This window comes from Vicugna pacos, chromosome 15 (genome assembly GCF_048564905.1).
Source record: "Vicugna pacos chromosome 15, VicPac4, whole genome shotgun sequence".
NCBI classification, from domain to species: Eukaryota; Metazoa; Chordata; class Mammalia; order Artiodactyla; family Camelidae; genus Vicugna; species Vicugna pacos.
The window spans coordinates 29693362-29981719 of NC_133001.1; the positions used below are offsets into that span (position 1 = coordinate 29693362).

General features: G+C 40.3%; 5 protein-coding genes and 3 pseudogenes across 8 annotated transcripts; 5 read left to right on the forward strand and 3 right to left on the reverse strand.

Moving 5' to 3' along the window:
* Positions 1-7554: 7554 nt before the first annotated feature.
* Positions 7555-24521, reverse strand: ABCG8 (ATP binding cassette subfamily G member 8). The gene is made up of 13 exons (XM_072938329.1): positions 24458-24521; positions 20206-20307; positions 19069-19219; positions 15503-15741; positions 14904-15036; positions 14544-14813; positions 12129-12291; positions 11955-12038; positions 10881-11080; positions 10442-10518; positions 9434-9701; positions 8316-8443; positions 7555-8230 (listed from the first exon to the last, which is right to left on the reverse strand). Exons 1-13 carry the CDS (start codon positions 24518-24520, stop codon positions 8093-8095), a joined length of 2016 nt encoding a protein of 671 aa, XP_072794430.1. The 5' UTR covers position 24521; the 3' UTR covers positions 7555-8092.
* On the forward strand, positions 24519-53161 carry ABCG5 (ATP binding cassette subfamily G member 5). The gene is made up of 14 exons (XM_072938288.1): positions 24519-24621; positions 24757-25282; positions 25711-25832; positions 32934-33070; positions 33164-33262; positions 36948-37080; positions 38393-38532; positions 39287-39416; positions 39816-40029; positions 40112-40317; positions 41120-41258; positions 46514-46699; positions 51311-51423; positions 52188-53161. The coding sequence occupies exons 1-14, from the start codon at positions 24519-24521 to the stop codon at positions 52379-52381; spliced, it is 2442 nt and encodes an 813-aa protein (XP_072794389.1). The 3' UTR covers positions 52382-53161.
* Positions 53162-54860: 1699 nt separating this feature from the next.
* DYNC2LI1 (dynein cytoplasmic 2 light intermediate chain 1) lies at positions 54861-83481 on the reverse strand. 2 transcript variants are annotated; one of them, XM_072937788.1, is made up of 14 exons: positions 83334-83481; positions 81311-81428; positions 74847-74881; positions 73729-73798; positions 71553-71641; positions 67307-67493; positions 66281-66349; positions 65594-65671; positions 62408-62484; positions 61736-61806; positions 60095-60192; positions 59580-59672; positions 56485-56560; positions 54861-55157 (listed from the first exon to the last, which is right to left on the reverse strand). In XM_072937788.1, exons 1-13 carry the CDS (start codon positions 83339-83341, stop codon positions 56492-56494), a joined length of 1062 nt encoding a protein of 353 aa, XP_072793889.1. In that variant the 5' UTR covers positions 83342-83481; the 3' UTR covers positions 54861-55157; positions 56485-56491. The 2 variants fall into 2 exon arrangements, with proteins under 2 accessions (XP_072793889.1, XP_072793890.1); XM_072937789.1 differs by lacking the exon at positions 56485-56560.
* Positions 83482-90960: 7479 nt separating this feature from the next.
* On the reverse strand, positions 90961-174956 carry PLEKHH2 (pleckstrin homology, MyTH4 and FERM domain containing H2). Of its 3 annotated transcripts, none has more exons than XM_072937791.1 (30): positions 174857-174956; positions 166285-166414; positions 157421-157483; positions 149819-149968; positions 148634-148717; positions 147957-148038; positions 146192-146377; positions 143539-144410; positions 140673-140748; positions 139234-139328; positions 138484-138628; positions 136110-136246; positions 135896-136006; positions 135641-135727; positions 134162-134320; positions 126720-126800; positions 122637-122816; positions 119200-119308; positions 118132-118244; positions 114815-114994; positions 113407-113504; positions 111849-112026; positions 110787-110942; positions 108669-108766; positions 102435-102576; positions 97230-97375; positions 96053-96182; positions 95207-95293; positions 92707-92844; positions 90961-91450 (listed from the first exon to the last, which is right to left on the reverse strand). In XM_072937791.1, the coding sequence occupies exons 2-30, from the start codon at positions 166405-166407 to the stop codon at positions 91268-91270; spliced, it is 4389 nt and encodes a 1462-aa protein (XP_072793892.1). In that variant the 5' UTR covers positions 166408-166414; positions 174857-174956; the 3' UTR covers positions 90961-91267. The 3 variants fall into 3 exon arrangements, 2 of the variants coding, with proteins under 2 accessions (XP_072793892.1, XP_072793891.1); XM_072937790.1 differs by having other exon boundaries at positions 143539-144500; XR_012059064.1 differs by lacking the exons at positions 90961-91450; positions 92707-92844; positions 95207-95293; positions 102435-102576 and having other exon boundaries at positions 143539-144500.
* On the forward strand, positions 158567-159736 carry C1GALT1C1L (C1GALT1 specific chaperone 1 like). Its single transcript, XM_006211452.3, is given in 1 exon segment — positions 158567-159736. A coding segment is annotated over 1 exon segment (945 nt). The 3' UTR covers positions 159512-159736.
* Positions 174957-228152: 53196 nt separating the features above from the next.
* Positions 228153-229866, forward strand: LOC140685884 (epsin-1 pseudogene; annotated as a pseudogene).
* Positions 229867-235231: 5365 nt separating this feature from the next.
* LOC140685807 (cleavage and polyadenylation specificity factor subunit 5 pseudogene) lies at positions 235232-255156 on the forward strand (annotated as a pseudogene).
* On the forward strand, positions 254785-256873 carry LOC140685808 (1-phosphatidylinositol 4,5-bisphosphate phosphodiesterase beta-3 pseudogene; annotated as a pseudogene).
* The last annotated feature ends 31485 nt before the right edge of the window (positions 256874-288358 follow it).

Below are 288358 nucleotides of genomic sequence, written 5' to 3' on the forward strand. Positions count from 1 at the left end.
CAGGGCGCTCCCTTCCGGGTCTTCCCTCTACCACGATGGCCCCCATGAGCCTCTGTTCACAGACGTCTCCAAAACTACATCTGAGTCGTGACTTTGGTTATGAAGTAGAGCAATGCGCTTTCTCTCGTCCTGGTTCCAGGTCTTCATCAGCACAGGCTGTACCCTACACTGGACTCATATTCAATGAACATGTGATGAAGTATACATGAAGGAGTGAAATCTTGGTTTGTGTTCAGTTTTATCGAAGTTATCCCCAAATTGGCCTTCATGCCTGTTAATATCTATATTGTAACTAGTTACTGTAAAGGAACCCAAGATGGGTAGTCAAGATGGTTTGCCATCTTAATATGTAATGTTGATCTATTTGGGGATTATGTAATTAATTTTTAAAATGTTGAAAGTGCTTTATTTGAGAGTTATCCCCACCTTGATGTATTCATTGTCCATTTGGAAATCGATGATTAGCTGTTGTTTTGGTTTCAGTGAAGTTACTTGGTTCCCACCGTCTACATGAAGAGAGACACGGCCTTGGCAGAAGGGACTGGGGCGGGTAAGCCAGCCTCATGCTGTTTATGTTGCTAACCTGTGTCTTGTGGGACGAGCCATCCTAGAGCCTACAGATGGCATGACAGCAGGGTTGATGGACGGAAGCCAAGAAAAAATGTCATCATGGCATCAGCCATGCTTTCCTTCTCTCTGTGGTAGTCAGGAGCTTGGTCAGTGCCGAGTCCCAGCCTAGAGGACTTGGTGAAGCTTTCCTTTGTGCACTCCTCGGTGCAGGACTTCTACATGTTGTAGTTTTGATATTACCTGATTTGCCGTGAGCCTCACTCCATTAGTCATTCCACTGAAGCAGGCCTTATAGTTGTAGTTATGCTAACCATAAGTTAGTTGAGCTAAATTTTATTGCTAGTCACTAAAATAGGTCTCTAAAATGAGGTGGAACCTTTGGGGCATAATCTGGACTTCCCAGTCATCTGTGGGGAAACTGGGAGTACAAACTCATTTGCATGAAGCAGTTCCAGGGCAGTTTTGTATATAGACTCTGGTAAAAGGTGGGTCTAGTGCAGAAGAAACAGATGCAGATCCTTCGTCTAGCATTCTGAACAGCAGTCTGGACCATTAAATGTATTACATGCAGTAAAGAACTATCAGGTTGTATATCTGTGGCACTGTATTGGTTTCCCCTTTGGAATGTAAATATTTAAAATGTAATCATTGCATATTCTAGGTGGGCTTATGAATGCTTTCTGAGTATCTAATAGCAAAATTAAAATAAATAGAAACAGTAAACAATTATAGCAGCACTGAGTGATACCTTTTAGACTCAAATTATAAGCAAACAGCTAATTCTAAAAGGTAAACATCTGTTAACTTCGGGAAAGTATAGTGTTTTATATGATTGTACTTTAATATAATTTTAATGTGAAATGCTTTGAATAAATTGTACTCCAAAAACCCACTGGCTTCTTCGTTTTTATCTTAACAAATTGCATAACTTCTTTAAAGCCATTTCAAGGACTTTAGTCTGGAAATTTTCAATGGAAAATTGTGTGGTGGCCACTATTGTGGCCAGAATTTCTTTGTTAAATGGTGTTCAGAATCAACAAAGTCACTGTATTCTGTTTAAGGAGCTATTTAATAAATTGTACCAGGAAGAATAACAAAGTTAGAGTTGGGTTATGGTAAACGACACTGAAAACAAAGGGGATTTTACCTTGCTTTAAGTGTCAGACGGAGCATTTTACAGGCATGCAGATGACTGGGAGCCCTGTCCCCACCCTCCTGTTCTTGGCTTGTGAGTGCTCCCAAGGCCGGCACCAGTGTCACTGCTCCAGCCAGTGTATTAATTGTTCTCTCTCTGCAGCTCCCACAGCCACTTGAAAGCAGAACCAGTATCACACAGGCTGTGAACTTCGGGGGAGCAGCTCTCTGTGTAAGTATCCCCAGGCCTTGCATATACCCGAGTTGTCAGGTGGGTTCTGTGGGTTCTACCACATGTCAGGCACCCCTCTTGCCTGATATTCACAGTGAGAAAACTTGCTCACAGAAGTTAATTTGTCCAGAATCACAGCGATACATCACATGTCGAGGATTCTTGACAGTCTTACCGTGAGAATACAAAAAAAACTGATGCAGTCCAGTTAACTCAGTTAAAAATGCAGTTAAAGCCAAATTGGAAGCTCTATAAGAATTTTTTTTTAGTGTTGGAGGGTGCAGCTCAGTGGTAGAATCCGTGCTTAGCATGCACAAGGTCCTGGGTTCAATCACCAAGTACTTCCATTAAAATAAATAAATGTGTAAATAAAACAATTACCCTACCCCCAGAAAAAGAATATTTAAAAAAAATACTTTTATGTTTTCCCAGGCTCTGGACAGCTTGCACTGTAAGGTTATTTTCTTCCATTTAATCAAATACCCAGGACCTGGCATGATCACCAAGTTTTCAAGTTCCTGTAAGTTATTAAGCAAGCTTTATATTGCACATTGTTTTTCCTAGTACAGTTTATTTCTCAGGTCTGCAGTGTGTGTGCTCTGTACACTTTTTCCTGTGTCTTTGAACATAATTTTCATTCAGTGTTTGTCCTTCTGACAACCAATATTTGTGGAGTTTTCTGTAAGTGAAAGTAGCATTTCTTGAAGTGTGGTCGAACTAAATAGCTGCAGGGGGTACAAAATCATGGTAATTTATTGCTTTGCTGTTGTACAATCATGCACATGAGTGTTTCCATTAGACATGTATCGTGCTTTCAGGCCTGAGGGCTTTACAAAGCCCACATTATGCTGCCTTAGTACAAATAAAATAGCTGCATCAGCAAATTCAAAATAGGCACTTACCTCTTTTTTTTTTTTTCAACCTGAAAAAAAGAAACATCAGGTCCAGGTAGAACAAAAACATTTAACCGACTTCAGACTTACTGCCCCTGCACATTTGTTCGGATGATGGTTGGCCCCTGGGATCCATGTTTAGAGAATTCTCTTGAAAGTAACCTCACCAGCCCTGCCCCTGGGTGTGCACTTGCTGAGACTCTACCCATTAGTTATTTGTTTTTGTAGCTGCTTCCCCAAGAACTTGAGCTCTCCCAGTGGTCCGCAGACCCACCTGTTAGAACAGCCTAGCACCAGCAGGTGGCCAGTGTCACTGAATGGCTCAGTGGGCACATCACCTGTCCCCCTTTCCAAGTCATGTTTTTTCTGAGACGTACGTTTCATGTGCACTGAAGGTTTCCTCACACACACATCTTCATAGCAGATCAGAGATGCCACTTGGTAGGTAGCTCAGAGCTAGGTTATTGGGGGTTGAAGCCCAAGAAGTCCTTCAAAACCTGTGTGCCACGTGAAAGCATTTCCACATTTGCCGTCAGGAAGAGGAGGCGGGCTCTCAAATGTGATGGAATCAGATAACCTCAGGCTGAGCGCAAGCACAGTGAGTAGAATGGACAAAAACCAAGCTTCATTTTTACCATGGGGCCGGAGAGCTTTTTAGCAGTTTGGGAAAACAAGGAACACCTCCAATTTTACAAAGACCATCACACAAACGACAAAAGTGAGCACTATTATATGAAAGCTGGGAACTGTTATCCAGCCTTCGAGTTGCTGTGTGTTTAAAAATCTCAACTCACTGCTTAAAACATTGTTTTAATTATTAGCTGCTAACACCACATGAGCGGCTGTTTCTGGGCCGCCACCAGAAAGCGCTCTATGCTCCACCTGCCCGCCTCCTCCCTTGCCCCAGCTGCCTTGGGCGGACCGTCTGATGGGGATACAGGATGTTGCTCTATGCCCCAGTGACTTAAGAAGAACCAATCATTTTACCAAAAACAAGTGACAGATGACTTGAGATTTGAACTACCTAGTTTAGACTATTTGCCAATAAGGATGCTTTCTTTCAGGCATGAGCATTGGGTATATTTTTCAAATAAGCACAGATCAGCCAGCAAGATGCTTCCTCACTCCTGCATCCCGGGCCTTTGATCTCTTCCTCAGAGCCTGCTTGGTGCTCCAGACCCATGACTGGGCCCAGAGGAGAGTGGCTCAAGGCAGCTGTGCTCAACTCCGCCAAGTGACTTATTTCCGTCTCAGTAGAACCCCCTAGCTCCAGGTCTGTAGTTAACACTTGGATTTGGGGTAGATTTAAATATCACTGCTGCTAGCTGTTTAATCTGGGATCAAAACAAGAAGAAAGTGGAAGAAAAGAAAAAAGCAAATGCAAGATCTACCTCTGTGAGCCTGACCAGGGAGATCAGCTTGACCAAGGGCAGGAGTGAGTCTTAAATAATCTTTATAGGAATGAAAGCAATTAAAAAAAATCACATCAGGAAATAACTTGAGTCAATATAGGTAATTATTTTCTGCTTAATTAAAATTTCCCTGTCAATAGCATAACTTGAAATTGGAGGGCTTAAAATGCAAATTTCAAAACCTTTACCTTTTGATCAAGGGTCTGCAAACTACAGCCTCGGGCCAAATCCAGCGTGTTGCCTGTTCTCATAAATAATGTTTCACTGGAACACAGCCATACTACCCGTACTTTGCAGTTGTCTGTGGCACTTTCACACTGTGACAGTCGACTTGAGTAGTTGCAACAGAGACTATGCCTGCAAAAATTAAAATATTTACTATCTGACCCCTAATGGGAAAGATTTGCAATCCCTGCTTTTTTTTTTTTGATGTATAGTTGATTTACAATATTGTGTTAGTTTCAGGTGTACAGTAAAGTGATTCAGTTGTCTTTATTTTCAAATTATTTTCCATTATCAGTTATTATAAGATATTGAATATAGTTCCCTGTGCTATACAGTAAATCCTTGCTGCTTATCTATTTTATGTTTAGTAATTTGTACCTGTTAATCCCATACTCCTAATTTATCCTTCCCTCCCACACTTCCCCTTTGGCAACCAGAAATTTGTTTTCTGTGTCTGTGAATCTGCTTCTGTTTTATATACAGATTCATTTGTATTATTTTTTAGATTCCACATCTAAGTGATACATAATATTTGTCTTTCTCTTGCTGATTTACTTCACTTAGTATGATATTCTCTAGGTCTATTCATGTTGCTGCAAATGGCAGTATTTCTTTTTTATGGCTGAGTAGTATTCCATTGTATATATACTACCACATCTTAAACCAGTCATCTGTTGATGGGCACTTCAGTTTTTTCCATGTCTTGACTGTTGTAAATTGTACTGCTGTGAACACTGGGGTGCATGTGTCATTTTGAATTAGAATTTTTGTCTTTTCTGGATATACGCCCAGGAGTGGGATTGCTGGATCATATGGTAGCTCTATTTTCAGCTTTTTAAGGAATCTTCATACTGTTCTCCATAGTGGCTGCACCAATTTACATTCCTACCAACAGTGTGGGAGGGTTCCCTTTTCTCCACACCCTCTCCAGCATTTGTTATTTGTAGACTTTTTGATGATGGCCATTCTGATTGGTGTGAGGTGCTACCGCATTGTGGTTTTGATTTGCATTTCTCTAATAAATAGTGATGTTGAGCTTCTTTTCACGTAACCGTTAGCCTTCTGTATGTCTTCTCTGGAGAAACTACTATTTAGATCTTCTGCTTATTTTTTGATTGGGTTGTTTGTTTTTCTGATATTGAATTATATGAGTTATTTGTGTATTTTGGATATTAATCCCCTGTCAGTTGCATCATTTGCAAATATTTTCTCTCATTCTGTAGGTTTTCATTATGTTGATGGTTTCCTTTGCTATGCAAAGTCTTTTCAGTTTGATTAGATTCCATGTGTTTATTTCTGCTTTTAGTTCTTTTGCTTTGGGAGACTGACCTAAGAAAATACTGCTGTGATTTATGTCAGAGAATGTTTTGCCTATGTTCTCTTCGCACTCCTTGCTTTTGATAATTACACAGAAATAGATCTCTATCCCTGTAATGCAGGGAGGGCTTACTGAACTGTATGCATGCCTCTGGAACAATGGTTCTTCACCCTGGCCTCACGTGCTCTAGGGAGCATTTTTTTAAAAAAGACCAGTGGAATCAATCTCTGGAGGTGGGTCCACATTGGCATCTCCAGGGTGAAGAACCACTGCTCTAGGAAAAAAAAGAAAAAGAAAAAGCAGTGGTGCTGCTGGAGTTTCCACATCTCTCCTGCCTTGGCACTTTGCCCTTTGTTCCTTGGCCCCTCAGCCCACTGAGTTATTAGAGTCCTTTGCAGACTGAGTGGTTGTAACTCTCATGAAGTCATATGATGTACCTCAGTGGCTGTCAGCCCTCACTGCACGTTGGAATCACTGGGGAGTTAAAGAAAAAATCCTGGTCTTTGCCCTTCTCTCTTCTCCACTTAGGCCTTGAAGCCACTAGGAGACCACAGAGCAGGTAGGGGTGTGAGTGGGAGTGAGGGAGCTGTGGTGGGCCAGAGTAGGGTGAAAGGGCCTCTCTGCAGACTTGGGGACAGCTTGGACTTGGGAGTTAGAGTTAGCAGGGTATCCACACAGGAGAAGGCACTCAGTGTAGATGGGAGATTGGTTAATGTACAGGGATTAACCAAATGAGTGAAAATATTAAGGTTAATGGAAACCAGGTTTCTTACAATTGGAGGAGAGTTATAATTACAAAAAGGAGGAAAACCAGAGTCAGTTCGTGGTGGTAGATTGGAACTGGATGAATCAATGTGGAGAAAATATATATACACTTATATATATTTTTATATATATATAACTTGGACAGGTGTGTTTATGTGTGTGCAGATATACATACACACATAAAGATATACATGTGTTTATAGTTCCTAGCTTTGTCCACTAAGAGGACCAGGAGGCAATGATGCCCCAGTAGCAATGGGCATGCTTATCACTCAGATCTTGGCTTCTAAATACCATTTTCCACTGAAAGGAACCAAAATTCTTTAGAGAAATGTCTGCTTCCACGACTAGGGGTGGGAAAGTACAAGATGAGCCTGAAGCACCTTGTTGTGAAAGTGTTCAGAGAATGATAGGGACATGGCAAAAGAGCGGGGAAGCTACCTTGAATGGGCTCTCATGGCCAAATCAGGGACCATTTGAGCATCAAAATTAATGAAAGTAAAAGATTATAACCCACTGAATAAAATAGGAAACCACAAGTTTATATTGATATAAATTTAAAAACTAATAAATGGAAAGTTTGATAAGGAACAGGCCATTTATACAGTTTCAAAATAACCTGCCTACAAATGCTTATTAATAACAAGAGGAGGAAAAATCATTGACTGTGGAGAAGCCTGGCAGGCACCCCTTTGATCAAGTGATTCAAGTTAACACCAATTCGGGACAAAGTGAAGTCATGTGCCACTGACAGGAGACAATGAGAAGAGTTCATCCCTTCTGTGATGCTCCTGCCAAAGGTGTGTGACCTGAATTTAATTGTGAAAATATATCAGACAAACCATCACACAGTAGCCCTGTGAGTTTTCTTAGCAAACTGAATTAGTCTGTGCCTCAGTTTCTTCATCTATAAAATAGGATACTGCCCACCACAAAGGACTGTTCTAACAAAATTGAATGATGTCATCCACATAAATAAGTGTTTTGCACTGTACCTGGTGCAGAGCAGTTGCTCAATAACTTTTTAATTGTACAGTTTGGCTTTGCGGGCCCATGACCCCACATGAAAAGAAGGGATGTCATCCTGCTGGTACGTTTTAGGTCATTTTCTGTGTTGAGAGTGGTTCAGCACAGTTTGGGAGCCCTAGAAGATGAGGCCAAATATTCTACTAGCTGTTATGTTATTGTACCTGCAAAGTCTAATGACTCAATTCATACCTAATTTTTTCCCATCTTGTATTAGCTGGCTATACAAATATACATCAAAAAGAAATAAATTAGCGACATTATAGGTAACCCCAAGTATGGTTTTCACGTTCCCAGTAATCGCGAGCTCCGGCCAATGATCAGAAATCCCCTTTGACTGTCTTTATTCTACTGCCATCCTGTGGCCGGCCTGTGCCACTGCAGCACTGTGGGCCAGATACAGCTGAGCTCTGTTCTCACTGTCCTTGTGCCAGGGAAGAGGCTCCTTGGGAGGAAGGGAGGGCAGTTGAAGGGCCTTCTCAAGACCCACACAGGCAGGTAGGGGTCTGGGTGTGAATCACCAGTCTTGACTTGATTTCTGTTTGATGAACCTTAGGGACACATAGTACAGGACCACAAAGCCACCACAGATGCCGATGATGATGAAGTAGATGGCGTAGAGTGGGTACGAGTCCAGGCCCATGGTGCTGAGGATCTGGGGACACAGGCGTCAGTGAGTTCAGTAAGAAGATGTTTGGATGGATGCTATCTACTTAGTATGCAAGGCCTTGGCTACTTACCATGTCTCCTGGGATAGAGATGGTGAAGTTGCCAGATGCCATGTGGTAAGCGTGCCCACCAAACTGGATCTGCATCAGCCCTTCAAAGCACCATCGGAGGAAGGACACCTTGGAAATCCACGCGGGCACTGGACACAGTGAGAGTCACATTACTCGCCCAGTCTAACCACCTGCTCCCCTGGAAACGCACCTGGAGAAAGGGCCATGGTGGCTCTGACCCAGGGGCAGCAAGTGCCCTGAGGGTCAGGGTCAGGGGAGGACAAAAAGGTGAAAGGGCAGAGGGGGAGCTGGGGACATAGACTGGGGCAGAAGGGCCAAGTGACTGCAGGGTCACCACATGATAACATCGGGGTCATCCCTGCTAAATCCAGAGAGTAATTTAATCAGACATCCCAGCACATGATCAGTCTCACAGAGCTGACGAACTGTGGAGACTCAGCAGCCCCAAACCAGAGATGACCATGTCTGTACCTTGACCCTGCGGAGGTTATCAGGGAGGTTAAGGGAGGAGGAGGAAGCAGTGGACCCTGCCCGGCTGGTCAGGAAAGGCCTGGAAGGTGGAGAATGGCTTTCCCATAGAGAAGGGACATGCAGGCTCACTCATGAGAGCGTGGAGTGTGCTGGGGGCTTCAGAAGAGCTGGGTGGAGGCAGCAGTGAATGAACCGCCTAGAAGCACTCAAACAAAGCAGCGGCTGGATTTACACCTTAGGAAGCTGATGCTTCATGGGTGAGGGTTGACGGGGACATGGAGCAAGCAGTGTCCCAGAGACCGAGGCAGTGACCCCGTATCAGCTGACAGGGGCGGGGGGAGGATGAGGCAAGAGGATGTTCAGAAAGACATGGGAGGCAACATCGGTTTGACTCATTGGTGATGTGGAGGGTGAGGGAGAGTCAAGGGTGGCCCCTGGGTGTCGGCCAGGGCATATGAGGTGCTCTTTGCCCTCCTCCCCAGAGACATTCCCTTGGCACATAGGACAGCCAGACAGGCCACTTGCTCTCAGAAGGGCCAGTCTTGAGTTGGCCCCTGAGTGACGAGCTCTCCTCTCCAGGGGAAAGTGGGCAGATCCAGCCACAGGTGACCTCAAAAAGCTTGAGCAGGCAAGGGGGCAAGCCTCACCTGTCCACAGGTTGTCCAAGCTGACCATGAAGCCCCCAGTGAGGTAGAAGGAGTTGTAGAGAGCGTTGCCGAAGAAGGAGGACATGTGGAAGGTGGGTAGCAGGGCGGCGGTGGCCAGGGCCATGGTCCTGCAGCAGAAGACCACCAGCCACACCAGCAGGAAGTGCAGCAGGAAGGGCTCCGGGCCCGGGCGCAGGTTGGCCAGCCAGTAGATGGGCATCCCGTAGATGAAGATATAGACACAGTGCTCGGGCAGCTCCCCCAAGATCTGCAAAGAACAGCCCTTGTGAGAACCTGGAGCCAACACCTTCATTTGCTATTGCTCTTTAAACGGTCAAAGGCAGCCTCCCCAAACGATGCCATCCTTCCCTCCTGGTGGAGATCGGGTTGCAGCAGGAGGGCCGGTGGGTACAGGGAGGTGGGACCCTTGAGCATGAACTTACTGCTGGTGTCCCCCTGCAGATGCCAAGTGTTCCTCCGGGGCAGTTCAGAGCAGTTTTCCCCAGGGTGGCACGTGGCCCAGTGAAAATGGCAGTGGGGTATCTGCTCTCCTAAGATCTGATTTCAAGTCCCCACCCTGCCTGCCCTGGTGAGCTGTGTGGCCTTGAGACAGCTGCATAACCTCTCTGGGCCTCCCTCCACTGCCTTCAAATGACGACAGTCACACCTGCCCAATCTGCTTCACAGGGACTAGTAGGGACGTGGTGACACTGGAGAGGTGAAGGACATGCGTTAGGTGAGTATATGAATTCCCACCTCTTTTTTGTAAGGTTTCTGGTGACCAGAAAAATGTCATTCCTGGTCCACAGTCCTGACCTTCTGGTAAACTTTAAAAAATATGGAGTCTCTGAAACTCCTCTTGGGAACGTGGCATCTGGAACCACACATGACGCGCGGCCCCGCAGTTCCACAAAATGCTTCCCTGGAAATTCTGTCCAGCGTGGAGCAGCTTTTCCCACCCCTCCGCCCACCCAGCATGGCCCCTCACTCTCCGGCCTGACCGGTCACCTTGGCGAAGAAATACGGCCCAGCCGTGTACAGCCCATCTTCCAGTTCATAGTAAAGCAGCGCCCTCTCCGAGTGACCTAAGAAGTGGAGAAAAGGAGAACAAAAATATTGCCTAAATACCCTATTTTTTTAAAAACCCCAGCAGTCTGAGATCCTAATTTAGACACTTGGATTCTGGGACTTGTGCACTGCTGTCAGTATTCCTTTTGCCAGGACAGGAATGCCTCAGACTCCTTGGTAATTGGTTCTCATTTGCATACTCATATTAATGTTCGAACTTCAAAAACCACCGTCATCTTTTATTTCACAGTCATGGTGAAATTATCCAGCAGACCCGGTTTCTCCAGGAGTGCAGAGGAACTCAGGCTGGCCGTGGACCAGCTCAGAGCACGGCAGCCGCTGCTCCCGGTGCGGGTCATGGAATGCAGGCCACACTCACACTTGGCGATGACGTCCAGGATCACGTTGAAGGGGACGAGAGCCCCGATCATGAACAGGAGGGCCGCTGTGTCTGCGAGGGAGAGCTTGATGGCCCCGTGGCCGTAATAGAGGAAGCCGATGATCAGGGACATCAGGCAGGCCTCTGCCCCATGGATGAGAAGGGTTGGCAGGTCTCGGAAGTCATTGGAAAGCTGACGTCTTAAAAAAACAGAAGAAAGAGGCACCAAGAGAACAACATGTACTAGTACCGTGACCCTGGCAATGTCATTTAATCTCTGTAAGCCTCATCTTTCTCCTTTGTAGAATGGGGAGAGCAGTACCCACCTCACAGGGTTACTGCGAGCACCAAAGAGAAAACTGATGAAAGCATCTTTCTCAGTAGCTACTCAACAAATGATTGTTACTTTTATCATCAGTGTATCAGCCTTGCAAATTTACTTAAAGAAGTTATCCTGGGCAAATAACCATGATCAGGAGCATAATGAGGTACGTACAAGGATGTCTGTGGTAGCACTACTTGTAATAGCAAAAGCCTGAAAATAATCTGGCCATCAAAATGGAACTATGGCTAGATTTGGAAACCTAGCCTGGAAGACCTAACCAGATGAGAGGTAGAGGCACTGTTCTAAGTCGTGGGGGAAGAAAGTTTACAGAACAACATGCAGAGTGTGATTCCCATTTATGTATTAAAATGTTTATGGGTGTGGAAACATCTTGGAAAGACTCACACCAAACACTGGAGTCTGGTTTTCTCTGGGGGCTCGTGTGTCAGGGAACCTTCTCTTTCCACTGGAGGGTCTCCTGTATGGTCTGAATTTTTCACAATGATCCTGGGTGATTTCCATGATCATCTGGCTAGTAAGGAAATTTTTACTTTTGTCCAAAGAATCAAAGTAACAAGAGTGTGCTGTATCATGTGAGGGCTGGTGCAGGTTTGTTTTGTTTTTTTCAAATGATGCTACCTCTTCAAATTCAAATTCCTCCTTCAAATTCACTTTAGGAGCAAAGGGCTAAACTTGATACAACAAAGACTTTCGGGGGTGGGGGGGATGATGAAATGGCAGACAATTACCGGATCAGTATGGCAAACTGCTGTAGGGGGCCAGGCAGCTTAGTGGGAGTCTGCAAGGGGCTGGTGTCCCTCGGGGAAGCCAGGCTGTCAGGAGACAAGAGGGTGTCATTGGGGCGTGGGGGCGACCACCTTCTGCAGGACACTCTCCACCCAGAGCCACCCGGCCTGCCTTACCTCTCCACACAGGTGTGCACCCCCTGCTCCCTCGACTCTGCTCTCCACAGAAAGTCATCGGAGCCATGCACTTTTTCTTGAAACAGGGCCGCAAGTGACTGAGCCTTCTCCTTGGTGGCCGCCTCCTGCTCTTTGCTTCGTCTGTCGATGCTGGTCAAGTCCACTGTAAGCAGAGGGTGTGGGGCCACTGGCGACCCGGTCCCTGCCTGGGCTCCCAGGCCAGGACTCAGTGCAAGCCCAGCCCATGATACTGGTCAGCCCTCAGAGACTCTAAGGCACACTCCCTACCCTCTGAGAGAGGACCCTGAAGCAATGGTCAGAGCAGAGAGGCAGAGAGACGCCCAGGGCTGGTCCCCCATATCTACAGACAGCTTGCCTCAGAGGAAGGGCCAGTGGATCAAGAAAGGGCAAAGGGCTCACAGGAGGCCCTGTGAGCATTAGCCCTGGTCCCACCCCCAGGCCCATTATGGGGACAGCTCCAGGACAGAGAAAGAGGCTTTGGACCCTTGGAGCCAAAGGCCATGGCATCATTATGTGCTGGCTCCAGCTCCGGCCATCCCAGATGCGCCTGCCCGTGGGGAGAAGGTGGGCTGGCCTGGGGGAGGCTGAGCAGTCTGGACTCCGGGCAACTCTGGTTCTCACTGTAGTCATTTGGCTTCCCAAGCAGCCTGCCCAAAAGGGAAGAATCTCTTGGCTGGAGGGTGTCATGGGATCCAGGCAAATGTAAATATAATTCTCCCTGCCCTGGAGGAGGGAGCTGGCCTGACCAGCAGGAGAACCAGGCTGGGCTTCACCACCTCCATGTTACCCAGTGGGAAGCACCTGATAGCCCCAGACCACAGCTTTCCTCTCATCTGAAATTCCAGAAAGGCACACCCACCAGTCACAGTCATAGGGCCTTCCTAAGCCTCTTGTCCCTCCATTCTTCCCTTGGGCAGGAGTTACCCCTACCTCTCTGCCTCTTCCCTCCTCCCATTTTCATGACACATCTCAAGGCAGGGTCAGGTCTAGCAGGGGCCTTGTAAACCATGATAGGTTGCCTCAGTGTGCAGGACTGTAGCTCTAAATGCCAGATTCCCTGGGATTGCTGAGGGCCTGCTGCCCCAGGGTTTGTGGGCAAGAATCTTCCCCACTAGAAAATAATATACAATAATGAAAAAGGAAAAAAAATTTTTTTTTTCCAGATCTTTTATGGCGACTTCTGTCAACTCCTCTCTAGGGTCACTGCATATTGCTGTCAATGGCCAGGCTGGCAGGTGCCCTCTGCCCCCTTATCTGGGGAGGGCCGGCCAGCCAGAGGATGACACACTGGCAGGAAGCCAAGCTGGCACCCAAGCACAGGGAGGGAGGGTGACCTCTAGGTGAGTTCACACTGTGAGTGAGTGCAGAGGGCGAGGGCTGGTGGACCAGAGAGAGTGGCCTGCCTCCTAGGGGAATAATGGAGGGTGGATGCCAGGAAGGCGTGGGCAGCAGGGCTGGGCACAAGAGGCTGGAGTCCCATTCCTGCACCATACTGTAAGGACTCTGGTCTTCTCATCTGTAAGGACAGAGATGACCTTGGCCTGGCAGGGCTGGGAGGGTCAAAGGGACACACTTTGGTGCTTGGCACCTGTGGCCATAGCGTCTGCCCTCCAGGAGATGGTTCTTGTCATCATGTTTATTGGGGAGAGTGTCCTGGGAGGAAGGCTGGGGCTCCAGGTGACCCATGGTTGGGACAAGCCACTGGCCCTGGTACAGCCGGGCAGCCTGTCCAGCACCACTGCATTCCTCAGCACTCAGGATTCAGCCACCTGCTTTTAGGGCAAGCATCTGAGGAGGCAACTGTCCCCAAGGAATGAAGAAAGTGGTTCACTTCCACTGAGGGCCATATACTGAGGCCTCGGGACCCCAAGCAGAAAGGCATCTCTGGTGCTGACAGAGCAATATTTGTATCTAGAGATTCATTGGCCAGGACCATCCAAAAGGCCCTGAGCTGGCTTGTGGCCTGGGCCCTCTCCACCGCCCAGTGCCTTTGGGCTGCCTGCCTCTGTGGGGGCACCCGGGCAAAGCATGAAGATTTCCCGGTGGCTTCCCAACTTCAAACATCCTAAGTTCCCTACAGAATCTGAATAAAAACCACAATTCCAGAAACGGATCAAAACTCGCTTGGATTATATCTCCTTGGGTTTGGAGCTCTCGTAAGATTCTTTTCTGTCATGCTCACAAGGGTGGTTATGTCAGAAGCTGCTTCCTTCAGGCCCCCTTTTCCAGCATTGGATGCTTGGCAAACTGAAACCTGTAATACACCCCCTGTGCCGCCCTGCCCCCACCCTCCATGCTTGGTCCTGCTCTCTTGATGCCTCTGAGAGTTTCTCTCCTGGCAAGGTTTGAGGTGTCGGGGAACCCGGTTCCAGGCCTCTGGTCTGGCTGGCTCACCATAGAAGTCGGCAGGGTTGCTGTATCGAGGACACGGATAGCCAGCTGCCGTGAAGTACTGGACCATGTGCTGGGCTGCCCCCAAGTAGATGGTGGTGCCAGACGTCATCAGGAGGACTAAATCAAACAGCCTGAAGATATCGGAGCGGGGCTGGTGGATGGAGATGAGCACCAGCCTGTTGCCTCTGGCCAACCTAGACAAGGTTTTCACCAGGTTGTGGGCCGTGAAGCTGTCGAGCCCAGAGGTGGGTTCATCCAGAATGAGGATTCCTTCCCGACAGAGAGAAGACTGGTTAAAGGGCAGGGCTCAGGCTGCACGGGACCCAGCCAGGCGGCCGAAGCAGGCCCCTCCCGCCTCACCGGGGTTCCACAGCAGCTGCACCGCGATGCTGACTCGGCGCCGCTCGCCGCCGGACACGCCCCGCACGTAGACGTTGCCCACGCGCGTGTCGGCGCACTGCCGCAGGCGCAGCTCCGCGATCACGCTGTCCACCTGCGGGGGGGGGGCGAGGGCCTTAGGGAGGCTGCGCGGGCCCGCGTGGGGCCAGGCAGGTGTGCCCCGCAGGGCAGAGGCGCCCGGCTCTGGAGCCCCAGCCTTCATTTCCCTGATGCCGTGTTTGTTCCCTGAGCCTTTCCCCGCATCCGGAGCAGCTCCCGTGTGCCGTGCGTAGCGCCAATGATTGGGAACGTGGCCATGCCCTGGCTCCCTGCCCACACGGAGAACCAGACAAGAAGTAAGCAAATACGCCTCACACAGTTGGCGCTGAGTTGGGGCGTTTTAAAGGAGGGCGGAAGGGCAGGGCTGAGCACATGATGAACTTTTTCGGATGGACAGGTGGTGAGCTGGGTTGCTCACATTTGACCAGCGGCTGGGCTCTGAGGCGGGGAGGTGGGGGTGGGGGGGATGGGGAGAGGAAGGATGTCTTGGCTTCTGGGGGTCAGCAACCTCGGTTAGTTACCCTTTTGTCACGCTGGGCCTGGGAGAATGTTCTGGGCAGGCGCAGCTGGGCCACAAAAGCCAGGGTCTCGCGGACGGTCAGGTTGGGGAGCAGCTGGTCGTGCTGGCGCACGTGGGCCACACACTTCCTCACTAGCTGCGGCGTGCTGGGCTGCCCGTTGATCCGGATTTGGCCTGACTTAATCTTGCCACCGTAGTCTCGCCCCGTGATCACGTCCAGCAAAGACGCTCTCCCACAGCCTGAGAAACCACCAGAGACATCCCTGAGAGCAGAGCTTTTTGTAGGAGCCAGCCTGGAAGCCACTGCTGCTGGGGCACTCTCCAGCCACTCTGGACTGCTCTGTCTTCCCTGATGTGACCAGCGCCTAGGGAAGGTGGCACAGCCCTCAGACCTGCATGGGGCAGCCAACCTGAGCATCCTTGTGGAGTTGGGACATTCAGGCCAGGTTGGCCCATGGCAGCATGACAGAAGAAGGCTGGCTTCCTGACTGTCACACAGCTACCTGTGCCTGGAGTGTATGTCCCCTCCCCCAAGCAAGGCTGGCATTAATTGCACTGTGAAGCTTCACTATTTGGGGCTGGCGAACATGCCAGCAGCATTTCAGCATTAAGTATTTGGCTCAGAAGCTGGCTTTGTGGGAAGGACTAATTTTGGACAATGAATAAGGTGTCTTTTAAAAATGCAAAACTGGAACCTATTTCCAGAAATAAGGGAGAAAATATAGAGAAGTAGTAGATGTGGAAATGACTTTAAAACGACAGCACAGTGTACACATGGGTTCTGGATTTCTCTGCACCCTCTATGCTCTTATATATTTTTTTATCAGTGGTACTTTTTACTGTCTCTTTAAAAAAAAGGATTCAGTTACACTCAAATTAACACCATCCACTTCTAAATGATATAGCAATTGTTACCGATTTGGGAAAGTAAGTGTCAGATTGGATTAGGTTTCCAAAAGCATTCGATGAGACTTTCTTTGACAGCTATTTAAACTGCAAATGAAAATAGGACTTAGGGTCTGAGAAGCCTTCTTGCAAAAGTGCTGGGAACAACTCAGTCTAAATCTCCCAGGTGGGGTTCTTTTTTCTTTTGTGTAAATTCCTTTTGAAGAGCAAAATTTCCAAGTGGTTTTTAAACAGGGAAAGCTCCAGTACACAAATGTAACAACTTTTCCTTGCCACAGACCCCTGCCTCCTGCAGGCAGCCCCAGGCCCCCAGTGCAAAATCAAAATTCAAGATGCCTCTCCAGTGGTCCTTCTGCTTGCCAACCAGAGGTTCTCGGGGTAAAGAGGGACCTGTACCCTGCCTCCTGGGTGCATCTCATTCAAGGTCCCTGAGAACTTTTGCACGAAATAGCCAGGAGAGAAACCAGAGGGGAGGACTCTGGCCCTGCTCCCTGCTCAGCCTAGGACATCATTTGAGCCAGGCTCTGGGAACTCAGGAGACTTTGCCAACATCTACAGTGACCACAGGATTCCCAGTCACGAAGCAGGAAGACCACATTGCCTAAACAAAACTTTGTAAGAGGTGTGGGTGGCTTTTCCAGAGGAAATTGCCAGGTATATGTGGGGAGATCCTCCATGAACCGGGAGAAAACACCCACATGCATTCAGGACCCTTATAAAAGGGCCAGAATCTTCAAATCAGTTGATTCATTCATTGGAAAACACCTTTGGCACTACTGCTGATTCTACAGAAGCTAAAATGCCTGGGGCTGTTTGAACTAATTCATTACTTTTATTGTCTTATTATAATTTTGGTGAGTGGAGTATAAATCGCAGGCAGTATAATCGATAAACCTTTCTAAGAAGTCATTTAAATAATACCAGCCAAGTAAGCTTGAAGCTAAATAACACTGAACCTAGGGCCGAGAGCTCTGGAGACACTCAGTGGGATTCCTGCTTGGCCTCTCCCAGCTTGACTTTCTTCAGCTGCAAATCGTAAATCGGGAATACAACCAGCTATAGGACTGTGTGGCCAAGATTAACTGTGATGGCTCTCAGCTTTGAAAGTGCCTGTTAAGGCCCACGTGTCCCCCAGATTCTCAGTTCCTGAAGAAAAAGCAGAAACAACAGGACAAGCCACCAGGTGTTACAAATGAAAATAAAATTGGCCTGTGAAGTTCCCACACTTATCTTGTTTAGATCAGAGTTGCAGGGGCAGGGCCAGAAATGGGCGAGACTTGGTTTGTGGGCATTGTTTCAAAGTGTATTTACACAGATCATCTCATTTGATCTTTGGTTAGACAGTGAACAGAATTTCTCCATCAGGATACTAAGAATTTGGAGCAGATGTTCAAAAAGTTGAGTAATCTTTTTGGAAATGATTAATTGAAAGGTATAAAGTGTTTCCTCTGACAGTTTGTAAGGGAGAAACGCCTTGATCTGTGTTTTAATAAAAAGAGACAACAAACCCCAAATGGAGTCATTTGTGCTAAGCCCCGCGTCGCCAAACTGAGACTTAATACCTAACTTAATTACAGTTTCAACCTCTCCCAGGAGTGGGATCTGAAACCAGTCAATAGAGTTGCCTGGTCAGCAGTGGTAGACCCCCTGCTGTCCCCCAAAGAAAGGTGACCTTGCCTAAAACCATCAGCCCTTTGCCAGAATACCTACCTTGTCCCACCTCCTTCTGCCTATAAAAACCTTTGATTTTGTACGGCTCTCCAGAGCTGCTTTCTGTCTGCTACATGGGATGCTGCCTAATGCATGAATCGCTGAATAAAGCCAGTAAGATCTTTAACTTTAATCAGCTGAATTTTTTTTAACATCTGAGAATCAGGAGACCAGAGTTCTCATTCTTGCTCTGCATTAAATGTATGTCCTTCGGCGACCCCTTCCTCTTTCCTAAACTTTAGTCCTCTCATCTGTCAAATGAAGGGGGTATAGTGTAGGGGCAGGAAGACACTAGATATACTGAGAACCAGCAAAATTGAAAACCCCGCTCTAAAGATGCTTCCAGGCTGATAAGGAGAAAGAAGGGTAGAATATAGTGAAGGAAACGAACTCTGTTCTCCAAACCACCTTTCAGCTCTGGTGTCCTACCTACACCGTTAAGTTTGGCCTAAGTGACTTTTTGAGGCACTTCAGGAATCTGGATCTTTGCAGATGGTTGAAGGTTGAGCTAAGACTTGGAGTATCTGAGAAGTGAGTTGCGGCTGGGAGCTGTGCCTACTGCGATCTGACCAAAACGGGGGTCTGACTGGGCGGGAACAATGAAGGAGTGCTCCTTGTGGTGGAAAAGTCCCCTAAAAAGAACACTCTATTCTGGAGCTTCCTGATGCTGGTGGAAAGACCTTACCTTGATACAGGTGTTAACAAAGGACCAAAGCTCTGGCCGCAGCTTCAAGAGGCACCCTCATCGTTCATAGTGGCAGCAACTACCCGAGAGCTAGTAAATGGAGGAGCCGAGGTTTGAACCCAGCTCTGTTGGGCCCCGACCTGTGCTCTGCTATGTTATTCTGCGAGCCAGCAAAGGATTCTCTAAGGAGCATCCATGTGTCTGAGGGGCCACCCTGCTTGCCAGGAGAGAGTACCCATTGCCCCACTATTTGCCGTCAGTGATACCTGAACTCCCTATGATGGCCAGCATCTGCCCACTCCTCACTTTGAAGCTCAGGTTCTGAATGCCTAGCTCACAAGAGTCCTTGTGAGATGTCCAGGGCATCCTGAAGTGAGCCAGCTGCTGAAACCAAGGCACCTGGGAGGCCATGTCCACCTGTGGAGAGACATCGAAAGGTTCCTCAGAGAGCTTCAGCAACCTCTGTTCAGCTCCCTGCAGGAGACATCCTCCAGCTAATACACAACAGATCTGAGGGGTGTCCCCCACCCAAGTTCTGTCCAACTTGGAGGTGGACACCGCCATGCTGAGAACCTGAAGCTGCCATTTCCAAACCTGAAGAGAAGGCTTGGGAAGCATGTGCAGTAGTGGAACAAAAATAAGAACACAACATGCAGCAAAACCATGTCTTCTCTTAATAGTAATTAGCTAATTTATCAAGTGCTTACTATGTGCAAGGCATTTGTTAATCTGTTTATACCCATTATCTCATTCAGTCCTCATTTACCATCCCAGGCCCCACCGTGTTCCATCTGGGCCACTTGGTCTCTGGCCCTGGAAGGACAGGGGAAATAGGGGTCTTTGAATCTGACCAGGGGTTTCCCAAGAACCTCTGAAAGGCCAGTGCACTCTGGATGTTCTATATACATATATATATATATACATATATATATGTAAAACTGATGAGATCTGGGTACAGTCTGTAGTTTGGTTAATAGTATTATACAGTGGTTAATTTTCTTAGTTTTGATAATTGTGCTATGGGTAAGCCAGATGTTAACATTAGGGAAGGGTGGACAAAGGGTATATGGGAAGTCAGCACTACTTTTGCAACTTTTTCAAAAGTTGAAAATTATTTCAAAATATAGTTAAAAATGAGTTTTAGAGCTTTTTTCCCCACAGGTCCACATGGCTGGCTTTATGTTTTAACAAAAGTCTCATTCTCTTTTTCATGCCAGCTACAGTACGTGTCGTTGAGGGAAGTCTCCATGGTGCTTGCACCCAGCACGTGAGGCATCATCGTGGCCTGGACTCTGTCCTGAGAGGCAGAGGCCCCCCAGCTGGGCCCGTACCTCCCTTCTACTTGGGGAATTGTTTGGCCTTCCCTGTCTGCTCCTCCCACCTGTACCCAGGTGTGCCTCTACCTGGTAGCTGAGATCTTGGACCTCCAAGGTGTTGGACTTGCCACTGTAGGTGAAGTACAGGCTGTTGTCAGTTTCAGAGGAGAACACACTGTCCTGGAGGCCCTGCGGGAGACGTGACAGGTGAGGGGCTCCTTTGGGAGAACGAGGACATAGGAGAAAATAGAGGGAGGAGACCTGAGAGGTGAGAGCAAGAGCTAGCATGAGTGAGACCCCGAATGGGATGGATTTGGGCAGGAGGAGCCCATTGGCTCTGAGAAAGTAGGAGCATCTGTGGGGTCTTGTCTCCTTTTCCCTGCAGAGAGGGTTTTGGGGCTTCCCTCCAGCGTAGCTCCTGGCCCCAGGGAAGCTGAATTACAGGCTGTTGGAACCTGAACACAAGAAGCCTATCATGGGTGAGACTGAGACCCTGGCCCGGAGGCTTTGTGAGCCTCTGTGCTTGGGGAAGACCTGAGGCTTTCTGTTCCCTGCATCTGGCTTAATATCTTCTGATGCATCAGAATCTGTTGGGAGATTTTAGAGGAAGTCGCTGTCATCACCCTCACTGTCACCATCATCCTCATCGTCATCATCATCATCCTCTTCATCTTGTTGCTGTGGTTGGAGTGCTGCTTTATTTGAATTCGCCTCAAACAAATCTGTGTCTCATGGTATCAAGTGATAACTAGGAATGATATTAACCATCTGCAGATCTGAATTCCTTCTGTTTTTCAGTTCAGTCCAGTCATTTAAATCACTGAGGCCCAAACAAGGAAGAACCTGCCTAGTCAGATTTCCATTTTTTAATGCATTCAATTTTCTTTTCATTGTAGTAGTGCAGGGGAAAGTATGCATGCATTCATTCACAAGTTCCTGTAGATTCCAATCTTCTTCCCTCGGAGCTGCCATTCCCCCACTGATGTGTTCCTTCAGTCAATCAAGCAAGCATCCAACGAACACTTATGGGGAGCCCACATCATGCTTTAGGCTTGGTGTTTGGTGGGATGGTGAAAAGATAGTCTTTGAGAAGCTTCGATTTTAGTGGACAAGACACGTGATGAGGATGTAGCAAGACAGGCTAGGCGTGGATCAAGCTGTATCTTCACTGTGTGCACAGTGTCCCCGTATGCTTTATGTGAAAACAACATGGCTTATGACTTAATGTGAAAACAACACCCAACAGTCTTTGTCAGAACATCCCTGCAATGGTGGAGGTAAGAGGCCCTTAGAAAGGATATTCAGGCCGATGGAAGTGGAGGGAAGTGAATACAGGTGATGGCCTGCTGCAGACCCATGGTGAGTAGCCCCCAGGGTTCTAGGAGAGAGTGGAAACAGCAGACCAGAGCTACTTACCTTGTTTAATGTTTGAACTAGTACAGTAGAGATCCTAAATTATACAGGAAAACGCAGGAAAGGTAAATGTCAAAGTTAGCAGAAGGGCCATCTTTGAGGTGTAGGAAGGCATACAAGGAGGAAGGGATGAAGGCCGGAAGAGGGAACAGGTGGGCTTCAAAACTGTTGGTGGATTGTGATGGGTACATGGGAGTTCACTATTCTTTAAACTACTTTGTCTGAAATATTTCAAAACATGTTTTCAAGTTGAGAGAGTGAGTCTGTGACTCTAGAGTTCTACTCTCATCTCGACCCCCGGCTGCCAGTGCCTCCAAAGGTAGGGGTGGAGGAGGTGAGAGGGTCTTGCCCTCAGAGGTGGAGAAGGAAGCTCCTGGGAAGGTCAAGGGCAGCTCCGGATTCTGGCAGGTCTGCCAGGCAGCCCTGACCCTCACTCACCACCTCCACCACCAGCATTTGCACTACCTAGTTTTCCAATTTTATTTTGTTAAACCATTGGAAATTCTGTCATTTGCTGAGAGACTTATTTGGGCTGACATGCATCCTGCTTGTTTGGTTTTTTTAAAAGTACCTGCAGGAGGAACATTAGTCAATTGGTATGAGATGTGAGTTAGCTCAAAAATTGCTTCTGCAAACAAACATCTGACCAGAGCTCCCCAGGTTGGATTTCAAGGTGGAGGGGCTACTGAGAAAAAGGGGCTCGACATTTTGGAGTCTGGAGCAGTATGTGGAGGTGACCTGACACCCAGGAGTTCCATTTTCCAGGCAGGAGCTTTGAGAAGACAGAGAGGTGTCAGAATGGGAAGACAGATGAAAGGAAGGAGAGGGTGCCTGCCCCCTGCTCTCAGGCTCCTCCTACCCCCTTCACCCTGGGCTAAGTAGGGAGGGCACAGGTCAGCCTAGGACCCCAGCCACCACCAAGGGACTGTGCCATCTGGAGCTGCACAGGCAGCTCAACTTTCGGAAGAAGAGATTTCATGGCTGAGTGTGGGACCTCCTCTGTTCCACTTTGAAATATTTTCCTTGGCTCCCAGAAAGGATTTGTTAGACTCTTCCTGAGGTTTTGACAAACTCTCTGTAGTTTTCAAATACTTAAATATCTATTCGGCTGACGTCTTAATCAGCATGACTGTCAGAACATCACTTGAATTTCTGACAGGTGACACCCGAAAAAGCAAAAGCAGGTTTATTTGTAGGCAACCAGCTGAGCTCCTGCTGGGCTACATTGTAATTTCTCCTTGTATTAACTTCTGATCAAATGCCTGCGTCAGAAGCACAGAGTAGAAGGGAGCTCAGGGAGCACAGGGCCCAAGACCCTTGTTCTAAGACAAGGAGCCTGGGCCCAGGAGGAGGGGTGACGTGCTGAGGGCTCTGCACTGAGACCTGGGCCCCTCTGGTCCGGCTCCTGCCCGTGCACTGAGGAGTCTGTGGGCCGAGGGCACTTGCCACTCCAGGTGCCCATGACCACAGAATTCCCTGTGCGGATGACTCTGAGCCCACTCCCAGGGCCTGCGTGAACCTCATCCCAGGCCCATCCTGGGCACCCCAGGCCAGAGGGGCATTTGTCTGTGGAGGGTGCGGATGGAATGTGGGTGGGCAGGATGGGGCGACCCTGTAGGGGTGTGGGAGGTCATGTGTGGCACTGGATGTGGGCAGAGAAGGAGGGTAGACTGTGGCTTGAGGTGGAAGCCACAAGTGCAGAATTCCTTTTACACTTGGCCTTCTATGCTGTGGAGAAGTTATGTCAAGGTAAGATAGAAACTTTAACAGCTCATAACTTGACTGCAAACTTTTAAATATCTAGACCTAGTCTATGTAGCCCTCAGCCTCTTGTTCCAGGCGCCATAAATATTAGAGGCAGACAGTCTCGTGGCACCTTCAGTAACAGGACTGGAGGAAAGGAAATTGGAATCAGCAGGGCCTGCACACGTTCCTGGATGTCAGATTCGGGCAGTTCTTTGCATCCCAGGCTGTGGGGGCTGAATTGTCAGACCTTCCAGGCAGAAAGTGTCCCCAGAGCCACCAGTGGCTATATCCTGTTCAGGCCATGAATCATTTCCCAGCGGGGACTGGTCCCCGGGGTATTCCCAGGGCAGAGCTGGGCATCTGCTGTGGCTGCAGGGCTGATGAGGAATGGTGGGTTCTTGGCTCGGCTGAAGTCTGGTCCTGGCAACTCGAGGTCAGTCCAGGTAGCCAGGTGTGAAGTCCTCAGCGCTCCGTGGCTTTCTCTCCCCACGGCTCGCGCTCCACCCACGGCCAGCAGAGACAGAACAGACGGTGGCAGGAGGCAGGGGTGGAGGGTGGGGACCGGCTTTCTCTCTCTTCGGATTCCGCCTCTTGCTCAAATCCTGCCCACCCCTGATCTCAGTCAAAGGCTGTTTTTCAGGTAAACATTTCTCCTGTACAGTGAGTACAGAAGCCCTGGACCCCAGCCTCTTGGCCCCCTGGCTGTCATCTATCCCTCCAGCTCCCTCTGGGATCTTAAGATCGCCTGCTGTAGCCACACTGGGAGCACAAGTTCTGAGGCTCCCACAGAAGTCCTCTACCATCTTGTGTCATCAGTTTGCTGTCACTGAGACTCTGACTTGACAGTCCCATGGACCAAGCAGGCACCACAGTGTCCCTGGTATGTGTGAGCATGTTTCTGTGATGGAGCCTCATTTGGAAAAAAAGGCTGGATCAGCCCCAGTCACAAACAAGAACATCCTTTCCCTGTTGGAGCACAGCTCAGGGCAGGAAGTGACCTCAGAGGCCCCCAACCAACCCCCTCGACCCCTGAGCCCGCCACCTGCAGCCCTTTGGTGCCCGGGAAGCAGAGTCCTGCTCATGGTCCTGGTGGTGAGTTAGGACAGAAAGTTCCCGAGGGAGCAAAGAAAGGTCCGATTTGCCCCCATCCACCAGGACTGAGTGACTCCCCATCACTCACCAAGTCATCCTGGGGAGCGGCCTTGTTCTCCAGCCCTCTCTCCTTTGGGGCCTCCCCGGCCATGGGGCCCAGCAGTGTCTGCGCCCTGTTGCTGCAGCTTCCTTTGGATTTAGCTGCTGCCTGCCAGCACCAGTGTTCTGTTCCCCAGGGCTGGGCAACCTCTGGTCCGTCTCCCAGCATTCCTCTCTGGCAGACCCTCCTACAAACACGGGATCTGAGATAACACACACACTCTGGCTAAAGGTACATCAGATAATGGCATTCACGGCCAACCCAACCCCGGTCCTGCCACTGGGCAGACCTGAGGAGGGGCTCCAGGACCAGGAGAGGAGCAGGCGGGGAGAGTCTGCTGCTGGCACTTCAGCTGAGGCCACTCCAGGGAGGGTCAGGCCAGAAGATTCACCTGCCCTTGCTGCCTGTTGGCCATGAGCGAGCTCCCGTTCTCCACCCCTGCCAGGATCTCGGCGAGCCGAGTAAACAGGGGCTCCCCGTGCCCCCTAGAGGAGGTTTCCACGTCTGCTGCGAACCCTCCGCACAGCCTGGGCATCCTCCACACCTCCTACAGTGTCAGGTAAGGCCATGCCTCTTTCACCGGCTGAGAGCTTTGGGCTGTGATCCGGGACAGGCGTGGCCCGCGGTAAGGGGGCCTCCCTCCCCTCTGCAGGCTTTCCTCACTCGTGGGGTTGGGCACGCGGGCACGGAGGCTGGGGCTCCCTCTGGTGGACGGACGTGGGGAGAGGGGAAGGGCTGCCAGAGGGAAGTGGGGAGCCTCGGTGAGCGGCCCCTCCTCCTGCCCACAGCGGGACCTGGAAGCTCGGGTGACACGTGACGCTGTGCTCTGCCTCATGCCCCTGCTTTGTGCCCTTTCCCCTCCCGTCTCCCTGGGCTGCAGCCTGCCCTCTGTGAATGGAGAGGGCCTGGGGAATGGGGGTGCTGGGAACACGAGGTGTAATGAAACCAGGTGAAGGAACGCAGGGTCAACCAAAGAATAAACAGTGTCCTGTTTGCCATCCACCAGCTGGCCAGAGAGAGCTGGCATTCAGAGCAGCTGCTTGACAGGTGCTTTACATAGATGATGATCTGTCACTACCTGCCAGGGTCTACAGAGGACACTGAGGCTGAAACACACTTAGGAACCTGTCCAGAGTCCACCCGGGCTGAGCAGAGCTAGGATCAGTGCTGGGGGACAGGGGTCTGTCCCACCCCTTCCAGAACCCCACGCTGCCTTTCCCCTCTCGGGGTTTCCTTTAAAGCCATCGCGTGGGGCCCTGGTGGGACGTCGCATCTCACCAACAGAAATGGACCAGGCAGATCCTTAAAGATGTCTCCTTGTACGTCGAGAGCGGACAGATCATGTGCATCCTAGGGAGCTCAGGTAAGCTGGGAAGGTGTTCTTTAAATTCTCTATGAAGAGAATGTGTTGTGGCTGGATTTGAATACCACATTGCAGAGACAGGTTTCAGTTGTATCAAGAAGGGCGCAAGTCTATTATCAGGGTTAAATCTGATAACGTGTCTATGACTGGAACCTTGTACTCATGTGAGATATTTGGAAAGATCCATGAAAGATTAAAATCTTGCCCAACATGTAAGTTCATTCATATTTCAAAAGTACCCATCACACGTGGCATATAGGGGTGCTTGGTAAACACGATTTTCCTACCTGGAGACAGGAAAAGGAATTAAATAAGCAGAAGATGCCCATTTAGTCCCACAGTCATTGGTCTTTTTTTTTTTTAATGTACTTCAAACACACAGGCAAGAATAAAGAATAATATAAAGAGTGTTCATGTATTAATATCTGGCTTTATCAGATCTTAACATTATACCATATTTGTTTTAGATCCTTTTTAAAAAGGGGGAATTAAATATTGCAGATTTCACTGAGGCTGTCTCTGTGCCCAGTCCCCACCTCGTCCTCCTCTTTCCTTGTAGCAGCAAGTCATTGCCCAGGGAGGGTGTAGCCTCCAGAGGGGCAGCCCCATGTGGCTGGGGCAGCACCCTATGAGGGTCACAGCTGTGTGTCCTCAGCATGGTTGGGGGGGAGTTGCATTGTCCCTGAAGAGGGGATTCATGTGACACATCACAGGGTCCACTACCCTAGGTTATCCTGCACATTTTAAGGTTGAAAGATTTGGGCAGATGGGCTTCTCAGGAGCCTTTTGAGATCTTGCTTGACACTTCTTGCCACTCTCCACTTGCCTCACTCGCTTTAGTAGAAGTGGGCAGCGGAAGTCTCTGATGGAAGTCAAGCATGATCAGTCTCTTTCGATCCAGGGAGTTAAATCCATAGCCACTCCCCTGCTACAGCAGGTGGACAACTCGGTGGCAACAGTAGTGCTAAGATGAAAAGAAAAGGAATTCACTGACAAGAATGGTTATGCTTTCCTGAGATTTCCTGTCTTTTCCTGCCTCTAGTTTTTAATTGTTTCTAACTGTATGCATGTACCATAAAATCCAGCGTCATCTAAATTTCTTTTTGATAATTATACCACACTTCTTTAAAAAGAAAAAAGCTGACTTATTCCTATAATAATGCGTCACTCGTTGCCTTCCTTGTGGAGGATAAAAAAGGTGGCATGTGGCCCAACAAGAAAGTGAACCCATCTTCTCAGAAGTGTGTCCCACAGGCCAGTGTCACGCCTCATGCACGTCCCAGCTGGACAGTGGATGGGGCTCCCTGTTCTAGGGGCTCGTGGGCTGGTTTCTGATGATACCTTATTGTGGTTTTATCACAGTGTCCATCCTTTTACACTGAACATGAATTCTCAGTAGACTGAATTCCATGAGGGTGGGAGATTGGTCTTTCTTTTTTTCCCTGCTGTGTCCTCAACAGTTAGAACAGGGCTGGCCACAGAGTAGGTGCTCAGTAAATATTTGTTGAGTTAATGCGTGAGCAAATGAACTGATCCTATGAATTATTCTTAGTGTTTCATGAAATGATGTGACTTCATTGGTGTCTTACTTAAAGCAGGGTTGTTCATCAGATCTTTTATTAGGGAGGCCAAAGATGACTTAGGTGTTCAAAGTCTCACTAGAGAATGGTTTAATGAAAGCGTGCCTGTGGTCAGCCAACCCTCCAGGGGAAGGTAATTTTATTTGACCCATTATTTTCCATCATCTAGGATCTAGACTCTAGGCTGCATGCTCTCTTACAGAAGACTCTTTGGTTACAGATGATTTCTGTCCTTTTAGAGAAGATAAGCCCAAAGTTTATCATGGTTTTATTGCACTATCAGGCGTTAACTGTTTTTCCCCTTTTTCTCTTTTTTTTTCATTGTGGTAAAATACACTTAATGTTAAATTTGCCATCTTAACCATCTTATTTTTTATTTTTATTGAAGTATAGTTGATTTACAATGTTGTATTTCAGGCGGACAGCAAAGATTCAGTTGCATGTATATTATATATATACACACAGACACATATATAGATACATACACACATATATAGTATATATTCTTTTTCAGATTCTTTTCCATTGTAGGTTATTACAAGATAGTGAATACAGTTCCCTGTGCTATACAGTAGGACCTTGTTGTATATCGATTTTATATGTAGTAGTTAATATCTGTTAATCCCAAACTCCTAGTTTATCCCCCTCCTCTCCCTCTGGTAACTGTAAGTTTGTTTTCTATTCTGTGAGTATGTTTTCTGTTTTGTAAATAAGTTCATTTGTATCATTTTTTAAAGATGTCACATATAAGTGATATCATGTGATATTTGTCTTTCTCTCTTTGACTTGCTTCACTTTGTATAATAATCTCTAGGTCCATCCATGTTGCTGCAAATGGCATTATTCCACTCTTTTTTATGGCTGAGTAGTATCCCATTATATGTATATGCCACATCTTCTTTATCCAATCATCTGTCGTTGGACACTTAAGGCTGCTTCCATGTCTTAGCTATTTTTTTAACATTTTTTATTGATTTATAATCATTTTACAATGTTGTGTCAAATTCCAGTGTTCAGCACAATTTTTCAGTCATTCATGGACATATACACACTCATTGTCACATTTTTTTCTCTGTGACTTATCATAACATTTTGTGTATATTTCCCTGTGCTATACAGTGTAATCTTGTTTATCTATTCTACAATTTTGAAATCCCAGTCTATCCCTTCCCACCCTCTACCCCCCTAGTAACCACAAGTCTGTATTCTCTGTCCATGAGTCTTTAGATTCCACATATGAGCAATCTCATATGGTATTTTTCTTTCTCTTTCTGGCTTACTTCACTTAGAATGACATTCTCTAGGAGCATCCATGTTGCTGCAAATGGCGTTATGTTGTCGGTTTTTATGGCTAAGTAGTATTCCATTGTATAAATATACCACCTCTTCTTTATCCAGTCACCTATTGATGGATATTTAGGCTGTTTCCATGTTTTGGCTATTGTAAATAGTGCTGCTATGAACATTGGAGTGCAGGTGTCATCCGGAAGTAGATTTCCTTCTGGATACAAGCCCAGGAGTGGGATTCCTGGGTCATATGGTAAGTCTATACCTAGTCTTTTGAGGAATCTCCACACTGTTTTCCATAGTGGCTGCACCAAACTGCATTCCCACCAGCAGTGTAGGAGGGTTCCCCTTTCTCCACAGCCTCTCCAGCATTTGTCATTTTTGGATTTTTGAATGACGGCCATTCTGATTGGTGTGAGGTGATACCTCATTGTAGTTTTGATTTGCATTTCTCTGATAATTAGTGATATTGAGCATTTTTTCATGTGCTTTTTGATCATTTGCATGTCTTCCTTGGAGAATTGCTTGTTTAGTTCTTCTGCCCATTTTTGGATTGGGTTGTTTATTTTTTCCTTATTGAGTCGTATGAGCTGCTTATATATTTTGGAGATCAAGCCTTTGTCGGTTTCACTTGCAAAAATTTTCTCCCATTCCGTAGGTTTTCTTCTTGTTTTATTTCTGGTTTCCTTTGCTCTGCAGAAGCTTGTAAGTTTCATTAGGTCCCATTTGTTTATTCTTGCTTCTATTTCTTCTAGGAGAAAATTTTTGAAATGTATGTCAGATAATGTTTTGCCTATGTTTTCCTCTAGGAGGTTTATTGTATCTTGTCTTATGTTTAAGTCTTTAATCCATTTTGAGTTGATTTTTGTATATGGTGTAAGGGTGTGTTCTAGCTTCATTGTTTTACATACTGCTGTCCAGTTTTCCCAACACCATTTGCTGAAGAGACTGTCTTTATTCCATTGTATATTCTTGCCTCCTTTGTCGAAGATGAGTTGACCAAAGGTTTGTGGGTTCATTTCTGGGCTCTCTATTCTGTTCCATTGGTCCATATGTCTGTTTTGGTACCAATACCATGCTGTCTTGATGACTGTAGCTCTATAGTATTGTCTGAAGTCTGGGAGAGTTATTCCTCCAGCCTCTTTCTTTCTCTTCAGTAATGCTTTAGCAATTCTAGGTCTTTGATGGTTCCATATAAATTTTATTATGATTTGCTCTAGTTCTGTGAAATATGTCCTGGGTAATTGGATAGGGATTGCATTAAATCTGTAGATTGCCTTGGACAGTGTGACCATTTTAACAATATTGATTCTTCCAATCCAAGAGCATGGAATATCTTTCCATTTTTTAAAGTCTTCTTTAATTTCCTTCATCAATGGTTTATAGTTTTCTGTGTATAATTCTTTCGCCTCCTTGGTTAGATTTATTCCCAGATATTTTATTACTTTGGGTGCTATTTTAAAGGGGATTGTTTCTTTACTTTCTATTTCTGTTGATTTATCGTTAGTGTAAAGAAAGGCAACTGATTTTTGAACATTAATTTTGTAACCTGCTACCTTGCTGAATTCTTCGATCAGCTCTAGTAGCTTTTTTGTGGACCTTTTAGGGTTTTCTATATATAGTAACATGTCGTCAGCATATAATGACACTTTTACCTCTTCTTTTCCAATTTGGATCCCTTTTATTTCTTTCTCTTGCCTGATTGCTGTGGCTAGGATTTCCAGGACTATGTTGAATAGGAGTGGTGATAGTGGGCATCCTTGTCTTGTCCCAGATTTTAGTGGGAAGCTTTTGAGTTTTTCACCGTTGAGAACTATGCTGGCTGTAGGTTTGTCATATATAGCTTTTATTATGTTGAGATATGTTCCCTCTATACCCACTTTGGCGAGAGTTTTTATCATAAATGGGTGTTGAATTTTATCAAATGCTTTTTCTGCATTAATTGAGATGATCATGTGGTTTTTGTCCTTTCTCTTGTTGATGTGATGTATTACATTGATTGATTTGCATATGTTGAACCAGCCTTGTGTCCCTGGGATGAACCCCACTTGGTCATGATGTATAATCTTTTTTATGTGTTGTTGGATTCTATTTGCTAAAATTTTGGTGAGGATTTTAGCGTCTATGTTCATCAGTGATATTGGCCTATAATTCTCTTTTTTTGTAGTGTCTTTGCCTGGTTTTGGTATCAGGGTGATGGTGGCTTCATAGAATGAGTTTGGGAGTATTCCCTCCTTTTCAATCGTCTGGAAGAGTTTGAGAAGGACTGGTATGAGTTCTTCGTTGTATGTTTGGTAGAATTCCCTGGTGAAGCCATCCGGTCCTGGACTTTTATTTGTAGGGAGGTTTTTAATTGCTATTTCTATTTCCTTTCTAGTGATCGGATTGTTCGAGTGTTCAGTTTCTTCTTGATTTAGTTTTGGTGGACAGTATGTTTCCAGAAACTTGTCCATTTCCTCTAGGTTATCCAGTTTGGTTCCATATAGTTTTTCATAATATTCTTGTATGATATTCTGTATTTCTATTTTGTTTGTTGTAATTTCTCCATTTTCCTTTCTTATTTTGCTAATTTGTGCTCTCTCTTTTTTCTTCTTTGTGAGTTTGGCCAGAGGTTTGTCGATTTTATTTACTTTTTCAAAAAACCAGCTTTTGGTTTGGTTGATTTTTTCTATGGTCTTGTTAATCTCTATTGTATTTAATTCCTCTCTGATCTTTATTATTTCCTTCCTTCTGCTGCTTTTTGGGGCTTTTTGTTCTTCTTTTTCTAATTGATTCAGGTGGTGGGTTAACTTGTTTATTTGAGATTGTTCTTCTTTTTTGAGGAAGGCCTGTATCGCTATAAACTTCCCTCTTAGCACTGCCTTTGCTGTGTCATGTCTTAGCTATTATAAATAGCTATTATAAATATTATAAATATAAGCTGCTGTGAACCTTGGGGTGCATGTATCTTTTCGAATTAGCGTTTTTGTCTTTTTTTGGATATATGCCCAGGAGTGGGATTGCTAGATTATATGGTAACTCTGTTTTTAGTTTTTATAACGAATCTCCATACTGTCTTCCATAGTGGCTGCACTAATTTACATTCTTGTCAACAGTGTAGGAGGGTTTGCTTTTCTCTACCCCTCTCCAGCATTTATTGTTTGTGGACTTTTTAGTGATGGCCATTCTGACTGAGAATTCATTATGAGGCCATTCATTATGAGGTGATACTTCATTGTAGTTTCGATTTGCACTTCTCTAATAATTAGCAATGTTGAGCATCTTTTCATGCGCCTGTTGGCCATCTGGTTGTCTTCTTTGGAGAAATGTCTATTTCAGTTTTCTGCCCATTTTTGGATTGGGTTGTTTGTTTGATATTGAGCTGTATGAGCTGTTTATATATTTTGGAAATTAACCCTTTGTTGGTTGCATCATTTGCAAATATTTTCTCCCATTCCATAGGTTGTCTTTTCTTTTTGACAGCAGTTTCCTTTGCTGTGCAAAAGCTTGTAAGTTTGATTAGGTCCCATTTGTTTATTTTTGCTTTTATTTCTTTTGCCTTGGGAGATTGACATAAGAAAATATAGCTATGATATATGTCAGAGAATATTTTGCCTACGTTCTTTTCTAGGAGTTTTATATGTCATGTCTTATATTTAAGGCTTTAAGCCATTTGAGTTTATTTTAGAGTGTACAGTTCAGTGGTATTAAACACATTCACATACTTGGGCAACCATCACAGCCCTTTTCATCTTGTAAAACTGAAACTATTCCTAGTAAATAACTCCCCTTCTGCCCCTTCTCAGCCCCTGGCAACTACCATTACACTTTCTGTCCTTACGATTTTGACTAGTCTCAGTACCTCATGTAAATGGACTCACACAGTATTTGTCTTTTTGTGACTGGCTGATTTCACTTACCATAATGTCTTGAGTGTTCATTCATGTTGCAGCATACTGCAGAATTTCCTTCATTTTTAAGGCTGAATAATATTCCATTGTATGTATAGACCATAGTTTGCTTATTCATTCAGCTATGAATGGACACTGCAATTGCTTCCACATTTTAGTTACTGTGAATAATGCTGTTTAGAACAAAGGTATGCAAATGTCTCTTCAAGACTCTGTTTTCGATTCTTTTGGGTATATATCCAGAACAAGTCAGAGCTGGACCATGGGTCCAGGGAGGGTGTTGGGAAGTTCCTGTGAGGCCTCGTGGAGGTCCTCCTCCAGGGCCTTCTCTTGTCGCCTCCCAGGCTCAGGGAAGACCACGCTGCTGGATGCCATGTCCGGGAGGCTGCGGCGCACGGGGACCTTGCTTGGGGAGGTGTTCGTGAATGGCCGGGTGCTGCGCAGGGAGCAGTTCCAGGACTGCTTCTCCTACGTCCTGCAGGTGGGTGCATCCTGGACCCCCGCCCCCCCTCACCCTGCCTGCCCATGTGGCCAGCTGGGGGCTTAGTGATGCTGACACGTCCGTCCCCCACAGAGCGACACTCTGCTGAGCAGCCTCACCGTCCGTGAGACGCTGTGCTACACGGCGCTGCTGGCTATCCGCGGAGGCTCCCAGGGCTTCTTCCAGAAGAAGGTGGGTGCCGCCCCGGGGCCACCCCGCAGGGGCTCTGCGCCCCCTGTTCCCTCCACTTGTCCATTCCTCCCCTTTACTCTTCACCCTTTTTTAAAGAGTCCAGACTTGCACTGTCCACTATGGCAGCCACTAGTCACATGTAGTTTGGGGACACTTAAAACGTGGCTAGACCTAGTTGAAATGTGCTGTGAGTGTAAGATACAGTCCAGATTTTAGAAACTTAATCTGGAACCACAGACTGAAATATCTCATTAATAATTTTTAAAATATTGATTATTCATCTAAATGATAATATTTTGACTGTATTGGTTAAATAAATTATACCATTAAAAATCATTTCACCTGCTTTTTACTTTCTAAAATGTGACCACTATAATATTTAAATTCTATCTGTGACTTGCATTGTATTTCTATTGAGTGTCCTGGGAGCTCTGTGTTTGAAGAGATATGGTTATTTTCCTCACTGCACTTTGCCCTGCACAGCAGGCGCATTCCCTGGGAAATGGGCTCTCAGGCCAGGGACCACAGGGACAGCGGCCTCAGAGGCTTTCCCAGCCTGAGGCCGCAGTGAGGTTCCTCCTGGGCACCCAGGTGACATCTGCAGCTCAGGCTCCAACACTGGCCTTCCTTTAATGCCACTGAGGCTCCCGGGGAATGCCCCATCTTGGCTCAGGGGACAGTAGGTTACTGCATTTTTATCAGGCACCGCCAAGCTGGTCACCAGGCACTGGACTCTTGGGGCTTGGCAAGTGGAACTGGGTCTGTCCTGTGTCCTGAGGACCGGCAGGCTTGTTTGTTGTAATACTGGGTCAGGAAAGGGCATTCTTTTCTTTCAGAGTCCTGGACGTGCTGGAGCTTTCACTTCAGAGGAGCCTTACAAGGGGCCGGCCCTTCAAGAAGGGCCATCAGCCCCAGAGCGAGGCTGGAGGTTACCTTAAGAGAGGGCTCAGGACGTGTTGCAGGTTTCTTGCTATTCTGCCAGCGTACGCTCTGGGCTCTCACACCTGGCTGGCATCAGTCAAGCCTTGTTCACACACAAGCTCTCACTTCATGCTGGCATCAGCTGTATGAGGGAGGCCTTATCTCCTTCTTTTACTGCAGGAAACCAACCCCCAAGGACTTTAAGATCCAGCCACTCAGACTGGCAGAGCTGGGACGTGAACCCAGGTCCTCTAGCTCCATTGTGCCTCCCTGAGCCCCCAGGGTCTCCTGACCACCGTTGTGCTCTGAGAAGACAGAGGTCAGAGTTCAGCCCATGGTGAGGCACAGGCATGTTCACCTGACTTAGCTGCCCTGACAGTGAGTGACAGGTTAGCCCTTTTGCAGGCTTTCTGTCTGCTTGCATTAGTATTTTTGTCTCTAAAATGGGCAGGAGAAGATGTCATTGGTATTGGGTAGGAGAAATGAAGTCATAAACAGATTCTTTCGAGTTAGTGATCCATTTACATCACATACCCCATGAGAGAATCTGAGAAAGCCACTGAGGCTTTCTCTCAGAAAATGCACGTATTTGCATAAATATTCAGAAAATGCAAGGGTATCTGACATTGATTGCTGGCAAATTTGCTTTCTGTGAATGGTCCCTCTCCCTGGCACTGGCAGCCCCTACATGTGCTGCCAAGTTTTCTACCATAAAGTTTTCACTGCTTGAGAGAACTTTCTGAGCAAATTCAGTCCACAGGGTGTAATATCCTGACGAAGTCATTTAGAGAGAAGAAAGTGCTGGTGGCAGCAGCGCAGCAGACCCGCTTCTGTCCTGTCCTCCGCAGAACCTGGATGTGGAGCCGTGGTTGATGTGGGCAGGCTGTGTCTGCTGGGCTGTTGGCCAAGTCTTGTGCTTCTTGGATGACTTGAGAGAACCCACACAGTTTACTCTGAGTCCCAGCTCTGCCGTTTGCTAAAGGTGTGACCTTGGGCAATCCACGGACCTGAGGATCTATTTTTCTTTTCTATAATAAGTAGAATAATAATGTATCTCTCCTGGAGCTGATGTGAAGAATGAATCAGTTTATGTGAAATCACAAAGCATGGAGAGGGTTGGTGATCCCAGTGGATCCCAGTGGTCCCTTCCAAGAATCTGTGAATGTCATTCCTAGTGGTATTTGCAAGACATGGCAGAGGCTTCTGGCCAGAGTGTGACATCTGAAACAGATGAAGTACATGTCTCCTCTGTCCATCTCTCCCAAGCCAGGAGGGGCAAGCTGTACTCCTTTCCTGCTGTTGCAGAGCAGGTGAAACGGACACCCAGGGGTGTGCCCTGGCTGTGAGCACATACACCCTGCCACGTCAAGTGAAGCTCAAGTCCAGGATCCTTCCCCTCTAACAGCAAGAAAAGACCTTTCTTTTTTCCCAGAACAAATCATCCTGGTTTGCTTATGCCTTTTTAACCTCCTCGTTATTCCTTTGTATCTATTGCAGATGTGTCCTTTCTTCTGGTCAAGCTTCATCTGTGGGTCCCACCCCCTGTCTCCTCTGGAACTTTGTTCTATAAATCATCCCCTCGAGACACAATCTTCTAAATATTTTTAAATTGAAGTACAGTCAGTTACAATGTGTCAACTTCTGGTGCACCACACAATGTCCCAGTCATGCACATACAGACTTATATTTGTTTTCACATTCTTTTTCATTAAAAGTTATTACAAGATACTGAATATAGTTCCCTGTGCTATACAGAAGAAACTTTAAAAAGAATCTATTATTATATATAGTGGCACAATCTCATTAGAGGTGTCTGGGGACAAAACTCATTACCAGAGATTTAAGTATTCTCAGTCTCTTTCTATCTGCTTTCCCCAGGGCCTTATGCTGATAGGGGTACTCAGTCAGGGGAGGGCCAGAGAGAGAGATTTCTGAAAGGGTCTCTGGAGAGGAGATAAGCCAAGGAGGGAAGCGGGAGAGGGAGGGAAAAGGCCAACCTGCTGGATTAGAGAGTCAGTAAAGAATTTTTTCAGTTGTTACAGTTTTGGGGAGCTGAGGAGTAAGGAGAGGGTTTCAAGGAGCTGCAGAATATAAGATAAGCAGAGTGACAAGAATTGAGGGGAAGGGAATTTTAAGAAGTGTGGCTGTAGGTTATAAACTGGGTTCCTTTTAAAGTCCTTGAAGAGATTCAAATAAAGATTGGCTTTATTTTTAATTACTTTTGATAGCTGGGTTGTATTTGATGCAAAACCACAATGAGATTGGACCACATGGGACTCTAGGACTGACTTGGGTTACTTAGGGGAAGCCAGGTTTAGTTTGAACCAAATTGGATTTTTTTAACTACAACATTTATTATAATAAAGTTTCAAAAACCAAAGATTAAAAAAAATAAAGTATATTGTAACTGCCTCCGGGGGCTTTTCTGTATGGGCTGGACTGACTGCAGCATCTGAAAAAATAGGAGTCCAACGAAGTCTCCATCCTGCTGAATTTCCCTGGAAGCAGGTAGAAGCAGTTTTTGTTGCTCTAAGGACTTCTGAAAAAAAAATCATATTATTTATTTTAACCTGATACAAATATTGTGATTTAAAGCAAATCAGATTCTGTTGTAACAGGTGTGCTTTCCCTAGGGCGTGGTGAGCCTGATAGTGGCCCAAGTAGTCAGGGGAAAGGTGTTGCCTTTCCCATGTGATCCTCAGCCCATAAATTGGAACAGTAGCCCAGCAGTGACCAGCCTTCTTGGATGTTGTGTCTCCTACAGGTGGAGGCAGTCATGACAGAGCTGAGTCTGAACCACGTGGCAGATCGACAGATTGGCAACTACAACTTTGGGGGAATTTCCAGTGGCGAGAGGCGCCGGGTCTCCATCGCGGCCCAGCTCCTCCAGGATCCCAGTAAGTGGGGCCTAGAACTGCTGCTAGCTGCTGCCTGGGCATCTTCCATGTGTCTACAGACAGTTTCAGCCCTTTCTTCACAGTCTCCCTTTAGAAAGGGGTCTGTGTGTAGCTGAAGTCACTGAGGCTTTTCCAACTGGGCACGCACTTTCTTTGGAAATACTGTGCATTTCCTGGTGCTATTCCATCATCCAAGTAGATGAAGAGCTCTTGGACTTGGAAGCACCTGGAACTTTGTATTTTGATGTTCATTTCGGGTCTTTCATGAATAGGGGACCTTGCCCTGTCCAGCCCCACTTCTTACGGGAGCAGCACCACTGTGTCTGCTGTGGAAAGCCAAGAGGTTTCAGTGTGACTAGAAGTGTTTATAAAATGGCAGGAATTAAAATAGGACTTTGAGTGGTACATGAGGAAGTGGATGAGGAAGTACATGAGGAAGGAGGGGCTATCAAAATGGGGACAGCCAGTCACCTGCCTCTCCTGCCTGGTTTGGTCACCCTCCCTGCCACCTGGGGAGACTCCACCTCTTATCCGCACCTGAGAGGGGACGTATTGCCTCTGTATACTTCCTTCACGGGGGCAGACCAAGTCTGCCTGCTCTTCAGAGAAACTAAGAAATGTTCTTTTTTATCTTTTTTTTTTAATTGAAGCCTAGTCAGTTTATAATGCTGTGTTACTTTCTGGTGTACAATTTAGAGCTTCAGTTATACATCTATGCACAGTCCTTTTCATATTCTTATTCATTCTAGGCTATTACAAGATACTGAACATAGTTCCCTGTGCTATACAAAGAGATGTTCTTAAGAGACCCTGTCCTTTTTGGATGGAAATAAGCTGGAGTGAAACCCTCTAAAGAATCGGAATGCCTGCCTCGTCTTGCACTTTGTTTCATGGGTCAGCTTTTTGCAGTGCAAAGACCTGGCTAGTGTTGGGAAATTCTAGACATGAAGTGAGATTGGCCTTTTACAGTCTCCCTCAGCCTTTTAGAAACACCTTGGTGCCAGCCTGCCAGCCCTTGTTCCCTGTTAGGGTTCCCGGGATAGACCCCAAACAGCCCAGCAAGCCACGTGGCAGGCCTGCTCTGGTTGCCGCCCTGTCTCCTCAGGGATTAAAGCCAAAACGTGCCCTGGAGCCAGGAGGTGGGCCTCTCGGGCCAGGTGCTTTCTCCTGGGCTCAGGCTGAGGTGCTTCTCACCGTGCACTGTCTGGATGGGATGTGACAGCTCAGTAAGGAACTGTTTGGAGCTCTGAGTCTAGAGCGCAGGGCCCGGGGCTCGGCAGCGACTCAGGATCTGAGCTTCCTTTGCCTGCAGAGGTCATGCTGTTTGATGAGCCGACCACAGGCCTGGACTCCATGACTGCAAATCAGATCGTCCTTCTGCTGGCAGAGCTGGCTCGCAGGGACCGCATTGTGATCCTCACGGTCCACCAGCCCCGCTCCGAGCTCTTCCAGGTGAGGGGGCATCTCTTCCAGCTCAGCTTGTCAAGGGTGGGTATGTGTGTGCTGGGCTGGAGGTTTCGGGGTAGAAATGAGTACTTAAACCGGAGCAGCTGGAGCCGCTAGCTCCTGATACGGGAAGGGAAAAGAATGGAAACTCGGTTCTTTCAGCACCTGCCATGTACCGGATGCCTTCTCCACACTAGCTCATATAATCTACACAAAAACCCCATGAGGTGGACACCAGTGTTTTCACTTTACAGAGAAGAGTGAGACTTAGAAAATGCCAAATTGAGATGCTATCACAGTTAACAAAAAGCTGGAATCAGCCTTCATGGTCCAGTTGGCTTTAAAGTCTGTGTTTTGCCTCTAAATCATATAGATTTCCTTCGAGAACTCTCACCTTAATCTCCCAGAATCCTTTTAAGGAGCTCTTCTTTGCCTTTTATAGAGATTAAAAACAAATTGTTTTTGTTCAAGGTCCCTCACCCAGGGGCACGGCTGGGACTCAAACCCTGGTCCACTGACCCACTCCAGTGGTTCTCCTCCATCCCAGATGCGATGCTGGGTGCAGGCTGGGGTACAGCAGGGTCCACGGTGGCCACCCACGCTGGAAAGAACAGGGATGCCTTTGAGTGGCGCCGATGGACGCAGTAAGAGTACTGCTGTATGGCTGAGACAACCAGAGGACTGACCGCTTGAAACTTACTTTCCATAAGGATGTGGTGGTGACCTGACAACATACTAACACTGTCTACTGTTCAATCAGCTCTTTGACAAAATCGCCATTCTGAGCTGTGGAGAGCTGGTTTTCTGCGGGACACCTGTGGAAATGCTTGACTTCTTCAGTGGCTGCGGTTACCCTTGTCCTGAACATTCAAACCCTTTTGATTTTTATGGTAAGTTTTTCTCCCACGTGCCCCTTCATAAAAGTCTTTTAAGCTTTATCAACTCAGAGTTTTGGCCTGGATAACACCAGCACAAGTGGGTTTAACTTCTGCTTTGGTTTCAGTGTTTTTACTCTTCAAAAACTTAATTTGGCCAAGTCAATTAACCTGCCATAGGTGACCTATCGGAATGAGATGGAGGATCTCTCTTGAATTGGGGAACTTCTACTTTGTCAGAGAAAAATTAACCAAACTTCTGATTTTATGGGTGGGCATTAACAACAGGTGTTATTTTGATGCGATGAGGTATTGTGGCTAGAACTCCTGAATCAGTGATGAAACATGTTATTAGCCATTGTGTATATATGTGCATTTAAAAACACATGGATCATTTGGGGGGGTGGATTTTAGTGGACCTGACATCAGTGGACACCCAAAGCAAAGAACGGGAAATAGAAACCTACAGGAGAGTCCAGATGATTGAATCTGCCTACAAAGAATCAGCAATTTATCACAAAACCTTGGAGGATATTGAAAGAACGAAACACCTGAAAACATTACCGATGATTCCTTTCAAAACCAAAGATTCTCCTGGAGTAATTTCTAAACTGTGTGTTCTTTTGAGGTAAGAGCCACACCCCATTTCAGGTGGGTCGACATCCACCCATAAAAGAAAAGTCATTAAAACAGGGTTGTTTGGCTTTCAGGAGAGTGATGAGAAACTTAATGAGAAATAAGCTGGCGGTGACTATGCGTCTTGTTCAGAATATGATCATGGGTTTGTTCGTCATTTTCTTCCTTCTGCGGGTCCAGGACGATGTGCTAAAGGGTGCCATCCAGGACCGCGTGGGTGTTCTGTACCAGTTCGTGGGTGCCACCCCGTACACAGGCATGCTCAACGCTGTGACCTTGTGTGAGTGCCATGCCCTGGGGCGGGAGGCTTTTTTCTCCCTGAATGTCTGCCCTCTCCAACTGGTACCTTGCAAGTCTCCACCATTATAAGGGCATTTCTCTGAGCTCAACCTGGCCCTCTCCAGGTTGTCTCTCTGGGGCAAGGTGACTCATGAATTACTAACACCTTGCTAGGAATTAACTCATCAGGTGGATCTCCCTGAGGGTCTCTGAGGATCCAGAGAAACATGATGTAATGCGGAGCTGACGAGGCAGAGTTTGGGAAGGGTTCTTCAAAAGAGCATCCCTGGTATCCTGTCTTAGTCATTAGGAGGTGCGGCCCATAGGGCCCCGGATGCCTGGTTAACTATGCACTGTGAATGTTCTCTTTGGAGCCTGTTTTAGGACAGCCAGCACCTGGTTTTCAAACTCATGGGAGCCCAGAAGCAACACCTAGTTGCCTGATGTTCTGTGCCAAGACTGCATGAGAAGAGGACACATTGCCTTATGTCACTCATTTGTGTCCCTTCTGCATATGTGTTCTTGAATTGGAGTCACCCTTCCCCCTACTTTAGAGAGAAGGAAATAAATTATGACTCCTTTTGTAATCACATTATAATTCAGGTAGAGTGGAGACTTCGGGGTGGGAGGTGTTATAGTTCTATGGAGGGCAGGTCCCCTCTCTCCATGACTAGGGAGCCCCACCTGGTCCTCACCATCCAGTCCTGATAGACCTCAAGTTCAGCTTGGCCTAGCCCCCATTCCCTCCCCTCACCCCAGCTGTGTGGTGACCGGCTGTTTTGAAACCTGCCTTCCATTCCCAGTTCCTGTGCTGCGAGCTGTCAGCGACCAAGAGAGCCAGGATGGCCTGTACCAGAAGTGGCAGATGCTGTTGGCCTACGGGCTGCACATCCTCCCCTTCAGCGCCATTGCCACCGTGATATTCAGCAGCATATGCTACTGGTAAGGAAGAGGGTGTTCAGAAGTGTTCATTTCTCACAGGCCACGCCTCCCATTGGGTCCTGGATGGCCAGTGGGACCTGTGGAGGGAGAACTCCCTGGCCTCTGCTCTGGAGGGGCTGGCTTTGCCCATCAACATTCAATATAGTGTCCTGTCCTTAAAAGAACCCCACTGTGGGCCGCAAGGGACCTGAGAGCAGACCAGCAAGACCGCCGGTACCAGGGAACGGCGGATCCCACAGTCACTGCAGGGCCTGGGCGGAGCGGAGGCCTCTGAAGTAGCTGGGGCCCAGGCGCAGGGGCCGCAGGCACGCGTTCGCCCAGCTACGCCCGGCGCCAAGGCTGCTGTGAGCTGGAGCAGCAGTGCTGCCTGAGGTTCCACTGACTGACCTGGAACGTCGCGGTTGGGCTGGGGTGATGGGGAGCTGAGGAATCAAGAGTGACTGTGGGAAGAGGGCACTGGGGAGCCATGAAGCATCCCTGATGGTGGGTTTTGATTAATGGTTTGCAGACCATGCTTTTTATTTCATAGAACTTTTAAAAGATAAAAAACTAAAAATATGCAGAGCTGTTTGTATGATATGTTATCGTAGGGAGATGTATCTTCCCTCATCCCTGTGGCTTTCCCTTAAGAAAAGATGGGGAATTGCCCGATGTTCTGTGACACCAGTCGTGAAAGGTAGCCAGCCTGTCGTCCCAAGAGAGGACTTCAGGTAGTTCTGAAGACATTACCTTCTTCAGGCCACTGGATTCATGTGCAGGTGCTCCTGCCCATAACCAGTATAGAGACCCCATGATACGTGATGTGGATAATTACGATGAATCGAGTGAGATGTAAGTAACAGGCCAACAAGGCCTGGCTAGTATGAGCTCCCAGGCGAAGAGCAGAAGTTCTTGCCGCAGGCTCTCAGAGTCCGTCCCACCCTGGGGAGTGACAGAGGCCCAGCTGCTCGCTCTGTTAGCAGAAGGGTGCACTCTCAGCTGAGGGCAATGAGGGGACGGCGCCTTCCTTGCTGGCCCTGATGAAGCCGCCTTACTCTCTGACACTCAGAAACATGCTGGGTCTCTGATCTGTGATGTAAACCACAGGCTCGTCTAGTTCAGGTTAAATGATCCAAGAGCAAATTTTTAACAGCTGACCACTTTTGAGTACAACAAAGCTGGCTGAAAGTTAAGAACCTTGTTAATTTAGAATCCTGTGCTCAGTGGGGCCCACGGACCCAGCCCAACCGCGACGCCCCAGGCTGGTCAGCAGAACCTCAGGCAGCACCGCTGCTCCAGCTCACGGCAGCCTTGGCGCCGGGCGTAGCGGGGCGAACGCGTGCCTGAGGCCCCTGCGCCTGGGCCCCAGCTACTTCAGAGGCCCCCGCTCCGCCCAGGCCCTGCAGTGACTGTGGGCTCCGCCGTTCCCTGGTACCAGCGGTCTTGCTGGTCTGCTCTCAGGCCAGAGTCAGCGTTACCTCAGGGCTTGTTTATCACGCAGAATCTCGCGCCCAGCCCTACTGAATTGGATTCCGAGTTTTACAGGGTCCCCTAGGTGATTCATATGCACTGTAATATTTGCAAAGCACTGATTTTGAAGACCTGGTATTTGTAAAACTGCTCATGAGACAGAGTTCTGTTAGACTTGAGAAGACAGGGCAGTTTTAAACTAGGTTCAGTGTAAGCATCCGGTCACGACTATTTCTGATAAGAAGTCAGACACAAACACGCAGGAGCAGGTCCAGCGGCAGCACAGCTGTTAGCAGTGCAGCAGGTACTTAGAGTCAATGACGGAAACGTTGCTGAATGCCTGTGAGGTGCCGGGCTCAGGGCCACGTGCAACAGGGAGTTTAAAGGGGAGTAAACTGAAGGGGCCGTCCTCAAGTCTGCCGTTTTGAACCGGAACGGCTCTCAAAGCCAAAGTGTTTTACAAGTCTTAGCAGCACATTGGACCTGAACTCACTCCGTGGCAAAAACTAATCTGAACCGACTTGAGGTTCTGTGTACCTTTCCCACAGCAGCACTTCTGTTTAGCAGAAATATGAATGTGCTTGAATCCAGGTGGAGTCCTGGGCCCTACTGTAGGAAGGATGGTCTACACAGTGTGAAATTTTTCTCTGATTTGTAAATTGCCATATTCCAAAACATAACTGGCCCTAAAGTATTTCAGATGATGGATTGTGGACAGAAACAAATCTCCAGATGACTTTAATTTGAAGAAGTGTAAAATTAATATTGTAAAGAAGCATAAACATTATGCTGAGGAATATAATAATAGTAATAATGGCAAATACATATTGAGCACTTGCTTTATGTCAGGCACTAAGAGGTTTAAATATATCAATTCATGTAATCCTTGCCACCGTTCTATGAAGGTGGCATTATTAATTCCCCTTGTTTGAAGATGACAAAGCAGAGGCACAGATGGGGCAAGTCTCTTCCCCATCTCACGTTCATTATCCCAGTTAATTATGAAGGAGACCAGGGGTCCATTTGGTTGGGCGGGGAGAGGGACTACTGGAGGCTTAATAGGGGAGAATTTGAGAGATAAGCAACATTTGAATAGATGGAAAAAGGAGCAAGGGCGTTCCAGAAGGAATATAGAAAGAGAAGGAGCATAGGTTCAGAAGCAAAACACACGAGCTCTTTCCAGCGAAAAGGCTCAGTTGTGCTGTGGTGAAACGAGGACTGGAAGGAGTGGTGGAAAATACGACTGGCAGCCTGGGAGCCTGGTAGGAGAGGGGCTTGGATCAGATATTGGGACACAGTAGAAGCTTTTAAACCAGGGAATGACCCATCTGTGTTGGGCTCTGGAGGGTGAGGCTGGCTGGCATCACTTTGGTAGCAGACTGGAGATAGGGCAGAGACGCTGGGCAGCCCAGTGAGCAGCTCTGGCAACAGTTTGTGGGAAAGTCAGAGGCCCTGCTGAAGAGAGGAGCAGTGGCAACAGAAAGTGGGGATCACTTTAAGTTGCTGGGAAAGTAGAATCCAATGGATTCAGGAACCAAATGGACTTGTTGAGGCTAAAGAAAGCCATGGATGATGCCTGAGTTTTCAGCCTGGGGGACTGGGAAGGTGACAGCATCCTTATCAAGTCTGCCAGGAAAGAGAATGGATGTGGTTTTGAATACATTGCATCTGGGATGCTACGGGACACCCAATTAGAGGTGTCCATATGAGGTTTGGGCGATAGGTTGGCGTAGAAAGAAAAGATAGGAGTAAAGACCTGGGAATGGATTCTATAGGAGAGAATAGAGGGGAGGAAGCGGTCTGAGTGTAAACCCTTATGAGGCACATTCAGAGGGTGGGAAGAGGAAGGAGATCCAGTGACAAGAGGCAGAGGGGTGGTCAGAGAAGTGGGAGGAGGAGCAGGATTGGGCAGCATTAGAGAGGCCGAGAGAGGAGAGAGTTTCAAGGCGGTGCAGCGAACCCGTTCAAAACTGCAGAGGTTCAAAGAGGTGAAGCGTAAGATTAGAAGGTTATTGGTGATCTTCCTAAAAAGGGTTTCAGTAGACGATGGGGGTGCAAGTCAGGTTTACAAAGGATAGTGAGATGGAAGAAGCAGGTGCTGTTTGAGAAGCTTGGTGGTATAGGGTAGGATGAAGAGGGGGCAGTTGCTTAAAAGGTGATCAGACTCAAGCTATGCTATTTACAATATGGTAAGACCACCAGGGAAAAACGTTAGATTGAGGGTAGATGAAATTATAGAAAAATTGGATAATTCACAGATCAAGTTTCCAGATTAGACCAAGGTAGGGATAGGGAAATCAGGATAACAGGATCAAAGATGCAAGTAGATAGGATGAAGCTGGAGAAGCAGACAGAAACAGAGAGGGACGAAGCAGATAAAAAGGGAAGATAAAGATAGAAATTCACAAAATGGGAGGTGAATCCATCTGCTGAGCACTGGGGAGAGAGTTTGAAATTCCCCGAAAAGAGGGTGTAATTGAAAGGAGAAGTTTACATTAGCTGCCGCTGGAACCCAAAAAGCGAGGAGGAAAAATTAGGGATTTATTGGTGAGCTGAGGCAAAGTGGCAGAGTGGATCCATTTAGTACAACTCAAGTGAGAGAGCAAGGGTCTGCGGCTGTGGGGATTGGTAAGGCACAGAAGAGCAGAAGGGAGTGAGGATCTGAGGCAGTGAGGAGATGGGAAATGGGAGACAGGAGAAAGGCCATGATCAGAAAGGGCATTTTCAGGATCTGAAATCTTGGAAGTAAAACAGTTTGGAGTAACAAGTAATATTTAAATCCAAGACATGGTGAGTGAGCAAATCGGGTGGGTGGAGCCACTGGAATTGATGAGGTTACCTAATTAGGAGGCACTGATGTTGATGGCTCATCAGGGAGGTTAAAGACCTTGAGGGTAATGATGGTGGGCAGGAGTGCAAAGACTGACCTTGGTCCAGAAGCTGCAAAATCATCAAAGGTGAGATAGTGTCTTAAAGTCATAGCGGACTGGACTGGGGCAGAGAATTAATAGTATAAACAAATGTCATGATTTGTACAGGAGGAAAGGCAGATTGCCTTGAAGAGTGGGGGGAGGGGAGTGGATGTAAGACATGCCAACTCTTCTTCCTTACTCTACAGATGGAAGAGCAGCCATGTCTAATGGTTGTTGAGGACATGCTATCACCAGGGAAGTGTTATTTGGTGAAAGGACTGTAAGAGGTTAAGGGGCATGGATGTAGGGTAGCTTGTTTACAAGCACATGAAAGTCAAATCAGTGGAAGGCACTGGTAGAATAAAAGCCAAGAGTGGAGCGGAACAGGCCTGGGGAGGGCTGATCCGTTGGAGGATGAGCGCGGCGGAGGGTTTCACGCTGGCAGCAATCCCACGTAACAGGGGTGAGGTTTAGGGAGGGAGGGGCTGAGAAGCTGGTTGGGTGAGTCCTGAGTGCTAGGGCACTGGCTGGCCCAGGGAGGAGCAGTGCTAACGGCAGAGTGTGGATCCTTATGGAGAAGCCTGGATGGTTCAGCCCTACGCATAGCAGTTAGTTGTGACCATCGTCTAAGTGTGAGTATTTTTCTGTGAGAGTTGAGCTGTAAAAAGGAAAAGGTGTCTCCACTGGCTTGGGGCCCAACAGAACCAATCTGCGGTACTAAATGGCCCCAGCTGTTGGCTGTGCTCCAACAAGCCCTTTCAAAGGGGAGTTTGGCTTCCCCTGCAGACTCTTCCCACCCACTAACCACCATGGATTTCTTCATAGAAGGCAAGTGTGGGATTTTTTTTAAATGATAACCCCTGGAGAGAAACTAAAGACCGTATGTTTTTCTAGGACTCTGGCCTTATACCCTGAGGCTGCCAGATTTGGATATTTCTCTGCTGCTCTCTTGGCGCCCCACTTAATTGGTGAATTTCTAACTCTTGTGCTACTTGGCATGATCCAAAACCCCAACGTGGTCAACAGTGTGGTGGCTCTGCTCTGCATCGCTGGGGTGCTTGTGGGCTCTGGATTCCTGAGGTAAGATCTGACAATTCCAACAACTTAGACTGGTACGACTGGATGTTAGTGACCTCCTGATAATGATTATTATAAGGAATTCCAGAGGCACGCTCTGTGATACTGTTGCTATGTTACCTGACAGTCTCGAGTGTTTATAGAGCTTGCTAATCATTATTGTTCAGTCTTTGCTCACTATTTATTTATTCAATAAAATGTCTTCACAGTGAGAATCAGGAAGTGACAACTTAGGTATGTTATCAATATGACTCACATGTCATAAGCCATTGTTAACAGGAGGAGAACCAAACTGTCATCCAGAAAAACTCACAGCCTATTAGAGGCCAAACAGCAAACATTTAGTTCATTCCTTCCCTGGCACCGCTGAATCACTGTTTTAGCTCTTAATTCCCAGTTACTTTAAGGAAGTAAGGATAGTCAGAAAAGAGCCTGAAGGATAAGACTGCTCAAGAAAGTATCAGGACGAGGAGGACACACACCAGATGTGAACAGTAATTACCTCTGCGTGACACTTAGTTTTTTCTTCATATTTTCCTGTATTTTATGAATCTTCTATAATGGATAAGCATCATTTTATAATCAAGAAAAACATACGCACATAAATACATACGTCTTAAAAAAACAGCAGGAAGTGTGGAAAATTTCAGAGGGGTGAGAGTGGTCTCGGGCAGGTGATGCGAGTGGGCTCTAGTAAGTAAATCTGGGTCTCTGAGAAAATGAGAAGGTGATTCTGTTTCTTTGACTTAAAAGTCAAATAAACAAAAAAGCTATTGAGCGGCTACTATATGTAACTATATTGAATTATTTAACTCTCAGAGCAATCCATGTTCAGGTAAGAAAACCAAGTTCAGGCTTGACTCTGTGGGGTCACAACTGAAGACTCTCCCAGGAGGCACGTGGCTCCCTGGAGCGAGGACTGACCTTGGAGTCAGTCTTCCTCCTACCATTTAGCTGCTGAGTGGCCATTGGCAAGTTACTTTTTTATCTAGTTTCTTCACTCATAAAGTAGAGATAATCATCTCAGCCCCACCTGCCTCAAGGGGTCACAAGAAGCAAATGAAGTCATCAGCATGAAAGAAAACACCTTATAAACTGTAGGGAGTTATAAAAGGTGAACTGTTATAAAGCCAAGTGAGCTAGGTTTTGATCAGTCAAGGAGGATTTTTTTTTTTTTCACAATGACACCATTACATTGTATCTGTCTGTGTTGCTTAAGTGGCTTGTTAGCATCTATGAAAAATGAACAAATCAAATCAAATCACCCCAGTGGCGTAAAATCAAGCCAGCAAGTTACAAACCCAGGCTTGAGCCGTGTCTCTTCTTTCATATTTGAAACATTATACATGTTCCAATCAATCTGAAACTATTTCATATATTTGGTTTATAGGAAAAGGGGATTAATTACTCTTAAGAGGGAGGCAGTGGCCAATGTTACCAAAATGCTCTTGGATCCTCTGCAAAATCTCGACATCCCACGGCTTCACCTGGGTTCCACTCCTAGCACTGAATTGAAACTCTACTCTTGAAGACCACATCAACTTCCTAGTCATTAAGTTTTAACTTTCCTCTCAAGTCACCATCTTTCCTGACTGCCTGCAACATTTGCACTTTTGGTTGCCTCCTCCTTTAAACACAAATGGAAATAACTTTCCTGTTCTTTCTGCTTACAAAATAGAGATTCTTTGGGGGAAAAAATGCACACAAAACAGAAATGTATAAAGAAGTAAAAGTTACCCGAAGTATCACAATACAGAGTTAAATTTTGTTGTGTATCTTGCTAGACTTCCATATAATCTTTAATTAAAATGAGCTCATACTAAAAAAACAGTTCATACTATTGTGAAGGAGTAAAGCATGCATGAGTTTTTTCTCTCATTGAACAATATAGTGTGAATGGTCCCATGTCAATAAATGTAGATCTGTGGGTCCTCCCTCTCAGATGTACTGCAAGGATTTCTGTGACACAGCTTGGTTCTCCTCCCGGGTCTTTACTGATCCGTCTGTCTCCCTCTGCCTCCTGTCGTTCCCTTGGCAGGACAAGCTCTCTGAAAGCCCCCATGTTTGGTCTCACAGCCCATCACGTGGTGCTTGTGGTGCAGTCTTCCTTTGATCGACTGTCTCCTGAGGGCAGCAGCTGTGTCTCCTTCCTCATTATAGCTCTTTTCAGTGGCCAGTCCAAGGCCTTTAATAAGGTTTGCAAAAAATATCTGCAATGAGTAAATAAATGAAGGACTCCTCTCTCTTCTCAGACTGCCCACACACTGATCAGTCACTAAATCATGCTGGTTTTCTTCTCTGATGTCAAAGCACAAACGCATGTGGAGCTTTTGCGCTTGCCCTGTGCGGTGCAGTACGAGATGAAGGCACACGGTTCCTGCCTCGAGGAGGTGACACTCTAGACGGCTGGGCGGCCATCCTCTCGCGGCCATCATCCTATTCCAGGCCTCTGTTATCTCACACTTGAACTTCTGCTGTAGCCTACTCACTTTTTTGCTGTTCTTAATCTGCCCTTATTCTGTTCCATCCTCCTTGCTGGTGCCACATTAATTTTCTTAGAACAGTGACTGCAGTGTGATCTTTCTCATGGTCCTTTCAGTGTCAACCCACTGCAGGGCCCTGAAACAGCTGGTTTCCAGCTACCATTCCAAGCTCACCTCCCACTGTTCCCACTTCCGATCCTCTGCTCCAGCTTTCCTAGTCCATCCAGTCCCATGAGCAGCCCTTGACATGCCTGTGTTCACACCATTCTGCCTTCTTCGTGCCCTTCCTCTTCCCCTACTTCCTCCCTAGGTTCCTATCTGTCCTTTCCTATTAGCAGCCTCTCCATGTGACTAATTCAATTCTGTGCCTCAGAAGATTGCCAATAACTGTAGGTCATGGAGTTTGGCGATCCCTTGGGAATACATGACACCGTAAATACTAAATACAAGAATGTCATGGACATGTGGTACTGGTGTCCTATACCTTCTGGGAACAAGTTGTTCACCACTGTGTATTTTTACGGTTTTAAGGCTATATGGTCTATGACCCCGAACTACATTATGATTTCTTTAGGGGAAGGATACTTTTTTTGACTTCTCAAGCACCTATAACTAGTGCTTTGCCGATAGAACTTAATTCATATTTGTTGACTGATAGAAGCTATATAATGGACCAAGGCCACAAGGTCAGCATTAAGTTTCTCCTGAAATAGGCTGAAGAGGAGGCATACTTCGCTCACAGTGAATGTCTGCTTGTTCTCTCCAGCCTTTTCCCTTTGTATTATAGTTTAGTTCTCACTTCACACACTAGTGCTCTCAAATCTCTGTTTAATACAAATGCCCTCCTCTAATGTGATGTGTTTTGGGTGTTTTATCATTGGTGCTTACCAATAAAATTAGATACCAGTCCATCATCAGGGGATTGTTAAATTAAGGTTTCTACTATAATGGACCACCAAGCTGTGATTAAAAATGATGGAATGCTACGCTTACTGACTTGAAAGGATGTCTGAGACATGTGTTTGTTTGAAAAAGCAGGTTAGGAGAGAGAATGAAGAGTTTAATTCCATTTGTGTAGAATGCTATAAATACACATATTACATATATCACCAAAATGTTAACAGTACTTATTTCTGGGCAGTGGTATTTCTTGATTACTTCTCAGTGTTGTTTGAAGTTTATTTTTATAGTGAGCATAATCTTTTATTGTAGTTGATTTACAATGTTGTTTTAGTTTCTGGTGTACAGCAAAGTGATTCAGTTTCATATATATATGTATATATTCTTTGTCATTACAGATTACTTACAAGATATTGAATATAAGTCCCTGTGTTATACAGTAGGACCTTGTTATTTTATGTATAGTAGTTTGTATCTGCTAATCCCAAACTCATAATTTATCCCTCCCTGCCCTTTCCCCTTTGGTAACCGTAAGTTTGTTTTTCTGTGTCTGTGAGTCTGTTTCTGTTTTGTAAATAAGTTCATTTGTGTCATTTTTTTAAGATTCCACATATAAGTGAAATTATGTCTTTCAAATATGAAGATATTTGTCTTTGTCTGACTTACTTCACTTAGTATGATAATCTCTAGGTCCATGCATGTTGCCATTTGTAAATGGCATTATTTCATTCTTTTTATGGCTGAGTAATATTCCATTATATATATATTTTTATATATATATAACCACACCCTTTTTATCCATTCATCTGACAGTGGACATTTCGGTTGCTTCCATGTCTTAACTATTGTAAATGGTGCTGCTGTGAACACAGGGGTGCAAGTATCTTTTTGAATTAGTTTCCTCTGGATATATTCCCAGGGGTGGAATTGCTGGATCATATAATAACTCTAGTTTTATGGGGACTCTCTGTACTGTTTTTCCATAGTGGCTGCATATGGAATTTCCATAGTGGAAATTACATTTCCATCAACAGTGAAGGAGGGTTCCCTTTACTCCACACCCTCTCTAGCATTTAACGTTTGTGGGCTATAGTAAGCATAATTTTTATAACAAAGATGAACAACTATGTATATTTCTGTTGGGAAACATAAGAGATGCCTTTTTCATTTGATAGGACTGTTACCAGAGCCTACTGAATTTCATCTTTCTCTCTCTCTGCTTTTTCTGAAGAAACACAGAAGAAATGACCATTCCTTTTAAAATCTTTAGTTATTTTACATTCCAAAAATACTGCTCTGAGATTCTTGTCGTCAATGAGTTCTATGGACAGAATTTCACCTGTGGTAAGTATTCTATTTTGGAATTTATTTTTACATATTACTTTGAGAAAACAATTTCTTGAGGGAAATGTATTTGTAAACTAAAAGCTATATTTTAAAATATTTAAAACCTTGCTTTGAAATAAGAGTCTAACATTTTCTCTGATTTTTAAGATAAATCAAGCAAGTAGTCTAGTCACCTGTCAAAGGTCACTAGCTTAAGGCCACTCTGATGTTTTTAGAAAATGACAAGCCCAGTGCAATATACACTGAGGTAAACTCCAGTATATTGTAGGTGGAATCAGTTCCTCCAGCTACTGAACAGGCTGAAGCAGGTTGCAGTGGCATCTTGTTCCCCAAAGTGTACACAGTATATAGCTAAGTAAAGCCATTTGTGGCCAAAGTCTGTTCCCTAATCCCAAGAGATGGCAGTGGGAGCACAGTAAGGCCCTCCAGGCCATTGCAAATCCCAGGCCACTCTGTGAAGATGAATGAAGAACAGGGCAGACCTTAGTAGCTGTTGTAAATATCTTTGGGTGATAACATTAGTAACCTTGGGATATTCAGTACTGTCATGATAATTGTTATCAGTACTGTGGTAATGTAGACCCAAAATGGCCCCAAATACTCACTATTGCTTCATATAATAATGAATTCTGGGCTCTCTAAAATGTCCTGTATCTTTATGAAGAAGGATGCTAAGCATTTTAGTGGGCATTTGGTAAATACATGTTGACTGAATTACCTTGTAAGCACCATATTTGACATTGTCAATCTTTTCCCCACAGGCAGCTCAAACGGTTCTGTGTCAACTAATCCAATGTGTGCCATTACTCAAGGAACTCAGTTCATTGAGAGAACCTGCCCGGGTGCAACATCCAGATTCACAGCAAACTTTCTGGTTTTGTATTCATTTATCCCAGTTCTTGTCATCCTAGGAATAATTGTTTTTAAAATAAGGGATCATCTCATTAGCAGATAGTACAGAACACTGCTGTGAAAATGAAACGTAAGCTCCTAGATGCATATGACTGCTTTGAATTTCTGAAATAAGAATGCCATGTGGTTCTTAATAGTATATCTTAAATCTGTTGACCATTAAGACTCCATCTGTGCCCCTTGGATCCATGCAGGCCTTCAGTGCTATTCCGACTTGTCGGGACATGTGGTATTCAGCAATTGTGACTGAGCTGGTCCAAAGATGTAAATAAGAATAATTCATCAAGTTATGGGAGATCAGTGTGACTATCTGTTTTCTTTGTTCTAGACACAGAAAAATAGATCAGTTAAAAATTACGCTTACAATTGATAAAGGATTTGGTAAAAAAGAAAACATTTGCATGACCATTGACTGTAAATAATAGAAAAGAGTTGTGGGTTTGATTGAAGCAAAACATGCAGAATTAGGTAAGACTGCTTTCATTATCATTTGAAAACCTGTATTTATGTGCACGTGTCCACGTAAGTTACCTGATTAAATGGAGAGGATGTTGGGCAGATTTTGGATGAAGACCCCTGACACAGAGCATTCACTGATTTTATTGAAGGTTAAAAAGAAAAATGGCAGGAATGGGCTGAACTGAGAACACAGCACACCGAAGTGATTAGTTTGCTATTTTTCACTTTCCACTTAGTTTACTTACGAAATGAAAAGTAAATGTTACTAGAAAAGTGTATGCACTGAGAAATGACATTTCTAAGGTTGGAGAACAGCTGTTTTTTAAAGTCCATATAGAAAAGATGCTCAACTGACACATTTACACTAAGAACAGTTACACACTAGGAATTCATGTTCTTGAATTTTAAAGAGAAAAAGTGCTGATAAATACATATTTTTAGGGATGAAATGATGTATATAGATTATTAAAAGTGGGTTCTGGACTACATGATTATCCTTCTGAAATGAAACTGTCTCCATGTTACCATGGTAACTTTGAGGTATCTTAGAGTACATGAACTGAACAAGTTACTGTGACCTACCTTGTAAAGAATGATAAACTATAGCATTTGAAATGTCTCACATTATGGTAGAAAAGATCATTTCATTAAGGAAACCACAGTAAAATTCTGTTTCTTAGAACAGTATTTAAGGTTCTGGAGACATTGGTAAATTACCAGAATAGTATTGTCAATTTTTATAAAAGGTCTTTGACACTGATGATTATGGTATAATAGTTACATAATGCCTTACAGATTATGTATGTCACATCAGTTATAGATAATTCTGGAGATGATAATCTATTAAAGTAGTTCAAAGAGAGTCCCACAGGAATCTCTTTTGAAATCACTGATTTCAACTTGCTAGAGATATGGGTGTACAATGTAAGTGGAAGCATTTTCTACTATTCATATGCAGATGAATTTCATTGTAGCTCAGAAACATTTGGAAAATGACATAGCACGTGACTTCAAGCTATTAAGTGTTAGTGATACCATCTTAGAAAAACGCAATGACATGTGACAGTTTGTGTCTCGAGTTGAAAATGGACAGTGATGTGTAAGACAATCAAATTATATAATAAAAATGCCTATTACTATTGTGGAATAGGATGTTTCTTCCCACTAAGTCAGTGATGTTTCTGAAATCAGAACGCTCACTGTTAATTTAAAGGGAGCTCTTTCTCCACAGCACTCAGGCACGACGCCTGTCTAAGACTGGTTCCTTGGAGGCATGCTGAAAATTCTGTTTTCAGGAGTATTGGAACCACATGCACTGTGACTAGTTTAGGAAGTCTTATTTCTTTGCAATAGCCAGCTAGTTTGCTATCCACTCGGACACCACTCATCAATCTTGGTATTCTTGGGTTAGTTAAGTGTGCGTATTTGAAGCTGAATGCATGGCATGTTAGAGTCAACATATGTTATAGTGGAAGGAAGAACACAGAATAAATTACTTTCCTGTTTAATAACAGCAATTATGCTTACTCCTAACTGAATCTGGATAGCAGGTACACAAATCTATGTGAGTTAGAAGGCTTCTTAAAGGTATTCCACCTTGGAAATGATCTTGGTTATTACTAACTCATACAGTTTTGGCCTGCTATTTGATAGAGTATCTCCTTACATTTGCCTGTTCTTCAAAAAGTTTTACCCAAAATAAGTACGTCAGAATCACCAGAGGTGCTGATTTAAAATGCAGGTTACTAAGCCCCATTCCAGACCCACTCATTCAGGGTTTCTGGATGTAGGGACTCAGGAATGTGCGTTTTAAATGAGGACTTCAGATGCTTCTTGTGCCGCACTATTAGAGTAAAAAGATGACACCTGTGAAAGTGAACCCACTTCCAGTTTCCTACCAGACGCAGCTGAGGACTCCTTAGAGAAGGACCATGTCTAATATAAACGCTTAACCTTATACTCACAACTGTTACTACTAATTGCTCTGCTTTCGTATTCCTGGAAACATAAGCAGGAACTTATCAGTGCTGAACCGGGTATACACTACTTAAACATGTTACAGGTAAGCAGTGCAAAGTTCTTTTTATTTAAAAAATATATTACATGTAATTATACAATTTTTTTCCCTTTTAAGAGACTTAAAAGTATCCATGGAGTTGCACTAATATAAGAAATTCCACTTTTCCTTTAACAAATTACACACCTAAACTTTCCTTGCTTGTTACTATAATAGTTAATAAAAAAATATTACTTGTATTTGAGGAAGAAGAAATAAACACACCATAGTTGAATGAGGTTCAAGAATCAAGCTCAGTTTGTTTCCAAGACTTGGAAGAACTTCTTTTGTACTGTTCCAGTTCCTAAAACAAAAGTATGTATTTCTTTAAAAAATTTTAAATTTAAACAGGCACCTTAAAACTGCCTTACCATTTTTTGCCTATAACAGTGTATCCTTTATAGCATTATCATTCCCAAAACTTCTTGACAGTTGTTTTATAAATGATTATACTTAGGATTTATTTTCTAGAAATATAGAGTATTCAGAGTTTCTGTGTAGCATGAGCAGGAGAGATGAATTTAAAGTTTCAGACAGAATTATATACTATTTAGTACATATGAACTTTCAACTAAATGCATTTATCATATTTTAAGTATATATAAGTGATCTTATCTTTAATGGTTTGCTGTTAACTTGTGTCAAACTGGCTGAAGTTAGCAAAGTATCAATATTTAAAATGTACATATGCTTTGACCCAGTGATTGTACCTTTAGAAATTTATCACGCAGAATGGCAGAGAAGAGCACACGGGTGTTAACAGGACACTCACTGCGCTGCACACAACTGGAAACAACTTAGGGAGCTCCCATAAGTAAGGACTGATTAAATACATCAAAAGCAACAGTGGTCCTGTGTGCCACATGAAAACGGCAAACAGGTGGGGAGAGGGCAGGACACTTCTATTTTCTACTTTATATACTTCTATGTCTTTTTTTTTCCCCACAATGAGTATATGTTACTTTTACAATTCATAAAACAAAGATAAATTTTACTAGGGGTGGAAATCCTGCATGAGCTGACTGACATGCAAAAGGGATCATCTAAGGGGTTGCCTCCTGGCCTCTTACACGTTGCTCAATGTCTAAGTAACTGTACAAAGTATGTTACTTCAGATAAGCAGAAAGTGGTTACTCTGCAAGATAAGGCAATCACTGCCCTTTGGCTAATGTCACTGAAGTTCATAGTCGCTAGGAAAAGAAAATTCCATTCTCATTTTCAGAAAAATTGTAGATTGTCTCTTTCATATCTACACTCTAAGTTATTAAAATTTAAACATTGAAAGTTTCAAAACTGTATAAAGATTTTGGAAGAATTCTTAAAGTATTAATTCCAAAGAAGTCTTTATAGCTTGGTCTATTTTTTTCGAAAGAAGTTAACTCAGTTCATCAGTTACCTTACCAGAAGCTTATGGTTTCAAAGATTACTGTTCATTTATGAGCTAATAATCAGTTACCATAAACTTTGTCTTGAATTGGAAGTGCTCAATTATTTTTACCAATGGCAGTGGTGAGGACATTGCTTTGAGATTCTTGGCTAGCAGACTCTCCCTTCCAAAGACAGCAGAGAATGGGGCTGGTCGCACCAGCCATGCCAGAGGGAAGTTGAGTAACGCGTGGTACAGAACTCACCTGTCCACTAGGTCTCCAGGATGTGCGCAAGTGACCTCACAATTATATGATGGTACTTTTTCTTTACACTGCAAATCTTCATGGCCGCGTTAGAGAGTATTTTAAAAGAGAAAGCAAAACCAAGAAAGGTTTCCACCCTGCCTCTTGAAAGCCTCTAAAGTTTTCAAATATAAATGGGCCACAGTCTGATAATACCTAAACAGCATCTTTAATTAAGAACAATAAGAACCTTTCCCCCTAAACATGCAAACCTGTGTATGTGTGTGTTTGAATTATAGGCCTAGGGATTATAAACAAGTTGATTTTTGAAAACAGGGTTTCAAAATAGATATGTATGGTTGAGCAAGAAGACCTTAAAAATAATTGTTTGCCCAAACCTTTTCCTTTTTTTTTTATTTGACAATAAAAAGGTAGAAAAGAGGGAGAAGGGTTCAGCAAGTGCTTTCTATATTCATTTCCCTTAAAGTCAAGAATCCTTTAAAACTAGAGGGCTTTTAAAAAATAGTAACTACTGAGAAAGTATTTTCTGGTGCTCCTGTGAAGTCTGGCAAAGAGAGTTAATGAAGAAAGACACTTAGTCTGCAGGAAAGGTGAAAGGGGTCTTAAGACTGATCCTCAAACCCGTGAGGACTGACTGTGAGGATCCTCGTGCATCTGTGGGGACCGGGAGCAAAAGGGATTCTGGGCAACTGCCCTAAATGACGTGTTTTTCTACGAAGGACTTATAGTAAGGTATCATGGAATACTGCGGCTCAGTGTCTCCCCACACTGGCGAGATTCTTTGACAGCTGTATGGTTTAAGTGCAGTTCTTAGGGGCGGAGGAATGGACATGTCTTTCTTGCCTAATGATTCTACCTGACTTGGGTCTTTTTGAAAGGCCTAAGCATTAGAGGAACTGAACGGAACTCATGAGTTAGACTCCCCATCTTGGAAGTGACGTGCTCTAATTTCACTACCAAAGCTTATGGGCCCTGATCTTTCTGTTTGATTCCTGATTATTTAAGCCACTAATAATTGGGCTTAGGGATGGGGAGGGAGTCAAGAGGAGGATCACATCTGGTCTCAGACAGGCTCAGGGCCAGCCTTCCACCCATGCAATTGGGTTATATTTCAGTGAAACAGGAGTCATCTTTCCTCCTAAGAAGTACAAGAAGTAATTGGGTTAAAGGTATGCAGACAGGTACAGAGTATAGACTTCTTTAAGCATTTACAGGTTGCTTCTAGGTTAGGACATACTTTTGTGTAATTATGGAAAACCCTGAGTGAGAAATTTATATGGATGGTTCTGATTTATTTTGATAAATCAAATCTAAAGACTATAACGCTATTTTCACTGAAAAATGTTATGTGGCAATAATCATATTAAAAGATCAAAAGGGCAGGCAGGCAATGTTAAGAAAGAGCTGTAGACCAGATTTTCACCTAATGCAGATTCTTTTATAGGTTGTGTTAATAAAACTGGCATTGACGGTCTTGCCCATATTAAAAATGAAAATGTATTGTTAAATGTTTAGAGGGAAAGAGGGTTCTTTCAAAGTTAATCTATAGAGAATTTTCTCATACCTAAATCAGCTTCTGTGTGTACCAGTTGGCAACTGGAAAAAAATGTAAGGCCCTGAAACTATTTTGGAAGAACATGAAAGGATATACAAATTTAAAATTTTGGCTATTAGAATGCCAACCTTTGGATGTGGAGATGAAATAACTGAGCATCAACTGGTAATCATAAGGGTGACTTTAAAGCAGAAGCATAAAATTATGTGACGGTACTACATGTGCAAACTGAATTCAATGCAATTCATCCACTAAAATACTATGAAAGAAACTGATTTAGAGGCAAAATTAGGATATAACTTTTCGGGTGAGTTAAAAAAAATCTCAGGCAAGACAGTATAGTAATTAGTGAGGTACAAAGGTTGAGTGAAGAATGATACAGGTGTTGTGGGCTGCTTTCCAGTTTCACTCAAAATTTGTATGGTTTTAGGTCAGTTAGGGAAGATGAATTTGAATATGAAAACTCATGACACTCAGAAATACTTTTAATAATACCTATATGTATAAATGTAATAAAAGGGACCACTATATAATACAGATACTCTTATCAACAATGGCGGTTAGTCACTGACTCCTAGTTAAATATTAATTCAGAGATGATTTCCAACTAATCTCTAGAGCCAAGCTGCACACATAATAAGGGTTACATGAGGTCATTTTACTAATCCTACAACACGCCTTTCCCTTTGCTACAGCTAAAAGCCCTCTAAATATTCATGACATGTTTTTCAAAAGTCTTCTGGACTATATTCAAATAAAACATTTTGTTAATTAATTATAGGGCCCCTGAAGATGAAAGGCTAGTGCTGAGAAAAAGGCCCTGGTCACTGTCGTGGTGGTTGGTTGCATTCAGGTTACACCTGCAACAGTGTGACTGGCCAGGCGACACAGCTCTGTAAATCCCACCTGAGAGGTGATGAGGGCACTCAACTTACGGTGGTTACTGGTGTAAGGTCACAGGCTGCATGCACAGAGTCTGTTTTCATCAAACCAAGAGGAGATCTTGGAAAATCTAAATACTGGACCATGATGAATTTACCACCTTTTGCATTCTTACTTGTGTATCACAAACGGTGCTACCTGGGCATATATGGAATGCAGTCTCCACTTTTAACCACTTTCCTGAGAGATCCCGGGTTTTGTCAGCTGTGTTTGAGTGCTTTCAGACTGGGTCATCCTTAATTTTTCTGATACAAGAAAAGTATAGATACATCTAAATGTCCTAATTTTAAAAAACCTTTTAAGTAATCCCACAAACAAAAGGATATTATGGAAGTGTCTCCCCAGCAGTGAGGTAAAACTCATTACCCACCTTTAACATAAACTGGAAAATCCAAAATGGATATGTAAACATTAAGTCATCTCTGGATGACAGAATGATAGGTGATTTTTTAGTTCCTTCTTTCACTTAAACAGTACAAGAGATGTACTATTTAAGTGAAAAAATTAAGGAAACAAATTGAGAAAAATTTATGGAATTCTAAGGATATTTCTGTGATAAAACTCAAGATGAAATAAAAGAAATGGTTTAGGGTAATACCTGATCCTTCTGAATTCTCATTTCATCAACTTCACTTTCAGCATACTGAGGGTCTTTTGCAGGGTCCTTGACGTCTTTTAGTGTGTTGGTACTCTGAAATCACAATTCTTCAAATCACTTTATGCCCATAAGCCAAAAAATGACTGTTACCAACCTCACTAGTCAACTTCCCGTTCCTCAGCCCGCCAGCAAGGGCTGATCTTTGGATCTTTCATCATCACCAGTGAGGGCCATCTCAAACTCCACCATGTCCTCCCTCCTCCCTCTGCTTTCAGATGTTGTCTCCCCCTTTTGGAGCCAGAAAGCTCCGTTTGAAAGCAGAGTGAGAACTGTGTCTTACTCATTTTTTAAGCCCCACAGTGCGTCATATGCAATAGATTTTTAGCAAATGTTTAATTGACTTTTGAGCATGTGAATAGAAAACAAAGTCACCGTAATAGTCCCACTGGGATATTTCCCAATAACTAATGAGTAGTGCTGAAAATTCTTGCTTTAAAAGAATTAGAAAAATATACCTTTGGTGGAAAGAGCTTTCCATACACTTTCTTCCACAATTCCATTGGTGAATGGGCATGAAGCTTTCCAATGTCATTATCAGGAACAGGAGGAGATCCTAAAATTGAAAGTTTTAGTCCAAATGGCTGCATTGATAAAACATTACAAACTCTACCAATAAAACAAATGATACCTACAAAAATATAAATCTTAGATCACTCATTTCTCCTCTCCCTAATATATTTTGTCACTATTAAAATTTATCTAACCCAGTGTAGCAAGGCCCAGGGGGAAATTCTAGTACCAAAGAGGAGACAGAGTAATGAGTAATCTGTAATTCTCCTTCCTCATACTTAAACTGCTGCTCAGCAAAAATACGAAGTTTGATATTCTCATGTATTCATGAATTTGTAAGGAAACATATTCTTCTGTGCTGCTGAGTGCAAACTGGGACAGCTAATTTGGAGGATAATATGGCATTACTAAATATAATGGAAAATACTAGAAGATCATATTAAGTATCTTTCCATGGGCTTATTTGCCCTTTGGATATATTTTTTAGTGAAATGTCTGCCCATGTCTTTTGTATATTTTCTAATTGGATTTTTTTAAACTGTTAAGTTCCATATACTAGTCCTTTGTCAAATATATAGTTTGAAAATACTTTCTCCCAGATTATAGCATCTTTTTATCCTTTTCACATGGGCTTTTAAGAGCAAAAGTTTTTCATTTTGATGAGGTCCAAGCTCCGTGATTTTTAAAATTCAATCATTTTCAACCTTTTTTTTTGATCTCCAACTACTTACATGGGCAAAAGATTTCCATCAGCACTACCTATCAGTACATACAGTGATTCTTACTACTAATAAAATTAAGTTGGTACTAATAATAATTATAAAACTCAGTCTTTATAACTATTCATTAACAACTCTATTCTTTTCATTCCAATTCAGTCTATAATCTCATGACAAAGATCTCCACATTTGAAGTCAAGTCAACTTTAGCTTGTAAGAGTAGTGAGGGATGGGAAATAAAAACGAAAACTACTATCAGTATGTTAAAACCAAACTATGCCAACCCTGGAGTATAAAGAGTTGCTAGGCCTGAAAATCTCCACAATGAAAACAGCTTCTATGGGAAGGTAAGGAGCTTTACTATATAAACTTAAAATTCCTTTTGCTTCGTGAGCCTAGGGCATCTGTAAGTTTAGGAAGCACATCCCATTAGCTGAGGCAAGCTCTTCTCATACTGCAAAGTTAAGGCATAGCTAGTTAATACAACTGTGTTCTTTTTGGTTTATTCCATCATTTGAATTTCTTACATTTTTCATCATTGCCCATAATATATAGCTTTAAATTTCTTGACCACTCTATGCTTCTGGTTTTCCTTTAAACTCAAGGAGCTAAAATTTAAAAGTACCTGGAAATCAGTGGGGGAAAGAAAATATATGTACATTTTTCATCTTACATCTCTTCCATCACAAATACGTCAATGTGGTGCATTTTGCATGAATACTGTGTATACAAGTAAATATATAAGAAACAGCAGCAATGGTAATGAAACCAGAAATGGTGGTATGTTGGAGATGAAGCGAACAGGGAGTAGGATAAAATCAATAGGCAATTAGAAAAAGACTGAACAAGCTTAATAAGTTCACCAACCTATATGACTTAAAGAATCCAATCCTGCTGTGATAAACAGTGGCTTATTCTGATCCACACATATTGATTTGCTACATGGATAAGAAGAAAAAGGAATCTAATTTAGTCTAGCAATCGAGTATCTTGTCACTCTCTACTGTAAATACAAGAACCAAGTTTTATGTCTAGCTACTGGTGAGAGCACTGCCCCAAATGAGCGAGTGAACATTAATGTAAGTGATTTCAAAAATTAAAGTACAGCATTAGTAAAGGTTTCACAGGAGAAAAAGTGACAGACCCAAATGACCTTAAATCAAACCCCCCAAAAGTAGCAGGGTTAAGAAAAATACATACGAAAATTAGAAATTCCATTTCTAATCAATGTAAGAAAGTGATGATAAAGAGGGGAAGCTGCTAAAATGAAAGAAAAGTAAGAGAAATCGGGGAAACAAGTATAGCAGTATCATTAATTTATTCTAGTCTAAGTACTTTTAACATTTTAGTTGTACAACTTGAGAAATATTTAAACAATGTAAGAAGCAAGAGATAGTATGAAATTATTTCTCTAAGACCAGCCATCTGGGGTACTTTCCTGGTCAAGAAACAAAAGCCTGGCGAGAACAATAACCAGATGAGAATACTGGCCAAAAAAATAATAAAACAAAAAGATATTTTAAAATACTTTAACAGTACCTTTTGTCAATGCCAAATGCCAACTGGTTAATAACTCCACGTATTTTTAGTAATAGAGCTTCTGATTTACTGGTAAACTAAAAAGAAAAAAATCAGGAGAATAAATTATTTGCTCTGCTTTCAAATCAGTGAAACAGGTAAAATAAATACGGCTCTGAACAAGTACAGATTGCAGAGAGAATTACTATTTATTTGCCCAGCAAATACTTGTGTTTGAATAGGTACAACAAAACCTGAATAAAGGAAAAGAAAGAAATTTTGATAAATTTGTTTTAACTCACTCTTCAAACTTTATGGGTACATGATATTGAATGGATCTGTGTTTATGCAGTAATCATTTCAGCTACTCCCACATATGGATCCTCATCATTGCCAAAATGCAGTCTGGTTGGTTAAAAAATAGGTGGTATGCTTCATAAATAAATTTTCCATTCAAGGGCATACTGCTGCCTTCAAAGCAGTTAATGTGGAACTTGCAGACTGACTAGTCCAACAATACTGATACTCACTAAAACAATCTTTAAACTTTTCTTCTTGCCTTTGGAACCTGCAAAATAAGCTACTGAATATCCCCAGTGGTGGTCTGTAACTAGGGTGACCATAACCAGAACATTTTAGAGAATGAAACAGGGTGGGTACTAATTATTACGCTGAGAAATCAGGTGAAAACCGAGACATTGTGGTTACCCTCCAAGTCTTTCAAGGCTGCATTTGTTTTCTGGAAATACGAAAAGTCACTTCACCAAATCAGAATGACTAAGATATATCAAAATTGGAAAAACTATCTTGAACCAAAATAAAATTAATTACAAGGCAAAGGGATCAATTTTCAGGATAAGATTCATTCTGGATTAAGAATAAGCTCCCAGGGGAAGTATTCCAAGGAGGACATTCATGTGAATATATAAGATATGATATATTTATTTTTAAAAATTGAAACAATTTTAATGCTTATAGTGAGACAATTTTTGTTCTGTTTTGTTTTTGTTGGGGAGAGGTAATTAGGTTTGTTTGTTTGTTTATTTATTTATTTAATGGAGGTACTGGGGACTGAACCCAAGACCTCGTGCAGGCTAAGCTATAACTGAGCTATAACATCCCCCCAAGGTAATTTTTTAACAGGAAAACTTTAACTGAATTTTACAAACACAACTTACTATTATTATTGTATTATGTATTATTTCCTATAAGGTGAGGGAAAAAACCTAACCACAAATATATTTCATAGGACTGTAGGCCTGGGAGGACATGAGAAGTCTCTAATTTGACCTTACCCAGCTGCTGCATCAGTCGTCTTGAAAACATCCTCCACCAATAACTGCAGAGCTTCTGCTCATAAACTCAGGGCCTGGGAACTCGTTATCTCCAAAAGCAACTCACTCCACTTTCATATAATGGTAGTATTAGAAATTTATTTCTTAAATTTGAGCTAAACTCTATTGATTCCTTGTTCTCGACTCAGAGAGCAAGGAATGCATTTCTTCCCTTTTCCATTGAACAGTCCTTCAAATATTTTAAAAATGTTCATTGCATTCTAGATGCCAGACTATAATTTTATACTCTTCCTCATGTATCATAATTTTAAATCCTATACCATCCTGGTGGCTCTCCACCAAATCTGGTCCTACTTATCAATGTTTTTCTATTTTTGGTTTATTAACTTGATTAGGTTGCTCATACTACTGAATCAGTATTCTTGACGAAATGATTAAGGATCCACTACAGTGTTGGAAAAAACTGCTGAGTATCACTGAATCTCGTACAGCAGCACCCAGCTCTCTCCTTGGGACAGGCTGGAGGGTAAGAGCGGAGGTGAAACTGAAAGATGGGGCTGTGAGAACTTCGGCTGCTCTCTTCATGGTTTGGGGAGCTAGAAAAGCTTTATGGTTCTCTTGGTAGCTCAGAAGTGCTCTTAGGTATAGCATCAACCTCTCATCCATCCGGCTTACTGATGCTGAGATGAAGGATTCTCAAATCCCTGCCCTGGTCCCCAGTCTTCTAGGGTCTTCTAAGCCATGGTTAACGGCAGGCCTGCTGTGGCCTGGGTTGACCTGACTTCTTTCAAATTTGTACCCGTAAGACCAGATTAGGCCCTGACTGATCATCAAATGCGATCTGTTTCTAAAGAAAGATAGGGCATTCCCTCAGTTAATTAACAAGAAGTAAATGTGGGGCCTTATCTAGTGGCCAAAATCAGAAACTACAAGGTCCACAGTCTTTGCTCCTGTCCCCTGGATGAGTCATTTACTTTAAATTCCCCTTACCTTTTCAAAATAATAAAGAATATTTCCAAAGTACTCTGTCAACTTAATACATAAGCAGATACAGTACAAACGTAAGAGGGGATGATTTTTAAGAAAATACATCATAAAATGTATTTGGAGTATTCTGAAAAGTATAACAAATTTTAAATATAGATCGTATTTATTACTTTTAGTTCTAACATACCAGCTGTGAAGGCTGGGGCCTAGGCCATGTTGTCTCCAGTTTCCTCTGAGCACTTTGATTTAGACGGGAAAAGAGACCATTCAAATGGGAAGAAAGTATTTTTCTTTTAACGAAAATGTTTTTATATTTTATTGCATTAAAAGATATCCAGCAAAATTACCCGCTGTGGAAGATAAGGCTAGCAGTAATTATAATAACCAACATTTGCTGAACAATACTGTGTGTCAGGCCCTGTGCTAAGCTTCCTCTTGTACACCCTCTATCAGTCCTCACAACCACCCTACGAGGAAGGCACTGTCTTTGTCCATTTTACCTGGAGGAGGCTGAGGCTTAATGAAATTGAGGACTTGTCTGAGATCACACATCTAGTAAATGGTTGCCCTGAGTTTTGAACCCAGGCAGCAGGACTCCCGAGTTCATATTTCTAACCTCTGCAACAAACAGCATGTTTTTTAAGTTTAAAAAGGAATGTACTTTTAAAAGATTTTTTCTTCTTTTTCTTTCACGAGAATACAGATTCTGATTCTTAAGGGGAAACTGAGAAGGCCATCTAGCAGACTGTGTTCTCTACACATACTACAGTCACTCTGTAACAAGGGGGTTGGGGGCAACGGAAAGGAAAGGAGGGGATGACAGGCATTAGTAAAAGCACTGGTACTCACGACTGTACATCAAGTTGCTAACCTGCCCAAATTTGTTACTGTCCGTTCAAGCCCAAAGGACAGGAAAAGTACAAACCATTAATGATGCTCCATAATAATGTGCAACAAATCGAAGTGTCTTGCATATGACCTTTCTCTTCTCAGAGTCAAAATCCTAAAGAAACATGATATTAAAAAGAAAAAAAAAACAAGTTGAGAGAATGAATATCTGCAGTAGGAAGGTGAAAATTATTAAAGAAATAGATTTTCTTATTTGTTTGTTTTTGGGCACATACCGTGAGGGGCAGGATTCCACTACTTTGGTGTCGGTCTCTGCAGGGGGCGGAGCGACAGAGCTGTGACTATCAGACTTGCCCTTGTTTAAACACTTAGCTCAACAGAATTTAGATATAAGCACACATTTGATAGTGTGGAATACCCTAAGGATTCTCTGACAAGCAAAGATAAGAAACCAGTTTTCTACTTCCTTCAGTTTAAAAGCTGGGGTGTAAGTCTTTCCCTCCGTGGCAGGGTTAACGATTCAGTTTCCAAATCTTCTACCGTATCCCCATTCTACTGCCTTATTCCCCCACTGTGTACTGTTCTTGACCTATTTTGTCTTTCCTAACTCTATCCTCTTTTCCAAAATCCTCTTTAAGATGTGTGATTCCTTGGTCTCTCCCTCCCAGAATCACTCCTCTCATTTCATCATTACTTCTGTTCCTCTCCTATAAAGCCGAGGCGTGCGTGTACAACACACTCAACGAGAAGTAGAAGAGCTTACCTGGAAAATGTCATATTTACTTCCAATTATGACCAGAGGAATTGGAAATGGGTCAATCAGTTCACGATCCTGTTAACAAACATATTTCATTGATTTATTAAAATTAATTGTTTTTATTACATATTTAGCAATTTCTACTTACTTCCACAAATACATCATTTCAAATGTTTTCATAGATGTTGACATTGTTTGCTTGACACAGAAGCTGTTCCGGTATTTAATTTTCACTTAACTAAGCTATACTTCTCAAGTATAAAACTAGAAATGACAATTCCCCAAATTACTGTGATAAGTATTTTTCATGTTCTGCCCTTTTATTTTCTTATGTAACACGTCATCTTTCTGTTTAAAATTTGTTTTTATTATTTTGTATTAACCGTTGTTACAGTAACATTTGTACTGCATATATGGGAACCATAAACTGTCAGTTTTGTTCTGATGTTACCTTTGTAAAACACATTCATGTAAACTCTAGGCAATATAAAACACTGCTCTTAGTTTTCTAGAAGATGACATTTATGACTGTATATAAAGGACTTACGTTACCATATTGCAATTTTATAATTTAATTAAGTGTCAGCTGAGAAAAAGATATTATGTGACAGACACTAAATGAATGTAAGTATAGACTGACGGTGAAGGCTGTTAAAACTCCACTCCTTGCTTAAAATTGTAGCTTCATCTAGTCTTTGCCAGGTGACATTTGTACAATCTGGTTTTTATCTTCATTTTACAGAGATTATAAAATCAGTATCAAACTCCTACTTTAAAACTCTATTCCTTTTGACTGGTGTAATATGCCATAACAATCACAGCAGATAGTCTAACAAGAAGACATAAGAAATCTTTTCCTTGTTTTGCTCTTACTGAGGTTTTATTAAATTGCTATAATTTTCCAGTGAACAGGTTCATCTACATCAAGTGAATTTCAGCTCATGCGTAAAAATCCAAAGAAGTTGTTTATGATGTTATCTTTAACTGCGTAGGGGGCTAAGAATTCCAGGAATAACCCCAGCAGCAACTCACCGGATGGTCCTTCTGCATATTACTCCACATCTTCTGTCTCATTTCCGAAGCTGCTTTAGAATTTGTCTTCCCCAGTTTCATTATCATTTTATCTACATGAAGTTTTGTGGCTTGCAACAGATTTTCCATGGTGGGCCAAAGGTCATTAGGTTTTGAAAGATCCAAAACAAGAACAATAGAAAATGTCCTAAAGAAACAAAAAACACCTTCCAAAAAAAGACTCAAAATAATCACCACCCTATTATACTGAAATTTATTTTCAAGGAATAACACTATAGTTTAAGGAAAAAAACTCAGCAATCTTCTAAGAAAAAAATTCAAAATTATAGCCTTATTTATTCCAGTGCTTTCGTCTAGTGATATTTAAGTGTTACAAACAATAGCGGCAGTGAAACTTTTGTTTGAACTAATAATAATCCAGTTCAAATAATCTATAAACAATTGGGCCCAACAATGCCATGTTTAGATCCAATTTTGCTGTGTGTCCCAAATAAAGCAAAAATAATCATCATCGCAGCAGCAACAATGCAACAATCAGGTGAAGGAGAAGGAAACAGACTCACCCATGGACCTTGCTAGGGGACTGTCCAGCTTATTTACTCTTAAACAACACCACCTCCTAGAAGATGTTATGATGGCCACGTTGTGGATTAGAACTCTGAGGCACAGATTTATATGACTAGTAAATTGGAGAGCTGGTATTTAGATCCAAACCTGCCATACCTGTTGCTTCTGAAAGCACACCCCTGACCACCGTACCCCACCACCATTACCACATGCGTGTGTGTATCAAACGTAAACCTAAACTCAGCAACAACAAACAACCCAATTTAAAAACAGGCAAAGGACTCAAATAGACATTTCTCTATTTAAAGATACACACATGGCCAATAAACGTATGAAAAGATGGCCAGTATCACTAATCATTAGAGAAATGCAAATCAAAACCACAATGACATACCACTTCACACCCATTAGGACAGCTATGATAAAAAACAAAAATAAAAACAAACAAAATTCCAGAAAATAACAAGTGTTGGTAAGGATATAGAGAAATTCAAACCCCTGGACCCTGCTGGTGGGAATGTAAAGTAATACAGCTGACACTGTGGAAAACAGCATAGTGAGTCCTCAAAACATCCAGCAAGTCCACTTCTGGGTGTACTGAAATCAGGCACTCACACAGATACTTGCACAGCAATGCTCACAGCAGCATTATTCACAACAGCCAAAGGGTGGGAATGACCCAAATGTCCATCAGTGGATTACTGGATAAACAAAATGTGGTATACACATACAATTAAATATGATTCAGCCTTATAAAGGAAGAAAATTCTGATACGTGCTACAACATGGATGAATCTCAGAGACGTTATGCTAATGAAGTAAGATAGACTCAAAAAAGGACAAGTTTGATGTCACTTACATAAGATACCTAGTCAAATTGGAGACAGAAACTAGTGTGGGGTTTCCCAGGGTTGCAGGAGGGAAAATAGGGAGCTACTGTTTAAGGCGGACAAGGTTTCAGCTGGGGAAGATGAAGTGTTCTAGAGACGGATGGTGGTGATGGCTGCACAACAATGTGAGCATACTTAATGCCACTAAACTGCACACTTAAAAATGATTAAAGTGGTGTATTTTATATTAATATTTTACAACAATAAAAAAATGAACAAATATAAATCCAGGAGTATTTCAGAAAATGGTCATAATAAGTGTGTAGAACCATATCATAGGCCAACATGTCCTGGATCAGCAGGGCAAACATTCTGCTAGTAGAGATAGCAAGGAATTATAATATATGTTAGTTATTTTATAATACAATCAGGTTATTTAGTTTGAGCAAGTCGGCTATTTTGTGCAATTAAAGCAAAACAGTAGCTAAATTCTATACTACAGGTCTCAATACAGAAAGTAGTCTTCATAGACATTAAGTATCAAGATTTTCTGTAAAATTATTGTGCCGTTAAATTGTCTAGCCAATCATATCTATGTCATTTTAATAAGCTCATAAACAGTTTTGCTTAATTGTAATAATAATAATATATATACATTTTTAATAGTAAGGAAACTGCTTTATTCTCAGGGTTTCAGTATGGTTAATATTTATAAAAGGGGATTATGGTTTAATTTTTTTCAACTGAGGTAAAATATATATAACATAAGATTTATCATTTTTTCCAAATGAAAGTAACTTTGCCTTAAGCAAAGGAGAAATGGATTCTTCAACTTTTTTCCAAGATTAAAATTTATGTTTCCAGTACACTGGAAATAGTTGTGTTACTTTTACCTTCATAGCAGATGACAGCTAAAAAAAAAATTTTTTTAACACAACCTTTTAAAACAGGGAAGCAGACCACAGGAAATGCTGTATTACGAATTATCTGAAGTCTATAGAAATGTTCAATGCAGCTATAATCATTTTATGAACGGTCATCTTAAAGATAAACAGTATCTAATAGCATTGGGTAATATTTTCTCAAGTTGCTGGGTTTTGTCCAACACAAGGAAATTATGTGTCAAGTTAATTCCAGTCACAAAACACTCTTGAGATCTGCAACGACATTAGAAGCGAAATGTCTTCCCTGAATTCTTCAACCACTCAGTAAGCCACTCTGGACCCAGGCCTCCAGCACCCCTACTGTCTGTTCATTGTAACCCTGACCCCCTTTTTCTCCTAAAGAGGGCTCCAGCTACCCTGGGGTTCCAGGGAAAGAAGACCAAGAACACAGAAAGGGACACATTAAAGCCGCTGTGGAAAGGTTTGGCTTCCTGAGAAACCAGAATTTCTACCAGCCCAGCAGGTCTGGAGAAGGGAAGTGAGGTAATGTGACAGGTGATGTGACAAGTCAAGGCCAGAGCTGGAGCCAGGGCACAGCGAGGTGAGAGCTGCTCCCAGCCTTTCCACCCCTGCCACCCTCAGGCCAGGCTAACCAGCAGCCCTGGTTCCTTCAGCTCCTCCCCGCCCCTGCCATCTCTTCTTAACCACACCACCAAGAGCTGCCCCAATTCCCAGGCAGCTTCGATTACTGGTCTCTGTTAAAGGACAAAGGAAAAACTATATGGCTGTAAAATTCCACGTAATGTCAGGGGAAAATGGTGGTTGTAAGTGAAAAAGCAGGATCTAAATGTAAATATAAAACATCCCATATCTGCACACAGTACTTTACTTACAGACATTGAAAACACTGAAAAAAATACCTCAATATGTTAACAGTGGTTATTTTTCATGTGATTGAGAGTGCTTTAACTTTCTATGTACCTTTCAGTATTTTTCCAAGTTTTCTACATGAGCATACATTACTTTTGCAGTAAGTAAAAGAGAGTAAATTTTATTTCTTTAAAAGAAAAAAATCACTGGACAAATAAAGTTACCAATGTTACCAGCTAGTTATGGAAAAACGATTGTCCTGTTAACAAGAAATAGTTTCACTCTAAAGATCTTAATGGCTGCAATGTAGCAAATAATTGTCAAGCCCAACAAGAAATAGTTTCACTCTAAAGATCTTAATGGCTGCAATGTAGCAAATAATTGTCAAGCCCTTCATATTTGGTCCAGGCAGCAGCAATGGTTTGTGTTAAATTCTGACAAGGATAAGATATTTCAGATTTTAAAATTTTGTTTTCCTTGGCAAAGATGGGTTCCCAGGAACATTATGAGAAATGTCACAATTTTCCACATCCGATTTGGCCAAAACGTGGGATATACTGTCAAGAAAACACCACTAAAGAGTTGAGGTTTTCCACCCGGTTCTATTTCTTTAAGGTCAGCAAATAGACTTTCTTCCTCCTCTAACTCATAGAATTCCCTTGGATGAATCTTCAATGGTATTAATTAGCATTAAATTCAAAGTTATAATATCCAGCTTAAGGAAAAACTCAGGGCTGAATTAGCTCACACTTGGACGGGTATTAGAAAGAATTAAGTTTTCAAATTTATTTTTCCCAAGTGAATTCCTTGCCCAAATGTTACTTGACATGTTTTGGTTTTTTGGGGTTTTTTTGTCTGCAGGCTTGCAAAATGTTACTAGTTCGAATGCCAACAGTCTCATTTTAGCACAGGCCAGGAACCTTGGTTCTTTTAAAATCTCTGAGAGCATTACAGTTTAAGCACATAGAAAGGAAATGAACGTAAGCCTTCAGCAACATAAACTGTCCCTACAAATTCTGACTCACAAAAGGCTAGTCCACTGGACTCGACTGGATACTTACTTACTAATAGCTGTTCTGGAGCTGGCCCACTTACCGTAAGGTGTCCCTTGTGATGGGTATGCTAATTAAGTCCAATAAAGAAGTTCCTCCACCTAGTTCCCAGAAGTGAGCAATATCTTTTGGCTGAAAAAAACAGGGTTTTTTTAATATTAAAATTTTTACTTTTTTAAAATTTTAAATATTTCTTATACTTTATTAGCACAAGCCAATAATAATTATGGATATGGAATATTACAGTCCTCAATCAACCCTTTCTTGGCAGTCAAAACTTTCTCCTTTCTCTATCCCATCCCTCAACATGCATCAGAACATCGATTCCAAAGAACAATGATGAAACGTTAAGAATATATATATGTGTACATAAATGCCTTAATTCTAGTAATACCTAAATAGAAGACAGTAAACAGTGCCCCAATTCTGTAAATATCACAGAAACAGACACTCAAATTTGAAATAAAATTAACCAGCTGAACACATTTGGTATTACCTTTTGAAAAGTTATTTTCTAGATAGAAATTAAACAATTGAATGGGAAAACATCCTCATTTAGGGAGGCAGAAGCTCACAAGACAAATCAGACATACAGATGGCAGTCCTGGCTGCACGTCGGGATACCTGAGCAAAAGTTAAGCAGACCATCTGTGCCTGACTCCCAGGGGAACGTGGCAGCCCTAGCACAGGCAGTACAAGTGGCAGGTTGGGAAACAAGGGGAGACGCAACAACTGCTCCTCTTTCTATATGACTCAAACATTAGGGGACTGAAAGGGCTGCGCCATCAGGCAGCTTGGAAATAGGACCATCTATTCCATGACAACCTTCCCAGACTACTAGCTGATGGCATCTCTGCTTCTGGCCTGATGCTGAGGAGCCTTCAGGACACAAAATTGTGTGAAGAATTGATAAAGCGCTTCCATTTAGAACTCTTAGGTTATATTAAATCTGAGAAAGACATGAATCTTTTAGAATGAACATGGAGAAGTCCAACTTGATAACACAAAGTTTAGAGGAAAAAAAGATGAAAACAAATCGCATGAGTTTTTATTTATCTGATACCATGAATTTGGAAGAGAAAGATGGTTATTAAAGCAGTTTTAGATGAATATATGTATTTTGTATTTTTGACAAGTGATCATCTCACTAAAATTGTTTTGCTGTTGATATTTGAATCACTATTTGTTGGGGAAATACATTTGCATTGGAAAATCTCCCTTGATTAACAATTTGATGAAGGGAAGTTTTTAGAGCTCTTCTCAAAAGTTAAGCATATGAAAGTTGTCTCAAAATTTCCAACGAAAAGGGTAATTCCACTTCTAGGCTTATCACTCATGTAGAAATTCATGTGGGTCACAAAAATAAAGCTCTCCCAACATCTCAATATATTATGTTTTTTCTTTTCTTTTCAATTTCACAGTTTTAATAACCAACTTGCATTAATAACCAATCCAGGAAGCAGCAACAGGTAGTTTTAATTCTTTATACATTGCTTAATGATCAAACATTTGGACTGGATCAATCTATAAAAATTTGCCTATGTTATGGGAGGTGTAGGACCTTCTATTCTAGATTGTTCTTCCGTACACCTAACTTTATTTAAGAAATGGCATCTTTTCATGTGAGAACTAGAATATAGAATTTATTTAGGATTTTTTATTCCAATATACACTCCAGACTACTCCTCTATCTTGAATAATTTCTAACTTTCCTCTGCAGATACACTAAAACAAGTGAGAATAGGATTATAAGCAATTAGGGCCTGTGGTCTCAAATAGCATTACCACTTTCAAGATTTATATGTAAAATTACTAATAATTTGGATTTTGAGCAGTATATTTTCATAAATATTCTACAGGTCACATCCATATTTTTAGCAGATTTTTTGGGGAGACAGAAGGTAACTCACAATATTACTCTCACTTGAAAGAAGAAACAGTCACATTAACACAATATAAAGGTGCTGAAAAACTGTACAATAAAGTAACAAAGGAATCTTATTCCAGCATTTTAAGACATAATAAATGAAAAAGCCAAAATATTTTCACAGTTCAGTTGGCTTCATGTATGCTGAGTTGCATTTGAGTTTAGAAAGTACATAGCTATGAAGCGTACAGCTGGCTATGTTTATTGACTGTAGGTAAGAAAATGGTAAGAGCATCAAGATGACCACTCCTCCATCTATGGTGTAGCAATACCACTTAAAAGAGACACTCACTATGTTATGTCCTTTTGCTCTCCTTCCATACGTATATTCCAAAGCTAAGGTTGGTTTCGGTGGCTCATCCCTGCACAATAAAGACAGGCAGCATTACCATCATGGGTGGTACTGTTTTCCTATGCTATCAGCTTGCCTGGTTTATTTTTGCTTCCTCTTAAAAACTTTATTAATAAAGTTATAACTTGTATAACAACTGAAGTAAAAATGATTAAAAATTTACACAAAAATTAAATAAACTTTCAAAGAACCACCTTAACAGATTTTAGCAGCAGCTGTGGAGGTGAATAATGGCACCTGCATGTTCTGGGGGCACCCAGAGGCAGTGTTGTGGGGCAGAGAAGGCAGCGGGGCTGGCAGTACTGACGGCCGTGTCAGGGCACAAGCTCTCTGCATTCGGGCCAGGTGAGAAGCTCTGGGATCAGGTTTATGCTCAGCCCGGATGTGGGGAGCTGGGAACCTAAAGACTATCCATTTTAATGGAAACATCAATGAAAGACTTTAATACAGGTCTCTATTCGAAATCACAGCTCAGATATGGACATCATTTAGCTAATGAGAGCTGCAAACAAATAAGACTTTCCTTTCAACTTCCTGCAACACCTACCAATCATAATCCATTTAGGATTAATCTGCTGGCATGCTTCTATGGTACAGAAAGCTAGAAAATATATAAAACAAATGGTAACAGGCACAGTTTGAGGATCAATAATGTGCTTCAAAATGTACCCATGAGCAATTTAAAGATTATAATTAATGTTTAAATAATCATGAACATGAGCAATTTAAAGATTATAATCAATGTTCAAATAAGTAGAATAAAAAAATTAAATATCAAAGTAGCATAGCCAAAAAAAGTAATTACTATCATAGGCTGAGTAATTATGTTAATTTCTTCCCCCAAATAAGGAAATCCAATATTAATCCTGTACATTTTGCTTGACTGCTATTTTTTCTTTAAAGGAGATCTTAAAAGCCATACTAAGAGTCACTAAGAATTAAAGTATGTTGTTTCAGCCTCAAAATTATTCTCTTTCCATATGTCTTTTAGGTTCTAACTTGTCCCACACAACAAGAATACACAAAAATGTAGTCTCTAGAGGTTAACTAACACTTACCTGTCAAGACACCTTAGAATAATAGTAGTCTTTCCCTGGAAATTCAGAAAGAAAGAACACTGTGTTAATGTCATCCACATGTAAAATTTTATTATTGTTCATAATTGTGGCCCAAAATAGCTTTTAATCACTTGAATGATAAATTACCTGGAAACTAGAAACTTTCAGAATTGTTCCTAAGTTTGATAAGTGGAAAAAGTTAACTGTCAACTTTCCATCAGAGTGTAACTACACTGCTATTATTATAATTATAAAGTCCCGCAGATGACAAATACTAGCAAATCATACCTCATTTTAGTGGTCAACTTGGCAGCTGTCTTAAATTTTCTCTCTACTCATCAATGCTAATTACTGGTTAAGCTGATGAGTAGTGTCTTCTAAAATGTTTTAACTCCAAATTGTTGAAGTGGAAATAAAAAAGATAACATACAAATAAAGGACATGTTGCAAACACGTTCAAAGTGAGCAATACAGATACGAGAGTAGAGTACTTTTTTTTGGTTTCTTTTATTTCTAGAAGATGTACTTATCCTAACTGTCTTTTTAGGAGTCATGAAATACAGATTCTGGTCCCATTTCTACCACTAATCATGAAACTTAACTTCACCTCTTAACCAGGGACGAGCTCAGTGGTTTAAATCATTGTTTGTTTTTTTAATAGTAAAACTCATTTTTTCAAATGGATAATCTCTTAGAAGAAAATAGATAAAAGAGAAGCAGCAGGGAAAGCTGTACTGAAGGAAATATTTAGGAAAGAAAAGCAGTTTGGAAAACTCTGAACTACCAAAAACACAGATTATTTTACTATATGTGTGTTTTTTTAAACCAAGAAACCTATAACATTTACCAAAAAAAATCATAAATAAATTACTCCAGATTATATCTGGGCTATGATCAAATTGAATGACTTTTTTCTAATGAGATACATAAACAATTGGACTAGTACTAAAAATGTATATTATTGAAAGACATTTAAAGGTAGGTGTTATAGCAAAGTGAAAAACTAGAAACAACAGAAATGTTCCAAATAGAGAACTGGCTAAATTAATTATGATAAGCCATATAAGGAAACAGCATGCAGCTATTAGGAATAATGATGTAGGAATACACATACTGACAAGGTAAGACATGCATAATAGATTGGCATGACGCAGTTTTCCAATTAAAAGTAAATCTTTTCCTACTTCTCTGAGATGCACATACATAGATATATATTGAAAAATAAACACAAATAAATCTAGAGAGACATCACATGTTAATAGTGAATGTTTCCAGGTGATAAACTTCTAGGTAATTAATTTCTTTAAGATAATCAGGATTTTCTATCCTACACCAAACATGTGTAGTAGTGTTAAATAAATGAGGACTACAATACCTAAAAATTAATGTATTCTATGTACAAGAAAGTATACAGACTAACCATATTTTAGAATTGGAAGGAATCTTAGATATTTCTAGACAATTTTCTCAAATTCTCATGGTCCAATAGTGTTGATTTAAATTATTTTTATTATAATTTCATATAAACGTATAGAACTACTTGGGGGAATTCCAAATAAACTCAACTCTGGACACTGAAATCAATTTTTAGATTATCATTAAAATAATGATCCAAATTTTAAAAATTCACTGCAACTCTAATCCCATAATCCTCTACACACCCCTTCATCTGGCATATTAATCCCCTCCCTTCTAAAACCCTTCCAATCTACAGCTCCAGCTCCATGGTACAGACAAACTGCCCTTCCCTCAACTTCTTCTTCAGAATGTTCTCTATACCTATCAGCCTGAACTAAAACATGGCTGTTTCTGGACCATTTCCTCTGCAGTCTTTATTCTCATCACCCTCATGTACTTCAGGGCCCTCCCTGCTCCCAGTGCCACCTTTGAACAATTACTCTGCTTCCCTCCTCTTGCATAAACCTTAGAGGCTTAAATCAGTCTACACTCATGATTGTTGTCTCTTTCGGCTCACAGTCTCCCCGTCCCTCTCAGCCACTGTCACTGGTCTTGTTAACTTCACACCCACAGAGTGTGTATCTTTTTGAATTAATTCTTATTTTGTGGTTGGCTTCATTCCTTTGAAAACTATGTAAGTTTAAAAAGCTAAAGCTCTAAATGTTCTTAGAAATAATGAACAGTACATATATGTAATTTTTTTAAATGTGCGGTATATTGTGTATATGTATTTATATGCAATACATTGTATATGTGCAGTCACATTGTAACAATTCTACCTAATAAAACTGAAAAATGAAAAAAAAAAAACTTTACACCCACATAGGCATGGGCAACCCACCTAAGACCCCAACCTCTCAGTGCCTTTGCCTCCTCAAGAGACCTTTTCCTTCACTCTACTTCTGCCACACGTCACTTTTAAGGTTCTATCGAACCATTTCACTACTGGAAATTGTGCCACTTCCAAAATCACACACACAAACCACGCATTCTCTAACCACTTCTTCAGGAAGCCCCATAGTAATAACTCTTCAGCTTTAGTGTGTGGTTTCAAAAATCCATCCATCCTTCTGAGACGCAGCCAGAGACAGGGGTGCTTGGGCTACCTGGGCACTGATGCGGCCTGTTAAAGATGTTGCCTTACTGATGCAGAAGTTAGTTCCTAAAAGCTTCACATCTGTTAACATGCCCTTAGGTAGAAGCATGAAGAGCAGAAATAAAATGGTATTATTTATAATATAATAAAACAAATGGTCCTGACTTAGGATAGTTTCACTTATGATTTTTCAACTTTATGATGGTGTTACTGGAATGCAATCCCACTGTAAGTTGAAGGAGGTTTGTAATATGAACCCCAAACAGGAACGGGCTATGATACTACATGAATTGTGGCATCTTGGATCTGTAAGCCTCGACATTTTTTAGACAGTGTCACCAGAAGTTCTGTGTCTCTCGCAGGAACTTTGTGGGCTAAGCAAAGCTGCATGCAGATATGATGCATCTTCTCCAGCTCTGTATGGCCACTTTCAAAACCTTTTGTATCCTTGGCTAAACAAAACAGAAACTTACAGCTAGTGCTATAAAGTGTTCCAATGGATATGCTGTCCTTTTCCCCCATGTTTTTCACTACAATAAACAACCCTTTGACAAACATCATTGGTACAATTCAATTATTCTTTAAATGAAGTTCCTAAAAGTGAAGTAACTGAATCCAAAATATGAATATTTTTAAGATACTAACTTACTTAGAATCTGACTTAAGATATTTAAACACAACATTGTAAATCGACTATACTTCACTAAAAAATGCATCTGAATGAAAATGAATGAGCAGAACATATATAATCCCATGACAATATACCAGAGACTGTTGCCTGACCATATGAAATGAATTACACATAGGATATTTCATGATAGACATCATAAGAGGAATATAGGTAAAGTAGAAATAGTGTAGGCAGTTATCAACTACTCAAGATCGTGCCTAAGGCAGTCTGAATTGAGTTTTCCGTCTTTACCAAAGGAAATGATTCAGACCCACACAGAAACTAGCATTAGAGAGAGATTAAGTGACTCGTTCCAACCCAGAATTCTATACTTAGACAGACTTTCCATCAGGAGTTAGGGTAAAATAAAGGTATTTTAGACATGCAGGGCTTATAAATTTTACTTCTCATGTATACTTTCCCAAGAAACTACAAAAGAATGTGCTCCACAAAGATAAGTAAGCAAACTAAGAAGAAGGAAGACACAGGATCCAGGAAACTGAAGCTCCAACACAAGAAAGAGGCAAAGGGAGTCCCCAGGATGTTGGAGAGGGATGGTAGCTGTGCAGGTAGCTGTCCCCAAGAATAACCAGTACAGACTAGCACAGAAGGTTCAAAGATGGGAGGACTCTGGCTGGAGAGGGGAACTTTCAGATGATTTGATTCAATTGACCACATGAAAAATTATATTGACTGTCTACAGGGGATTGTGGAAGGCATTAGCAACAGATACCCTGGGAGCCAGCTTCAAGGATGTTCCCAAATGATCCCTAGCTCCTGGTATTCACAGCCACATGTAGCCCCTCACACACTGGACCACAGTCAGTCTTTGTGACCATTAGCATATGGCAGAAGTGATGGCATGTCACTTCCAAAATTAGGTTATAAAAGACTGTGGCCTCTGTCTTAGATACCCTCTCACTTGTGATCTCTCATTCTGGATGAAGCAAGCTTCCATGTTGTAAGCAGCCCTGTGGAGAGGTCCACATGGTGAAGAACTAAAGCCTCTGGCCAACAGCCAGCAAGTAACTGATGCCTCTTGCAAGTGACCATATCAATGAACTTGGAAACCGAGTCTCAAGGTCAGCTGAGCCGAGAGAGAACTTTAGTCTCTGATGACATCCTGATTATAACTTTTTGAAAATTCTTAAGCCAGAACCACCCAACTAAGGTGCTCTGAGATTCCAGACCCTCAGAAACTGGGTGAGATGATGTTTGTTGTTTTAAAAGTTTGGGGCAATGCATATAAAAACTAAGGTACATATGAAAACTAAGCAAATTTAAAAAGTTTTAAACTTCAGGAAAAAGTTATTTGAGAAAGGAAATAATCATAGTTCTGCACTTGGCACAACAGCAAAACAATTTAGATACTTAAAATAAATTAACACTGAATATTGATTTAGCTTAGAATGATAACAACAATGTAGCTGAAGGTAGGAGTTTGAGAGAAATAGGATAGTAAAATACTCTTCTACTATTATCAGAAATTCAGCAGTGTCTAACACTGAAAGTCTGGGAATAGCCCAGAAGCACACTATTCAGAAATACAGAAGTAACTTACAGAAGAAACAGTAAAAAGATATGAAAACGGTGGCTCTGAGGAGAGATTCTGAACAATGTGGAGAGGTTTGTTATTTTACTTATGCACGTTTTGATAATCTTTAAATTTTTAAACTACATACATGAATTACTTTAATAAAAGTAAATTTAAAATAATAAAAAAAGACTGTAACAAAGGATCCAACTGAATACAATGAAGGACAACAGCATAAATGAAAAGACTTGCAGAGACCAAGCTCAGCCCTAGTGAGCAGGGTTATGGGATTACTAACATTTTAAAAAAATTATTTTTATTTTTATTTATTTTGGGGGGATTAGGTTTGTTTGTTTGTTTATTATCATTATTTTTTAATGGCGGCACTGGGGATTGAACCCAGGACCTTATGCATGCTAAGCACACACTCAACCACTGAGCTATACTCTCCCCAACATTTTTCAATACAACGACAGGAGCACAAACGTCTGGAAAAAGAAGCTGACAGACCTGCCCTAGTTCACAGTAGGCAAGCGAAACCTGAAAAATTCTGTTCTCTTCTGAGAATTTCACATTAGAATAATTCCAGTTGAGTTACCAGATCATGACAGACAGACAATCCATGACATATAGCATCCATGACACAGAAGGTTATCTACACTTTCTACAGTAGTTAAGCAAAACCTCAAAAATTCTGTTCCATCCAGAAATACACATTAGAATCATGGCAGATAAGACAATCCATGACTGACAGAGAGTTCATGACAGAGGCATGGCTGAAAGAAATGCTAAAGCTGAAAAAGACTCGGAGACAAGGTGGTTGCCACTATTTGAAGGGCAATTTTTAAATATTTGAAGGTTTAACAAGTAGAAGAATTAGACTTATTCCTATACTTTCACAGGTCAGAATTCGGACCAAGGGTGGAAGTTACAATGAAACAGACAGTGGTTTTCTAGTAATAAGGATTTGTAACTCGGATTTTCTAATAACAAAAATTGAAACAGGCTGCCTTGTGAAAGGGAACACCCCTACTGCTGGAAGTATTCAAACCTAGACCACATAAACACTGCTTGCAGTGGTTCTTAACCTCTTGGGGAGATGTTAGAACTCTGGAGAATCTAATTTCCCATTAAAAAGAAAAAAGACACTGGTGTGCAATTGTACACAATTCTGCATGCATTTCTAAGGAGTTCATGGACCCCCAATAAATACCTCCAAGGACCCCAGGCTAAAGACCCCTACTGTAGAAGACAAGACTATCACTAAGTTCCCTTCAGTGTCTAGTGACACTAGTTTAAGAAAAGTGAATGTTTAATGCGTTATACTCTATATAGTTCATATTTTTATTATCTATACGCTTGTTTCAGTCGTACAAGTTATCTATAAACATGACCATGAGAAGAGTATTTATGGCTCCTTTGTGCAAATTGGGAAAAGAAGACTTCTCTGGGCTGTCTAATCAGAAAAAAGCACCTCTTCCTCCGGGATGCTGTGATCCAGGTCAGGGCACACCACTTGACAAGAGTCAGGCTGGATGTTGGTCCCCACCCACCCAGCCAGATCCAACCAGCCAGCCAGAGATTGGTCATCTGGTTAAAGAGCTGGAGTATCTAAATTCTCACCAAAGTATTAAAATAAATTTTACCACTGGTTGTTAAATCATCACAAAACTTGGGGGAAGAAAAGGTTGGAAAAAATGCATTACCCCATTTTTACTGCCAATGAAGAAAACAGACTTTTCTCCAATTTCAACTCCATCACCTTCACTTCCATTACTGCCCCGTTTTTCCACTTCAGCTTTTGCGATTTCCCAGAGCGTTTCACTGTAAGAGAGGCAGAAAACCAAAGTTTAGAGAAACAAAAAGAATCCTTTCTAAAATTTATTTCAAGCTCAGAGGAATTTTATTTCAGTCAAATTTGTGAAATAAATCGACATTATCTTGAGGGGACCATAAGCTGATAAAACTTCTGAGGATTAGTCATTTTCTTTGTGCATCAGAGAAACAGGAAAATGATAAACCAAGCCTTTTTCACCCGGATTTGAGGGCTTCCGGGCAAGGCTGAAAGCTGTATGTGTTAGCCTCTCACACACACACATGAATGTACCATGACTTTTGGAAATGTACAACTTGAAAACCACCAACATCTAGGAAAATGGTGAACGTGCAAAACCAATGTGTCACATAATCTTTGCTCCCTGGAATTCGTTTCTTTGTTTTTAATTATATTTTCTGGCTCAAGATTTCTTTTTTAAAATATAAAGAAAGGGAAAAAAATCACCGAAAATCACTTTGGAAAATCATCCTTTCATTAGTCCACATACATATAATATTTTATACAAATAAGACTATATCTTTTTTTAAAAAGTAAAGCCTAAATGAAATACGGAGTATTGAACTAAAAAAAAAAATGAGCAAGATTTGATATAAGCTCGAATCTGCTACTTTCTACATAAAGTATGCCAAATTGGGCAAGCTACCTTATCTCTCTGGATTCTTCATTCCTTTAGTAATTTAACAAGTATTTATTGAACACTTAATATATGCAAACTTCTGTGCTAGTCCCCAAGCTCATCTCTGTTTCTCCATCTCTAAAATGCTGCTTAAAAAAGAATACCAACTATACAGCATTGTCATGAGTGTTAAAACGTGATAATTCACTTAGGTTAGTGTTTGGCCTATATATAATTACCGAAAATTACCTAAAATTATTGAGTGTTTATCATTATTATCATTAAAGAACCAGGAATAAAAAAGGGAGTTACAAAAAATCAAAATAAGTGACTCTAAATGTTTGCATTAAAATACACACAATTATTTCACAGGTGAGGCCCTCAGCCCGGGCCTGCTTGCTCCTCAGTTACACACCATTTCTTCATAATGTGATTATCTGCTTTCCAAGTTCCCAGAAGAAAAGAGGGAAGGACTTACTGTAACCAGTCGTGCCACTGGTGGAAATATTTATAACTGTAACCAATTACATGCTGAATGGAAGCTGACAATTTTTAAGGTTCATAAACTTAATGGAGATCACATCGTGGATCCAGTGTGAGAAAAAAAGACTCAACCTGCTCCATGATGGACTCTCGGACTCCCCTCCTCCCCACCCCCACCTAAGTCCTTATAAGTGGTTCATAAAAGTTTTAGGTATGGTCTTGAGAACTAGTAATTAAAAACTGACATCATATAAGGGAAAAGCTAAATGGTAATAGGTGATTAAAATCCTACCCCAACGCGCCTTTAAATGTCATCTTACATTTTTCGGAGTGCTTTCACAAGTTTCCCCTCATTTATGGTTGTTGTGAACCCCTGCACCCGGAGGGGTGGTCCCAGAGGAAGCGGCTTTGTGGTCTGGCTCACCGCCTGAAACCCAGCTTCTAGAACATTCCGTAGCCCGTGAGAAACTCTTATTTAAGTGAATGATTGGAGTTGAATGATGTTTCAACATCTCTTAACTTTTTCACCTGGGTAACTTTTCCACCTATTTCAAAATCCACATTCTCAAGGATAGTGCCTACGGCCCTTTGACCATCCAGACAAGAGCTGCAAGCAGGGCAGACCCACAATTTACTTCCACCGTCACGCATGGATTCTTACCACCCCACCCCCGCAACTACCTCCAGCCGCCTCTCCTCCTCAACGCCCATCCCTTCCAAGTGGGTTGGGGAAGAGGGGAGGCTCTAGAGGGGAGCGTAAGCCAGGCGCAAGCAGGGTTGTAGAGATGGATACCTGGGCATAGTGGCTTGGCTGCCCCAGGATCGTGGTCGCCGCGTAAGGCCCACTCTAGAATCAACCGGACCGCGAACTCGGCGATCGGTCCGGTAGCGCAGGCTCCTGGGTTGCCATGGTAGCGACGTCACAAGTACGGCTTGCGTGCGAATGACGGGCATCATGGGAAATGTAGTTCTCAGCGTTCTTTTTTCCAAGACACATCCCCCGCTTCTTCCCTCAAGACTTCAGAGAGATACGGTGGTAATAAAACCGGGACCTAAAAGCTCTGGGCTGGAAGTGTTCTTTTATTCAAAAAATATTCCACTGAAAGTACTGACTGCATGCCAAGGGTCTCTGCCCTCTCTAATTACTTTTTATTCCCTGATAGCAACAATTTGGGAATGGAGGGTGAAAAAAATCTCCTGAGCTGTATTCTATGATTTATTAGAGGCAAAAAATATTTACCATTTCAGTACTTTCCAACTTTCTGCTTGTTTAGTTATACTGGGTTTTATGCAATAGCACATCATTTATTAATAAGCTAAGAAAGCAAATACATGTCCAGAATACTCCATTTACTTTATCTCCAAATCAGTATCAAACATGGAGTTATTGCTATATGCAAGACTATGTGCTACTCAGAATAAGGAATGAAGACCCCTAACCTTGAGAAAGACTAAGTATAGCTACCAAAAGGAAGCCAGTGATACACGCTATTGCAGAGAGGTACAATTTACATAAGAACAAGTGACTATGCCTAAAACAGTTGGTGAAACATTCATGGCAGTGACAGTGTTTGATCTGTCTTGAATGCTGGTAGACCCAGGTTCTTTAGCCCAAGATGTCCTGAATATTTGAAGGAGAAACTCCCCCTCCACCCTTCTGCCATTTGTCTCGGTCTCCATGGTGTAATGTTCAAGAATTTGGGCTTTGGAGAAAGGTAGACTTAGGTTTAAGTCCTGACTCAGCCACACTGGTTAAGTTACCACATTGCCACAATGGATAAATTATTCAATTTCTCTGAGCCTTAGTTTCTGATCCTGTAAAGCAAGGGGAAATTACGAGTTTTAAATAAGATAAGTATATGTAAAACATAACTTACGTGTGTCTGACACATTATAAGTGCTTAATACTTGTTATCATGTGGTAAACTGCTAATCAGCTACTTTGAACAAAGAAACACAAGGAAATGAAGTAGATGGTTGGTAGGGAAAAACAAGGCATTCATTTCAGATAAAATCTTTGGGGACAAAATTCTTCCAACATCTAGGTGCATTCTGGAGACAGAGAAGACTACAGTTGCATATAGGAAGGGAAGTAATGGAGTAGCATTCAATGAAGGAAGGCTGATAGCAAGGGATATTGCTACTTCTACCATTAACTCAGCATATACATCCTGGGGCTAGCCAGCCTATAAACTCACAAACTGATGTGGGAGAAGTTGTGATGAATCATAATGATTTGGGTTCTGGAACTTTAGACTCCCTTTGCATGTTAGTTCAGAAGACCTGTTGGTATGGTTAACAGTAATGGCAGCTAACATTTTGCCAAGTGTTTGCTCTGTACCAGGCACAGGACTGGCACTTTAAAGTTATAATTGTGCGGATAACTGGGAAAGGTGGTTGAAGCAGGGAGCCTGATAACAAGGAAGGTGAAAATTATCTGGCTGGGTCCTGATCACCAGCACCGATCTAGGAGTAATTCAGTTGATTCAGTTGATCTGATTGAGCAGGTGAATTCCCTTTTCTACCCTTATGCCTCCTGAGGCTTCATACTTAGAGAAAGTGACTTCACTGGGTAGATGAAAACTGTTCTTAAGGTAAGAATATACAAAGATCTGAGCTCCCGTGCTGGATCAGCCCAAGAAGACTCACAGAGTTCAATGGTGGTGATAAAGAGGAGACAATTTTACACTGCTTGCTGGATAAGATGAGCAACAGTGCAGAAGGATAAAAATGTGTTCAGAGCATATATGGGGACCTGTGACTAGTTAAGGATGGCGCCAAGGTGGGAGACCAAACTGGGCAGGTAGACTGAGCTACAGTGAAAGATCTTGCAGTCTGGATTTTACTGTGTTGTTATGAGAAACCAAATAAGATTTCAAATAAGTGTGCCGTGACTGAGCCTGCATCAGTGAGGTAATTTTTTGCAGCTGTGTGAAGGGTGCTTTGGCATCTGGAAGCCCATATGGAGGCTATTAACAATTGCCCAGAAAGTGACAGAGTTCTTACACTTTCCCCTTGTTTTCAAAGTTATATAAGCTTATTGTAGTAAATTTTAAAAAAGGTATATAGAAAAAATAAAAAGGGTATAATAAGCAAATGCCAGAAGTAACAACTATTAAACATTTTGATGTATTTCATTTTAATTTTTTCTAATCTTTCTCACATTGTTGAGATTTTACTATAAAGTTCATTAACATTCTGGTTTTAACATGTGTTTTCCCATATCAATTTTTTAAAAACCCATAATAAACATAATTTTGATGGCTGCATAAGCTTCCACTATATAGATTTTTAGTAATTTACTTATGCATTCTTCTAATATGAATGTTTCAGGTGGTTCAGAGTAAACACCTAACAGGAGTTAGACTAATCAGAGTCCGTCTCTGGAATTTTTCAAGCTAGAATTAGGAAAATGAAGTCTTTCCCTCTCCAGAGAAAACTGCCATATTTCCTGCTAAATACAGAAGCTATGTTATGGTGAGGGAACAGGAAGCAGACGCAGAGCTATGTCAAGAGAAAGTACTGGCTCAAATCTCGTGGTTCTGATTGTCCTTGAGGCTCGTGTCTTCCTCTTTTCTTTGGATTTGGTTGCTTAGCTCTCTGATTGTGTGATACATACTAGTATCCTTGTAATAAGCTTTCTCCTTTTAGTCTAAGTTAGTTCAAGTTGAATTTTCGAATTTACAACAAAATCAGTGCTGGCTAATATAGTTACTAGAGAGCAGAAAGTGAAGGCTTGAGGAAGGGAAGAAAAGTCAGTATTTCCCTCTTGGGTGACTGATGAGTTGATGATACTGTTGACCAATTGTTGGGGGCACAGAGTCAAAGAACCAGGTTTTGAGGGCATGGTGAGTTTGAGATACCATCCAGTAGACAGCTGGATCATCTGGAGTCCACTGGATTTGGCAGTTAGTGGGTCACTGGTAATCTTACATTAAAAAGCTCCAGTAGAACAGTGGGGGTATGACATCAGTGTTAATGATACTCACTTTATCCCAGGGGGAAAAAATCTTATAATCTGTGCATAATCCCAAAGCTAATAACTCTCCTTAAGCTTTTCCAAGGTTACTCATTTTCTATACACTTTACTTTCATAAAAGGCAACACTTACTGGAGTTTGATAAGCTCATAGTATTTTCTAGAAATTGAGGAAGTTAATCACTTCTCAGCCATCTCTGGAACTACCCAACATTCAGTTCTCAGGGACTCTGCTAGGGATTCCTTAGGTCCACATAGTGAGACAGGGAATTAGCCTTTTCCAGCCACTGCCACTGTTGAAGAGTCATCTGATTTCTTTATTATTATGGTAAAAAACTCGTAACATCTACCTTCTTAGCTATTTTAAGTGTACAGTTCAGTAATATTAACTGTTGTCACATTGTTATGCAAGAGATATCTGGAACTTTTTCATCTTGCAGCGTGGATACTGTATACCCATTAAACATTAATGCCCACTTCCCCCTCCTGCAATCCTTGATAACTACTTCCCTAGTTTTTGCTTCTATGATTTTGGCTACTGTAGATATTTCATATGAGTGGAATCACACAATATTTGTCCTTTCTTGATTGACATTTTGCTTAGCATAAGGTCCTTGAGTTTCATCCAGGTTGTAGCATGTGATAGGATTTCCTTCTTCCCTTTTTTTTTTACATCTTTAAACAATTATAGATGAAATTCTCATTTTTAAAAATCATGCATTAATAGGATTTTTCTTTTTTAAGGCTGTGTAATACATCATTGTATGTATATTCCACATTTTCTTTATCCATTTATCTGTTGATGGACATTAGGTTGCTTCATGAATAAAACTGTGATGAACATGGGTGTGTAAATATCTCTGCAATCCTACTTTGAGTTCTTTTGGATATATACCTGGATGTGGAATTGCTGGATCATATGGTAATCCTATTTTTTATTTTCTGAGGAACCTCCATATCATTTCCCATAATGGTGGTACCATTTTGCATTTCCACTAACAGTGCACAAGAGTTCCAACTTCTCTGCATCCTCTCCAACACTTCTTGTTTTCTGTTCTTTTGATAGTGAGTGGCCTCTCTTGATGGGTATGAGGTGATATGTCATTGTAGTTTTGATTGCATTTCCTTTATGATTAGCGATGGCAAGCATCTTTTTCTGTGCTTATTGGCTATTTGTGTATCTTCTTTCTTCAAGTCCATTTCCTACTCAGGTTGCTTTTTGTTGTTAAACTATATATATGCTGATATATTCTGGACATTGACCCCTTATCAGATATATGCTTTGCAGTTATTTTCTCCCAGTCTGTTGGATGCCTTTTCACTCTGTTGATTGTTTCTTTTGACATGCAGAAGTTTTTAAGTTTGATGTAGTCCCATTTATCTATTTTTTATTTTGTTGCTTTTGAAGAATCCTCTGATTTTAATAAAGCCACCAATAGAACCCAGCAACACCTTCAGAAAAGGATGCCACTCCCCCCACAAACCCTGCGAATTAGAAAATTATGTTAGCGAAGTGTTGGAAGGAAGGGAACTGTATTTCCCATGCTGGGGTGAACATTTATGTCTTATTTTGGAGTTATTTGCTAATAGATGTTGCCCGTCTAAAAGTTTTTGTTTCCTGCCTATTATTGGACCCAGAAATACTTAAAAAGCATCCAATGAAGGTTTTTGGATTGATGTTGATTATAAATGTGCCTCCAGAATCACTGTGACTATGTTCAATTTAGGTAAAATTAAGCTCAATAGGGAAAATGATACTATAGAGCGAGTGTTTATCTCATCTCCTCACCTTAGCCTCTGCCCAGGCCCATCCAACTCTTCATTTAGAACTGACCTTCCCACTTAAATGCCCAAGAAGAGCTTGAGTCTTGGTCTCAGTGAAATATGGACAACTCTTATTTCACCCTAAATCTCTATGTACAGAGTTTACCTTAATTTGGAGTTTAAAATTGCTCTCGTAGGGAGAAAATAGAGGGAAGTTTGAGAGGAGAGGCAATACCTGCATGAACCCGTCAGCAGAAAAGCTTCTCCACGTTGTTACTCCTGCTCTTCACTTTCTCTTCCTTAGTCTCCTCATTTCTGGAGCCTTTGCTCCACAGGAATCAGCCCAGAGACTCTGCATTGAGGAAGTCCAAATTCCACGACAGCTGGGGATGGGTAGACAGGTGAAATGTGTTCTTGGCATCCCAGGAACACATAAAGCCTGTTTCTAGAGAAATATGGTTAATATGGTTAATATGTTTAATTCTTCAGGATTATACTTCAGTACAATTATGGGTTACAAGTATTGTTCTAGGAAAATGGCTACCATGTATTTTTTTTCTATGGAAAAAAATGTCCAAACAACCACTAATAAACACATTTTTCAAGCAAAGACTCTATGTAAGTTATAACTGCCTTTTCTTTCAAATTGAGAGTTAAACTCATTTCTGAACTATGGCAGTATTTGACTTTAAGGACACACACACACACAAATCCAGAACACTTAAGATAAACTTTTAGAACACAGTCTAATCAACTCACCTATATGAAATAAGCTCCATTAAAATTTTTTGAAATCATGGGAGAACCTCATGATTCACACATATCGTACATGTGTCAATGTGCGTACATACATATGAAAATTACACTTTGCCAAAAGAGCTTCCTTTTATATGGATAAAACAAAGCAACACTGAAGACAAAGCAGGAGTGCAAGAGAAGGAGGTAATAACTACCATTTTCACTAGTAGTACACCTCAGCTTTGACAATGAAAACATTAGGTATTTCTTGAAGATTATTCAAAAGATAATGCTTGAAATGGGTTTTGTAAATCATTTATTATGATTGAAAGGGAAGAAAATGATAGGAGACAAATATTACAATTAAACATGTAACATTATTCTCTTGTAACCAATCATAATAACATACTTTGAATTTTTTAAATGGCTATATAAGTAATTTCCCAGAAAATAAAATTTTCACATCATCAGTTACAGAAAGTTGATTTCTTTCCATCAAAATATTTTATCTCTGCTCTCTATCAAAAATAAATGCCAAGTCTAGGGTACTACCGTTTCAGCTAAGCCTTCACTACTTGGTTAAATTAGAAGATTTTGGAGGCGCACTTACCAGATGGTGAACTAACTACTGCCTGAGAATAAAGTCCTCACACATATGTAACAACTCTGCCAAGCCTCTGGCTTACCAACCAATGATTATGAAATGGTTTTCTGGGAACTCAGAAACTCTACTGTATCCCAGCCAAAAGACTCCTGAGAGTCACCAAACTGGTAGCCAGCTGATTCTCAAAAATTAATTTGCTTACACAGTGATGGTTGGGGCTCAAAAGATTTAGGGGAAATAGTAAAAGGAAATCTATTTCTATGGGGGTTTTGACCTTTGTCATGACCAAAAAGCAAAATTTTACTTGATCAGTGTATTTCTTGGCTCTGTCCTTTCTAAGGATGCTAACATCGGATGGAACATTTTAAAAAGGCTTGGTGTGAGAACAGGACACTGCCATACGGAGAAAGCAGCAAAAGAGAAAACATGAAGGCTCTGCCAACAAATTAATTCAGCAGCTAACTTTTTTTTTTCAAATTGGTTAAAAAATAGCACACACAAAATGATAAATATATGTCCAAAATATAAATATAAAATATTCTACACATAAATAAAATTAAGTATACTCATGATTACCTCTACAATTAAACATTTTTACAATATAATTTTCATGTCTTATCACAGTTTCATTTTTATCATGAACAATAAGTACCTAATTTTGACACATACTGGAATGTACTGACCACTTATGTAACTTAGTAAAGTAATACATTTCTAGATTGTATTAACTAAGATGTACCTCTTTTGACAGAAGAGTTCCTTTCTCTTTTCTTTTAAAAAATATTTTTGGGAATTTATTTTAAAACTATAATTAGAAAGGACTTTATAACGCAAAGCTTTAAGAGTTGTCTTTGTTTTCAAAGATATTATTATTTAATAAAGCAAGGTCAAGATGACCCAGCACCCATGTAATGAAATGTGGGCAATATTCCAGTGAACTTGGGTTATGCTGACAGCCAAAGAATGTCAGGAATCACGGTCTTGTTTTAAGTTTTACACTCCAGTGATCTGAAAAGGTGACAGGGTACACTTTCTAATACCACACAGGGGTTCTGGTTACCTACCTCCTGTTTTCTCACACAATGCTTCATAGAGCCAGAAGACTTACTGTTCTTGCTTTAAAATTTACCCTTCAACACCACCCTGCAGGTGCTTCTTACACTGCATACTCTACTTCTTTCTAAATACTGTTTCATTAATTAAAAGCCCACTTAATTACAGTACTTAATTTTTTGGCAGTGAGCATTTCCAAATCATCAACTGGTTTGCCAAATGAGAGTTTGGCAAGACTCCCTTGAATCTCCCTTTCTAAAGATTGTTAGCTTATTTTTTTAAAAAAGAGAAAAAAGCCATATGGCATGATGCATCTGATGGCAACAGAGAAGGCGATGGAAAAAATGATGAATGCTAACCCAATTAATTAATCTAAGAGAAAATCAGTATGTGGGAAAATTTTGTGTTTATGTTTCATGAATAGCATTCGTTTGAATATTTATGAATCAAATAAAGTAGTAACCCCCATTATTTTTAAAGAATGGAATACTACTATCTGGGTGCCCTGCTGCCAGATGTAAATGAACTTATTTGGAGATGACGCAGCCATTGCTTGGAGGAAAAGGAGTGGATGCTCAGACCCCTGACTTTCAGAGTAAAGTGGGGCCTTTGGTTGGTCTGCTGCTTGACAGAAGGGGCTGGCTTCCCATCACCCTGGCTTGGGGACCCCGGGTCCGAGCTGAGAGCAGCGCTGGAGCAGAGAGATGGTGAACTGCCTTTTGCTGATAGAAGTTGTTTATGTAGCTGGCGATCAACAGAGTGATTTCAAGAATCTAGAACAAGAAAAGCAGAAGTGTTATAGTCCTGAGAAGTTCTCATCACTTCCAAGAGAGAGTGAAGAGTTGGCCATGGGAAGTCTCCATTTGCAAGTGCCCAAGCTACCAGAATTCCCTTTTAACCAGATCAAACAGTGCAGTACAGTTGATATTTGAACAACACAGGGGTTAAGGGTGCCAACACGCTGAGCAGTCAAAAATCCATGCCCAACTTTACAGTGGCCCTTTGTATCCACGGTAATTCTGTATCCACAGTTCCACATCCGTGGAGTTAGTAAGCCATGGATCATGTACTAATGTAGTATTTACTGTTGAAAAAAATCCATGTGTAAGTGGACCTGTGCAGTTCATACCTGTGCTGCTCAAGGGTACTTGTATGTTCAGCACCATCAAGGCACTGACCTATTTTTCCATTACTTAAGCCAGCAGAAAGAGTGATAATTAAAAAAAAAAATCAAATTTAGTGGCAGTATTAGAAAATGTGACAGTCGTACAATTCTATCAGTTATCTTAAAGCCACATTTGTGAATATATGAATAAGAAATTCAGTGTATTTTATCAACTCTTTATTTAAACTAAAGCACTGAGTGTGCCATGATCTGCCCTTACTATCTGCCTTTACTTAAGTACAGATTTAATTAAGAGACATATACGCCATTTTTTTAAAGGTTCAAATTCTAAAAAAAGTAGTCTCTTTTGGTTGACAATTTTAAGATGGTTATAGTTTTAGAAAAATTAATTTCTCATGTTTTTTCCTAAAATTGGAATTACATGTTAGAATGTAGCCCTTTTATTTATTGCTTTTACTTATAGACATTAAAACTATAGCTTGCTAAAAGTAGTAAAGAAACAAGTATATTTTAATCATAGAACCTCACTCTTCCCACTAAATAAATGAATAAAGTAAATTACTCCAAGTAAATAAGATGATGTGTATAAAGTACCTGACAACAACTACGTAGGCCAAGACCATCTATTTTAAACCTTCTGTATACCAGGCACTGGGCTAAATACTTTACAGTTCCTTCATTTAATTCTTAAGCAAAAAAAAAAAAAAAAAAAAAAGTTAGCATCATACCGGTCTTTAGATGAAGAAACCAAGACTTAGAAAGATGAGGTAAGCCAAAATTTGGATCTATGCTTGTTTGATTATAAGTAAAGCATGTTTTCCCATTGAGAATTTAGTCTTTGCACAATATATGTTTTAGTATGGGAAAAAACTAGCATACAACAGCGAAAAGGCTTCTACTCACTTTGGGTTTTGCCATGGCAAAAAGTAATTTCTCTGTTGGTTTGTCCTTTGAATGCGTATTGTTAATGACTATCATAAAATCATCTTGATAACCTCCAAAGGTCATTAGACTCTTGTACACATAGCTGACTATTAACCTCTTCAAAGAGAAGAAAATGGAAATATGTTACACACTTTATTTTCAAAAAAAGTTGAGAGACGATTAACAACATTTATCTCCATTAAAATGTGGATACAATCAACCAACTACAGATTGAAAATACTTTAAAAAAAAATTCCATCAGGTTCCAAAAAGCAAAATGAATCTGCCATGCACCTACAACTATTTACATAGTATTTACACTTTCTATGTATTAGGCTGATTATCTTTCTATGTATTAGGTTGAATCAAATGAAACTATGCTTTTTAAGGTAAAAAATGGCCAAATATTGGCAAATCCATATAGTTCACCCTGATATATATATATTTTGATAAACATAGTGTCATGCATAACTGCTTCTTTTTAACATTTTGCTTCTTTTCACTCAACATGTTATGAACATCTTTCCATGACAACAAATGTACTTGTATAACATTATAAGTAATTTTGTAGACATTTATTTAGATTTTATAGACATTACTTATCTCCTATTGAAGAATACGTAAATCTGTTAACTATCATAAACAATACTCCAGTGAGTATTTTGGGACATATTTCATAACACACATACCTAATTATTTCTTTGGTCATAAACCTCAACAACTGAAACTGCTATCTCAAAAAAGTAAGGACAATTTTGAGACTTTTTCCAAACTCAGAAAGGTTATACTTATTTACATTCCCAGCATCACAGTCTTGCTAATGCTGGAAATCATCATTCTTTTGAATCACTGCCAATCTGACTGGTGAAAAGTAGAATCTCACTGTTTCAAACTGAATTTATTTGATTATTAGTGAGATTAACATTTTCAAATACATTTATTGAACATTTGTGTCTCTTCTGTGACTTGCCCTGGCCCATTGGTCTACTGGTGTGTTCATCATATCCTTACTGATTGATATGACATCCATGTTCGTAAAGGATATTAAACCTTTGTCATATATGCAGCAAATAGTTTCCCAATATACTAAAATAACTTTTAAAGTATAATTCAAAGGTGTACAGCCTAAAAGTAAAGGAATCTGTTTGTCTAATAATGAGCTTGCAAGACTGTGAGTAAACCATTGCATCATTGAACGCCTCAAGTGCTACAGCCCAGCAGTGACTACTTCCTGGCCTGTACATCCATTTCCTGGGATCTAGGAATTGGCTTACTTAGCTAAGGTAACTCAATATTGGTGTACAGTTTCTGTTCACCTTAAGTCATTGATTTTATAATCTATCTTCCAATGATCTATTCAAGAACTAAAAAGCATTCAAGGAGATATAAATGCCTTCAAAAAAGTTTTTCAACAAGAAGAAATAGTTACTATAACACTAAAGGATGGTCTGGTTTCCAAGAAATCCTCAGTGATCCTGACTACAGCCCCAGGTAGGCAACCCACAGGTGAATTTAGCAATCCCTGCTCACCAGGCTAAAAATAAAGTGCAAAATTTTTAAAGTAATGTGACACATAGAAAATATGATAGAAAATGAATTTCAGATGAATAAATGAATATATACAAAGCTTGTTTGACTTCATATTCAATCATGTAAAAAGGTCTAAGATACTGTGTATGTACAAGTGAACTGGTAAGTGATATTATGAGAAATTACAAACATGGTTTTAGAAGCCTTAGTGAGACAGAACTTAAACTTTGGTGACTAAAATTTCCACTTTAATGTTATCGTAAAGATTTTCATTTTACACAGGAAACAATCCTCCTAACACTATAAATGAAGTCATTTTGCAAATACAAATGATTGCAATTTACTCATGGTATCGTAATATTTTTCTTATACACGATATATATATAACCTGTCTAATCTTACTTTATTTTTATTTTTAAATTTAAAAAAAAATTTTTATTTTTAATTTTTTTAATTGAAATACAGTCAGTTACAATGTGTCAATTTCTGGTGTACAGCAGAATATCCCAGTCATGCATTTACATACATACACTCATTTTCATATTTTTTCCATTAAAGGTTATTACAAGATATTGAACATAGTTACCTGTGCTATACAAAAGAAACTTTTTGAAGAATCTATTTTTATTTACATTTGTAAATTTCAAACTCCCAAATTTATCCCCTCCCACCCCCTTTCCCCAGTAACCATAAAATCGTATACTAAGTCTGCAAGTCTGTTTCTGTTTTGTAGATGAGTTCATAGTGTCCCTTTTGTCTAATCTTGTTTTAAAAGATTAAATGGTAATCATTGTTGTATTTGCAAAATGACTATTCATTATATAGTATTTGGAAAAATATTTTCTCTGTATGAGAAAAATCAAATTAAGGTATCATTCACCTTTTATTTACGGTACACTGAGCAATGGAAATAGGTGACTCAATGTAAAACTTAAGGATTTAATCTTACCATGGAGCTGTATTCTAAGATGCTTAAACCATCCTCATGTACAGCCAGCCACAGGAAAGTACTCCCAAGTGATGATGGGTTTATGGGCTATGAAGAGGTGAAAATATGCCATATAATAAATGCTAAGCAAAATTACAGAAATATTTTTCAGTCTAAATGCAACACAACATTTGCAAAAACAACAACTTATTATTCAAAACCTTGCTTGGGGAGTAGGCAGTGCAGCTTAATGGAAAGAGCAGTGAATCTGATATTAAGAGACCTGGGTTTGAGACACAAATCTGCCATTTATTAAATGTACATTTAGACAAGCCACTTAATCTAACCCCTGGCAGGGTTCGTCTCTTCTTCCTCAGTGTTCCTGCAGCACTCTGTTCATGTCATTCTTAACCGCGTTCACCACACAGTGGTTGTTTCCAGGCCTGTTGCAACACTAGTGCTGAGTTCCCGGAATTTGAGTAGAACTGATCTGAAACCATGGGCTTATGTATCCCTAGAGCTTAACTCAGTGTTTGGCCAACAGAATTCATAAATACTAAAAAAATGAGGAAATGAATGAGAGTAAATGAGTGAATGGATGAATGAAGAAAGAGTTCAGCTGTTGTCTTCAGTCCAATGATTAAGCCTACTGAGTATCGGGAATGATTTAAGGGGCGGGAAGTGGAGCAGAGGAGAAAAGAGAGACGTTGATGGCTTTCCTGCCCTTTCCTTCATGTCCCTTCATGATTTTCTTTAAACTGTTGGGAATTTCCTTATTTTTCTTTTAAAAGGCCAAACATACTAATCCTGGGGTTACTGTTACCGTTTTGCATTTTACTGAACTGAATACCAATCATTCTTTCTTACTCTTGCAAGAAACAACTTGGCACCAAAGAATGGCCACTTCCTGGCTACTGTCAAATAAATTCGCACACAGTCAGCAGCACTGTGTCCCCGGAGGGCCATCCATCTGGTTGACAGGCGCTGGCAAAGCTGCCTAGAAAAGAACAAAAGCAAAAACACAAAATAAAAAGCATGAACAGTGTATCATCCTCCCAAGATAAAGCTCTCCTTGAGCCAATCTGAGGCATCACGGGCAGACCTACTCATGACCTGGATGAAGCTGTTGTTCTGTGACTCCCGTCTCTCCACCGTCCACCCCTTGTCCTTTTAGTGGCATTCTTTTTACCAAATTCTCATACTATTAGTGCTCTCAGTATGATCCAGGTTCCCCGTCCCCCAACCCCTTCAGATAAATTTTAAAAATCTGATAGGCTAACATCAAACCTTCGAATAAATTAGTTCAAAAGTTAATTTCTTATGGGAATAACTTTCATTCTTATAGAAAAGTACAAGAAGTTGAGACTGAAGAATGAATCCTCAACAGCAGAATTTTAGGTATGACCAATTCTGGTTTGGAAAGATGTTGGATGCAGGGGAAACATCTTAAACAAAATCACGAAGGCAACCACTATTCTACATAGACAAAGGACTGATCTCAAATGTTTCTGTTTTAGAAAACTTCTTGAATTGGATTTGCCTCTATTTTTGAATTACAGCTTTTCTTTATATGCTTTCAAAAATAATAACTCCAAATTAGTTGAGTTTAATTAAAATTTTTATACGGAAAATGTAGTGTAAGAAGATAGTTTATTTTTACTCCAATTTGTTTATAATGTAATACCCTAAGAGAAAAAAATTTTTGGTAAACATGTCGTAAAATTAAATATCTTTTTGGACAATTTTTTCCTTTTTTTATCGGCAAGATTAAGTTGGATAAGAATGGAAAATCAAATGAAAAACAGATCTTCTGAATCAGGTAAACTTTTTTTCATTAAAAAAGTTTTAAATCTAGATACTAAAATTTCTAGGCACATCTTAAATTTTTTTAAAAAACCTATAACCTCTTGGGAATCAACAGCATTAAAAAAATCTTGAGAAAATTGTCATGTACAATCTTATCATCTTTAAAATTTGAACAGAAAGATATCACCGGAAAACTAGTGTGCGTCCGCCCTCTAAAGAGTTACAAATAGTTCTTTACCTTAACTGTTCTTCAGAAGAGTCATCTCTATACCTTTTAGGATAAAATTTCTCTATGACTTGTTTTAGAGTTTGATTTGTTTTGCACTGATTATTAACATGCCCTGCTGGAGTTGAAAAAGGTCTCTCAAAATCTCCAATTTCCACCTAATTGGAAATCCAAAAAAGAGAAAATACAGGATATTTAAAAAAAATTTTAAAAAGAAAATTAGCTTTATTTTTTCTAAAAATTCTTTATAACATATAATACATAAATCTATTTGTCATGATCGTGCAATTATTGAACTTATAATCACATATAAGGACTACTATTAAAATCTAAATTTCATTTGAAGTCTAATTATGGAAAAAAAATCTATAATTTAAACATTGCAGTTTCATTTCTACATTAGCCACCCAAGGTTAATAACTGGTAGCATGTGCTAAAGGCTACTACTGTACTATTGTCTATAAAACAGCACTGATAATTTTTCATTCTTAAGGTACTATTTTAATTGATAATAATAATGCAAAGTAGAAGTTTAAAATGAAAGATTAAAAAAGTTATAAAGCTATGAAAAATCTTTAAAAAGTATTACTTAGACTTTTTAGGGGTCTCTACTGAATATAACAGGAGCAAGTACTATATTCTTATCATTTTCTTCCTAGGTTTTCTCCATAAATGTTACTATACTCATCCCGTCAATCTATCATCCTGTTATTCCTGGAAATAAAGCCCTTCATTCCCCTTTCTCCCTGAATGAATGTTAATCCTTATTTCTATTAACAGGCTACACAGAGGCCAACCCACGCAACCACCTACTCATCCATCTCTCCATCTGCTCACATCCACCCATATATTCATCCAAACCTATATTGAGTCTTGAACCCAGTTTCCTATCCTCAAAGAGTTTACTGTCTAGTAGGGAAGACTGAAGAATAAACAAATAGTTGTGATAAACTGTGTTAAATGCTTTGTCCAGGGTACCAGAGAGGGCTCAACAAGTGAGACAGAGTGGGGGACATTCAGATGAATGTCCTACTGAACATCCATGTCCTTACCTGCAGCACTCCCCAACAAGCAGCCGGAGGGTTCCATCAAGACTGGGATGGTCCCATCTCAAAAGGGCCCTCTACTGGCAGGTAAGCTGTTAGCACGACCAGCCTCAGATTCTGACCCCTGTGACTTCCCCATCTAGTTTTTTTTTTTTTTTAATTGAAGCATATAGTCAGTTCTTAATCTGACCAGTTACTGTCTAAATTCCTTGGCTGAGCTTCATCTTTACAGTCTACTCTCATAACTTTCTAGGTTCCTTGACCCCACTTGTTGGCTTCTTGGCTTGGCTTTGCTGTTCAGCTTTTTCACCCTCATCTCCTATCTAGTCAGGTATCATCCTAATTTCCTCACACCAAATAAAAGTTGTCCATCTGCTCTTCAAACACACCAAAATCCTTCCCCCACAGCAAGCTTTTCATTGGCCCCACCTATCAGCAGGTAGTACTCAGCAGCGCTAGCTGTGAAACCTCAGACCAAGATTTAACCTCCAAGGATATGGCAGTTGGACAAATAGTAGTTACAAACGTACGAGGCCAGTCAAGGCAACTTTGGCTGTTAGAAAACCCTCCAGTGGGACATTCAAGCTCAGTGTCTCTCTCTCTCTCTGGCTCCTGGCATACTATATGGCATAGAATGAGCACAGTAAATATTTGGAAAATAACTAAAAATCAACTCAGATCATTCCCAATATGCCTCCCATCAACATGACACCTTACCAGACACTTTGAACAACAACTCATGATCAGCTCAAAGAATTTCCTAATTAAGACAGATTATCAACAAGGACCTGCAGATACTCAAATCGACAACAGAAAGAACTTTTTTCTTCTACAGAGCTCAGATTTCCTCAGCATGTTTCATTTATCTTCACAAAAACTACTCTGAGGAAAAGATCAGAGGTATGGCTTAACTTTCCTTTTGCCGATGAGAAAGTATACTTCTTAGTTAGTAATGTGCTCAGAATTTTCTATGTGTATGGCTTTACCTTTCTACCCCTTCCTCAAATTCCTTTTAAAAATGTTAGAGGTATGTATCTCCAAAGTATATGGTAATTTTTCTTGGAGAAGCTTTCTTGACAAAATTAAAAGTTAAAGTAAGGAGATGAATTTAAACTTTAGTAAAAATGAGAGTGATTTTAACAGAGCATCTGTGCCTTTGGAGAACAAAACCAAGAATGGCATGTGATAAGGAATCATTCCTAATCCTATCACCAAGAAAAAACGTGACTAGTTCTCCTTTATTCAGCTTTTTATCACTTGCAAAAAGGGAACACTCAGTGTAGCACTAATGCTTTCAAGTTTGGATGACCACAAGATTGTTATGATAGTACACTAAATTAGCAAATGTTCATTCATCCAAGAATATTTATGGAGAATGGATTGTGTGTAAGGCACTGTTCTAGACACAAAGATGAACAGGGATAGTCCTTGCTCTCAGGAAGGCCACAGTCAGTGGTGCAAAGCAGGAACAAATAAATAATAATAAACCATTGTGATCAGGACAGCAATAGATACATTCAGGGCATCAAAAGAAACCTGGGTGAGATACTGAACCCGCCCAGGCAGAATTCAAGAAGGTTTCCTGGAATGAGTGACAGCTAAGATGAAAATTAAAGGCTAAGCTGGAGTCTGCAGGTAGAGGCATGGGAGTAGGGATGTTCCAAGCAGAGCAGACAAACAAGTAAAGCGTAAGAGGTAAGAAAAAGTGAATCACATACAAGTCAGGGGACTGTGCAGGGAACCAGAGGGTATGCTTTTTTGGAGCATAAAGTTCAGGGTAGGGAGTATTAAGAGTTGAGGCTGGGGAGTCAGGCAGATTTTAGACCTAAGCAAGAGAATGCTGTAGCTAGATTCACATTTTTACTGTATCTCCATCCCATTTACTAGGGTTGCTTAACAAACGAGCATGGCACAGTTTCCAGGCTGGACCTGAAGAAAATGGCAGCTTCCACTTCTTGTCTCTTCTGGGACATTGCTCTTGTCACCCAATCACTGTTCTGTGAGGAAGCATCAGCAGCCACTTGAAGAGGCCACAAGCAGGTGTCCCAGCAGATACCCCCAGCAGGAGTACCAAGCAACACCTGGCATCAGCCCCCAGACATGTGAGTGAACGAGACTTCACATGATTCGAGCCCTCAGCTGTCAAGTCACAACCAGTCTGTAACCGTTGCCAGCTGATGCCATATGAAGCAGAGATGAGCTGTCCCTATCTGTCTCTGCCCAAATTGTTATTCTGGATTGAGTCCTGGAGTCATTTGCTATGTGGAAACCAGTAACCAGAGCAATCTGTCTAGATTCGGGGTGGAGGATAAGAGTGTGTTGGGGGACCAGACCAGAGGAAAACATATTGGTTTGAAGCCTGATGCAGGACAGCAAGCAGGATATGATGATGGTCTGAACCAGAGCAACGGTGGTCAGCATGGAGAGGAGGGAACAGAGCGAAAATGGGCAGGGCATGGCGACTCGGGCACGGGGCAAGGGAGGGCAGAGTCGGTGACAACTCCAGGATTCGAAGCTTGTTTGGGGGATGGAGCAGAGGCAGTATCACAGTGAAGATGCAAAATGTGGAAGAAGAGAAGGGAGGACGATTAGTTCAGTTCTTGATATGTTGAATTGAGGAAACCCATCAAAAAAACACAAGCCGGAGAGCAAAGATTTGTGAATTATGAACATAGGCTGTAGATAAAGAGAATGATTAAGATGTCCTGGCTGGTATGCAGAGTGAGAATACTAAATACTCTGGGGAATCTAAGATAATGACATATCATTTCCCCCTAATTAACCTGTGTAAAGACTCAGGCTGGGTGGAGACTGTGGGTTGCCTCTTCCGACCATTCTCTCCTCCTTTCTGAGTAATAAAAACCTTGAATTTAGGTGGGCTCATTGCCGCCCAGCTAAGACCACACACTCCAGTCACTCTTGTAGGTTGGCAAGGCCATGTGACTTAAGTTTTGACTAGAGAAACATCAACAGAAGTGTTCTGTGTAACTGCTGGGAAGTTTCTCAAAGGTAGGAGGGCATGCGCATATCCAGTCTGATGCCTGGAACACTGATGTAATGGCTGGAGCTCTGGCAGATCTCCAGGACTGTGAAGATCACAGCAGAATGGCAGGCAGGATAAAGGCCACGCCCTGAATGACTGCAGAGGCACCAACTTGCCTATTCCTTGTCGGGCAGGGGAAGATTTCCCCTCTACTTCTCTTGACTTCTTTTAGCTGGTCTAATAATTAAATAGACACAAGACAGATTAATAGGAGAAAAAAAACTATTTAACGCACGGAGGTCTCATAAAAACAGACTCCTGAAATGAACAAAGCAGGCTGCTTATGCATCATTTTTTAGACAAAAAGACAATTATTTATGAAAATTTAACAAAGCAAAGGGGCTTGTGCTGTGGTAGCAGGCTAGTGAAGAAGTAACAAAGTTTGTTTATACAGTTTTCTTAGCTTTGAATTCCCTAACTCTGTGGATAAGGGTGCTTTCTATCCTCCTGGTAGAGGGGGGACACCTTCACATGGGAGATTTATTTCCTGCTTTTAGGGGAAAGGAGGAAGGTCAGAGTGGTTTTTTTTGTTTTTTTGGTTTTTTTTTTAAATACATATCATTTTTTTTCACCAGCTGTTTCTCAGGTAACTTTAATTCAAAATAATCAATATGTCACTGAGGCATATTTTGGAGCATACTTCCCTGGACCCCACAGTCTCTTTGTGAGAGACAAATACGCTTCTGTTTTGATCGTCACTATTAATTCGCACATGTGTGGGTTCACAGACATCTGAACTTAATCTTAATTGATACAACAGATAATAGAAAGGGCTTTAGCTTTTTAAAAGACTAAATCCTATAAGACTACTGAACGATTTCCACACGGCATCGGCAGTCCCACTGCTCAACACTCAAACTCCTTTATTAAATGCAAAGCCTACTGGGATACTTTCAGGAGAATTAAGAAATTAGGTTCTCTTTATGGAATATTGCCTCATTCTGCATCACTGCAATTGTCAGCAATGGAAGTCACACTGTAATTATAATGCCTGTAATTTTTAAGGTGTTAATCACAGCAAAATGAATTTAGAATTAGGAAAGGTATATTGTTTTACTACATTTAATTCAGGGGAGAAATTAATATTTTATCTTTACAAAATGTTACTCTATATAACATGGAAGTTACCTGAGCTAAAAGAGCTGCCATTTCTAACGCCAGGTCCCTGTTCAGAGGAAAAAGTCCATTTATTATTTGATCGTTTGTCTGATACATTAACAGCAACTTTTCTCTATCAGTCTCTCCACGAGCTTGCATTGAGAAATACAATCTGTAAAAAAAGAGGAAATTTTTCTTTAAATGATATGCTTACAAAAAAAGAAAGTAAAGAGAAATCTAGAGGACTGATATGGGGTTGTTCTAATAATAGTTCTCTAAGTGACACAAACTTACACCATTACCATCTGTTAATGACCTATCTCTGTACTTTATAATGTTTTTCTGCACACTGAGGAAACACTGCTTTGAAGTTGAGGTTGAAGGATGCTTCAATGCTATTTTTATGCCCTGAAATACCTTAATACCTAAGGTGTAACTGCAGAAAGACCTCAGACACCAATGGGCTGTATAAACCCAGTAAACCCAATTTTCAAAACACTCACAATCCTTCCTAAATACCTTGGACACACCAGGGAATAGAAAATGAACGTTTCAATTCAAAATCAACATCCAATGGTCAAGTGGGGCGGTTTTCTCTGGGAATCTAAAAAATCACATTTGCACATTTAAATGTTTTGACTTTTTTGGGCCACATTCTGATCAGCAGCCTTAGGCTCTCAAAAGTAGTTTACATGTTATCATTATTAATGGTTGAAATATGACATGGTTTTTGTTCACCTGGGTCTTCATCAATTCAGTGGCCCTCTTTTTATTCACTGTGCTGTTTTTTTTGTATGTGAGAATTCTGGGCTCTGACTTTAGGCTGCAGAGCAGGCAAAGAGTGCTGGAAACACTGTGACAGTGGGGTGGGTAAGCAGCACCGTGACAGCCCCTAATATTGTCATGACAACACAGTGGCAGGAAAAGAGAGATTCAGATCCATCATTTCTTCAGTGTGTGCTCGGCTAGCTACAACTGGATTGCCAGCCTTTTTTCTTTTCCCCTATTCACTTGAGGGAGAGGACACACTGTCATCAGTTACAGTACCGCTGGAGATAATTATCTCAAATAGCAAGGGATGAGAGGGCAGCAGGTCAGAATCTTGGGGGAGGCATGGTGGGTGTACTTGGAAAAGCTCTTCTGATAATTCTTTCTGTTCACGGCAGCTTAAGAATCACTGGTCTGGGCTGCCATTCAGAGTGGTGTCTTGAAAAAATTACCTGTGACTGCATGATGACAAATTGTTAACTGGGAAAAGAACAGGGCTGTGCAATAGAAATAGATTCAAAATTCAAAATGATGTCAGCAGAGGGGTATACAACAAGGGACTAAGTTTAAAATGAAAGCCCTCCCTTTTTGGCATGTGAACATTTTTGTACTTAGCTTACTTTCTCCACTTACATTAAGAAGCACGTCTTATTCATCACTGTGATCCACTAGGGTTTAGCTAAGCGTTACCACTGGAAGGGTCTTAGTAAGAGTTTGGATTGGTCATAAAGCTAGGAGGGAAAACAGAACCAAATGTTCAAATGGCTACGGGCAAGGAGAGCTAAAGTTTACTTTCTGTCATTTCTGGCATGCCAAGAAGATAGAACCTGGGGAGGAATACTGAAGCACTGTAAGAGAAAAGAGAAAAACACACAAAAGAGAAAAACAATTCCAGACACATACCTAGGAATGCAACGCATAGGAATCATGGGCTCAAGCCCCTAATGGAACAGTCTGGGCTCCGACAACTATACACGAATTTGGAGAGACTAGAGAGGGGATCTAAAGAGTCACAAAAATGACCAAGAAGTCAAAAATTAAATCCACAAAACTTGAATAGACAAGGCTCCAGGAAATGTGCTCTGAGTCTCTCCCAAGATGACCAGCTTCCAGCTGCTGCCCACCAGCCCTAAAGGGGCCTGAAGCAGAGTGGGCTTCCGTCACAGCAAGGAGGGTGCAGGTTGGACAGCGAGGGGTCTTCCCAACTGTCCTCCTCCTCACTTGATATCCAGGAAGCTGAACACCGTGGGATGGAAATCACACTGCCATGTGGACCAGTGTCACCAAACACACGCTGCTCCCAATTCAGCAGAGCTCTCAGCACTGCTGGGTCATCCTTTTGCTCGCCTCCAACAGACTCCGTATTTCATGCCACAGAACATTTATTTCCTCCTGTCGTCTTTCTCATTGTCGGGTAAACTTACTGAGGAAGCAGCCTGCCTCCACTCCCCATTTCCCTTCCTTCATTCCCTTGTCCGCATGGTCTGCTGACAATACTTCACGCAAATAAATAAACAAACAAACAAACAAATAAATAAATGAAATAATGCCGTTGTGGCCACTCCCCCCGCCCCGTTCTCTTCCTGCCTCTGTGGCTACCGCCTCAAGCCCTGTGCTCAGAAGTCACACTCTGCAAGGCCTTCGTCCATGTTCCCACAACATCTTGTCACAGTCATGAGAGGAGTGAATGTTGCGATGCTGTAACATTCACAGTAGGAGCAGATGTTGCTGGGGTACCTGCTAGGCGGCAGACTCTGATTCAAGTGCTTTACATTTGCCAACATTCAGTCCTTCAGGCAACCCTAAAGGTAGGTACTGTTTTCATCTCCGTTTCACGATGAGGGTACCCGAGGCGCAGAGATGGCAAGTGACTTGCTCAAGGCTGCAGAGTGACGGGGGGGGGGGGGCCGGGATTCTAACCCAGGCAGTTTCTCTCCAGAGCCCTAGTTCTTCACTCTCCTGCCACACTCTTATTGCTACAGCATTAATCCCACTGCGAAGAATTCGTGTCTGTCTCTCCCTAGAAAATGTAAGATTCTAGAGGGCAGGAAAATTTCTGTTCACCTTTGAATCTCTAGGGCTTCGACAGGGCCTGGCACTGGCAGACACTGAACAGATGTTTACTGCATGAAACAGATAAATGGTAGGCAGAATTGCTAAATATGGGGATTATTTGCCCATAAAAGCATGAAGAATCCCCTTTCTGTAGCATCTGGTAAATGAGTTAACTCTCTAAAACTTCAGTTTCCTCATTTATAAGATGGAGATAATAATGACCTTGTGGTAACTGCTCAAAAAGTGCTAGTTGTTTACTATAATAATAATGATAATTTTTATTCCATATATTTTTATAATATGTTATTATTATTATTCTCTAGAGGTTTTTAATCACAAGAGTCTCTTCATCCTGGAATTTTTTTCCTTTTTGGGTGTGAACATGAAGAAATGAGATAAACTAGGTGACCAGTCAAGAGGCTTCTTGACTTAGGATTCAGTGGATTGGGTGCCCTTACCATCAGCAAGGGTGGCAGAGATGGGAACGTTAAACTATGCTCTGGAAAATAATAAGGACAAATAATCATTGAAAATAATCTTTTGTTTCAAGGGGGTGGGGAGGAGTTGTTCTCTGCAGGGAAGGACCTTTGTCAGTTTTGCTTTGTTAAAAACATGTCTTGATTTTGCAATTTTAAATACACAGAAATAAACCAAATTGAATAAGCAGCTTAAATATAAACAGAATTTAAATGTTAGTTTCCAAATGGCTGTCTAAGAAAACAAATCCAAAACCTATAAATTACGTCTTTAACCACTGAATCTACGTAATTGAAATTCCATAATTTACTAATTATGGAATTAATATACATTAAAAACTCCATGATAGAGAGCTGATGTCTGAGTTTCGCTTATGACACTTACTACAGTGCTGCTTGACAGATGAAGAATCAAGTCCTTGGCTGCATGATAGACTGATAGTTCCCCTCCTAAGTGTGTCACTGGAAATTAGAGCTCACTGTCTAAGCTATTTACACACATATGCAAAGCACGACCATATTCAGAAATAGTACTTTCTTATAGTTGCGGCTGTCCAGCCATTTCAGACCTCTGTTGAAAATTAAACCTTATGGTTGAGCTGCTTTTTTTTTCTGACGTCAAAGATATTGTTATGAGGCTTTTTTGTTGGTGTTGTTGTTAACAGGCAATCTTTGTTATGTGTTATTCACCACTGTCTTTGCCCTTCCTGGTGGTGTTTGCTGGACTTGGTGCATTACTCTTATGTTTTTCAGACCACTTTTCTCCACTGCATCCAAATTTAATTTTGGTTCCAACTGTGGCCGTCATAGTCAAAATTAGTATGTATTCAGCATTCATAAGTTACATATTATTAGGAATAATCTTAGACATGGAAGTAATTCCATTTAGTGCCAACAAAACCAAATGAGAATTTCTGAAGCTTTTCTACATAAAGATATATGCAGGTCAGGTCCAGGAGCTGGCTTCCTTCCTCAAAGATAAGATCAAAAGACATGGGCATCAACACGGACCTCTAGGTCTGTGCTTTTTAAAACTTAGTATGCGTAAGAATCACCTACTTAAAACACAGTCTCCTGGGTCTTACCCTCAGAGATTCTGACTCAGTAGGGCTAAAGTGGGGCTGAATAATTTGCATTTCAACGTATTTCCATGTGACACTGATGCTGCAGGTCCAGGTCCACATTTTCAGAACCACTGCCCCAGTGGTCATAAAACTAAAACAAGCATCTAGAAGCTGCAAGTCTTCCAGCCTGCCGTTCTTGCCAGTCACCAGAGGGCCACAGATGAAGACTGCCATCAGTGGAAACAGGTTCTCCAGGAGCAGAGCCTGTGAGCCTTCTATTATCTGAGTAATCCTGCTCATCTCTAGGAATACATGACTTTAAAACCTTAGATACCAAAGCTGAACCATCACCTTCTTGTTACTCAGAACTCTGGCAAATCCCCACAGCTCATGAACCCCTGAACAGAGAAGCTCCAGTGGCTCACAGTCACCATTTATTCAGATCAAAGGAGTCTGTTCAAGCAGTGGTGACCCTTTAGCGCTGACTGTGTGAGAGGAGCCCTCAATATGAATGCCCAATATTTATGTAACTGCTCCTCTAGTAACAGACGTAAGTCCTCCCCATCACACACTTCTTTTTCACTGTTTTAAAAACTGCTAGAATACTCTTGCTTGCTTATATGGGTATTCCTGTGGGATAAACTATCAGAAAAAGAAATCCTGAACTGGATCGAAGGCTACTACATTCTTTATGTTATATAGTACCCTTACATTTTACATTCCAATTTCAGATCTATGAACATCTTCCAAAAGTAGACCTCTGAAAGAAGTCAAGACTACACTAATAATTCTACCAGGATCTTAGTCTAATATTTTAAATTCCTTATTTTATGGGGTATAAGAGCTAAATAAAATAAGCAAAATATGTTTTTTTGTGGGTTTTTTTAGTATAGTTACTATGACCTGGTCAGTGAACACTGTTTACTAAACACCACCTTCTGCTAATACATGGAAGAAAAGAAGACATTTTTAAAAGAGAAGAAGAAAATCTGGTGTCTGACCATATGCCAAAGTCTATTAAAACTGTATTAGTTGAGAAGTTATGTGCTCCAGCCCCATTGGCTTTTTCCCAGTTCCTGAAACACTGTGCAGCCTCCCTCTAAGGCTTCTGAACATCCTCTTTCACCCATTTCAATGCTCCCACTCCCAGCCCCCTTCTGACCTTGGCATAAGTATCATTTCCTCAAAGAAGCCTCCGATGTCTCCAGTCTAGGTCAGGCTACTTGCTACGTAATCTCACAGAGACATGCTCTTTTCTTTCAGAGAACTTTACATATCATTATACACTCATTACAGTTACTGGAAAATTAACAACTCTCTTCCCCACTAGCTTGTAAATTCCAAAAGATCAGGGAGTGTGTTTGTCTTTATTATCGTGCATTCAGAGCATCTAGCTAAGTGCCTGGCTTATAGCTGAAGCTTAATAAATACAGAGAGAATACAAAAGAGTAAGAATGAATGGACATGAATATATCACTGCTAAAAGACTTGGGCAAACATAAATATCTCTTCTTACTACAGATCTACAGTAGGGTATTTGAGCATTCAGTCTGATGAAAAGTGTACTAACAGTGTTAATCGAAATTCTGAAAGTGAAAAATTCACTGTTGTATCGACTATCCCAAATGGCAGATATTTGTCCCAACAGTTTTCTTCAATCATTGTCCAAATGCTTATTTTTATAAAATATAATTACTCATGACATTAAAAGACTAGCATCAGAGACGAAATTTTATGTGACAAGTTTCTTCCTGCAGAAGTAGAGTTAGCATTTGTAGGACAACAAACATACAAATAAATATAACTTTTAAGGCTATTCAGTAGGAAACTGAATTGTAGGTGCATGATTTGAACGTACGTGTGTGCACTCTTGCTGTGGCACTTGGCAATGCGTTACACACCTGTTTTTATACGTGAGACGCACAGTTCTTGTACCTTCCCATTTCCCAGGCTGCTGTTCTTTGGAAGCCTGTTCCCACTTAGAAATAATGTCACAAATCTAGAAGGGAAGTGGAAAACGGAGACTCAATATTTTTCACATTGGTATTTGTTTTTTTAAGACAAGCATGTCCGTAGATTAAAAATTTTCAATGCATGTGATCAAACTAAATGGACTGAAGCTTTCTGTTTTAAGCCTCTGCAGCTTTGAGTTTAGGATTTAATTATAAATCACTCTTTGGTCCACTTATCCTTTTGGACACACATTAACTTTGGACTATGGCCATGAATTTTTTACTTGAAAAGGAATCTTAATGAAGGACTGCATGAGACTGGAAACAAGAAGATTCCAGGAATTTTTTCATGATTTAGTCACAGAAGAAGAAACTTTTCTACCTTCTGAGTTTATAAAGATTGGAATAACTGAATGCCAAAGGAATCAAATATAATCTAAATATTTTTTTGATTGGGAAAGAACAAAAATCCTTCAGGAACCAAATAAATGTTTGTTTTATTAACTGGTCACTTACAGAATTATAAATAAAAGTTTTCAAAATTATGTGGTAAGTTGTTATTCACCAAAGCCTCTAACATTTACTGAGCCCAAGTCAACCAAAAATACTAGCTTATCTTCTTGACTAATCATTAAGAACTGTGCTCTAGGAGCGCCTGTCTCAAAAATCTACATTTGGAGTTGCTGATCTTAATATACCGGGATATACTTAGAGCTGAGAAGAAAAAGACAGTCATTTATCTAGATCTCTCAATATGCAGGTGAAGAAACAGGTGGGGCTGTGGTAGCGGGGGAGGTGGGATCATATTTTCTGATGAACACTGCTAACGAAGTAAGTATGAGCTTCAGCATATCCTGTGGAACCCCATGGAGACCTAACAGATCGTTCCGCAAGTGGAGGGAGGCTTTGGGAGTCAGATGAAAGTACTGATGTTTCATATGCTCTAAACTCATGGGAGATTCCCCTGCTTTGCTCTAATTCTTTAATCTTCAAAGCACAGAAATATTTTCACTCTGTAACAAAGTACTTATTCCCAAGAGCAATCAAGGACAACCTCAAGTAAGAGGGTCCAGACCCGGTTCCAGCTGCTTGATTTGTAGTAAATCATTTTCCACTTTGTGCATCAGTTTCTTCATTTGCAAAATATGTAGGTTATTTCTCTAAGATTCCTTACGGTTCTTTTTCTTTTGTTTCTTTTTTCTTTTTTTTTCCTCGGGGGGAGGTAATTAGGTTTTTTGGATTTTTTGAATGGAGGTCCTGGGGAGTGAACTCAGGACCTCATGTATGCTAAGCACACGCACTACCGCTGAGCTATACCCTCCCCCCTCCTTACGGTTCTTTATTCTATATTTTTAATTGTTGCCATCACTAGATGGAAACTTTAATAAAGTTATTTTACTCTGATCTAGAAAAGATTTTTAAAGAATCTTCCAATTCTCTGTTTTTGCTCATGATTTTCGTCATGCCTGGAATCCCTTCTTTATTTCCACAGGTCCATTTTCTACCAATCCTTCAAAGTCCAGTCGAGCTTTTCCCTAATTTCCAACCTGAATTCAATCTCTCGCTCTGTAGAATGTTCACCGCACTCTTAAAGCATGTATCACATTCAGATTTAAGGTTATCAGTGTAGAAAGCTACTCTTCCCTAAGCAAATTAGAAGTTCACTGTGGGCGGGAACTGTTTCTGGTCCTTTTTTATATCCCCACAGGGTCTGGTCCAGCTCCTGGGACACAATAAACAGTTCAGTAAATACTGCTGAGTGAATGAATAAAATGGAAAGCCATTTTATTAGAGCTTCCACATCTCCACGCTTTTTAGCCTAATATTTAGGGTATTATTATTATTATTATTATTATTAATCCTCTTCTTTAACATGGAGTATGCGTGTGTGCACAGATTGTAGTCAGAATTCTATGGCTTCAACAAAGTCCTGCAATATTTTTTTTTATTATGAAGATTAGATTGTTTAAATTTTTGGAAAATTCTTGAGCTAAACTATTTGCAAATAGCAAAGAGTAGCTTCTTCATGTTTGAGGGGTCTGCCTCCCTAAAAGGAGTTAGTTTTACCTTGATATTTCCTTGAAGACAATGCTCTAAATCCCTGCCAGAAGGATCATCTGTGAACAATGCAAATCCAGACTGTGCTGGCTTCCTCATCCCTGTATCCTGGTTCAAAGTATTCAAAAATTCTTCCACTGTGGTGGATGCATCAAATCCAACGACCTAAACAGAAATAACAAAGTTGTTCTCTTAATAAAAAGGTATGCACATTTCAAACTCAGATTTCAGTGGGGAAATAGGGCATACTTGATGCATGACTAATGATAACATATATTTATCTAGGTGCTTTAACTTTTTTTTCAAAGCTCCACAGGAGAAAATTAATGTCATCTTAGTCATTAGCTTGCTGTAAGAATTCAAAAATCTTGGCTTCAGCCAACAGATATGAATTCAAATAGAAAGATCATTTGACAGCTATAAACATCTTGCAGAGATATTATGCCAAGAACTACAGTACAGTATGTAATCTTTAAGCAAAGGAGAAAAAATAAATAAACAAGAAATGCACTTAAACAAGTGAACACTTTTATACATTTAATTTTTGTTTCTTTAATATGCAGTTAAGTATCTGAATTCCGCGATAAAAGGCTTAGAGCTGCAAAGACTAATTGCTAGCTTTGGAACACAGTTGCTTCAGTTAACACGCAAGCATCTAGATCTGAGAGCTGGCAGGGCTCGGACAAGTTTTCACAGATAATTCCTGTGATCTGGAGATTTTAGAGACTAAACCTGTACATGCCCCATGTTAGTAATTATTCCCTCACCTAGCCAGTACACTGGTGGGAGAAAGCCTCCACCAAAATATTTCTGTTTTTCTCCATCAGAATTATAATGGCAGTGAAACTCCTCCATTATCTGGTTCAGTAGGGATTTTTTTTAGTGTGAATCCTTTTTAGCAAAACTGTTTCAAAACTGAGCTGTCCTGAGAGGAGGTCTAATATAATTGCACGTTTATCACTGCCAGCTGCTGACAGAGGGGGAGAGACAGACTCACTTCCTTATTCCACAGAGGCTATACATAGGATTCTAGGCAAAGCATGTTTTCATCGGGTAGAAAGTCTAATCCACCTGATATATCCCATTCATGAAGTGTACGGGGATGCTGAAGGGCAAAGAGTGATGATACGGGTTTCGAAGAAGAGTTGAAAGGATTTCCATCCTTGAGGGTCTTGCTTCTCGGTCTCCATTCTGTTGCGTCCTTTCTACACATCGCTGGCAGTAAATGGCATATTTTCCAAATTCTGTCCTATAACACAAAATTTAAGATAAAGTCTAGGAATAAGTTTAACTAAGACTACCTTTTGTATATATGCAGCCATTAAGAAAGCTTTCCTGGTGTACATTATTACAGTGTATTATGCTAATATTGATAGCAATTTTTCTCTTTGAGTGATAGTATTAACTGCTGTCACTTTTCTTAAATTCTAGTGTCTTTACTTTTGCCACTGACTAAACCAGACTTCCCACGAAGCAGTCTTTATCTTTATTGTATTATTATAGTCACAAAATAAATTTAAAATTACCAGATATTACATGGTTCAAACACAGTAATTACATTAACAAATACAAAGCTAATAATTGTATAAAGACTAGTACAGGAGAACTCAAGAAGTGCATGACACAGCGGAGTTCTCTTTTGAAGAACATGGAGGTTACTGCCTGACTGCTAAGCAAGGTAGGAAAATACCTTCAAAGATAAAAATATATTTCCTTTCTTCAAAAAATATGCACTTCTTAAAAAATATTAAGCAGTAAATAAACAAAACCCCTGGAGTGAATAAAGTCAGTAAAAGCTGGATAATCTTATTTGCCCTCCCTCATTTTTTATGAAAATTTGTATTCTGTTTATAAAAGACGACTGATAAAATCTCTTAAATATATTTGTATTCAAGTGCCTTCTAGGTAGACTTTAAAATGTTACATTTGCCCGGAGAATCCTCAGTGACTGCAACTGAAATCATATGACCTTGATGACAGAGTCTCCAAAACATATTATGAACTGGAGGGTATTTTCCTACTGTTTCCAAGTTGTTTCTTGTTTCATTGTGTTGGTTGACTTGTTTGTATGAGTCCCAGAGTCTAAACAACCTAACATGAACCTCTTGGATAAAATGATTCTGATAACCCTTGGCTGGGTACCCTGGGTCCCACTGCAGGAAAACCATTCTGGAAGCTGAATTTTGAATGTCTTATTTAAAGGAGTAAAAATTCTGAAGTTATTCAAATAGACGCAATTATAAAAGGCAGGGCGACCATTAGAGAAGCCGTTTACATAAAAGAATTCAATGTGGGGAAAATAGTAATAGGGAAAATAAGGAAACAAAATAGTTGCTTTGATTGAATGAACATCCACTAATGATAAAACATTCATTCTTGAAATGAACATAGACTTCTCACTTAAAATGCTCTTTGTCAGCTTTTCGAGATTTTACTGCAATCTTCCATAAGAGATTTAACATAACAAAGGAAATATTTTCCCAGCTCTATGTAAGGGCTAACCAAAGATTCCTGTACCAACATTTGTTTCACACATTCTTCCACAAATGTACCTGGCAAGTACATTTACGATTTATTGTAGACTTTCAGAGGCCACATAAATGGTTCAGCTGGCTAGTATTCTGCATACCTGGAATCAGCGTTCCTTTTCAGGTGGAGCCTGAGGAGCCACAAGAAAGGATGATGGGGAAGGAAGAGCCCAACACAGAGCGCCAAGAGCTGCCAGCCCTGGGCGAAGAGAAGCATCACAGGTTAGATCTACACCACTAGCAGAGGCTGTGAGAGCAAAGGGATGATGATAATCTTTCTTGACCCAAAATGTTCTTGCTTCTTCCACACATGCATATCTGCTTAGAGCATTTATAATACATAAAAACATAAAAGCTCCACGTTGGGTCAGATCCATAATCCATCTAGCTGGGTATACTGTCGTCTACAACTGAGGTGCAAAGGACATGCTATAGTAGTCCTTTTTGATATCACACTCAAAGATTAGGGAAATTGTTCCTTTTTGTTCATTTATGTATTTACTCTCGTGCACAGGTCCCCTCCAGGTCCCTGGGACAGGCCCTATCGGCGGTATTTACATGGTCATATGCTCTTTTAAAATAAGAAAGATATTTTGTACTCTTTCTCTTTGAGAGTACAAAAATATTCACTGTATAAGCTTCAAGTCCCACGAAACCTGGATCCACCCCTGAGAATCTTATAAGCTACGGTAAGAAATTTCTGTATTATCCTGTGGTTGACAGGAAGTCAATAAGCAAAGATTAAAACAGGCACTCACTGAAGAGTAAACACAAGCAACTAAAAACCACTTGAAAATAAATTCAACTGTGCTAATAATTAAATAAGTGCATCCAAAATCAATAGTGGAATACCACTTTTTACCTGGAAAGAATTTAAAAGAAGAATTACACTGAATATTGTTAAAGATATAGGAAAATTCTAGAAGTGAATTTAATGAAATTCACTGTACTTGCATACAAAATTTAGGTTCAAATATGTCTATTGTAGTGGTATTTACTATATGAAAAAATAGTTGGAAAAAATAAATTATAGTAATTGATATGAATACAACCAGTATTAATGTTTCGAAAACTGTTGAAGGATATAGGGGAAATGATTACGTTTTATCATTTTAAAAAAGTAGTATGCCCACTGTAACTCTAGGAATGTGAGGGGGGAGGGTGTAGCTCAGTGGTAGCGTGTGTGCTTAGCATGCACAAGGTCCTGGGTTCAATTCCCAGCACCTCCATTGAAGAAATAGTAATAACATATAAAAATAAATAAATAAACCGAATTGCTCCCCCATAAAAAAGGAAAAGAAATTAAAAAAAACCTGAGTGTGCATAAATATACACATATACATTTATATATAAATATATAAAGTGAAAGGATTTACATCAAAATATTGATAGCTATTTTCCCTTTTCATACTTTTTGTATTTTCCAAATGTCTATATTGAATATGTATTATTCTTAAAAGCAGGAAAACAACATCATTTAAAATTGCATGTATAAGTGTCAACACATACCTGCAGTGGCCCTGGTTGATTCTGCGGCTGTCTCCGTCTTGTCTGTTTAATGAGCTGACAGCAAATTTCATTCTGTAGCTCAGGATGTGTCAGACAGATCTGCAAAGCACTCTGGGCTAGAGATATGTGGTAATCAATTGCAGGAGAGTCAACTGCTGCATTTATAAAAAGCTGGCAGGTCTGAATTAAATGAAAAAATTGATATACTCTAGGTGAGAAAAGCTTAGATTTATTCTGCATGAGTTATATTAATTCTTAGCAATAGTTTTTTGTTTGAAAGGATGGAAGGATACATATTTTGATAACACTAATCAAAATAAATATGGAGTGGCTACATTAATACCAGCCAAAGTAGATTTCAGAGCAAGAAATTCTGCCAGAGGAAAATAGGGTCATTTTATAATGATAAAGGGGTCAGTTTCTGTAGAGGACAGAACAATCCTAAATGTTTTAATAACACAGCTACAAAATACATGGTGAAAAAACTGACAGAACTGCCAGGGTAAATGGACAAAATTCACAATTATAGCCAGTGATCTCAATACCCCCATTAATATTTGAGAGAATAAGTAGACAGAAAATCTGTATGGATTTAGAAAACCCGGATAACACTATCAACCAACTTGCCCTAATTGACATTTGTAGAACACTCCACCTTGGAGCAAACTATGCATTAGTGTTAAGGCCATATGGAACATTAATGACCTCTTTGCCCACCTATTTTTCCTTGCAGTTCTTCAAAGACGTGGTGGGGGGGAGGGTATAGCTCAACTGGTAGTGCAAATGCTTAGCATACTTGAGGTCCTGGGTTCAATCCCCACTACTTCCTCCAGGAATAAATAAATACTAAATAAACCTAATTATCTCCCCCCACCAAAGATGTTACTCCACTATCTTATGACTTACATACTTTTCAATGAGAAGTCGGGTGTTACTCTTACCTATATTCTCTGTGTTATGTTATTCCCCTCAAACTCTCCCCACTGTACACACCCAGGCTGCTTTTAAGATTTTCTCTTTATAATTCGTCTAAAGCAATTGATTATGATGTGCCTTAGAGTAGTTTTCTTTATATTTCTTCTTTTTGAGCTTGAGTTTCTTAGATTTGAGAATTTAGGGTTTACATTAAATCTGGAAAAATTTAAGCCATTATTTCCTTAAACATGTTTCTGTTGCTCTACCCCCTTTTGTGGAACTCCAAATCCACATATATTAGGCGGCTTGAAAATGTCCCACAGCTCACTGTACTTTATTCAATTTTTTTCAGTTTTAAAAAAAACTCCATTTCATTTTGGATAATTTTCTTGCCATGTCTTTAAGTTCACTAGTCTTTCCTATTGCATCATCTTATTGATTGTTAATCTCATTATAGTATTTTTCAATTTAGCCACTACATTATTTCATCTCTAAAAGTTCAATCTGGATCTTTTAAATATCTTCCATTACTCTTCTTAAAATGCTTATGATTTCCTTTACCTTCTTGAACATATGAAGTGTGGTAGCTAATCTCCAAGATGGCGCCCAATGATCTCCACCTCTTGATACCTCAGACCCTGAGGTAATTTTCTTCCATATTGTACTGGAGTTAGTCTGTGTGACCCGTAGACTATGGGAGAAATGATGGCATGCCATTTCTGAGGTTATGTTATTAAAAATCAAAGTGGTTTCCATCTTGGGTACTCTACTTGATGCCCAGTGCACTAGGAGGTCCTTTCATTCTGGATGATATGAACACAAGCTATTTTCAGCTCTGCGTAACCACCAGGAATTTTTTCCCCTTCTTTTCTGGTAGTTCTTTCCTTAGCCTCCAGTAATTTCCTTGTACACATATGCTTATCAGTTCTCAGCTGAAAAGTCAAAAGGAATCCTCTACACATCTGTGGAATACTTTCCCTTTCTCTTCAGCTTTCTCCTCTCAATCTTGTGAATTCTAACCATCTTGACCGCCTCAAATTCTGAACTCTGTTTTGGCAACTCAGGAAGACTGCCAGGCACTATCTGGGTGTCCCTCCCTGCACGGTAATCTTGAGACACTCTCTAAGACATTAAGCTGCAGCAATCATAAGGCTTACTTCATTTGTTTTTCTGAGGATCACTGTCCTGCACTGCCCATTGTTCAATGTCTGAGAACCATTGTTAGGGTAAATCCAGTTCCTGTTGCTTCCTCATGGCCAACTAGAGGTAAGTTTGTTGTGACAAGCATTATTGAGTAGGGAGTTTGAGGGCAATGTGACCAAAGACAAGCAAAAAGAGAGACAGCTGGCCCTGAGGAATGAATACCACAGATTTATACTGGCTGCAGTCCATATGGCTATTTGATACTCTCTAGCAGTACACATGTGATTAATATGGAAGCAGACAAGACAGCAGCATCTCGGTTGGGGTTTGGCAGAAGAATTCATGGAATTCTGTGTCCCAAGGAAATATGAGTATTAATGAAAGTAATCCAGACTGTGTAAAGAAGGAAGAAAAGCCAAGAGGCAGTTATCATGGTCTCTCTTGATCTCAAAGAAAATAAATGGCTCAAAAGAAAAGTCTTAGTGAGAATGAGTAGTAGAAGAGTAAGAAAATAAGAGAGCTCGTGGGCTAAGACATTATGTTTAAAGAAACATACATTAGAATTTAAGGTTTTAGAAGTGGTGTACTTAGGAGGAATGTTGAGGTCAGGGTGTGGACACGGAGAATGGGAAGGTGAAGCAGAGTAAAGAGGCAAAGTTTACCGACACTGAGAAGGTCAGGAATCTTAAGGCCATGGCATTGGTGAGTGAAGTGATAATAAAATCGTTTAGGACAATGGCAAGATTTGAGGTAGAGAGAAACAATGTGGGTTGGTAGCCAAAATCCTTAATGAAATTTGAGGAGTTATCAGAAGGTGACTGATGACAGAGATGCTGGGAGCAGGGGATAAACAGTGACATAGTTGAATGGCCAGTTTCAAGTGATCAGGGATTTCTAATAGAGGCTGAGTAATAAGAATTTGAGAGTAGCACTGAAGAAGAAGAGTGTTGACCCCCCTCCCAACACTGAGGTACATGTAATGTCAGAAGTCTCTCCATTTGAGAGGTTGAAGAGGAAATGATTCTTCTGACATAAAGTGTTTCACATGATCCAAACCATATAGTTTATTTCAGTATATCTCAAATCCTCATTCAGAAAGCATATTAAATTCACCTAATTTTATTTCAGTAGATTTTCTTCATCATCATCATCATCATCATCATCATATTTTGAATTTTCTTGGAAAGAATGAAACCTTATAACCTAAATTTTTTCCAATTAAAATGTTTAACAGCGTATAACTCCATATAAAATTTTACCTTAAATAATTTAATAGCTTCTGTCTGTAGAGCTTCTGAAGGTAGTGTTGTCAAAGGGGAAATGATTCCTTCTTTGCTGTGACACAAAGTAGGGTGTCTCCATATCTGAGAGGCTAAACATAGAATAAAATATGAGCAGGAAACAGAAAGAATCACTTACTTTGGCCTCCCATTAAATTAGCCCTATAGAAATTAGCTCATTCAGACCTGGCTCACAACTGCAAGTCATAAAGGTCATGAAAAACCTTTGGCAACACAATTTTCTTTCAGTTCTCAGGCCATTGGGATTCTCATGTTTCTATTTTGGATACATTAAATCTAGAGAGTTTGGTACTAATATTCCAGGCTGAAACAAGTCCACCAGAACACTATCATATTGCTTAAATGTGCTAAAGATTGGTGACCTAGGTAGAGAGATGACTATACATAAGAGGGGAACCAGGGGAAGATACAGAGAGGAGAAGCCAGAGGAGGAGGAGGAGACAGAAATATAAAGTGGAACTTGAAGTCATTCCCCAAATTAACATTTATTAAATTCCTATGCTGGATATGCAGATAAAATGTGATCTGTATTATTAAGTAAAGTAGAGATCAGAATCCAGACTCACTTAAGGGAAACAGCCATAAAAAAATATTCAATGCAAAGCAACAAATGCTACAAAAGGGTTAAATGGTAAAGTGCATTGGGATATTATTTTAGGATTTATTTAAGCACCTTTTATGAGCCAGATGCTGAGCTAGGATGGGCTGGCTTGGGGAGCTCCTAAGGTAGGTAGGATTTTATCAGGTTGGTGAGGAATGTGAAGGAAGAGGGGTGTTCTAGGCAGAGAGAGTAGTGTGAGTAGAGAGAGCAAAGGCAGAAAAGTGTGACAAGATGTGGTTTAATGGAGGAATGGTGTTCCCAGGGTTGAAGAACTGCAGTGAGAATCCTGGTCCATGACAAGCAAAGCCAATGAAAAGATGGGTACAATGCAGGGAAACAGGAACTCACAAAGTGAAAACTCTATTAGGCTAAAGGAATTTGGGCTCATTTCGTAAACCATAAAGCCTTATATATTATAAACTTACAAGGCTCTCCTTCTATATTTAGCAATTTGCAGACAAGTTGTTCAAATTCAGATCCAACATTTACATTGTTACTTCCAGCCGCAACAGTCAGATGATAAAGCCAAGTGTCCTTAAAAATCAGAACATATTAATAGAGATGTTAACCAAGATATAGTTTTTGATGACTTAAGGAAAAACATAACTTGTATAAACATTAGAAAACTTTGACACTGAAAAAAAACTCTCAATTTTTAAATAATAATTAAGAGCCATTTAGAAAAAAGAGTTCTGAGGCAGGCTCACTTGAAGTGTACTCATAGTATATTTTCCCATTGTTCACATTTTTATTATTTTCTGTAACTGTTTCTTAGAAAAGCATAAGAAAAGACAATTAAGGAAAGTATTATGATAGTAAGAGGCTAGAGTAAATACAACCTGTTAATATTCTTTTAAGAAATATAATAAAGTCTATTAAATTTAAAATCCGACCCCCAGTACATACAAATGACACATATAAAGTACTCAGGAAATCTAGAAAAAGTAAAGAAGAAAGTAATATCCTGTAGCAACATACCTCAACACAATAAAGGCCATATTAGAAAAGCCCACACCTCTAAGATCTGGAACAAGGCAAGGATGCTCACTCACTCTTGCCACTTCTATTCACCACACCACCTGAAGTCCTAGCCAGAGCAATAGAGCAAGAGAAAGAAAAAAAGGCAACCAAACTGTAAAGGAAGAAGTGAAATCATTTGTTTGCAGATAACACAATCGTATTTGTAGAAAACCATGAAGATTCCATAAAAACACTGTTAGAACTAATAAATTCAGCAAAGTGGCAGGATGCAAAATCAATACACTAACAAGAAATTATCTGAAAAGGAAATTAAGAAAATAATCCCAAAACAATAGCCAGAAAAAAAAATTAAAATTCTTAGGAACAACTTAACCAAGCAAAGACCTGTACACCAAAAACAACAAAACACTGATGAAAGAAATTAAAGCAGACACAAATAAATAGAAAGACATCCAGCATTCATGGATTGCAAGAATGAATATTGTTAAAATGTCCATACTACTCAAAGCAACTCACAGGGTTTCAATGCAATCCCTACCAAAACCCCAATTTTTAAAAAAAAATAAATAGAAAAAAAAATCCTAAAATTCATGAGGAACCATAAAAGCCCCCAAATAACCAAAGCAATTTTGAGCAAGAAGAACAAAGCTGGAGGGATCATACTTCCTTGACTCAAAATATATCACAAAGCTACAGTAATCAAAATAGTATGGTACCAGCATAAAAATAGACATTAGGCCCATCAATGGGCCTAATGAATGTCCCATTAGGCCAATGGAACAGAATAGAGAGCCCAGAAATAAACCCATACATATACGGTCAACTGAGTCTTTGACAAGGGTGCCCAGAATACAGAACAGGTAAAGGAAAGTCTCTTCAATTAATGGTGTTGGGAAAATTGGATATCTACATGCAAAAAAATGAAACTGGACCCTGATCTCACTCCATATACAAAAATCAACTCAAAATAGAATACAGATTTAAACATCAGACCTGAAACTATAAAACTCTTAGAAGAAAACATTGAGAAAAAGCTTCTGGACATTGGTCTTGGCAATGATTTCTTAGATATGACACTAAAAACAAGGTGACAAAAGCAAAAATAGACAAGTGAAATTACATCAAACTAAAAAGCTTCTGCACAGCAAAAAACCCCATCAACAAAATGAAAAGGCAAATGGCTGAGTGGGAAAAAATATTTGCAAATCATATTTCTAAATAAGCACTCTACCACTGAGCTATACCCACCTCCCACAAGAAATCATATTTCTGATAAGAGGTTAATATCCAAAACATATAAAGAACTCATACAACTCAACAGCAAAAAAGATGAACAATCCAATTAAAATATGGGCAGAGGATCTGAACAGACATTTTCTCAAAGAAGACATACAAATGGCCAAGTACATGAAGGGGAGCTCAACATCACTAATCATCAGGGAAATACATCTCAAAACCACAAAGAGTTACTTCACACCCATTAGAATGGCTATTCTCAAAAACAAAACAAAACAAAAAAACCAAGAAATAACAAATGTTGATGAGAATGTGGAGAAAAGGGAAAACTTGCACACTGATGACAAGAATGTAAACTGGTGCAGCCACTGGGGAGAACAGTATGGAGGTTCTTCAAAAATTAAAAATAGAACTACTATATGATCCAGCATTTCCACTTCTGGGTGTTTATCTTCAGGAAGCTTTTAATATAAATTTATATAAAACATTAACTCAAAAAGATAATATGTACCCCCATGCTCATCACAGCATTATTTACAATAGCCAAGACATGGAAACAACCTAGTGTCCATCGATGGATGAATGGATACAGAAAATGTGGTGTATACACACAATGGAATATTATTCAGCCTTTAAGGAGGAAATCCTGCCATTTGCAACAACATGGATGAATCAGGAAGACAAATATTCTGCTAAGTAAAATAAGCCAGACACAGAGAAACAAATACCACATAATACCACTTATATGATAGACCTAAAATAGTCAAACTCATAGAAGCAGAGAGTGGAATGGTGGTTGCCAGGGGCTGGAGGGAGGCAGAAACAGGAGGCATTAATCAAAGAGTACATGGTTTTGATTAAACAAGATGAATAAGTCCCAGAGGTTTACTGCATAGCATTCTGCCCATAGTTAACAATATTGTGTTACATTCTTAAAAATTACTGAGGGTAGATCTTATGTTAAGTAGTTCTTATCACACACACACAAAATAATAATAATAAAAAAGAGGTTGAGAGGAAACTTTTGTGATGGATAGGTTTGTGGCATAGATGGTGGTGACAGTTTCATGAGTGCATAATTCTTTTTAAGACATTCAATTGTATACATTATTTATAGCTTTTGTATGAAAGAAATAAAGAAAGAAAAGAACCTATTTTTCTTCTCCCCAAATATAAAATATACTGGCATTTTTTTCTATTAAAATATACATGTACATTATATTTTCACAGTGAAAATTGAGATCAGGTTAAAAAAGATAATTATAATTTCTGAATTTTACCAACATTGTATAAACACTTCCTTATTGCTAGAAATTCTTTATAAAAAAGAGATACAAGGCTGCAGGATATTTTATTATATGGACATATATTTATTTAATCAATTTCATACCAATGAACAGTTAGCTGGTTACTAATTTCACATTGATTAAAAAATACCATGAAATCCAGCATCTGTTAAGTAAAAAAAGGCTGTCTTATATTTTGTGTTTGAAATATATCAGAAATAAAATTATTTCTAAAAGAATGCTATGTCCAACAAATTTATATGTAAATCTTTGATTGTACTTACGATCATTTGAAAATTATTTCCAATACTTAATAATAGTCTAAATCATTCCAAGTCAAGCAATTAGTCCTCACAGACCTTTTCATGCTTGGATCCGATCAGGAGATATGTCGGCCCTTGGTCTTTGGGGTGGATCACAATAGTGTAATGTGTGGATAACAGACTTCGCCCACTGGCTTCATAATCTTCATCTGAATCACAGGATCTGTCAACCTCTTCAACTTTAGCCTCCCAGAGTTTGATCTGACCTAAAGGAAACTAAAGTAAATATTGGTAATTGTAAGGAAGGCACTTTCTAAATCTCTTCCTACTAAAATTTTTCATCATCCTTTTCATTCCTACCTTTATAAAGCTTTCTTTTCAAAATGAATGCCTAGAGGTAACTGGATTATCCATATTGTTAAAAAAGTAGTGGCCAAAACCAACATGCCAATAGTAATATAAAGAACAATTTGAATACCAGGCATTTAACTTTTGTGGAAAAAGCAAGAAGCTACTTCTCTACTTCTCTAGCGGCTTGAATTATTCACTTGGACTAAAGTGACCCACTACCTAGTCAAACAAGTAGGTTATTCAGTCACAATAGTCACTTGGCTTTTTTTCCCCATAGAATTGATCTGATTAAGCTACTGGATTAAAAGGACAATTGTAGACATAGTCTCAATACTATTCATAGAAAAAGTAACAAGGTTAACAGCTGATGTGAAGAAGTGTGATTAACTATCACTCTGAATCTCAAAAAATGAGAAGGTTTTGAGGCTATTTATACATACATAATATATCACCAAAAAAATGCCATGATTTCTTCCATATTAATTTAAGGATAAGAAAAACATCCTAAAATGATTTACATTAAATTTTACCTACTCTTTTACTGACAAAAACAATCATTTGCTGTGTTGAATATTTAGCTTGTTTTAAAACTTTTGCTTTAATTAAGTACGTTTATTCAAGGAACATATATAGGCTGCTTTACATTTACAGCTTCTAAAATATTTGGTCAGGTTTGCAATTGCAGTCTAAAAAAGTTCATTCTAACTCCAAAGACATTTAACATCTTACATTTTCATGCTCAGGCCCAGGGTTCAGTGCTTGGACTTTTTTCCCATCTACATTCACTCCCCTGGGTGATCTCATCCAAGCTCATGACTTTAGTACCAGGATGTATTAGCCTCTCCCAGATGGATAATGAACGACTCACACTACCTCTACTTAGATGTGTAACAGCGTCTCAAACACCACCTGCTAAGTCCTCCCCGCCTGCTCTCCACAGTCTTCCCCATCTCAGTTGTTGGCAACTGTATCTTTCCAGCTGTTCAGGCCAAAAACCTTGGCATCGTCAAACCTTGACCTTTTTCTTTCTTTCATATCCCATACCTCCCATACTCTTTCAGTCAACAAGTCCTGTCACCAAAACATTCAAAATATATCCAGAATCTAGTCTCCTCTCACACCTCCATTGCTATCACAAAACGACAATCATCTCTCACCTGGATTACTATTAACAGCCTCCTAACCAGTCTCCTCCTAATTCTCTCAGACGGTAGCTAGTGTGTTCCTGTTAGATAAGGTCAGATCACGTCACTGTTCTGCTCGAAAACCTCCCATGGCTTCTCATCTTATTTGGAGTAAAAGCCAAAGTCCTTCCTTTGATAAGGCCCCATGCAATTTGGTCCCCGTTACTTCTCTGATCTCACCTCCTGTTACTCTGCCCCTAACGGACTCCAGTCCAGTCACACTTACCTTCTCATTTTTCCTCAAACACACCAGACTTGCTCCTGCCGGGGCCTTTGCACCTGCTGTCCCCTTGGCCTGGAATGTTCTTGCCTCTTTTACTTCCTTCAGAACCCAATTAAATGTCAGTTTCTAAGTGACATCTTACCTAGGTATCTTATCTAAAATGTAATAATATCTACCTAATAGCTGATCAACAGTAAAAAATTAATTCACTTAATTAAATGAGTTGTCTTTTATAAGAAATATTGCTTTTCCCCATCAAATTAATAACAATTATTTTCTGAGTAGTTACTATGTGCAAAGCATTATTCTGGGCACTGAATGAAGAATGTTTAGTTCTGAAGGAAAAATGTGAAATTAACTTATCTACACGTTCAGAAAAAGACAGGTAGTAAAACAAAAGCTAAATAACAGGGCAGAAAAGTCACACTAATAAATAAAAAGCAAGCTTTAAAAATGGGATAAAGAAAATTAATTCCACTATAATACATGACAATACCATCCTAACTGTGTGCTTCAGGCATGTCCAATCATATGAAAATCAAGGTTCCATCTGCTCCAATAATTAAATATGATTATTCCTTTTACCAAAGGACTCATCATGGCTCCATAAACAGTGAATAGATGTGGTGCCTTTAAATATTTTCACTGAATTTTTAAAAAGACACTTTGTCTTTTTAAAGACAAATGGTTTCTGAAACATCTATTGCACAAAATGAAGTAGGCTTATACCCCTTCCATGCATTCTCAATAGTTTTCCAGTAATTATAGTCAATTTCTGTTCATCTATCTACATTCTTCTAACTAGTTCCTCCTGTGACCAATGCTATGCATCTTCATTAAATAATAAAAATTATTATTATTATTGGTGAGATTAAAATTCTATTCTCTTAGCAAATTTTAAATTATTTTTCTATTTATAAAACATATGTTTATTATAGAAACTTGATAAATATAGAAAGGTATAAAAATGGGAGAAAAAAATCATCTACAATTCTCCCGCCGCAGATAATTTTGGTACAATTCTTTCTGACCTTTCTGCTGGTGTATTGTTACATAGATGCACTGGACTGAGAATTATAAACTCAGCATCTCAACTTCCCTCTTCTAAAGTCTACCCGTAATTGCAGAAATGAAGTTGGGAACTATATTTGTCAGAATCCCCTTCCCTATATGGTCCCAAGTTAGAGCTCGCCTGTGAGAGAATTTGCATGTAACATGGAAGGTAAGGGTGAATGAGGAGTCACTATTCTCCCAAGACACTTGCAGTCAGGTGCCTGGGGTGACGTGAGCATCACAGAGGCATCCCAGTAAACTGCCGAGGACCAGCTGCCTCTGCGCTTTGTGCTCAGACTGTCAGTGCTGACTTCTCAAATCTTCTTCTCTGACCTCTGTTCCCTCAACTTTTCTAAGAGTTACATAACTTTTCTAAAAGTTATGTATGTTCTTAATTCTACATTAAAACAGTTATACCCAAAATAAACGGAGTGGCTTCTGTTTCCCTGACTGATAACTAAGTTAGGGTTATACTGAACATACAATTTGATGTTGCACTTATTTTCTGGCATCATTTTATGAGCATATTCCCACATTACTTCAGAGATATCATTTTTAATGGCTGTGCTGTGCTAAGTCTCATTCCATGAGCAATACTGAGAATAACGGCATGCATTTTAAACACAGCTAGTCAGAACTGAGAGCTCAGGCTGTGAAAACAACACAGAAATACTAACTGACCCACATGGTCGTGGGACCAAGAAGTTTAGTCTCATTAACACAGTCATCAGTCACAGGCTGCTACTCTGTGGAGGTGGCATTTTATTTTATGCAAGTACTCTTGACCCACATTGGTTCAATTCTTATCGTTTCAGCAATCCAAAAATGACATGGAGAGTTCATATTGATAGTCAGGCATACACTGCACCTTTGGAAGATATCCATCTTTTCGCTTTGAAAAGTGAGATAACTCAAGTTCTTTGGGGGAAGAGACTAGCTAAAATGAACAAATGGGATATGAATAGGTAGATGGATGCACAGATAAGTGGTGTGTAGGGATTCAAGGGCCTGGGACAGGACTGGATCCTTTTCCCTCCCTAGTTCTTTCCTAGCCTGCTGTGCTGTTCCCTTTCATTCAACCTGATCTAGTCTGTCAGAAATAGGATAAATTGATGGTTGACAGAAGGGTAGAGGAAGACTTCTCCTCTAGGTCTTAGAAGCACTCATGAAGAGTTGCTAAGGCTTATTAAGAATTAAGACACTTACAGGTCTATGATTACCTTAGTAGTATATTTTATGCAAAATTTCAACCTTATCAAAAATTCTAAAGTTTGAGCTAGCAACAGAACAATGAACAGGAAAACTTGAAGCCATAACAAACAAACAAACAAAAGTCCTCTAATTCACATATTAAAAATACATACTTACCTTATCTTCTTGACTACGAAAATAATATAATGTTTTTCCTATAAGTGTACACCAGACTCTCTTGGAATAGCCATGTTTCACCTGAAATCATATTTCAAAGAATTACAAACGTAGCTCAGAACTCTGACACCTTGAAGTATGGTTTATACACTCAGTTCGAAGCTGTTCAGCTATCCAGTTTGCTCAAGGTATAAGTGATATTACAACTAGACTGCCCAAATGCTGTTTAAAATTTACCTGTTATAGTAGTAGCATGTTTGTGTGTTGCTTTGGTACTCACCATTCAACATCTAACAAAAGTTTACTATATGTCAAGTACTATGCCTAGGACTGAGGATTCAGAGATGTCAGTTTCACAAGTAGGTATATTTCATAGTTTCCATATTACTAATAATCCAATAATATTCCATATCCATTCCACAGATTTCCAATAACCCTATGGCTCTCTAGGTTAACATCCAAATGTTAGAAACAAAAGAATGAAACCTGAGAATTCTAGTGATTTCCAAAATGTAAAAGGTTCATTTGTTCAAAATATTTGATGCCTTCTCCAGAAGTAACCATACACGGAACATACACATTTTATGCCTTCTCCAGAAGGATTCACACAAAATAATAAAATCATATTAAAAACTATTATTATATATTGAGTGCTTCCTATAGGTCAGGAACTATGTTAAGTGACTGGGATGGAATTTGAATCTAGCTCTTGACTCTGAATAGTCAGAGACTGGTCTAGGTACTGGCGATATGGATATGAATGAGACACAGTCTCCTTCCTCAAGGAGCTCGTTGCCTTGTGAGGAAGACAGATAAGTAACACAGCAGTGTGCTATGTATCTTCATCAAGAACACAGAGTTTTACACATGCACATGTGTTTTGTGTCTGTGTGTGTAAAAACATTTTACCAAAATTTGTATTGAATATTGAAGGTTTTTCATCATTTGGTGGCTTTATGAAGACCTTCACTGTGAGTTCCTCCCTATCCCAGTCCTGCCCAGGTACAGGCATTGCAAATCTTTGCCAGACAGTCCCAGCTTCACCCCCAAGCCTAGAAAAACCCCCAAAACCTGATTCCCACCAGTGGGTAAGATTTATAACAGGCTCTGGTGCCCCAGACCCAGAATGTGGTGTGCCTGGTTGAGCTTGCCCTATTAGCCTACTACCCTGGCAGCATGCCAATGTCCACCTTGAGGCTTGACCCTCTCCTGCAGTAGTCAGAGTGGGCTTCAGTCTGGGTAGCACTGCCACTTGGAAACCAAGACACTGGCCAGTACAACTAAAGTGCAACATTCTGCTGTCCTGCTTGCCCATGGTTATAAATATGAAAGGGAAAAATAAAGCAGGAAAGGAGAAGGAAGCACTTGGAGAAGGGGTGACACGTTTTACAATTTTAAATAAGGGCCATTTGCAGCAACGTGGGTGGACCTAGAGATGATCATACTAAGTGAAGTAAGTCAGACAGAGAAAGACAAATACCATATGACATCACTTATGTGTGGAATCTTAAAAAACAACACAGATGGATTTATTTACAAAACAGAAACAGACTCACAGACATAGAAAACAAACTTATGATTACCAAAGGGAAGGGGGGAGGTAGAGATAAATAAGGAGTTTGGGATTAGCAGATACAAACTACTATATAAAGCACAGATAAATAACAATGTCCTACTGTTATAGTACAGGGAACTATATTCAATAGGTTGTAATAACCTATAATGGAAAAGAATATGAAAAAGAACACACGTATGTATAACTGAATCACTATGTTGTACATCAGAAACTAACACAACATTGTAAATCAACTACACTTCAATAAAAATAATAAAATAAAATAAAATAAAAAGGTGGTCAGGAAGGCCATGGACACTGAGTCAGGCCCCGGAGGAGGTAGATGAGCTATGCAATCACCTAAGAAGAGAAAACCACTCCAGACAAGGGAAGCAGCCAGCGCCGGCCCTGAGATGGTGTGGGCCCCTGTGTCTGAGACTGAGCGAGCAATGGGAGACGTCACTGGGGAGGGGCAGCGCGTGCGGTGGGAAGCACACGTATCTGCAGGGCTCTTGTAATGACATCACTTATGTGGACTGTTCTGACAGTACCATATTGAGAAGAGTATCAACTATTGCCACTGTAGATTTTACAGTCGGTAAGTCACGATAGTAGAGAAGGCTTGCATTCTGAGGTCAAAAGGATCAAGGCTTAAATTGCAGTTCTGCCACGTACTGGATGGATGTTCTCAGGCGACTGACTTAACCTCCCAATTTCTGCTGTTACCATGGGACTATTGAACACCTCACTCAGGCTGTCGCCATGACCAAAGGAGAAAATGTAAATAAAGGATAACAGCTGTTACTCAACGACAGCTTCTTCCTCACTCTGCACAGGGAGAAGTGAAACACGTTTCATTTAAACCCACAAAGGCAGCCAGCCTTTGGGCTTTCAAAGCTATGGTTTAAACAAACAGATAACTCCGCCATCTAACAGTTTGACGGATTTAGAATGTCGCTTAGGAAAAAGAAAAAAATGTTTCATTTGGCAAGATATGCTTCAGTTTAATTAAATTTAGAAACATATATTTACAGACAAATAGCCTGGAAGTTTTAAATAGTTTGTGTTATGCAGGCTTTTTTTGTTGTTGTTTTAAACAAACTCCAGAAAGGAGTCTCACCAAAACTGGAGCATAAAGCATCTGGCTATATAGTATATACTTCTGAAATGACTTATCTTTAAATAGAACAATGAGTGCCTTTGAGGAACTACAAATTGACGAAGACCTTTGCCAACTCACTGTAAAAGCTGTGTTTTAAAAACACAGGTCTATCATTTTATGTAAATCTAATTGGATTAAGATTTCTTCCAACTCTGACTTATTCTGAAAAAATCATAGTAAAGCAAATTATACTGGAAGAATCCTCGGGAAGATTTAAAGACAGTCTCAGACCTCAAGGCTTTGGTGAACTAAGTAATTGAAAGGATAATTTTTTTACCTTGCATCTATAACAAAGGTAATTTCTGATAGAAAACAAACTGTGGTTACCAGCAGGGAAAGGTAGGGAGGGATAGGTTAGGAGTTTGGGATTAATAAATATACATTATTATATATAAAACAGATAAACAACAAGGACCTACTGTATAGCACAGGAAACTATGTTCAATTTCTTGTAATGAGCTGTAATGGAAAAGAATCTGAAAAAAATGTGTATGTATAACTGAATTGCTTTGCTATACACATGAAAGTAACATTGTAAATTGACTACACTTCAATAAAAAAATAAGAATTAAGAAAAAAGGTCTGAAACTTTGATGACAAACCATATATCATATCCTGATTAGTTGTTGTCACTGCACAAAACATAAGTTCCCATGGTCTTCTCTCCTCTCCTATATTTTCATGCCTGTAACCTTCTCCACCACAAACCCTGCCACCTGCCTTGTTGATTTCAGCATCTAGGTGAAACTCTCATGATAATAATAGCGAGTATATCTGGAGTGTTTATGATGATGGGGCACTGTTCTAAAGCACTTTACATGCTTAAATAATTCCATTTAATCTACCCAATATCCTGTGAGGTTGGCACTATTATTATTCTCACTTTACAGATAAGGACACTAAGGCACAGAGCCTTTAAGTAACCTATTCAAGGTCACACAAGTGTCAGAGCCAGGATGTGAGCCCATGCAGCCTGGCTCCTAAATTCCTGCCCTCACCTCCTTGCTACACCACCTCTCTCCAATCTTAACTCACAGTTAGTTCCTCGCTCTCTTCATTTTCAAAAACCTTTGCTAACTATCCCTCCATTTTTGCCATCCATCCCCTTGGCTACACCCTGGTCCTTTTTCCTTCACTGGGAACTGCTTCACTTCTAAAATTTACATTCTACTTTCTGAGCTCAACCTTCCCCGCAGCTCCCTTTCTCCTTGCCTGCTCTCCTATTCTCCTACCTCATTCAAAACTTTTAAGTCCTCGATCCTTCTATTTTATTCCAGTTTATCATTTCCCTCCTGGCCTCTCTTACTTCTCCATCAACCTTGGATCCAATGTTTGATCACAAAACAACTCTTGTGGCCTGTGATTATGTTGCATTCCTATGCTTTCAACAAATCCACTCAACAAAACTTCACCTCCATTTGATTTTAAGTAATCCAGCGGAGAGTGTAGGAAGAAAGAGAAGGTAATGGGAGGTTTTAAGAAATAACATTAGCCATAGTTAATAATTGCTGAAACTGGGTAATGAATATATGAAGATTCTATTATTCCTTCCACTTTCACAGATGTTTGAAAATGCCCATAATAAAACACAATTGATTTAAAATCATCAACTTGGGGGGAGGGTATAGCTCAGTGGTAGAGTGCCTGGTCAGCATGCACGGAGTCCTGGGTTCAATCTCCAGTACCTCCATTAAAAAATAAGTAAATCAATAAACCTAATTACCTTCCCCCTTCAAAAAATAAATAAAATAAAAATAAAGTAAATACATCTTAAAATTAAATCATCATCTTGATATATATAAAGCAAGTAAAATGTTATTGTGGAATTTAGGTGGTGGGAATGTGGGTGTTCACTGCAAAATATTCTTCTGACTTCTATGCATATTTGAGAATTCACATAATAAAATGTTAGAAAAAAATGATGATCCTCACATCCCTACAATGTAAATTCTCTGCTCTTATTTCTGGGCATCTTAGAGAAAAAGAATCAAGATGAACTCAGATCACTGAAGACAAGTGGGTCCTCAATAACAATGCTCGATCGTTCTGTCTGTCCTTGGGCATGTTCTACTTCAGTTATTATTCTCAGTCCTTATCTTCGCTCTCATAAAATTGTGGAATAGAGCCATCTTCATCAAGAAAACTGGGGACATCTGAATGCTCTTACTCATTGCCCCACAAACATAAATACCATCCTTCCTCACCTTTCTGCAAGTCTAGCCCCTGCACTATACCTTCCCACCATGCCTGCTCAATAGATTGTTTTTTTTAAATAAATGAACTTTTATATAGAAAATATTCTGCCTAAGCATTAAAATAAAAGTTGCAAGAGTGACTAGCCAGAATCAAATTAGTCAAGTTCTTAATATCTACCTACATATTTCTGTACTTAATAATAACAGTGTGACAATTTTAAAAAGGCTCCTCCCCTCAAGCATTTCAGTATCTGCAGTATCTCGGATTGTAACTGGCATGTGAGCTTGAAACAGTCACTCAGAAGGAGTTTTTCTCTTACAAGACTTTATAGGTGAAAGTATGGGGGTGGACAAGCCTTCACACATGGCAGGAAGGAAACCTAATAAGCACCCTGTCTGCAAACCCTAATGGTTTAGACATCTGATAATCCCATGAACTTATATTCATTCAAAATGCAACAGTGAAATGGGAAGCAGGGAACCACAGAAATGTAACAGGAGCAGAAATTGAGAAGCCATGACGATACATCAAAAACAAGCAAACAAACAAAAACACTAACTGTGAAAGAAGTAACAAACATTTAGCTATGAGATTATATTAAAGTCTACGGTTTGATATACATAGTCCTTGAAACAAGAAGACAACTAGTTATTATGTATTAGAATAAGAATGCGATTTAAAGTGGCACTGTTTGTTTGTTGGAAAATATAAATTAGCGCAATATCCATCAGTGGGTAAATTCTCTAACCCATCAGTAACTGAAAAGACATTTTCGTGGTAATGTAATATTTTGGAAAAAAAAATAGTGCATCTCTTTGTTGAATGTACTGGTGAATTTTTTTCTCTTACTTTTAGAGTAGCTGGTCAGTCTTAGTAAATATTACTGAAGAGCACCCAACTAAATCCCCACATTAATATTAAGTATAAATTACATGGTGGCATAGCCCACCCACAGTTAAACTTTTCACTTCTTACATAAACAAAGCACACAAGTGATGAGTGCTTATGTAGAGATTATTTTTATATAATATTTTGTAAGTATTTTATTGTATTGTTCTAAAAGTGACCAACTGAACTTTCTAAAATTTAAAAATAATATTCATCTTAGCATAAATCAATACTTACTCACACTAAAAAAGTTAGAAAATAGAACTAAGAAAAAATGAAGTAAAACCACATAGAGATATCCAATATATCTGAGTATATTTCTTAGTCATTTTTCTACAAATACGTTTACCAAAAATGGGATAACAATATAATACTGTACTTATTCTATCACCTAACAATACATCATAACATATTTCTAAAACATTAAATATTCTTTTACAACATTTAAAATGCATAGTAAAAAGCACTATCTGATTATTTAAATGTTTACTTAAACTATCCCCTAGTCTATATCTAAGTTGATTCCAGTTTTTCTTACAAACTATGATATGCAAGTAATCTTTCTGCAGTAATGGAGATGTTCTATATCTTGATAGGATGACAGTAAATATCTGTCAAAACTGAACAAACGCTACACTTACGATCTGCATTTCAACATATGTTAATTATATCTAACTTTTTTAACTAAGAAAAAAATAAACCACGCTGTGATGGAAATACTTAAATCTTTTGCAAATTAAGATAATTTCCTAAGCATAAATTTCTTAGATTGAGATTGGTGGATCACAGGATATGTATATATGTTTTTAAGACATTTAACACTCATTCATTTATTTGTTCATTCAAAAATACTTACTGAGTAAACACTTAGGCCAAGACATTGCCAAATTGTCTTCAGAAGTAATACTCTCAATAGCAAGTTTCTTAATTTGTGTCAATACTGCCTTTCATACTTTTTTTTCCCTTCCCCTCCCGCCCCTCACCCGCAGTGGGGAGACAATTAGGTTGTTTGTTTGTTTGATTGACTGATTTTTCTTTTTTAAAGGAGGTGCTGGGGATTGAACCCAGGACCTCGTGTATGCTAAGCATATGCTCTACCACTGAGCTATACCCTCCCCCTCTGCATTTCATACTTTCAAAAAAAGTCTTCCCTCGACCAGATTTTTAAAAATATCTATTACTTCAAATTTCCCTTTTTAAGAAAATGATTAGTGATAGTAAAATGTTTTCCCATGTGCTTATTGATCATGTATTTCTCCTTATCTCTACTAGCTCTACCTCTCTCCCACTGTGTCCTTTGTTCCTCCACATCCCCCAACCCCCACTGGTATTTAGCCTTTACTCACTGATTAGAAAATGCTTATTTTTCATGGTTCAAATACCTTTTAAAAGCTTCTCATCTGTCTTTTTAAAATTCTGCTTAGAGAATTTCTGATAGTAAGAACATTTACTTTTTTTTATATAGTAGTCAATTTTGTCATTTTTCATCCTTATGTTTTTTATCTCTGGTATCATACTTAAAACACTCTTACCAAGATCATATAAAATAGTCAATATACATATTCTCTGATGCCCACTTTTCATGATCAGTGGGGCTAATTCTGTTCAGGCACATTGCTAGTAAGCATGTAAAGTTCCCACCTTGGTGAGCAATCCCTTTACTGTTGGTTTCCCCTCAGGCTGCAGGAAAAGTGGGTTGGCAGCTTGTACTCGAAGAACATTCTGCAACACTTTAATCCATTCCTCCAATATATTGGGAGAATCTGCAGTCAGATAGTATGTGTGTTTTTCAGTGGTCAACTAGAATGGGATGAGAAAGAGAGAGGAAAGGAATTGAAGATTTTAGAATTATTAGCATTTCCTTGTCCATTCTTCAAACATCACTATCTAACAAGGAATCAAACATGCTAAACTTTGAATCCTAGGTTCTAAATAAATGATTTCATAAATCATTTAGCATATCTTAACCCTTTTGTGAGAATGACAACTTTTTGTTGAAATAATTTTCTTCCACTTCTGTTTACTTTAAAACTATTCATAGTATTAAGCTTTTGGGTCATGATTTTTTATCTTGTTTATTCATGATATTTTCATTTTCTCCCTTAAATGTGCTACAGGCTCCTAGTTGTGGAAATGAGCAGAATGATTGCAGACTGTAGTAAAAGAACACATTTTAAGCAAATAAAGAGGCGCTCTCGGTTATGGAAATGAGAAAATCAATTATAATAAGTAAAATAAGAAGACATTTATAGAAGAAGAGATTCTTAGAAGATGTGATTAGATATTACAAACTCCCAACTTCTCAGGCTCAAATAAGCCTCATTTCAAAAATTTCAAATATTTCAGAAGCTTGTAAACGATTTTTATCTGCCATGCTCCAAGACAAAGCTTTCCCTGAGTCTTCTTTCTCCATTTTTGGGCAGTTCTCTGATATTACCCACTGGAAGCACTGTTAATGTATCTTTCTAGTAAGTGTTGCATTCCACCCTCCAAAGGAGCAAAATAAGAAAATAGTGATTATTGAAGGCATTTCAGAACTAAAGGCTCTCAAATTTAAATCACATATACGAAACTATCTCAACAGCCTGTTTTTTTTTTAACAAAGGTTTCTGGCAAGACTGGCATTACATGTGGGTGAAATGGACAGCAGCTACCCCTATGGTGTGACTTGGTGGGACCTAGAACAGCCCTTCTGCTCACCAGTATCTTTCCCACTTAGGTGCTACAGCATCTGAAGTTCACAGAACTGCCATTTTCTGGTTCTGTATTAAAATGCAAAAATTCCTGAACTTAGTTAAATTATGATTATCTTACTGGGAATTCATTTATCAAATAACCCTCTGCTAAAACAACTTGACAGTTTGAGAACTGAGATTGACTGGGAGGGTCAGTATGGAGAGAGGACAGTCTAAAGGATAAAGGGCAAAGAAAGTATAATGGGGAGTTAACATAAACTTAGCTTATATTCTAATTTTAACTTGGGGTTTCACACATTTCTGAGGCATCAAACTGACCTCAAAATGGAGTAAAAATAAACCAAAACACTGAATCATCCAATCTCCACTCTGTTGCATAATTAAGAACTGAATTCTGCATGATGCAAAAAAAAAAAAAAAGTACCTGAACTGTTTGTTTGTTATCTCCTCTTAAAATACTGCAGGACGCACTAAGTTCAATGTGGCCCTGGGGCTTTCTAATTACATCACTCTGTATGAAAGGAAGAAAATCAAATGCAAATTGATTACCTGTAACAGTCATAATAAGAAATGTTTTGTCTAATTAATTGTGTTACACTGAAGAAAATCGAAAATCAATCAGCAATTTGATTTACAGTTCGATGAATTCAGTTCTAAATAACAAATACTTTCCACTTACCGGAGATTTGTAGTAAAGTAATTCACCACCTTTAAGAACAAACCATCTCCGTTTCCAAGTCTTGACTTTACCACTCATTTTTAATAAATAGCCAGATTTTTCCAGTGGTTCCTAATTAAAGAGATATTTTTTAAAATATTTAAGTGTCCCTTTGGAGGCTCAAGCTAACAGATTCATCAATGTTAAAAAAAAAAAAACCTGATTCAGTGTTTACATTTTTCCCATTATCACTGGAAGACGAGCAAGTTTTAGGGAGCTTCTGCTCTGGCTGCGAGTACTCTGTGTCTGTGCAGTAAGCATCTGGGGGAATAGCATAATCACTTTCAGAAGCCACAGAAGAGAGAGACACACCTAGATGAATAAAGAAATAAACCAAGTCAGTATTTAATAATTGGGTGGTCCAAATGCCAGCTGTCAGTTCTCTAAGGAATACAGCTATTCCTAAATCATAAACTTTCCTAGACTAGATTTATTCCATGCCTTTGGCCAGGAAGAACCACTAAAGTGGAAAACAGAACTAAAGGGTAAGGATCTTACCATGCAAATCCCCAAGGAAGTCAAAGGAACATGAATAATATTTGATATGATTATAAGCACAGCTATTTTTACATATATAAAGTGTATGTAATAGCCTAATGAAGTATCTTTTATTAAGGATTAAAATATGCATATTTACATATTGGCATATAGGCAAACAAATACTGAATCTTAATTTATCAAGATTTATACAATCACACCTTAAATCACTTAATTTTTATAATTATTTTTAAAGTAACATCACATTAAAAAAACACACACAATTTTAGTAGTATTTTTCATGTAAGTCAATGTTACTGGCTTATAGATTGTTTTAATCTTTCATAAAAAAAGCAATTAAGACTTAAAGATATAAACAGACCATTTCACTTTCTAGCAGCTCTAATGTAAAATTCAAGGGAACATTTTTCACAATAATTCACTTGCCATTTTAGAAAACCACTTGCGAGTTGCAAGCCACATTTGGAGAGACACTACAACTGGAGATTTTGAATATATTAAATAAAATCAAGGACTTAGGCCACTATTCATTATAGTATCTGGCAATTTTTTAAAGAGCGTTTATTAACATTTAAGGGACACCTTAGGACAATGTCACTGTATCATTCCTCTTATTTATTTGACTAAGACAAGTAACGGCTGTGATAATAGTAGTATCTTTAGTTTTTAAAGAGTAACAGAAATTTAGGTTGACAAAGGACCTTAGAGATCTTCCTGGTTCAAGTCCACACTCTCTAAGGAGACTAAGGTCCACAGAATAAAGGGTTTGTCCAAAGCCAAACCGCTAGACAGAAGCGATGCTGGAGTGCAAATCTCAGGCTCCCAGCCCCTAGGCCAGAGCACTAGGCACTAACCTCGGTGCTAGGGATAGAGTAGAGAACAAAACAAAAAAACTTCTGCCCTCATGGAACACAGATTCTAGTAGAGGAGACACGCAAAAAAACAGACAGTAAGAGCTGTGAAAAAATAAAAGAGCGCAGATTAAAGGGAGCAGAGGGGCTAGCAGCTGGAGAAGGGGAAAGGGCTGCGTTTGAATGGTGCGGTCAGGGTGGGTCTCACTGAGAAGGCAGTGCCTGAGCACAGCACTGAAGGAGGTCAGGGAATCAGCCAGTAAGACATCTGGGGGAAGAACACCTGGGAGAGCAAGCAATCAAGATAAAGAGCCTGAAATAAAAGCACGCATGGCATGTTCTAGGAACAGCAAGAGGGTCTGGGTGGCCAGAGCTCAGTAAGAGGAAAAAGGAGGAAATGAAGTCAAAGACATCAAAGGATCACGTAGTGTCTTATCATCATTATAAGGCGTCCTTGCAGTGTTTTAGAGAGCAAAATTGTGATATAATCTCATTCAGGCTGTCAAAGGGGCAAGCTATTAGCAAAGAGACCAATGGCAGCCTCAAATATTAACCCTATGAGAGCTGAACAGCTCCAGTGGAAGCTGAGGGGTTTGGGAGTACTTAGGGGTTCCATGGAACACAGTCTGAAAACCAATATACTGTGCTGCATCAAAGACTTTTGTAAAATACAGATGTCATTCAGTGTGATTAGTGCTCTCTATAACCTGTAATATGCAAAAAATTTCTTCCAAATCCATTAAAAATTATAGACATGCCTAAAGTAAACTTTTGTTACTTTCCATCTTACTATCAGATTAACTACCACATTTTTAGGTGTAGTCTCTGCCATTTAGCAGTGTAGAAACTTAGCTGGAATAAGTCTATCCCATAAACTATCCAAAAATCACGCAGTAACTATAAAAGAAAAAACCTCATTTTGGCCAAGTATCTTACTTCATTCCTATAATGAAATGAACTCTCTTTTACAGACAAAATAAGGTTTAAAAAAAAAAAAAGACAGTCTTGTCCGTAATCATACAGAGAATTAAGAAAAGAATTAGAACTAAAATATACATGTCTTAGTCCTCAGTGAATTCTCTTTTTACTATGATTGAAAGCCAGGAATTTGATTTTTTTTTTAAGTCCTATTACAGAGATAAAATTCCCATTAAATATTCTGATTGGGAGTCGTCTTGTATGCCTGAGACTTTCCCTTACCTCGTTTCATGGCCCTGGGGCTGCCTGGCCCACTCCGACTGCGGGAGTCTGACTCCGAAGTCCGGGAGCTGGATCTGGAACTATCTTCCTCCTCGGACCCAGAGGAGTCATCCAGGAACGGGCTGCTGCTTATCTGGGTCGCCTTCTAAGGAAAAGAAAAACAATCTCCCTGTGTCCACCTCCAAGGTCACTTCTTTTTTTAGATATAAGGATGTTTTATCAGAAGAAGTTATGGAATACGTTTTTGAAAAGGAATACAAGAATATATTTTGCCATTATCAAAGTCATGTTGTTAAATCCCAAATTCTGATCAAAAAAGACATTTGTCAATTATAAAAGATTCCTAAGAATGTAAGGCTGTTAATACCTGGCGATACTTATTTTAATTAGGTACTTCACGCAAGGGAGGAGAGCCCTGGCCGTGACACAAAGATCTTTTTATATTAGGAGTTTTCGGTACCTCATTAATAATGTCCCCTTTAAACAAGGAACAGCTATGGAGGGGTGGAGGCTCACATGTAGCATAACAAAACAGGAGCCCATCAGACCTCTAATACTGTGATAAGAGTATCTTCTCCAGATGTTTCCATTTCGTCTCTTTTTATATTTTATGTTAGTGTGAACTACTAAAACTCTCTATAAAGGGAGAGTCCATGTAAAAATCAAGAATGGAATCTGGAGCTTGAATAAACAGTTTTCTTGATCTATCATGAAGAGAACCAGATGTTAACAGTAACAATAATGAGTTACCCCCTTCAAGGTTGTGTATACTGGGGTTGTCATGTTCTTGTATATCAGAGACGTATAAAGTCCTGATGTGGTACAGGAAAGCATTGCAACAGAATCTGAAACAGAAAACAAAATAATTTCTTTTAAAAAGCCTTCTAACTAGCACCTAGATCTATTTCTTATGAATGTGAATTAGCAAAATTTCCAGTGAAAGAGAAATTGGATTAACACACGTGATATTCATTATAGAGTCTAAGAATCATGGCATTTAGAATTTTTATTATATACTCTTACATGGTTCATTATTTCCTCAAGTGTGCTGGTTCCCCAACTAGACTGTAAGCTCTTTGAGAGCAAGGGTCTTAGCTTTTAATTCTTCAGTGTCTCCATCCAGCTCAGGCTGGGCAGAAATGAGTACAAACACCTGCTGACTCACTCAGCAAGCAGTACCCTATGAAGCTATTCTCTGATTATTCATAACCCTGTTACAGACATGGTGTTAAAACATCGCCACTTTTAAACCTGTCTCAGGTGAACCTCATGTTGAAAGGTGAGAATAGATTTCCTGAATGGCAAGAACTGAAGAGAGCTGAAAAGGAAGGGAACACAGTGGTTACCTCTAAGATATGGATTAGCAGCAGGATAGGGAGGGGTCTGGTAGAAGGAACCCCAGAAATTTTTCTCTTTTTATTCCAGACAGTTTTCTGTTGTTTAGTTTTACTTTTCATAAGGGACATGTGTTATTTCTATAATAATTTTTATAGCATTGTGTAAAGATTCCTATGGTTTTCATAGGAATGTGCTTTAAACTCCGGGAAAAGAAGACACAGAGACAGATATTTTTACCACTTAAACAGCTGAAACTCCACAGTTTCTTAGCTTTAGGCTCTTTTAGGTAAAAACATGAGGTACTCGCTGCATGAGAGTTGAACATATATGCGTGTCCCTATACTGAGTAACAAGAATTTCAATTTTAAAATACAAATCAGCAACCTTAAAAAGCATTTTCTAAAGTTTGCAAAGCTGTGTTTATTCCAATGACTTTAGACATTCAGGAAGTTCTTGGCTACTGAAACGGCAAAACAAAATCACTTATTTCTTTCTAACTTTTTTTTATTGCAGTAAAAAACACATAAGATAAAATTTACCATCTTAAACAGTTATAAGTGCACAGTTCAGTGCTAAATGCATTCACATAGTTGCGATTCAGATCTCCAGAACTTTTTTATCTTGCAAATCTGAAACTCTATACCACTTAAGCAACTACTCGGCTTCCCCTTGCTCCCCCCTACTCCCTGCCCCTAATAATCACAACTCTACTTTCTGTTTCTAAGAATTTGACTACTTTAGATACCTCATCTAATCTGGACTCATACAGTGTTCGTCCTTTGTGACTGCTTATTTCACTTAGCATAATGTCCTCAAAGTTTATTCATGTTGTAGCATGCAAAATCACTTACTTTTATTGACATTCTCCAAATTGAAGGCCTCAGACATTCGAATGCCTGATTTGGCTACAGCATAAATTCTGCTTTCCTAACGTAAAAGAGAGATTTAAGCTGGATATTTGAAGCAAAGAAATGATTACTTTCAGTGCACATGTTTTTCATTTGTTCTTCATTTAATATTCACCCGAGTACAGCATTATTATAAAACTGTCATCAGTGCCAACTAAAATATGCCACTATGAACAGCACTGCAGAAATGTTTTCCCTCCATTAGTCATTCCATTATTTATCTTTGTTCCCAAATTTTTGCTCAGTATATTAAATTTTTTCGAAGAGACAGGAAAAAGGTGAGAGAAAGCATATTTGCAATTACTGACTACTCATAAGCACCACCATTAATATTCCACCATTTTAGAACATGGTTAAAGAGGAAAAACAAAAAGGGAAAACCTTGAATGGTGTAACTTGAATTCAGAAACTATTCATTATCATTGACTTCACACAAAAATTGTCTTTAATATTCAATTGTTCTAGAATATGGTTAAAGAAAAAAGAAAGCTAGAATGTGAAGTCAGAAAGCACAGAGTAGGATTAAGTGTTACCGCCTTTATATTTCAATGTACACTTCGATGAAGCAGAAGAAATACCTGAGGTCAAATAATAAGTGAATCTGAGAATTGCAATGGTTTTACATGATCTTGATCCAAAAGTAGGTTGTTATTTTGCTTCTCTTCTTCTCCGAGAGAGATTTCTGAAATGGGTACCGGAAGGTTATCAGCCCTGTCCCTTGTGAGAAAAGAGACTCCAGTTTGTTCCTAAGGCATCGATCACCATGTCCTGACTTTGTTAGGCACCTAACCTGGACAGCTGCCTGGATCAGGACACAGTGGGCAGCAAGGCAGTCCTCCTCGGGACCGTGGTAGCCAGTGGCCTGTGAAGCAACAGGCATGAGATCTCTAACCATCTGAGACACTTTAGGTTGAAGAGTGGCTGAACGAATGAATCAAGTGCAGTTTCTTTGAGAGCATGATTGTGAGACAGACACAGAGAGACACACAGCAGAGTGGAAAAGACATACAAAATTAAGGCAGTAAGTAGAAGACGTGAGGCCCTTTGAGCCATGAGAGAGCAAAGGAGAGCAGTTGGCAGCAGTGAGAGAAGCAGAGAGTCTCTGCAGACAGGAGAGGACGAGCTGAGCCACTGGACCAGGGACAGTGGGTGTCACCTGTTTCTAAGGAGCTGACTCTCAGAGGGGCTGCTGAATCATCACCTGTTGTCCCACGAGAGTGACGACTGTATTTCTGAATGATATCCCAGTTCAATGAGGATGGGCTGTGCCTGAAAATAAACTCTTAAAAATCTTTGAACTCTCATAAAGTGAGGTAACTACAATATTTCTCTTTTCCTTGAAACTTGAATTTCCCTAACAAACAGAAATAACACCTCAAACTTGGCCAGTCTGCTAGAAGGCTTTTATAAAGCAATGCTACTTTTTCAGGACTGGATAGCTTCAGAAGACAAGGAGAAGAAAGGCAAAAAAAAGTAGTCAAAATGGCTTGCCAAAGAAAACGTACTTGAAAGCCGGACCTAAATCTCTGAAAATCTCAGCATAATAAAAGAGGCAAAATTTCAACTCCTGACTGCCTAACGGGTAACATAATTGGAATTCCAGAGGTTCACAAGCCAATAACGTCCAATTTTTTATGCTATCCAGAATTCAGTAATAAACTGCAGATGGTTTCATGTGGCACTGCAATGAAATGTTCTTTTAAAAGTAAGAGTGAGCAGATACATCTCAAGGTCTGGATTTATAGTAGGAAAACATAGTTGCCTTAATTTACTTAAAACTGCATTCATCACTAAATAAAAAATAATAACAGAACATGACTCCAAAACCCCCCCAAAATCCCATAACCCATATGATTCTCTGGAGGCCAAAGGTTAAATTATGCCCATATGTGAAGGAAAACTTAAATCTACAAACAGAATAATTTCACTTTGTTTCAAATATAGGAAGATTTTTTTTAATCTAGCGATTCCAAAGAAGAATCACAAAATTATTGTATTAATGATCAGTGTTTCAATGGAAGAAATTTCAGTCTATTCTAGATACACAGGAAGATGCTTTTGGTTAAAGCAATGGATTTATAAGTTCATGAAGGGTACAATTAAGTTTCTCTTAAAGCCAATCAAGTAAATAACTAAGTTTAAAACTTGATGATCAGTAAGTGTCCTGGACCAGAATTCACCCAAAAGTGTTACACGGTTAGGAAGAAACTTTTGTCTCCACCTCTGATGTTTCCTTCCACATGGAGAGGGCTCCAAATATTGAGCACACCTGACCTTGCTCCAATCTTTCACTTTCTCCTCTCCAAGAAGGAAGAGTGGCTCAACGTGATAGGTTAGCCTAGGAGAAACTGGACGTGCAGAGCCCAGCACCTTCCTCCCTCCTTTCTCCTGAGAAGTAGCTTGTGCAGGAAACAACCATTTGCTCTTTGTCTAGGATGCAAGCTTTACAGGAGCGGGGCCTCACTGGAGGAAGCTGTGGTGGTTGGTCCAGAGCTACCCGGGATTGGGTGAATAGATCCAGCTCTTTCCTGGGTGCCGTATGGGTTCATTTGCCCACCAATTGTCTAAAATCAGTTTTATTGGTAATAAAGGTAACATTTTGATCTCCCATTTGTCTTATCCTTGTCTTATTTTTCAACTGGTTCAGAACTCTGGGGGAAAAATAGGGGGAGACTGAATTCTGAAAACTGGGGATTGACAGAACAAAGCTGGATTTGAAAAGAAACAGGACAAGAAGTAAAGTAAAACCTAAAAATGAATGCTCAGAAAAAATGAGTGTGTGTGCATTGTGCACAGTGATATAATTTACCCAAGAGGGAAACCGGTGCAGGGGAGGAGTTGGAGGTTTGCTGCAGGCCGCCTTCTTTGCTGAGTCGCAGGTTTCCTGGTCATCTGAACACGGGGATTCCAGGGAGTCGTGGGAAAATAATCCATCATCACAACTCGTGTCCATATTCTCTAAAATTTCTGTACTGTCGCCATCAACTAGATCGAGATCTGTTTCCTGAGGTCTCAGTGGCCGTATCATGCTTATAGCATTTCGGTTTGTACCAAACATCCTGTCGGAACTTAACTGTGGCTGGCTTAGGTGTCTTTTGGCTAGGGCTACACTAATGCTGAAAACATTAGGAATCCTTAACTTTGGAGGAGGCAGGTTTGAGGAAAGCACGAGTTGTGTGCCTTTTCCGAGGAGTGAGTTAGGATGCTTTGGACTCAGAGCTGGGGTCAGAATAGGGCTTGGGGTGTTGGCCTCACTTGATGAAGATGAATAATCCAGTCTCTGAGACTGAAATTTTTTATTCAGTTCATCTGAGGAGCTATCATGCTCCTTTTTACTTGATTCAGAATTTCCCTTTCCGAGAGGACAATTCTGAGCCTTCCACTGTGCCTCCTGTTGCCAAGAATACAGCTTCTTGTGTTCTGGTCTCTTTATGCCGAAAGTCTCTTCTTCAAATATAGAGCTGCTGTCATCAGAGGCTGTGAGATACGTCTCGCTGCCCATGCGGCTACACTGGACCCCTTCCTCTGAGGTGTGGCTGGAAAGGGTGGACGTGTACCTGGACTTGGATCTTCCTTTACCCCCGTCGTCCTCATCGGAACTCCAGTCACTCCCGGGAGCCCCAGAATGTTGGGACATGCCGCCATCCGTCACAAAGCTTGTCCTTGTTTTCCGAGTCTGTTCTGAGACACAAGGGGTTTGGTGCAATGTTCTCTGACCTCGGTTGTTTTCTTGAATTTGGTTATCGATAGACTTTTCTGGAATTTCCATTTCTAGAAAAGCACACATTATATTGGCCTGCTGCCTTTCATCATGCAATCTTTCTGTACATTTAGCTTTATGTAACCACACTGTACAAACTGGAATTTTCATATGAATAAAGTCAATTTACATTATCCCTTTTTTAGTCGTATGTCTTTTTCTAAATTCAAGTTTGAAACCTATTAAGCTTTCTATAAAACACGGAGCCCTAACCCTTCAATAGAATAGTATCAAAATGAAATTCCTTTTTAGAAAGAAACATGTTGGAAAAAAAAAAACTAACAATAGTCTAGGGGAGAGAGAATACAAGAGCAAAATGAGGAATAAGGCAATGTTGACTATCAAAGAAAGAGACTGCTAAAAAAATGAACACCATTAATTCCATTCTTGAAGCAAAGAAAATGACAACCCTCTTTCTACAAAATTCCAAAATTATCATAAATAAACTTAAACATAATAAATGTAAAGCTATAGTTTAAAAAACAAACTTTGTTCCCAAGCTTCAATACGTGAAATATGCAAAACCATGAAGAAAATATACACAGAGAAAAGCCTGACTCACTCTACTTTTGGTTTAATCATAACTACAAAATGTGTCTTTACAATAAGAATAACACTCTTAAAAACGTCTTTAGATATGGCTGTTTCTGTTTATAACATAATTATTAAAATGAACCACTGACTTCATAAACAGTAAGCTAAAAATTTAGATAGGAGAGTACAAAAGAAAACACGAACACATAGGCAGGACCTTCATAATTACAGATACAGAAGCACAACAAATACACTCTACAACTTGGTGTCAGGCAGTTTGTTAAATCTGCAAATAAGCAAGAGCTGTAGGACAGGCAACCTATACTCAACTGACTGTTAGAAAGTAGGGAAAAAGTCAAAACGACTTCTCAAAAAGAAAAAAAACCCAAGTAACGACATACAAGCAGGTGTCAAAGGAGCCTTCAGAATAGAAAAACATTATGTAGTTTTCAGAACTTCATAATCAACACAGCTTTGAGAGCTATAATTTTTCTCCTCTGGAGGAAGGAAACAGGAACCGAAAATAGAAGAGGCAAATTCAAGCTTCTCTAAAATAACTGGGAAAAGTCGTACAAGTGGTGGCAAAGCCAGCAGTTGCATAATAAAGCAAAATTTAGAGGGGCTGTTAGACAAAAGTGGGTAGAAATCTGCACACAGGTCCAGGGCTTAAACATCCCGATAAATATTTTCCTCTTTGAGACAATAAAGGGAAAATCAAAGCAGTTACTAAATTGTCCCCTGGTGTTCTTTTCCTTTATAAGTTTGTCACGTCACATTTAACTTCATATTGAGTAATAGATAGTTTTTTACACTTCAAATAATGAATAGAAAATTCATACTTCTAATCTGAAACTCAGTTAAAACAAGTACTTGTAGGTATGACTATATACTTTTTAATTTTAAATATTACTGCTACCTACTACGGAAAAAAGTACCAAGAAGGGAAAACCAGTTTTTCCTGTGCTTCACTGGCAAAGAGTCTCAAAAAAAGTACAAGATAACTAGATACACAAAGTTAAATGCTGTATTGTGCTTTAGAAATAGTCTCGTACAGCATCAAGTGGTCAAGAAGAAAATAAGGAAAATTAAGCTATATTTGGATTAATCTTCGCAAATGATTTTTCCTTTTTAAAAAATGTCGAAGTAAATTCCTTTAGTCCATAAATACCTTCTATGTCTTTTCCTTCAGTGAACTCGGGTTCTTTAGATGGTATCTTGCTTGTTTCTTCCGATTTTACTACTTGAGGAGGGCTCCTTGCTCGGGATAAAAAGCACCCAAAGGTCAAACTGCTCAGGCGCTGGCCTTCTGAAAGCTTTGGCGTAGAGACAGCAGACAACTTCTTCCCTTGAACTTCTGCAAGATCATTAATCAAAATTAAGACCTGAATTTTTTAAATAACAGTTTGTTAAACAGGGAACCAAAGCATATAAAAACTTGGACAAATCACTCCTTATACTAGGAAAAAAGCTTGAAGTTCATCTTTATTTATGTATAGTAACATGGAACCCTCAGTGTCTAGTATCACACACCAATATTTAAAATCAGTTTATTTATTTTGAATGTGCAAAATATTTTTAACTGCAAAGAGAAATATATCTAATCCCCTTACAAATAGTTAATGCTCAAACAAACAAACAAAAAACAAACAAACAAGCCAAAAAAAACCAAAACCAGCTTATAAACAACTAGAGAGTTACAGCTTCTTGCAAAGTCAAGTATTGGTAAATACCACTCAAGTATTGGTAAAAAATAATTGCTTGGAAATGCTACCATCAGTGAGAAAAAAGGGGCTGAGGTCCTGGTTGCCAAGACAACCCAGGAAAATTTAGATGATCACTGGGGCAAATATCACATGATCACTGGAATAACTTTTTTGCTTAGCTTAGTTTTCAGTATGCTTCTCATAAGAAACCAGATGAAGGGGCTTGGTCTATGGTGACCACAACATGAAGAGCCTTAATCACATCCTTAGAGAAAAAAAAGGAGGGGGACAGTTGTTAGATAGAGAATTTAGACAGCTAGGGTAGTGATTACTCACGCACCTAAGCATGGGTTTAAGTCATCTTCTGGGACTTGTAGCATTGCTGCTTCTAAGATCAAAAGGTTGGAGATTCCAGTGACAGTAAGAAAAGTTTCCAAAGAAATTACAGCAGCAAAGGGTTAAGTTAAATAGAACTGATAACTGAGTAGAGTCTAGCATTCTAGGAAACCCCAGGGCTTTGTGGAAACGTCACAGAGGATACAAGAAATGCAAGAAGAGGCATAGGTGAGACTGAGTCTGCAGAACTCTGGACCCATCACCCAATAATGCTTTTACCTCTTTTATCTCTTGAGATTCTACAGGGGGGAAAAACGTTTTCAAAAGGGTTCTGCTCCTAAATAAAAGTTTGAAAAGCACTATACTGGGCCATGGGTCTAATATGCATGGGCTATCCATACACCCTGCTGATTCACCTCCTCCTCAGCTCAGTGAGCACTTGAGCATAAGGAGTAGCATAATAAGTAAATCTCTATCTTTAACTTTACCACCTATCCTTAGGCTTTAAAGTTGAAAAGAAAGAAAGTAACCCTAAGCATTGGAAAAATGCAAAAGGTTAATTCGCATTATAAAATTCTGCTCAAAATATTTAGGTTGCAAAAATTTCAGTCCTTGTTGATCACAATGCTACAGAGTGAAAATGGAAAACAGCAAGATTGATTTTTTAAAAGTAAACATACTTCCGATTAAATGTGCAAATTAGTATTACTTCCTTTGAGTTATTCACTGCTGTCTAGCTATGCTGATATGGATGTATGGCTATTTAAATTTAAGTCAATTCAAATTACATAAAATGTAAAATTCAGTTCCTTAGTTGTGGTAGTCATACTCCAAGTGCTCAGTAGTAACAGGCAAGTGAATCCAATTAGGTTGTCTTAGTCAAAGTGCTCGTACCTTGCAGTTTTGACTGTATTGTTCTTATTTCTTCAGTTTGGTTTTGGTTGATCAAACGCAGATTCTGATTCTCCAATTCCAGCTAAAAGAACATAATGGTTTTCTTCTAAACAGGGATAATTTTTCTAAAATATACTAGTAAATTATAATAATTAGAAAATGTTAATATCTAATTACACATGAGCAAAATACAAAAGAAATAAGTAAACATCAGATGAATTTATCAGCACAGATTACCAACCTAGATTACTGCAGCTTTAATATATTTCTTTTTAAGAACTAAAAGTTTTCATTGTTTTTCATTCCTATGCTTTTTTCCACAGTAAAATACCAAGTTATTCCAGCATTTAATCTGCCATATAAACTAAATAATGTGTATTTCTCAGATACTGAATACATTAATTTTATGAGATATACACATATATTCTCTATTTAATATTAACTAATGAGAACTAAAGTCAACTAATCAGAATGAGGGTACTTAATACTGATTACCACAAGTCTATCAATGTTTTTAATTTTAGAAATACATTAAAATGATAGCTACCTATCTCACATTTACCAAAAGCCAGCAGCACCACCAACTGATCAGAATTTTGTTTCATTCAGATTTTCTGATGACTTTTCTATTCAAAAGAACCAAAAGGTAAAGAAAAGACAGATATGGCAATAAATACCTCATTCAACTTAACTGTTACCCATTCTTTGATCTTAGCTGCTTTCTCTTCTATTACTTTAGCTTCTTGAATCCTTATTTGTTTCTGAAATAACATTAGCAGTTTGTTTAGTTGAAACATAAGCTCACTGGTCTGGAAATGTTACATCATAGATATAAAAGGCAAGTTCACTACAAACTCTTTCCAAGTTAAAACATCTACCTTCACATTACCAAACAGGAAAAAATGAGAATGATTGTCAGCAGATACAGTAATAAAGGCATACACAAATATTTCTAGTTTTAACATCTGCTAGTCTCTTTCTCTGAAAGATCATATACTGAAATCAATCCAGAGAATTTAATCAACAAAATAAACCATTTCTGGAAATGGTCTGGGGTTGAGGACAGTGGAACAGCAGTCAACCAGAGCAGGGAGGGGAGAATGAGAATCTCCTCTGGGGTATGGCTTATTTTCCCCTGGAGTGCTAGTTTTAAAAGATCGAGAAAAAATAAAGACTGAGAAACTCTAGCTCACATCTACCAATTTTTAATTCTGGTCATGGTCACAAAACCACTGGGAATATGACTATCATATAAATCTCAGTGGGTGGGCTGAGGCTGAAAACCACTGATCTAAAGGAATGCTGATCCCCTCAGAGAAATTTTAAAAATACTGAAAACAAATGATTAAACATTTAACAACTTTATAGTGGTTATACTTAGTGATGCTAAATGATCTTCTAAGTAAATAACCCTAATGAAAATTTTCCTAAAAACATTTTTAAAAATAAACTAAATACTATACTTGATGTCAATAGTGTACGCACTTCTAAGAAGGATTAGTGTCAAACATATATTTAAATTTTAATGTTCTATAAACATTTCCAACACTCTAATAATCTAAAGCAAATATTTGTTTCAAACATTTTACAGACATAAATGCCCACTGATAACCAAGCATTTTCAACTTAAGGAGTACTGTCACATCCAAAAAGCAGTAGATGCTTCCTTGGAATCACCCCGGACTTGAAGTGGATGTCACTTTAACTTGCACCTTTCACCAACAGATGTGATGAAATTCTATGGGTTAACCAAATAAGTAAGATTTCTGATCTAAATTTAGGCTCTCTCTTTTTAATCTTTGCTATTATGCGTAAATGAATGCACATATTTAGAACTCTTTGATGATCAAATTTTTCCTAACCTGCTCTTCAAGTTGCAGTTCCAAGTTTTGAATGATGTCATCTTTTTTCTGTATTAGGGTTTCCAGATCTTGACACTTTTTATACAACCTTGTCTCTGATTCACTGGTTTGAATATTAGCTGCTTTTAATTTCTCTTCCATAACTTGTACCTAAAGTCAGAGCATAAAATATTTAAATTATGCATGTACTTAATTTATCATAGTATTAAATTTAGAATTTTACTTAAACATTAAATAGATTCCTAAAAAGTATCATCTTAAAAAGGAAATGCTGAACAGCAAATTTTTGTTTTTTTTTAATTGAAGTATAGTCAGTTTACAATGTTGTGTCAGTTTCTGGTGTATAGCACAATGTTCCAGTCATACATAAACATACATATATTCGTTTTCATATTTTTTTAATTATAGGTTACTACAACATACTGAATATAGTTTCCTGTGCTATACAGGAGAAACCTGTTGTTTATCTATGAACTGCAAGTTTTAATGTATTTAACAATTATAAAGTCTGAAGATTATTTTGCCAAGTGGTGTTACCTCTGAGAAGCATAAGGCTACATAAGAGTCTCAGAATTCACCCCAATGTTCATAGCAGCACTACTTACAATAGACAAGACATGGAAGCAACCTAAATGTCCAATAACAGATAAATGGATTAAAAAAATGGAATATTATTCAGCCACAAAAAGAATGAAATAATGCCATTTGCAGCAAGATGAATAGACCTAGAGATTATTATACCAAGTGAAATCAGACAAAGACAAATATATGATATCACTTATATGTGGAGTTTAAAAAAATGATACAAATAAACTTATTTACAAAACAGAAACAGACTCATGGACACAGAAAGCATATTTGCAGTTACCAAAGGGGAAAGAGGGGAGGGACAAATTAGGAATTTGGGATTAACAGATACACACTACTATATATAAAATAGATAAACAGCAAGGACCTACTGCCTAGCACAGGGAGTTATATTCAATATCTTGCAATAATCTATAATGGGAAAGAATCTAAAAAAGAATATATAGCTGTCTGCATAGCTGAATCACTTTGCTGTACACCTGAAACAGTAAATCATCTATACTTCAAAAAAAAGATTCTCAGATATTGCTATATGTAAAGAAATGTACATGTTAAGTAGAGCAATGATAATATGCAAAGTATTTCATACAAGCATAGAATCAGAAAGTTTCCAGCCCTCATTTTTTCATATTTAAACGAAGTAAGAATATCAAGTAAAGAAGGTCAGTGGTGCGATAAAACTCAGGTTGGATGACCCAATATAATAACACATATTGGGGAAAAATTTTGAATTTAGATGAAAAAGATACACATATGCAATGCAAAGCTAAAGGAAAACAAAAGAACCTTAAATCCTCAATGATAAAATCATAGAAAGCAAAAGAGTGTAAGAGTCAAAATATAGGTAAGAGAGTGCATTCCTTGAGGATTTATTGATTCAATAATTTAATAAATATTCAATGAATACCTTCCAAGTGCCAGGTCTATTCCAGATCCTGGGAAGACACCAGTGAATAAAATAGACCCCCCAAATCTCTATTTGCATTGAAATTACATTCTAGTGGGTAAGAGAGATCACAGATACAGTAAAGACATAAAAATCATACAGTATGTTACAGAATGTAATCAGGAGAATGGGGAAAATAAAACAAGATAAAGGAGATCACTGTATGGCTGGGAGTTTGGTGCCTCGATTATAAAATCTAAGATGTACTGGTTCTGCTTGGATCTTCTGCAGAACACATTTGGGCACATGAAAGCTTTGAAGGGAAGTGTGACATGTTAATGACAATAAGAAAGAAAATAAAGCACTGAGCACAGTACACAATATTAAGACTTTTATTCTATACATTTCAAATAGATGAGAATGCAATTTTAGCAATGTTTTACATTAAAGGGGGCAAAGAAGAAAAATACGTAAAGCCATTTGAGAAATTAAAGTTGATCGTTAAGATGAAAAATCTTTAACTATTTAAACACCTCTGAAAAATCACAATGAACTTACTTAAAGCTCAAAAATACTTGACTAATGAGGGCTCCTAGAAGGAAGGTGTTAAGGTGAGTTTGGTTTTGTTTTTTTAACCATGAATACAAGGTTTCATCCGTGGGTTCACTGCACAAGTGTAAATTCAACTCAAATGCCAAAAGTATCCTATTTAAATACCACCCACGTGGCTAGAAAAAATGAAAATAAAAGTAGATCCAAAAAAGAGGAGAAAAAACATATTCCACTATCCAAATGATAATTTTAAGTTATCTTAGGATTTAGATTTTTAAATATAATATAGCAGGCTTTCTGCAGGAACTGCAGACCAAGAGAATGGAGGACAAAGGTCTATATCAGAGATGCTGTCATGAAGAACAGCCAGAGCAGGACAGGGAGCTGGACAGTAAATACCAAGGGTCAGTCTTAAGAGAGTATAGCCAGTTCCACGCAGGGCTTCCTGTAGCTGTGGAAGCTGGGAAAGAAGAGCTGAGACCAAGTGCAAAATGGTAGTTCTCCTCCAGGCATAGAGTAATAGATCACATACCTTAAGAAAAACAGAATTAACTAAATAAGAATAAAAGGAAATAATACCAGACCTACACCTACAGTCTCCTTTTATTAAGTTGGAGCAAGCCACCTTACAGACATTGGACTGCCACACAGAATTGCCCTATTATTGCTTTAAAAAGGCCTGCAGACCTGAAAAATTATGATTTGTGAGTACTCTTTTTCCCTGAAAAACATAGTCAATCTGAAAAGTGTTCTCATTTTATGAACGGATGCTACAGTCAGGGCTCCTTGGCTGCATCTTTGCCTGGTGCAACTGCTTAATTAGACTATTACTTTAAGATAAACAATTTTCCTGGGCAAGAAAAATATTGACAAAGGTGGAAAAATCTCTTAGGGAGACAGATCACAAAGTAGTTACAGGCAACCTTCTTACCAACTGGTCCTATTCACACAAAATTCCACAGGATTCACCAGCCTTCCTTGGCAATTAGTGTGAATAAGAGGCCTACAGAAAAACCAAGCAGCCTTTAAAAATATCTCACCACAAGTACACAGAAAACAGGCCAGATCTTTTCCCACTCATTTAACTTGAACCTATATAAAAATATTAACTACTCGGAGAATGGTCAATTAACAAACACCTACAAATTCAAATTAGTTGTTAACTACACTCTTGCAATTATCTATACGTGGATATCCTCTGGTGAGGAATGTTTTGTATTTTCAGGCTACCTTTCATCTCTACTTCCAGGAGATCCTCTCGTTACATCCACCATCTCGGCACGCTCCTCAGCCACTTCCCGAAAGCCTCGTTGATTTTGAGCTTTTGTGAAGTGAAGGGTTAACTCAGCAGACTTGGGGTGCTCAAAGCCTGAATATTTCAAAAAAGGAACTGGCCCGTTACTGTCTCCTGGGAACTAACCTCTGACCCTTGGAATATTCCATTTGATAAGACTGTTTTTATATATCCAAGATATTGGGCCACACCAGACAATTTATGCTAACAATGTGATTTATGGTGAATGCCATTTTTGTTCATTTACCTGGATCATGGGTCACTCTGTATCAGTTTGACCTCTGAAGGAGCTGAAGACTGTGTAGCTAAGGTGGGTTACACACGCATTCCGTTCCTACTGGACTGATCCCCAGACACCTGGGCTCGGCAGAACATCCCTGGTTGGCGATACTTTGTATATGCTATCACACACCACGGATGGGAGGAGCAAGTGCATCCCTGTGCAACCCTACTGCGAGAGGATAACTGGAGGCTCCTCCCTGGTGTCTCCTGGACTCTGTCCTATGTACATTTTCCCTTCGTTGTTAATCTGTATCCTTTCACTGTAATAAACCACAACCATGAGTATAACAGCTTTCCGGGATTCTAAGAGTCCTCCTGGTGAATCATTAAACCTGAAGGTAGTCTTGGGGATCCTGACACAACTCCTAATGCTATTTTCCACTATCTTGCCTATGCAGGAGAAAGCAGGATCTGCAAATATTGTTCCCATTGTAACTGCCCACATCCATATTTCCTTCTTCCCATTTCTAATCTCATCCCTCCCTCCCTCACTACAGGTAATCAAGATGTGACTATATTTCTGAGTGGTGGTTGAAAGTTTCAATTTCTATATAAGCAATGCAATGATATGACAAAGATACTTAATCATTCCAAAATACAATGCAGAAAGAAATTGTTAAGAGTATTTTGAATCCCAGATCGTCTTCCAGTTATTCGAAATTTATTGCAAATTAATTAATCATTCTGATCATATTTTAAACATCATTATTTTGGCAGAGTGTTCCATAATTTATGCAGTCGGGTCAGAACCATTCTCCCTGAAGGTGAAAAGGAACTGTGGTGGATCAAGTAGGTTTCTACGCAATGAAGCAAAACATCACAAGGTCTTGGATGTTAGGATGGTTGAATAGTTAACATTTTTTAAGAACCAAAAATGACTTGGATACTACTAAAAACCAACTTTACAAAAGGCAGATTAGCTCACATATTAGAATGGTCAGAGGGAAATTTAAATCCAGCTCCTACCAAACCTGAATCAAATACAGACAAGGGATTGAGCCCAGAAGGACAGAATGAAAACCAAACTTCTACAGAGGAAATTATCTACCCTCTCTGATTAACATAAATTAGTGTATTAGACTGGAGTAAACACCTAATCAGATACTTGAGAAGGAATCCTGTGTATCAGTATCTCTCAAATGTGCTATTTGCCACTTCTCTGCCTCACAAGAGTTCTCCTAAGTAGTACTGGGTTGATTGCACATAGTGCTTTCAGAATTGTGAACAACAATAAAAACATACTGCAGCGTTAAGTATAAAGACTGCCAAGATTTCTCTGGAAGAATGTGTGATTTTCTTTGTTCTATAAAGAACTGATTTCATGGTTATGCAGGTGACACCCACCCATTAATAAACAAGGAGAAAAATGTACAAAGCTAAAGTGTAGAGTCGAGCTGGTTTCAGCTGACTATTGCTTTTAGTGGTGAAACATTCTTTCTTGGTTAATATAAATACAGTTTAAGTCTTACGATATGGCTCAATGACAAAGGACAAGCTGAATTTAAGTAACATAAACAGCAGATAAGTCACAGTCCCATGGAAACTGTTAAAGATAGCAAAGGATTCAGTTGCTCTAAATTAAAAATAGTTACTTAGTCTTGCAAAGGCAAAAAAAAGGTAATATAATCAGTGCCTTAGAATTCATCTGCTCTCTGTTTATATTTCCTGTTAACTTTTAGAATCATTATGAAATATTTAAGAAAAAAATTATTCTAAAGCATAGCAAAACAGGTACTGTATAAACTTAAAAGTGTTGTGACAAAAAGAAATATCTACAAATTTTCCTAAATTATATGGAAGCTCTGGGAGATTTGTAGTTTTCATTCTTTTATGGTGGGGAGGGGGGAGAGTGTTGATTTAAGGCAGTATGCATAAACAACCAATCATTGTATCTTTTTGCTTAAAAATGTAGCACATAGAATTAAATAACTTTACACCTGATATCCTCAAAAGACAGCTTCAAAGAAGAAATTCTTCCTGTTAACTTATCAAGATCAGTGGTTGGGCCCTGATAGCTTACAAACTGCCATGCTTTGCTTGAATTGGGAATGGGGATTCCTTTTTTCTGTTAAGATCCAGGGAACCAGAGGGGTGGGGGAATAAAAATCACAAAAAAAAAAATACTTAAACTTAGTTTAATTTTCAGAGCTAAACACATTTGCTGCATATGTGAATTCAGAACTTTAAGAAAAGGCAAAATCATCCTGAATTTCTTTCCTTTTTTTCCTATAATATGGGCAGTTAAAAGAGAGAAAGGGAAGGGAAGGGAAAGCTAGGGAAGAGCAGACAGACGTACGGAGACAGCCATGGGTACAGATAAAGAGAGATGTCAACAGGGAAGGCCAGAGTCAGAAGGGGAAAGATAAGGAAGGAGACATGAAAGTCAAGAGAGGTGGACAAAATGCAAACGTGTGCAGCAAGGCGTGGGGCTGAGCAGGGACACACATATAGGGCCCACTACAGAAAAACACACTTGGCATAGAGAGACATAAACATAGGAGTCTCTCTTTTAGAACATAGGTGATCTTTCATGACTTTACTATTAATTATTGGCTTTTTATAGATATAAGTAGAAATATTACTATTTGGTCCCATCAGCTAAAGAATATAAAATACAAAAAAAACAAGTAAAGTATACATCCTTACCATTGCTACTAGTACTTGTAGCAAAACCTATACTTGAAGTTTTAAAGAATTATTGGTAATTTCCTGGTGTGGTGATGGCACTGTAGTTATGATTTTTAAGTCTTTATTTTTAGATGAGTTGCTAAAATACTCATGGGTGGAATGATATGTTATCTAGGATTTGTTTCAAAATAACCCATTGTAGGGTTGGGGAGCAAGCAGGTGGGTGGAGGGATAGACTAACAGTGAGTCAACTAACTGTTGAAGTTGATGATAGGGGTTCATTATACTATTTTCTCTACTCTTGTAGTGTGTGAAATTTTGCATAACAAAGTTTTAAGCTCTTCAAGAATAACTAATTTAAGAAAATCAAGTGTTAGGTTATATTGGGTTTATTTAGAAATTTGTCAGGCCACTAAAACAATCTCCTGTATAAAATTAAAATTTTTTAGGTGAAAACAAGATTTGGTACTACTCAAATTGAAGGAAAGAAACACTAAAACCTCAGAGTAAGTATAAGAAATTTAATATACACTTCTTGGAATAAATACTTTTGTATTTAAAACTTTCGAAATTCCTGACTGAATCTTTTTCATAAAGTGTGAGGTTATCAATTTAGGCTCCTTAGACAAACTTTAAGGCTGGTGGGCTCATCCAAGCCACTCATTTAACCACTATACTGTTGTCAAGGCTCAGAAAGGGTTAACTGACTTACTAAAACATTACTTTTAAATAAAAGTAGTACCAAAAACAAACACTAGAAAGTATAAAAATATAGAAGAAAAAACCCAATCATCCATAATTCCACAAACCTGTTAAATTTTGGGTGTTTCCTAATAGCTTTTTTTAACTCTTAGGTTTGACTTTTCTCTTCCATACCTATTAGCATATTAAGTATAAAATTTTGTGTATATTTTTCCTAATGTAACTCTACGCATTTTTCCTTATTTGTATATATACTTTGTAATAATTATTTTAATGGTTCTTTAAGATTTCATGGAGTAGACACAGTTCACTTACTCTTTGTCCTACAATACAGCATTCATATTATTTCCAACTCTATTACTATAAGTAAGGCTGCCTTGAACATATTTACACATAAAATTTCATTACGGTTAGGGATAAAAGTCACATTTGATTTTTTCAGAAGTAAGATAAAACTTCCTGATGGAAGCATTTTTGTCCTTTTGAAAATTTGTCATGGAGCAAAATGATGTTAGAGTCTCAATTTTCTCTATGAATCCAGCTCATGAACAGTCAACATGATACGATGAACAGGAGGGCTGAAGACTACTTTCAGGAGACTGTTTTGGGCAAAACAATGTTTACACTGGTAGAGGCAGAAAACAATTTTGTCAATAAAATAATATCCTACCTGTTGAAAAGCCTTTTCTGCTTGACGCTCAGCATCAATAACTTGTCTCTCAAGCTGCTGCATCTGTAAAGTAGGGGAAAATATTTTAAAATTTCATATTTCCCTTTTGGAATTCTTTAAGAATATTTAAAGTAGTTCAGTGGATGCGAATGGCATACAATTTAACACACTGAAGGCTCTTTCAGCGTATATTTTTAAACTGATCAAAAAAAAAATACCAAAGGTTTTATTCTTTTAATACAATGTAATATGTACTACATGAGTTTTCATCAATAGAATTTTCTTCATTGGACTGTATGTTAGAAATTACTGGGCAATAGTATTAAGAATTATAATTAAATCTAAGAGAATAGTAAGACCTCAAAGTCCTATTTTGATTTGTTGATCATAAAGTCCCAGTGCCCAACATTGTAAACTGATTATACTTCAAAAAAAAAAAAAGTCCCAATGATATCAGAAAGTGGTGTATTCTCATAATCTCCATAGATGGGATGTTTAAGTCACAACTAAGTAGTTTTAATTCTTATAGATTGTGATGGAAACAGTACAGAAGAGACTCTAAATAAACCCACAAACGTCCACAAACGCATAGGGCACAGAGAATGTAAAAGTTGTTTGTTCTTTTTTTTAAAGTTCTGTGGAGAATAAGAAGTTCAGAGATTTAAAGTAAAATACTAAAATGAATATTACAAGTAAAATAAACAAAAGTCTTATGAAGGACCCAATGCAGATTAACATAAGAGGTGTGAACCAAATACTGAATACACAACCGTGATGTAAAACTAAATTTCAAATTCGTTTTTTCTGAGTGTTGAAGTCTGGTCAGCCCAAGCCGTCTGTGGCTTGATCTGTGTTCATTATCAGTTTTATTGTTGGATGATACTCCCAGACGCCCAGAACTTCTAGAGCATCTCAAACTCACAGGAATCTGGGTAACTCTGGGTAACTGGGTAACTCTGGGTACCACCCCATAGCCGATACGCTGGCCCCGCCCCGCCCCGCCCCCTTCTCGAAACCACCAAGAAGTGGCCCCAGGCAGCTAGAGCGGCCCGCAGGGAGCGTAGCCACTGGCTCCGGACGGCTTGGGCAATGGATTCCACCTGTGGCTGCGTTTGACCCACGCGAGCTGTCCTCAACGCCTGAAAGATGGTTTCTGCTACAGGTGTATCATTTTTTAACGGTATGCTGGTTGGGAGCATTTGCTGTGTTTTTATAACTATGTTTGGGCAAATTAACATGCGACACAGAGGTAGAACTCAAGACCACGAGCATCATCACCTCCGCCTACCTAACACAAAAGATTTCTTAAACATTTCCGAAGCGCAACGCATGGAGCTTAGCAAAAATATCCGTATTTACTGTATCATCCTTGGAGAATCCAATGATGAGCATTATTGGGCTGTACTGAAAGAGACTTGGACCAAACACTGTGACAAAGCAGAGCTCTACAATACTAAAAATGATAATTTGTTTAATAAAGAAAATGACAAGTGGACATAGATGAGGAAAACTTACCAACATGTCTTTGAAAAGCATGGGGACAACTACAGCTGGTTCTTTCTTGCACACCCCACTACATTTGCTGTCATTGAAAATTTAAAGTATCTTCTGTTTACTAAGGACGCATCACAACCTTTCTACCTGGGTCACATTGCAACATCTGGCGACCTCAAATATGTGACTATGAAAGGAGGAACTGTCTTAAGTATGGAGGCTCTGAAAAGACTTAACAGCTTTCTTAATAAGACTAAAAAGTGTGCAGAGCAAAGGGCCTTTTGGGAGTTATCTGCAGATATGCAGCTGGCAGTCTGCCTGAAATATGTGGGAGTTCTTGCAGAAAATGCAGAGGATTCTGAAGGAAGAGCTATATTTAATACAAAACCTATTGCACATCTTATTAGAGAGACAATGTCTAATAACCGCCAGCCAGTAGTAGAAGGCTGCTGTTCAGATATGGCTGTTACTTTTAGTGGACTGACTCCCCAAAAGATGACAGTAATGATGTACGGTGTGTATCGGCTCAGGGCATTTGGACATTATTTCAATGACACGCTGATTTTCTTGCCTCCAAATGGTTCAGAAAATGACTGAGGGCTGGGGAGTAACAGAACTGTGCTGTCCAAGAGCACTTGAAATGTGGCTAGTCCAAATTGTGATGTGGTGTAAGTGTAAACTACACACTTCACTCAATAATATATTATTTGAAAATCTATTACAAAAAGTGTAAAAGCTTGAGTAATTTTTCATAGTGACCTACATTGAAATGATAATCCTTTGGAATATGATGCATTAAATAAAACATAATATTAAAATTAATTCCATCTGTTTCTTTTTCATTAATGTTATTAGAAAATTTTTAATTACATATGTCTCACTTTACATATCAGTCTGATCTCAGACTTCCAGACTCCAGAATTGTGAGAAATAAATTTCTGTTGTTTATAAACTAGAGTCTGTGGTATTTTGTCATAGCAGCCAGAACAAGGACCATACAAATATAGTCAGGTTTCTCTTTCTGAAATGTTTGCTTTCTAGTGGTAACAATGAGGACAGTAGCCTTGTCTGTTTGCTTCACTGTTACATACCCTAATACAAATCTTTATACATAGGAGGTATTTAACGTATTATAGATTATTGAATGAAATTACATCTGTCAAGTACTGTGCCTATAAGAAGGAACGTTATTTTTACTACTGCCAATTAACTTTCTTTCTGCCACCTCTTTCATTGAGAGATGAGGTTTACTGCCTCTTCTCCTGAACTGGGAAGGCTTTGTGACTTGCCTTGACCCACAGAATGCAGTGGAAGTGACACCGTGCCATTTTGGATTTAGCCTTTAAAACATATTTATATGTAAAACATATCTGTATTCTTTATTTTTATGAAAACACATCTATATTATAAATTAAAAGTCTGCTGCTATTGCAAATCCATGGCAGACTAAGGAGTTGCTGAAGGCTAAATTGTTACTACAACTGAAAGATTTCCTTTGGTTGTATTTATCATCCTACCTAAAATGTGATTCTAGCAAAGCCTGTCTCAACACATCCCCACACTACCTGAGGCTTTTAAAGTAAGTAGTTTTATGGTGATGTTGTAAAAACCATTAGTTCTCTCTAAGACAAGATGGGATGATTGAAGTCTTTCTGGTTGCCTGACATTTTTCCGTTCGATAGCTTCTAATGGACTTATACAATATTTAGCATCTTCTAGTATTCATCAAAGCTGAATAATTACCTACATTCCAAGAGCTTGCTTGAAAACTTTGACTAAAGGTGCCATTATTTATTTTAGAAAATGCCCGTTTTCTAAAGTGCTCTCTAAAGAAAAGTCAGTGCTGGCCATCCTAACAGCTTCAGCAGATTCTGTTTTTGATACTCAGCTCTCCATTGCTATTGGCTTCCTGTTCTTTCCCTCACCAAACTCCCACCACAATACTACCCTATATATAGTTTTTTTTTTTTTTGGTAATTATCACCAACTCCCTAATATTTCCTTGCCATATTCAGTTTCAAATTCTACTGTTAAAGTATAAAGTATTTTTGCTGACCTTTCTTTTTAAAAAGAGTTAAGAATAACTACTTAAAAGAACAGAAATTCAGTTTATAGCTTCCAAAGTATCAGAGAGGGAAAAAAAAGCATGGGAGGGGATAGGTAAAGAAAACTCCATCTACATGATATATAGAAATAGAAAACATTTATTATGATTTCAGATGTATTTAAAGAGATCACATGTTAGGTCAGAAAACAAGTCTTAATAAATTTAAGAGGACTGAAATCATATCAAACATCTTTTCTGACAACAAAGGTATAAAACTAGAAATTAATTGCATGAAAAAAACTTGAAATTCACAAGTATGTGGAGATTAAACAACATGCTACCAAAAAACAAATGGGTCAAAGAATAAATCAAAAGAGAAATTTAAAAAAATACCTTGAGACAAATGAAAATGAAAATGGAAGATACCAAAATCTATGGGATGCTGTAAAAGCAATTCTATGTGGGAAGTTCACAGCAATAAATGCTACCTCAAGAGACAAGAAAAGTCTCAAATAAACAACCTATATTTACACCTCAAGGAACTAGAAAAAGAACAAATGAAACCCCAAGTTAGTAGAAGGAGGGAAATAATAAAGATTGGAGCAAAAATAAATGAAATAGAGATTAAAAAGACAGTAGATAATATCAATGAACCTAAGAGACAATTCTTTGAAAAAAAAATAAACAAAACTAACAAAACTTTAGCTAGACTTACTATGAAAAAAAGAGAGAAGACTCAAAATACAAAATCAGAAATGAAGGAGATATGATCACTAATACCACAGAAGTCCAAAGGATCATAAAAGACCAATATAAATAATTATATGTCAATAATTTGGGCAACCTAGAAGAAATGGATACATTTCTGGAAACATACAACCTACCAAGACTGAATCATGATGAAACAGAAAATCCGAACAATTAGCAGTAAGGAGATTGAGTCAGGAATCAAAAACCTCCCAACAAACAAAAAAGTCAAGGACCAGATGGCTTCACTGGTGAATTCTGTCAAACATTCAAAGAGTTAATACCAATCCTTCTCAAACTATTCCAAAAAAAAAAAAAAAAAAAATAGAAGAGCAGGGAACTGTTCCAAACTCTTTTTGTGAGGCCAGCATTACTCTGATTCCAAAACCAGACAAGGATGTTACAAGAAAAGATACTTGCGATTTGACAGGACTGTTATATGAAAGCAAATACCATGCTGCCTAGGGACTCATTATTCCCAGAAGAGAATCCTACACCACCTCAGGGGAAACATACCACAAGAGGAAGGTCAAGTGGCAGGAACTCCAGACAGAAATGCTGTATCAGGTAGAGGCAGCCTTAGGTTATGTGGGCCATGCTGAAAGGGAGAATTCTTCATACTTTTCACCTTTTCCTTTTCACTGAAAATCTAACCCGTAGGAAATAACATTCACTTCAACTGAAAAAGAAACTTTCTCTTTCCCTCCCTGACTCAGAAAATGAACTAGTAATACTGTAAAGTAGGAAAACTACTTAAATCTCAGCTTCCCTGAAGAGTTTATGTTTGGCATACTAGAGATATTTCCAACACCATTCCTTAAATTCCTCTAAAGACCTCTCCCACTTACAGCAGAATTTGCCCAAGACTCCAATAAGGCCTTTTTCTTCACAAGCTTCAATATTCAAAGTTACTTGGAAATTGTGATGGAAAAAACCAAATAGGTGAAAAAATAGTTTAAAAAAATCCATAATGTATTCCCCTAATACATCTCCAAAAATATATAAGGGGCATATAATTGAAATCCACCTTTAATTATAAAAAAAAATCACTCTGAGATCCTTTCACACATTTTTCCTTAAAAAATCCAGAAAGATGTCTCCCATCAATCTATAGTTACTGGTTTAAATCATCTCCTTGTACACTCAACCAGTGTGTCCAGGCAGAAGGATACACTTCTATGTGCCAGGCACTCTTTTAGCTGCATCACACAAAAAAGCGTGAAAGAGCTAAGGTTTCATGTCAGCTCTGCTGTTGTTGGCTGTGCGACACTGGGTACACTACTCGGATACTCTTAGCCTTCATGTCAACATCTTGAAATTGGGGGTAACAACAGTTATCTCATAGAGTTAATGTGGGGTTTAAACCAGTTAATGGCTGTAGTCCAGGCTTAGGAATCATAGTTGGCACCTAGTGTTAGCTATCTATAGTCAGAGCCAAGAAAACAGAGTTGAAAACAAGAACTATAGCAGATAGGAAAAGTTGGACAGAGTTTCTGGCAAAGAGCTGAAGAATCAAATGAGTATGCTCTCAAGAATCTTCCGCCTTAGGCCTGCATCCACCCAGGGGAAGGTATGGAGAACTGTTAGGAAGAAGCTGTGAGGCAAAATGGTTCTAATGCAAAACCAAAGGCTATGTATGGATGGGATCAGACTAGCCTCTGGAATGCAATATTTGACTCAAGCTGGCATGCAGAAGCAATGCAATACGGTTTGCCTTGGAAAATATGTACTATTATGTAAACTGCTATTACTGCATACATACGCACATCTTAACTTACACAGACACCTGCTGCCAAGCAGAGATGGATTTATACATTGTGTGACTCAACAGGAGAAGACAGAACGGATGAGTAAGTAAGAATATCAGAGAAAGCAAGGTATGTGGTAATAAAACTAGATTAGAGATGCCATATAGGGTGATGGCTAAGCATTCAGGCTCTAAAAACAAACAAAATGCCTATTTTCAAATCTTGGCTCCATTACTTACATTTCAGCATGAACTCAGACAAGTTAAATAACTTTCATGTACCTTAGTTTCCTCCTGTGTAAATATGAATAATATTTGTACCTACCTCACATGCTTGTTATAAGGATTAAAGAGTTAATACACATAAAGCACTTAGAAGATTGCCAGGCACATAGAAAACATCAGTTTCCAAATTTATAAAATGGGAACAATAAAGCTTCTTACTTCATAGGTCGTTATAAGAATTAAATAAATCCTACCTATAAAGTGCATGGTACATAATAAATCAATATTTGGTATGTTTATTAAAACATGGCTGAGTACCAAAAATAATCTTTAATCCAGAGAAAAACATTTCATAATGGAATATAACAGAAAATACTGTGAAACAAGCGTTATTCTCATTTTGGTGTTGAATATATTTACTGGGAAACCATGAGTAACTTGGCATACTTATCCAGTTTCCACTGTATAAAACACATCTGAATCATTCCCTCTCTTAGATCTGTCAAAAGATTTAAGACAGTTACAAAATACAGAAGACCAAAAAAAAAAAAAAAAAGAAGAAGAAGAAAAAGAAACCACAACTAAAACAGCAATTCTGAAATAATATTCCTCTCAATATTCATTCACTGACAAAGAAAATCTAATAATATAAATTAGTAATCAAAAAACTATTCACAATTTTACTTACAGAGAAAATGACACTTTTAAAATTTAAAAAATGCGCACTCACAAAGAAATTAGTTGCAACAAGTCTGACAAACAAAAAAAATATTGCCATTAAATTTATAACTTAAAGGTCAATTAATTAGAACCCAAATAAGCATAACTTCTTATAAAGAAAGTCCATAAGGAGACTAGGAGAGCACAGTAGTCAAGGGAACTAAGAAAATTTGGAGGAGGCTGTGGTCAAGAGTGGGCCAACCGTTGAGAGGCTAGGGCATCTGGGATGCCTCAGAGGTGCCCGTGAAGTTTAGCAACAAGGTTATAATTGGAAATCTTGACAAAATTATTGCATGGGGGGATGGGATTGTGGAAAATACTAGACAAATCAGAGTATAACCTGGGAAATGATTTTTATAGAGAGGAGCAAACAGCACAAGTCACGTATATACCCTGAGTTAGGATAGGCTTCCCCAACTTGGAGATATTCACAGGGAAATTCTTTTCAAGTTATAGTTTTTATTGTAATAACAATAAAGAAAGCAAATTGATATTGGGGAATTCATTCCACAAAGCCTATTACTGGGTCACTGTCTGACCCAAAGTGAATAGGATAACTTTAATCTTTCCATCCAACTGATGCAAAAGCTCAGAAATTTAAGACGCTATATATAAACGTTTGAACTGAATGATGTTTTACTGGACTTTATTAGAATTCTTCTGTGCTAAGAGATTTTGGGCTAGCAATGAAAGGAAGGTTTAAGACAATTTTTGGAGATGTGATATGTGTACCAGTCTCTACCCAAAAAAGATTATGCATACTAGAGTTTAAAAAACCACCTATAAGTTCTTTTGATCAGTTCTGAACAACCATTAGTATCATTTATCCAACCATACAGACAGCATTGTTCAACAGAAATACAATGTGAGATGTATATATAATTTAAAATTTTCTGGTACCCATGTTAAAAAAGTAAAAAGAAATAGGTAAAATTAAATTTAAAACTTTCTATTTAATCTAATATCTAAAATATTATCTTTTCAACATGTAATCAATATAAATATTATTATTAGATATTTTACATTATTTTTTTCATACTATATCTTTACAATCCAGTGTGTATTTTACATTTCCAACAGATCTCAAGTTGAACTAGACTCATTCCAACTGCTCAAAAGCCACTTGTGGCTAGTGCCTGCCATATTGGACAGCCCAGGTCTAGAATCCAAGTTTGTCAGAAATAGGAACATGTGTTGTCTAATTCACAGATGTAACTTTGGCATTAAGAACAGGGTCTGGCACAAAATCAGCCCTCAATGAATATTTATTGAATGAATAAAAAATGAGTTAATCTATAGGTTTTATACACATACATGTGAAAAAACCTCCTATGACGTAAATTACATTTTAATTACATGATTAGGACCATTAAGAGAAGCATATAATTGTATTAATTCAATTCTAGCCCAGATGATAGTTTAGTGATATATAGTTAGTCAACACAAATTCCTAAATAGGTGGCATACTTCCAAATGCAGAATAAACACAATCTACTATCAATAGGGAACATTCTTCTATAATCACTTTAAAGGTGATTTTCCTAAACATTTAGTAGATCAAAATGCTGTCACACTTCTCTAATAAAATCAAATAAGTTACAGCTGTTCTCTCTGGAATAAATGAACTCCACATTCATCAAATATACACAATTCTTACATATTCCACTAGTATTTGCAAAGAAGTGTTTTTTGTCTTAATGTCCAATCCATTCTAATACTGGCAGAAAAATATGCCAAATACAGCCTCAGATCCCTGACGAAAAGCTAAATTATACTCATTACTTAAGAAATGTTTACTCCCTAAAGTACTGGGCTATTTCACACAAATGAAGTGGGCCCCAAATAGCTGATGTTTACTAACAAAGGTGAGGGAGAAAAGCTTACCTTCTCTGCTAAGAGCTCTCTTATCTTGCTTGCTTGAACTCTAAACTTCATGAGCTGGGACTCCAGGGCTACACATCGTTCTTTCCAATCTACTGGTCCTTCTGTCTCAGAGAGCTCTGCCATATTTATTCTAGAAAAGAAAGCATTCAAGTGGCATAATACCAATTAGCATTCAAGAGAATTCATTAAATCACCCAATGTACACATTCTAGTCACCATCTAACGATATCTAGACACAAGTTTTTTGAATTCTAAGATAAATTCCAGAACTGGTGACAGACAAGAGGCTAGGGTTGGAGGTCCAAGTGGGTTACGTAAACTTTCTGTGTAACTTTTAACCTTTCTACATCTCAGCTTTTTCAACCTAGGAAACGGGAGATGCGATAATAACAAATCATCCTTCTTCATAAGTATGTTTAAGGAACAAATTAAATATTGATGTTCTCAACAGCACTTTGGACAATATAATAGCACCAAACAGAGTCCTGTCATTATTTAAGCTCTCCTCAACGAATTTTTAAAAATCTGTCAGCTCATAATTTTACCATGTTCTTAAACTTACAGAATTGTTATAGTTTTGATTCATTTAGGAGCATGATAGAATAATCTGAAGAAACTTCATATCGGTGTTGCAATTATGGCTTAGAGTTATATTATAATTATTCCTCACCATCACCCTAAATTTGTCCAGGTCCAGGCTATCTTTCAAGCCAAAAATCTTTTGGCATATTTAACTGGGCAAAGTATTATGATCCTGGACAAGTTTGCACAATTTTTATTTGGTGCAAGAAGAGAAAACATATAAATACAAAATTTGGAATCATCTACATAAAGCAAACCTGGAATCAGTGTTTTCCATGATATTAACTTTCCCTTTGGAGGAGATTAATCCCTGGGAGAAGCACTATCAGGGGTAAGCCAAGAGGCAGGGGAACTGGCTCTGAAATTCAAAAGTGCAAAAAACTATTGCCTGATTTTGAAAGCACGACTGTTTCTAGCTCTGGGATTCATTAAAGTAGTTTTAAATGTTTGTTAATGTTTTATCAGGCTATTTTCATAGATGGCTTGATAGTGTATTTCTGAATTGCCCTTGCAATGAACTGACAGAATCTGCATTAGGAATGGCTCTCCTGGAGAGAGAAGCCAAGCCCTACTTTTGGAACACATGTGACAGCAAAACTCTCAGACCCCAGGATGGAACTGCAGTTGAAGTGTACTATTCTGTTCTTTTGTTTTACAAAAATATTAACCAAGTTTATTTTCCCAATATTTAGTGTAATACAACCCTTTCCTAAACCTATACCAGTTTTTAAAATCTGCAAAAGATTATTTTTCTAGCAGAAATATTGTTTTGTGCTTAAATCAGTGTTCACATTAACACTTACACTATCACTCAATAATTTAGAAATAAATAGAAGCACAGCTGTTCTACAAAGGCTACAACTTTATTAACAGCTCCCGCAACATCTCAAAGCCTCCAGATGCTTTTAAATTCTAGCTGTAATTTAAGGGAAACTTATTGTAGGCCTAGAAATCATTCTCTTTTCATTTCTTTGTTTTCTGAGTTTTTTCCTAAGGATATTAGCATTGTTAGTGACCTTTTCATTACCCACATCAGCATTTATTATCAATGATTTAGAAGTAAATAAGGCACTTCGTCAGTCACAAGTTTTTTCTCAATTCTGCTACTACTTCATTTCTCTCCTCACTAGCTTTCGAGTGGACAAGGAAGAAAACACAGGTGAAATATTAAAAATAAAAAGCAGTCCTGAAATGGACATCCTTAAACCTTGAACCAGCCTTAAACCCTGCCCAGAAATGTAGGGACACTCCTCTATCTTAACCAATAAGAAGAGTCTATTTCATGTTGGTCAAATTTTGTTCCACATTTAAAATAACCTGTTTATGTTCTACTGTAAAATTTCTACAGTTTTAAAAATAACATGAACATATTTTTTAACAAACGAAAATCACCATAGGAATAAAAGACAAAAATCATATGATCAGGTCAATAGATGCAGAAAAAAAATTCGACAAAATCCAATACTCTTTTATGATAAAAACATTCAAAACTAGCAATAGAAATGAACTTCAACCTGACAAAGAGCATAGCTAACATCACACTTAATGGTAAATGACTGATTCGCCTAAGATCAGAAACAACATAAGGATGTCCTCTCTCGCCACTTCTATTCAACATCATACTGGAGGGTCTAATGAAGGCAAGGAAATTAAACAAAAAGCATATGGACTGGAAAGGAAAAACTGAAACAATTTCTATTTTAATATGTCATAATCCTATACATAGAGAATTCTAAGGAATCCATAAAAAAACTATTAGAACTATATGAGTTCAGCAAAGTTTCAGGAAACCAGATCAATATACAAAAATCACTTGTTTTCCTGTACATTAGCAAGGAAAACTTCAGTAATGAAATCAAGAATATATTCCATGTATGAAAACATCAGAAAGAAGTAAATACTTAGGAGTAAACTTAACAAAAGATTTGTTCTCTGAAAACTACAAAATGAGAGAAGTTAAAGAAGATTCAAATAAATGGAAAACATCCCACATTCATGGATTGGAAGACTTATTATTGTGAGGATGGCAAATACTGGCAAATGAATATACACATTCAGTGCAATCCCTGTCAAAATTCCAACTGCATCTTTTTCAGAAATTGATAAGCTGATCCTAAAATTCATATGGAATTTAAGGGAACCCAGAATAACCAAAACAATCTTAAGAAGTTGTAGGACTCACATATTCCAATTTCAAAAATTACTATAAAGCTACAGTAATCAAGACTGTGTGGTACTGGCATTAAAAAAAAAAGACATAGATCAATGGAATAAAATTGTAAGTACAGAAATAAGGAAATAAGAAATAAGGGTGGGGGCAAAATAGGTGAAGGGGATCAGGTGGTACAAACCTCATGTTAGTTGTATAATAAATAAGTCACAGGGATGTGATACACAGCATAAGAAATATGGTCAATGTACTAACTTCGTATGGGGACAGATGGTTGCTAGACATATAGTGGTGATCACTTCATATATAGTATACCTGAAAACTAACATAATATTGTACATCAATTATATTTCAATTAAAAAATTATACCCACTAAAATCTGGGACAAGACAAGGATGCCCACTATCACCACTCCTATTCAATATAGTCCTCGAAGTCCTAGCCACAGCAATCAGGCAAGAGAAAGAAATAAAAGGGATCCAAATTGGAAAAGAAGAGGTAAAAGTGTCATTATATGCTGACGACATGTTACTATATATAGAAAACCCTAAAAGGTCCACAAAAAAGCTACTAGAGCTGATCGAAGAATTCAGCAAGGTAGCAGGTTACAAAATTAATGTTCAAAAATCAGTTGCCTTTCTTTACACTAATGATAAATCAACAGAAATAGAAAGTAAAGAAACAATCCCCTTTAAAATAGCACCCAAAGTAATAAAATATCTGGGAATAAATCTAACCAAGGAGGCGAAAGAATTATACACAGAAAACTATAAACCATTGATGAAGGAAATTCTTTAAAGAAGACTTTAAAAAATGGAAAGATATTTCATGCTCTTAGATTGGAAGAATCAATATTGTTAAAATGGTCACACTGCCCAAGGCAATCTACAGATTTAATGCAATCCCTATCCAATTACCCAGGACATATTTCACAGAACTAGAACAAATCATAATCAAATTTATATGGAACCATCAAAGACCTAGAATTGCTAAAGCATTACTGAAGAGAAAGAAAGAGGCTGGAGGAATAACTCTCCCAGACTTCAGACAATACTATAGAGCTACAGTCATCAAGACAGCATGGTATTGGTACCAAAACAGACATATAGACCAATGGAACAGAATAGAGAGCCCAGAAATGAACCCACAAACTTTTGGTCAACTCATCTTTGACAAAGGAGGCAAGAATATACAATGGAATAAAGACAGTCTCTTCAGCAAATGGTGTTGGGAAAACTGGACAGCAGCATGTAAAACAATGAAGCTAGAACACACCCTTACACCATATACAAAAATCAACTCAAAATGGATTAAAGACTTAAACATAAGACAAGACACAATAAACCTCCTAGAGGAAAACATAGGCAAAACATTATCTGACATACATTTCAAAAATTTTCTCCTAGAAGAAATAAAAGCAAGAATAAACAAATGGGACCTAATGAAACTTACAAGCTTCTGCAGAGCAAAGGAAACCAGAAATAAAACAAGAAGAAAACCTACGGAATGGGAGAAAATTTTTGCAAGTGAAACCGACAAAAGCTTGATCTCCAAAATATATAAGCAGCTCATACAACTCAATAAGAAAAAAATAAACAACCCAATCCAAAAATGGGCAGAAGACCTAAACAAGCAATTCTCCAAGGAAGACATACAAATGATCAAAAAGCACATGAAAAAATGTTCAATATCACTAATTATCAGAGAAATGCAAATCAAAACTACAATGAGGTATCACCTCACACCAGTCAGAATGGCCGTCATTCAAAAATCCAAAAATGACAAATGCTGGAGAGGCTGTGGAGAAAGGGGAACCCTCCTACACTGCTGGTGGGAATGCAGTTTGGTGCAGCCACTATGGAAAACAGTGTGGAGATTCCTCAAAAGACTAGGAATAGACTTACCATATGACCCAGGAATCCCACTCCTGGGCTTGTATCCAGAAGGAAATCTACTTCAGGATGACACCTGCACTCCAATGTTCATAGCAGCACTATTTACAATAGCCAAAACATGGAAACAGCCTAAATGTCCATCAACAGGTGACTGGATAAAGAAGATGTGGTATATTTATACAATGGAATACTACTCAGCCATAAAAACCGACAACATAACGCCATTTGCAGCAACATGGATGCTCCTAGAGAATGTCATTCTAAGTGAAGTAAGCCAGAAAGAGAAAGAAAAATACCATATGAGATCGCTCATATGTGGAATCTAAAAAACAAAAACAAACAAACAAACAAAAACAAAGCATAAATACAGGACAGAAATAGACTCATGGACAGAGAATACAGACTTGTGGTTACGGGGGGGGGTAGAGGGTGGGAAGGGATAGACTGGGATTTCAAAATTGTAGAATAGATAAACAAGATTACACTGTATAGCACAGGGAAATAGACACAAAATGTTATGATAAATCACAGAGAAAAAAATGTGACAATGAGTATGTATATGTCCATGAATGACTGAAAAATTGTGCTGAACACTGGAATTTGACACGACACTGTAAAATGATTATGAATCAATAAAAAATGAAAAAAAATTATATCTGTAATAACCCTACTTCCAAATAAGATCACATTCTGAGATACCAGGGGTTAGGATTTCAATATATCTTCTTTTTGTGTGTGTGTGGAGGCAGAGTGGGGTGCGGGGAGGAATTAAATCCATTTTTTAAAAATACAGAAATAAAGCCTCACATTTAGAGTGAACTGATTTTTCAGGGTGTCAAGACTATTCATTCAATGGGGAGTGAATAGTTTTTTCAGTAAATGATGCTTGACAACTGGATAGCCAAATGTAAAAGAATGAATTTGGACCCACCACATCATACCATATGTAAAAATTAACCCCAATTGGGTCAAAAACCTAGATGTAAGAGTCTAAGCTCTAAACTCTTAGTAAAAAAAAATGGGCATATGTCTTTGTGACTTTGAATACTCGACAGTTTCTTAGATATGACAACTAAAGCATACATAACCAAATAAAAAATAAATTGAACTTAAAATTAAATAATTTCGTGCTTCAAAGGACACCATATAGAAAGTGAAATGACAATCCACAGAATGGGGAGAAATATCCGTCAATCATATTATCTGATAATGGACTTAAATCCAGAATACATAGAGGATTCTTACAACTCAATGATAAAAAAAATCTAATTATAATGTAGGTGAAGGATCTAAATAGATATTTCTCTAAAGAACACATACAAATGGACAATAAGCACATGAAAAGGTGCTCAACATCATTAGCTATAAGGGAAAATGCAAATCAAATTCACAATGACAAACCACTGTACACCAAATAGGATGGTTATAATAAAAAAGACATGTAACAACAAGTGTTGGTGAGGATGTAGAGAAATTGGAACTCTCATATACTGCTGTTGAGAACATAAAAATGCTACAGCTGCTTTGGAAAATAGTTTAACAGTTCCTCAAAAGTTTTAACATAAAGCTACCATAAGTCCCAGCAACTCCAATGCCAAGTATATACCCAAGAGAATTGAATGCATTAGTCCACACCAAAACTTGTATACAAAAGTTAATAGCAACATTATTCAAACAGCCAAAAAGTAGAAACAAATCAAATATCTATCATCAGATGAATGGATAAACAAAAGCGGTATATCTATACAATGGAATCTTATTCAGCCACAAAAAAGGAATAAAGCAATAATACATGTTACAACAATGGACAAACTTTGAAAATATTACCCTATGTGCCAAGTAAAAGAAGCTAGACACAAACAGTCACATATTGCATGATTCCATTTATATGAAATAGGCAAATTCCAAGAGACAGAAAGTAGCTTAGTGGTTGCCACGGGCTGTGAACAGAGAGCAATGGTGATCAGCTACTAATGGGTTTGGGGTTTCTTTTTGGAGTGATGAAAATATTCTAGAATTAGATGGGGCTGTTGGTTGCACAACCTTGTGAATATAACAAAAACAACTGTACTGCACACTTTCAAAGGGTAGATTTTATGGTTTGTGAATTATACCTCAATAAAAAAAGAGCATGTATCTACAAATGAGTAAAGAAAAAGTAATAGTTTAAGTGAATATATAAATAATAACCCATTGTTTGCGGTTATCCCTGCCAAGAATTCCACCATTAACTCAAATAATTTGGAGTTAACTGTTAACCCAAAGTATGACAAGTATCAGGCATATATCTTACCAAGAATACTCTGCTATGAAAACAACACATCAGATAAATTCTGTTAAACATACCTATTTACTTTTTAGTTACACTAATTACATATTTTACAGTGAAGTAGCAAAACCTTAAGAATATTATTGGCATTTAATATCTGCATTCCCTATTTTTAAAATTTCAGAACAAGATTCATTGGCTAATAGTCTATTCTGAGGTCTAGACACCTGATTTCCTCATTTCATTCCGCAATTTCAGTTAGTATAAAGTAACTGCTGTATTAATTCACCATCTTGAGTAAAGATTCTAATTTTGAACAAATATCCACCATCTTTTTCCACTACCACTAATTTTATAAAGCCTAACGGTATAACTTTGGGAGCTACAACCACGTGCTAAATAAATATCACTTCTAAATTTTGAATTTGAAAGTAATCTATCTTCACTGCAGCAGACAGGAAAAAGTCTTGGGTTTCCAAATACCCCCAATGACTCTTGGAAACAGTCACTGACACAAAATAAACTGTTTACAATTGTGGAGTGAATGCTCTTTTTTTCTGAATCTTTAACTTCCTGTTTCTCTTCCAAATCCCTAAAGGGAAAGAAAAAGAAAAGAAAGAATTCATCTACTTTGGCTTACCCTAGTGAAGCACACGGCAGCCACTCATATTCTTTAAGTCTCTTCTCTTAAGGGACAGCTTTGCTTGGCCAGGTAACGTGTGTGCGTGTGTGTGTGTGTGTGTGTGTGTGAGTGTGTGTGTGTGTGTGTGTTTCTAAAGCATTAAAGATGTCTTTCTTGACCACACTGAGGCTTGCCTTGTTTAAGGAACCTCCCGACCGTCACCCAACACCACTTGGGCAAAGCCTGCCCGTCGGTGGCACTGCTAAGAACCGTGCTCCTCACTCCACAGCTCCTCGGGGTCACACACAGCTGTGTGGTCGAGGCTTGCAACTGGCATTTTCACAAAAAAAGCAGTGACCTGCAGGTAGCACAGCACTACGGCTTTTTCAGCTTTAAGTGGCTCAACTTCTCTTTCCACTGCGTTTCGCACATCAAAATCTATGGCTCAAGTGTTCCATCTTTTAAAAAGTGGTCTAATAACTTCAGGAACAACGCGCTTTCACGGTAGGTCACCTAAGGGCACTTTGACATTCCAGCAACTCAAGGTGTAGAATGTGGTTCTTTAAAGTTTGAGAACTTTCGCCCCCGAGAACACAAGAAGGGGCTCTCAAGGAGCGGAGGCCGAGCGGCAGCACCCCTAACGTTGTGGGCCACTCGGCACGAGGGCGCGGGGCAGCCCGGGGCTCCCCGTGAACGCCCGCGCTACAACACAAACCCGGGCCCCGCGTTTTCAAACAAAATGTCACAGGAGACCAGAGGGTGAGGAGCCGCGGGCCACTGCCCCCAGACGAGACCCCAGCCCTGGGGGCAGCAAAGCGAGCGACGTCGAGCGCCTGGGCTGCGGCGGGAGGCGCAGAGGCGAGTCCCTTGCCGGACCGCTCCATCCCCCGTGTCCGGCCCGCGGGATCGGCCCGCCGCCCCATCCTCAGCGCAGCTAGCCCACCCGCAACTGCACGCTTTCGAGGGGGCGGGGACCCTGGGCAGCGGAGGTGCTAGGGTCGCCCCTCGGCTCCCGGCCTGTCCCATCTGCCTACCTCTGCGCCGGCCCCCGGTGGCAGCGCCCAAGTCCCGGCAGCGCCTGGTGCGGGGCTCCTGGGGCTCTCAGCCGGCGCCCGCCTCACACCAAGCCTGGAGCTGGCGGGGGGCAGGGCACCGCCTCGTCCTGGGACTGGCGGCCGGAGTAGGCAATCAGAGGCCTCAGTCGACATCCTGACGTCACCGGGGGTGTGGCTATGACTTTGACCCCTCCCAGTCCCTCCCCAAGGAGTGAGTACTGTCCAGGAGCTTGTACCCCCGGGCTTTACCACACTTAGAGCTTGTTGTAGCGGTCACCTCCTTTACATTCCCTTTGCTTCGACTCGGCACCCTCCTGTTTGGTCTCAGCCTGAAGTGTTTTCTCTTACCAATCTATCCTTCACCTTCTTCCCAGGTTAACTGTCCTTAATTGCAGTTTTGATGTGCACCCTAACAGAGACCCTCATTTGCTTCCTTTTGCTTAAGTTATCAAGAACAGACCCATTAGTCTAGTATTCCAGGCCTTCATCCTACTTTTGTCAGGTTTATTTTTTGCAGCTGCCTTTCACACACCTGAGACTATTGCTGCGCACTTCTCCATCCTAGGAAAATCCATTTAGAATGTTTACCTACTATTTCCAACGGCCACCTTTAAAAGTTCTAACTATCCTCTAAGATACAGCGCAAATAATCTTCTCCAGGTAACCATGCTTGTCACCCCACCTAGCAGTAATCTCTTCTCTTGTTTCTGCTCCCTGAGCATTTAGCTTTTTACTCCGCTTGGCACTTAGCTTTCTGCCTCGTGTACCATTCCTTATCTCTCCATTAGACTGTGAGCTCTTTGAAACCAGAGATTTGTTTTCTTTCTTTTTGTATCCTTCTCAGCATCTAGCTCAGAGCATTGCATAAGTAAGTGAGTGATAATTTTAATGTAATTGGATTTTATATCCCAAGATGGGGTCTGGAGAGGCCAATCTCAGGGTTAAAAAAGAGACAGAGAATTCTGAATGTTATGGGTAATCCTTCCCCAGGTCACAAATCTAGGTCAGACACATTACACCCTTCGGTTCACAAGTGGCCAATAGAAACTGCAATAAGGCTTTTTTCACTACAATCTTTTTTTTTCCCCTTCAGTTTATCTCACCTTATATAGAAAAAGCACAAAGGAGATAAAGATTTAGGGAAGGCAATAAACGAGTACGACTAAAAAGCCAGCAAGTATCAGGCTTCCATATTTCTTCCAGATGAGCACTAATTTTGGACTGGATCCCAGCCTACCCCCACACATCAAATTCCTTTTGCCTTTTGTGGGAGCTGATGATGCATATCATATGAAAAATCATCTCCAAACAACTTTGGCAAACACTCAGGCTGGACTGGGCTTATTTTACAGAGCACGCAGGAGTTAAATAAACAAAGTTTAAGTAACTTGCAAAATTTAACACAGCAAGTCAGTAGAGACCAAAGAGCTAAGTTCAGGAGAAAGAAAGAATGCCAAAATAGAATCACTTCCGTTTGTGAGTCAGAATACATTTAGTCATTCTAAATAAGCTAAGAGAGCTGAGTGAATAAAGTCACTCATGAAAAGAAGCTTTCTAAACACGGCTGCCACTCTCATAAGGCTCAGCCAACATTTACTTACTGTCACCTTCTTCTAAAAACATGACAAACTGAATTTGTTTGGCTGTGAAGAATACAGTGGAATGGCATCTGGTTCCTGGTTGTGCTAAGAAAAATACATGGAACAATGGAATATTATTTAGCAATAAAAAGAAAAGCAGTACTGATAAATGCTGCAACATGGATAAACCTTGAAAACATTATGCCAAGTGAAAGGAGTCAGTCACAAAAGACCACGTTTTGTATGATCCCATTTACATGAAATGTGCAGAATAGGCAAATTTAGAGAGACAGAAAGTAAATTAGTGGTTATAAGGGGCTGGGGAGGATGGGAGTGATGGCTAAAGAGAGAGGGGTTCTTTGGGGGTAACGAAAACATTCTAATTTGTGGTGATGATTGTGTAACTCTGTGAATATACTAGAGACCATTGATGGGTACAGTTTAAATGGGTGAATTGTATGTTATGTGAATTATATCTCAATAGAGCTGTTTGTTAAAAAATACATGCTGAATTTTGTTTTTATGTTAAGTAGCAGCAGTTGGAAAATATCTCTGACCAGCCCTGGTGAATGTTCATGATACTATGTACCTTTGTTTCATTGTATTTGCCTTAGTTGTAACATTATGTATATTTGTAATTATATGATTTTCTGTTTCCCCCTGCTAGACTGTAAGTGCTGAATGAGTAGAAATTGGTTTTCCTCTGGAATATATATCCAGCATCTAGCACAGTGTCTGGCAGGTAGCAGGTACACAGTAAGTATTTATTGAATGAATGAAGATGGCAAGGGATATATTTTCTTAAGTACTTGTAATGTTCCAGGTCACCAGGAGCAAACAGACTCAGTTTCTGTCTTCATGGAATTGTGGTCTAGGAGGAGTGATGCATATTCATTAGATATTCACATAAATAAATACATAATTACAAATTGCATTAGAAGTTCTGAAGGAATAGCAGCACAAGGTGCTATGCAATTGAATAAGAAGAGGATCTGGGAATCAGGAAGTCCTTCTTTGAGAAAATGACAGTTGAACTGAGGTCTGAAGCCAGGCAAGAGCAAAGAAGTAATGGGAGGAGCATCCCAAGGCATGGGAACCACAGGTGCCAGACCCAACGGTGAGGAGGAGCTGAAAGAAGGCCAGTGAGGCAGGGGCACAATGAGACCCAGGGAGCAAGGGGAAGAGTAGAGCAGGAGGAGGCTGCAGAGGTAGGGCCAGACCATGTGGGGCCTTGAAGAACAGGGCTTCTCAGACTTCAATGGGGATCTTATTAAAATGCAAATTCAGACTTGATAAGCCTGGGATGTGGACCAAGATTCTGCATTTCTAGTAAGCTCCAGGGCTATGCTTTGAGTAGCAAGACTACAGCAACATTATTCTAAGTGCGCTGAGAATCCCCTCAAGTTTTTTAACAGGGATGTGATAAGATCAGATGTGGCAAGTTGCAGAGTGGATTAGAAAAGAGCAAGAGTGGATTCAATGTATGTCAGTTATCCTGGTGAGAAGTGGTGGCAACTAGGGAGTGGAGGTGATTCAAAGAAGCAATGGATGAACATAGCTGTGCTTTAGGAAGCTCTGTCTAGTGTGCGGGAGGAAACAGCTGGAGAGAAGAGCAATGAGGAGGCTAAGGGAGTAGTTCAATGGAGATCTGAACCAGGGGGCTCATGGCAAGAATGAAATGGAGCCTCTGGTGGGAATTAAAAGGTTCTGGGTGGAATAGATAAAAATAGTAAACAAGTATGTGGTGCTTACAATGCATAGGACACTTCCAAGTGCTTTAGTATATATGATCTCATGACAACCTTGTGATATAGGTACAATTATTCCCATCTGACAGATAAGGCAGTGGAGGAGCACAATTTAAATCACTGTCCTAAGGTTGCACACATTAAGCTTGGGACTGGGAATTCTGGCTTCACAGTCATCTCTATAACAGCATCTCAACTTCTTTCAAAAAACTGAATCTACCAGGTCTGACAATTGATTAGAACAGTGGGACATGAGGGTCTTGGAGGCTTTGAGTGACTGGGAAATGATGGTCCCACTAACCAAAGTAGAGAAGCAAAGAGCAGAAGGAATTAGTTAAGCGGAAGAAGAATGAGATCTGTCTTGGATCAGCTGAGGGCAACTTGAGGTGCCACTGAAATATCTGGGAAGAGAGAGCCAGAAGAAAATAAGTCAGGCTGAGTGGAGAACAAAGGCCTGGGTTTGGTGGGCATACATTTCAAGATAATCTGCATGGAGAGGAGATTTTTGTAAATTGCAGAATGATTGCTGACCACATAGCTGCTTGGCATACTGGGAGCAAGAGCAGAGAGTTTGAAGGAGGCAGGGTTAAGGGAGCTGGGTAAATACTAGGGAAAAGAGTCTGGCTCTTTAATCCAACTGCACATAAAATCACAAAAGAAACAAGGGGAGAGGAGACACTGACCCCACTAGAATGAGCATACGGCTTCTGGAGCAGAGATATTGGAAACCCTAGTTCAAAAAGTAGAAGTCCCAGCACCTGAGGAAATATATCAAAGTCAAGGAGAAAAAGATTGGGGGGAAAATAGAGCTTGTAGAACAAGCTCTTAATAGCTGACTAGGGTACAACCTGGGGTATAGGCCCAGGCACCCCAAGCTGTTTACCTGCAACTCAAGAGACCAGCAAACTCTGGGCACCAAAGTGTCCCTAGAACCAGGGAGACAGACAAACAACCTGGCCCTCGTAGAGGGCGTGGACAGGAAGATGGGCTGTTTAGTGTGTCCCCAGCGCCCACAGTGTAATGGCTTGTTCAGTCCTTTGGGTCTGAATGAAGGCAGGGTGCTCTTTAACCCCGCCTCACCACGGGAGCTGGGCCCCCTCTAACACAGACTGCTGTGGGCAGCAGCTCACAGGTGGGGCCAGGTCAAGGCCAAGGTCAAGACCAATGGTGGTGAGAGTTTAATGGGCACTGATAAGGCCACGGGGAAAGCAATTGTATACAGAGGAAAATGAAAAGTGCTGGGGCAGAGCTTTATGGATAACTTATTTTAAGGCAGGTGAAAGGACGAGCAGATTGAAGGGTAGTCAGCAATAACTTGGTCAGGACTCATGAAGTAAAGGAAAAAAAAAAAGACACCATATGAGAGACACATAGGAAAACAGTGACCCAAAGAGTATCAAAAAGTGTTAAAATGTGAACAGAGGATTTATTGTGTTTTGGGTCAGTACCTACCAGGCAGAGGCCGCCATTCTAGTACAGATGCTCATTACAGCTAATAACTAAAACTTTCTCCCCTCTTTTTACATTGCATAAAGAGAAAGCTTAAACCATAAGTAAAGGAACAAAAAACACTGCAAAACTGATCACAACATCCCCTGACACTGACAACTGGAGAAAAGACACATTATAAGGACATTATTATGTGCTGTGTGATAACTGTAAAATGAAAAGGAATCTTCAAAAGACTTTGGAGAAGGCAGAGGTCACCAGAATGATAACAAGCAGAGAATACTCAGTGAAAAGGTGCAGCATGAGCTGGGGAAAGATTGTTGGAGCTGGTTGCTATATTGCTGGGGTGGAGGTGAGGCAAACTGCCAGAGCCAAGACAAGAAGCACTAACCCGTAGGTGAATGAATGAATGAATGAATGAGGGTGGTGTCCATGAGGGAGACTGAGTCATCCTGCCCAGCTGGAAGGAAAGAGGTTTGGCGTCAGTTGACGGTCTGATTCTAATAGCTGACACTGAGGTGTTCAAGAGCATGACTTAATACAACACAATCCGAAGAGCCTGTATCAATCAGATTTCTTCTTCTACCATTGCCTGTGGAATATATACGGATGTTTCAGAAAACCTGACAGGGTGAATGAAGAGGTATTTAATTGCCATGGAACAAAAGTACAAGCTTGCATGGAGCATTTATTTGAAGGATTGCAGATACACAGCCAGAAAATCCTAAGAGTAGAGGTGAGGAGTGGACAGATGGAAAAAGGGAAATGGAAAAATGAGAGAGGGCTGTATGTAGAAACAGAAGAGTGTCAATGTCTTGTTGAACTCAAGAAGTGGGTTTGCACTGAGCCCAGCTGAAATAATGTGAGAAGACTTGGCAACAGTGTTTTGAACTAACAATTGAATCAAAGTAATTACTTGCATCCTTGCTTTCAATAAGTCTTTCCTTTACTTAATCAAATTCATATGGTGGCCCTGGATTTTGAACTTTAGTGCTATGTTATCCAGTTATATATGCAAATCAATAGAATAACTTTTCTAAAACAGTTCCCTATAGCCAATTGTTTTATATTGTTTCCTGATTATAAAAGCAACATAAATTCATTTTCACTGGAAAATATAAAGACAGAACAAAGAAGAAAACTAAGATTACTCACAATTCATCATCAGTCTTTTTTCCTATAAGACACATTTTCCCTTAATGAGATTTCCTTATAAGAGTATGCTGAATACTTTTTATCTTGCTTTAACACTGAAGATTTTATTGTGACCATTTTCTTTGTCATTAAGTATTATTGGAAAACACTTTTAAGGATTGGTTAATATTCCACTATAGGACTTTACCCTAATTTACTTAACCATTCTCTTATTATTGCACAATTAGGTTATTTCTAATTTTTTACTATTATTAAAAACAGCATAACTGTTTCAATATGTTCCTAATGTAATAATGTCTTAGAAGACTTTAATAACAGCTTTGTTGAGATACAATTCACATACTATACAATTCACCTATTTAAAGTGTACCATTCAATGATTTCTAGTATAGTCACAGATTTGTGTAACCATCACCATGATCAGTTCTAGAACATTTTCATCAACCCCAAAAGAAACTCAATACAGTTTAGCCATCACCTTCCAACCCCTCCCAGCCACCAGGCCTCAGGAACACCTTATCCATTGTTTACTCCTATAGATTTGCCTATTCTGGGTATTTCAAATAAATGGAACCATACAGTCTTTTGTGGCTAGCTTTTTTCACCTAGCATAATGTTTTTAAGATTTATCTATGTTGTAGAATGTATCAGCAATTCATTCCTTTTATAGCTAAATATTATTCCATTGTGTTGGATATATCACATTTTGTTTATCCATTCACCTAATGATGGACACTTGGGCTATTTCCACTTTTTGGCTATTAGGAAGAACGCTGCTATGAACATTTATGTACAAGTCTTAGTGTGGACTTACGTATTCAGTTCTGTTGGAAGAATTGCAGCAACTCTTGGCATTGGAGTTGCTGGGTCATATGGTTAACTTTATGTTTAACCTTTTAAGGAACTGCCAGACTGTTTTGCAAAGCGGCTGCATGATTTAACATTCCCACCAGCTGTGAATGAGGGTCCCACTGTCTATATCCTATAATTAGCTCTTTTTACACCCACTTACTGAGACGTCATGGTTCCCCACAGTGTGTGTTTGTCTTAGCTGCAATAAGTAATAAACCCAACTTGTTTAACTACAAGCATGTCTTTGGCTGGAGGGAGTTGACAGAAGTAGATGTTCCACAGAGACTCAGCAGAAGCCCTCACCATGGGCAGGACCCTCAACTCTCAGTAATCCTGTGCACATCTGAGAACCCTGTGTCTCTACCTGCACATGCTAAAAAGGAGCTCCAATATTTCACTGAAGCCCTTTAGTGCTGGGTTTATTTTGTCTTCATAGGAATAAGTGTCCTTGGGATTTTTTTCCTAAAACCTCACCAGTTTTGTATTGTTTTTTGGCAAAATTACTTTTTAGCCAACACCCACTTCTGCTTGACAAGCATCTTGAGTGTTGTTTGTAAAAGGAAAATTCTACAGGGGGAGGACCTAAACTTTCTTCCTTCTCCTTGCAGGGAGAAATTAGCTTTTTAAAAGAACAATTTCATATTTGTAGCGGGAGGAAATTTAGTTTGTCTCTGAGCAAGCCTCGAGGACCAAGGAGTTCATAAGTCTCCACAGACCAGCTTGAAAATTAAAATGAACTTTTCCACGGATCACCTTTACAGACCTTATAAGGACTTCTCCCTCAGTCTTGTCTTTGTTTCCCTGAGAACTGCTGTGTTTAATTTCATCTGCAGCAAATTAGGAGACTGCTGAGCCCTGGATTAGCTACGGTTGGCCTTTGGCCAAGCTCCACAGACGCAAAGTTAGCCAAGCACCATCCTCATGGACCATTCCATTCTCAGGGGGTTTTCTCAATATAAAACAGCTCCTCTTCCAGGCTAAACACCTGCTGCCTTCATGTTTTTTTCTTTATATGCTAACTTGTACACTTGACGTCCTAACTGGCACGATTTCACCAGGGACAGCTTGGAATGCAGTGGCTCATCTGCGGAACTTTTGACATGAGTGAGGTTATTCATTTGAGAAGTGCCTCAGAAGAAAAAAAAAGAAAGTTTCTTAAGAAGATTGTCTTGTTTGCCTAAAAGAGGGGAAAGTTTGTTTAACCGAAGAAATATCCTCTCTGTTTTTTTGTACTTTAGAGATTAATGAGATCTGACGTTCTAATTTATGACTTGATAAAAAATTTTCAAGGATTCAAGTTATGTCAAAACCGTGTGCACATCACTCCCTTTTGTGTGTCTCTACATCAAATTTATTTTTCTACATCTAAACTTTCTTCCCCTCCTTGCATAGGGAACATAATTAGCTTTTTACAAAAATCATTTCATATTTGTCTGAAGACAGCTCCCTCACAATTTTTTCTGTTTCTCTTCCTCTCTTTTTCTTTCTCTTGGGAGAATTTAATGACAAATTAATTTTAAAGAAGCCTTAGTTATGTGCTCACCCTAGGGGTATAGTCCAGATTACCAGTCAAAAATATCTCAAAGAAGGAAAAAAATTATTAAACCGTGTTTCTTTCTGTTGACACTAAAAAGTATATTTACACATTAGCCTGCATAACAGCTATGAAATAGGAAGAAAAACCTTTAACTTTAAGATAAAAGAAGAATTTTTGCTGCGATTGAGAGTCTTTAAAATTAGTTCACCAAGAGTAGGGTATAGCTCAGTGGAAGACTGCATGCTTAGTATGCATGAGGTCCTGGGTTCAATTCTCAATACCTCCATTAAAAATAAATGAATAGTTCAAATTTTGTAGATACTGACAGGTATATATAGAATAGATATACAAGATTATACTGTATAGCACAGGGAAATATATACAAGATCTTGTGGTAGCTCATGGTGAAAAAGCATGTGACAATTAATATATGTATGTTCATGTATAACTGAAAAATTGTGTTCTACACTGGAAATTGACACAACATTGTAGACTGACTATAACTCAATAAAATAAAATGTAAAAACAAACAAATAAACAAACCTAATTGCCTTCCCCCTCCCCAAATAAAATAAATAAATTAAATTAAATGGAAAAACATTAAGAAAAAATTTGTTCACCCTATAAAAATAAAGTCAGCACAATAGTTTGGTTCATTTAGGACCAGGGTTAAATTTCTTGTGATTCAAACATCTTAAATTTCCTACATTGGTTTTATAAATTAAATAAATTATCACTGTTTCTGTAACTTGCTTTAAGTAAAAATTATACATATGAAATTGTATTCAACTAAACGGAATGATAATGAATGTCTGTTCAAAGAATTTAATTTAATGAAGTTCTTACAATGCTACAAATCATAAGGGTTTAATGTGTTAGCTAAATTATATTTGCCAGAGCTTTAACTTTAAAACCTTAGACAAATGACTAAGTTAATTAATAAATAATCTTTGGATGCCGAGACAGCTTCTAAAAAAGAAACAGAAAAATTGGCCACTAAACAATTTTAAGTTACCTTCTTGCTTAAACTGACAGTACATTAACATTTGCAAATACATTGAAATGGTATTACACACATACACACACAACTTATTTATTTTTGTCTCCTCAAATTTGATACAATTATATGGAATAAGAGCTAAAGGAGAAAAACACGTTTGGTTTTCAATTTTCTAGTTTTCTTTTGTGTCCGAAGAAAAAAAGTTGGTTACTTTGGTTAAGTACAACAATATAATTGTTTAATTACAGTAAATACAATAAAGTTTTTAAAAAACAAATATATATGCAATGATAATGCATATGATTTTGTTTTCATTAAGAAAGTTATAGTTTGTTTAGATGGCAAATTTACTATCCTATATACATTTTATCTACTCTATTACTAAGTTAATTATATTTTAAAACTATAGGGGAAGGTATAGCTCAAGTGATAGAGTGTGTGCTTAACATGCACAAGGCCCTGGGTTCAATCCCCAGTACCTCCTCTAAAAAAGTAAACAAATAAATAAATGTAATTACCTCCCCCGAAATAAAAAAACCTAAAAAAAAAAAGAATAAAGTAAAAACAAACTATAATTAAAGGCTTCAAATGAATATCTATTTATATACATGTATCTGTTTATGTATGTGGGATTGAATACATATTAAGGTATATCATATATCAATAAGTCTTTTACTTCAAATAGTTACATGAATAATATACAAAAGAAGTAAAATTAGAATTTGGATCTTTTTTTCTATAAAATTAAAAAGTTATTTTATGAACAGACCAGTGGAAGTCACCAAATTATTTTGCTAACTCCTGGTGTTTCTTGACATAGTTTTAAATCATTTTTCAAGAGTTCTTACTTTTGAAAAAAAGTTAAATTCCTAGCAACAATTTTTGCTTATTGCTGTGATTTTACAATTTTACTGAAAATTGTTTTGTCTTTAGCTATTTATGAATCTGTCTCCTTAATCACTCTCGATGTTGCCTTTCCTAAATTCAGTCCTCAAATTCAGAATAATAAAACTGCTAAGATGCCTTTTATGCCAGAAGTTCCCTGACTTGTAGGTAGCACAAAGATTGGCTCCATTACTCAATAAAAGAAAAGGAAACAGGAATATTTAGGTTTGTGTAAAATTCTCCAAATTTTAATTAATTCAAAACCTGTATGAGTTTTGTTTAACAAATTTAGGATTAAAAAAAAAACCCTGACAATAAAAAAAGTTTATCTTCTTAGGAAAATTATACTTAGGTAAAATGTCTTCCTTAAATAAAAATACTTTCTATGATTGGATACAAATTTAAGAAAAAACAACTATATGCTCATGTATAAGCACAAAGATTAGTACAACAACTGCCCATTAAAATGTTCTTTCCGGGGGGTGGATATAGCTCAGTAGTAGAGTGCATGCTTAGCATGCATGAGGTCCTGGGTTTAATCCCAGTTCCTCCATCAAAAAAAAAAAATATATATATACACATATACATATAATGTGTATATATCTGTATCTATCTATATATATATATCTATATATATATTTAAAGTGTTCTCCAGGATTCTAGATTCTCAATTCCTGTTTCCCTTTTGGTTCATACAAAGTCTGAATAAACACTAGTGGTATTAACACAAATCCATGGTAATCTTTCGAAGCCTATAGCTCATTTCAGCATTTCACTAAGTAGCCAAAACGTAGCCACCTTGTCCAAAAGTGTGACAGCAACAGTAACGTGTAAAAACATCAACTGATTTTGTTTTAAGATTTTTCCATTAACCTTAATGGTTCCTGTGCTATATAGTCTCTTTCTATTGATAGTAAATGTTCATCACTTTACAGCTAGTCACTTCATCTTTTAAAATATTGTTGTATTTCCCTCCCATATCACTGTGACACTAACACAACCACTCTCCTTCCTTTACCTGAAAAGAGAGCACCCTGTGATGACTTAACCCTTAACAGGGAACTCTCCATGTCCCATAGAGACTCCTTTGAGTATTCCTGATTTAATTTTGTAACGGCTCATACTTAAAAACTAAAAATTGCCAAGCAGGCTATCACAGACTTGAATTTACCCTTGAAATTTAAGCTTCTCGCAGAAATTAAATCAGTTCAGATGACCATATAATTGCTCTTGCCCAGTGCCAGCTAACAAAAGATAAAATATTTGTACTGATAAGTAGGTATTGTTTGGATTAGTCTGTGATTTCAAAAGGCTTCAGAAACAAAGGAGTTCCTGACCACTACAGGAGCCCTTGTGAAATGGACTGTGAAATAAAGACTCTTGAGATGTTTTGCTGGTACCTAAAGAGATAGCCATAATAACAGTGAACATTTAACAAAAATCCTTCATGATATTACCCCAAATAGCTGAGAGAAATTAGCCATGATGTAGAACCAAGATTACTGGGCCAACAGTGTTTCATGGAAAGAGATGGGTCTATTGAAAGACTGAACAGTGAGAGAGGCTGTTGTCAGGCTAAAGACTTAATGTCCCCAAAGGTGCTGATTTGTTTCATGTGTTCAAGTCTTGCACCACGTTGTTCCCTGTGCTGGGAAAAGCTATAATGCCACCCTGTTTACAACTTAATCACCTTTACATCCTGAAAAACCTTTTGCTGTGTGGCTTCTCCTGCCCTACAAAAGCCTAAGTAATCACTCGCTACTTTGTCCCATCACTATAATCGCTGATTTCTCTGTTCTAGCCTTTGCCAATGTTTTTCTTCAACACTAGATGAAATTCCTTAGAGAACAGAAAGTATGTCTCATACACTTTCTATGCTTAGGCACTAGGAACTCAAAGGGGCTAGCATTGGAGTAGGTACTCACTAAATGTTTGTTAAATGTATGAATGAGTAATTGTACTGATTCTATACATAATTTACTGATGCTAGTTCTTGGAGAAGACAATGGCTGGAAAAACCCAGGATTCTCCTACATCAAGAAAAGAATGACAGCAGAGTAAAAACCAATATAATTATAGATATGGGTAAATAGATATAGATAGAAAAAACAAAATAAAATTTATCCATCTATCCATCCATCCATCCATCCATCCATCTGTATTCTAGCTCTTGCCTGATTAGTAAAGGAGGTGAAAAATCACAAATGTGTCTTATTCAATAAACTTGTTAATATTTGTCTCCAGTTAGTTCCGTGAAAGCAGAAGCTGAAATGGGCTTTGGATGAATGATGTTTATTAGGGACCAACTTCCTGTTGGAAGGGAAGGAGGTAGAATTGGAGTGCAAATGAGATGTATTCTCCCCAAAGCCTCAGGAAATGCCATAGGGAGTCCTAGAGCACATACCACCCCCAGTCAGAGTTGTCCCACAATGACCACAAACATACTATCAGTAGTTGGAAGGGAAGGTATGTGCTTAGATGTGGCCAACAGTTCAGGGAAACCCTGATGGAAGTGACAGCTGGAGGCTGTCGGGTCACCGAATTCCAAGCAGCCTGGGCAGCAAATCCTTCCTTGAAGCAGGACCTCTGGATCCACCGCAGTCTTACTCCATAAACTTACAGTCACGATTACAAATGAGGTAGGTTATATTCAAATTTCCCTAACAAGAATGTGTGTATTTAAAAAGGTGTGGAAAACATCAAAGATGTATGATGGAAATCAGTATATTGGAAATATACTACGAATGCATTTTCCTCAGAGATACTGTTGGAATTTGAAACACTGCCTTGTAGCTTCCTTTTTTTTTTTTAAGTTTGATGGGTAATATTTTAAAGTCAGAATATTGGTTTACTTCATCCCAAAAGAACATTTTTCATGGCAGGTTGCAGATCACTCTCTCCTTTGAGGTGTTGTGGATTTCATTATTCCATCCCTTTTCCATGACATCAGGAGCCAAATATCCAAACATATTTCTGTTAAACTGATTCATATGGTAACTCCGTACTTAGTGTTAATCTTTTATATTATAAATGATTCTTTAAATCTTTTCTTAAAGCAATGAAGCTAATAGATTTCTTGAAACATGTTCAATATAATAGATATTACTGAAGAATTTAAACATAAAAATTACCTTCTAGTGGGGGGGAAAACACCTTTCCTCTGAATCTAATACTTTTTCCTCTTGTGCTCTCTTTTTTCCCCTGTGTCATCCTAGACCATTCTATTCTACTGTTGCTCTTTCTTTCTTACTGGTTCTAACCAATGTTTCATGTTTTTCTTGCCTAGTTGTTGTCTTTCATAGCTTATATGGAGTTCGCTATCAATAAGATCTAGAGGTCACCAATAACACATTAAGGGTTAATTCTGCATAAAAAAAAATCAGACTCTTACAGACATTTGGAAAACTGTTTAAGAGACTCTTACATCTCAAGACTCTTGAGACCCAGCTGTGCTCCCCCATGCACTTGAATCTCTAGCTGTCTCTTGATTTTGTAGTCTTTTTCTCTTTGTTTTTACTAACATCAGAACAGAATGGCATTCAGGTAAGTCCAGCTCAGTTCTCTGGATGCTACTGGAGCACTTGTTTGTCACAGACTGTAGAAGGGACTAGAGGAATAAAGATAATTCCAGCCCTCCAGAATTCTGCTACCTGATGGGGTAGACATTCACATAAACAGATCATTTCAATACAAAGTGAAATGCTAATGGAGGGGTATACTCAATGGTCACTGGGAGGACAAAGAAAAGGCACCTAACTCAACCTAGAGGCTTAAAGAAAATTTCTAGGGATGATGACAGCTGATTTGAGTGTTAAAGGATGTTTAAGAGGCGTCCAGTCCAATATTACTAGAGCATCTTGTTGGGGTGGGGCACGAGAGGGCGCCCACAGGAGGGATAAATGCCATGCCAAGTACCATATATTGTATCCTACAAGATGTGGGGACCTGCTGGTTTTAAGTAGAGAAGTGCCTTGTATTTTGGAAATGTCATTCTCACTGCTGAGCCATGAGGATGGCTCTGAAGCAGTGGTTCTCAATGTGCCCTTGACAGCAGCTTCAGCATTGCCTACGGATTTAAAGATGCGCATTCTCAGGCCCCACCTTAGACTGACTGAATCAGAAACTTTGGGATTGAGGCTCACCATCCGTTTCAACAAGCCCTCCAGGTGATTTTGATACAGGCCAAAGTTTGAATCACCGCTCTAAATCAGCAGGAATATTTGAACAAGTCTGGAGCAGGGCTCAGATTAAGAAGGAACTCACATCAGGTACAGAATTTAAGAGGCTGGTAAAATTCTCAGTAACCAAGATAAATATGTTAATGTAATATTTTTTAAAAATCAAAATTGATGCCAAAAATTCGCAATGTTGTTTGTTTTAGGACCCTGTGTTATTGTGCAATGGAAACAGCTGTTTCCCATCAGCTTGGGGTTCCCAGGGCCCACATAGCTGTTACATCTCCCATCAGGCAGATTGGGTAATGTGGGGTTCAGGGCTAGCTTCAAGCGTGCAGTGGAACAGTGCCCTACATGCAGAAGGACCCCATGCTTAGCTGGTTTACTGCTCTGTGGTCACTGTCTTGAAATTCTTCATAATTTTAAAGAAGGGGGCCTGTATTTTCATTTTGTATGGGGCCCTGCAAAGTTTCTCCAGAATGGTTTCTAGATGTCTTTTTTCCTTCAAATTTTACATTAGCATACAGTAAATTCCGTCTTCTTGTTGTTGCAGAACTTTCATTAACTTTTCTGATTTGGGTCCGAAAATGAGAGGACATCTTGGATCCCTTTTATTTCTTTTTCTTGTCTGATTGCTATGGCTAGGACTTCCAATATTATACTGAATAGAAGTGTTGAGGATGGAAGTCCTTGTCTTATTCCAGATTTGAGTGAGAAGGCTTTCAATTTTTCACTGTTGAATATTATGATGGCTGTGGATTTGTCATAAATAGCTTTTATTATGTTCCCTCTATACTCACTTTGGTTAGAATTTTTATCATAAATATATGTGAAATTTTATCAAATACTTTTTCTAAATCTATTGAGATGATCTTGTGATTTTTCTCTTTCTTTTGTTGATATGGTGTATCACATTGATTGATTTGCATATGTTGAACCATCCTTGTGTCCCTGGGATGAACCAAAATTGACCATGGTATATAATCTTTTTTATGTGTTGTTGGATTCTGTTTGCTAATATTTTGTTGAGAATTTTTGCATGTATGCTCATCAATAATATTGGCCTATAGTTTTCTTTTTTGGTAGTGTCTTTGTCCGGCTTTGGTATTGCGGTGATGGCAGCTTCATTGTTTAGGAGTATTTCATTCTCATCAGACTTTTGGAAGAGTTTGAGAAGGATCAGTATGAGCTCTTCTTTGTATGTTTGATAGAATTCCCTAGTGAAGCCATCTGGTCCTGGACTTTTGTTTGCAGGGAGGTTTTTTTATTGCTGATTTTATTTCCCTTCTAGAGATGTCTGTTCAAGTGATCTATTTCTTCTTGATTCAGTTTTGGTGGACTGTGTGTTTCTAGAAACTTGTCCATTTCTTCTAAGTTGTCCAATTTATTGCCATATTATTGTTTATAGTATTCTCTTACAAATTTTTGTATTTCTGTGGTGTTGGTTATAATTTCTCCATTATCATTACTTATTTTGTTTACTTGTGTCCTTTCTCTTTTCTTCTTAGTGAGCCTGGCCAGAGGTTTGTCAATTTTGTTTACTCTTTTTTTTTTTTAAATTGCTCTTGGCTTGATTGACTTTTTCTAATGTTTTTTTGATCCATTCCATATATTTCCTTCCTGATTTTTATTATTGCCTTCCATCTGCTGACTTTAGGTTTTATTTTTTTTCTTCTTTTTCTAATTCTTTTAGGTGGAATTTTAGGTTGTTTATTTGAGATTGTTCTCATTTTTTGAGGAAGAACTATGAAGTTCCCTCTTAGGACTGCTTTTGCTGCAGCCATAGATTTTAAGTGGTTGTACTTTCACTGTTGTTTGTCCTAAGGTAATTTTTAATTTCGTCTTTGATTTCATCATCAAGCCATTGGTTTTTTAGTAACATGTTGTTAAGTGTCCATGTGTTGTTTTCTTTCTCCTTCTTTTTCTGTGTTGATTTCTAGTTTCATGTCACTGTGGTCAAGAGAAGATGCTTGAAATAATTTCTATCCTCTTAAATCTACTGAGGCTTTTTTGGGCTTGAGTATGTAGTCTATCCTAGACAATGTTCCATAAGCATTTGAAAAGAATCTGTATTCTGTTTGGGGGGATGTAATGACCTAAAAATATCAACCAAGTCCAACTGTTCTATTTTGTCATGTAGTATTTCCATTGCTTTATTGATTTTCTATCTGGAAGACTTGTCCAATGATGTTAGTGGGGTGTTAAAGTCTCCTACTATTGTTGTATTCCCATCATTTTCTCCCTTTATGTCTGTTAGTATTTGTTTTATATATTTAAGTGCTCCTATATTGGTTAGTCATAAAAATCACAAAAGAAGAGAACAAAAGAAGAAAAAAAGGGGAAAAAACACCTACCAAAATAACTGAAAACAATGAACAAATGGCAATATACACATACATATCAGTAATTACCTTAAATGTAAATGGACTGTGCTCCAGTCAAAAGACACAGACTAGCTGAGTGAATATAAAATCAAGACCCATATATATGCTTATATATCCCTACAAGAGATTCACTTCAGATCTAAAGATGTATACAGATTGAAAGTGAGGAGGTGGAAAAAAGATATTCCATATGAATGGAAACCAAAAGAAAGCAGGGACAGTGATACTGAAATCAGGTAAAGTATACTTTAAAATAAGGACTGTTACAAGAGACAAAGAAGGACACTACATAATAATCAAGGGATCAATCCAAGAAGAAAATATGGCAATTATAAATATATATGTACTCAAAATAGGAGCACCTAATTACATAAAGCAAATATTAATAGATATAAAGGGAGAAATATACAGTAACACAATAATCTTAGGGGAATTTAAAAACCCATTTACTTCAATGGACAGATCATTCAGACAGAAAATTAATAAGGAGACATTGGCCTTAAGTGACACACTAGACCAGTGGAATTTAGTTGATACATAGAGAACATTCCAACTGAAAGTAGCAGAATACATATTCTTTTAAGTGTACATGGAACATTCTCGAGGCTAGATCATATACTAGGCCACAAAACAAACCACAATAAATTTTAAGAAAATTGAAGTATCAAGCAGCTTTTCTGACAACAATGCTATGAAACTACTATTGACTACAAGAAAAAAAATGCAAAAATACCACAAACATGTGGAGGCTAAATAATATGCTACTAAGCAACCAATGGATCACTAACGAAATCAAAGAAGAAATAAAACAAATACCTAGAGATAAATGATGAAAGCATGAAGACCCAAAACCTATGGGATGAAACAAAACTGTTTTAAGAGGGAAGTTTATAGCAATAAAAACTTACCTCAGGAAACAAGAACCATCTCAAATAAAACACCTAACCTTACACCTAAAGTAACTAGAGATAGAAAAGCAAACAAAACACAAAATTAGTAGAAGAAAAGAAAGGAAAGATTACAGTAGAAATAAATGAAATAGAAACTAAGAAATGAATAGAAAATATCAATAACACTTAAAGTTGGTTCTTCAAAGAGATAAACAAAGTTGATAAATCTTTAGCCAGATTTATCAAGAAAAAAAAAAGGGAAAGTGTCCAAATAAATAAAATCAGAAATGAAAGATGAGAAGTTACAACCAACACCACAGAAATAAAAGATCATAAGAAGCTACCACAAGCAACTATAAGCCAATAAATTGGACAACCTAGAAGAGATGGATGGATTCCTACATATGAGCAGTCTTCCTGTACAAGAAAGACGTAGAATATTGAACAGACCGATTAACAACAATTAAATTGAATCAGTAAATGAAAAATTTCCAACAAGCAAAAGTCCATGACCAGATGGCTTCACAGGTAAACTATTTAGAGATGAATTTGGAAAATATTCCTCCCCCACCCAAAAAAATATAGAGGAATGGAACACTTCCAAATGCAATCCATGAAGCCCGAATCACACTGACACTGAATCCAGACAACAACATCACACACAAAAAAGGGAAATTACAGGCCAATATCACTGATAAACAGAGATATAAAAATCCTCAACAAAATACTAGCAAACTGACTCCAACAATACTTTAAAAATACCAAATATCATGATGAAATGGAGTTTATTGCAGGGGTGCAATGATATTTCAATATCTTCAAATCAGTAAGTGATACAACACATTAACAAACTGAAGAATAAATGATCATCTCAATAGATGGTGAAAATTTTAACATTCACTTATGATAAAAACTCTCTAGAAAGTGGGCATACAGTGAAACTAACTTCACCTATTAAGGTCTATATATATGACACATCCACAGCCAATATTCTCAGTTCTGAAAAGATGAAAACATTTTCTCTAAGATCAGAACAAGACAAAGATACCCACTCACCATTTTTATTCAGCATAGTTTTGGAAGTCCTGGCCACAGCAATCAGGAAAGAAAAAGAAATAAAATGAATCCAAATCAGAAAACAAGAAGTAAAACTGTCATTATTTGAAGATGATATAATGCTATACATCAAAAATCCCAGTGTTGCAACCAGAAAACTAGAGCTCATCTATGAATTTGGAAAAGTTGCAGGATACAAAACTAATATAAAGAAATATGTTGCATTTCTATACACTAACAATGAAGAATCAGAAAGAGAAATTAAGGAAACAGTCCATTTACCTTCACATCAAAAATAATAAAATACCTAGGAATAAATCCATCTGAGGATTTAAAAAATCCTGTACTTAGAAGACTGTAAGTCACTAATGAAAGAAATTAAAGAGAACACAAACAAGTGAAAAGATATACCATGTTTTTGTATTGGAAGAATTAATATTGTTAAAATGACCATACTAACAAAGGCAATCTACAATGCTATCCCTATCACCATACCAGTGACATTTTTGACAAAACTAGAACCAATAATCTAAAAAATTTTATGGAACCACAAAAGACTCCAAGGAGCCCAAACAACTTGGGAAAAAAACAGAGCTGGAGTAATTACACTTCCTGACTTCAGATTATACTCTGAAACTACAGTACTCAAAACAGTATGATACTGGCACAAAACCAGAAAATAGAATAATGGGACAAAATAGAGAGCCTAGAAATAAACTCACATACTTATGATGAATTAAGGAGGCTGCAGTGTACAATAGAGAAAGACAGATTGTTCAATAAGATTTGCTAGGAACACTGGACAACTACACATAAAAGAATGAAATTAGAACATTCTCCAACACCATATACAAATATACACTCAAAATGGATTAAAGATTTAATGTAAGACCAGGCTGTAAATACTATGTTTCCTAGAGGAAAACAGACAAAACACACTTTGACAGAAATTTCAGCAATATTTTTGGGGATCTATCTCTTAAAAGAAAGGAAATAAAAAAAATAAGTAAATGGAACCAAATTAAACTCAAAATCTTTTGAACAGCAAAGGAAACTTTCCACAAAATGAAAAGACAACCTACTGAATGGGAGAAAATATTTGTGTAAGATGTTAATAACCAAAATATATAAACATACAACTTAATAGTAATAATAATAAAACAATCCAAACATGGGCAGAAGACCTAAAAAAGCAATTCTCCAATGAAGACATACAAGTAGCCAATAGGCACATGAAAAAATGCTCAATATCACCAATTATCAGAAAATGTAAATCAAAATTAAAATGCAATGTCACCTCACACCAGTCAGAAAGGCCACTATTAAAAATTCTACAAACAATAAATGCTGGAGAGAGTGTGCAGAAAGGGAGCCCTCCTACACTGCTGGTAGGAATAAAGTCTGGTGCAGCCATTATGGGAAACAGCATGGGGATTCCTCAAAAAACTAAAAATAGACTTACCTTACTCAGTAACTCCTCTCCTGGGAATATATCCAGAGGGAATTCTAATTTGAAAATATACATGCACTCCAATGTTCATAGCAGCACTATATACAATAGCCAAGATACAGAAACAACATAAATTTCCAACAACAGATGATTGGATAAAGAAGTTGTGGTATATTTATACGATGGAATACTACTCAGCCATAAAATGAATAAAATAATGCTATTTGCAGCAACATGGAAGGAGCTAGAGATCATCATTTTAAGTGAAGTAAGTCAGAAAGAGAAAGAAAAATACCATATGATATCACTCATATGTGGATTCAACAAAAGAAAGAAAGAAAGAAAAGAACAAGACACTAATGAACTCATCTACAAAACAGAAACAGACTCACAGACATAATAAACAATCTTATGGTTACCAGGGGAAAAGAGGTGGTAAGGGATAAATTTGGGGAGTTTGAGATTAGCAAATGTTAGCCACTATATATAAAAATATATATAAAAAGTTTCTTCTGTATAGCACAGAGAACCCTATTCAACATCTTGTAATAACTTTTAATGAAAAAGGATATGAGAATGAATATATATATGTATATGCATATGCATGACTGGGACATTGTGCTATACACCAGAAAACTGACACTTTGTAGCTGACTATGCTTCAATTTAAAACACACACACACACACACACACACACACACACACACACACACACAAACAACCCCATTATAAAATGAGCAGAAGACGTGAATAGGCATTTTTCAAAGAGGCCATGCAGATGTCCAAGAAGCCCATGAAAAGCTTCTCTACATCCTTTATCATCAGATATATGCAAGTGAAAACTACTATGAGACATACCTTACATCTGTCACAAAGGCTATCATCAAAAAGGACACAAATAACAAATGTTAGGAAGGATTTGGAGAAAAGAGAACCCTCATTCACTGTTGGTGGAAATGTACATTGGTGCCGATACACTGGAAAACAATATGGAGGTTTCTCAAAAAAACTAAAAGTAGAACTACCATGTGACTCAGCAGTTCCACTCCTGGGTATATATCTGAAAAAAGGAACCCACTAATTCAAAAAGATACATTTATCCCAATTTTCATAGCAGCATTATTTACAGTTGCCAAGATATGGAAGCAACCTAATTGTCCATCAACAGATGAGTGGCTAAAAAAGATATATATAAACACAATGGAATACTACTGAATCATAAAAAAGAACAAAATTTTGCCATTTGCAGTAGCATGGATGGATTTGGATAGTATTATAGTAAGTGAAATAAAGAAGACAGAGAAAGAAAAATACTGTATGACATTAGTTGTATGTGAAATCTAAAAATTAAAACAAAATAGTGAATACAACAAAAAATAAATACAGATATAGGGAACAAACTAGTGGTTAACAGTGGGGAGAGGGAAGAGGGAAGGACAAGATGGGGTGAGGGATTAGAAGGTACAAATTATTATGTATAAAATGAGATACAAGGATATATTATATAACACAGAATACAGCCAATATTTTATAATAACTATAAATGGAGAATAACCTTTAAAAACTGTGAATTACTATATTGTACATCTTTAACTTACATAATATTGTACTTCAACTTTACTTGAATTAAAAAATACTCTTTGACAAATTGAATAATAAAACAAGAGCCTAAAATATGCTGCCTACAAGAGACAAATTTTAAGGTGAAGGACACACATAGATTGAAAGTGACAGGATGGAAAAAGATATTTTATGTAAATAGAAATGACAAAGTGGGTTATCAGTACTCATATCAGATAAAATAGACTTTAAAACAAGGCCATAAAGAAAGTTAAAGGACATTATATAACGATTAAAGGATAAATACAAGGAAATGATATTACACTCATTAACATATATGAACCCAATATAGGGGCACCTAAGACCTTAAAACAAACACTAACAGACATAAAGGGAGAAATTGATGGTAATGCAATAATACTAGGAAACTTTAACACTCCACTGACATCAATGGATAGATTATCCAGACAGAAAATCAGTAAGGCAACAGAAATCCTAAATGACATAAGAACAGTTGGATTTAATTGATATTTTCAGGATATTACATCCAAAAATCCCAAAAACATAATATAAATTCTTTTCAAGTGTGGACTATCCTGTAGGATAGACCACATCCTTGGACACCAAAGGAGCCTCAGCAAATTTAAGAGAGTAGAAATTATTTCAAGCATCTTTTCTGACCACAGTGGCATGAAACAAGAAATCAAACAAAGGGGGAAAAAAAGGGAGTAAAAAAATGACTGCATAGAGACTAAACAACATGCTACTAAAAAAAAAAAATGTATCAACAGTGAAATCAAAGAGGAAATGAAAAAATACCTTGAGACAAATGACAGTGAAAACACAACCACACAAAATCTATGGGATTAAGCAAAAGCAGTCCTAAGAGGGAAGTTCATAGTGATGCAGGTCTTCCTCAAAAAGCAAGGAAAAAATCTCAAATAAACAATCTAAACTACCACCTAAAAGAATTAGAGAAAGAAGAACAAAAATAACCTACAGTCAGCAGGAAGAAAATAATTAAGATCAGAGATGGAATAAGTAAAATAGAGATTTTTTTTAAAAAATAGAAAAAGTCAATAAAACCAAGAGCTGGTTTTTGGAAATTGTAAATGAAATCAACAAAACTCTGGTCTAACTTACCAAGAAGAAAAGAGAGAAAACCCAAATAAACAAAATAAGAAATTAAGGAGAAGAAACAACAAGTGATATTCCACATGTACAAAAAAAAACCCCACAAGAGAATAGTATGAACAATTATATGCCAACACATTGAATAACCTAGAAGAAATGAACAGGTTTCTAGACACAGTTCACCAAAACTGAGTCAGGAGGAAGTAAATAATTTGAACAGAGTGATCACTAGAAGTGAAATAGAATATGTAATTTTAATAAGAAAAAAAAAATCCTTAGAAACAAAAGTCTAAGACTGGATGGCTTCACTGAGGAATTCTACCAAACACAGAGAGAAAAATTTATACCAGCCCTTCTCAAACTCTTTCAAAAGTTTGAAGAGGAAGGAATACTCCCAAAGTCATTCTATGCAGCCACTGTCATCCTGATACAAAAAACAGAGAAAGACATTATGAAGAAATAAAGTTACAGGCCACTGACTTTAATGAACATAGAATCAAAATCCTCAACAAAATATTGAAAATTAAATCCAACAATACATAAAAAAAGCATACACTTCAATCAAGTTGGATTCATGCCAGTGTCACAAGGATGGGTCAACATATGCAGATCAATAAATGTGTTACACCATGTTAACAAAGTACAAAAACCACATGATTATCATTTAGAAGCTTAATACATATACAGTTGGAGCACTGGAAGGAGAAAAGAGAAAGAATGGAGAAAAAATACTTAAAGAAATAATTAATAAAATGTATGAATGTCATCAACTTAGAGGTTCAAAATGCCCCATTAACATCAATCGTGATGTCACATCAAGACACATCACAGTCAAATTGGTAAAATCTAAAGGTAAAGAAAAAATTTAAAAAGCCAGAGAAAAAATGATGCATTACATATAGTAGAACAATAATGTAAATCGTGGTTGGCTTTTTATCAGAAACAGCAGATGACAGAGGACAGTAGCTTACTTCACTGCTGGGTCTACGACATGTCTCAGTCATATAATAATCTATGGATAATATGTAGAAATCAGTTTTAATCACCCTTGCAAACTATAATTATAAACACAGAATCTGTTTCTTACTCATTATGGAAATTTGGGGTCACACGGGCATCATCCTAAGGGTAAGCAATAAATGCTAGGCTTGAAAAGGAACAGAACAATTCCAGTCAGTTTCCAGGGAGGTAAGTCTAAAAAGGGATCCAATTAAGGGTACAAAATAAGGGGCTAAGTTAGAAATGGTGTGCAGTGATAGAGGAAAAATGTGACAAATAATGACAATGTGAAACCCAGATATTCCCAGGTCATCTGGCCCTCAGAGGTCATCCTTCCTCTAATGTTCAAGTACAGTGGAGTCAGCCCCTCCCCCACTGTAAGACTGTTCATTATCTCATGGTCACCTAATGTTCTGAGTTCGTCTTCACACTTAATTATTGATATTTATTCATTATCTCACCTCCAACCAGCTGCTTGTCTCTTTCTTTCTCATAACTTCAAGGGTGGAAACAGTTACTTCTTTTATTCTCCAAAGTTCCACCACCTCAGAGCTAGTGGAACTGGCCCCACCCACTGAGGGCCCATGACCTGGCCTCACCCACCAGTGGGACTCCACTAGCCTCAGGATACCCAGGGCCCCACAGACCTGCCTACCAGCTCCAAGAACCCTGTTTCCCATAGCCAGAGAGCACAGGACCCAGCTCTGCCCACCACTGGGCCAGCATTAGCCCCAGGACCTGGCCTCACCCACCAAGGGACAATCACCAACCATGGGACCCCTGGCTGTCAACCCCACTCAGCAGTGGGCCAGTACAAATTTCAGGAACCCCAGGCACATAGCTAGAGACCCTTGGGCTTGACTCCACCCTCCAGTGGCTTGCAACTAGTCCCAGAAGCCCTTAGGTTTTGGCTCCATCCACCAGTGGGTCAACTCCATGCAGAGACCCCTGGCCCCATAACCAGAGACCCAAGGACACAGCTCTTCCCACTACTGGGCTGACACCAGCCCCAAGACCCTCTGGACTCTGACCTCACCTATCAGTTTGCAGACACCAGCCCTGGAACATTTTGGGCCCCACAGTCAGCCATCCCAGGATCTCACCCCATCTACCAGTGGGCTCACACCAGATCTGAGACACCAGTGATCCTGCAGCTATAAGCTGACACTAGCTCCAAGACCCCTAGCCCAGAGCCAGCCACCCTGGGACCCAGGTCCTCTCAACAGTGAGCCAGATTTAACCCCAAGACTCCTCTGGATTCTGTAGCCAGCTGCCTCATAACTTGGTCCCATTCACAAGTGGCCCAGCACCAGGACCCAGGCTCCCTTGGTTGTGCAGATAGCCATAACAAGACAGAGCCCCACTCACCAGAATCTGGAAGCCTCTGTACATGATGGATGATACAGAGAAGCAAATCAGTGGAATGGAAGACAGAGTCATGCAAATCATTCAAGCTGAACAGAAAAGAGAATAATTTTTTTTTAATGAGGATAGTTTAAGAGACCTCTGGGGCAATATCAAACATACTAACATTCTCATTATAAGTGTCACATAAGGAGAAGAAAAAGGCAGAGAACATATATGAAGACATAATAGCTGGACATTTCCTTAACCTGGAAAAAGAAACAGACTTCCAAATACAGGAATCACAAAGAATCCCAGACAGGATCAATCCAAAAAGGACTATACCAAGACACATTGCAACTTAAATGCCAAAAATTAAAGATAAAGAGGGAATATTTGAAGCAGCAAAGGAAAAGTAACCAGTTATGGACACTGGAAGGAACACTCATAAGACTATGAGCTGACTTTTTATTAGAAAATCTTTAAGACAAAAGGGAGTGGAATGATATATTTAAAGTAATTAAAGGGAAAACCTACGACCAAGAATTCAGATTTGAAGAGATCAAAAGTTTTCCAGACAAGCAAAAGCTAAAAAAGTTCAGCACTATGAAACCAGCTTTATAAGATACGTTAAAGGAAATTTTTTTAAGCAGAAAAGGAAGGCCACAACTAGAAAGACAGAAATTGCAAGAGGGATATGAAAATGAATATATGTATATTCATGTATGACTGAAGAATGGTGCTGTACATGAGAAATTGACACAACATTGTGAACTGACTATACCTCAATAAAAGAAAATTACAAAAGTCTCATTGGTAAGGCAAACATACAGTAAAAGTAGTAGGTCAACCATTTACAAAGCTAATACAAAGGTAGTAAAATCATCTATAACCACAAGAAGTATTTAAGGGATAATAAGATATAAAAGATGATGTCAATAACAGTAAATGTAGAGGATGAGTAAAAATGTAGAGTTGTTAAAATGTTTTCAAACTTAAGAGATTAGCAATTTTAAAATACTATATATAAATATATAGATTGTTATATATAAACCTCATGATAACCACAAACCAAAGATCCATAACAGATACACCCACAAAAAAAAAAGACAAAGGAATTGAAACATTACACAAAACAGTTATCAAAACACAAAGGAAGAAAGCAAAAGAAGGCAAAAGTAGAAACCAAGACAACAACTACAAAACCAACCAGAAAACAATGAACAAAATTTTAATTTTAAAATTTGTGTAGAAACACAAAAAAAAACCTCAAGTAGCCAAAGCAATCTTGAGAATGGAGAACAAAGCTGGATGTATCACGCTCCCTGATTTCAAATTATACTACAAAGCTATACTAACCACAACAGTGTGGTTTTGGCACAAAAACAGACACATAGATCAACGGAACAGAATAGAGAGGCCAGACGTAAACCCACATTTACTTGATCAATTAATCTTTGATGGAAGAAAAAAGTCTCTTCAGTAATTTTGGTAAAACTGAACAGCTACATGAAAAATGATCAAGCTGAACTACTTTCTCACATCACATACAAAAATAAACTCAAAGACCTGAAACCATAAAACTCCAGGAAGAATACATAGGCAGTACACTCTTTGACATCAGGCTTAGCAATATTTTTTTGGATATGTCTCCTCAGACAAGGGAAACAAAAGCAAAAATAAGCAAATGGGGCTACATCAAACTAAAAGCTTTGCAGAGTGAAGGAGACCATCAACAAAACAAAAAATCAGCATACTGAATGGTAGAAGATATTAACAAACAATATGCATGGTAAGGGTTTAATATCCAAAATATACAAAGAACACATACAACTCAACAGCAAAAAACCTCGAACAATCTGATTTTAAAAAGGACAGAGAACCTGAAACAACATTTTTCCAAAGAAGACAAGTACATAAAAAGATGCTTGATGTCACTAATCATCAGGGAAATGCAAACTGAAATCACAATGAGATAACACCTCACATCTGTCAGATGGCTGTTATCAATAAGACTACAAATAACGAGCGTTGGCAAGAATGTGGAGAAAAGGGAATTCTGGTACACTGTTGGTGGGAATGCAAATTGATGCTACCCCTATGGAAAACAGTATGGAGTATCCTCAAAAATTAAAAATAACCCTGCCATATGATCCAGCACTGTCACTTCTGGGTATTTATTTACCCAAAGAGAACCACAAAAACACTAATTCATATGCACCCCTATGATCACTGAAGCATTATTTACGAAAGCCAAGATATGGAAGTAACCTAAGTGTCCATCAACAGAGGAATGGATAAAGTAGATGTGATATATAAACAGTGGAATATTACTCAGACATTAAAAATGAAATATTGCCATTTGAGACAACATTGATGGATCCAGAGAGTGTTATACTAAGTGAAATAAGTCAGATAGAGAAAACAAATACCATAGGATCTCATTTATATGTGAAATCTAAAAAACAAAATACACAAAATAAAACAAAAACAGACTCCTAGGTATAGAGAAGAAGTGAATGGTTGCCTAAGAGTAGAGGAATGGAGTGGGGGCAAAATAGGACAATTGCATTTAGAGTTACAAACCTCCAGTTATAAAATAAACCACAGGGATGTAACATACAACATAAGGAATATGGTGAGTAACATTTGTATGGAGGCAAATGGTTACTATACCTATCATAATCAATATTTTATAATGTAGGAAAATATCAAATCACTATGTAGCACACCTGAAACTAATATTGTATGTTAACTATATTTAAGTAAAACAATGAATAAAGTAAAAATAAACCAATAAAATTTTTAAAACTGTATTTATATTATTTGTCCCAGTAAGTTCACTTTTGAAAAATTGTATTGAATTAATTGGAGTTATGGTCACAGATATATGTACATATATGTTTATTGCCTCATTTTCTATAAAAAACTGGACAATCAAGGTGTCCAATATAGAGAGAAGATTTAAGTAAATTATTTCTATTCCTAAAGTTAAATATGCTGCTAATGAGTGGTGCTATCAGCTTGGAAATTTAAAAAAACTGACTGCTAAGAAAGCATCCAGTAAAAGATTTGGAAGACAAAACTCAGGCCATTTCCTGGAAGGCAGAAGGAAAGACAAAGCTGTGAAAGATAAAGCAATCATGGGGTTCATTGTGAGAACCAACATTCTACTAATAGGAATTTCCAAAAGAGATAATAATTAAATTGGTAGGAAAGAAAATGATCAAGGAAAAGAAATGCAAAGACATTTTCCAGAACTAAACATATTTGTTTCCAGATTTCTCAGTCCAATGAGTACCCAGCACAATGAATAAGGGGGGAAAAATAACTACAATGCACAAATGTAATTAGAAATCCCAAAACACTCTAGAGATAAACGGAAGATTCTAATTTCTTCCAGAGAGGAGAATCAGAGAGGAGTCTAAATTCTTCCAGAGAGGAGAGGCAGGTCTCAGACAAAAGCTTGGAATGAGAGTGGCAGCAGACTTTTTCTCAACAGGAGCACTAGAGAGTAGAAGATAAAAATGCATTTTAAAATCTGATTTTCTACCTAAAGTTCTATACTTAGCTCAACCATCAATTAAGTAGAAAAAAAATCAAATGAAGACATATTTTAGCAAGCAAAATTTCAAAAAGTATGCCTGTATTGATCCTTCCTCCAATATTCTCAAGAAGCTGCAGAAGGATAATTTCTATCAAAACAAGGAGTTACAGCAAGAAAGAGAAGGGTGTAAGGCTCAGTAAGCAAGAGTCTCAAAGAGGCAGGAGGCCAGAGAAATCTAAGGGTGATGATGAGGGAAGCTCTGGAGACAGTTGTGCAGCAGGTTGAAAGGGAAACCTGCCCTAATAAAGCCAGGCAGACAGACAACCTCTAAATGGCTATCTCCTCCAGTTTACCATAATATCCCCACCACTCCTAAATAAATACCTCCACGTAGAAAGGCTCTCTGATAGACCTGAATGTGTGGGAAATTGTATTGAGGTGTTTGAACGGTATGAAAAGACTAAGAAGTTAAAAGAAAACTAAGCCACAATTTTAATGGGGCAATATTAACCCCAAAGTAAAGAAAAAGATGAGCAATAATCGCAGCTAAATTTTATTGAATACCCCTAACGACACTTAAAAGTTCTAAGCCCTTCTACACATATTAACTCACTTAATCTTTAAAGTCACCCTAGCAAATTGACACTCTTGACATGTCTATTATACAGTGAGGGAGTCATAGAGCAGCGATTTGCCTAGGGTGCCAGAGTGGAGTTCAAACTCAGCCGGTCAGTTTCTAAACCACTTCTCCAAGAAAGGAAATGGAATCACAGTACTCAGCTTGGCTCAGCAGTGAACAGTAACAGAGTCAAAGTGATAAAACTGCTGAGTACAGATTGACCCCCAAACTGCCATATAGCCGTATTGAGGGAATAGAAGAGTAGGAATAAAAGAGCATGCAACAACAAACAAACAAATGGCACAAAAACTTCACCTGCAATAAAAGAAAGTCAATATATATATCCAAACACACACACACACACACACACACACACACACACATCCCTCTATGTGTGTACATACCTTTAGATGTTATTGACTTTATTAATGTGTGTGTGTATTCAAATTATAGCACTAAATGCCAGAAGAAGGGAAAAAATTAAGAATGCTGTCTTCTAAAATGAACTTCAATATAAAACAGAAACAGAAGCACAGACATAGAATACAAATTTGTGTTTGCAGGGGAGAGGTGGGTGGGAAGGGACAGACTGGGAGTTCGAGAGTGGCATATACTGACATGTATATATAAAATAGGTAAACAAGTTTATACTGTATAGCACAGGGAAATATATTCAAGATCCTGTAGTAGCCCATGGTGAAAAAGAATATGAAAATGAATATATGTATATTCATGTATGACTGAAAAATTGTGCTGTACACCAGAAATTGACACATCATAAACTGACTATAACTCAATAAAATTAAATAAATGAAAGAATGGTGTCTTCTAGTAGCCATTTAGTAAGCTTTATTTTTAAAACAATGTGCGTGTATTACACACAGATCTGTATCTCTGTGTATTTGATGCTGACAAGGATTCATGAAGGTATCAATTATGATCAATAGCCTGTGTACAAAGAAATACAATATGTACACAGTGTGTTAATAGTGGTTTGCCAGAGTCCAGGTGTGCTTCTGTTCCCCTGCCTGCTCTGGGAGCTCCTCCACACCTCCCACGCCTCCCTAGGACGCAGCAGCTACAGGGTGAAAGCCTGGAGAGCAGGCAGCTCCAGGACCTTGCTCCCACCCCACACCCAACTGAGCACCAGTATCATCTCCATTGGTTCTGCACCTATGCTCTCTCAGTTATGAAGTGATTTTAATGGCATCCTTGCTTATAAAGTAGCATTAAGTGAAAGAAGGAAGATACAAGTTATATGCTACAAATTATAAGATTCAAATTATAAAGTTGAATTGCCAATTATTAGAGAAATGCAAGTCAAAACTACAATGAGGGAGGGGAGGGTAGAGCTCAGTGGTAGAGCGTGTGTCTAGCACGCAAGAAGTCCAGGGTTCAATCCCCAGTATCTCCATTTAAAAAACAAATAAATAAAAACTAATTATCCCCCCCCCAAATATACAATGCTGTATGTCAATTGTATCTCAATAAACTGGAAAGAAAAACATTTTTAAAAAATTTTGAAAACTGCAAGAGGTATCATCTCACACCAGTCAGAATGGGTATCATCAAAAAGCTACAAATAATATATGCTGGAGACCCTGTGGAGAAAAAGGAACCCTCCTACACTCTTGGTCAGAATGTAAATTGGTGCAGCCACTATGGAAAATCATATAGAGTTTCCATAAAAAACTAAAAATCTCACTCCTGGGCGTATATCTGGAGAAAACTCTAATTCAAAAAGATACATGCACCCCAGTGTTCATAGCAGCACTATTTACAATAGACAAGACATGGGAGCAACCTAAGCGTCCACTGACAGATGACTGGATAAAGATGTGATACATATACAATGGCATAGCTCTCAGTCATAAAAAGAATTTATTTATGCCATCTCTAGCAACAGGGATGGAATTAGAGATTGTCATACTAAGCGAAGTAAGTAAGACAGAGAAAGAAAAATGTATCATATCACTTACATGTAGAATCTAATAAATGATACAAATGAACTTATTTACAAAACAGAAAGAGACTCATAGACATTGAAAGTAAACTTATGGTTACCAAGGGAGAAGAGGGGAGGGATAAATTAGGAACTTGAGATTAACAGATACACACTATTATATATAAAATACATAAACTACAAACAGTTACTGTATGGCACAAGGAACCATATTCAAGTTCTTGTAATAATTTATAATGGAAAATACTCTGAAAAAGAATATATAATATATAAATATTATATATATATATATACATATATATATATATAACTGAATCACTTTGCTGTACACCAGAAACTAACACAACATTGAAAACCAACTATGCTTCAATAAAACATTTTACATAAAATTCTAAAATTGATAAAAATGAGTTTATGTAGAGAATGATGGATTTTTTGTTTTTATACTTGTCTGAATTATTTTGGATTCTTCCATAAAAAGCATTACTTACTTTAAAATTGTCTACAAGTGTAGGAACATGAACAAAACAAAACTCATAGGTGGATCCAATCAAGGGTTTATACCACACCTAACTACGTATCTGGATCATATAAGCTGGTACATGCTGACCTCTAAGTTCGTAAACAACAGTCCGCCAAACTGCTGAGAGACAAATGTTTAAGAGTAAACACTTAGCTGTGAGTGTTGCAAAGGAAGTCTTTTTAAAATCTCTATTTGCCACCCTTACAGTTACAGGAAGAGCCCTGCCCTTTAGTCCAGGAGCCCGGGTGCACAGTGAGCATCCAGCTGGGCAGGAGACGGATGCAGACAGTCCCAGGCCAGGTGGGATGGTTTGTCATCCCCAACCATTAATTCCTTCTTCGGTTGCATTAAATATACAAAGAAGGGATAGGAAGACATCTAATTTTCCCTCTCCTGCAGAAAGGCACAGGACATCCTAAGTTGCTCCTCCCTTGCCAGCATTTAAGCGTTCTTACGATAGGCTGCTTGGAAGCTCTCCCCACAATATTTTGAGCTTTCCAAAGTTAGGGCAGGTGAGCTGGAGTGTGATGCCCACAGCCCCAGATTCCAAAGTCTCTTTGACCTACCTGGAAATAGACTGAGAAACTGTCCCAGGTTGCCTGGGACTGAGCAGCTTTCCAGAAAGTGGGACTTTCAGGGCTAAGATGGGGACTGTCTCCAATAAGCCAGGATGTTGGTCCCTCTGGCTGCAGATCCCCACAGCTGGAGGTCGTCATGGGAGCAGCACGGGAGGGCACGATGGGCATCTCGGCTGGGAAGGCACGGGTGACTTGGAAACACCACTGGTCTCCCTGGCCTTTCTGACAGGGACAGTGGCTGGGAGACAGGAACCTCACCATAAGAAAGTGTGAAATCACGTCCCCTCAGATGAGTTGGGAACAATTCAGCGTATGTGAAAGGCGGCTTTTAAATACCACGTGCAAGGCCGAAAGCTCTGGGGGGACTGGTAGGTAAAGCAGAAGTTGGAACGTGTGGATTCAGCGGTGGAGACTATGGCAGACTGAGAAGGCTCCCTCAGAGATAGCCGGTTCCTAGTGCCAACTGCGGTTACCAGACACAGTTAGGTAATGAAGTCAGATCTTCATTTTCCAGGGGAAAACCCAGAAACTTGGATTTTTATGTGAAATCTCAGTGTTTCAATGTGATGAATTCCAGAAACATGTAAAAATACTGTAGTCTTTCAAAATTTATGTCTGTGAGTAGGTGTGATGCACGTTCTCTGCAAAAGTAAGTCTGTGACTCTAATCAAACATTCACCATGTGGTACAAAAGACTCTTGGGAGGAACCACAGAATTTCTACAGGATTCACCATTTAGTCTCAAGTGCTGGATGGCTCCTCCTTTTTCTTTCTTCAGATGTGTAGGTGACCCTACCCTCCACCCAGGTGCGGGACACAGGCAATGGGGGGGAGCCCTCCCTGATTTGTTCCTTTGCCCCTCCCCCATCTCCCCATTCCCCAACCAGCTTTGGATGTTGAAAGTGACCCATTGCTTTACAGCAACTAGAAAAGCCCAAACTTAGAAGTCAGTTGTCTATATCCTGTAGTTTAGAAGATTTGGCTGCAGTCAAATTTCCTAGGGTCTTCCTTGGCCTTTAAAATCAATATCCCATGCAGATACACTGGAATGGAAGCCTCCTTGGCCAGATCTCACTAACACAGGGCAAGTCTCTATAGCCGCTGGTGTCTGAAGGGGGGTTTATGATAGGAACCTTAATTAGCATTCAGAGGTTAATTTTCTTTTTGTGGGTTAATTTTGCCCTCATAAATTAATAAATAGAAGCTGCCTGAGATACCAGTGAAGGGGACAAGTCAGCCCACGTTAAACTGCCAAGCTTGGCAGCCCTGAAATCCCCAAAGAGTGGAGGAAGGTGGGTCCCATGGAGAGTGCTCCTTCAAAGTGCTATCTGAAGACCACTTGTATCCAAAACACCTGGCGGTGCTTTAGAATACAGAGTCCAGGGTCCAACTCTCCACCTGCCAGATCAGCTTCTGTAATGGGGAGGCCCTAGACCCTGAACTTTAGCAAGCCCCCTGGGTGACGTTTACACAAATGGAATTAGAGGACCCACAGCCACAGGATCTTTCCCCCGCCTTGTAAGCAGCCACTAAAGCCTCAGATTTGAGGCTGGAACAGTACAGAGGAGCTAAGCCTTGTCTCATCCTTTGATTAGATAAAAGACCTTGATGAATATGAAAGAAGGCTATGAGGGAGGAGGAACCACCCATATGAAGATTAGGAAATCACATTTGAAATGAGGGAGATTTTCAAAGAGTCTGTGTTGAAAGGAGACAGTGCACTCATAATGGAAAGGGCTTCTGAAAGGTAGATAAGATTTATTTTGAAGGTGCCTCATACCAGGAACTTGGCTGGGCACTGGCATTCATTCCTTCAACACACACACACACACACACACACACACACAAGAATTCAAGCCCAAACACGTTAAATGGAATACATACAATCCTTTAATAACTGATGATGTTTATAAGCCACACGAAGGTGTAACAATCATTATACTTTCTGTGCAAATAACATACACTGTTGGTAAGATCAACATAAGCTGGGAGACAATAGGGAGATATTTTGACATACCACCAATCAATCTGGTAAACCAAGTAGACAAAATCTAATGTCAGAGAATTTTAATAATGTGGCCAATAAGTTGAAGTTAATAAATATGTAGAAAAGTGCATAAACAGATAATCAACTCATGGGTGCCCTCAAACATGGATGTGTGTGTTGGAACAATTTTTTCAGAGGGCAATTTGGTACTATGTACAAAAATATTTGAAATGTGTATCTTCTTTAATTCTGAAAATTTTATATGTAAGAATTTATACTACGGACCAATCTGTATGGACCAAGATGGTGACTGAAGCATATGTATGTGCAAGAATGAAATAATTCAGTTTCTTTGGTATATTTTTATCAAAGGAAATGTTTCTCCAGATGAAAATGAAAACCTCTTTTCAATGAGGTTAGGAAGGGAGACCTGAGTCCTACAGAGACTTATGGCCAGCAGAGGGCACACTGACAGCTGCCAGGGGCTTGCTGGGAATGTGGACATCTCCAGATCCTCCTCTTGGAAGATGGCCAAGTATGAGGATCAGGTGAGATACTTTAGAAGCCAGGTTTTCAGTTGTAAGTCAAGACCACGCTTTCCCCCATCCCCTGTCATTATACAGGTCCGTGCTGAAACTAGATACCACTGGGGCAAACCAGGGCCAAGGAATACTTCCAGGTATGACTGGGTCATCTGAAAGTAAATAGACAAGGGAGCATAGGAAAAGTTAAGAAATATGTGTCACTAAAATACAAATACCTGTGGGGACGAGGTAAATTTCATGAGGAAGTACATAGGAGTCTTGGAAGGAGTTGATAATATTTTATGTCTTAAGTCAGATAGATGGTAGGTACTTGGCCATTTGTTATGTCATTCTTTATACCTCTCTGCGTGTCTGGAATATTCCATAATTTGCATAAAGACATTTAGTGCTCAGGTGGGCTGAAGCAATAAGCAGCTATGAAGGGACTGTGACATCTCGGGCTCAAGAGATAGATGGAAGAGTGTAGAGAGATTCCCTTTTGTGTGTGCATTTCTTTTTTCTTCTTCCACGTAAAATGAAAATCAAAACTTTAAATCAAATCCAAACAAGAATACTACAGCAAGAGAGTAACAGCGGGGCCATCTGTGAGCATCAGCATGGGTTGACCAGAAGCAGCAAATGAATTTTTTAAAAATAGCAGATTTCAAATACAGTAAGATATCACTTACACATGGAATCTGAAAAATACAAAAAAAAAAATAGTGTATAGCAGAAAACAGCCAGACTCACAGATACAGAGAACAAACTAGTGGTTCCCGGTGGGGAAAGGGAAGATGGGAGGGACAAAATAAGGGTTGGGTGTTAAGAGGTGCAAACTATTATGTATAAAATAAGCTATATGGATAAAGATGTGCTTATATTTATAATGCAGGGAATATAGCCAATATTTAATAATAACTATAAGTGGAATATAACCTTTAAAAATTGTGAACTGCTATATTGTATATCTGTAACTTATATAATATAATGCAACAACTATACTTCAATTTTAAAAACAGCAGGTTTGAAGTTATCTGTGCCCCAGTTGTAGCTGCAACAGCAAATACTGTCACCCAGGAGCTCTGCTCTGAGTTTGGCAGTTTATGAGATGTTAAAATTATCTGCTCTCATGGCAGGGTGTGTGTGTGTGTGTGTGTGTGTGTGTGTGTGTGTGTTAGGGGGCAGCTAGGGATTCAGAGGGCTGTAGAGGCTCCAAAGTAAATAAGTAGATGAATGTTTGATTGCCCTCTTTTATTCTTGGTAGGGGAAACAGATCCTTTCAGCATTTCCCTATCTGATTATACCTTGGTTCCATGTCCTTGTTCACAGAGAAGGGAGAGAAACACAGTGGGGAACTGGGTGCTCTGCTGGGCCCCAAGCCACAGGGGATGAAAATGGGTGAGAGGCCTGATCCACACCAAAGCGGGGTGCTGTCCTTTCAAGGAACACCCCTACCGCTTCTGAGGTGCGCCCCACACAAAGACACTCTCAAGGATCAGTGTGCCTAAGGCAGAGTGGTACATTGTTCGGGGCAACAGAATAGTGCAGAAGGCAGCAGTGTGTAGCATCTGGGCACAGCCACAGGTGTTCCCTGTGTGGCCAGTGTTGAAGTCAGGAGAAAGATGTGACATGTGTTCATGTAAGTATGGCCTTTCCCTTGAGTGCGACGGCCAAGTGGTGGAAGATGACAGAAACAAGATCATGTCCTAGAGAGAATGCCTAATGACAGTGTTGGAAGATTCCAGGTAACCCCAGGACATTTGTATAACCTCTGTCCATTTCTCCTGCCACACATCCCAACAACATATTAGTTTAACTCAGTGTCACAATGAAAGGAAGTAGAATACTACTTGGACAGGAAAACTCAAAGGCATCTTTGCTAAAATTATTATGAGATTAAGATTAATGTCTTTCATACCTTTCTGTACTGACTCAATGAATGAGTAAATTAAGAGGAATTAAAACAGCAGGCCTGAATGAAACTAAAATTAAGAGAAAAGCTAATGTATATCAACTTTTATTAAACAGTGAAATTTACACATGTTATTTATGCTCAGTCATGAATAAAAAGCTTTCAGCTTCTCCATGATTGAATGATGATTGTTTCCACAGGCTCATTTAATCTTGGTCTGACATCGTTTACTATAATATAACAATTGAAATTTAATTTACTGAATTTAATGGGGTCATGAACCTACATGGTATTTTGTAGCCAAGATGCATGTTTGTTGAGAAAAGTAAGTCTCACAGTGCAAGCCACCAATACAACTGAATCTCTCCCGTTTTGTCCTCAAGAAACCAAGATTTCAATGATTGATGTGGGGACCCTTCTACAAGAGCATTCTTTGTATCAAAATGACAGCTTTTTAAAAAGCTTATTATTTAGAAAGTAAAACTAGATTGTTTCCAGCATCAATATTTGGTTGTTAACAAGTCACATCTCAGAAGCTAAGACAGATTGGACGGACATGGAAAAACATGCTTATATTCAGGGTTATTGCATGGAAATGAACAGTCATAGGGCCACCTGTGGAAATTCCATCAAGTGAGAGAATATACAGGTTTACCTGGACGAAGGACCACAGTGGAATGGAGGCATCATCAGAGGGGAAGAAGCAAAGATGTGGATGGCAGAAGCAGTGGGATTTGACTGTTGAGTTAGGCAGCTCAGGAACTAAATTCACAGACTCTAAGCCTCTGATGGATGGTAATTTTATGTGTGGTCCAGGCATCTTGCTAGACAGGAGCTGATCAGAAAGCTGGTCCATGGTTCCCAAAGGTGGGCTAATGTCCACAGCTCTGGCAGATAGATGGCTGACTGGAACACTAACATGTCTTCCAACCTCTTCCTGGTGTGCCTTTCTCTTTTCTACTACAGAAGCTAGGAAGCTGAAAACTATTTATCCAGACTTCCCTGCACTAAAATAAATAGATGTATTCATGTGGGTCTTGAATTTGGAACTAAATTCTGAAGGAGGGCAGTGACAGCATGTGAGGCGTTCAGTAGCTAATGTGGCTCTAACTGGCACATAACTGCTCAGAACTCAACTCCTCTGGTGGCAGCTGTTTGGTCCCCAGTAGGGATGGTGTGTGATCCTGGAGCCAGCATAGGGCACAATGGATTCCTGATTTAACAAATTTTAAAATAGTACAAGTTCATGTCTTTGGTCAATTTTGTTCCAAAAGTCATTTCTGGAGACCCAGTTGAGAGCCTGCTTTTTTAAACCTTTCCAAAAATTTGGAAGCACCTAATTTCCTATATTAGAACTCTTTATTTATGTGCAGTTGGACCCTGATTGGTATCTGATAGCTCTCCCATTTTGATACAGGGAAAATGGAGCACAAGAGGGTGGCCATGTCCCAGGTCTTGGATGAGTCCCTGCGATGTGCCCAATTAAGTGAGGGTCTTTGGCTTCACACACAGGAAAAAATTCAAGAGTGAGCCATAGCTGAGTGAAAATAGATTTATTCAGACAGATGCACACTCCACTGACCAAGTGAAGGCCATTTCAGAAAGCTAGAGAGGCCACAAGGCATGGGTGTGTGTGTTTACTTTAAAGTAAAAGTAGATACACCCTCCATAGACAGAGTGTGGGCTGTCTCAGAAGGCAAGAAAGTGACAGAGGGGCCTAGGAGATACACATTCCTTAGGCAGAATGCAGGCCATCTTACTCAAAAGGGAACATGATCATGAGGTGTGGGGTTGTTATTTTTTTTGTTCTCAGAAACCTCATATGCTAACAAGTGGGAGGACTATTTCAAGTACTTTGGGGAAGGGGCTGGGATTCCCAGGAATTGGGCCACTGCCCATTTTTTGACTTTTCATGGTCAGCCTTGAACGTGTCATGGCGCCTGTGGGGGTACCATTTAGCATGCTGTAGTACTACAGTGAGAGTATAATGAAGCTCAAGGTCTACTGGGAGTTGAATCTTCCGCCATCTTGGTGCTAACTGCTGTATCATTCTTTTAATCATTGTGCCTTTTCCCCTTCCCTACTGTCTCAATTTGATCAATTATTCTAGTTAATCTTCCTGGTGCATAGAAGCCCAAATCAGTACTTTCTAGAGCAGAAACATACACTGATATATTGATAGGTTGCTTTTTTCCTGTCCCATAGGCTACCCTCCCTTCTTCAGGCTTCAGAAGTAGCTTTCTCTTCAAAGAGCACTCAGAGGAAGCAAACACAAACAATGAAGAGTCATTTTCTTGGGTTTTAGGTTCTCAAACAGACTTTCAAATCTTTGGTTAAGAGAATAGCCTTAAAAGCCAATGCAAAGATGAGACTCACAAGGGTTTAATTGCCAGAATATATAAAAAGCTCATACAACTTAACAACAACAACAAAAACCAATCCAAAAATAGGCAGAAGACCTAAACCAGCAATTCTCCAATGAAGATATACAAATGGTCAATAGGCACGTGAAAAAATGTTGAATATCACTAATTATCAGAGAAATGCAAATCAAAACTACAATGAGATATCACCTCACACCAGTCAGAATGGCCATCATTCAAAAGTCCAGAAACAATAAATACTGGAGAAGGTGTGGAGAAAAGGAAACGCTCCTACACTGTTGGTGGGAAGGCAGTTTGGTGCAGCCATTATGGAAAACAGTATGGAGATTCCTCAGAGACTAAAAATAGACCTACCATATGACCCAGCAATCCCACTCCTGGACATATATCCAGAAGGAACCTTAATTCAGAAAAGATACATGGACCCCAATGTTCATAGCAGCACTATTTACAATATCCAAGACATGGAAACAACCTAAGTGTCCATTGACAGATGACCAGATAAAGAAGCTGTAGTATATTTATATAATGGAATACTACTGGGTCATAAAAAATGATAAAAATAATGCCATTTGCAGCAACATGATTGGACTTGGAGATTGTTATTCTAAGTGAAATAAGCCAGAAAGAGAAAGAAAAATACCGTATGATATCACTTATATGTGGAATCTAAAAAAAAAAAAAAGACAAAGTTATTTGCAAAACAGAAACTTACTCTCAGACATAGAGAACAAATGTGGTTATGGGGGGTGAGGAGGGTGGGAAGGGATAAAGTGGAAATTAGAGATTTGCAAATATGAACTGACATATATATGTACATAGAATAGATAAACAACAAGTTCATGCTGTATAATGCAGGGAACTATATTCAAAATCTTATAGTAAGTTATGGTGAAAAATAATATGAAAATGAATATATGTATATTCATGTCTACAAATGAGATTTTGCAGAGATGCCAAGTGCCTCGATGACACTATGGATATAATCCAGAAGAAAGGCAGAGGCAGTCTTTATCTTGGGGTCCCTGGTTTCCCTGGCCTTGGGGTATGATGAGGCTGGTAAATACACAGATTTGTTACTTCTCAGATTAGCTTTGTACAGGAACACAGAGCAGAGAGCAGTCTGGGTGAAGAAATCTGCAAAGAATTTACAGCTCACTTACACCTAAAGCATTTGCATTTCCAGCTCACAGAGGATGCTGTGTCTCACTGTGAATGGAAGGGAAAAGCTACCTTCTTTCCTCAGCCTCCCCACAGCCTTCTTTGCTCTGCAACTCAAAGACCACTCAGCATACAATTGATAGCAGCCAGCGGCTGCTTGGGGGGTCCTCCAGGCCCTGTGAGCATTTGGCAACACCAATCAATTCAGTGCTCTAATTTGTAAGGGGAGGCATCTGCCTTTGACTGTCCCAGTCCAGACTGGCAGTGCCTTCTGGTCCTGCCACCTGGCTTCTAGAAAGCTGCTGCTCATAGACAGCATCTTGCTCGTGTTTACTGCCCCTTCCCTGGACCCCACTGCTCTTTAGCTTTACTTTCTTGATGTCTAAAGAAAATTCTCTTTGCTGTTTGTCCAAGCTACCTCCTGTCCCCTCTGCAACCTCTGACGGTCAGGGTTAAGCCCCAAGAAATGAATGGCTTTGATGAGTACTGGTGAAAATCAGTTCAGTTAGGAAATCCAATGGCCTCAACCTCCAGTTCAAAATGGCAAGTCCAGGCACCAAACTTGGACTACAGTGACATCAGATGCCTTTGCAATGAGATGGCACAGAAGGGGTTTTGCAAACTGAAAAGCTGCAGTGCTGTAGGGATCAAAGTTATCCCTAACAACATGCAATTCTTGCTACTATCTTGTGTTCCATCTCAGCCGCCTTCTCTGTCCAGACCTCTTTATTTCTAAAATGCTGGGTCCAATAGGTCATCTAGTCACTCTTGCTTTTTATTTGAAAGATGAGATCCCAATAAGTAGAGAAGAGATGTGGTGTGATACGGACTAAAGCACAAAATTTCTGGAAGCGTCAAACTTGGACTTCAGATCTGACCCTACCACCCACTGACTGGGAACTTGGTTAAGTTACTGAACTTCTGTGAACCTCATTTCCCCTATTTGTAAACTGGAGCACAAAGCCTTACAATGCAGAGTTATTATATTAGAGATTTTAAATGTAAAGTACCTTCTAACACATGGCAATTAGTAGGTGCTTAATAAGTGATTTCCATTATCATCACTATCTGATTTGTATTATTTTCCTTTTTGGTGGAAATTGAAGTGTGAAAGGGCTTTGAATAAATTGCTAAGTGAATGCTAAAATATTTCCCTAATTTTTACATATAGTATTTTATATGCATTATAGTAGTTTTTAATCTCTCATAGCATTCTGTGTATAACTGCTTTAAAAATAATAGCAGAATTATTTAAATAATACATGCTATAAGAGGGCTGCTTGTTTTAGGAAGTTATTCTGATCATTCTATTGCCAATAATAGAATTCAAGGTTATACTGCATGGTAATTTTTTTTTCGATGGAAGTAAAGGAAACTAAACTCACATATATATTCTATACAAAATTGTGTATAGAATACATATGTATAATTATATATGTTTATATACATAGAATATTGATAGATAGATAGATAGATAGAGAAGTTAGCTCACAGAAACTTTGAAAGAGCTATGGAAACCATTTATGAGTCTCTTAGGATTTGAAATTGTAAATCCACACTACAAGTATCTTCATTGCCCAGTTTTTATTTCTCCTCCATGTGGTAGGCAGCATGGTTTACCAAATCGTTGTCAACAGCAGATGTTTATTTCTCCCCATGTCTGCTTGGGTCATGTGACCCCACCACTTCACTTCACTGGGCAATGGGGGCTTATGTTTGGCCAGGCTTTGTCTTACTGCATTGTTGACCATGGAAGCAGAAGTTCTTAACAGAAGAAGAGAAAAGGAAACTTTTTTAGACAGATAAATGCAGCCACCATAGTTTGTATCATTGTGCTTCATGGCTTCCCCGGGGCCTACAGTAACCTTTATCTCCATACTCACAATACCAGAATTCCCAGTGTAACACAACTGCCTCATGTGAAATTGTTAGAGCAGGCAGGTAGCTAGATGTGAGCAGAGAAATGGGGACATGAGCACATGGCAGAAAACCATACATCTTGTGAAAAAAAGGGGGTCCTTGGACAGACCAAGAGAAACAGGACCCTCTGGACTGATTGAAAAACCATACCTTCTGGGTTGAAAAGTGTCCTGGAGGCAGAAGAGTGGGACAGGACAGGAGTCTCCACCATCCAAGTGTAACCCTTCAATCATTATGACCTCTGTCCAAATGTAACATTTTGTCTATGATACCCCATCTGAATGTAAACTTTTGTTCATTATGACCTCATCCAACTTCCCAATCGACTAAATAAGGATGAAAAATTTCTGCTCCCCACCTGGGAAGGTGGATCTGGGATGAAGATCAGGAAAGATGACCCCAGACCCCTCCCCACCAATGAATATTCCACCCATTCATTTTTGCACCCTATGTAACTAACTTGCCAAAGAAACACAGCGCCGCAGCCCACCTCAGCCTGCCTGCCTGCCCTCCCCTTGAGAGTGTGCTATCCATCCTTAAATAAATTCTCACTTTACTTTTTTAACCACTACATTTGTCTCTGAATTCTTTCTGAGATGGGACAAGAACCTGGAACACTGGTTACATTCATGGGCAACGCTATCAAATGTTTCAAGCTGGACAAGAGCTTTTTTCTTGCAGGATCTTTCTAAAGGCCAGAAGTGAAATGTAATTAGTTCTAGGCCAGAACTATTGCTAAAGCATTGAACGAACTATAGCATTAAGCCTCTTTCTGGTAGCTTTTCTATCCTCCATCCTTCCCCTCCCCATGACCTCCTACAGGACACCTTGACCAACAAATAAAGGGTGATGGTGGGGGACACTTGGTGGTGCCAGTGATGTGGGTTGGTAAGAAGAATTTACCAGGAAGGGAGAAGTTCAAGAACAAAGGGAAGTTTAATAGGCACACTGTTTAATAGGTATAGGAGGTGCCTTCCAGTGCAGAGAACAAAGGGAAGGCTTAATAGTTATGCTGCTATAGGCAACAGGGCACCACATAGGCAAGAGGTGCCTGCATGTCCACTGAGTGTGAATGTGCAGGGTCTTTTAATGGGGAAGGGGTGTGAACACAAAGGAATAGGGAAACAGATTTCTGATTGTCTATAAGTGAGGTGAGGGGCTTTGGTATATGGAAGAATAGTGGATTTATGACTCCAGTAAGATGGAGACAGCAGCTGACACAAGCAAGGCACTGAAATTTATGACTCCAATCAGGGGAGATGTGGGCTGTGACAAGTCTGCCTGAGCTATGGTGAGGCTAGCCGTTCCCCAAGGCTGTTAATTGTGCAAAGGCAAACAGCCATCAGGAGTTCATCTCCCCAAGAGGACCAGGCAGATGCCTAAGGGCTGGAAGTTGGGGGCAGCAGGGCCTCAGCAGGCACCAGTTGGCACTACAGCTGGTGTGGGTCTCAGCAGGATCTCAGCACCACACCTAGCACCCATTTTATTTGGTGGGTCCAAGGATCTACCAGTTGTTAACCCTGCTGTGAACAGCTCCCTTTCTGGAAGCAGCAGGAAGTAGCCGATATCTCTTAATAATCTGACATTTTCTGCGAGATCCCCCAAAGTTCTGTGTGAGGTATATGATCTGAACCCCCCAAAACAGTTCAATCCCAATAAACAGTTAACAGTTTATCCATTTTTTTCTTTAGTAAATTAAATGGATCTGAGACAGAACAGAATGAACCACACTTCATGCTTCAAGTCATCCAAGTTTTATATTTAAGTTCTGTCATTTGACTCTTACTTCTGGTTCAAAATTGTGTATTAATTAGTGTTTTTAATTGTAAGTAACATAAGCCAACTCTGTCCAATTTAGGCATAAAGCACAATATTTATTGAAAAATTTATGATAGTTCTTAGGTACTGAAAGAATTAGAAAATGACTCAAAGTTCTTAATAACATGCCAGAAAATTTGTTTTCAAAAGAATGCTGCCTTTTAACATGGTGACTTTCAAAGACTTTGTATTTATTCCAACTAACTTTGAATTACTTTCAGAATCCACATCACATTTCTTTAACTATCTGAATTATGCCAAATTTTTACCTTTTTAAAGTGGATTTGATATTCTTAGAAAATCATTTTGAAATCGTATTTACTGAGGTGACTTAACAGAGTGAGTAATACTGGTTTAATAATTTTTTTTTGTTTCTAATGTAACAAGATTGGAAGTATTTCTCTCCTAATATTACCTAAATAGTCTTCATCTGGTGAATTGCTAGCAGGTTGATGATAATTGGTTACTAATTGGCTGACAATCACCAGCCGACTCTGACTGGCCCCAAAGGGGGAATATGTGCCAAGGAAAAAGTGAATTTCAGAGTCCAGGCTCAAATCAGCACAGCGAATGGGCCCAAGAGAACTAGGAAAGAGATCTATTAAGGGAAATGACTCAGGACTGTAATTCTGCCTAAGAGAGCAATCTAACCAGAAAATGGAGAAGTTGTAGAGAAACCACTGACTCCTGCAAATGTGTTGTTTTGAGAGAGTATGGTTATGGCAGAAAACTCTTGGGAGTAAAGCAAACCCAAGTTGGCTTGGGAGTTCAAATCCTGCCTTCTCCGTGTGATCTTGAGGAAGTTACATGACCCTCCCTGGAGACATCTGCCCAATTTACAAAGTGGGGATTTTCACAACAACCTTGTGGGTTGTTGCAATAATTGCATGTGAATCCTTATTTGAAAAGCCTAGTGCAATGCTTAATACGTAATTTTGTATAGTAATACTGATGTCTCAGATATAGTAATATCTCTGAGATATAGGATATAGTAATACTGATGTCTCGCCCTACATGCCAGTGTGTGCGCATTCACTCTTAAATCCATGCTTGAACAACAGAAGGGTTGGAGGACTGCTATTCCACATTCCAATGTAGAATAAAAAATCCTCAGATAAGAAACCATACAAAAATAAGTTCAGAAATTTTAGTATTCCATGCAGCCCAAGGTTAATAAAAATGTGTCAAAAGTGTGTCAAGTTTGAGGACATAAGGAAAGAAATTGCTTCCTGGATAAACACTTTTGCCTCCTTTTCTCTGCTAGTTCCCTCACTTGGTTTCCCACAGCTGCATCTGATTTCCCTGAGGGCTTCTGGCTTCTCCCTACCAGCCTCTGAGGTAGACAGGCTGACTAACAGGTGCTCAGCAGGGGTCTCTGGGTTCCCACAGAGCCTTAAATCACAGGTGTCAAGAGACCAAGCACAGTGTTCAACCTCAGAGCCCTGGAAGCTTCTGGTTTGTGAATGAACACTCAAACAGATGCCTCTTAATTTTCATTTCTGTTTCCTGTAGCAACTAATCTGCAAATAGTTACTCTTTCTGAATCTTCAAATAATTCTCTTTACCTAAATTTTCCCTTAGGACCTTCATGTGCTGATTTTATCATATAACTATTATGGTTTAGTTACCTAATGCTTTAAGGGGCAGCTACACATAGAATTTGGGCAGGGGTAGTGCCTTTGGTATTGGCAACTCCCCTGTTCCAACCTGAATTTAGAGGCAATTTTGCCAAGAACTGCTTCTGGCCCAAATTCTTGAGCTAGGCCAAAAATGTCCCTAAGGAACTGAGATGGACCTTCTCCCCGCAAGCTGCAACTGAGTAGGGCCCTATGGGGCCTTCCTGAGGCCCCTATATCCTATATATCTGTTACATCGATATCCTCTGTTTTAGCTCCTCTGTGAAGTACCCAGACAACAGTATCTGACACACATTCCCTGAGTTGTTTTAACAGATGTTAAAACCCCCACCAATTGCAAGAGTTAAATACTTGCTGACCAGGAGCACACAGCCTCCAGACCTACTGAAGCCTAAAGACTGATAATGTTAACCCCTGTGACACCACCATGTTACTTCACCATCAACCAATCAATCAGAGAATTATTCATGAGCTGGTCACATACCCTGGGACTCCTCTCCCTCACCTTGCCTTACTGAAAAAAAAAAAAAAGCAATCAAATTCCTAATGTTGAAATGGGATACCTGCAGAGAATTCACAAGTATGCCTCCAACACTAATGAACTCATCTGCAAAACAGAAACAGACTTGCAGACAGTAAACAATCTTCAGTCTTACAGTCACAGGGGGAAAAAGGGTGGGAAGGGATAAATTTGGGAGTTTGAGATTTGCAAGTGTTAAATGCTATGTATAAAAAATAGATAAAAACAAGTTTCTTCTACATAGCACAGGGAACTACATTCAACATCCTGCAATAACCTTTAATGAAAAAGAATATGAAAATGAATATATATATATATATACACACATACATGACTGGGACTTTATGCTGTACACCAGAAATTGACACATTGTAACTGACTATACTTCAATTAAAAAAATAAATTAAAAACAATGCTTTACTAAAACCTATCGGAGAGTTCAGGGCTTTTGAGCCCTAGCTGTCCTGGACTCCTTGTATGGTGCCTTACAATAAATGATAAACTTTCACCACAACCTTGTGTCAGTAGATTGGCTTTACTACACATGGGTGAGTGGACCCACGTTTGGTTTGATAAAAAGCTAGCTAAAGACAGAAGGAGAGTCAGCTCTAATCTGCCATTCTTGTTTTTGTACATGTGATACACAAATGCTCACAGTTCCCCAGCTTTTCTGAGATGGCTACCTATCCCTGAAACAAATGGAGTAGTCAGTTCTCACACCTATGCCCTTTTCTCAACGTTGGGTCTGAATGAAAATGGACATGTGTGGTGGGTGCAGGGGAGGGATTGGGCCCTGGCCCTTTAGAGAAAAGTGCCCATTATGTGATCAATGGTGGGCTCCTGGGGGCGGGTGGTAGGGTCCACATGAGACTGGGATGTACAATTCGATATTGTGTTTCTCAAGCTAAACCCATTGATAAAGTAGTCATTAGAAATTCTCCCAACAATGTCATCTAGATTTCTCTTAACCTCCAGATTTAGTACTTTTGCTAGGTTGTTTTCTTCCTTGTAATATATCTTCTTGGATATTAAAATACAATGGTAAAAGAAAAAAAAAAAGAAAGCAGTATTAACCTCCTAGTATGTTAGTTATAATGCAAGACTTTAGTTTCTTTGGTTGATTTGGAGTTTCTATATTACAAATCTGCTAAACACTGATGTAAAATTCAGCCCATCTGTTACTCATTTTGTCTTTTAATGCTCTCTGTTCAGAAAAATCTTTGAATTCACATCAAATTTGTTGTTAAAATAAAGGTACATGGTATATCATACATACAAGGATATATTGTTAAAATAATGGTTCTATCTATCATCTGTCTGTCTATCTATCTATCTATCTATCTATTTAAATGACTCATGAATAATGATTCATGGCCACTAGACACACCATTTAGATATCTATGTATCAATATTTGAGAGTTAACTTGATCCTTTGAAAGCAGACATGCACTGGTTTGTGGATGATAAATAATTTTTTTTCACTTGGGCATTCTGCTGCCTTCTCCCTGCTAACTTCTCAACCTCTGCCTGAGAATTAGGCACTAAATCACAAATAGCCTTTGGCTCACCATAGTTGAGTCTAATGTGACCCAGTTTTCAGATGTCTGAAAATTTCTTAGGTTTCTTTTGTCTATACACTGAGAGATGGTTGAAAATAACAGACATTCAATTATACAGAGGATGTTTTACTCTGAATAATCACAGAGCACAGCCCGATTGGAATGTTTGTTTATCAGCCATGAGACCTTTATGATTGATTTGATACAGCACATTTTGGATAAATGATTTTTAAAAACTTGTGTCCATTTAACTCACTGATGAAATGATTCTAAGCCTATTTGCTCAACTCTGTTGTCATCCATGCTTGCTTGAAACCCATATAATCCTTGGTTAGGAGGTACTTTTTCTTCTGGAATAGTTCTCTTAGATGTAATTATGCATCAGCTCATTTATCCTCTAAGCAAAAATGAGCCAAGCATTCAAAGATCTGCTAAGCACCTTCACATTGGTCCATTCAAATGAGCAAGCTCTCAGGCATTAACCCATCCCAGCAACAGTCTTCATGAAATAGCTCATCAAATGCCTGGCAACAGGATGAAGCCATCTGGTGAAGGGTGAATTGTAATTATAACCCATTCAAATGCACCTTCTTATCAACCACAACACCATCATCTGCCTCACCCTTGTAATCAGTCATGACATCCTAGAGGAGAAAAATGAAAAAGAAACCAATCTGATCACCAGGTGTGTGTGCGTGTGCGTGTGCGTGTGTGTGTGTGTGTGTGTGTAAGTTGATAGTAGTATCCGGTGACACTCAACTCGAGATAAAAACAAATTTACCTTATGGAAATTTCCTCAGTCATTGAAGACAAATAGCTCTTAGTTGAAGGTTTCACGTATGGGGCATTCCAGATCACTGTTACGCTACCCCTCCCTCAGCAGGAAGCCCCTCGAAGATCAAGATAAAGTAGTTCATCAGGAGTTCCATGCGACAACCCCTTCTCAGTGCATTTGGTGGACTTCCAGGCATCCTCATGTCCACAGGAAGTTGCAAGAACCACAAAGCCATGCTGAAATGTGAGGGACGTCTCTGTGACAATTTCACAAGAGCTCTAATCAGACTGCTAGTGCTGCCATTCCTGGGGAAGCCCTGCTCTAGCCACATGGCTAAGCAGTCTGCAGACGTACCAGTTTTATTATTGGTTGCACACTGGAATTGTCTGGTGCCTAAGTCTCACTCCCTAGGCTGTTTCCCCATTTGGCTCTATTGCGTAGCCAACGTTGACTAAAGTGAAGTTAGCAGACCAGCCACAGAAGCATCATACGGGAGCTTGTTAGAAGGGCAGAATCTCAGCCCTACCGCAGACCTATTGAATCCAAATCTGCCTTTTTACAAGGTCTCCAGGGGATCTGTCTGCACATTAGTTGAGAATCACATAGGGTGAGCACTGCTTCCCCAAACATGCTATTCATGGGAATCACTTACCACATAAGACTACAGCATCAGAATCGCCAAGGATGGAACCTGGACATTTCTGTTTATAATAAACTTTCTAGGTGGTTAATAATCCACCAACCTGCCACAAGACTGTAGACAACAGCAGAGTCCCAAGTCTCCCCCAATTCCCTTGATTACTAGCATCACCCAAAGGAGGATTTGTTTTGTTTTGTTTTGTTTTTACTTTCCAGTCCACTTCCTAGAGCTTCTGTTTCAGCTGGGACTTTGACCAGGGCTTGGGGCACATTAGAATCTCTGCCCTCTTCCCACACACATATAAGCGCAAGTGACTCTTAAATGTTGGTATAGCATACAATTATCTGGAGAGGTGGCTGAAAATATTGATTCCTGGAACCTATAAAAATAAATAAAGAGAATAAGCAAAAGCTGCCTGTTCAGAGCTTGCTATAGTAAAGAAGTTAGCCATCATCACTTAGCGCTGGCAGAAGCACAAGGCAGGCATGGCAGTATAAAGTGTTACAGTGAAAAGGGCAAGAGTCCAGGATGCCCTGATTGAAAGCCGCTGGCACAGGGAAGCTGGAGGCCACCTAACTCTAAGCGAATCATCCTGTGAGGTTAGTTAGGAGGGTACATTTGGGTTTCTCTGGTTAGTGCTAATCTGGAAGCAGGGATGAAAGAGGTCATAGTTTGGCTTCCTGGACTGGTTGCTGCAGAGGGGGTGGGTTAGAGTTCTATCTCCATATACAGTGGCCAGTGTCGGTTTGTCAGTTTGTCTCAACATCCACACAGAATTACTGAGCAGAAACAGTGACATGAGGCCTGGACACTGGTACTTTAATAAGCTCCCTGGGTTCTCAAATGTGTGACCCACCCATCTAGGGGTATCCTGACTTTGAGCTAACACATTTTCAAAGGTGTCAGGTAGTTTTTGTGCCAATCTTAACCCCTACCTACTATTTTTTTTTTTTGGAGTAAAGGTAGATTTATTTAGAGAGATACATAGCACATAGAGTGTAGGCTCTTTCAGAAGGCCAGAGAAAGGCCATGAGGTGTGGGAGTTGGGTGCTCAGGTTAGGGTAAAAGTAGATATACACTCCGTAGGCAGAATGTGGGCCATCTCTGGGGATGAGGGAGCAAGCCCCCCCCTGCCACATACCACTTGAAGCAAGAACATTAATCAGAAGAGTCTTCTTGACAGATTCTCACCATATAAACACATTACTTTAGCTCTATTAAGGGTTTTGGGCATGATGTTTGAACTCAAAGGTTGTCGGGCATTTTATTTTGGCATGGACAAGGGAGAGAAATTGTAATAAAAACATCAGGATGTCTTTCAATAGACCAGATGTGGAGTTCTCCACCAGATAATCATATCAGAATTTCCTAGACAGCTTTTGCAGTGAGATGAAGACTCCGGAAGTGGCAGGCAGCCCAGAAATGCCTGTGTGGAAGGGTGTATACGTTGAAAAAGGCACTCTAGGTTCTGATATTCCTATATGCCCCTTTGTTGAGAACCACTGATGTAGAGAATGTAATCAATCAGGGATTCCAACTCCAGTGCCTACAAGGGGCATGAAGGTAACATAAACTAATATGATGGCTTGGCAACTTAAGTTGTCTCCTTCTATGGCAGATCATTGATTGCTTATTAAATAAACACATGGATCTTTTTTCACTTGTGCAAATAAACACGGTCTGTCATTTATCTTGGGGGAAAAAACAGCTCTCACTTTTCCCACTTTCAGATTTATTTCACTATTACTAAAAAAAACAGTAGTGTAAGCATGATGGCAAATGCCAAATGAAACTCAGTGTCAAGGAAACAGCTGTGAATGTTAAAGACTAAGACAGACTTGAGTGGACAACTACTACTCAGCTTTTGTTTTATGCAATTAGAATTTGAGTGAAATACAGACCATTGTCGTCTTATCAAATTTTGTCTTTTGACTTTTCAAGAAAATGAAATGAGAGATTCTATATGAAATCACCTGATCTTTAAGTATTTGCTCAGTTTTTTTTTTTTAAGACTCTGAAGGTCAAACAAGCAAGTCTAATGGGCTGGACAAAGACCCCCATGACACCAAGTTTGCAACCTTGATATTATAGTATCACTAGGAAACACCATCTTAACAGGGGATCCAATTTTTTTTTGCTGAAAGAAACAAAATGTTCCCCAAATAAACACACACCAAGAGCAAGACCACATCAAATCCAAGCAAATCCAGCTCCGTTAATAGTTTATCATTTTCAATAGAGGAACTCAATCTTGCTCAACACATGATCAGAAAGTAAAAGTGTCACCCAGATCTACTCATAAGCTTCCTTTTCAGTGATAAGCAGAATCGCTCTTTTCTTTCTCTCCTCTCCTTTTTATTCATAAAATCCAGTGGTTAGGCAGTCTAAGTAGGCAAAGTATGGGAATAAGAAGTGACTGGGCTCTTGTCAGCACTCACTGAAGTAGCTAAATTGTTTATATCTTAAATTTACTTTAAAAAGGATGCAGGATCAGTAGCTTCTAATTCCTTTCTGGGCCAATTTAAGAATGTTTACATTTCCAAGAGATTTCAGCTGTATTTGGAATCAACGTATTCATATTTGGGCCAGGATTGGGAGTTGTTGATTTTGAGAACTAGAAAGAAAGGGTGAAGTTTTCAAATATTTTCATGGATTCTGTCTGCAAGAGATGCTGAAGGTTTCTAGTCTTTTCAGAATCAATCAGAGTCAACCAAAAGGGGCCTAGAAAAGGTGGAGTTGGGTGACTTAATGAGACTAGTATTTTTTAGTGCAATATTTGACTGAAATTGGTATTTTGGGTAAAATGATTGACTGACTTGAGTAATACTTTGACAGTTAATGTCTTTTCAAAAATTACTGATACAAATCTGAATAATGATGTCAATTAATTCAGATTCCCAAGTAGTGACTAGATTGGAATCTCTTTCCACAAACCTTCATGGAAAGTTTTTGGAAAATGTTCCTCACCACTACCTTCTCATTTTGTTTTCATCTCTTTCTGTAATGCAGGTGCAACCCAAGGCTGGACCACTAACTCAGAGACCAGAGAAGCCAGCCGTCAGGTGAACTGCAAGTCTGAAACTACATGACTCATGCCTTTTATTAAGATGATGATTTGTATTATCTAAAATCATACTGGGCCTAATATACAAATGACTTGCTATTAATTTCTTTTTTTAAAAAAATAAAAATGGCGTAGAATATCTTTATTAGTGGTAAATTTATTTCTCTTATCTTCATTTAAAAAATGGAATAAATACTTGCATATAAGAAGTGTTTTGGTGTGCTTCTCAAAGTTTAATTGGGCGTGGTTTCACATGATTACACAGACACTCCTGTCTGTTCATTACTAAGCACTGAAAATGGTGAGCCAGTGAAAAATAGAATGTGATGATGAAATGACCTTCTAAGATAGTTAAGATGGACTGAAGACGCTAAAGGACAATGGGAACTGAAAAGAATCACCAAATGTGGTGGGCTGATTCAAAAGAGAACCAACTGCAATGAGGTATCACCTCACACCAGTCAGAATGGCATCATTTAAAAGTTCACAAATGACAAATGCTGGAGAGGCTGTGGAGAAAGGGAACCCTCCTACACTGCTGGGGGGAATGTAATTTGGTGCAGCCATTATGGGAAACAGTATGGACATTCCTCAAAAAGCTGAAAATAGACTTATCCTATGATCCAGAAATACATGCACCCCGGGTTGCTTCCCATCTGCTCAGTGGCTCCCCTCCGCCATCTGGCTCTCTGTGCCGCTCCTGGGTGCCAAGGCGGTGGGGCCCTCAGCTTGTGGCCCTCCATGCGTCTGCACATGCGCCAAGGTGTGCCCCATGATACTGAGGCCAAGCAGGGGACAGGGGATGCCTGCCATGACCCCCCCCCAGAGCACAGCATGAAGAGGCCAAGACGCAGTGACCCACCAGCCCCTGCTGTAGCCTGCCTCCTCCAGTCGCCCCATCTCTGCACACCCCAGGGTGCCCATCCCCTCACTGCTGCTGGGAGCCATGTCGACCTCGCTGCAGTGCCAGATGAAGAACATGGCCCACAACTAAGCTGAGGCTGAGATCAAGGTCCACAAAACCACGAGCAACACCCCTGGGACCCTTCCAGCTCCCTCATGTCTGAGATCACACGAACCTCACCTACGACATGGTGGCCTTCTCACAGATCATGAGCATGATCTGGAAGCGGCTCAACAACCACTGCAAGAACTGGCCACGTGTACAAGGCCGTGATGCCGACGGAGGAGCTCATCAAGACCGGCTAGGAGCACGTGTGCTGCAGCGCAAGGAGAACATGTAGGCCGTGCAGACGCTGAAGGACTTCCAGTACGTACACCACAAGGGCAAAGACCAGGGCAGGAATGTGCACAAAAAGGTCAAGCATCTGGTGGCCCTGTTGCCTGAACAGGACTGGCTGCGGGAGGAGCGTGCACACACGAGGTCAAGGCCAAGGAGAAGCAGGTGCCCCTGCCGTGTGCTCGGCCCCCGCCGGAGGCAGAGCAGGCCTGGCCGCAGAGCAGTGAAGAGGAGGAGTTGCAGCTCCAGCTGGCTCTGGCCACGAGCAAGGAGGAGGCTGACCAACCCCCACCGTGTGGCCCTGAGGATGACATGCAGCTCCAGCTGGCCCTAAGTTTGAGCCACAGGGAGCACGATAAGGAGGAGCAGCTCCGGTGCGGGGATGGCCGGAGGCTGCAGACGGCCACAGAGGAGAGCAAGAGGGAGACGGCCGGCCAGGAGTTGTCATCCCTCACGAATCTTGCTGATGTCCTCACGGCCCCAGGTCCTCCGCCGGCCACGGACCCCTGGGGGCGCCCAGCACCCATGGCCCCTGCCATCCCCACGGCTGCCACCCCCTCAGACCCTGGGGGGACCCTCTGTCCCTCCAGCTGTTGATCCCTGGGGTGGTCCGGACCCTACACCAGCCTTCAGGGACCCCTGGAGGACTGCTGCACCTGTAGGGCCCCCAGTTGACCCTTGGGGCGGGACTCAGATGGGACCCAGTCCCCAGCCACTGGAGAGCGGCATGCTCCTGACCCACGGGGGATCTCAGATGGGGGGGCCCCTCAGCAGCCCCCCAGCCTCTGATCCCTAGGTACCAGCCCCAGCCCTCTCAGACCCCCGGCAGGGGGGTCACCTGCCAGCCCAGCATCAACAGCACCACAGTGGTCGGGGGTCTGAGACGGAGCCTGACGAGTTCTACGGCTTCCACCGACTGCACATGGCCCTGCCGACCTCTGGGAGCAGCCCGGGGGAGCTGGGTCTGCGCACCGGAGAGATGCCCACCTGCAGCCCTGTTGCATTCGACATGAGTGGGGTTGGGGTCTCTCTGGCCAAGGCTGTCAGGAGACCCTTGCCCGCTGCTGCCCCGACCCCAACACCACCCACACGGAAGACTCCTGAGCCCTTCCTGGGGCCCAACACAGCCCTGGTTGACCTGGACTCACTGGTGAGACAACTGGGCCCCACTCCACCAGGAGCCAAGGCCTCTAACACCTTCCTGCTGAGCAGAACCTTGGCCGCTGTCCCATCCATCACCAACCACTTCCAGCCCACGTTCCCTGTGACGCTTACCTTGAACCAGCTGCGGCTCAGCCCCATGCCCCTGGTCCCTGGAGCACCACTGACCTACATCTCTTCCCCTGGTGGGGGCCCTGGTCTGCCCCCCATGATGCCCCTGAGACCCTCAGTCCCCAACACTAATCCCTCCCTCCTATAATCCAGGGTGGGAGGGGGCTTCCCCCATTTCTGCTGCCTGGGCCACCAGTGTTGTGAGTGCATGTGAAGTGGGGGACCCCGCCCCCACCCAGCACCCTTCTCTCTCCTGGGGCACACTCACACTACACCCTCTTCCCATGCCTCCCATCCCGCCTCTCTGAGAGAAACTGGGCATCGGGGATGGGCAGGGTGCTGGCCAGAGGAAGACCCTTCCCATGGCATTAGAAGGGGGAGGGACAGCTAGGGGTCCCTCCACCTGCTCCTCTTCCCTCCAACTCCTTACTGGCCCCTCAATCAATGTTTGAGCCTCCTCGTCCCCATCCGCACCCCTTGGTGATGATTTTGGCAACTTAGGGAACAAATAGCAATTCTCATGGGCAAAGTGAAAAAAAAAAGATACATGCAACCCAGTGTTCATAGCACTATGTACAATAGCTAAGACATAGAAACAATCTAAATGCCCAATGACAGATGACTGGATAAAGAAGCTATGGTATATTTATACAATGGAAAGTACTCAGCCATAAAAAATCATAAAATAATGCTATTTGTAGCAAATGGATAAACCTAAGCGAAGTAAGCCAGAAAGAGAAAGAAAAATACCGTATGATATCACTTATACGTGGAATTAAAAAAAAAGACACAAATGAACTTATTTACAAAATAGAAACAGACTCACAGACAGAAAACAAATTTATGGTTATCAGTGGGGAAAGGGGCTGGGCAGGGATAAATTGGGAGTTCGAGATTTGCAGATACTAGCTACTATATATAAAATAGATAAATTTCTTTTGTATAGCACAGGGAACTACTCAATGTCTTGTAGTAACCTATGATGAAAAAGAATATGAAAATGAATGTGTGTATGTACATGTATGACTTAAACATTATGCTGTGCACCAGAAATTGACACAACATTGTAAACTGACTATGCTACAATAATAATAATTTTAAAAAGAGATCTAGATATAAATAATCAACTGGCTGTAATCAACAGAGAAGCGCAAACAGAAAATTGCTGAAAGAACAAGCACTGAGGTGACCTTGGAGAATACCTGTCTGTCACACAAACTTTGTATTTCAAAATCTGATACAAAAGTGTTTGCCTAGAGTTTCTTTACTGCTTAGGTTTTTCAATGATTATCAAGTCACAAAGGGAGACTTTTGAAGGAATTCACTGAAACTTATTAACTTGGGTGAAAATTGTCAAGAGTTGTCATTGGCTTCCTTGGGAGTTGCAACTGAGAAAAGCGAAGAGGTTATTTGAGTGTATAGTGAGAATGTGTATATAAACTTAAGTGTAATTTCTTGATATGCTATCAATAGCTATTAAGTTCGCCAGAATGCATTATGTAACATCAGGGGGAGCTAAAGCAAGTGCATCCATTTGAAGGGGTGCCAAGGTACTAACCCACCCAGGAGACCTTTGAATTTTCTCACTGTGGTCTGGAGTTTCCTCTCAACTACTCAGTCCTTTTATTCTTCTCTTTCTATCCCAGTTCTACTGGTTCCAAAACTTAGATTCCATCTCTGTGTGCCTTTTCACTTCTGTGTCAAAATTTTGCCTGAGTTCCTCGCATCTCTTGCAAGCGCTTGCACTCATTAACCTAATGGCTTACATCCTGCTTCCTGAAGCAGATTCTGTGGCAGATAAATGGGTGGAAGAAGCAAGAGGAGAAGGAGAAAACCTTGAACTCAAATCTCTTTTGTGTCTCTGAAAGGCTCTAGGATATGAGATTTGGGTATTTGTGAGACTACGATTTTAGGTTTTTATTACTGATTTTTTTTTTTGCATTTTTTATTGAAGTTTAGTCAGTTTACAGTGTTGTGTCAATTTTTGGTGTACAGCAAAATAGTTCAGTCACACACATACATACATATACTTGTTTTCATATTCTGTTTCATTATTGGTTACTACAAGACATTGAATACAGTTCCCTGTGCTGCATGGTAGAAACTTGTTGTTTATCTGTTTTATATATAATAGATTTTTTTTTAAACTGATGTTTTTCTTCTTTTCTTACTAGCTTATTTCAGTTGCCTGCAAGAATGGAATGAGAGAGAGAAAAAAAGATATACTAGAAGGTTTTATCAGAGATAGATTCCCATGTCTCTGGATTTGGGCAGGACTTAAGTACAAACCCTCCACATAACAGGGCCCCTTGTATATTCCTGACCAAAGGTCACAGACATTTTGTCTGTCATCTCCAGAAAGCCGGAAGTCTGGCAGATGAAGTTCCTTCACACTTAACCTATAGCACTGGAGTATGCCAAAGGTAACTGTTCCACCAGTAGATAATCAAGTCAAGTCAACACAGAACTATTGGACAAAAAAGGAAATCCTTTTAATAATAGCATTCCTTGCAGCAATGAATATATGTGTGTTTACGTAGAACTGAAAAATTGTGCTCTACACTGTAAATTGACACAACATTGTAAACTGACTATAACTCAATAAAAAAAATAGCATTCCTTTAGAGATTAAAGAGTTTAATGGTTTAAATGCTTATGATGTTTTAACTCATAGCTGCCTCATGGTTTTTGTTAGACTGCAGGTATGTTTCTAAGCACCTTTGTATTTGCCCTTTTGAATTTCTGAGACCCCACTAAAAAGGCTGATCCTTTATAAAGACTTCTTTGTTTATTATGATTATTCTTCTGTATTGGAAACAACATTCAAAATGAAACTGTTCCTTCATTTTCCTGTAGCTTCCAGTTGCTTGGTATTTGTGTGACTTTCTGTGCAAGTTTGCAGTATTTTCAGTGGAACAGTAGACTAATTTTCCACCTTAACTAGAGCCATTAACAGTAATAAAACTATACTTATATAGATTTTTTTCAGGGATTGCAAAATGGATCCTAAACTTGCATTTTGGTTATTTGCTTTTCTTTGTATAGGTGGGACCAATTATTCCCTCTAGCCATGGGGAGAAGCAAATTTTTCTTTATTCCTCAAACACTTGACTTATTCAAGTCAAGCTTGAAAATGCAGATTCTGTTGGCTAAGTGTACCTCCCAGGTCACTTCTGCATGGGGAATATCAGAAATAGGAGTAATACAAAAAGCATCCTACCCCCATGTGTCCATTTATTCAGTATAACGAATTAGCCCAAAGAAAAATAGTTAATAACCATGCTTGTATTTGAGGTCCTGCCCAACTGCTATGTCCTACTCTCATCTCTTTCCTAGAAACCTACTAGGAGGTGATATTCCACCCTTGGGAATAGCCCAAAAAGAAAGTTACCTGATAAAGTGTTTATTTATAAGATATTGATGCCTGAGGTCTCCCGAACAAGATTTCAATTTTAATAAAGGTATACTTACTTCGAGGGAGTTTCAGGACTGTTCAGGAAGCACTCTTTTCAGGGAGGAAGAGGGACCCTTTATGATATTATCCTAACAACTCCACACAATTGAAAGTGTATTACACATATACCAAAATTTTAGTCAGAGCCCTTTCACCTTGAGTGGACACAGAGCCTTCCTTGTGTATCCCCAGCCACCCTCAGAGGCTTCCTTCTCTTACCCTCTCCACCGGCACCTATTGGTACCATTCCTCCAATATAGAGGCGGCTCTATTTCACGTTCATTGACTCACACACACTCATTTTCTAAGCATGTTCTTCATGTCAGGGTCATGTAAGACACTAAGAAATGGAATATGAATAAAAATAGTCTGTCCCCAAGTAGCTCACTGTCTGATGAATAAAGCAAGAGTGCAAAAAAAAAAAAAATCATTGCAGTGTACTTAGCATCACAATAAGGCTAGGACAAAGGTTTGATTGAGCCTGGAGAGGTCAAGAAATCCTTCCTTCAGGAGGTTAGTTGCCTGCTTCACCATTACTGATTTTGTTTTTGCCAGTGTTCTTTTTCCTAGTAGATTATGGGAGTTGGTTTGTCCCCTATTGTTCCTAGCACAACATTTCACATGTACTAGGCACTCAATAAAAGTTTGTCAACTTATTGAATAACCATAACTAAACATACCTTTGCCCAGCTATTCATTAACCACATCATGACCATCAAAGTGCAGCAATGGAGCACGTAGCCCAAGGGACAGAGTCGAGTCATGACTCCCAGCTCCACCTTTGCTCATTTACTGCTTCAGTTGGACAACTCTGCAAGCTGTCCCACATACCCCAACCACACTGCCTACCACACACATCCTCAGACAATGCACCTACAGTCTTCTAACATGCTAGAGTGTTAAATAACCTGAAACTGAGGAAACTGCATCTCAAATAAAACCAAGCTCTCATCAGCTCAGCTTCCCCACCCCCTGCAATTCTCCCAGGAGGCGGCTCTCCAGCATTTGTTACAAACAAAATAGAAGTCATTAAAGCCTGGAAAAAAACCTGACAACATGTCTAATTATAGATTTGAAATTGCAGAGCCAAGCAGTGATGACTGGGCCTGCTGAGTTTAGTTACTTCTGAACATGCTTTATTGTTTTGTTTTGCAAAGTCATTCCCTATAAAAAGAAGTCATTTTTTACATTATCTACAAGGGGGTAGCCGGTAGGGGAGCATCCTTAGGCAGAAGCAGTTTTTAAAGTTTTCTAAGTGGACTCTTTAACACAGCTGAATGAAAAGTGCGAGCTTTATCAGCAGGCAAAATAAACCTTAAGGACATCTGGAAAGAGTGACAATTTACATTTTTCCTGTAAGTCTGTCCCCCTCTTCAAGTTCTTACTAGCCATGAGAGGGTTGCTAATATTTCATTAAATTTCTGGAGGAAACTGAGTAGTTTGGCCAGCAGAAAAAAAAAAATCATGATTGTGGTTTCTGTGTGTACTTAGATTCTTGAAAAAAAAAAGTATATATGCATAAACATGTATGTTTTATTCTAAGTTTTTTCAAAGTACTTCGAAACATGAAAGTCTTATAACAATGCCTGTGTTGCTATTATCAAATATAAGATGTGAAAATTTTTATAAAAATTAATAAAACAATAACATCACCTAACGCAGTCATACTGATCTACATATAAAAATGTAAAATTTACTATTGGATTTAATGATCTTTTCTATAGCATATATAGATTACTGGTAGATTAAAATGTTTTTAAATCTATAAAAGTGATTATTTTCTACAGAATTTTTATCAGTTTATAAGACAAATTATTTTATTAGTTCTCTTTTCAAAGTGTTATTAGATACTCTTGCCCTTTTATTCCTTGAGAAAAATCTAAGTATATACATCAGATTCCTAAAATCTCCCTTTAGAACTTTGAAAAAATACGGGTATAAATAAATTTGGGGGGAAATGTCAACTTCACGAATTACATCTCTTTGCTGTATTTTTCATTCCAAGTCTTTTTTCCTCTTTTTATTTTATTTATATTCTTCCAGTTTTATTGAGAGACAAATGACATCAAGTGCTTGTCAGCTGAGGGCGGCTGCAGTGGGATTTGAGGAGGTGAGTGGCCCTACTGGAAAAATGCACAAGGAGCTGCCATACCACGAGACAGACTGCACCATGAGCCAACACGGAGTGAAACAGCACTTTGTTTCATTGCCACAAGGTGGTGCGTGCGCTCCGTGCTGCGCTGGTCCTGCTTTTATTTGTTTTTCGCCTGCACATGTACAGTGTCACTTTCTTTGTTCATGAGGCTTACAGAACACCACGAGCGCATGCGTACTTCTACTTTCTTTGTTGTAAAACTCATATAACCGGGGCATGCATACAATCATCATTTACTTTGTACTACAAACATGTTGTTGTGACTCTGGCCTTGGGCCCCACGGCCTACTCATTCAAGGACATCAACAATGCTGTATAAGTTTCAGATGTATAGTACAATGATTTGACTTAATACATCAAGCAATGATCACCACAATAAGTTTAGTGAACTATAATCTATATAGGCACAAAATAAAATAGAAAGAAAAAGTCGTATTTTTCCTTGTAATAAGAATTCTTAAAATATACCTTCTTGGCAACTTTCATATATGTCATATAGCTGTGTTAATTATATTAATCATGGTGCATATTACATCCCTAGTATTTGTTTACCCTATAACTGGAAGTTTGTACCTTTTGGTCACCTTCATCCAGTTCCCCTCCCTGACATCTTACTTCTGGTAACCACAAATCTGACCTCTGGTTCTATGAGGTTTTTTGTTTGTTTGTTTGTTGAAGTATAATTAAATCATAGTGATTCAATATTCCTAAACATTACCAAATGATCACCAGGTTAAGTCTAATTAAAATGACCTGTCACCATACAGAGATATTATATTGACTATATTCCAAATGACTATATTCCATTTCATCTGCATGACTCACTTATTTTGTAACTGGAAGTTTGTGCCTCTTAATCTAAGCTCATTTAACTCATTCATCCCCCCACCACCCTTTCCTCCAACAACTCCTGATTTCTCTCTGTATCTATGACTGTGTTTCTGGTTGTTTGTTTCTTTTTTATCGGGTTTATTTTTAGATGTCACATATAAATGAAATCATATGTTATTTGTCTTTCTCTGCCTGACTTACATCACTTAGCGTAATAAACCTTCTGGGTCCATCCATGTTGTTTTAAATGGCAAGATATATTACATTCTTTATCCATTCATCTATGGATAAGCAGTTACGTTCCTGCCATGTCTCGGCTATTGTGAATCATGCTGTAATGACATAGGGGTGCACATATTATTTGGTAATTAGTGTTTTTGCTTCTTGGGGAAAATACCCTGAAGTGGAACTGCTGGATCGTGTATTAGTTCTAATTTGAATTTTGGAGGAAACTTTCATAATATTTTCAATAGTGGCTGCACCACTTTACATCCCCAGCAATAGTGCACAAGGGTTCCCTTTTCTCCACATCTTTTCCAACACTTGTTATTTATTGTCTTTTTGAAAACAGCCATTCTGACAGGTGTGAAGCGATATCTTATGTTGGTCTGGTTTGCATCTCCCTGATGATCAGTGATGTTGAGCATCTCATCACGTGTCAGTTGGCTACTTGTGTGTCTTCTTCAGATGTCTATTTGGGTCCTCTGCTCTCTTTTTAATTGAGGCTTTTTTTTGATATTGTGCTGTATGAGTTCTCTGTGTATTTTGGAGAGTAATATCTTATCAGATATATCATTTGAAAATATTTTCTCTCATTCATTAGGCTGCCTTTTCATTTTATTGACAGTCTCCTTTGCTGTGGGAAAGATTTTTAGTTTGATGTAGTCACATTTGCTTATTTTTACTTTTGTTTCCCTTGTCTGAGGAAACATATCCAAAAAGTTATTGCTAAGACTGATTTCAAAGAGCACACTGCCTATGTTTCCTTCTAAGAGTTTTGTGATTTCAGATATTACGTTTAGTTCTTTGAATGAATTTGATTTCAGTTTTCTATGTGGTGTAAGAAAGTAGTCCAGCTTGATTCTTTTGCTTGTACCTGGCCAGTTTTCCTACATTTATTGAAGAGGCTGTTTTTCTCCATTGTATACTCTTGCTTCATTGTCAAAGATTAATCGGCCATATAACTGTGAGTTCATTTTTGTGCTCTCTGTTCTGTTCTATTGACGTATATGTTTGTCTTTATGCCAGTGCCATGCTGTTTTGATTACTGTAGCTTTGTAGTATAGTCTGAAATCAAAGATTGTGGTATCTCCAGCTTTGTTCTCTTTTCACCAGATTGTTTTACTATTCAGGGTTTTGTGTTTCTATGAAAATTTTAGAATTTTTTTTTTAATTCTGTGACAAATGTTGTTGGTATTTTGATAGGGAGTGCATTAAATCTGTAGATTGCCTTGGGCAGTGTGGTCATTTTAATGATATTATTTATTCCAATCAATGAACACATATGTCTTTCCATTTGTTCTTGTCTTCTTCAATTTATTTCATCAGAGTCATAGTTTTCTGAGTACAGGTTTTTTAGGTTTTTTACCTCCTTGATTAGTTTTATTCTTCAGTATTTTATTATTTTTGATTGGACTGTAAATAGTATTGTTTTCTTAAATTCTTCTTCTGATGGTTCATTATTAGTGTATAGAAATGCAACAGACTTCTACATATTAATCTTGTATCTTGCAACTTAACTGAATTTACTTACTAGTTTAAATAGGGGTTTTTGGGTGGGGGTTGGTGGACTCTTTAGGGATTTCCATGTATATTATTCTGTCATCTATAAATAGTGACAATTTTACTTTTTCCCTACCAGTTTGGATGAATCTTCTTTCTTCTTTCCTTCTTTGTTTCTTTCCTTCCTTCCTTTCTTTTTTTGTTTGATTGCTGTGGTGAAGACTTCTAATACTATGTTAAATAGAAGTGGTGAGAGTGGCAATCCTTATCTTGATCATGATCTTAGAGGAAAAGATTTCAGCTTTTCACTATTGCGTATGATGTTAGCTATAGGATTGTCCTATACGACATTTACTATGTTAAGGTATTTTCATCTTAGACCCACTTTCTTGAGAGTTTCTATCATAAGTGGATGTTGAGTTTTGTCGAAAGCCTTTTCTGCATCAAATGAGGTGATCATATGATTTTATTCTTCATTTGTTAATGTGGTATGTAGCCCATGAGCTAACTGGTGTATACTGAGCCATCTTTGCATCCCTGCACTAGTTCCCACTTGATCCACTTGATAATGATGTAGGATCCTCTTAATGCATTGTTAAATTCAGTTGCTAATATTTTATTCAGTATTTTTAATCTACGTCAGTGGTTGGCCTGTAATTTTTTTGCTGGTGTCTTTGTCTGATTTTGATATTAGGGTGCTATTGGTCTCATAGAATGAGTTCAGAAGTGTTTTTTACTCTTTTTTTTTTTGAATAATTTGAGTAGGCTAGGCATTAAATCTTCTTTAAATGTTTGGTAGAATTCACTTGTGAACTTTTCTGGTCCTGGGCTTTTTTGTTGGGATTTTTTTTATTATTGATTCAATTCCGTCACTGATAATCGACCTGTTAATATTTTGTATTTCTGATTCACTCTTGGAAGATTGTACATCTTTAGGAATTTATCCTTTTTTTTTAGCTTATCCATTTTATTGGTGTATAATGTCTATAGTCTCTTACGATCTTTTGTTATTTCTCTTCTGTTGGTTCTAATTTCTATTTCATTTCATTTATGATTTCATTTAATTGGACCAATATTTTTTCTTGAAGAAACTGGCCATAGGTTTATCAATGTTATTTATATTTTCAAAGAACCAAGTCTTCACTTCATTGATCTTTTCTGGTTTTTTAGTCTTTATTTCATTTATTTCTCCTTAGATCTCTATTATTTCTACTAATTCTGGATTTTGTGTGTTCTTTTTCTAGTTCCTTTAGGTGTAAGGCCAGCTTGTTTGAGATTTCTCTTGTTTCCTGAGGTAGGCTATTATAGGTATAAATCTTCCTCTTGGAAATGCTTTTTCAGCATCTCCTAAATTTTGATGATTGTGTTTCTGTTTTCATTTGTCTCTAGGTATTTATTCTGTTGAAGTATAGTGGATTTAAAATGTTATATTAGTTTCAGTTGTACAAAATAATGATTCAATATTTTTATAGATTATACTCAGTTTAAGCTTATCATAAAATATTGGTTATAATCCCTGTGCTGTGTATTACATTTGAAGGCAGTTTTTTATTTCCACTTTGATCTTGTCAGTGATGCACTGCTTGCTTAAGTAGCATATAGATTAGCCTCCATGTGTTCGTGTTTTTTGCAGTCGATTTCTAGATCCATTACTTTGTGGTCAGAAAAGATGTTTGATAGGATTTAAATCTTCCTAGATATAAATATATTCTAAAATACATATAAGTTTATAAATATAAATTTAATATTGAGACATTTTGTGGCTTAGCATGTGATTTATCCTAGAGACTGTTCTATATGCTCTTGAAAAGAGTGTGTATTCTGCTGGTTTGGGATGAGATGTTCTGTATGTATCTATTTATTTCATTTGATCTAAGGTGTCAGTTAAGGCCAGTGTTCCCTCATTGATTTTTCTCTCTGGGTGTTCTGTTCTTTGATGTAAGTGGGATTTAAAATCCCCCACTGTTATTGTATTACTGTGAATTTCTCCCTTTATATTTGTTAAATTTGCTTTATATATGTATGTGCTCCAGTGTTGATTGCATACGCATTTACAGTTGTTATGTCTTCTTGTTTGATCAATCCCTTTATTATTACACAGTGTCCTTATTTGTCTCTGATTACTGTCTTTGCTTTAAAGTCTATTTTGTCTGACATAAATATTGCTAGCCCAGCTTTTCTTCATTTCTGCTTCACAGATTACATATTCAGCCCTTCAGATTCAGTCTGTGTGTGTCTTTAGATCTGAAGTGAATCTCTTGTAGGCAGCATAGATATGATTCTTGTTTTTAGCCATTCAGCAACTCTGTGTCTTTCAACTGAAGCATTTAATCCATCTACACCTAAAGCAATTATTGATAGGAATGCACTACTACCATTTTGTTGATTTTTTTGTTTTTGTTTATTCTTCTTTTGCCTTCTTCCCTTGTGACTTGATGACTGTCTTTGGTGTTGTGTTTGGATTCCTTTCTCTTTGTGTGTATGTGTGTGTGTCTATTCTAATATTTTGGTTTATGGTTATTACCTTGAGATTTATTTATAATTACATACATATGTATATGATTATTTTAAGTTGATAGTCCCTTAAGTTTGAATGCATTGTAACAGCCCTCCCTTTTACTCCCCTCTCCACTTTTAATGTTTTAGCATTATATTTTTCATCTTTTATAGGTTGGTTTTGTGTATCATGAAACTACTAATTGTGAATGTAGATGGTGTTACCACTCTTACTTTTAACCTTCCTGCTATTCACCACCATTATTGTGGTATGTTTGAATTTATCAATGAGATTTTATTTTATAATTTTTATATATCTGGTTTAGTCTTTTCTGCTTAGAAGAGTCCTTTTAATATTTCCTGTAAAGCCAGTTTAGTGGTGCTGAACTCTTTCAGCTTTGCTTGTCTGTAAAATCCTATCTCTCCTTCAAATCTGAATGTTGGCCTGGCCAAGTAGAATATTCTTAATTGTAAGTTTCTCCATTATATCACTTTCAATATATTGTGCCCCTTCTTTCTTGCCTGCAAATTTTCTGCTGGAAAGTCAGCTGATAGTTTTATGGAAGCTCTTTTTCATGTAACTAGTTGCTTTTCACTTGTGGCATCTAAGATTCTCTTTTTATCTTTAATTTTTGAAATTTTAATTATAATGTGTTTTGGTGTGGAACTCTTTGGATGTATCTTTAGGGGACCCTCTGTGCTTCCTGGATTAGGATGTCTGTTTCATTCCCCAGGTTGCAGAAGTTCTCAGCTACTGTTTCTTTGAATAGGTTCTCTGCCATTTTCTCTCTTCCTTTCCTGGGATCTCCATGATGTGAATTTCAGTGTGCTTGATAGTGTCCCAGAGGTCTCTTAAATTATCTTAAAAGATATTTTTTCCCTTTCCTTGATCTGATTGGATGATTTCTACTACTCTGTTTTCCAGTTCACTGATCTGTGCCTCTGATTCATCTAACCTACTGTTGATTCTTTCTAGTGTTTTTTTTATAGTTAATTATATTATTCTGATCTGTTTGATTCTTATCTCTAGCTCTTTGTTAAAATTGTCACTGTGTTCATCCATTCTTTCCTATAGTTCAATGAGCCTTTTTATAATTAGCACCCTGAACTCTGTGTCAGGTAAGTCGTGTATCTTTACCTCATTTAGTATCTTTTTCTGAGTTTTGTCTTATTCCTCTTTTTGTAGCATATTATTATGTCTCATCATTTTGCCAAATTCTCTGTTTGCATATTTTGACCTACATAAACATAGGTCAGGTATGATTCCTGACCTTGGAGAAGTGGCCTTATGTAGGAGACACTTTGTGAGGCACAGCATTATACTTGCCCTGGTCACCAGAGCTATGCAGTTTAGTGATGTCTCCTATGTGGCCTGCATGGCCTTTCTGGTGTGGATGACTGATTATGGTGTGTGTGTTGGTGGACTTGGCTAGCTCCTCACCTGGTTGACTTCCAGACCCTGCTTCATAAGGTGACTGTCAGCTTGCTGTTGGTGGGGCTGTGTCCCAGGGCAGCTGGCTATACAGCCTGAGGGGCCCAGGGCTGGTGCCAACCTACTGGTGGTCAGGGATGTGTCCTAGAATTGTTTGCTGTGTGACTTGGGGGCCCTGGGGCTGTCTCTGTCCTGCTGGTGAGTGGGGCCAAGTCCTGGCCTGGCTGACTGCTTGGCCTGACGGGTTCCAGGACTGGTGTTGTTCTGCAGGTGGGCGATGAGCCCCTGGCCCTGATAGGCTATAGGGAGAACTACAAAATGGTGTTTCCCATCACTAGGGTCCTTGTCAAAGAACAAGCTCCTAAAATGGCAGCTGCCGGGGGAGATTCAGTTACCTCCTTATCTCTGGATCTGACCCAGGCTTCTTTCAAATTACTGTTTTTGTGCTAAGACTCAGAGGATGTGAGATTTTGCGCATGCCCTTTGAGAACAGTCTGTTTTCTACAGCCCTCCAGGTCCCTTGTATACAAGCTGCACTGGTCTTTAAAGCCACACTCACTCCTTAGGGAGAGCCTCTGGAATCGTGGCCATCTCCCCTTTGTGGGCTGCCCACCTGGGCGGTGTGTCTCCTCACTGTACTGTGTCTCCACCCCTTCTACCTGTCTCACTGTGGGTCTTTCTTTATGTCTTTAGTTGAGGAAAATCTGTCCTGCTGGTCTTCAGGCCAGTCTCATTGATGGACAGAAAATATTTTCTGCTAGTTTTCAGGTGGTCCTCATCAGTAGTTGCTCTGTAAGTGGTCGCTCCCAGAGGCACCAATGGGAGGAGGCGAGCTCTGGGTCTTCCTACTCCGCCATCTTGGCCACATTTCCTCTAATTCCAAATCTGTGTGTGTGTGTGTGTGTGTGTTTTCAGTTCTATTTATACAAGGTCTAATTATGTTTATTTCTAAGTATTATGATTTTTCATGTTGAATTATTTTTAACTTAATAATTAATAGCTAGTATTACACTGCCAACATTGCTTAGGAGAAACATTCATCTTAATCGTGGTTTACTGTTTATCTTCACTGGGAAGCACACCATAGATGGCCACGTGAGAAACATTTGACCAAAACTCAGGGGTCTGCAGTTTGGAACGTTTCTCACTGGAATACTTACTTGAAATCACCATTTGATTGTTTTTATGTGTGTGTTGGGAGGCACCTTCTTCTCTACCCCTACCCTCCATGCTATTCTTCTTTACCTTGACATTCACATGTGCCTTCCATATCTCCATTTTGACTTTTGTAAAAATAGTGCCCATCTCTTTGAGATGCCTCTTGGGACACTCAAACAAATGTTTATGGCTTGCAGCCCCTTTAAAATGAGATACCCCAAACACAGCCTCTAAACAAGTGTAAATCCAACCATCCATTTTATTAGATATAATTATAAACACATTTTACTCAGTTTATTTGATATATAACCATAAGTGTTTTTTCATGACTTCCTTTGCCACCGATTTAAGTATTCTTAGATAATACCTGTCTTTTTATATAGACTGCATATGTTACTGTCTATTCTTTCATTACAGATTTTATTCGTATAGTGAATAATTTTTAAAAAATACAAAAAATGTTATTACTTTAATAAGTAACACTATTTTCTCATCCTTCTAATTATGGATTATTGTATTTTATCCAAGTTCTTCACTGGAAAGCTTGGGATCATTACCTAGATTCTGCTTTAAACAAGCATAGATGGACTCTGACACTGTCATACAGGGTTCTGCTGCTAAAGCCACAGCTATTGAAGACAACAAAGCACTCTCATCATAACGCATCTGTGGTCTACATTTTCCTTATGACTTTCCAGATCTACTCTCCTTCCTGTTCTTTGTACAGAGGTTGACTAGGGTACATCCTGCTACACAAACTGTGGCGTTACACTAGGAGCACTGGCATCCTCACTGAGCGTGTCAGAAAAGCAGATTATTGAGCCCTGCCCAAGACCTGCTGAGTTAGAATTGATGGTTTAACAAGACCCCTGCGTGATTCTAATACACATTAAAATTTGAGAAGCACTAGACTTTATCAACAGACTCTCTTATCCTCTGGAGAATTCCAGTAGAAGGAGGGAGAAGGGGAGGAAAATAAGATTATTCTGCAGGGTCTCTCCTATTATGTTGACTGGGGTTGATTCAGATCCTCCTTTCCTGCCAGACTGATATATGTATCTCTCTGTCCAACATCTCCCTTCCCTCATCCCAATGGGTGGAATGGTGATAGCCTGGCTACTATCCTAGCTGTATGACCCCTGTAGTTCCTTTATATCTACTCATTTAGAAACAATCCCTTTAAGTGAACCTTCCTTGAATTAGCACATATTCCATTGTTTCTCAGCAGACTCTAATGGATACATCACAGTCACATGGAAAACATTAGGGATTTGATTTTTCAGATACAACATCTCTTAATGTGGCCATAATGACTCTTATACCTAAAAAGATAACATCTAAGTAGAAATAAGAATGGCTGTTGCTCATCATTCTCCCATTGATTGCTTACTTGTTTCCTAGGGAATGCTTTGAAATCTAGGTCACATATCAATACTCTTTTCTAGCCATTATCTCCTAAAGAAGCAAAAAGAATTCACAAGGATAAAGGAGATAAAAAGAAAGTTAAATAGGTTGGCTGTATTGAGGTTGGAGAGTAACTGAATTACAGGTAAAACTGGCAAAGAAAAAAATGTGAGGCCAATAGAAACGTGAAATGAACTGAATGCTACACATTATTTTAGTAATAACTTACACATGAGATCAATATGAATAGCATTAAATACAGCTGTATAAATCAGTTGTTTCCATAATTCTCTGTCAATGTTGCATCGATTATACATTTTATTTCTAAGGAAATCAACTATGTAAGAAATTTAAAACTATTTGCTAATTGTTTTCTTAATTTGTTTGCATATCTTTACCTGATAAATTTTTTATGTGACTACAGCATATTTCTTCCTTGTAAAGGCTCCAGAAGGGGACAGTATCATTTCTTGGTTGTCTGTCTGAACACAGGTACTCTGTCTACAGCCTTATTTAAACCACAAAATATCCATTCAAAACGGAATTCTTTCTCCTTTTTAAATGTAAAAATAGAAAAAGGCTAAGTAGATTGCCCGAGATAACAAATATATTTGTAGAATATGTTCATTCATCTGATCTTGAAACTTTAATCCTAGCATCTACACCACCACCTGGCCATGAATAATAGCCTTCCATACATCCAATCAGAACTCCCAAGTGTATATCCTAGAAGACCATAAATAAATTGAATTAGTGTAAACTGTCCTCATTTATTCTTTTTAATGCAAAGCAAAAATAGAAAAAAATTAAGTAGTCAACAAACTCTGATTTCAAGCACGGTTTCCTTTAATATGGAGCAGAACCAGGTTCATTAACTGAATTTAATGTGGAATATTGAATAATATTAATTATAACTGATAGTGCCAAGCATAATCCCATGGTGTGAAGCCTCTTAATGTCTTATTTTAAAAGTGTGAACAGGTGAATAAAAAAAGGTGTAGCAAAAGCAAACTGCTAAATGAAATTCAAATCACCATATAGTCTTCTGAGTAAAATCAACTTTGGCCGTATTCCTCCCTAACAGGAAAATTTAGGAGAGTTGAGGAACCTCTTCCCCCTTGGCCTGAATGTAAGCCTACTAAAGTGAGAAATGTCTACCTTCTCTGGACTCTGGATAAAACCAATCTAGAAATTTCTGACACTTTTATGTTATTTGGTATTATTTTAAAAAATGCCATTTGAAGACTACTTTAAACAAAGAAAAATCAAGTATCAATATTAAAAAGCAATAGTCCATGATTTAGAATCCAAATGATATAATTATGAAAAGAAAAATATACTATGCTAATGCACCCCAAACCTAAACTTCATGCTGTTCTGCCACATATGAAGGTTCTGCTCTTCATAAAATTGCAAAGTTTAATTGTGTGATTTCACTTTGTGCACAGCAGGGTAGCCATGTGCTCTAGAAAACTATGTGCGAGGGAAGCAACTTGTTGCGAGAGTGGGTAAGAATGCCCTGAAATAATTCTGAACAAGATAAAAATGTCTCTAAAATTGGACCATTTCTTCAAAAATGCAAAAGGCAGAGGTTTCCACTCAGGCACTAGCTTTTGAGCACAAATAGGAAGTCTAGCCCTTTCAAAATATTTTAACAAGGAAAATGATTTAAACGTCATAAACATCACATTCATTGTGACCATCTCATTCACAGGTAGAATAATTAGCTTTGATAACCATTTGGAGAAATCAGTTACACTCACACAAAACCATTTTCATCTCTGATCTTTAAAAGGAAGCCTCCATTTTAAATCAGTGTTCTATACATTATTATTTTCCCTTGCTTGCTCATTCTATAAAAAATTAGAAATATGTTAATATAAAGAATAAGCTACCAAAATAAATGTCAGATTAATGATTACTGGTGAGCATTACAAAGAGGTTGAAAATCTGAAAAAAATATCATTTATAGAATAAGACCATTGCTATGAGATGATGGTTTCAGTTAATATGAAAAGATACATGCTTCCTAAGATCTACTTAAAGGAGAACAAAAAACTGGGTCTTAAGAAATTCTTAAAATCTCTTCATAGGAATAATTCAAAAGTGTGGCTTTAAGGATAGCATTGTATAAAAACGTTAAAATAGTTACTTTGAGATATATCATTTGTGAAAAAAATTAATTTTCACTGCTTAATATTATCATAAAGGTCCTCAGGCATTTGGAGTATTCTTGTATAATACCTTTCAAAAATGCATAAACCTATTACCAAGTAAATTCTAATATTTTATTTTTTATCTTCTTTTCCCCTGAAAGCAACTTATTCAACAAAATGTAATAATTAGAAGTATAAAAATACATTTATGGTTATGAATGACCACTTTGACAATTTTGTGATGAATATCTCATTAGTGATTTTGGAATTTACTGCTTTCTGAAGCACATAGTCTATATTTTAACAAAACTCAATGTTAAAAGAATCTTCTCTATATTAAGTTATTTTGTACCTTCCTGTGGTTCCATACACTAGGTTCTACAACCTATGGCAGAACAGGTTGGATCTCTCTTACATATAACAGCATATCACAGGTTTGAAGACAGTTATAAGTCATCCATACTCACATATCATACTCATTTTGTAATCATTCTTTCTTTTAGAATTGATCAATAATTTCCTCTAAAGTCTTATTTCTACAACTCTTCTAAAGACCGTATCTTATACTTCTTTTGAATTCATCATATGCTTAGCACAGAGATAATATGTTCAATAAACCCTGATACTTGATGGACATAAATCAATACCCATAAAGATTTAAGTAACCACCCATACATTAACTTCCTCATTGAGATATTGCTCATGAAGATTAAAAGAACACATTTTCAATTTACAAATTTATACTCTACAGAAGTATTAATAGAAAATTTGAAAATGTTATTAGTTGCTTGCAAACTGTTGAAAAGATTTAAAATATATTTTACATGTGGTCAAACAGCTTATTAGCAAAAGAACATGTTATGCACCCAAGAACTGTTGCTTCCACACAGTGGAGTTTTTGTCATATTACGGTCCAGTGTTTTAAACAAAATTGTTATAAATCATAGAATTTGACTTTTGAAATAAACGGGAAAGTTAGTGTAGTGTTCTATTTACAAACTGGTAATTAAAACAGGTTTTCTTTTAACTGCCATTTTGTGGGAAGGGAAGTCTACATCTTTTTCAACTTCAGTTAAACATAATTTCATGTTACTTTAAAAACTAAACTAAAATGCAGCTTGATACTATTAATATGATCACTAGCTATTGAACATATTATAGTAGAACTCACTATAATATGGCAAAAAAGTAGCAGCAGTGGCTATAGACGCTTATAACATATTTTACTCCATGAGATGATACAGTCATCTAAATTTTTGCCAGGAAGAACTACAAAAGAGAGTTTATAATTATTATATATATATATATGGAAACTTTTCCAGAAGAATATATTCACATTTTTTACTTAGAAATATGAACCACCAAGGCTGCTCATTAACAGCTAAGAGAACTTGGCTACATATTGGAAAACGAATAGAAATATTCTACCATAATATATAAGAAAAAATGTTTAAAAATGTTATCCAGACTAAAACACATTTTAATGATTATTTTTAGTAGTATAACTATAAACTTCTTGAAGAAGAAAACCCAACTGTGTTTATCATATACATTAACCTTAATATGACCTAATACAAGGCTTTGCATACATTAGCCTCTCATAAACTATGAGTAAATGAAAGGATGAATGATTACTAGTCTAGCAATATGAAGGCTGGGTTTTCATATAACCTCTTCCAGACCATAATCTCCTGTATAAAATAATGGTGTCGTATTAGATGATCTGAAAGATTCCACCTATTTTAAAATACATAAACCTAGAAATACATGACTCTTTACTTACAATTTTTAAATCATATTACATATTTCTGGCTATTTTTAAGTCAACTTTGAATTGAAATCTATTAGGGCTAAAATAATGAACTATAGGGTTTAGAGATTATTGAAAATATTTTTAAGTAAATATTAAGAAATAATTTCAAAAGAGATCTTACAGTTAAGGCAACAAACTATTCTGGTGAAATTTAAAATATCACTAGATATTATGTTATCTAATTTTAAACATCTGAATATTCCCTAAACTAAAAACATCAATTGTTTTTAGGTTTATTTATACAAATGTAAGTATTCCTTAAAACATAGTTGAACATGTCCTTTATTTATTTTGGTTTAGATTCATCATATTTCTATTCGGCATAAGTATCTACTTAAAGCATTTTTAATATATCCTAGCAATATAAACACGATTTACTAGTTTGAAACTTTTGTTTATCTCTCAAGAATTTGTTCAAATATCCTCTGTACAGCCTTGGTTGACTTTGACATTTAGAGGTAGTCAGTCCCTATCCTTCACTTCAATAATATTTAAAAAATGCTACTGTGGCAGTGTTTCTTATAATAACCTTATAATTACTTTTTTAAAGTTATATAGACTACTTGATGTCAGCCTGCACTACTCATTTTTATATTCCTATCAGCACAATGTCATGCACATAGCAAGAATTAAAACATATTTGGTGAAAATAATAAAAAAAATTAGTATTTGTTAAACACAATTCAGAAATGTGCTAAACTTTCTTCACGTAACTACCTACGAGGTAGGTATTCTCATTTACTAAGAAGTTGCAGATTTGAGAGCTGAAGTTATTCCTCAAGATCACACAGCTAACAAAGGGCAGAGAACAGACTCAGCCTCGTTCTGTGACCTCAAAACTAATCAGCTATTTGTTTTTATCTTTCTAATGGGAAAAAATACTTGAGAGTGTTTTTTGGGATTTCCACCCAATATCACGTTTAATCCTCATTACAACCCTAATGTAATAATGACACTCTTTTATGGATATGAAATTTGGGCCCTAATTTCATGGTGACCTGCAAAGGGTCTCACACATATTAAGTGACAAAGGTGGAGACTAAAATCCAGTCCGTGAACTACTGGACACTAATAAAGGGAAGCCTGGTGTTAATGTACCGTTTAAAGTAGATCTAAGCTGGCGCTCTCGTCTTAACGGCGGGCGGCGGCTGCTGAGCGGGACGCTGATGACCGCTGCCGGCGCAGGGACGGTCGCCCTGCCTCCCCCTCTCCACTCGCCGCTGGCGCCGGAGCTCGGAGCTCGCCGGCGGGTCCGTGGTCCCGCCCAGTCGCTCGCAGACTGGCTGGCCCCGGGGTCAGCCAGTTCGGCAACAAGTACGTCCAGCAGACCAAGCCCCTCACCCTGGAGCGTACTATGAACCTGTAGCCTCTTACCGATTAAACTTTTGGTATAAAAGAGCCCCTCTATGAGAAGGGCAGCTCTGTTGCAGCCAGATGTCGGCGTTTGAGGGAGGGATTTGATAAAATTGGCATGAGAATGATTGTAGAAGGGGTTCTGATTGTCCATGAGCACCGTCTGCCCGACGTGTTAACTGCCACAGCTGCCAACAGCTTTCTTCAAATTACCTGGTGGTGAGCTTAACCCCAGAGAAGATGAAGTGGAAGGACTAAAATGCTTAATGACAGAGATACTGGATCGTCAAGATGGAGTCCTGCAAGACTGGGTGACTGACTACTGCATTGGTAACTGGTGGAGAACAAATTTTGAACCTCCTCAGTGTCCATATATTCCCGCACACATTACAAAACCTAAGGAACATAAGAAGTTGTGTTTGGTTCAACTTCAAGAGAAAGCCTTGTTTGCAATTCCTAAAAATTACAAGCTGGTAGCTGCACCGCTGTTTGAACTGTATGACAATGCGCCTGGATATGGACCCATTTCTAGTCTCCCTCAGCTTTTGTGCATATACAACTGAATTCCTCACAGCAGAGAGGTAAGAGAAGCCATCTCTGTGAGCACAGCTATACATAGTGTAGAATAAACATGCTAGAAAAGTTTTTTTGGTTTTATCTCTTTCCCAGTCCCTAAATTGTCACCTACTTTCTGTTGGTTGAATAGTAAAGTTAATATGGAAAACGAGATTGTGGTATAAACAAACGTGATAATGTTTGATTTACTTTTGGTTTTACTCACACTTTTTTTGTACAACATTAAACAAAGTAGACTTTAAAAAAAAAGTAGATCTATGTTAACATAATTTATTAGTATTTTTCTCTTTTACTTCTTTTCACTTTGATGTCAGAGACAATGGAGAAAACTGGAAAGGGTTTTCTTTTACTGCAAATAAGCAGAAACTGAAAAAAAATATTTTAAGAAGACAGCTTGAATTACTGATGTTTTAACTATAGTACTATAGGAAAACTAATTGGACTGGCACTCTATAGTGAATTGAATATATCCTTGATGAATATCCCAAGTTTTTTCCAAATTATTCATTAATTGCACAACTATTATTTATAAAAACTAATTATGGTGATTTAAGATTTAATTTATCATAAATTAATATACAGATTTGAGTCCACACATTCACAAGTACCAAGTAACAAATACTATGTGCAATTTCAGTGTCTATACTTTCTTTGTGCTCATAGTGATATTAGGGTAAACTGTAAGTACTTTAATTGCCTCAAGTTATTGAGATTAGACAAATTAGGAATTAGTGATCAAAAGACATCATAAAAATGAAAGTTTAACTGCATAGTGAATAGAGAAAAATGATGAAAAATACTAAATTATCACAGTGCAAAACATTATGCACTTTAAGACATCAAAGGACCTATGCTGTCATCATCTCCATCAAATATATGCTTTAGCTAGTAATTAATTTCAATAAAATAGCATCCATTGTATTACATCAGTATTTATTCATACGAAATTTATTTTTACAGCTTTAGTTTTCTTGTGTTTATGAATTTCCTTCGATTGTATAAATGTAAAAAGACCACAAGCAAGGCCTTCATATCTAGTTCTATTTTGTACATTTTGAAGTGGTAATATAATAAAATCAGTAATATAATAAAATGAGAATACTGTTGCCTTTCAAAGGGATTTAAAACACTGCTCTTTTTATAACTGTGACAAATTGAAGTAGTTATCCTTAATACTGAAATAATGTAGATATTTGATTACATTGGAGAATTTTAAGATTTTAAGTAACTTAAGTAAATATCTAGCTAGTGACATTATAAATATTCATTAGTTTATTAAATATTATCTAAACATGTCCATGGGTCAGGAGCTGCTCTAGACACTGGGAATGTAGCATGAACAAGACCCATCCATTCCTTTCCTCAAAGAGCTTAAAATGATGAGTTGTAACAGGAAAACCTAAACTTCTAGGAGGTGACAATTTAAGCTAAACTTGAAAAGAGGATAAGAATGATCTGGTTGAAAGGAAGAAGGAATAGCTTATGGGAGTGGCTTGAGGTGGAAAAGAACATGGTGTGCTGAACAAACTAAAAGCAATTCTGTTTGGCCAAAAAGACAGCATGATTGTGAGAGTCTTATGAGATGAATTTGGAGATAAGGGCAAAAAGCCAGATCATGGAGGTTCCCACAGGTTACCACCAAGCCTTGGTTTTATCCCCAACGTCACTAGGAAACCACTGGAAGCTTTAAGGCAGTAGAGTGATACGATCAGATTTTCATTTTTAAAAGCTAATTCTGACTACATTGTGGAGAATGGAAAAGAGGAACAAGAATTATTTTTCTCTAAAATATCTAGAAAAATTAAGCAAATTAATTTTATATTATCTTATCTTTACTGACTCATTTAAAATGTCAAATAATTCACTGCCTATATGCATCCTGTAACTCCTTTAGTACTCTGATCAGCCATGAGCTTTATAAAATCATCCTTGTCCCACTAGCGTGGATTTCTCTATCTCTTTCACTCTATCTCTATTTCTTAAAGACGGAGTATTGTATTATTTATCTTTATTTCTCACAGAACAGAGCCTGGCACTGAGTAGACATTTAAGGCATGTTGGTTGAAATGAAATAATTTTTAAAATAAATACTGTTTTCATGTCAGCCAATCCCAATTTAGAAATTTGGTCCTGTTAAGAGTCAAGTCTTTAAAGATTGTTTTACGTATGAAAATACAGCTGTACATTGAGTATTTTTTAAGCCTAATCGATATAGGATAATAGGTTTCCTTTACTTATAATGCTGACTTTTTTTTTTTGGCCCAAAATGTTAATACACTGAGTGTCAAATACAGGTAACAAGCCAACTGAAATCACTGAAATAGTAGTAGGTTATTGAAGAAGAGTCAGAAGGACCAAACTTAATTAAAATAAAAATTTGATGGAAGTATAATAATGTAATTCACTGAATAATGAGTATAACATTTAAAATGTCTTCCATACACATAATTTAAATATCAATAATTGAAAAATAATTTTTCCAAGTTAGATGGGCACCATTGAATTAGTGTCATATTCGGAAACACTATTTTAGAAAAATATGGGTGAAACAAGTCTAAATGCTCTAAATGGTATCAAACAGCACTGGGAGATTATGACAACAACTGAAAAATTTGAGCACTGATTTGGAATTTACCTAGGATATAAACTTGATGCTTAATTGAAATTTAGTTGACTATAATTCAAAATTTTAGACTGAGTAATTTTCAAATCATTTTAATCTAATAATTGACAACTACTTATTCTCTTTTCAATCTAAATTTTATGAAATACTGATTTGTAGCCCCGGAGTTTCTCACATCACTTGATGGCAAACTTTGGCTAAAGCAGAATTTGTATTATTAGTTGATAAATAATAACTTATGTCTCCAAATTACCCAACTTTTATTCAGTGGGTAATAAAATGAATATAGGGATGTTTGTCGATGTTAGTTCATGCAATTTTCTAGAGTGAAAACACTAAACAGAAGAGCTTGTTTCTTAATCAATATTTTCATAATATTTACACATTTTTATTTTCTGATAATAAGAAGATCTGTCTACATGATTAAGGAAATCATAAATTTTATAATGTCCCTATAGCCAGGTAAATGGAAATATTCATGGTAGGAGAATGAATAGAGAGGCAGGGTGGTATCAATTTAACCCTTTTAAGGAGCATACTGCATGCTAAGAATTCATTTTAGAATGCTTCTTACTAAAGAGCATTGAAGTAAGTACTTTCAGTATGAATTCTGATGAAAATAACCTTCTGAGATATTTACATATGATTTTCAGTCAACTTATGTGAAGATGCCTTGATTTTTCTCCCTAGTGTGTACTAAGCATTGAATGGTTTTCCATTACTTATATGATGCTCTATATAAACCATACCTAAACATATTACATAAACCATAGCCATTATGGAGAATATATTATTACTAATTGGAAGTGGAGTTGGAGTAGATATTTTGTACTTGAAATAGGTTCAAAGAATTAATATTTTCACTGATGTATATATTGATACAAATAACATCTCTTTATTTTTTGAAACTACATTGAATTTTTTTCCTAAATTATTCATGGAAACTTGCTACCAAGAAACAGAAAAAAGTATGCTTGCCACACTTCCTAACTTTAGCTTTTTATTAATGACTAGAAAATTACCAATATATGATTTGGCTCTGTGGTATTTTAATCTCTAAAAATTAAAGTGGGAAGTTAAGGAATAATTAAATTTGGAGCCATAATATTAATGAATACCTGTCACCTTTTCAAAATGAGAAATCTATTCTCATTTAAATCATTGGTCAGGCAATAGGTATTTCAGAAATAGTACAGTAAGCTATATAAGATAATCACCAGACATAATGTTTCCATTTTTTTCCAATCAAATTATCTATTTTCTCAATAATTAATTAGCATTTGTGTGACATAAAAAATTCATGCAAATTCTGAAAATTACTACATAAGATAAATCATCAGTGGGTAAATATGTGCACTTATTAATAGAAAATGGCTATTTGATTTTTATGTTATCTCAATATCATAACTGGTATGTAATAAGCAATAGGTTCTTAGTACTTATTTTTACTATCCTTTATGCATTATTTTCTTTCTATTTTTACCCCCTCTTCCCTCTAACATTTGTATTGCACTTTGGTTTGTTTTATTCTAATTTTTGTGCTTTCAAATTATTTAGGTTCTTGCTGTTACTGTCTATAATTTTCAGCTACTTTTAACTTTTTCTTTTGCTTCCTACACCTTGGCTTTGTTTCAGCTCATTCTCTAATTAGAATCATTAACAAAATATAGCTTTGGCTGTAACTAAATGGGAACAAGTAAAATAACATCCAATAAGTCTATGAGTTACAGCTGTAAGCTCTTTAGTTCTTCCTATCTGTTCAGCATTTCTTGGTCTTCTCCTTGTACTTTGTGCATCTGCTTGATGAGGAGAGGGTCCATCCTTTGATATGTGGGGGTCCAGACCTGAATTTCTGAGATTCGTAACTTGCGCTCGCTGTTCCTCGGAAATTCTATGGATGGTGACAGCTGTACCACTGGATACAGTAACATCTGCAGATGTGCTGGCAACAGCAGTAACACCAGTGGCAGTCCTGTAGTGCTCCTCCGACTCACCAGTGGAGGTTGTGTGGGTCATTGTAGAAGAACCTGTGGGACACAGTAGCACTACATGCTAACTTTTTCTTTTAAATTTTGTTTTTATTTCTGATAAGTTTAATAAGCTATATTTCCTTCTATTACCTTAAGGATAATCAACATGAAGAGGCAAACCATAAACAAGCCACTAAAATGTGAAGCAACCAGATCTGATGGTTTGTTTGTATCAACCAACTATGAATAGATATTACACAAAAACATACCATCAGAAACACATTAGCGTCGCATCTACCTCAAGGGCACCCACGTGGACTTGTCCAACTATTTGCCTCAGCTCTTCTGGAACGTGGGCTGTCAGCTTATTGCACTCAACTTTCAGACCCTGGATGTAGCGATGCAACTCCTTGCGGGCGTGTTCGAGTACAGGGGGTGCAGTGGCTACCTGCTCAAACTCGAGTTCGTGCAGCGGCCGGACAAGTCCTGTGACCCCTTCACCGAGGTCATCGTGGATGGCATCGTGGCCAATGCCTTATGGGTCAAGGTGATCTCGGATCAGTTTCTGTCCGACAGGAAGATGGGCATCTACATGGAGGTGGGTATGTTTGGCCTCCCTATTGACAGGCGGCCCAAGTACCCTACGCGGACCTCTCAGGGGAACTCGTTCTACCCAGTGTGGGAGGAGGAGCCCTTCGACTTCCCCAAGGCGGTGCTGCCCACGCTGGCTTCGCTGCGCATAGCGGCCTTTGAGAAGGGCGGCAGGTTCCTGGGGCACCGGATCCTGCCCATCTCTGCCATCCGCTCAGGGTACCACTAAATCTGCCTGCAGAACGAGGCCAACCAGCCGTTTTGCCTGCCAGCCCTGCACATCTACACCGAGGCATCCACTCATCCCTGATGACCACCAGGACGTCGCAGAGGCCCTCATCAACCCCATCAAGCATGTTGGCCTGGTGGACCAGAGCCAAGCAGCTGGCCGTCCTCACTGGGGAGAGTGAGGCTCAGGCTGGCCCAGAGACATGCCAAGAGACCCAGCCTCAGCAGCTGGGGCCCCAGCTGACCCCAAATCTTACACCCAGCCCCCTGGATGTCTCCCTCCGCCGGCCCTCAGGCCCTGCCACCTCCCCCACCAGCGCCTCCATCAGCAGCCCACGTCAGCGCCACGACCTCATTGCCAGCATTCTCTCAGAGGTGGCCCTGGTCCCATGGGTTGAGCTCCGAGGCCATAAAGCCCTGGTGAAGCTCTGGAGCCGGCAGGAGCGAGACCTGTGGGAGCTGTGCAAGCAGCATCAGCGGAAGGCGGGCGCCCTCACTCAGCGATTGCTCGATGGCCTGGCCCAAGCTCCGGCCGAGGGCAGGTGCCGGCACCGGCCAGGTGTCCTAGGCGGGGAGGACGAAGAGGTGAAGCTGTATCAAGAGTTTCAGAAGAAACAGGTGCAGTGTCTGCTGGAGCTGAAGCCCAGGCGGACCTAGATGCCGAGCGGAGACTGGAGCATCTGAGACAGACTCAGCAGCGGCTCAGAGAGGTCGTCATGGATGCTCACATGACTCAGCTCAAGAGACTGAAGGAGGTGAACAACAGGGAGAAGAAGGAACTGCAGAAGATCCTGGATGGGAAGCACCACAACAGTATCTCAGAGGCCAAGACAAGAGAGAAAAATAAGAAGGAGGCGGAACTGACAGAGATTAACCGGCGGCACATCACTGAGTCAGTCAACTCGATCCGTCGGCTGGAGGCGGCCCAGAAGCAGCGGCACGAATGCCTTGGGCAGGGCAGCAGCAGGGCCTACAACAGCTGGTGGAAGAGGAGCCCCAGCTGCTGGCCCTGCTGGCCCAGATATGTCAGGAGCAGTGGGCAAGGCTGCCCCAGGGGATCTGCTGGGCAAGACACCTGAGAGACTAGGGGACACGCATCTGGTGGCCTGTGCCAGCAATAGTCACGTGCCCGGGAGCAGCGGCACCTGTCTGGTGCTGACTTGGAGAGCCAAGAGAAGAATATGAATCTCTGAACTGGATGTGAACTCTATGGCCACAGGGCCAGGGTGGGCGCTGGGAGGAGGGCAGGAGGCCAAGACACTGATGCTTTTTTTTTTTTTTAACTTTTTATCTTTAGAAATTTTATTTTTTTAAACTGGGGTGAGCACCCCACATTAACTCCTTCCCTTCACCCTCCTAGGGCCCTGGTAGTCCCCCGCCCCTCCTTCCTGCCCTCACTTCTAAGGAAGGTGCTTGGTGGGTCACTCTGGGCCAGAAGAGCCTCGCCCCCATGACACCCACACCCCAGAGTGGGCGTCATCACCCTCACTTCTCTGGGGAGCACCGGGTGGGGACCGCGAGCTCTGGGAAATAGGGGTCACATTCTTTCTCTATCCTTTGGGGATTTTTTTTTTTACATGAATAAAAGTGGATTTCAGGGGGGAAAAAAAGAAACACATTAGAAAGAAAAAGTGAAATAGTAAGCCATTTATATGGCCTTGAATCAATCTTCATTATTTATCTATAGATAGTTTTTAGCAACGAACGCCTGGCAAGTGACAAGTTTTGACAGAATGTGTAACTATGTAACCACACTTTTCTCAAAAGTATGCTTTGAATAGTCTTGTTATAGTGCTTCATAATTTCTGGGGAAATATCAAAATTTTCTATATTTAGACAACAAGTGAAGAAAGGAGAATTTAAAATAAAAGCCAAAATGAAAATAAAATGATATAAAAAATGAAACTCTGAAATAACTACTCTATGTAAAGTCTGTCTTAACCTCATTTGCCAGAAAGTAGCCAGCCATGATAAAACACTCAATGTCTTGTGCTACATATACTTTAGAATTTAGTAGGTTGCTTTGAAAATTGAGTAGTATTTTTCAGAGCTTTAAGTAAATCTTGAGATTAACCAATTTTCAACTAATTAAAATGTTAAAATCATTTTATTTAGAAATGATTGAAAATTAACTATAGCATAGAACTTTTATTCGTACAAAACTAGCATCAAAGATGGTTCAAATTTTCCAAATATCTCATGTTACAGTAATTCTCCACATTCTTAACTTTATTAAAATTTCACTATAATTTAAAAATTGTTTTAAAGTTGTGAAATTAAAGTTTTATTTTTCCTTTCACTTAAACTTTTTCAAAGATTGTCCTTGGTAGTATATAATTCTTACATAATAAAAAAAAGAAACTTTATGATAAAAGCATAAAACTGAATGAAGACATATTTAGAGGAATCCTGATAGCTAAAATGCTTAATGAGAAAAAAAGGCATTGAATTTTGGAGGAACAGCTACTAATTAGGAATAACAGTCAGGCCCCGGTTAGAAAACTTCTGAGCACCTTTTAAAGCCCATGAGTGGTACATGTTGCATACACTTGTCTTCTCAATGCACTGAATTTCAAAATTCTGTCCACAATGAATAATTAGATATTTTAGACAAAAATACATAGGAATATTTTAACCACTTTACAAGAGAAAAAATAGCTGTATCATATAATGTGGTTTGATCATGCTTTGCCTTTTTTCTTTTCCTTTTTTTTTTTTTTTTGCTATAGGCAGATGATTAGTAGGACTAGTAATTATGGTTTCTACTTTAAACTCAAAAAGGAAGTCAAACCTGGGACCCCTGATTCACAAGCAAGAAAAAGAGCACGTGGCTGTTAACAATTCTTCCTGCCTGGATTGTCATATCTTGTTTTAATTTGATTTAGAAATTCAAAAGAATTAAATGATTATATTTTGAGGCAGCCACGGGTAATGAAGTATGACAATTATCAGATTATTTTAAAGACTTTTAATATATTTTAAAGCATTAATCTGAAAAAAGTTGCCATTGAATATTTATCCAAGCTATTTTGTGAAGATTAAAGCCTACTAAATTCATGTTTATCATGCAAATTGGTCAGTAATATTTACTAAGGTAATATTTGGTAAAGGCTTTTTAAATCACATGATTAAGCAATAACTACATTTACATTAACATTCAGTAATTGATCTCATGGTAAATCAGATATTTTGATGTCCTCATGCTCCATACTATAAAAAGTTACCTGGCCCATATTATTCTCCTGAGGAATTTAATTGCACCTCTCATGTTTGAAAAGAAGATGTGATATGATGAAAAACTAATACTTTAGAACTAACTTTATCATAATTTCTGGGCTTTCAGGTTTAATTTAAAGAAGGAAGCCATTTAACTATAGACATATGTTACTAAAAGCAATCTAAAAGTATGAAAAATAATGAAATGTATAATCAGTCTCAAATCTCAGTGTTTCTACCTTTAACAAGGAAGTAAACTGAATAGCTATTTATTACATTCCATCAGCAAAGTTCATTACAATTAATCTTAAATAATCTCCTGTATTTGGGTCAATAATCCTGTGCTAATTCTTGGGACTGTATCTAGGTTCCTTCTATAACTAATCAAGATTTGCAGAACAATTCCAAATACCCATTTTCTTGAAGACTCCAGAGGGGCCCCTGACCAAATTTGTGAATTAGAATTGGTCTTTGGTAGCATTTAGATAAAGGATTTGCCAGCAATTCCAATCTTAAAACTTTCAATAATAGTGTTGTACTTTTGGCCAATGGTAGTGATGATTCAGTACTATTCTCTTACCTAAATGCAGAGCAGGGTGTAATTTTTGACTAAAGCATTGAAAAAGCCCATTGATTCAATAACCATAGTCTAGCTATATATTTCAACCAGGTATTTTTCTAAACAGTCTTTGTTTTACTTATATGTTGTGCACATATTTTTTCCTCCCCATTTTACAATGCAAGCTCCCCGAAGGCAGAGAGAGTTTTATAAATTCCATTCATCGATGAACCTCTAGTATCTAGAACTGATGCATAGTAGATGCTCAAGAAATATTCCTCAAAAGAAAAACTAAATGGATGAATGAACTTAATAATAGCTCTAATATAATATTAACAATAATAAAATACATTTCACAAATAAAACATGATTATAATTTTTACCATGGTAAATATTTTAAACAGTATAATGAAGTGAAGAATAATTCCAAACAAAAGAAAAACTGATGGTTTTGTTTTGAACTTTCAAAAACATCACTTTGAAAAAGTGTGGAATCTGAAGATTTATTTGCATAAGAGATACTTGAAGACATTTGCCAACATTCCCAAAGCATGATAGTTTACAGTGTTAATGTGATATGGATTTTACTTAAAATGTTCAAATTTCTGTAAAGAGTTGTTATACCCATAATGGCAGGAAGCAGAAGTGCATCTAAATTTAGGTAGATATGTTTCATATATATATAGTGGAACTATAAACAATAACATTGATTTCCTTTAAAAGGCAATACAGTCATCTATCACTATACAGTTACATATTGCATAACCATTTTACTTAAAATGTAGACCAATTCAGAATACTAATTTTGGTACCACTTAAAATTGGCAGTGTCTGAAACACAGGTTTTTAAATTGTCAAAATTCACCATTTAACAGCTTCAAAACAATCATTTTTGCATACATAACTGTTTTATGAGGTAATTGCCCATGTTGGATAAAGCCTTATATATATAGCAACAATTCAATGTTAAAAATATAATATAGCTAATCCAATATTAAACTAACTATAAGAGCTTACTTTCTTTTAAAATATTTTAAGTATGCTACACAATATTACATGCATATGTTAAAAGACATACAACCCAAATTTAGGAAGAAAATGTACATCCAGAAAATCCATTCTTCACTGGAAATCAAATCATGTACACGAGATGTAGTTCATCACAATTAGATCACCCTGTCATTAAATTGCTGGAGATATATTTTTAAATTAGATGTTTACAATACAAACACATGTCTAAAACATAATTTTATTATTATTTTTTAACAAAACATTTTGCAATATAACAAAAATGAAATGATTTATATATAAGGACATGCTTCTATAAATCATAACCATATGTCATCTTTGGAATTATGATAATGGAAATGACATATATTATACATATAAATTAGTAAATTTATGTAACAGTAGTTCTATAATATTAGGTTTGGATTTTATTATGCATCATAATAAAAATTATGTTTTTGAAGGCTTTTTTATTTCAACAATGTATCTGAAGATACTAAACATCATTCATGTAAAGCCATTTATAAAAGTGTACCAAATAAAAATTCACATAAATATTGAATTTGAATTTCATTTTCATTAAAATTTTAGTCATATATTTTTTTAATTATGCTATATTGCTCTGTAATTGTCTAACTCATCACAGAAGTGAAGAACAGAATATGCTACTAGAGATACGAGTGGATGGCCCAAAATGCATACAGCTATACATGTTAAAGATAATTGCGTATTCATAGAAGTAGCCTTTAGATATTTATGTTTGGCATGTTATTTTGTATAAGGAATATATATATGTTCCATTAATTTTAGTATTTTAAATAAAACATTTGGTAAAGTTTAATTAACAAAATAATTCTACGTGAATAATTCTGTGATATTATATAACAAAGAAAGATGTAACATATTGAACATGAGACATGCAAAAACATACAAAACAACATCAAAATGAAATCTAAATACAACTAATGCATCAATTCTATTTGAGTCATTTAGATATTAGCCTATGTATACATTTTAGCATTATGTAATAAAATTTTTATGTCGTATTTCTTCTTTTATTTAATATTACATCAAACTTAGAGGAAAGTGTCAACAAGTGAGGACTCTTGAAAACTACTTAAATTATGAGGGGTTGAAGAGAAACAAAGCCTCTGCTTTGTTACATGCTACAATTTTCAGCTAGTGCATTATAGTTGGGAAATAAGTATTTTGCATTTTAAACAGTATAAATACCAGTATCCTAAATCTGTACAGCTTAGTATTTAATAGTATAATTTGGTGGATGTGTGTATACTATGAATACCCAACTTATACAAGAGATGAATAAACTAAAATAGAAAGTAGCCCTTAAATTGTAGAAAAATATAATTAGTTGTTACCTAAAATAAAATCGTCTCTCTGATTAGAATAAATGGACAAATCCTGAAAAAAATTAGTTTGTAATTTAGTTTTAAAGAGTATGTCTAGACTGGTCTTACAAAGTTTTTATTTTAAATTAAAATGCTGCATTTATGTTGAAACTACATAAAATTGTGGTCTTTAAATATCTAATTAAATAAATATAAGACACTCTTAATCATAAAATGCACCTCTAAGATAAAAAACATTCTACCATTAAACAATGACATGACAAGGCAAAAATGCTGTCACCCAAATCCAGATTTCTGAGGTATTAAAATGTGAAATAAGTTAATCTTGGTAGAGTTTAAAAAGTCAGTAATTCAAATAGCAGATTTTCTATGGTCATGAATTAATTAAATAAATTAGGCACATATCAATTTAAAAATAGAACTAAGAATTTAAATTGTCTTTCTGATTTGATTGGCATATTGACATATTTATATTATATATTTCTACTTAAATTTCTAAGCATTAAATAGGGACACCAAATTTAATCTTTGCAGGTAGATTTGTTATTGCTGATCAGATTAAAGTGACCTTAATGATTTCATATGCAAAGTGAGTGAATAAATACTTGCAATCTAAGCTGAAACTGATGATAGCAAGATTTAGTGATATTTCTACTAAATCTGCACTTACTATGAGTAAATAAATGATTATAAAGCAAACATTTAACAAAATATGTTTTAATGTTAAGATGTTTATATGCAGGAAAAAACTCATATTCTGAATTGTTTGAAATTTTGATTAAACCCACATGTCAAACAACCAAAAATACCTTTATCTAAACGACATATAGAAAATACCAAGTTTTAGAAAGCATATGGAGTGTACTGTTGATCAACCATGACAAAACTATACATATATTTATATATATTACATATGATACACACATATGTTATATATGTGTTATGACATATATATTATATAGTAAAAATCTATGAATGTTACATGAAATATCTTCACAATTTGTCACAGAATGTGAGAGAATAGACATTTCATTTCTTAACTGCTGAAAACACAGTAAGCTCATGCCAAGGGGAAAAATGTGTAAGTACAGGGTTTAAGAGTGTTGCAGATATTCTCCCTCTCTTAAAGAGCCAGTTCTTGCTTCACCTAGTTGATTAAAATGAAGTTGCAAAACGGAGCTTCGGCATCTTATCACTCCTTTTCATACATTTTTGGAAGTCTCAACAATGTACAGTGGTGGGTGCTAGGTGTCATTTTGTATTTTAATGTGCCCAACCACAAACACACACACCACTCACAAGAATATATATTTAGGCATCCTTGTCACTTCTCATAAGAATAAGAGAAAGGGATAGGCTGTCCCTCCACACATCTCTAAAACCATCTCCTAGAATCCTGCACTGTGAGACCTCCTTCTGGTAGCAGCTCTTACCTCTTAGTTAAAGTAGAAGCATACATCACCATGGGTCTCCTCTAAACAAATGCATTGCAACTGAACACACATTTGTTTCATTTCCTTCCGCACAAAATCCTGTGTCATAGCTGCCCGTTCTTACAGAAGATTTAGAGATGTTGTTAGGAAAAAGTGATACTATATAACTTTTATTTCAAAGTGTAATATGAGGAACTCCTTCACTTTCAGAGCTTTGCTATCTCTATAAATGATATGTATTAGTGACTTTTTGAAAGTAGAAATCATATCTTAAACATGTGTATCTCTCAATTTCCTTTGGATGTTTAATAAGAGGGAAGAATGAATGTACTAATTTTTATTTCTCAAAAATATAAACATTTTATTTTATGTTTAATTAATATTTGTTGAGTATTAAATGCATTTTAAATACAAGAAAGAAATCGTACCTGTCTAGATATATTTAAACAATGTAAAAACATGATCATAATATAATTGTAATTTGTATTGCATGTACTAGAACAGAAGTAAGGAAAAGAGAGGAAGGAACATCTAAGAATACATAAATTACTCCTTCACTTGTGTTTTCTCAAATGAGGGCAGTATTTCCCTTTTCTTCCATTCTCCAACACCCTTTTCTCTCCAAAAAATATTTTATAATTACAATATTTAATATTGTAAGGAGAAGGGAAAGAAGTAATGGAAAAGAACTGGTAAGGTTATCCTTTATACATATCATGGTTGAAAGGAAAAATAAGAGAAGGCTTTATCCTGACCTACGCATCATATCCCTAAGGCCCGCTTACCCTGACTCTCTCAATGTATTCATGTTTATCCTCTATTTCCTTCTATAAGGGCCTTCTAGTTTGGGGGAGAGCAGTGGGTGCATCATTTTTTAGTAATTTTAAGTGTTCCTCCTTTTTTAATACCTAAAGTATAAATTATACATAATGCTAGTTTTATATATATTGATAAGATTTTAAAGGAACCAAGGAGCTATCCTCACTTACCCCCGCAGTCTTCTCTCTGTGTGCCCAGATGTTACTAAAAAGACGCTGTTTAGGATTCGGCACTCCCCTCTCAAGACTGTTCTCTTGACAAATAAGACAAATACCTTTCTGGTTGAAAGAACATGCATATTAGAATGGTTACTTTATAGTTTGAATTAGTTAATTGTAAAGTTTTCTTCTCCTCAAAAGAAATAATAGGAGCAGTTTGAGAAATGTGTATTTTGGGGAGGAGTGTGAAGCTTGTGGTAAGATCATTGATTGCTCCTTCTTGAGGCATTTATCATAAGTTGACATCTGATCCCATGTGATTATTATATATGATTTGGAAGAACTGGGCTCATTATTACCAGGTGGGTGTAAGGGAGTGGTGGGCAGGTAAGAAAGGACTGACCTTCTGCAGGAAAGACGCTTATGATGTTGACCGTGGAAAGGTTGCTGAGCAATTGGTGGGTATCTGCATTAAATACACTGAAGGAGAGCAGCCTAATCAGAAACTCCAGCCCCCAAAAGCCTAATTTTCCTGCATCAATACTCAGTAAAACACTTTTTCTTCTATAGCAGCTAATTAATTAGTAGCAGAAATGATTTTCTTGAAAATAAATACTAATCTTGGCTTTAAAAAGTAGTATGTTGAAGAAAAATTTAAAAAAAAAACCTTTAGAAATGGCAAGAACCTTGAGTTTACTATCAAAGGCTATCATTCACTAGAATGGCAAATATATTATATATTGGGGTATTATATATAATTATATGTTGAGGTATTTAAAATATGTATTTCCACATTGAGAGGTAAACCTTTATATTCCTTCATCTAATTACTCTGCCAAGTTCCTTTTCTACAAAGAGTACATTTTATTTCAAAACAATAAGTAAAAAGACTGTCTTTTAATGCCATCGATAAAACAAAGATATGAGTCCTTTAGCAATGATTGTTTGAATTTACATTTATATTTGGCTTCAAGCATGTTTTGTTTCTTTAGTTTGATGATGGACATAAACTATTCCAAAATTTATGGGAAATATGTGGAGACATGACTGAGGAGGATCTCAAAAATCATCTCTTTTAACATTGTGACATCTGACCAACTCTCTTTGGCACTTTCTAGAAGTGGAGAGTGTGACACTCTGGGTGACACCAATCAGAAGGTTAATGAGAACTTCCTTCACTCCTTCCCTGAGGAAGAGACACATTAAGTTTGTGCTTTAAGTATAAAGAAATTCCATCTCATTTAGAGCAGAAGTTACTTGGAAAAAGAGAAAAAAAATGAGAGTGAAATATGAACAAAGAGATTCAACAGGGTATTTGTGCTTTTACATCTTTGTAGATACCAAAAAAAAGAAATTGTTTGTTCATTCCAGAGAAAGCAAATGCTATTTACTTAGCAAATCTTTCTGTTCCCCATCCTTTCTAGACCAAATATAGTAATGTTTTTTCCCTTTTCTATGTTTCAGTAGCATTAAAAATATCTGACTATAAAACTTACTACTTTCCACCTTCCCTCTCCCTTCTCTTTTAGCTTCACTAACATGAATTAAATGATTCCTATGCATCAAGCACAAACACACCCATATAAAATACATAATCTATATCTATGCACATACACCCATCCCTGCCTTGCAAGTAAATAGTCATGGTTTTTTTTTTTTTAAAAATCAGAGCCATGTGATATGTTCAAGGAAGGATATACAAAGAACTGTGAAAGCATGGTTGGAAAGCCCTTAGCTTTACTTCCAAAATGGAAAAGACTTTCTAGTGGGAGAGACATTGGAATTGAGCTTATAGGGTGAGCAGGTTTTGCCTGGTGCATGAGGAATAAAAGAGGATCCCAGTCAGAGGTAATGGCTTAGAAAAAATGTGTGGCAGGAAGAAAGGCAAGACATGCTCAGGCAATTGTAAATTATTTGGTATGGCAGCAATGACGAGTGATAGGTTTGGTAGGTAAGGACTGACATTTGAAGAGCCAAGAAATATCAACTTAGCTTTAAAACAAGTTTTGGCATCCTAGAGCCATGTTTAACCCTTTCTTCCTCTCACTGCGCTTTGCACTAAACTTGTTTCTCCCTCTCACAGGTGTGACTGTGAACTCCGTGGACCCCGGCGTTGTGTACACGGAGATCATGAAGAATTTCTCTTGGTTATATCGTTTCATCTTCTGGCTCCTCGGCCTCTTCTTTAAGGTGGGTGGGGAGGAGCTGGCTCTGCCTGAAGGGGTTGGGGCAGGGGGTCTGCTGCTCAGTGTGTCCCTTCAGGCTGCAGCCTGCCTGGCTTTTATTCCTCCTCCTCCTTCCCCACCCCCGTGTCTCCGCAGAACAGCAAACAGGGTGCAGTCCCAGTGCTCTACCTGAGCTTGGCAAAGGAGCTAGATGGCGTTTCTGGAAAACATTTTAGCAGTTCCGGTGTGATAATTCCTGCCCCTAAAGCTGCCCGAGATCCTCACGTGGCCCAAAGCCTCTGGGATACTTCAGCCCGACTAACAAATCTAGACAAGATGGATTGACCTCTGTGACCCCTGCCCTGACTCGCCGCCTTCCTCGACTCCCAGCCCTCCCTCGGATTATGCCTTCTGCTTGTCAATTCCAAGGAACAATCACTCACTTTGTTTGGTGTAATCGCCACATCCTCTTCCTGTTGGCTCCACACATGAGAGCTCAGCTTAGGCTCTGTTTGTGCCGTCGTCTATGCTGTTCCCAGTGGCTGTCGGCTATCAGATCGCACCCCCTCCTAACACTGGGTCAGGAGCTGAGCTCTTACCCGGTGGGCGGGCAGGTCACTCCCTTTGTTGGCCCTCTGGTGAATTATTATTTCCATTTTGCATATGAGAACACTGAGGCACAGAGAGATTATGTAAACCTGTCCAGGGTCACAGAGCTTTTAAGCATCAGGACTGGCATTTACTTCCACTGCATGATGTTGTCCCTCATGATAGGGGTCCTTTGCTGTGCTGAGATGTTAATATCTAAATGAAGTATTTTTAATTGAAGTATAGTGATTTACAAAATTTGTAATATTGTTAGTTTCAGGTGTACAACAAAGTGATTCAGATAGATAGATAGATAGATAGATAGATAGATAGACAGACAGAGTAATTCCCTGAGACTAGAACATCCCCCCACCCCTCTCTATTACCCTGCAACACCACTGAAAAACTTTATCTGCATGAAATAGATCTGTGAATTGTCATTCTAAACAGCTAATGTACATGAACCTGATAGTTTAAACATCACAACCACCTGTGAAATCACTGCTCATTTTAGCAAGAAGATACCTGAACTGGGCATGTTAAAATAAATGGCCCAAAGTCAAGAGGTAGTTAAGTTGCTGAGTCAAATGAAAACCAAGTCTTACCAGTTAGCCTTATGGTTTTTGTTTATTTGTTTTTGTTTTTGTCTTTTTAAAACTCCCTTTGTCAGCTAACTAGAGTTTATCTTTCTGAGCCCCAAAACTTAAAGAAAAAATAATCTTGATTTGATGGTCTGTTTTTTAACCACGGCAAATCATACCACTTTAACTTTTTCATGATGTCACAGGGCCCCCTTGATGAATCATAATTTCCTTTAACGCTAACATTTATGAGGTTATGTATGATTTTTAGATGAGCACATTTGTTAGTCATTTTTGTTGTCATTCCACACATGTTTGTAGAGCGCCCTCGGTGGTAGGCTGATTTCTAAACTGGGCCCCGAGATTCCCTACCCGCTGGTGTACGTGTAATCCCTACATAATCCCTAGGACTGGAAATATGACAGATTTTGTTCCTGTGAGTAGGTCATATTACTTGTCAATTGACCTTGAGCTATGGAGATTATCCAGGTGGGCCTGACTGAATCACATGACATCCTTTGAAAACAGAGTTTTCCAACTTGTTATAGAAGAGGAAGTCAGATATTCAAAGTACAAGAAGGATTGGGAATGCTGTTGCTGGCTTGAAAGATGGAGGGGGACACATGGGAGGAAATGTGGGTGGCCTCTAGTTGCTAAGAGGAGCCCCTGGCTGATAGCAGGGAAATGGAGGCCACAATCTTATAATCTCATGGAGCTGGAGTTTGCCAACAATCTGGACGAGCTTGGAAGCAGATTCTTCTCCACTGCCTCCATTCAAGAACTCAGCCTGGCTGATACCTTGGTTTCGGCTTCTAACGGCCTGACTAGGTTGTAGAATCGATCCGCCTTGAGCCTGGACGCCTGACTTGCAGGGCTGTGAGCTAATAAATAGGTGTGGGTTTAAGCTGCTAAGATGATGACACTTGTTACCCAACAATAAAAAGCTAATACACCCTCTATGTGCCAGACACAGTACCTGGAGTTGGGGATGTAATGTGGCTTCTTCACTTGTAGAGTTTATATTCTGGGGGGACGATAGGGGATAAGGGAGATGCAACAAAGAAAAAGCAGTACAGAAACACATAGTGAAGATCAGATTGTGGTCAGTGCTGTGGAGAGAATTACAATGGGGTGATATGGAAAGTGTTTGTGGGGGGGACCCTTCAGATCAGTTGGTCAAGGGAAATCTCTCTGAGGTAGACATATATGGAAAGGCTTGCATGACAAGATGGTTCCAGCCAAGTTCACTTCTTGGGAAAAAGCTGTCCAGGCAAAGGAGGGACCAAGGCAAAGGGCTTCCTGTGAGAAAGAACTTGTGATTGACAGACAGATGGAAGCACAGCACAGGGACCTGGGTGATTAGGATGCCAGCAGAGGAGGTAGGAAAGGTGGTTAGAGGCCAGGTCAGGTAGGACTTTGTGTGTCATGGTAAACAAACTTGAATTTGACTCTAAACATGTTGGGAAGCCATTGGAGGAATTTAAACAGGTTGTCATGATATGATTTACGTTTTCATGATTTTGTACAGTGTGGAGGCACATAAAAATGTTCCAAATAAAATCAGAAATAGAGCAAGACCTTTTTCATGAAATTAAAATATTTTACCAGCTATTTATGCCTGGAATATATTTAAATTTTGAAAGCAATCTTTGGCTCAGGGGTACTTTCCCTTTTATTTTATTGCTCTTTATCTGCCCTTCTCTGTGTTTCTTTTCTTTTTATTTTGAAAAAAATGGAAAAAGGAATTTACAGAAAACAATATCGAAATGTCCAATTGAGAACTTACATTTTAACATACTTACATGTTCACTTCAAGTTCTTATATTTTTTAATAAAAGAGGAAGTGAAGTCCATTTTGTCCTTTTTTTCCTATCTTATTTTCTTTCTAGCAAGTTAAATATATCATAGATTTTGTGTATGTTCTTCTAGGCCTTTGTTGAATTTTGATGTTTTAAGTACACATGTATATTTTTATTGTTTGGTGGATTTTTAAATTAAAAACACTATCTTTTATGTATGCATTATTTATATGTCATTAAATTTATGTAAATGTAAAAAAAACCAAGTTTGCATAGGCCAGTAGGTAAACAGAACAAACAGTTGGGAGTTAATTGTGGGCATTCTGATGAGCAAAGATGGTGGCTTGGACAAGAGCAGTGGTGGTGGACACCCAGATCTGGGGAGAGTAAGGTGGTATGAAATGGAACCAAAAGCAGATTAGGAACAATCTGTATAACACACTGTGAGACCCTCAGCACCTTTCCCTGTTACCTTAGGAGACCAGCATCCAAGCATGTATCCCTTTCCTGAGGCCCTCCAGCGGCAGATTAGTGGATCGTTTTGTGGAGAAATGAAGTAGCTCCCAAGAAAAGCTCTCCAGAGACAGACAAATGGAGCTTTCCATCCACAAGGATGGCATGTCCTTTCATTACCCCAAGTAAAACCCAGCAATTGAGTCTCTGCCCATGTCCACAGTGCTTCAGATCAACATTTGGTGCTTTACTCTTAAAAGGGACAAATGGGCAATCCAGGATAACTAGGTATTTGAGGAAGGCCTTCCACATAAAAGTGATGAAAATGCACAACAAATAAGCAAACAAACAAATAAACAAAAACCAAGCCAAAAAACCAACCAATGAAATAAACAAACCAACAGAAAATGACAATGAAAAGGAACTCAGTGAAACAGACAATACTGGCAGCAGGGGAAAACGTCAAGAACCTGTAACTATTATCTTCATAAAGATAAGAAAATTTGTTACACCAATAAAATATCAATAGGATACTTGGGAAAAGGAAACAGAACAATAAAGAGCTCTTGGGGGGAAAAGATGATGTTTTTATTTCACTCCCCCCCAAAACCTAAAAAGTTCTTTAAAATGTTCAAAAGTAACTTTGTTGTCCAATGAAAGGGAAAAAATGATGGGCAAGAAGGAAGAAAATGTAGGAAAATAAAAAGGTCAATCCAGGGGCTCCCAGAGCTTTAAATTAGGAGAATCAGAAAGAGAAGATAGAAAAAAATGGAAAGGATTAATTATCAAAGGGCTCATGTAGCAATGTCTCCCCTAAATGAAGTTTGTGAACTTCTACACTGAGGCTCCTGAAGGCTCAGCATGCTGTATGAAAGAAGACCCTACACCAAAGTACATTATTGTGAACTTTTAGTACACTTGGAATAAAGACAAGTGAGAAGGAGACAGAGAAAGAGACAGAGACAGAGACAGGGAGACAGAGACAAGCTCAGAATTCAAAATGGTTTCAGACTTAACCATAGCGATGCTTGATAACAGAACAGATGGGCAATATTTTTAAAATTTAAAGAGATACTTATAGTCAACCTAGGACTCAAGACACAGCCAAATTATCCATTGAGGGTATAAGGTATTATGTAACATTTTATGTCATGAAGGCTCAAACATTTTACCCACCACACATCTATTCTTAGGAAGCTACCAAAGGATGTGCTTTATAAAATAAGGAGTCAGTCAAGAAAGAGGAAGACGTGGGTTTAAGAAACCAGGGCATTTCATGCCTGGGGTTGAAGAGGGTAGAGAAAAGAATGCCCATGAAAACCTTGTAACAGGCCTGGAGACCAATAGGTCCAGCTGGGAACAGAAGACTGGAGGGCAAAGGGGAAAAGGACACAAGTAGGTGGGTGGCAGAGGGGAGAACAGGAGGCAGAAATAAATGTTTGAAATTGTGGTTGAGTGTTTGTGAAAATTATTGATAGAGTTTCAAAGACTTTTGGGGTAGTCGGGAAAAAAGTAGCAATAAGTACATTAAAAACTGAACACATATTGACACAACATTGTAAAATGATTAAAAATCAATAAAAAATGTAAAAAAACCAAGAAAAACCTGAACACATAAGAAAGAAATCAATTAATGTCTTTAGGAAAAGCAATAGTTCTATAAGAAAAGATATGACATCCCAGTATATTACTTGGCTTAGTAATAAATAACATTTATATAAGTCATAATGATGCAAACACTGATTGTTGATTAACTCAATGTTTGATATGTAATTAAGATGTTGAAGATGGTGTAAGAAAGCTCAATGCTTAACTTCTATAGCAGGAAGTCAACATATAAGGTCTTAAATTTGTAAAGCAAGATATAGCAGTTTGAGTATCTTGTTTAGAGACAGGGACATAACTACCAGAAAAAAAGGATTGAGTCCAGCACTCCTAAAAGCATTATTTAGTGATCACCACAGCTCTGTAAGTAAAATTATTTCTATTTATCCAGATAACAAAACCAGACCCACTGAGGTTAAGTGAACTTGCCCAGTGTCACATATGAATGATACAATCAATGGCGGAGGTGAGCAGAAGGAGAGATTATAGAAAAGAAAATGAAAGAGCAACTGGGTGAAAGTCTAGCCTAGGAAAGCACAGAGGAGGTGAAAAGAAAAAAAAAAGGTAAATACATAGGAAGCTGACATTCCCGGGAGTTCAGGAGTGCAGGTGTACATGGGTCTGGCTCTAGACAGAGAACTCCCCTCCCAGATAAGCTGTGTGTAGTCAGTGTGGTAGTGACATCAGCGGTGGAGAAGTGTCCACACGTCCAGGTTTCTGAGCGCTGGGCATGGATGTCTAAAGTGGTTGAAGCAAAGTTGGGCCTAGATGTTATGGAATCATAATAGGCATCAATTCCAAAGTGGAGAGTCCAGGACAGTATTTTTCAAAAACAAAAAGGAAAGAGTAAAAAAGAACGGAAATTAGTTAAAAGTAACTTATCATAAAATGTTTGTCTCCTGAGCCCTGGGTTGCAGCTGGCCCTAATAAACTTTCCTGTTTTACCCCTAGGCAAGGAAAGGTTTTTCCAGGCAACAAGCAGTAATGACCGGTACTTGAAAGAGCATCTGATATAAGTAGGTTAAACAAATGCTTGTTGAAAAAAATAATACCTACATGAGTGATTTAATAAATGAGTGAATAAATGAGTTCCAGACTATGAGTCCCCAAATCTGAGCTTTAAACCTATTTTAATCTCCTAATATATGTGTTGTCTTTTAGCCAATTACCAAACCTCATTTTTCACAAAGTCAAACAAATACATTATCAATCAATAAAATATCTGTCAGCTAGGAAAGAGAATCCATGGGAGAAGCACATGGAATTTTGACTATGAAAATACTTGCTAAGTCTGGATCACTACACAAATGAAAGACATTGTATTTATTACTTGGAATCCATTGGCAAATAAGTAAAGTGCTGCATCAAGGAAAGATAAAGATTTTGAAGAAAAAAATCATGATTTTCATAATAATCATTTTCAGGAAGAAAAAAGTAATGAGGATTAATGACAGCTGATGAAGAAGCCATAAATACATTTTATATCATGAATATCAGAATATTTAAATAATAATATAAAAAGTATCAATAACAGTAAGAAAAAACCACAGTTCGTATATTTTTGTTCCCAGTTGTTTCTTTTGCATTTCCCCATAAAGTGAGGCATAAAACATAGTGGTAAATTGCCTTATCTCAAAAAGCATAATATAAAATAAAATAAAGTAATATATACTGAGTAATCTCTAGTGGTTGCATTACACTTCCCATATTTAATTTATATTTCCCCCACAACTTACCCCTTTCAGACTTTACCATTTATAATTTATCATATTTTTAATGAGTTGAATCTCCTCAGTTACATATGGTTTCCAGAAATGCCTGGTAACTACCCGGTTGTTTTCTGCAGAAGTGGTTTTTGAAAAACAGAGATTCCTAAACATGCTTCTCATAAGAGTCTTGCACCCTCAGACATGTTTCCTGAGCTGTGGTCCAGGTTAACACTGAGGAAGAAGATTTAATGATCTGTCCCTTGAGATTTTTCTGCTGATTCCCAGGAATGTAGAAAGTTTACAATAATCCCTTTATTAAATGATTGTGACATATTTTGTTACTATTGATGTATTAAAGAAAGGCAACTTTCCACAATTCATACTTTCTTCTATATGTAACAATTCTCATAAGAAAAAGAGAAGGGTTTCTTTGTACATCTTATCATTTTTATTCATTTTTATACTTATTATTTATATTTCTAGTTTGTTCTTGCTTGAAATATAGACCAAGTATTTCATGGAGCTAGTTAGCCAAGACCTGTTACACGTGCTGGACACGACAACTTGTGAGCTTTCCTATCCCTTAGTTACATCAGTGCCTCTTTAATTTCACTTCGAATTATTGATTTTATTACAAAAAGTTAAAATTCAATCAAAATATTATCTTTTTAAAATATACCATCCAGTGATTTAATAAAACATGTCAGTAACCATTTTGAAAATTGTTCACTTATGTCTGTCACTAACCTCAAGTTTCACAGCTTTGTAGGACATTATAAAATACAACTTATCATTATTGACTAGCCTGAATTTCTTATGGCAAAAATTGTGTGGGGGGGGTCACTGACTTTAATTGAAAGATTGTACCAAGCTTACACTTAAACACACAGAGCACGCTTACAACTGTCTTCTTAATGTTTACATACCTTCTTTAAGAGTGAACTTAAATAGACAACCACTTCCTTGTTTGCATGAAATTTTTAAAAGTCTGGTTGATTTTTTCCCCCACACTGTATCAACTGATTACTTAGCTTTATTCTTTCGAGAAATGATGAATATTTTTCATTTTAAGTACATATAATTCCTAGTTAAAATTAAAATGTTCTGATTTTGAAAAAGATGGGGGAAAAGTCGTCTAAACAATATTCCTGAAGAGTGAAATAAAAATATCAGGGTATGGGTAGTCTTAACTTTTATCCTTACAGTCATAATACACACCAGATCATTATAGTAAAATGTAAATGACAACAAAGTGAAATGTCAGTTTTAAAACCAAAGCAAAGGAAAAAGAAAAGAAGCAATAAAGCAACAGTTTATAAAATTACAAATAATTTTAAATAATGTTTAACTTGGAGTGAGAGTGCATCTATTTACTGCTAGAACATTACAAACTGAATTGCCCGAGGGCAGAGCGCCATTACCTCTCCTGGTTCTCTTCCATTGCTCACTATCTAGATTTTGATTTCATACTTGTCAAATTTTCTCTTTGTCAGCAGTACATGTTTTTGACAGTAGAGGGCAATTTAAATTTAGACAAAAACCCAGAAATCTCTGAATCTTCATTCAGAGATCTTTTGTTTCACGATAAAGAAATAAAATACAATTTTAGTGTACACTTAAAAAGACACTTTTTAAAACTGTGTGATTCTAAAGTTTGTTTCTGTGTGAAATCAGTCTGTCACTTTACATTATTTTTATAAAAATACTGTAATATAGATTTTAGGCTATATCACTATGTCTAGAAAACATATGTGATACAATAACATAACAAACAAATTAGGATCCATCAATGAATGAATAAAATTTTAATTTTTTTCTCTAGTCAAAAGACTCAATGAAGAACAAAACGCCATGTACATGTTAAGTGACACATTAAAACTACATGAAAATCCAAAAAATACACGAAAATATGTCTAAATGAAACTGGCGATACAAAAATGCTATGTACTCAGCTCACCAAAGAATTATAAATACTTCATCTTTTCTACTCTTTTTAAAGCTACTAGGAATGTAAGATTTCATACAATCTCACAAACCATCTTATAAAAATACCATTAATTTCACATTGAAAAACAGTATTTAAATGATCTGATAGTCAATTCTCGTTTTAATAAAATTCTTGTCAAAATCTTGTAAAATGTTACATCATGTTGAAATATGAAAAATAATTCTCTACAGGAAGTGTTTTTCTAATACAAATGAGTATCCTCAGCACAGTAATTTATGTAAAAAATGTTATATTACTTGTAATTATTCAAATCCATTTCATACATCAAAAATAAAATGTAATGAAGCTACTATAGTCCACACTACCTTACAGGAGAAGCCAAGGCCAAGAGACCCTGCTGCGGTTTGGAGGAGGGGCCCTGCGGGCGGTAGGAGGGGCGATGAAGGCGAGAGGAGGGGCGCTGCGGGCGGGAGGAGGGCCGCGCAGGCGGCAAGACGGGCGCGCATGCGCGCGGACGCACAGCTGCGCAGACGCGTGAATCGGGCAGAGCGTGTCGGACGTCCGCCGAAGCCGGTTGCTCGTGGACCAGCTCCTGGAGGAGGAGCGCGGCCCGGGGTCTGGGCCGCCGCGTGCCGTCGCCTCCGCTGCCGTCGCCGAGCTGGTAAGGGGGCGCCGGTGCGGTCGCGCAGGTCCGGGAGCCGGCGGGTGAGGCCTGGGCTGTACCCTTGGTGAGGCGCACAGGGAGGTCTGCGGAGGTGAGGCCCGTGCCGCGCGGCTCGTTAGGACCCTGAAGCGGGTCCGGGCCGCCGCCCTGGCTCGTGGTGCCCCACCTCCCCAGCCCCCACGTTAGTGGTTCTTGGACGCCACGTCTTCGTCGCCGCTTATACCCACGTTTGGGAAAGCGGGTGCAGCCCCGGGAGGTGGGAGGGCGCCGGACGGCCCCGGAGCACCTCCGACCGGGCCTCGGGTCATGCCCTGCTCCCGGCGGGCGGGTGCGGTGCGGTCACGGGGGCCACCGCGGTGGGATGGGTGCTTCCCCGTGTGAGCCCCTGGGTTTGTCCCCTATTCCCCCGCGGCCTGGACTGGGGTGGCCTCTGCTTCCCTATGTTGGGGGGTGCCCGTCTCGCGGCCAGCCTGCTCCTGGGAGGCGAAGTGGTGCTGTCAGGGTGCGTGGGCGGCGGCGGCGAGGGCAGCGGGGAGAGGGCTCTGCCCCTGGGAGCCTGTCGACTTGCTCCCATCTCCCCCGCGTCCTGTCCTGGGGGCGGCCTCTGCCGCCCCACGTCCGCAGGTCACAGGTCACAGTGTCAGTCCGCTCCCGGGAGGCGGGCATGGTGCAGTCAGTGTGCCGGGGCGGTGACAGTGACAGCGGGAAATGGGATCAAATCCCCGCGCTCTCGAGGGGTAGCCCCCAACCCACCATCGCCACTGCAAACCCCACTGACCACAGCTTGCCCGCCTCCCGGGAGGAGGCTGACGGGGGGGAAGTGCGGTCCATGAAGCTGGAGCAGAAGAGGCCTCCCCCAGGCCAGGCCATGGGGGTGATGGGAGCAACTTGATTGTCTTTAGCAGGGCCGCCCCTAGCCCCCACCGCTGCCGCTGCCTGCTGTCCATCCCCAGAATCGCCGTACCCTCCCCCTCGCAGGTCCGTGTGCGCAGGGCCTCCGCCTTTGGTGTCCGGTTCATCATCCGGGCCATCAGCCACCCAGGGCCCACTGGTGAGCAGTGTGCAGCCCAGGACCACCCTGACCTGCTGGCTCAGATAAGGCCCTGGGTAGGCAGGTCGCCCTGGTGGGAATTGGTACTGCCTCTGTTGCCCACTCCCCCCCCCCCCCCCCCGTTCCCCGCGCAGCTCCCTGGAGCCTTAGAGCCAGGACACGGGGCTGTGTGCCCACACACTGCAGGAGATCCCCATCTGGCGGCCGTCGCCATTTTGACCAGGCCCCGACCATCCTGCCCCTGGCAGGGTGAGGGGGGTCATCCCCGCGTAGGGGTGCACTGGGAGTGAGGGGGGAATCCTGCGGTGACGGGGGACAGGCTGAGGGGTGAGAGGCCGCTGGGAGTGGGAGTGACCCAGCTGAGGAGTGACGTGGCCGTCCCTGGGTGAGGGGCGCTGGGAGTTGGCGGTATCCGGCTGAGGGGTAGGGGCTAATCCCCGGAGAAGGGGATCATCTGTGGATGGTGGGGGGACCTGGGGTGAGGCATGAGGGGTCAGCTTGGTTTGCAGGGACTGTAGCTTAGGACTTAATGGGGCAGAGTGTGGAGGTGGGGACCTCAGTATGAGGAGAAGGAGCCCTGTGTCGGGGATCAGGTCAGGAATCGGGCCTGGCCGGGGTGGGGTGAGGGGGTTGTGTGGCGGCCAGCGGAGGGAATGGGACTGTGGCGTGCGGCCTGGCCCGGGGCCTGGGGTGGTTGTGATTGGGTGCCGGGACCCTGTCGGTGTCTGGGTAGGGGCATTGGGGTTGGGAACCCAGCTGGCCAGTCGTGGGCCACGGGATGGGCCAGCCCCACCACCCCACGGCCTGGCCTCGCATGGCCGGGCTTGGCCCCTCTTGGGCCGTCTTGGCCCCCACTCGCAGTGTCCCATAGTGGGGGAGCCCCAGCCCGAGCATCAGTGCTGCCAGCGGGAGGGGGAGGGGAGCTGCGGGCGGGAGGAGGGCCGCGCAGGCGGCAAGACGGGCGCGCATGCGCGCGGACGCACAGCTGCGCAGACGCGTGAATCGGGCAGAGCGTGTCGGACGTCCGCCGAAGCCGGTTGCTCGTGGACCAGCTCCTGGAGGAGGAGCGCGGCCCGGGGTCTGGGCCGCCGCGTGCCGTCGCCTCCGCTGCCGTCGCCGAGCTGGTAAGGGGGCGCCGGTGCGGTCGCGCAGGTCCGGGAGCCGGCGGGTGAGGCCTGGGCTGTACCCTTGGTGAGGCGCACAGGGAGGTCTGCGGAGGTGAGGCCCGTGCCGCGCGGCTCGTTAGGACCCTGAAGCGGGTCCGGGCCGCCGCCCTGGCTCGTGGTGCCCCACCTCCCCAGCCCCCACGTTAGTGGTTCTTGGACGCCACGTCTTCGTCGCCGCTTATACCCACGTTTGGGAAAGCGGGTGCAGCCCCGGGAGGTGGGAGGGCGCCGGACGGCCCCGGAGCACCTCCGACCGGGCCTCGGGTCATGCCCTGCTCCCGGCGGGCGGGTGCGGTGCGGTCACGGGGGCCACCGCGGTGGGATGGGTGCTTCCCCGTGTGAGCCCCTGGGTTTGTCCCCTATTCCCCCGCGGCCTGGACTGGGGTGGCCTCTGCTTCCCTATGTTGGGGGGTGCCCGTCTCGCGGCCAGCCTGCTCCTGGGAGGCGAAGTGGTGCTGTCAGGGTGCGTGGGCGGCGGCGGCGAGGGCAGCGGGGAGAGGGCTCTGCCCCTGGGAGCCTGTCGACTTGCTCCCATCTCCCCCGCGTCCTGTCCTGGGGGCGGCCTCTGCCGCCCCACGTCCGCAGGTCACAGGTCACAGTGTCAGTCCGCTCCCGGGAGGCGGGCATGGTGCAGTCAGTGTGCCGGGGCGGTGACAGTGACAGCGGGAAATGGGATCAAATCCCCGCGCTCTCGAGGGGTAGCCCCCAACCCACCATCGCCACTGCAAACCCCACTGACCACAGCTTGCCCGCCTCCCGGGAGGAGGCTGACGGGGGGGAAGTGCGGTCCATGAAGCTGGAGCAGAAGAGGCCTCCCCCAGGCCAGGCCATGGGGGTGATGGGAGCAACTTGATTGTCTTTAGCAGGGCCGCCCCTAGCCCCCACCGCTGCCGCTGCCTGCTGTCCATCCCCAGAATCGCCGTACCCTCCCCCTCGCAGGTCCGTGTGCGCAGGGCCTCCGCCTTTGGTGTCCGGTTCATCATCCGGGCCATCAGCCACCCAGGGCCCACTGGTGAGCAGTGTGCAGCCCAGGACCACCCTGACCTGCTGGCTCAGATAAGGCCCTGGGTAGGCAGGTCGCCCTGGTGGGAATTGGTACTGCCTCTGTTGCCCACTCCCCCCCCCCCCCCCCCCCGTTCCCCGCGCAGCTCCCTGGAGCCTTAGAGCCAGGACACGGGGCTGTGTGCCCACACACTGCAGGAGATCCCCATCTGGCGGCCGTCGCCATTTTGACCAGGCCCCGACCATCCTGCCCCTGGCAGGGTGAGGGGGGTCATCCCCGCGTAGGGGTGCACTGGGAGTGAGGGGGGAATCCTGCGGTGACGGGGGACAGGCTGAGGGGTGAGAGGCCGCTGGGAGTGGGAGTGACCCAGCTGAGGAGTGACGTGGCCGTCCCTGGGTGAGGGGCGCTGGGAGTTGGCGGTATCCGGCTGAGGGGTAGGGGCTAATCCCCGGAGAAGGGGATCATCTGTGGATGGTGGGGGGACCTGGGGTGAGGCATGAGGGGTCAGCTTGGTTTGCAGGGACTGTAGCTTAGGACTTAATGGGGCAGAGTGTGGAGGTGGGGACCTCAGTATGAGGAGAAGGAGCCCTGTGTCGGGGATCAGGTCAGGAATCGGGCCTGGCCGGGGTGGGGTGAGGGGGTTGTGTGGCGGCCAGCGGAGGGAATGGGACTGTGGCGTGCGGCCTGGCCCGGGGCCTGGGGTGGTTGTGATTGGGTGCCGGGACCCTGTCGGTGTCTGGGTAGGGGCATTGGGGTTGGGAACCCAGCTGGCCAGTCGTGGGCCACGGGATGGGCCAGCCCCACCACCCCACGGCCTGGCCTCGCATGGCCGGGCTTGGCCCCTCTTGGGCCGTCTTGGCCCCCACTCGCAGTGTCCCATAGTGGGGGAGCCCCAGCCCGAGCATCAGTGCTGCCAGCGGGAGGGGGAGGGGAGCTGCGGGCGGGAGGAGGGCCGCGCAGGCGGCAAGACGGGCGCGCATGCGCGCGGACGCACAGCTGCGCAGACGCGTGAATCGGGCAGAGCGTGTCGGACGTCCGCCGAAGCCGGTTGCTCGTGGACCAGCTCCTGGAGGAGGAGCGCGGCCCGGGGTCTGGGCCGCCGCGTGCCGTCGCCTCCGCTGCCGTCGCCGAGCTGGTAAGGGGGCGCCGGTGCGGTCGCGCAGGTCCGGGAGCCGGCGGGTGAGGCCTGGGCTGTACCCTTGGTGAGGCGCACAGGGAGGTCTGCGGAGGTGAGGCCCGTGCCGCGCGGCTCGTTAGGACCCTGAAGCGGGTCCGGGCCGCCGCCCTGGCTCGTGGTGCCCCACCTCCCCAGCCCCCACGTTAGTGGTTCTTGGACGCCACGTCTTCGTCGCCGCTTATACCCACGTTTGGGAAAGCGGGTGCAGCCCCGGGAGGTGGGAGGGCGCCGGACGGCCCCGGAGCACCTCCGACCGGGCCTCGGGTCATGCCCTGCTCCCGGCGGGCGGGTGCGGTGCGGTCACGGGGGCCACCGCGGTGGGATGGGTGCTTCCCCGTGTGAGCCCCTGGGTTTGTCCCCTATTCCCCCGCGGCCTGGACTGGGGTGGCCTCTGCTTCCCTATGTTGGGGGGTGCCCGTCTCGCGGCCAGCCTGCTCCTGGGAGGCGAAGTGGTGCTGTCAGGGTGCGTGGGCGGCGGCGGCGAGGGCAGCGGGGAGAGGGCTCTGCCCCTGGGAGCCTGTCGACTTGCTCCCATCTCCCCCGCGTCCTGTCCTGGGGGCGGCCTCTGCCGCCCCACGTCCGCAGGTCACAGGTCACAGTGTCAGTCCGCTCCCGGGAGGCGGGCATGGTGCAGTCAGTGTGCCGGGGCGGTGACAGTGACAGCGGGAAATGGGATCAAATCCCCGCGCTCTCGAGGGGTAGCCCCCAACCCACCATCGCCACTGCAAACCCCACTGACCACAGCTTGCCCGCCTCCCGGGAGGAGGCTGACGGGGGGGAAGTGCGGTCCATGAAGCTGGAGCAGAAGAGGCCTCCCCCAGGCCAGGCCATGGGGGTGATGGGAGCAACTTGATTGTCTTTAGCAGGGCCGCCCCTAGCCCCCACCGCTGCCGCTGCCTGCTGTCCATCCCCAGAATCGCCGTACCCTCCCCCTCGCAGGTCCGTGTGCGCAGGGCCTCCGCCTTTGGTGTCCGGTTCATCATCCGGGCCATCAGCCACCCAGGGCCCACTGGTGAGCAGTGTGCAGCCCAGGACCACCCTGACCTGCTGGCTCAGATAAGGCCCTGGGTAGGCAGGTCGCCCTGGTGGGAATTGGTACTGCCTCTGTTGCCCACTCCCCCCCCCCCCCCCCCGTTCCCCGCGCAGCTCCCTGGAGCCTTAGAGCCAGGACACGGGGCTGTGTGCCCACACACTGCAGGAGATCCCCATCTGGCGGCCGTCGCCATTTTGACCAGGCCCCGACCATCCTGCCCCTGGCAGGGTGAGGGGGGTCATCCCCGCGTAGGGGTGCACTGGGAGTGAGGGGGGAATCCTGCGGTGACGGGGGACAGGCTGAGGGGTGAGAGGCCGCTGGGAGTGGGAGTGACCCAGCTGAGGAGTGACGTGGCCGTCCCTGGGTGAGGGGCGCTGGGAGTTGGCGGTATCCGGCTGAGGGGTAGGGGCTAATCCCCGGAGAAGGGGATCATCTGTGGATGGTGGGGGGACCTGGGGTGAGGCATGAGGGGTCAGCTTGGTTTGCAGGGACTGTAGCTTAGGACTTAATGGGGCAGAGTGTGGAGGTGGGGACCTCAGTATGAGGAGAAGGAGCCCTGTGTCGGGGATCAGGTCAGGAATCGGGCCTGGCCGGGGTGGGGTGAGGGGGTTGTGTGGCGGCCAGCGGAGGGAATGGGACTGTGGCGTGCGGCCTGGCCCGGGGCCTGGGGTGGTTGTGATTGGGTGCCGGGACCCTGTCGGTGTCTGGGTAGGGGCATTGGGGTTGGGAACCCAGCTGGCCAGTCGTGGGCCACGGGATGGGCCAGCCCCACCACCCCACGGCCTGGCCTCGCATGGCCGGGCTTGGCCCCTCTTGGGCCGTCTTGGCCCCCACTCGCAGTGTCCCATAGTGGGGGAGCCCCAGCCCGAGCATCAGTGCTGCCAGCGGGAGGGGGAGGGGAGCTGCGGGCGGGAGGAGGGCCGCGCAGGCGGCAAGACGGGCGCGCATGCGCGCGGACGCACAGCTGCGCAGACGCGTGAATCGGGCAGAGCGTGTCGGACGTCCGCCGAAGCCGGTTGCTCGTGGACCAGCTCCTGGAGGAGGAGCGCGGCCCGGGGTCTGGGCCGCCGCGTGCCGTCGCCTCCGCTGCCGTCGCCGAGCTGGTAAGGGGGCGCCGGTGCGGTCGCGCAGGTCCGGGAGCCGGCGGGTGAGGCCTGGGCTGTACCCTTGGTGAGGCGCACAGGGAGGTCTGCGGAGGTGAGGCCCGTGCCGCGCGGCTCGTTAGGACCCTGAAGCGGGTCCGGGCCGCCGCCCTGGCTCGTGGTGCCCCACCTCCCCAGCCCCCACGTTAGTGGTTCTTGGACGCCACGTCTTCGTCGCCGCTTATACCCACGTTTGGGAAAGCGGGTGCAGCCCCGGGAGGTGGGAGGGCGCCGGACGGCCCCGGAGCACCTCCGACCGGGCCTCGGGTCATGCCCTGCTCCCGGCGGGCGGGTGCGGTGCGGTCACGGGGGCCACCGCGGTGGGATGGGTGCTTCCCCGTGTGAGCCCCTGGGTTTGTCCCCTATTCCCCCGCGGCCTGGACTGGGGTGGCCTCTGCTTCCCTATGTTGGGGGGTGCCCGTCTCGCGGCCAGCCTGCTCCTGGGAGGCGAAGTGGTGCTGTCAGGGTGCGTGGGCGGCGGCGGCGAGGGCAGCGGGGAGAGGGCTCTGCCCCTGGGAGCCTGTCGACTTGCTCCCATCTCCCCCGCGTCCTGTCCTGGGGGCGGCCTCTGCCGCCCCACGTCCGCAGGTCACAGGTCACAGTGTCAGTCCGCTCCCGGGAGGCGGGCATGGTGCAGTCAGTGTGCCGGGGCGGTGACAGTGACAGCGGGAAATGGGATCAAATCCCCGCGCTCTCGAGGGGTAGCCCCCAACCCACCATCGCCACTGCAAACCCCACTGACCACAGCTTGCCCGCCTCCCGGGAGGAGGCTGACGGGGGGGAAGTGCGGTCCATGAAGCTGGAGCAGAAGAGGCCTCCCCCAGGCCAGGCCATGGGGGTGATGGGAGCAACTTGATTGTCTTTAGCAGGGCCGCCCCTAGCCCCCACCGCTGCCGCTGCCTGCTGTCCATCCCCAGAATCGCCGTACCCTCCCCCTCGCAGGTCCGTGTGCGCAGGGCCTCCGCCTTTGGTGTCCGGTTCATCATCCGGGCCATCAGCCACCCAGGGCCCACTGGTGAGCAGTGTGCAGCCCAGGACCACCCTGACCTGCTGGCTCAGATAAGGCCCTGGGTAGGCAGGTCGCCCTGGTGGGAATTGGTACTGCCTCTGTTGCCCACTCCCCCCCCCCCCCCCCCCGTTCCCCGCGCAGCTCCCTGGAGCCTTAGAGCCAGGACACGGGGCTGTGTGCCCACACACTGCAGGAGATCCCCATCTGGCGGCCGTCGCCATTTTGACCAGGCCCCGACCATCCTGCCCCTGGCAGGGTGAGGGGGGTCATCCCCGCGTAGGGGTGCACTGGGAGTGAGGGGGGAATCCTGCGGTGACGGGGGACAGGCTGAGGGGTGAGAGGCCGCTGGGAGTGGGAGTGACCCAGCTGAGGAGTGACGTGGCCGTCCCTGGGTGAGGGGCGCTGGGAGTTGGCGGTATCCGGCTGAGGGGTAGGGGCTAATCCCCGGAGAAGGGGATCATCTGTGGATGGTGGGGGGACCTGGGGTGAGGCATGAGGGGTCAGCTTGGTTTGCAGGGACTGTAGCTTAGGACTTAATGGGGCAGAGTGTGGAGGTGGGGACCTCAGTATGAGGAGAAGGAGCCCTGTGTCGGGGATCAGGTCAGGAATCGGGCCTGGCCGGGGTGGGGTGAGGGGGTTGTGTGGCGGCCAGCGGAGGGAATGGGACTGTGGCGTGCGGCCTGGCCCGGGGCCTGGGGTGGTTGTGATTGGGTGCCGGGACCCTGTCGGTGTCTGGGTAGGGGCATTGGGGTTGGGAACCCAGCTGGCCAGTCGTGGGCCACGGGATGGGCCAGCCCCACCACCCCACGGCCTGGCCTCGCATGGCCGGGCTTGGCCCCTCTTGGGCCGTCTTGGCCCCCACTCGCAGTGTCCCATAGTGGGGGAGCCCCAGCCCGAGCATCAGTGCTGCCAGCGGGAGGGGGAGGGGAGCTGCGGGCGGGAGGAGGGCCGCGCAGGCGGCAAGACGGGCGCGCATGCGCGCGGACGCACAGCTGCGCAGACGCGTGAATCGGGCAGAGCGTGTCGGACGTCCGCCGAAGCCGGTTGCTCGTGGACCAGCTCCTGGAGGAGGAGCGCGGCCCGGGGTCTGGGCCGCCGCGTGCCGTCGCCTCCGCTGCCGTCGCCGAGCTGGTAAGGGGGCGCCGGTGCGGTCGCGCAGGTCCGGGAGCCGGCGGGTGAGGCCTGGGCTGTACCCTTGGTGAGGCGCACAGGGAGGTCTGCGGAGGTGAGGCCCGTGCCGCGCGGCTCGTTAGGACCCTGAAGCGGGTCCGGGCCGCCGCCCTGGCTCGTGGTGCCCCACCTCCCCAGCCCCCACGTTAGTGGTTCTTGGACGCCACGTCTTCGTCGCCGCTTATACCCACGTTTGGGAAAGCGGGTGCAGCCCCGGGAGGTGGGAGGGCGCCGGACGGCCCCGGAGCACCTCCGACCGGGCCTCGGGTCATGCCCTGCTCCCGGCGGGCGGGTGCGGTGCGGTCACGGGGGCCACCGCGGTGGGATGGGTGCTTCCCCGTGTGAGCCCCTGGGTTTGTCCCCTATTCCCCCGCGGCCTGGACTGGGGTGGCCTCTGCTTCCCTATGTTGGGGGGTGCCCGTCTCGCGGCCAGCCTGCTCCTGGGAGGCGAAGTGGTGCTGTCAGGGTGCGTGGGCGGCGGCGGCGAGGGCAGCGGGGAGAGGGCTCTGCCCCTGGGAGCCTGTCGACTTGCTCCCATCTCCCCCGCGTCCTGTCCTGGGGGCGGCCTCTGCCGCCCCACGTCCGCAGGTCACAGGTCACAGTGTCAGTCCGCTCCCGGGAGGCGGGCATGGTGCAGTCAGTGTGCCGGGGCGGTGACAGTGACAGCGGGAAATGGGATCAAATCCCCGCGCTCTCGAGGGGTAGCCCCCAACCCACCATCGCCACTGCAAACCCCACTGACCACAGCTTGCCCGCCTCCCGGGAGGAGGCTGACGGGGGGGAAGTGCGGTCCATGAAGCTGGAGCAGAAGAGGCCTCCCCCAGGCCAGGCCATGGGGGTGATGGGAGCAACTTGATTGTCTTTAGCAGGGCCGCCCCTAGCCCCCACCGCTGCCGCTGCCTGCTGTCCATCCCCAGAATCGCCGTACCCTCCCCCTCGCAGGTCCGTGTGCGCAGGGCCTCCGCCTTTGGTGTCCGGTTCATCATCCGGGCCATCAGCCACCCAGGGCCCACTGGTGAGCAGTGTGCAGCCCAGGACCACCCTGACCTGCTGGCTCAGATAAGGCCCTGGGTAGGCAGGTCGCCCTGGTGGGAATTGGTACTGCCTCTGTTGCCCACTCCCCCCCCCCCCCCCCCGTTCCCCGCGCAGCTCCCTGGAGCCTTAGAGCCAGGACACGGGGCTGTGTGCCCACACACTGCAGGAGATCCCCATCTGGCGGCCGTCGCCATTTTGACCAGGCCCCGACCATCCTGCCCCTGGCAGGGTGAGGGGGGTCATCCCCGCGTAGGGGTGCACTGGGAGTGAGGGGGGAATCCTGCGGTGACGGGGGACAGGCTGAGGGGTGAGAGGCCGCTGGGAGTGGGAGTGACCCAGCTGAGGAGTGACGTGGCCGTCCCTGGGTGAGGGGCGCTGGGAGTTGGCGGTATCCGGCTGAGGGGTAGGGGCTAATCCCCGGAGAAGGGGATCATCTGTGGATGGTGGGGGGACCTGGGGTGAGGCATGAGGGGTCAGCTTGGTTTGCAGGGACTGTAGCTTAGGACTTAATGGGGCAGAGTGTGGAGGTGGGGACCTCAGTATGAGGAGAAGGAGCCCTGTGTCGGGGATCAGGTCAGGAATCGGGCCTGGCCGGGGTGGGGTGAGGGGGTTGTGTGGCGGCCAGCGGAGGGAATGGGACTGTGGCGTGCGGCCTGGCCCGGGGCCTGGGGTGGTTGTGATTGGGTGCCGGGACCCTGTCGGTGTCTGGGTAGGGGCATTGGGGTTGGGAACCCAGCTGGCCAGTCGTGGGCCACGGGATGGGCCAGCCCCACCACCCCACGGCCTGGCCTCGCATGGCCGGGCTTGGCCCCTCTTGGGCCGTCTTGGCCCCCACTCGCAGTGTCCCATAGTGGGGGAGCCCCAGCCCGAGCATCAGTGCTGCCAGCGGGAGGGGGAGGGGAGCTGCGGGCGGGAGGAGGGCCGCGCAGGCGGCAAGACGGGCGCGCATGCGCGCGGACGCACAGCTGCGCAGACGCGTGAATCGGGCAGAGCGTGTCGGACGTCCGCCGAAGCCGGTTGCTCGTGGACCAGCTCCTGGAGGAGGAGCGCGGCCCGGGGTCTGGGCCGCCGCGTGCCGTCGCCTCCGCTGCCGTCGCCGAGCTGGTAAGGGGGCGCCGGTGCGGTCGCGCAGGTCCGGGAGCCGGCGGGTGAGGCCTGGGCTGTACCCTTGGTGAGGCGCACAGGGAGGTCTGCGGAGGTGAGGCCCGTGCCGCGCGGCTCGTTAGGACCCTGAAGCGGGTCCGGGCCGCCGCCCTGGCTCGTGGTGCCCCACCTCCCCAGCCCCCACGTTAGTGGTTCTTGGACGCCACGTCTTCGTCGCCGCTTATACCCACGTTTGGGAAAGCGGGTGCAGCCCCGGGAGGTGGGAGGGCGCCGGACGGCCCCGGAGCACCTCCGACCGGGCCTCGGGTCATGCCCTGCTCCCGGCGGGCGGGTGCGGTGCGGTCACGGGGGCCACCGCGGTGGGATGGGTGCTTCCCCGTGTGAGCCCCTGGGTTTGTCCCCTATTCCCCCGCGGCCTGGACTGGGGTGGCCTCTGCTTCCCTATGTTGGGGGGTGCCCGTCTCGCGGCCAGCCTGCTCCTGGGAGGCGAAGTGGTGCTGTCAGGGTGCGTGGGCGGCGGCGGCGAGGGCAGCGGGGAGAGGGCTCTGCCCCTGGGAGCCTGTCGACTTGCTCCCATCTCCCCCGCGTCCTGTCCTGGGGGCGGCCTCTGCCGCCCCACGTCCGCAGGTCACAGGTCACAGTGTCAGTCCGCTCCCGGGAGGCGGGCATGGTGCAGTCAGTGTGCCGGGGCGGTGACAGTGACAGCGGGAAATGGGATCAAATCCCCGCGCTCTCGAGGGGTAGCCCCCAACCCACCATCGCCACTGCAAACCCCACTGACCACAGCTTGCCCGCCTCCCGGGAGGAGGCTGACGGGGGGGAAGTGCGGTCCATGAAGCTGGAGCAGAAGAGGCCTCCCCCAGGCCAGGCCATGGGGGTGATGGGAGCAACTTGATTGTCTTTAGCAGGGCCGCCCCTAGCCCCCACCGCTGCCGCTGCCTGCTGTCCATCCCCAGAATCGCCGTACCCTCCCCCTCGCAGGTCCGTGTGCGCAGGGCCTCCGCCTTTGGTGTCCGGTTCATCATCCGGGCCATCAGCCACCCAGGGCCCACTGGTGAGCAGTGTGCAGCCCAGGACCACCCTGACCTGCTGGCTCAGATAAGGCCCTGGGTAGGCAGGTCGCCCTGGTGGGAATTGGTACTGCCTCTGTTGCCCACTCCCCCCCCCCCCCCCCCGTTCCCCGCGCAGCTCCCTGGAGCCTTAGAGCCAGGACACGGGGCTGTGTGCCCACACACTGCAGGAGATCCCCATCTGGCGGCCGTCGCCATTTTGACCAGGCCCCGACCATCCTGCCCCTGGCAGGGTGAGGGGGGTCATCCCCGCGTAGGGGTGCACTGGGAGTGAGGGGGGAATCCTGCGGTGACGGGGGACAGGCTGAGGGGTGAGAGGCCGCTGGGAGTGGGAGTGACCCAGCTGAGGAGTGACGTGGCCGTCCCTGGGTGAGGGGCGCTGGGAGTTGGCGGTATCCGGCTGAGGGGTAGGGGCTAATCCCCGGAGAAGGGGATCATCTGTGGATGGTGGGGGGACCTGGGGTGAGGCATGAGGGGTCAGCTTGGTTTGCAGGGACTGTAGCTTAGGACTTAATGGGGCAGAGTGTGGAGGTGGGGACCTCAGTATGAGGAGAAGGAGCCCTGTGTCGGGGATCAGGTCAGGAATCGGGCCTGGCCGGGGTGGGGTGAGGGGGTTGTGTGGCGGCCAGCGGAGGGAATGGGA

What these genes read in the sequence shown, in the direction of transcription:
- DYNC2LI1 (XM_072937788.1), bottom strand. An exon ending in ATTATGGAGCATCATTAATG is followed by an intron (nt 62,485 to 65,593) that starts GTTTGTACTTTT and finishes TTTTCTTTTTAG; the next exon opens with TTTACCAGTAAATCAGAAGC. An exon ending in TGAGAATTCAGAAGGATCAG is followed by an intron (nt 56,561 to 59,579) that starts GTATTACCCTAA and finishes GCGGCCATGAAG; the next exon opens with ATTTGCAGTGTAAAGAAAAA.
- PLEKHH2 (XM_072937790.1), bottom strand. Translation starts at nt 166,407, where the DNA reads ATGGCAGAGCTCTCTGAGACAGAAGGACCAGTAGATTGGAAAGAACGA. An exon ending in CCCCAGGGCCATGAAACGAG is followed by an intron (nt 136,247 to 138,483) that starts GTAAGGGAAAGT and finishes TTATTCATCTAG; the next exon opens with GTGTGTCTCTCTCTTCTGTG. An exon ending in TAAAGGGATTGCTCACCAAG is followed by an intron (nt 126,801 to 134,161) that starts GTGGGAACTTTA and finishes ATATGATTTCAG; the next exon opens with GTGAAACATGGCTATTCCAA.
- ABCG5 (XM_072938288.1), top strand. Translation starts at nt 24,519, where the DNA reads ATGGGGCCCAGCAGTGTCTGCGCCCTGTTGCTGCAGCTTCCTTTGGAT. An exon ending in AGGGCTTCTTCCAGAAGAAG is followed by an intron (nt 33,263 to 36,947) that starts GTGGGTGCCGCC and finishes TGTCTCCTACAG; the next exon opens with GTGGAGGCAGTCATGACAGA. An exon ending in TGGACAGAATTTCACCTGTG is followed by an intron (nt 51,424 to 52,187) that starts GTAAGTATTCTA and finishes TTTTCCCCACAG; the next exon opens with GCAGCTCAAACGGTTCTGTG.
- ABCG8 (XM_072938329.1), bottom strand. Translation starts at nt 24,520, where the DNA reads ATGGCCGGGGAGGCCCCAAAGGAGAGAGGGCTGGAGAACAAGGCCGCT. An exon ending in CAGTTTGCCATACTGATCCG is followed by an intron (nt 11,081 to 11,954) that starts GTAATTGTCTGC and finishes TGTTTTTTTAAG; the next exon opens with ACGTCAGCTTTCCAATGACT. An exon ending in CTTGGACAACCTGTGGACAG is followed by an intron (nt 8,444 to 9,433) that starts GTGAGGCTTGCC and finishes CACTGTGTCCAG; the next exon opens with TGCCCGCGTGGATTTCCAAG.